General features: G+C 40.7%; 1 protein-coding gene and 1 long non-coding RNA gene across 3 annotated transcripts; one reads left to right on the top strand and one right to left on the bottom strand.

Annotated features, from left to right (window-relative positions):
* Nucleotides 1-13,205: 13,205 nt before the first annotated feature.
* On the bottom strand, nt 13,206-228,971 carry MALRD1 (MAM and LDL receptor class A domain containing 1). 2 transcript variants are annotated; one of them, XM_083405973.1, is made up of 43 exons: nt 228,674-228,971; nt 222,188-222,325; nt 217,522-217,616; nt 217,276-217,437; nt 214,918-215,014; nt 205,979-206,098; nt 205,087-205,233; nt 196,344-196,489; nt 192,043-192,138; nt 187,884-188,091; nt 186,716-186,862; nt 182,873-182,982; nt 181,943-182,122; nt 179,208-179,322; nt 177,540-177,686; nt 176,449-176,601; nt 175,778-175,883; nt 173,980-174,347; nt 172,810-173,231; nt 165,018-165,105; nt 164,307-164,483; nt 162,786-162,960; nt 150,434-150,590; nt 148,511-148,621; nt 147,292-147,505; nt 141,242-141,489; nt 140,061-140,349; nt 130,891-131,136; nt 128,542-128,699; nt 100,820-101,000; nt 94,120-94,248; nt 87,752-87,913; nt 83,197-83,354; nt 79,035-79,236; nt 66,902-67,177; nt 59,820-59,945; nt 58,149-58,212; nt 34,691-34,773; nt 34,502-34,598; nt 24,598-24,661; nt 20,360-20,425; nt 17,485-17,581; nt 13,206-15,605 (listed from the first exon to the last, which is right to left on the bottom strand). In XM_083405973.1, exons 1-42 carry the CDS (start codon nt 228,834-228,836, stop codon nt 17,498-17,500), a joined length of 6,675 nt encoding a protein of 2,224 aa, XP_083262099.1. In that variant the 5' UTR covers nt 228,837-228,971; the 3' UTR covers nt 13,206-15,605; nt 17,485-17,497. The 2 variants fall into 2 exon arrangements, with proteins under 2 accessions (XP_083262099.1, XP_083262100.1); XM_083405974.1 differs by lacking the exons at nt 13,206-15,605; nt 222,188-222,325; nt 228,674-228,971 and adding an exon at nt 220,343-220,416 and having other exon boundaries at nt 17,171-17,581.
* LOC310661113 lies at nt 220,928-227,695 on the top strand. Its single transcript, XR_014503727.1, has 3 exons — nt 220,928-221,036; nt 226,498-226,573; nt 227,600-227,695. It is a non-coding gene; the product is annotated as an uncharacterized lncRNA (long non-coding RNA).
* Nucleotides 228,972-229,337: the final 366 nt, after the last annotated feature.

The following is a 229,337-nucleotide window of genomic DNA, read 5'->3' as shown; positions in this document are numbered from 1 at the left end:
ATTGTCAAGTGTCCTGGGATCCCCCAAAGTCTTTCAGCTTCTTCCTTCTCTTGCTAGTAGATCCAGAGGAAGATGGCAGCTCTTATGCTTCTTGAAGCCTGTTTGGTCTGTTAATGCAACATTAGCAGATTTATCTTTCTGAAAGTGAAATTCTTAAAGTGGGAAGTAATTGGTTTGATACGTTTAAAGAACACCTGCTGGGATAATTACCCATCTATCTCACACTGAGGATGAGAAGATGAATGAAATAAGAATTGCAAAAGCTTTATTGGCGCAGTGCAAGATCAAGGATATTTGATGTTAAGGAATGAGTTCAATGTCTGTTTCAGAAATTAAGAGCCCACCTTCCAAAGGGTTTCCATTCATAAAAGGCATACAGTGGTACCTCTGGTTATGAACTTAATTCGTTCCGGAGGTCCGTTTTAAACCTGAAACCGTTCTTAACCTGAGGTACCACTTTAGCTAATGAGGCCTCCCACTGCCACTGCACCACTGCCACGCGATTTTTGTTCTCATCCTGGGGCAAAGTTCGTAGCCCGAGTTACTACTTCCAGGTTAGCAGAGTCCATAACCCAAAGTGTTTGTAACCTGGAGTGTTTGTAACCCAAGGTACTACTTTATTTACCACCAGAGATTCAACTGCACATGTTGTCAGTCTTCCATGGGACACAGGATTAGGAAGGACTGAAGCGCTTTGGCCTTCCCATGCATTCTTATTCTATGAAAATAGAACGTGAACATGGGTGGCACTGTGGTCTAAACCACTGAGCCTCTTGGGCTTGCTGATCAGAAGGTCAACGGTTCGAATCTGCACAATGAGGTGAGCTCCCATTGCTCTGTCCCAGGTCCTGCTGACCTAGCAGTTCAAAAGCACGCCAGTGCAAGTAGTTAAACAGGTACCATTGCAGCGGGAAGGTAAACAGCGTTTCCATGTGCTCTGGTTTCAATCACGGTGTTCCGTTGTGCCAGAAGCATTTTAGTCATGCTGGCCACATGGCCTGGAAAGCTGTCTGTGAACAAACACCCACTCCGTCAGGCTGAAGCGAAATGAGCGCCACAACCTGATAGTTGCCTTTGACTGGACTTAACCGTCCAGAGGTACTTTACCTTTACCTACCTATTCTGTGAAAGGAATTCAAAAAGTTTAGACAGCCTCACCCTTCCAGGTCCAGTCAGAGCAACACACTGCCCAAATTGACAGCGCATAACAAACAAGAAGTTGCTGGAATTTATGCATTAAATAGACTAGAGGAGGAAAACCACAGACCCTCCAGGCCTTTCTATCAGGCCTTAGATATTGTTTGGCTTGCCTGGAATGTGTCCTTGAACACTGATAGTCTAGGATGGCTCTGAAAAATTTCAAGAGGCCAACATATTTTACAAACAAACAAGGCAATGCACACCCCATGGTACGTTGGGAAGTGACTGGAAAGAAGAAAGGATACCGTATATAACAGCAAATGTGGAGAGGAAGGAATAAAATAGGACATGGGGTGATAAAAGAGGGTATACAAGTACCAGGGTTAAGGGCAGAGGTTATAAAAGGTCCGGCTTCCTTCTAAAGGCCTTAAAAGTCTCAGGCAATACAGTAACTTCCACAGCTGTTTATGATATCCGTCTTCAGGACCATAACACTGGTCAAGTTCCAAGCAGACAGAGACTGCTTAGGCCTGTAATTTTATGGTCAGCTTTAGGGAGCATTAAGATTACTTTGGTTTAATGTTCTGACATCTTCTATGAGTGTAACTCTCAATTCCTGGGTAAAACTCCCATTGAGGTATTATTATTTCCTTGCATCTAGCATATATGTTTGTTTAAGAGCTGTAAGCTACATAACTCTATAGTTTGGTCCTGAAACTTACATTAAACAGCTGATGCATGCGTTTGCTTTCCAAAATATGCATCAGGGCCAATACACACCCAACCCACATGTGTGTGTGATTACTTTATGCATGCTTTTAAAAAACCCCAAAAGAACTCCGTGACAAAAAAGTAATATGACAATTGCCCCTCAAATATGGACCCAGGTTCAAATTCCTTCTTCTGTGGCCTTCCTGGGTGGACTTGGGCATGCTCTTGTGTCTCAACCTCAGTTTGCCACCTATAAAATGGACCTAGTGTCACAAACATGGTACGATGGCACAAAAACCCCCAAGATCAAATAAAATAACTTCTTAGTGAACAAAACTGTAAATGCCAGTTGTTTTCATAAATGTTTGAATAAAACACTCTTATGATTGGTGTTTTGAAGAATGTGCTTGCTATCTTCCTTCTCTGCATTTCCCCAAATATAACAAACAGCATCCAGGCTATGTTAAGTCGAATGCCCTAGGGATAAATTCCTACCAATTAAGAACTGGGCTCAAATTCTTCCAACATTGCTCTCGCCCTTCATTGCTTCTTGCTTTCCCTGTTAACACCATCAATCACTAGGGGGGAGGAGCAGAGAAATCCTTGCCTCAGGTTCTTGCACTGCACACTGCTAACTTCACTGTCTCTCCATGTGTCCAGCGGAATTTCTATTTGCTGTGTCATCTTGCATCTGGAAGCTATCCCGTTTTACTGTCGTTCTACCTTTATTTCTTCCCACCACAATAAACTACCATAGATTATAGCTTTGCAAACTGTTTTCGACGTATAAACATCCATTGCTGGGATGAGTTGTTCCCCCAGCGTTCAACAATTCTCGCAGCAGCAGCAGTAGCAGAGGCAGCCACCAATAGTTCATGGGTCAAAACCAGCAGCAGTCACTGTGTGAGGAGGACTGAGTGGGAAGAGAAATTCCTGTCCATACTTTTAAGCCAGGGGTAGGGAAACTATGTGGCCCTCCAGAACACACACTCTCTCTCTCTGGCTCTCACCAGACCACACCCCATACCAGCCATACTTCATGCCCTCTTGAAGTGTTTTTCTCTGACTGGAATGTGCCCTCATTCTCTGATATTGCCTCTTGGTTGCCTGGATGGAAGATAGAGAGGGATGAGAATGTATGGAGAAATAAGAGGCCAAAAAAATTAACCCCAACCCATTAGTTGCTTTGTTCGCTTTTATTGCTGGCATTATGTCCCCCGCAGGTGGTTGTGCAGAAGGGAAATGCATCCCTTGGTCTGAAAAAGGTCCTCTACCTCTGCTTTAAGGAGTGGGACGCAAGAGTGAGGGCGGGGGAGCAGCATGCAAGTCCCCAGTGGGCATTGGAGAATGCAAGCACACAACGGATCAATCATCCCAGGACACATGCACACTGCTGCCATCTGTAGCAATGACTGTTCCATCTCAGCTACAGCCTTGCACGCTGCTGGCTGCAGTGGCAGAGGAAGCTGCTCAGGTGCCTGGGGGGCACCACGGGGCCTTCAGAGTCTGCCTGCCTCCTCCCACTCAGCTGCCCCACAGCTGCGGGGGGAGGCAGCGGGTGGACCATTTGGACAGCATGGAGCCTGCACGCACTCAAGCCACCAAGTCTCTCCCAGGAGAAACGCGTGGCTTGGGCGCACTGCAGGCCCCGCAGTAAGTGCCACCCAGCATTTTGTCACCCCCCTCAGTGGTGACGCCCGGGGCGGACTGCACCTACCGCACCCCCTTCCTCCGCCCCTGACTGGCTGTGACTCCCCTTGCCTCCAGGTGCCTAAAAGGTATAGGCAGGAATTCTGCTCCCTTTCTGATGACCACGAAGCAGCTGCTGGCAACTTTGCCTAGCAAACCACTTCACCAGCCACTGTTGGGCAGCTGCTCTTTCTGCCTGCAGGAAAAGGGAATGCTCTGGCATGATTCTGGATGACTCAGAACTCTTTGCATTGTCTGAAGAGATCATTCCCCTGCCACCTTAGCTTAGAAGGAGGGCAACCTCTGAAAGGTACAAGCCGTGGTAGGCATGAGAAGTGAGTTAGCTTGCAGGACTCTTGGGGGGTTTCAGCTTCAAGTGGGCAAACTGGCCTTGAGGCCAATTCTCAGCCTTCCCCAGATCCCACACCCAGGTACCGGCGTTGTAGGCCAGTTGCTGGTTACAATCTGCTTCATTGCAGCACTGGCTCAGAGCTGGCTGCAGAGGCTGACAAGGTCAGGCACTTTATCAACAGTGCCACCACCATCACATTAGCTAGAACATCTCAAGAAGGTCAGAGACAGTGTGAATGAATGTTTGATATACAACACTCTCTTCTCCTGCTGGTCAAGGGAACTCACTGAGGCTGACTTGTAGCAGCTAGTGGCTTTCTACCCAGAAATACCAGGATTCAAACCCAAACATGTGCCCATGAGATGGCCAAATCGGTTCTTCATTTTTCTAATCCTAAATTCAGTTTGCTACGGTTCTGTGTATTTTTTTTATTGTTTAAAAAAGAAATTCCCATTAAAATTGGTCAAGTACTTGTATGTGCTTTTGCCTCAGATACACGTTTTTGCAAGCAATTTCCCACTAATATAATCAATCTTTATATGTTATTTTCACTAATAAATGCAGTCTATGCACACTTTCCAACTACACTAAAAAATTCAGTGAAGTGTGAACTTTGAAGGAGAGCTATGTTTTGGTTTACATATTGTTTCAAGCAAATGGGGATTTGGTAGGCTGGTATTACAATGTGGAATGGATTTTTCCTCCCATTTCTAGCTGTCACTAAGCTTGTCCCAGTTTTTTTACTGAGACTTATGTGGGGTGCCCCGACAAAAACTCAATTGCTGGCATTATCTGATTGCAGCCCCGAGTTCCCAGAAAACAGAGAACCATCTGACAAAACTGAGAGGTGCATTCATTTTTCCAGCCGAGAGACTAGTGACTTGCCTTCTGCTTGAAACCATGTATGTCTGCTGCAGCTCATTACAAGAAATGCCAGTCACAAAGCAGATAGAAGTGCCAGCATTTTCATCTGCAGTCGGATTCCTGGGTTTCAATGAACCCAGAATGGCAGCTGCTTTCTCACTACTCAAGGTCTATGCCCTTGTGGAAATAACTACAATTCAGGTGGTGTGCTTTCTGCAGGAAAGTGCAGCCTGCCTGGGAAACCTGGGCCACAGAGGAAAGTGGATTCTGATGGTGGAATAGGTTTGTTTGTGGTAGCTCCAAGGAAGGGTGCTGCCAGACAAGGACTTAATTTGCAAGGTTGTTGAAAATGGCTCATAGGGTTGGGCTTGGTTTTTTCTTTTCTTTTTTAACTTACTGGATTTTTTCTGGAAAGGGTAGATGTGGATCAATAGGGGCAGTGGAATATGGACTGGCATTTTGATGCAAACAATTTCATGTGGATGCACAAGGAGGACCAATCCCATAATAAGCACTTGTATGGAAGCACCCAACAAGATTCCACCACATGAGGCATGGACACACACATCAGGTCTTAATATGTGTTTGGTAAGTTAATTTTGAAATGGAATTAGTTCCAGTTCACATCCTCCAAAAAGTAACTAATTCAATTCCCAATTCATTCACGTGGTCCTTGGCATTCCCTCCCCCCACACCCTTCAGAATTTTACAAGCTGCTCTGCTAAATTATAAATTATACTTAAGACAACTAAGAAAACACCAACATACTTATCAATCAAAGAGCTCAGATTTCAGGCCAATTCATGAGTGGTGATGTATATAGAACCACAGAATCACAGAGTCAGAGGGGGCCACAACGGCCATCTATTCCAACCCCCTACAATGCAGGAATGATTTGCCCAACATGGGGATAAAACTCACAACTCTGGGATTAAGAGTCCCATGCATCTACATATATAAATGTGCACTATCTTCTCCAAGAGGAGTCCCTTAAATCAGCTTATAAAATATTAAAATAAACACAACAATAACAACAAATCATAATTAAACTAAAAGCAGCATCAAGAAACAACACTATAAAGGACAAAAAAGCAACAATTGGTAGGTAAATTACATTAAGCAACAATGGAATCTAAAGCTTGTTTTAGAAGAAATCATGTCAGATGTTGATGGGACACAAATAGGGAGGGAGAGGACCTAACTTCTTGGGGAAGCGAGTCCCAGAGATTAGCCATCACCATACAAAAAACTGTCTTGGGTATTACAACAAGTTGTGCCTCAAGAGGCAATGAGACATGTCAGAAGGGCACAGCAGCTGATCTTTAAAGGATGAGCAGATGTTCATAGAAGGAGACAATCCTTCAAGTGACTCACTGTACAGATATACAGATAGCTTCCATACAGGAAAGCCATGTGTATCCTCATTCATACTAAAACACATATAGAAACAATTCTAGAGGGCTCACATGAACCTCATGAAGTGGCTATGGAGAGGCATTCACAGCTGCACAGCAGGCAGAAAACTGTTGAGGTCTGAAGATCTTGTTTGACGGAGAAGGGTCCTTGCTCAATGGCAGAGAATGCACTTCACAGGTTCAATATCTGGCATCACTGAGCAGCCTGAAACCCTAGAGAGTTGCTGCCAGTCAGTGGAGAAAATGCTGAGTTACTGGGCCATCCTCAGCACAGGAAGTTGGTGTAAATCATGCCAGCTTAAATTGCAGGCATAAAGTATGCTGGATGCTGAGCTGCTGGGCCAAACAGATCTCAACTCAGGACTGATCCCTTAGAGCAGTGATGGCGAACCTTTGCCCTCCAGATGTTTTGGAACCACAACTCCCATCATCCCTAGCTAACAGGACCAGTGGTCAGGGATGATGGGAGTTGTAGTTCCAAAACATCTGGAGGGCCAGGTTTGGCCATGCCTGCCTTAGGCAGTCTGTTCTAATGGTCAGACTTAGTATGACACACCTGCCTGTGTGTCTATGTGAAAACTGCATGCCCTCCAGATGTTCTGGACTAAAATCCCCATTATCCCTGGCAATTGAGCCATGGTGGCCAGTGGTGACAGGAGTTGAAGAGCATCAGGGGTGGGGACTGTGTTAAGGAAGGCTGGCCTGAGGCAATTCAAGTAAATATTACCATGTTAAAAACAGGGAGTACCCCAATCTAACTGCAATTCTAACATTCTCCAGAGTGAGGTCTTCCATCTTTAATTCATCTTTCAGCTCTAGCTATTATTCAGGCAATAAGAAAACTAGGATAAAGCATTTCAAAAGATACACATAATGTTTCAGGCTCAATAAATCCTTGTTATCTCTTGGTCTTAGAGGGGGAATATCTAAAATTGTAAATGCATTTACTCTGCTGCATAGCACAAAATGGGAGGAATTATTAATGGCTAATTTTATCCATTCCTGGGTTGTTTCTTTTTACACGTAATGATGAAATTAAAATGATGTATCTTAAAGATACTTGTGCAATCAAAAGAATAAGAAAAACCTGATTATGTAGGAGAAATTGTATCCTGTTTATAGACTGTTTCCTTTTTCTTCTGTTTTGCCTTAGCCACCTTTTTTTGCTTGTGAAGAATGGAACTTTGAAGAGCGCAAGGCTTATTTTCACAGCCCACAGTATATAACTATGTCAAACACACTTCAAAAACAGTTGCAATCTTCTAGTCATTAAAGTGAATTGTTAATGGGTTTTACCAACTTGATAGCTAAATAAGGCTTCTAAAATGTTTCCAGCAAAATCTCTTCTGAAGTTTTGTGAGCCTTGGATAAAGCTGCTTTATTATTATTTTTCTTGGAGGACATGAAATTCTGCTTCTCAGTTATCATATTTATCCAGTTCGGAGCAAGAAAGAACTAATTTATTTTAAGTGCAAAACCCTATCAGCTACAGTCTCCTGCTATGACAGTGGATTTTTGTTCCTTGTTTGGGCTCTGAATTGGGCCATATGCTTAGCTATAGTAAATTGCATGAGAAACTGCAACAGAATGTTGCAGGGGATTCTTCCCAGTCTGTAACAGGAACATTCCTCCTCAGGGCTGCAACCAGCATGGAACAGGAGCTTTTGAGAAGTGTATTAAATAAAGCAATTTTCAAAGAGTCTTAATAAAACTTGGTTGAAGAAATATTGAGGTATATGACCTCAAACTGGAATTTTTAAAATGGCATGATGAAAATCAAATTTAGCTTTGTCAAGGAAAAGAGAGCTTTTATCTCATGAAACAGACAGGTCCAGATCAGAAATATAGAAAACCTGATAGAGTGAGCATCTTTAGGTTTTAAAATGCTAAGATGTTTTTGTTTCCACCATGCATAAGTAGGGGGAGGTAGAAGATAGAAGCAAGCACACATTGCCTACAGATGCTAATTTCCTGAAGGCAACCATTCCGGTTAATGTTGAAAACTACCCAGGTTCAACTTGCAGCCATTGATGTTTGAAAGCAGGCTTCCTTGCTTGGCCTGATTTATTTCTAGTCTACCTCTCTGTTAAAGATCTGATCAGCAACTAGTGGCTAATTTTACACCTCGGACAGTTTTATGGGGCCCTGCCCTTTAGATGGTAGCAAGTATGACTTCAAAATGTGGTAAGCCAGCTCTGCTCCATATAGTGGCCACCTTCTCGTTCTGCTGCCCCAGAGGGACCCTGGAATTCTGTCTCAAAATCCTCACCTGACAACATCACTGCCAGTTGTGCTATTTAGCTTATCTGTCCAGGGTTGCTTTTGTGGGGTTTGTGCAAATCTTTGCTTGAGCTACAGCCATTAGAACAGGAGCATGACATGGGCTGGTTGAGGTTGCGGCTGATACTCATTTGGAATAGTGGGGCAGAAGGCGGAGAAGCCAACAGTAGGTGGAGCCAGAGCCAAGGCCAGGCAGAAGCCAACTCCCTCGAGTTTTTGCCCTCTTCTTCCCCGCTGAATTCTATAATGGGAACACTGAGACAGAGGAGGAGGCAGCTGTCCGCAAGGGCCACCCTCTGGCATTAGTAAGAAGGGAGACAGTTGGGGGCCAGTTGGATGAGCTTCCATTGGTTGTTCATGCAATATGGACAAGGAAGGGGAAGATTTTCAGCCTCTCATTAGTACAGGCATGTCCAATCCAACAGGTAGGTCATGATCTACCAGTAGATCACTGGATGTCCGTGGTAGATCACTGGTAGATCATTGGCTCCCCCCAAAGAAGCTGAACTGTGGCTCCCCTAAAAAAAGCTCAACGTTCTACCTTCTCCCTGAAAAAACTCAAAAACTTTGACCTGAACTCCCAAAAAGGGGGTAGATCACTGCCAGTTTTTAATTCTGTGAGTAGATCGCAGTCTCTTGGGAGATGGCCACCCCTCGTTTCGGACATTTCAGCCTCTCTTCTTTCATAATCAAATATAAATAGGTGCTGTAGATGTGCACCATAAAGCTGGCCATTGAATGTATAATTATACATTCTGTTTGACTACAGGGTCTACCTGTTTCTCTTATTTTTTCTAAGCACCACTGCTTTCCCATCAAAGAGTGGCACAATGTACCAATAAAGTGTTTCTAACGATGCCGGCGGCACCTTAATCTGCAGGGTGCTTTCTCTTTTTAAACTGCCTCTCTATCAACTTTCTATAACCATAGATTATAGAGAGGGATAAAAACACATGTTCTACATAAGGCGCCGTGCATACAAAGTAATAAATACTGTATATGTGAATTGCAGGTTCTTTGCCATTTGTGCTCCGAAGGAATGGGAAGTATAATAGAAACAAAATTCAGCCACTGACTAGCGGATGTGCAGTAGAGAGACTCCATTATCTGAACTGCATTATCTGAAAAACAGGCACAAAACCCTCTGGGCTCCTTTCTCTGCAGAGATGAGCCTCCATTATATTCAGTGACGGTATATATTACCACCAGAAGGATGGTTACAGCATCTTTCAGTTACCTCTGCACCATCCCTAGTCATCTCAGGTTGTTTTCCCTTCCTCATCCATGAAAGCCCTGACCAAATAAAAAAAGATTTCACAGTGCTTTGAAAGCAGGTTGCACATGTGAGGAAGCTTTGGGCTTCCATCCCTCCTTCATCATATGCAGATGAACTGAACTTTAGTCCAAACTGAGGATCACACAATCAAGCTACTCTTTCTCCTTAAAATAATAGGTTGCATGATGAGTGGGCCCCAGTGGTGACTGGTACCCACTGGTAGGGCAGAAAGCAGGGAGACCAACATTAGGTGGCGCCAACAACATCTGGAAAAAAACCTGTTCGTTACAGATTTTCATAATAGAACACTGCCTGGAGAATGTGCATTTTGCCCACAGAATGTACAAAATGCAGTTGAGATATGTTCTGTCCCTGAGGCCTGTTAAAGATTATGCATATTGACAAAGGAAGGTACAGTATGCTGAGTCCTCAAAGCTTTCTGGGGATTATACACAATGGCAGGAGGACGTACAAAATTTAGTTGATACAGTATATGGACATTTTCCAAAAACCTGCTGGAGATGATGCATATTGACCAGGCAATGTGCACAATTCCCTCTTCATGGCTGAGTTACGTGCACATTCTCCATGAGGCACAATAGCAGGTTGTTTTGCAAACTAACTGCTCAACTGACATTCCCTCTAACATAAATGCAAGGTGAATACTGGGGCCTGTGCACATGGGAGTATTCATGCTGTTTCCATAGTAAGTAAGCAAATTTTTATTTATACCCAGCCCTCCCTGGCCAAGACTGGGCTCAGGGCGGCTAACATCAAATATCAAATACATTAAAGCACAATCAAACAATTGGTTAAAATACAATTTAAAAAATAGAATCAGGATAAAATTAAATGACTGCCCACAAATTACAACCATAGGGGTCGGGAACCTCAAGTATTCATCAGGGCCAGCTATCCATGTTGGTCCCACATGAGCTGATAAAAGGACCAAAGAGTAGTCTCTTTCGAACATTAGGCCTGGGTGATGTATCAATCCATTGTCCAGGGTTGATGTGAGGGCCAGAGTGCAATGGCGCCTTCACCCGGTGGTATATTATAGGTGGGGCTTGCCTGCTGGTGCCTTACCTTCCATCTCTGGCTGCCTCCTTTCTCCCTGCGCTGGGCACTGTTCCACCCTGGCACCTTGCGTGGTGGGGACTGATGCTCCTTGTTCCTCTCTCTGTGCACCAGGGACTGATGGTGGAGGGAGCTGCTGCAGGTTCATCCCGGTGCCCAGCAGGGCCAGGGCCGATGCGCCTTCCTTTTCAACATTGTGATGTATCACAATAGCATGATGTTTATCTGATGATACATCGCAATGTTGAAAAGCTGATATTGCCAAGTCTTATTCAACATATGCCCCTCAGGCAAGCCCAGTGGACACAGTGAGGGGATAGTATTCTCCACAATTACAGTGGTACCTCGGGTTAAGTACTTAATTCGTTCCGGAGGTCCGTTCTTAACCTGAAGCACCACTTTAGCTAATGGGGCCTCCTGCTGAAACTGTTCTTAACCTGAAGCACCACTTTAGCTAATGAGGCCTCCTGCCGCCGCTGCGCCGCTGGAGCATGATTTCTGTTCTCATCCTGAAGCAAAGTTCTTAACCCAAGGTACTATTTCTGAAGCGTATGTAACCCGAGGTACCACTGTATTCCTCCCAAACCTGTTGCCATACCAAAATTGGAAGAGCATGAATTAAAGGAGAGGAAGTAAGAGTGAATATATGCCAACTATTAATTAGGAGTAACAAGAAACACCGTAAAGGAAAAGCAATAAAGAAATAAATAATAAATATGCACTTCTCATTGTGCATTAAATAAAGCAACAGTAGAAGTCGATAGAATCAGTGGCAAACACACATGTCCTAGGCAAATGGAACAGGAACATGAGTGAGATTGGTGAAACCAACAAGTATGATGAGAGATAACCAGGACCAAAGCCACAAAGGCATTTAAAAATGAATCAAAGTAGTTTTATGTTCAATCCAATAAGAAAGAGGGAGCTAATGCAAAGCTGCAGATAAAGGAAAAGAGCAACCAAACTGAAAAGAAAGGAAACTTCAATAAGCAGAAGAAATCACAACAGGTATTAAAGGCTGCAGAGAAGAGGGAAACCATGTTAATGAACATTACAATAACAGGAGGTCCATGGGCCTCTGTCATGAACTGGCCGAATGATGGGGAGGAAGAAGAGGAGAAAGTAGATCCTGATGAGGGTTGTAGCTGGGCCTGGGACACACCGGGGCAAGCAGGGGATGGAGAAGGAAGTACTCACAGGGTGACAGAGGGTGGCGAGGGGATGGGGGTCAGTGAAAAGGAAGCAGAGTCAGAGGGGCCCCTGTCCCCACAAACATGGCAGGCTCTGAGGCGTGGGGAGCAGCAGGATGTCTGAGGCAGGCTGTGGCAGGCAATGGCCCACAGCCCAGCTCCTTAGTTGGCCAGGTGAGGCACACTAGCTCTGGGAGGAGGTGTGTGATTCCTCAGCTGGAGTCGGCTTGAAACAAGTGAGGGTCACATGCCTTGTCAAGCCCAGATGCGGCAATCAGCATGCAAAGTACAAGTGGGAAGCAGAGCTGAGATGCTGTGTCTGTTCAGCTGCCCATGTGGCTGGACATTGACTTGGGTGCTCCTGGACCTCTATGGGACTGGGCTTTGGGTTTGACTCTGGACTAGGTTTGTTATATTTTGCAGAGCAAAAAAGGGGACACTATGACAGCCATTCAAAGCAAGTAAATGGAATTTGTCTCAAATTTTACCCCTGACCTGACGTGACCTGGGGGGAAAAAGGCACATGGGAACCCTACTCTGGACTGTATCCTGACTGCTAGATTTCAGACTTGGCTACTTGGATTGACCCTGGACTGTGTTTCCTGACCTTTGAACTTTAGCCTTTGCTTGCATGGATTGACCCCCCCCTGACTTTGAACTTTGAACTTGGTAGGCTGAGTAGGCCAGGGGCTCAGTACAGCCTCTGGACAACTGGAGCCTAGTTTAAACTGACCCAAGCATTGCTGAATGCCTAGATCAGGGTAAATATATATTTAGGTCCAAACTGTTCAGTTACGAAGCTTGGATCTGAGGAGCAACTGATACCATCACCACACTGACAAATAATTTGTTTCTACTGTAGCAAGGCTCTTCTCATAAATTGATTCAAATATGGTTTATATTTCAGTAAAATGTAAACAGTTGTCATCTGTTGGTTTTTTGTTTTTTTTAAATACCATTTCCTCACCGTTAAAATATTCAGTCCCAAAGCATTTAGAAACTTACACCATATTCCAAAGAAAAGGTTAGGAGGAAGACAGCACGTCCCAAATGAGATTATACTGTTCTTCCTTTCTCAAAATCTGACTTCATTAGTTCAACTGCTGCTAGAAAGATTTAACTTGCATGAAATATTTTTATATGCCACATCTCTTAAGGACTTTGTAACTTAGAGACATTTCTTTAAAAAAGAGAGAGAGTTTATGGACTGCTTTTCATAAACTAGCTATAAATTTATTTATTTAAAAGAACTGTAGTTTAAATACAGCCACCAGGGCTGCAACACATTTTCTTCACACAGACCAACAAAAATTCTTTTTATGGACATTGAAGAATACAAAATTTATCCTATGTAGGAACAGGATCTACAACCAGAGGGTAGATCTACCACCTCAAGATGGACTTTGCTTTTTGAGGGTTATAACCAACTATATGCATATCCCTATAAAGACTTATGGATCAGGCTTCTTCATTAGTCTGAGCAACCAAGAGACTTGCTCTCGTGGCCTGCCTTTTCCTCTCCCGTCCAGGAACGAGGGCCTGCTGTATTTTCTTTCTGAGCACCCTGAAAGAGACATTTTCCTCATTGCACTGAATTTTCTTTGTCCCTCTCAGAATGTGTGGATCCTGTCATCTGTGTGTGAGTTAACAGCCAGATAGCTTACCTGATTCATGTACAGAAATTGTTTTCATGTTATCATACATCTTGGCCATTAGCAGTTCAGAAAGCTGGAGCTGAAATTGAATTATGCTGTCATTTGACAAGTTCAAAACAAAAATGTCAGGCAAGGGGCAAATATTAAGCTCATGTGTGTTTCATATGCAAGTGAGCTGCAGCCTTTTGTTCTTTCTGAGAGATGAGGAAATGTGTGCCTGGTATATGTAGATTTTTTTGTGGATTTGCATTCCCTACCCCCTTTCTCCTCTGTTATAACTGGTTTTTTCCTGGCAGCCCAAAGAGAAAAACGTTGCTTTTTCGGAAGGCCGGAAGGCCTTGAGTCTAGTGAGAGACTTGCTCAATTTGCTTGACATCTTTTCATTAATTACAACAGAAATTGGATCAGGGCCTAAGTGGCCACCTAAATGGCTTTATAATGCATTGGGACATGGGAGAAAAGTGAAAATGGTTGTAGAAACTATATCTCCTAATTTTCCTAAACTGTTATATATGTCCATTTGCTAACTTAGGCTGCCTAATCATTTCCTCCTTGCACAGAAGACTTGAGACAGCAGAAACAGATAGTTCATCATCAGTGTGGTCTAACACAGCTTGCAAAATACACTGAGGGTAGCAGTGTTGGCTGTTCATCATCATCATCATCATTTGTACAGCACTTTCAAAATATTTCACATTCATTATGTATCTGGTTCCAATCCATCGGAATCCTGGAAGCCATGACTCAGGTTTGGGGCAAGTTCTCTTTGGTGAGAGAACAGCAGCGGTTGGAGAAGGTAATAAACAAGAACTGAAACATACACACAAATGTTCATAGGGCAGATGAAGAAGTAATGCACTGAGGTATAAAAATAAAATGCGATCAGTACAACTGAAACAGTAGTAGCCCCAAAAGAGGAGAGGAGGAAGCACAGTAAAAACACATACCCCCAAACGCCAAATACACAATAGGAAAGGCACAAGACCAAGATAAGGAAGGTAACTCAAGAGAGAATGAGACAGAACTGCAGGTAGGATTGGACTGAGGCAAAGGATGGGTCCTTCGCTGGAGAAGAGGCAAAAGGCTTCAGTGGACTCTGTTGTTCTATCCAGTAGGAGGCATCATTCCTATGATTAATGTCACCCAGCAATCTCAGGTAAAGCATATTTTTCAAATTTATTATGTGCTAACGTCAATAGATCTAGAGCACTCGGTGTCTCAAATCTTGCTCTAACTTTTGCTGGGAAGGGGAAATCAGTATGCAGTTCATGGTTTTGATACACAAGCCGATAACAACAAATCTTGTGGCAGCATTGCATTTTTTCTTTTCAATTCTTTGTCATATGCCTCAAAAGGAAACACAAGGCAGGATCCAGACAATTGCAAGTACAGTGCTGCTCAGACAATGAAGTATTTCCACCTTCCTAGTGTACCCCACTGTATCTTCTTTAGATCAGGAGACCTTTCATGATGGCATAGGATGCAACACGGGGGCTGCCACTGCATATACAAGGTGGGTGGTGGAAATCAGAGGCCTCCTCTTGCGCAAGCTAAACTGCCTTTCACTCGCAGAAAGAGCTCTCTGGATCACAGCCATTGTGGTGGCAAACTTCAAATGAAGAGACTCCTCAATAATCAGTGTCTCCTTGGCCTTCTAGAAATACTGCAATGGCTGTTTACCTAATTGAGGTTTCATGTACATGAGCAGTGAACACCAAGGTAAAGATTTCATCTGAAAATCCATTTGGATGGGCACTCTGCTTGTTGGAAGCTGGTCATGCACAGGATGATGCTGGCAATGCCTCTGAGAAGAGAATGTTCACACTGGAACAGAGAAGCTTGCTGGCACCCTTCTTGGTTTGAAGGCAGAGGAGAGACTGACTTTCTTAAATAACAGTGGTCCATTTCTAAGGAGATTGCTTCCATTGGACTGTCAAGGATGAGGCAGTTGTCATTCTGGAAATATAAATGCATCTTTTGTTCTTTGTGCAATAAGTGTATTGAACAATGATTGCAGGATGGGAGAGATGAAAGCAGTAAAGCACCTATTATATTTCTTTCTTTCTTAAAAAGATGCTATCTAAATGCAAAAACTGAAGATGATTTCAGGTAAAAGTCCCACCTTGCTGCAGGGCTAGTCCAGAAGAATGACAGATCTCATTTCCTGTGACAGGAAACAGCTATAAAAATAGCACTTTCCAAAAAAAAAAAAAAAAATCCATTCAATTTCTGTATTCAGTTGAATAGGAATCTATTTTTTAAGTTGTGTATCTGTGTGGTGCACAGCATCCAGCAGTAACATTGCTTAATTGGGTTGAGTAATACAATTATTAGGGGACGCGGGTGGCGTTGTGGGTTAAAGCCTCAGTGCCTAGGGCTTGCCGATCGAAAGGTCGGCGGTTCGAATCCCCGCGGCGGGGTGCGCTCCCGCTGTTCGGTCCCAGCGCCTGCCAACCTAGCAGTTCGAAAGCACCCCTGGGTGCAAGTAGATAAATAGGGACCGCTTACTAGCGGGAAGGTAAACGGCGTTTCCGTGTGCGGCTCTGGCTCGCCAGAGCAGTGATGTCACGCTGGCCACGTGACCCGGAAGTGTCTTCGGACAGCGCTGGCCCTTGGCCTCCTCGAGTGAGATGGGCGCACAACCCTAGAGTCTGTCAAGACTGGCCCGTACGGGCAGGGGTACCTTTACCTTTTTAATACAATTATTATTATTATTATTATTATTATTATTATTATTATTATTCCCACAATTCAACCTTTGCTCACATTGTGGGGAATATGCCCAAAGAGTAAAGACAGCTGCCAAATAACTGAGGGTGGTTTAAACCAGGGATGGCTAACCTGTTGTCTTTCAGATGTTGTTGAACAAAACTCCCAAAATTCCTGTCCATTGGAAATGCTTGTTGGGTCTGATGGACACTGGAGTCTGACTTAAACATCCAGAGGGCCACAGGTTATCTACCCTTGATTTAAATATGTCTAGAATTCCAAGCAAATCTTACTTACTCATTTATAACCTACCTCCCTTCACCCAACCTAGAACTCAAGGTGGTGTATGCAATGTTCTCATTCCCCCTTTTATTCTCACAACCACCCTGTAGATCTTGGGAAAGTTGATTGGCCACTATCTTCGTAAGCAATCAAATCACACTGATCATATGCTCTGCAGAGCTTCCAGCTTCAGTTCACCATTATCCCTTGCATTGCAACAACTAAAACAGGGGCTGAGATTGCATGGAGGTTGTGGCTGTGTTTGATTCGCTAATGGGCCATGGGTCTGACAAAGTGACACAAAATATGTGAGTTTTCTTTCAAGTAAACCTGTTGCATTTACAGCTTACACACAGGAAAAGTACCTCAATTTAAGAATGAGTCGGTTATAATCTCTTGGATTTCACTGAAGGTTGAGACAAATGCAACCTTTCAAGTTCTAGAATTTAACATTATGAACAAGTTTGAGTCACTGTTTTTCAATAAAAGCAGAGAGAGAAAAGGCATGCCAAGAAAAGCCCAAATCCTGCTTTTGATTAAGTGAAACTTTTATTTATTAATCAACTGGAATTTGAACTGTTCAACCATGTAGTCAGTTGAAAACTAAAGTTACCAAGAGTGTTCCTTGCCAACATAAATATCACGTACGGCTATGCTTTCCCATGTGGGTGGATGCTATTTTGAATGAAGTGTTATTTGGAGAAGGTAATTATTCTAATATGAAAAATCATTCCATTTTCATTCAAGTGACTAATGCTATGCCATCCTTCAATTTGATTTTAGAAACAGAAAAACACCATGGCAAATGAATCTGCATAAAGTTTCTGTCTTGTTTTATACCCACTTCCAGAGACATCTCATAGCGTCTGCTCTTTTCCTGTTGTTGTGCCATATAGAGGGTTGGCAAAGGAAGCGGCCATGATGTCATTACTGCGAAACAGCTGAAAGAAGGGAGGAATAAGAAGTTATTTCAAAACAAAGTGTCAAATTGCAATAAAGTATAACCACAGCAAATGAGATTTCTAAATAAAATGAAAACTAATTTCAGAAGAGAAGTTCATATAAGTTACTGCCAAGAATGGGCAAACATGTTGATTTCAGTTTCTCATTTCTCCACATTTGCGCATCAGCTTGTAATTGGCTCCCAGTACGTTTCCGAGCACAATTCAAAGTGTTGGTGCTGACCTGAAGGAGCGTCTCCACCCCCATCATTCTGCCTGATTATTATTATCATCATCAGGAGGGATGGGAGGTCAGGACTCTGCAGGGAAGTTGATGGGACTCATAGATGCCAACTCCCTGGGGCCCTGGGTGCCCGAGCACCCACAAAATTCCCCATAAAGGGGTTGGGTACCCACAAATTTCAGTGCTAGGGCTGTACACGCTGCACGACACCCACGGCCCTGAGCACCCATGATCCCAGGGCCAAGTTGGCACTCCTGATGGGACTACTATGTTGACTCTGCTAGTGCATTTATGCAGCCCCAGCCTCATTGACACCTCCCTCTCCCAGTAAATGGCAGTGATAGCATTTCAAGGAGGCTATTCTTGTGGCTCTTGGTCACCAGGGAAACTGCCACCAGGAATTGCCTCAAGAATCTTTCCCCTGCTACCCACAGCCTCTATATCTTTTTCATTACCCTGTTGTGTAAGCCACCAATTTGCATGTAGGAAGTACACATGCAAAGAATTATCCAATTCATTTTAACACCAAGGCTACTCCACACAGGCAATGAGAAGCATGTACAAGAGTGAACTGAATACAGAGCTGGGTTGTAAACCTGGAAGCACAGACTGATTATGATATGATAATGTTTCATTTCAGTCTTTTATATAGTTTCAAAACTTGACATTCTTGCTAATTAGGGCAACCAAGCAGAAGGTCCCAGGATCAATCCACATTCAGGTAGGCTTGGGAAAGAAGTGTCTGAAACCCTGGAAAGCACTGCTAGACAGTGTTGACAATACTGAGCTTCCCATGTTCCTGAATGCAAAAGAGAACAAGTCTCCCCCATCCAAAATAGGTATGTAGAAGAGGGATCTTTTTCCAGCAGGTGTAGTTTATGGAACTGAAATTCTCTCTTCTACACTACTGTTAAAGGTGCAGAAGCCCTCTCCTGTTTTGTACCCTATAGCTGATGTGGCTGATGGGACATGGTTCTGTATCATATTTTCTAAATCTTTAATAAGATTATTGATAGATTTTATTTTATTTGGTACTTAAATGGATGTGGAAGAAAAGCCACACTGTGCATATTTACTCAGCGTACAAGAAGATGAATGTCAACCTCCAGGCAATGCACTCTTGTGTTTTAGTCATTGCAGACTGTTTCTAAAGCAACTGCCTTGCTGATAAGGGTAAGGTTGCCTGCTGTACAGCTTTGAGAGGAGTAATGGAGGATTGCATAGCTGAACTGAGCATCCTGTGGTGAAGCTTCTGGGCTTGGGCTGCCAGGCTCCATGTGGGGAAACTCGAGGATTATGGAAAAAGAAGAATGCAGCCATCACTCGATTTTTGGAAGATTCTGGAATTTATTTGTGATCTTACCAAATGCTTGCTATATTTGATAAGAAACACATGATATCATCCTTTTAAAAAGACACAAGGTCAGATCCAGGCTAAGTTTGCTGCATGTTTCAGTGAGTTTCAGTGGGAACTATGTACAGTACAACTATCACTTTCAACCGGTTGTTGCAAAATGTGGTGGTATCAACTCTGCTACTGAAGATCGAAGAATGAGGCAAATATAAAAGTCCATACCCAGATACTCATGATGCAGAACTGTGCTTTGCAAATCAGCCTGGCCAGGCTAGCTAAGTACAGAGCCATTCATGCACAATGGTGACCCAAGGGCTGAGACATAGGGGGCCATGGGCAATGCAAGAGAACTGTCCTTCCCCACGCCTGGCTCTGGGGAGTAGACAGAGACAGGAGAACTGGCAGGTTGCCAGGGTGACGTGTGTGTGTGTGTGTGTGTGTGTGTGTGATGTCACAAAAAAATGTCATTTTTGAAATCTAAAGATGTCCTGGGCACAAGAAGGAGAAAGTAGGCAGAACTCTATGCAGTGCAGACTGAGAGGCGCAACTGATTGCTGCTTTGGATGCCAAGCTAGCTGAAGCTACAAGAGGGGCAAGATATAATGTTCTGCACCCCCTATACTGAACACTTTAGGTTTAAATATTTGTAAAATAAACCATATTTCTTAAGTCACGACAGTCTCTGTCCCATCTTGACTCCCAATGGAAACATGACTCTGGGTAAGTGCCTGGAACCCCATGGAATCTTGCTCCCGCTTGGGAGGGATTGGGAATGGCACGCACCCTTCGTAACACTGTTCTACATTAATAAACTTTTTCTTTTGCATGAGCAGCTTAGACATATGCAGGTACTCAATGCAAGAAGCGCACCAAGGTGAACAAAGTTTGACCGGGTCAGAACCTCTAGAACCCATATTTAAATCCATTGAAAATGGATTCCTGCTCCATCTTTACATATGAACCACTTTCTTAGCAAAGTAGCTGATGAAACCAAACTACTGTATTAGTATTCTTGCAACAATTAGCAAATGTACACAAGGCTTTTATATGCAGCCCTGAGCAGTTTCAGAAGGATGAACTCCTCATCTACCGGCCGTGGATTGGAATCATTTTAACAATTCATTCTAGGGCACATAATTCTTTCAGAAAGCATTTTTAAAAGAACACTATTCACACCTACCTCCTGCTGTGCCTGCCACGGAGAAACACTGATCTGAACTCCCAGTGAGGCAGCATACTCTGTAGACTACAAAAGAGACAGGCATTAGCTTCGGGCCAACCTTTTTCAACAGTGAACAAAACAACAGTAATAGTGCCAACTCTATCAGTCCTAAAGCTTGCAGCTTAAAAAAAAAGAAAATAAAATACTCATATCATAAGCTGCCTAGGGAACCTGGTGTTATTTTTAGGAGAGTGCTAGCAAAGCCTCTTGGATTGCTGCGTGGGTCTGGTAAACTTTCTGAATGCACATATTGCTAAAACCAGAAGAGCCAATGGCAATACATTGACATACCAGTAATTGGTCTTCTGCTCGTTAGGACAGAAAATGGAAGGGAGATTTTAGTTTCCCAATCCTAAGACAAGCTGCAGTAGCAGGTAAGAAGTGAAGTTCCCCAAGGATCTCCATTGGCACCAGGAATTCTTAACTTGTCCATAAGTGACCTGAAGTTAGTGGTGGCTATGTTTGCAGATGACAACAAATAACGCAGGGGCAAACAAAAAAGGACCGCAAAGAGCTGGCAACTGTGGTTCAGTGTAGGTAAGTGTAACGTAATGGACATTGGGTCAAATAACCTTGACTCCACAAATATGCTGATGAGCTCTAAGCTGGTGTCCAACAGCTGTGGAAGCAAGGTGAATTCCATGCTAGGGGTCATTAAGAAAGGGACAGAAAATTAAAAAAATAAGAATATTGTGATGCCATTATGAAAATCTATGGTGTGACCACACTTGCAATATTGTATACAGTTCAGGCCACCAAACCTTGAAAGGATGCTGCCACGGAGCTGGCAAGAAGGAAAACTAAAATAACTGAAGGGTCTCAGCAGCTCAAATACAAGTACAGTGGTGCCTCGCAAGACGAAATTAATCCGCTCCGCGAGTCTCTTCGTCTTGCGGTTTTTTCGTCTTGCGAAGTACGGCTATTAGCGGCTTAGCGGCTATTAACGGCTTAGCGGCTATTAACGGCTTAGCGGCTATTAGCGGCTTAGCGGCTTTAAGAAAAAGGAAACAAACTCGCAAGAAGTTTCGTCTTGCGAAGCAAGCCCATAGGGAAATTCGTCTTGTGGAACGACTCAAAAAACAGAAAACTCTTTCGTCTAGCGAGTTTTTTGTCTTGCGAAGCATTCGTCTTGCGGGGCACCACTGTAAATAATTTTTAGTTTTTTTAGACATAGAGGGTAAGTGGAAACATGATAGAGGCTTATACATTTATGTCTGGTGTGAAGAGGTTTTGTCTTTCTCTCATAATACTGGGAGTTGGGGTCATACAATGAAGCTGAATTTTAGAAGATTCAAGACATAAAAGTAGTACTTCACACAGCACACAGTTAAACTAGGGAACCTGCTTCATAGAATCGTAGAGTTGGAATGGATCTCAAAGGCCATCTAGTTCAACCCCCTGCAATGCAGGAATCTGACAGATGGCCATCCAACCTCTGCTTAAAAACCTCCAAGGAAGGAGAGTCCATAGAATGTGGTGGTGGCCACCAACTTAAGTGGCGTTAAAAGGAGATTAGGCAAATTAAATGGCTCCTAGTCATGATGGCTATATGCCACCTCCAGGATTAAAGGCAGGATGCCTGACTATCAGTTGCTGGAGGAGCAACAGCAGGAGATGGGTATTGTCCTCATGCCCTCGTTGAGGGTTTCCATTAGGTACCTACTTAGCCAAAGCAGAGACATCACCTTGCGAACAAAGGTCTGTATAGTTAAAGCTATGGTTTTCCCAGTAGTGATGTATGGAAGTGAAAGCTGGACCATAAAGAAGGCTGATCACCGAAGAATTGATGCTTTTGAATTATGGTGCTGGAGGAGACTCTTGAGAGCCCCATGGATTGCAAGAAGATCAAGCCTATCCACTCTTAAGGAAATCAGCCCTGAGTGCTCACTGGAAGGACAGATCGTGAAGCTGAGGCTCCAATACTTTGGCCACCTCATGAGAAGAGAAGACTCCCTGGAAAAGACCCTGATGTTGGGAAAGATGGAGGGCACAACGAGAAGGGGACAACAGAGGATGAGATGGTTGGACAGTGTTCTTGAAGCTACCAGCATGAGTTTGACCAAACTGCAGGAGGCAGTGGAAGACAGGAGTGCCTGGCGTGCTCTGGTCCATGGGGTCATGAAGAGTCGGACACGACTAAATGACTAAACAACAACAACAACCTACTTAGCCACTGTGGGAAACAGGATCCTGGACTATATAGGTTTTTTTTGATCTGCAGGGCTCCTCTTATGCTCTTAGAACAGGGTGCTTATAATGGGGCATTTTAACAGCTATGGCAATGCTATGTCACAAAACATGCTTCCGGGCTGGCTATGCTCTGCTATTGGACAATCATTACAGGCAGTTACCATGTCAAAAATCCTTAGAGTCACAATGTCTGATTTGTCAATTGCTCATTAGAAATGCAGTGACATTTTTAATTCAGTGATCAGGTTCCTTACAATACATGCACCACAGATGCAGAGAAAGAGAAAGAGAGGGAGAGATGCTCTTTGAGTCCTATTAAACAAGGGCATAATTTTGAAGAAGCTAAGCATACTTAGATACTAATGAAATAAATGGTTCAGGCAGCCCAACCTACGCATGTTCACTTAGAAGTTCAACTTTGCACAATGAGACTTATTTTCCAAAAAAAAGGTGCACAGAATTGAACTCCCAGTTCAGTTCTTAAATCACACTAATTTTAATGAAACTTCTTCTAGATCGGCCTGAGTAACTTTCAAATATTTAAGGAAAACAAAAGGAATTCAATCAGAGCACCTTAGGCTATCTTAATTTGCACTGAAAAGATAGCTTCTGATTCTGACATCATCATGCTTCTATTTTTCAACCTGCCACTAAATGTATCCTGCCTGGATCTGTTTGAACAAACATAAGAGCGCAGAGATGAAATTGGAAGGACTGCAATGAGTGTATTTCTAACACAGACACAGACCTCTTACAAGTGAATGACAAAATTGCAACTGAATCAATCTAATCTAAAATCAGATGTGAGGAGGCTTTTACTGAAAGTAAGTGACACATCATGGTTAATTTTACTTAAGAGATGAGCAAAATCTTATCACATATTCATGAAAAGATAAAGGAAGTTTTGTTTGTCACTGCAACCCTGCACTGCAATGCTGATCAGAGCACGGCAGAGAAGATGCAATAAACTTAATTTGCTTCTTGATTCCAAATAGTTCTAGATAAAGTCCATTTCATTAGTTTTTAATAAATAGAGTTAATAACTATCACAAGTGGTTGCAAAGTAATTGTAAATGCAGTCAGAGGAACATCATAGAGATTTAACGCAGAGCAAAGTTTCTGGCCCATAGTGTTGTTTGGAGTTTGCCTCTATTTTTAGAAAGCACGAAGGCGATATGCACCAAATAGGTTCCTAATTCCATTTGTAGGGTTTTTCTAACAACAATAAGCTCTTTGCCACTAGCAAATGCGATTCGGGAAGCTCAAGCCAAAGAGTAAATTTTCTGCTACATTTGGTTTGCTCTCAGTACAATTTTGCTGCTGTACATATTTTGACACCTTGGTGACAGGATTAAAAAGAAGGCTGCACACAGCATTTCACGTTTCCGGAATTTCAGAGGAGTTGCACGAGTATCACAGGTGGAGTGAAGGAAATACTAGTCTTTTATGGATGCAACCCATCAAGCGCTACAGTTATACCATTGCCATATTTTGCAAATCAATGCATCCAAAAATGCCATACCAGGTGAGATGATTTTATCCAGTGTTGTCTGCTCTGCTTTACAGTAGTTACACAAGATTTCACTCCAAGGACTTTACTTACCATCTACTTTGTTTAATTGAAGACGCCAAAGATTGAACCTGCAAAGCATGTGTGATACCACTGCTACCCCCAGCTTCAGAGAGAATGTGAACAGAAACTCACGCTGGCGTCTCCTGTATTTACCAGCCTTCGGCAAAAATAATAACTGTGGCAGCAGAGATATTCCTAGCACTGAATTGCCTTCAGAGTAGAGTTTACCAGCATGCTGAGAGTAACGTTGCAACAGGAATCTGTTCACAACTGCCAGTAAGAAATGTCATAGTTTTGAAACGCTTGTATTCTCCATTTAAATACCTTCACTGAGGGATCCTCTCATTTCATTTGATGGACAATATACTGGGAAAACAATTGTAGGTTTATTCTATCCATTTCCACATGTGTAAGAAAGGCTGCTTCCACCCACCTTTACACTCCGTGCCTCATAAAGTGGGTTGTCAAATGCAGTTTTGAGGATCTCTTCCTGTTTCCTATAAAAAGACACAATGTCAAAGGCTACTGCATGTTGAGACTACTTTAGGTTACGAAGATGACAGGAGTCAAAGGGGAAACAAGGACTAAAATAAATTCAGATAAAATGATACCCTAGTAATTAGAATTATGCCATGGGAAATACAATAAAAATGGCTTCTTTTCCATCAAAGTGCTAAATTAAATGGACTTTCCAATCTTAGATCCTCCCCTGGAGGGGCAAAGAAGATTTTCATTGCATTCTAAATACCATTTGATGCAATTTGTGACCAAAAGGGTCACAATTTGAATATCATCATCATCATCTGAGCAAAACAATTTAATCCAAAACCTGTAATTCCCAAAGAAACATTCCAATGGAACAGAAAAATATCCCAGATGCCCACAAAGGTCTTTCAAGTTGTTCATCTGAATCAAATCCAAGGTATCGTTTTTACCTGCAAACCTTCTGCAAAAAAACCCTGAACCTGGTATTGGACCCTCTAAAGTTTCCCATATAAAAGAAAGCTCTATTTCTGCTACAGCTGCCAAAGTAATGATTAATTCTTGAAAGATTACAGTATATTCTTTTACATAACTACACAAGAAAATCAATGGATAAAAAGGGTATAGCTATTCCAGAAATATCTCAAATAATGTGGGAAATTCCCCCTCAGCCTTTTGGTTTTTTCATGTCTCTCCCCCCGCGCCCTGCCAATATTATGGAGATCTGCATTTAGCCTCATATGTCTCCAACAAAAATTACTTAGGCTAATATGAATTTTGTGTTGTTTTGCCAGACTTACATATCATTTTAAAATGTTTCTCACAGATTAGTAGCAATGGTCAGAATTCATTCCTTAACATTCTCTTACATTTTTGCTGTTATAGCAAAGTCTTTGCTCTGTTTTCCAGCACAGAAATCCTTCCCCAATAAATACGTTATAGATCTGACCTAAGAATGTGTGGTCTACTCATTGCAAGAGGGACAGAGAGCTTCAAAGCAGACTAAACAGGATTTGCAAAAAGGGTTTAATAACCTATATTCCATGCTATATTGCTGCTTAATTCTGAGAGTGTTTTTAACTCTGCTTGGAGCGCTCTCCTGCTTGAAAGTGTGCAAACACCTATGTTCTAATTCTAGGCATCCAGACGATTCTTTTGTTCATTATCCACATGGGGATCAAATCTATTTCCCCCTCCACAATATCTACATTAGAAAAAATGATGCATGGGGAAAGGAATAGCCACCTGTCTTTTAGCTCCATGGTCCTGATGAAATTCACCAACACCCTTCCCTAGTGCTGCTGGTTTTTAAAGAATTGTAAAGAGGTGGCAGATTGCTGATGTCTTTTATGGCCTGGCCTTCAGGACCAGCTGTTCATTATCAGAATCTTTAAAACAAAGCAGCTTCTTACTACTGAAACGAGTGTAATTTAGAACACCCTCCACCCCAATCCACACTTCTTCTTTTTTTAAAAGAAATCAGCTATGTTAGCAAAGGCAGTAACAAGCTCCCTAGTCGGAAAAGTAATAATCCATGTGTTGCTAGAAACCATCAATTGTGTGCAGAAATGGCTTGCATTGTGGTTCGGACAAAACAGCGGTTGAGTCAAAGTCACTTCAGTTAATTACATGGCTAAGACTCTAAAACCACATACCCCAACATTGTCCCACTGACCTTAAGGAGCCTTTTATTTGCAAAGCCATTTCAGCTGCCTTTGCCATTAAATGCATTGATTTAAATATTTTACCTGGACAGCCAAGTCTTAGGCTGCAACCCAGTGCACATGTACTGGGGAGTAAAATCCATGGAACCTCTCCCCCAGTCAACTATATAGGATTGTGTTCCTAGACTATCATGATGCAGAGGCTTCACATACTATAGGCAACCCCCTGTTTGTGCAGGGGCTGCATTCTGGGTCATTGTATGCTTCAGTGGTCAGGCATAAGCCCGTTCTGCCCCTGTTCCACCCCTGTTCCTCCCGCTTCCATAGCTGAAATGGCATGCACGAAATGATCACCATCTGTATTAGTACATTTGGGGTATGTATGTTTGTATGCAGTGCTTTTTTTCTAAAAAAATGTTTAGGGGTACTCTCATTTTCCTAAAAAGTAAAGGTAAAGGTACCCCTGCCCGTACGGGCCAGTCTTGACAGACTCTAGGGTTGTGCGCCCATCTCACTCAAAGAGGCCGGGGGCCAGCGCTGTCCGAAGACACTTCCGGGTCACGTGGCCAGCGTGACAACGCTGCTCTGGCGAGCCAGAGCCGCACATGGAAACGCCGTTTACCTTCCCGCTAGTAAGCGGTCCCTATTTATCTACTTGCACCCGAGAGTGCTTTCGAACTGCTAGGTTGGCAGACGCTGGGACCGAACAGCGGGAGCGCACCCCGTCGCGGGGATTCAAACCGCCGACCTTTCGATCGGCAAGCCCTAGGCGCTGAGGCTTTAACCCACAGCGCCACTCTCATTGAAATACTGCGCCTCAATGAGGGGCAGTTTAGCGATATGTGTACCCCTGTGTCTCCCCTAGAAAAAAGCACTGTATGTATGTATCTGACTATCAATCCATCCAAATTTGCCTCGTCTACTGAAGTTGACTAGAGACACATACCCTTCTCAACCATTACATCCTAGACCCATTCCCACCCCCCCACCACTGAAGATTTCTGTCAGCAATTTTACTTGCTATTTTTTTTAAAGAAAAAAACAAGAAGGCTCTTCTAAAAAGTCCCAAAGAGTAATTTGAGCTAATCTCATTCTTATAATGTTTACTTGTTGTCTGACATAATACAGACATTCCCCTTATTGGAAATAATAGCTCATGGTTAAAGTAATCAGCAATCTAGCCTTCGCAAGGTCTCACAATTATGAAGCTGTGTTGCCACTTTATAGCAAGAAGGAGAAAGCCAACCCACGGCCTGCAACTTGTCCAAAGTAATCAGAAAATAGGCCAGAATATTATACTCATTCATATTATCGTACTTTGTCTATGAAAGGAAAACAGAAAATAGTTCCAACTTAGCAAGGCTAGAGAGAAAAAGCAGGGATCAATTTGAAGTTTGGGGAGAAAATGCCGGTGGCCTGGATTTCTGGAGAAAACAAATGTTTAGTGAAAGAGTTCAGTCAGTTTTTAAAAATAGTAACCAAAAATACTGTTGAGAGGAAAACTTAAATCATATTGGATTGCCAATGTAGAACACATGGAGAACTGGTTTTTTTGTGCCCCCCCCCTGACTTATAATATATAGAGTTACAAATAATTTTTATGTAACATGCATTTCACAGCAGATATCTCATCCTTACCAACCAAAGTTGGAGACAGGCAATACAGATCACAAAAAAATTAATCAAGGATTAAAGAACTCCTAGAATAGCAATAAGCATTTGGGTGCCCTCTTATTGCTATTATTTTCTTGTACAATATCTCCACTCTTTCTTTTGTCCCAAGTCCTCAATGCAACTTGAGCCACAGCTCTGTGGAAGCCACTGTTCCAAATGACAATCCCATATGACTGGGGGGCTGTGTCTGATTGGGCAATCACTTAAGCCAGGACTGATTGAAAGGATCTTTCCCATTGAAACAACAGTCATCATCAATAGAGTAGCATAATTCATCTGCCCTCTTCAGCCAGATTGCATAGTTTCATGAAAAAAGGGTTCCCATGTGGCTGCAGCTACATTTAAAGAGAACCCTGGAGAGTTTTCTGCAAGATGTGTTGCTATTTACACAAGGAGAGACAAAATCCACACTATTCCAGGCCTGTCACATTTCTATGCCCCTGTTTTCCATGCGCAAAATTCTGTTTCTCATTAATGCTTTGACCTGAGTGGTATGGACTGATGTCTCAAGTTATCCATAACATTTTGCATTGTCCCAACCATCCCCTTGCTGCCTCAGAGCATAGTTTCAGGTGACCACATTCAAATTCAAGAAGAGGAAGAGTCATAGCTCTTGATAAAGCACAAATGTTGCATAGAATTTTTTAATTTAGGGTATTTTAACTTTTGTATGTTTCAAAGTATGGTTGTGATTTTTTAATTGATTTTACTGTTTTTTGTAAGCTGATCCAAGTTCTGCTGATCCATTTTCCATTTGAATCTGGGACTATGCTTCCCAAAGACCCTAATTTTGGTCTTGGAGTAATTCACAATGAGCTCTTCCCACTTGCAATACCTGCTGAAAGCTGTACGCAGATTGTTAAGACCTAATCGGGAGAGTAATAGTAGCAACACATCGGCATACAGCAGGCAAGATATCTTCCTATTACTAATTGATGGGGAGGGGGATTGCACCTGTGTTAGCTGTGGCACCATATCATTTATATAAAAGTTAAAAAGTGTGGGAGCCAATATGCAGCCTTGTTTCACGCCTCTTGATGTCCTGAATGCTTCCGAGAGACCTCCCTTTAAGCCCACTTTGACTCGTGTTTCAATACCACTATACAGTTCAAGAATTAATAATAATGGTTGTGGGTCTATATTAGCATTTGAGAATTTCTCCCACAGTCTGTTACGATACCGGTAGGTCAATGAAGGGAGCAAACAGGTTACATTTGCTTTGACTGATATATTTGTTAACAATATGAGACAGTGTAAAGCACTGGTCAGTAGTGCTATATAGTGTGGACATTATGGAACTGGATGGTCCAATGGCCTGACTCAGCGTAAGGCAGATTCCTGTGTTCCTAACCTAGTGTACAATTCCTTTGTGCACAAGGATTCAGCCCCTCCATTGATGTGAATCAGGATCCTACATCTTGCTGCACACAGATCTCTGCACCAGGTTGCTCATGTAGGAGGACAAAGTAGGAGAAAGCTTGCTGTCATCTGAGATATGGAGAAGCCAGCCCCTACTCCATCTCACCTTCACTTGAGATGTCACCTAATAAGCAAGAAAAACCCTTTGAAGTGTGTGTGTGGGGGGGGATGCCAACCAACCTATGAAATAAACTGACCCCTCAGATACAAACTTTCAAAGGTGCACAAAAGGTTCCATAAATATAACTAACATGCTCTTTTATCAGTGCAAAGTTCTGCTGTGCACAATTTGAGCTGGGGAAAAAGGAATCTTATTTATTCCATTTATTCCATTCAGCTGATGAAACATGGGTCAAGATAGACTCCAGTCAAGTCAAGTGGCGCTTTTGTTGATTGGCTCAGAAATCCTGTACCTTTATATTTCTTGCTTGATTAGGCTCTTAATACATAGCCAGGTCCACCTCCTTCTACACTTCACTTCTTCCTCAGGCACTTTCTGCCCTTTTACATCATTTTCTACTGGGGGTCTCCGTATCGCTCATTATTGCCACTCCCATCTCAAAGGACAAATGGTTTTGTTGTTTGCTTCTGAATAGCAAAAGAACATTCTATGCCGTTTCTTTGCATTCTGTCACACACATAGTCACAAACATATAATATGTGTCAAGGCATGTCCTTTGGGGAAAAGACTAAGGGGACTATGAATTAAAGCTCTCTTAGCTAGATGGTGAAGCAGATTTCTAGCTGACAATAAATGATTTTGAAGAAACTATAAATAGATAAAAGTGATTATTCAGAGAAGAAGATAATATGTGCTTTCTCCTTCCTACCTGGAAGTAAGATATTGTTACTCATTTATAACCTGCTATGCTCTTCATAACTTCGAATTCAATTTGGATAAAAAGAGTAAATCAGGGGTGCACTGCAATCTGTTTAAAACTAAGTGGGAGTCAAAATATGTGAATACAGATGGAACCACAACACATGGGAATTGAAGCTTTGGGCGTGTATTTTTTCTTACATATGATATAATTAACTTTATAATGATTTCCAACACACTCTGGGGCCTTTTCCTTCTAATGAAGACTCAAAGATGGAAGGAATGGTGTCAGAAAGCAAGCCAGCACTGTAATTGACAGGCCCATCTGCCAACAGAGTAAAGCCTGGGGTGCCCAGCACAAAATCTGATGGGCCTACTTGTCTGAAATTTGGCAAGCTTCATTCTCTCAGAAGAGGCTAGCGTACCTGCAAATTTAATCCAGTTGTGTTTAAAAACTGTAAAAGGTAGAGGCACATTGCAATTTCCCCATTTAAATCAATGGCCTGTTCCTGTTATGGCTTAAGTTCTCCAGATCAGAGTGATTTATCCAGCAGAAGAACAATGTGCATTTAGAGAGATGGTTCATTAGATTCATAGCCATTGGCTTCAATGATTGATGCAGCTAAGTTGGATAAAATATCTTTGTTTTGGCATCTTTACTTTAGGGGAAGGCCTTTGGCTCAGTTAACTGGGATCATGCCTTGCATGCAAAAGGTGTCAGGTTGACTCCCCAGTGTCACCATGTAGGGCTGGGAAAGACTATTTCCTGAAACCCTGGAGAGCTGCTGTCAGTCAGTGTTGACAGTATTGAGTTAGATGGATTGAGTTGGTGTAAGGCAACTTTGCATGATCTGGACGAAGTTGGTGGCACTTACCGTAATTCCCACTGAAATAATTGATAAAACTTAGTCACGACTTAGCTTAAATCTCACTGATTTTAATACGAAAGAAGCGCAACTAGCTTAGCCTTGATCCACCCCACTGCATTTAATTCAAGCTTGAAATAAAATGAAAAGAGGATGGACACAAATATTTTCCTCCTACACACCAATCAGCTGAAAGACATTGAAGTCCTTTACCCTCATTCGGTCAAATGAGGACAGCCGCCAATGAAAGAGGTAAACAGCTGCTGACTGCTAGCTATTTTCTAGTCCTTTGCTCCAAAACGAAATCTCTAGAGTTTAGACATCATTAATACGCACAGCCTTGATATTCTAACCAGTGAGGAATTTCTGAACAAAAACTTTGTTCACTGTGTTAACCAGAAGCAACAGGGTTACTCCTATATCTGCTTTTCATTGAGACAAAGACATGTCCTTCTGCCAAGCCACAGGGTTGGCTGTTGTTGAGTTACATCCAGGAAGAGTTCCAGTCCTGCAAACGACTTTTCCAGATGACTGACTGAAAACTTGGCATTTCACAAAAAAAGAAGCTAACGTGAAGCTTTCTTAGAAGCTACACTCTTACCAGGTGTAATGAAGAATATTTAGCACTGCAAGTGTCAAACCTGTATGAAATGGTAGTTCAACATAAAACAACAGTTCAGCCTCTTTGCCAACCACTATAGCCTGATTCTTTCAAAAACATACTTTAGGGTCATATAAGCCTGTAGGTCAGGGGTAGAGAACCTGTGGAACCCCAGATGCAGCTGGACTACAACACCCATGATTCCTGACCATTGGCCATGCTGGCTGGGGCTGACAGGAGTTGCAGTCCAGCAAAAGCTGGAAGGTCACAAGTTTCCCACCCCTGCTGTAAGTTTATCTCACTTCCAGGGCTTTCTTCAGCCAGAACTTGCCTGCACCTCTCAGGTAGGCACCATTGCCATAATAAGCAAGCAAGGGAGGTGCTCCTGGTGAGTTCTGGCACCTCTTTTTCTAGAAAAACAGCACTGCTCACTTCTGAATAGGGCATTCACATTAGCAATACATTTGAAGGATTAGTTGCAACTGCTGAATCTGAAACAGACTACAATAAGGTCTTCCTTTTACTGTGTACCTGTATCCAGAGGTTATCCTATGTTCTGCGGCACTTCTTAAGCCTTCCACCTGGTCTGTCCTAACCACCAACGTCAACCCACAGCACCCTTCAAGACAGCTGTCCACCACCCAGCCCAGCACAATCCCTTCTGTATTGCATATTGCATGAATTTATCTCCATACAATTTGCTTTTCATCACATAACTTTCACTTTTCTCATATGTTGCTCCATTAACCACTTTTTCTTCAAGAGGTGCAATAACTATAGACTAGACTTTCACAAAGCTTTATCTTAATTGACTTTTTCACCAGTAAAATACATGAAGTGGAATTGGAATATGGACACACAACACTTTTACATGAATTTGTCCTCTGGCACGAAGCCTTGAAGCTGAATTTCCTAGGTCAGATGTTCCTCCCGGGTAAATGACAGTGCTATGTTCGCCAGCCAGTTGCCTCAAGCCATCACAGCACTATCATGTGCATAGATTTATTTGGGTTTCTGTCAGTTATAAATTTTGCTGAGCTGGATGTTGTTCTGAGACACAGAAGAAACTTCAAAGGAAATAATTTCTGAAACTATCAATACATCTGGTCCTACACACTTGGAATTTATATTTTGACATCATGGAGGTCAAGAGTCCTTTGCAAGTTTAATTCTATTTAGCAAGTAACCTCCTTGGTGATGATGACACCCCATATCCTTGTCTGATACACACCCTCTGATACACACTTCTCTCACCAACATCAACTCACAGAAGCCCTATTCCATAGTTCCTATTGCTCCCCAGCCCCCCACCATAAATGGGGGGGGGGGAGAATTCGGAATAAGCTAAAGGAAGAAATATCCTGGTATTTTCCCCTGCAGTATAATCCCATACTTCCAAAAGCCATTGCTGCACAATAAATGCACCTGTACTTTATCAAGCACTGATAAAAACATGCTCAAGTTGTCACAGCAGCACATATTTCCATACCTCTTGAAGCTCAATGTTTTATTTATTTATTATTTTCACACTTATATCACACCTTTCTTCTAAGGAGCTCCAAGTTGTGCATACAACTCCCCCTCTTCCCATTTTATCCCCACAACAACTCTGAGGTAAATTAGGCTGAGAGACTGAGGCACATTTTTGACTGATTATGCAGAAAGGATATAACCTAAGGTAGGCGTATAGAGGGGGAAATTTCAAAAAGGAAACTAAAACAGAGTAGGACAGAACAGATGACCTGCAATGACCATACCTTCCCCAAGCAGGTGTGAATACATAAAACTGCCTCATGTCGAAACAGATCATGTTGGTCCAGTATTGTGTACTCTGAGTGGGAGTTGTTCGTCAGTGTCTTAGTCTTTCCTAGCTGGGCCACTTAAGATCTTTTCAACTAGCGATACAGAAGATTGAATCTCGAAACATATGCATGTGCCCAGCTTTGAAACACTCTCCGATTACTAGCATAACCAAAGCTGACTGGGAGATCCATCTGGCATGCAGACTGCTCACAGACTCAATTCAGCACACACTGGCATGGCTTGAGAGTAAAGCAGAGCAAATTTCAGGCAGTGCTCAGGGAATATATAGAAGTCCGAAGTTGCTCCAGCAAGGAACAAGCTGAAACTGAGTCCTTCTGCAGCAGTAGGACTAATTGCTAGCAGTCCAATTGCCAGCAGCATCTGTGCTGCAAGATGCTGCTTTATTGAAAGGGGCCAGCCCTTCTCCAGTTATCTCCTACTCCTGTAGAGGAGCCTCAGGTCTTCCTGAGCCTTCTGCAGTGGAGTCCTCTTGAGTTAGAGGAAGGCAATGCCATAACCTTGGGGGGTGGGTACAGCCATGCAGTTTCATCTGGTAACAGTGGTTCTGGAGCTGGCCCTGCGTGCCCTTCTGTTTCAGGTTCAGAGTCTTTGCCTCTATCACCCCATGATGGTCCCTGGTCCCTGACACTATGGAAGCTAGTGTTCATTTGCTGCTTGATTTGCCTTTGGAAAGGTTTTGCAAAATGCCACAACTATCCATTGAAACTGCCCCTAAAACCAATCTTGCTGAATTTCTACGAGCATGGGGCTTCAATGTGTCTTTAAAACCACTCGTGCTCAAGCAATCAAGTTTCAACTTATTCCCCTTTGACCCTTATATCCACTTGAAGTTGTCTAGGGTTGAAAAACTTTTGTAGTATTCTTGTTGGTGCACAGTCCTGAGGCAAGATTAAAAAGCTGAACTAAGAAAATGGGCTGCTATTCCCTCTGCTTTGTTCCACACCGGGGCCTGATTTTCTTTGTACACAATGAAAGACTTCACTTACGTTCTTGGCAATTTCCTCTTTGAAAGGATGCATGAAACAGCGACTGCAATTTCAATCAACAGGAAAGCTAATCCAATCCCTAGCCCAGTCCAAGTATCTGCAGAGACAAGCAAGGGAATGAGATAAATAAGCAAAGAAACGTATCCACAAAATTGCCTGAAGATATTTTATTGATTTGACTGGACTCACCATTTTGCAGGGAACCAGAAGATGGAGTCGGAGGAGACTTAGCCTTCATGTGGCAACGGTTTCCCATCCACTCCTTTTCACATCTGGTGATGGCAGGTGGGGATGATTGTGGTCAGACATGAAAAAATGAATATTAAATCTGCACCATAACATATAATGTGGCACAAACAGAACCTAGTACTTAAAACATGAGGAATAAGTTCAATAATGCAACTGAATTGAGCAATACATAATCTGTCAATGTCCATGTAAATGTGTGAATAAGATTTGCTTGGAATCTAGCTCAGAATTAACATGTACATCTTAAATGTCCAGAACAAACTGGAAGGACAGGAAAGCAGAACACGATAGCATTCATCACCATAGCCAGTTCCATTTTTCCAGGCATAATTCAAAGCACTGATACCAACCTCATAGCCTTTCGTACGGTAGCCTGGCTTTGCGTATCAGAAAAACTGCCAAATGATGTTGCCTGGGTATTAAGGTCTTCAGAAATAAACTTCGTGATGACCAAGTGGTAAGAGGACAACAGATCTTTTAAAATAAAAAAATGGAAGACAATTCCACTATTATGTATCTAGTCTTAAAGGAAAGAGTGAGTTTCTTTGAATGTGGAAAAAATGTTGATGCACAGATTAAAGATGAAGCAAGCAGAAGACAAAAAGCTGCAGTTCTGGAAAGCTGGAAACTGGCAAGGGAAGCAATGAAATTAGATCTCAGGAGATTGGGTGGAACAGTGATGAAATCAGGGAAAGAATCAGAGCAAGAGAGGCAAGGGGGGGGGGAGATGTAGAGGGGAAAACAACAATGAAAAAATGAGAAAATACAGATCTGTGATTTTTTTTTTAGCCCTGTGATTACTCTTCTAGATAACCATTTCAAATAGGCAGCAAACCTGCAATTGTCAGCCTTGTATTTGCAAAATAACAAAGCAGCAACTTGATATATGAGCTGTTGCACAATATTCGGGGCTGCATGACACCACTGTCTGTGCTTTTAGATGATAGGCATGAGGGCCCAGTTAAGCCAAATACAAATAATATTGTTTTACACTCCATACTTTGCAAGCGGTGAAAAATTTCAGAGGCACTACACATGTTCCACTTCACTTGGAGGAGAGCTCACTGGAGACTTAGGACTCCATTGCTGTATTTGGCCAATTTACAGGTAGTGCATCAGTGGAAGCAAGCAGTAAATATACAGGTTCTCATCAGACCGCCATAGAAAGGCACCTTGCACCCCTAAGAGGCACTCAGTCACCAGCTAATTCTCATCTCTCTCTCTGTCCCTCTTTGTTTCAAAATGCTGCATTTGATCCTTCACACACACACACACACACACACACACCAGCCTCTCATCATCTTCCAAGTCCTGGCAGTCTTCACAAAAATTTGTCAGCATTTTAGTGTCAATTTCTTCTAATATACCCATGACCGGCTGCAAAACAATTGCACTGCAAAATTCAGAGAGGCATGAATTTGAAAGGATGGCTGTGTTTGGGTCCACCTCTTGTTTTGGGAAGGGTGAATTAAGTAAGTTCACTTTTTAATGTGAACGGAATAATATTTCTTCCCCTTCTCTGTGCTCACCTGAATTCTTTGAGCTGTGAGAAGTTCCAGGGGTACCTTCTCAGGTTTGATTTTCTTTGGAAGGAGGTAACTGGAGATTTTTGGTTTCTTTACAACAAATAAATAGGTTGAGCATAGGAAGAGGTGAATCTTGAAGGCTCCAACAGATTGCCAAATCCACCACTCCCACATCAAAACTCTAGGGTGACAAGTCAGTTGCAAGGAGATTACAGATCCCCAAGAAACCCAGCTTTGTTCTCAGTCTGCCTCAAAAATGCCATATTCTCCATTTGGTTCTTCTAACATTCAGACCCAGCTTGCCCCTTCCTGCAGGTCCTTGGGTGGGAGTGTGGTAAAGAGGAAAGGCATGTCTCTTCCAAAACAATCTCTGTCTACTTCCTAGTAATTCAGGAAGATATAGCAAATAGTTCCCATGGCAACAAATAATTCCCCAACAAATAGTGTCTGGCCACACGTGTCCAACCAACTTGACCACTTCAGCAGTCTACCTCTTGTCTAAATCGCCCACTCTTACAATCATAGAAGCACATTATTTGGAAAACATCCTGGAGGTCATCCAGCCCAATCCCAAGCTTGCAACACAAAATTTTACCTATGAATTCTTATGCCTCAATACAACGGGCCCCGGTTGAAACCTACACTTGCCATGAACTCACTAAGTTAGCATTATACAAGTCACTCTCTCTAAGCCTCATTTGCACATCTGCAATTTGGGGATAACAACGATGACCTATCTTACAAGGTTAGCCTCTCTTATCACAGTGCTTTTTATCTTTTTGATGCCATAGACTAAGACAGCTACTCTCCTTGGGAGCATTTGTATGCAGAAACAGTACTCAAGCAATGGATGGTACATGCAGCCCTCAGCAGTTTGGTCAACAACAACAACTACTGCTCTTCTCTTGCCATACTTGGGCTACACTGAACAACTCTTTAAAATCAGGAAGGAAAATGAGTTGTTTTCTTTCACCCAAGTTACTGCTATTGGGCTCAGTGTCTTGAGTAGCAGCCTGATGGTACACAAATAATATTGTGGAATAAAGATCTTCCAGGGAAGTGGTCAAATATGTACCCTCTGTGGAATTTGTTCATTCTACACTAGCAAGGAAAGGAAAGGTTCCTTAATAAGCCTCCTTGCCAGAGTCCAATTTATTTTGAAGACAGGCAATTGTCAGAAGTTACCAAGGAAATCCCCTAGGCCACAAAGCTCTAAAATTTCCACATTAAATACAAGCAATTAATTTGCCTGGACTAATTGCTTCATGACTAACTAGCGGCAGCACATTTTTGTAACTGTGCTTTATCATAAAAATGCCATCCATTTGCAATCTGAAGCCCAAAGATAACCATTTCTATACACAAAATATTTCAATATCCCGACAAGGAACATCCTTTTCCTGACAACATATGGCAGATGAGAGATAAACCAGCCAACAGGGTTCCTCCATTATCGTACGTATCCTTATATCCAACTGCCAAAACGTTTTCTCCAATCTGCTTGGGAGGCACAGTCACACTGTAGGAAGAATGGTGGACTCATCCTGTTTGGACTCTACCCACAGGGATGGATTTATAATGGTGCAATTTGGCAGAATGTTGGAAAGTGGGAGCAGGTTTCATTTTTTTCTTCACTAAGCAATCAGTAATCCCTGGGGTCCTAAAGAGTTATGGACCCCACTCCATGCACTTTTCTGACTGTATGTTTTTCAATACCATTTTACTTGAAAAGCTAAAATAGTAAAAACATTATTTTTAAAAAATCATTTAATAATGAAAGCAGTCCACAATGACCCACCCCCAGTGGCTACAGGCCAAGGGAGTAAACTCAGTTGAACACAAGGGGGATTAATATATTTAAAACACACAATAATCAGGCCAGATTAAGATTGGTTGAAACCTTGGATCTGCACTCATCTGAGGGGTGAGGAGAGAAAAATATGGCTATTTATAGTATCAAGATACACCACTCTGGTTAATGGAACCAAAATTTTACGCCTAGGATACAAGCAGTAAATTTTCTTTTGCAGCCATTTTGTCTCTCCTATACTTTCACAACAGGTATGTAATGTAGGCTGGCTGAGTGTTGGTGACTGGCCTGATTAGAAAAATAATTCCTGTTACTTCTCAAGAAGCTACCACGGGGGAAGGGAAGGGGGAAGGAGAAGAAAAGATCCCATTGGATTATTTTTAGCTCAACACCCTCCCTTCAACAGAGAGAAGAAGAAAAAGGACTGTAAAAGCTATTGTTGCCTTCACTACCTTGACCCTTTATTGGATTTTGTGTATTTTGGGCAGACCGCACCTGGAATTCTATGGTCCAGTTCTGGACACCACAGTTTAAGATGGATATAGACAGGCTGAAACATGTGCAGAGCAGGGCAACTAAAATGATGAAGGGTCTGGAAACCAAGCCTTATGAGAAACGGTTGAGGGAGTTGTGTATGTTTAGCCTGGTAAAGAGGAGGCTGGCAGGATATATGATAGTCAACTTCAAATATCTCAAGGGCTATAACATGGAAGATGGAGCAATCTTGTTTTCTCCTGCTCCAGAGGGTAGGACCTGAACTGGATTCAAGTTATAACAAACGAGATTCCGCCTAACACCAGGAATAACCTTCTGACAGTAAGAGCTGTTTGACAGTGGAGTGCACTCCCTCTGAGATGGTGGACTCTCCTTCCTTGGAGACTGTTAAGCCGAGGTTGGATGACCACATTTGTCATGGATGCTTTGAGAATCCTACATTGCAGGGGGTTGGACTAAATGACCCTTGGGATACCTTCCAACTCTACTGTTCTACGATCTCTGTTGGCTTCCTTCTGCACATTGCATTTGGCAGGAAGGTGTGTGAAGTATGATTGCTAGAATTAGAGTGATTTTGTTCATATGTACAGTGGCTGCTTAGCATAAAATTAGCAGACATAGAATGCAGGTTAACTAAGTTCATGCTGGGCAGCAGCTGTGGATATAAGATGAATCCTTCCTGTTCAAGAGAGCCTACACCACACAAGTTCATGCGAAGCCAAAACTGTTCAGTCCAGGAGAAGGGTAGCTAGTAGGTTGTAGAGTGGTAGGGATGAGTCTAGGGCAGGGTGCTCTTGAGAGCTCCTGGGCCTTGGCCAGGGCCCAAACTGGCTGCTCGCTAGTGCCAACCCTTGGTGCACAGTCCGTAAACTCTCTGCATGCATCATTTGTACCTCCCTGAAATTTGTCTATGATGGAAGGACCTGCTGTGCCAGACAAGTTTAAACAATTTTGCATTTGAATATTATTTTACTTACGTATCATTTTAAATATTGTGCATGCTGGCCACCCAAAATGTGATAGGGCACAAATAAAATGCTGCTTGGATTTAAAGTATAGAAGTGAGAAAGCACCATGCCTTGTCAAATAATTTTTGAAACTTGAATTTCAAGCTGTTCATTTCAATCTTGGCCCTAGGATGGTTTCCATCAATTATTTTCTTGACCACATAAGTTGGCAAACTCCTGATCTCCCCTCAAAGTGTCATGTATTCTTAGGTTCCTAAAGTTTCAGTAAGTTCTTTAAAATTGCAGCTTTTGTTTAAGAAGCAGAAACACAAATGGAATAAAAATGTCCACGCGTCTGCAATAACCAGGGTTAATAAAGCACCCCTTTAAAGGTAATGCCTTTTTAAAGGAACTTTAAAAATTAACACCAGTGATTACATTTAAATCAAGCAAGTCCTTTAATTAACACTGGAAGGGCTTTCAAACAATCATTTGACTGTTCAAGACTGCTTCTTAAAAGTCTAGAGGGACTGCTTAGTTTGAAGAATAAGCATGAACCTCTGAATCTGTATTAGAAATCTATAATTGCCTCGGTCTGGCCTGTTATCATCATAGTCTGGAACTTTTTAGATTCACTTAGGTTACTATCTCATATAATGTCTGCCTAATTTCCAGGGACATTTAGAGAAGCCATCCTGGTTTCTGATTTGATCCAAGAATGTCCCACTTTTCCTTAGGATGCCCCTATTTTCATTGGAGAAATGTTAGAGGGTATGCAGTTATCCAAACCCTGAGCTGTCTGAAGGCAATCCTGTATACGGAAGTTTTTTAAAAAATAGTTTAATATATTATATATGTTTGAAGCTGCACAGAGTGGCTGGGGCAACCCAGTAAGATGTGTGGGGTATAAATAGTAAAATTATCATTCTGGAACGGGACGTTCCTATTTTCATCGGAGAAATGTTGGAGGGTATGTTTCTGTATACATGCTTTAACTATTCCAAAAACGGTATATATATTTTTAACAGACTACTGTAGATACATACATACATACATACGTACATAATTTTACTTGTATGCAGTCTTTGCACCGTTAAAACCCTGCTCAAGGCAACATACAACATGAAAAAACCTACATAATTACAAACACAACAAAAGTACCCATGAACAGTAAAACATCAAAAAAATTGAACCAAATTGAAACAATTTCCACATAAATCATAACATCTAAAATAAAGATACAAAAATTAATATCAATAGCACGAACACACACAAATTCATGTTATGTATATCTGAAAAAAATAAGTTAGTAAGCAAATGGAAGGTGGCATTTGCGTTCATTTGGGAAAAATAAAAACAAACTTAGCCACCCATCTGCCTACTAGACCCTGATCAGCAGAGCCTGAGTTCACTGATTTTACCAGCATAATATAATAACACAGGTTTTTTTCTTCAGCTGATCCTGTTCCTAAACCCCAGTTCTCATTAGTGATTTCAGTTATAAGATGTCACAATTATTTATGCTGTTTACAGTTCTCTCCCTGCCCCTCAAAGCCCAGTGCTCTGCAAAAGCCTCTCTGAATATATGTCTGTAATGCAGGATAATACTTCATGCATCTGATGAAGTGAATTCTAATCAATGGAAGTTTTTGTCATAATAAAGGTGTTAGTTAAAGGTGCCACAAGACAGGCTGTCGTTTTTGCTGCAAGAGACCAACACAGTTACCACGATGGAAGCCATTGTTTATTTTTGTAATCTGCTTCTCTCCCCCACCACTGCACCCCCAATGTTCAAGTTAATTGAAATCAGTTGAGCTATAAGCAGGAGTTGCCCTAATAAAGTTGCCTTCCAAACAGTCATGGCTCTATTACCTGCTAAATAATCATGCAGCAGATAGGATATTGCAATATTCAGAGACTTTTGTCACATCTGCACTATAATGTGCTAGAAAGCAGAACATGACCATTCATCCCAGTCAAAGGATGCTAAGTATCAGCTTCCCACTGTTGTTTACCTTCTGGATATCTTCCCCATGAATGAATCTGCAGGGCCCCGATAACATTAATCAGTCTGTTATTTTATAGGTTCAAACAATGATGGTATTTCATTGTATGCATTATGTCACACATGTCCTAAAAACAATTCTGTGATATAATTCTGCGCTTCTTTCTCTTATCCGCCCCCACCCTCCAAATCTCAGTGTGGTATTCTTATCAGCTGAAATGGCCTGTTTCAATTGGAGCTTGCCAGAATAGGACATTACTTCTGCCAGGTGGATTGCACTACATATTGGAGAGAATAAATCATTTTGTCATTCCCAAGCAAACATAAATTCATCTACTCCCACAGAAGACAACATCAAACAATAATGTCTGAGGCTGATTTGTTTTTTTTTGTTTTTTTACATTGGACCAAATAGATAAAGGGGGAACGCTGTATATTCCCCTCATGAGAGGCTTCTTCTTTTAGAAATCACATTTTACAAAATGATGCAAAGGAAGGAAAGACACCTTTTCTGGTTTCCTCCTCTACATAGAAACAAATCCTGTGCAGCATCCCATCCATGTTTACTTGCAAATCCTACTTAATCCAATGGGGTTTACTCCCCAATCAACCAAGTGTGTATTGTGTAGCATTATGATAAATGATTGGGTTTCTTTCCAAACTGTTTCCTTACTTCTTTCTATTATAGGAAAACAGTGCTGTTTCACTATAATGAAAGGAAACCAGTAATTTAACATTCCCTTTCCCTTGGGTAGCAGGAAAGCAGTAAAATGGGTTGAACCTACATACATAAAGCCTGGTGAGGAAAGACAATTGGCCAGAGCCTCTGAACTGCTGACCGCCTCTGCCTCCTCTTTCCTCAAGATGAGTTACTTGTCCCTTTAGGTGGGGAAACTGCAGGACTGGAGTAAGGAAGGCCCTGCTAACTTTGTCTCAATTCTGTTAATAAGCACTGGAACCGATGAGCTTGCATTTTGAAGCACTCCAAATCAAATGCACCACCGCTAAAATAAATTATATGCTACATAACCCCATGCATGCAAGTAGCCCCAACCACCTAGTGTTGAATTGTGTTACATGATTGGATTTGCACTTCTTTGAGTGACAAGCTGACTAGAGATACAAATACTCCAGCTTTTGACCTAAGAAACCACAACATTCTGTAAATACCAGAGCAGCCGTGGTGGAGTAAAACTCTACAATGAGAAGCAAAGAGGATTAGGAAAAAAGAGAGGCTTCAGCCAAGTCCTACCAGGACAAATATATTGTCAGCTGTTGGCTATTTGTTATGGCCACTTTTGTGTGGAAGTATAATTATTTAAAGATCTGTTTGTTTTTATAAACTGGTGTTTAGAACACTCATATCTATCATAACTCACACCAACCAAGTCATACAAAGGGGAAAACAAAGTTGGGGTATAAGCTGAAACCGTTTAAGGCCAAGGCCAACAACATTTGAGTCGCTGGGCATCAACAGGAAGGGAAATGATGAAAGCCAGTGGAGTAGGTCCAGTTTCAAGCAGAAGAGGGCAATGTTGCTGTGCTGCATATGTATATTACATATATACCACATCCAGTAGAATTAACACATTTCACTTCTTTTGAGTGAGTATGCAGACTGCAAATCTAATTGTAGCTGGGTGGTGGGGGAAGAGAATGCTTCTATTTCTGCATTTTTCAATCTAGGATGGGTAAGAAATATCCATGTTGGGGGTAGGGAGTCATTATTTTGCTCACCTGATATTACGTAAGGCAGATGAAAGTGCAATTACAGAAAGAACAGTAAGCTGTGATATATATATAGAGAGAGAGAGTGTGTGTTTCAGATACCTGAAATAAATCAGTTTATTCTGGCCTGAATATGAAATTACTAGATATCTATACATGATGTTTGAACTGATCTTCCCCCCCTTTCTACATGAAAAATTGGTCTGAATATTAAATAACAGGATTATTTATACAATGTTTGAACTGCTCTCTTTAAACATTTGACTAGAATAAGGGAAACTCACTCTACTTCTTGTCAAACCTTCATAGCAACCTGGACTTCAATGAAGCTGAAATTAGGGCTGAACCAAAAAAAAACTTGCTTCACACCCACATCACACATTTAAACCACACCTACACAATTTTAACAGTCATAGCTCCTCTAAACAAATACTCAGAACTGCAATTTGTTAAGGGTCGCCTATCTGTTCCCAGAACCTTTAGCAAATTACAATTCCCAGGATTCTTTGGAGTAAGCCCTTATCATTAAAGTGGTATAGGAAAGCTTTTGGCTGGATATTACCTTGAACTCTGCAAGTAACAATATTATGCCATCTTTGAGGAATCAATGAAGCTGGTGCTGCAAACAGTTCTTAAACCACCTATTTCCTTGACAGCTTTAGAAATATTCCTATCACAAATGACCACTTGAGTTTCTCATGTATTTAAGTAGGCTTTGCCTAGCATCTGGTTTTCTTTTTCTTTCAAAGTATAGAAGAATGGAGATGTCAGTCATTAAAAGCAAGAGTTTCAGGTATACCAAGGATTTGAAATGGTTCTTTAATTGCCATAGCTATTACATCTTTATGGTAAATAAAGTTTCTGTTTTACTGCTTCATCCATAGCCCTTTAAATGAGGCTCTTCCTACTTTGACAATATGTCTTCCATAAAAATGGTTTGCTGTGTTCTCTCTACTTGAAACAAATTTTGTGCCCTTGACACTTCTAGGCCAGTGATCTTCAATGGGTTGGTTGGGACACAGAAGTGTTGCTACCACCACCATTTTGTTTTGTTGGAAGGACAGTTTCCATCAGTTTATTGCTGGGCTACACCCCTGATGTATGAGATTCTGAATATGGGTTCTATGTTGCTGGTTGGGCTTTCAGATAGATCCCATCTCTTGGCCTGCTGAAGATCACTGTTCTTGACATATGGATTTCTTCCATAATGGAACAAATTCAAGCCAAAATAGCGAAAATAGTTTGAATGGGTTTTGAAGTTTGTAGGGGGGGAAAGAAAGCGTAGCTACTATTCTGTACCCAGAGAACCTATCCTAATATTACCCTATACTATGAGAATATAAACAAGCAGGGTGAGGGTTATAAGGCTTCCTTATTCTAATGCTATATTTAATTCCCCCAACAAACAGTACATTATTATCACTCTTCCAACAAACTATCCACCTTGCTTTCATCACTTGTAACCACTCTTTAGACAATTTACTGCCCGACTGTACAAAATGAAATCCAATATCTCATAAAACAAGATACACTTCAGCCCCTGAACAAGATGTAGAACTCTTAATAAGTAGCGCTCCTTCTACATCCTGCTTTACGTGCACAAACTGCAGCTTTTTTCAATTTCTACATAGCAAAGTGAATAAAGAGGCAAAAGCACAACTGATTTATGTTTGTTTTAATCTAATGTTAAGGTATGCTGGAAGCATCATCTATATTATTATTATTATTATTATTATTATTATTATTATTATTATTATTTTATTTATACCCCACCCATCTGGCTGAGTTTCCCCAGCCACTTTGGGCGGCTCCCAATCAAGTATTAAAAACAGTACAGTGTTAAATATTAAAAACTTCCCTGAACAGGGCTGCCTTCAGATGTCTTTTAAAGATAGGATAGCTGCTTATTTCCTTCACATCTGAAGGAAGGGTGTTCCACATGGTGGGTGCCACTACCGAGAAGGCCCTCTGTCTGGTTCCCTGTAGCCTCACTTCTCGCAATGGGAAACCTGCGGTGTGTAGGCCTAATTAGATCCACAAGGCCTTGCCATTTGGTCTGTAGTTTGGTCCATAGTTTATTCCTTAAAAACAACATCATCAACAACAATAACCCAACTGGATGGAATGGGCCACGTCTTTTACGGTGGAAGTGTATATCCATGGATGTGGAAACAGTTGTTAGCTAAATTTCTCATCAACTACCTAGATCAGAGATGGAACTTCTCTCACCTTTGGTCTAAAGCACCACCTGCCTTTGTCAAGAAGCCATGTTTAACAGGCCTCAAAATTCTGTAAGAATCATGAGGGAGCCCCTCAGTCCCCTTTCTACATTTGTCTTGTGTGTCCACTTGTACTCTTTTGGGAGCAATACATTTCCTTTGTTTAGCATAGCGTTAAGGGGCCCACATGGGACATGGGTGGCACTGTGGTCTAAACCACTGAGCCTCTTGGGCTTGCTGATAAGAAGGCTGACGGTTCGAATCCACACAACGGGGTGAGCTCCTGTTGTTCTGTTCCAGCTCCTGCCAACCTAGCAGTTCGAAAGCATGCCAGTGCAAGTAGATAAATAGGTACCGCTGTGGTGGGAAGGTAAACAGTGTTTCCATGTGCTCTGGCTTCTGTCACGGTGTTCCATTGCGCCAGAAGCAGTTTAGTCAAACTGGCCACATGACCCAGAAAGCTGTCTGTGGACAAATGCTGGCTCCCTCAGCCTGAAGCGAGATCAGCGCCGCACCCCATAGTCACCTTTGACTAGACTTAATCATCCAGGGGTCCTTTAGCTTTTACCCATGTGGCCAGGACTTCCACATGGGAAAGATTTAGCCCAGGACAACAGAACCAAAGGAACAGTGGTCTAATTGGCAGTCAGGCCAGATTGTTTTGTTTTCCCTTCATTTCTGTTACCTAGAGCTAATACAACAAGCAGCACAGGTTCTTTACATCATGTACTGCTTTACATTTAAAGGAGAACTTTGAGTCAAAAGAAGAGAGAGAGCTCTGCTGATTAAAGTCCAGAGCTTTCCAATAGCTCCCTCTGGGCATAAAATGAGTGAGTGGTTTGAAGCTTCAGGTATGCAAGCCTAATAACACATTTCAAATATATTGCCAAATACATTCAGAAGGGTTTACAATCAGTAACGGCCAGATAAATCCCATTTCGGAAAAGTAGTACAGGGGAAAAACCCAAAGAACAATGCAAGCATCCTTCAATCACTATTAGTTATGTTAACTGTAGGGATGGATAAACCTGGCAATTTTGGTTCTCCCCAATTTCTCTTTTCTCTTAAATTCAGTCCTCCAGCAATTTCTGCAGCAATTTGTGAATCTTTTAAATGAAAAAATCCTTATGAAAATTCTTCATCATTTTACTGCAATTTTCTCCGTGTGTGTGTGCAGTTTTAACCAGTAAGCATTTCTTTGTTACAGCTGGTTTAAAAAGGCAGGTGGTAGACCAGCTTGAAGCCAGGCAGGGTAAGGTTTCACTCAGGCCCACCTGGAATGACCCACCTCTAAGCTTGCCCATGATTTGGCCTTTTAAATTTAAAAATGACCCGTTTGAATTTGGTGTGCTTTCCATTACCCCACATAGTCAGTGGAGGAGACATGTCATCCATCTTGCAGTGGCCAACCAGGTGCCTAAGTCCACAAATGAGATATGAGCACGAGAGCACTCTCCCACTCATGATTCTTAGCAACAGCAAAGGATTCATCCCCTGCCATTGGCCATGGCCATGCCACAACCACCGCTGCCCATGGGAACTGTAAGAGGGGGTTTTGTGGCACACAATATCCCCTAATAAAATGCATTTTGGTGTGCCAGTCTTGCTAAGATGTGCATTGTTATGCAAACTTTCTACTAATGCATGCATTTTTGGATACATTGCTTGGTTGGAGAACTGCATCACAACATTTGGAGAAGTGCAAATTTCAATGGATTAGTGTGTCTTAGTTCATATATTAGTTTGAGAAGTGTCAATTAGGTAGATTCTCGTTTAAATACAAACAACACCACATTTCTCCCTCATCCCTAGCTGGCTGGGAACTCTCTCCAGTATCAGAGACAGTCTGCTCTGAACACCTGTTGCTAAGAATCATGAGTGGGAGAGTGCTCTAATGCTCATATCTCATTTGTGGATTTAGGCACCTGGTTGGCCACTACAAGAACAGAATACTGGACATACCTTTGGTATATGATCCAGCAGGGCTCTTCTTACAACTACCACTCACGGAGGAGGAGGAAGATGCAAATGTTTCAAGCAGTGTGGTCTACTGCAAAAAAGGTCTTTCCCTTTTGAACATAATTATTTTTGCTCAGCAGTGAAACTGCATCAGCTCCTGCTTCTATTTGCTAGTGTGCCTTTTTGCTAATGCGCCTGCTGCAACTAAGCTGCTAGCCAGGAGGTTTCAATCAAAAAAGCCCCATTGCTGTTTCTCTGGTCACCCACACAGCAAAAAGGAAGTTGAACTGTTTGATGACATGGCTCTTATGGTTTGGGCTTCAGCCTTCTTTCAGGAGTCGGCTGCCAAAAGCTTGGCTTGCCCAGACAATGCATTGTAGGCGGTGACTTCACTGGAATTGAAGTGCTTAGGAACCAGGAACTAATCCATGGAGACCACAAGTATGTCATATATCTTGTGATTAGGAAAGCATAACTTGCACTCCCATTTAAAGTTAGAGCAGATGTGCTTACTTTTAGGTGGGTTTTTTTGGCAGAAGCAAGCAGCTCCCCAGCTCTTAAAACTATGGCTCAACTAAACACACAAAACTTAAGCCTACATTGTATTTTCTTGTGACATTTCCTAGTCAGCAGCCCTCAAAGTAAACGTAGATGGAATAGGGCAGTTTTTAATCCAACAACCTTTACTCTAGCCTTTCCTTTATATGAATAGCTTATGGCTATTTGTTTGTTGTGGGTGGGGGTAGGGTAGGGTGGGGGTGAGAGACAGACAGACAGATCTTAGACCAGTGAGAGGTGTTTTTTAAACAACCACTTTCCCTTCTTGCCAACTGAACAATCTGAAGAGAAATGGAAGATACATTCTAAAAGCATTAACTGTGTGGTGCGTGTTAGTACAATATGGATTACGTTTAGGCAAGCTGCAATGTCAGCTATTTACATTCCATGACCATTGGTGAGACATAAAGAATTTGTACTATGTTGTGCGCAGTTCACAAACCACTAATGTTAAAGCCAAAATGCCAGTGGTTCTGGATTGCATGATTCCTGAAACAATGTCACAAATGGATTTCTTACACTGGCCCTATGGCCTAGTGGGCATAGGAAGATGTATTTTTCATAAAGGGCCAAACGATGCACAAGCCTGCCAGCCACCCCCACACCCAAAAAACCAGCCCCAGGAAGCTGCAAATTTAAATGGAGGAATGATAAGCAGGGGAAATTCCTATCTTCTTGTCCTCAGGCCACTTTTCTACTCAAAACCATGTTCCTAGCTGCTTCTCCTCTGGAAGAAAACCAGTTTTGGGATTCCAACAAAGCAAACTCCGTGGGTAACAAATGTGTGGAAAGACTACTGAGATTGCAGAGGCTAGCCTTGACCTATAGATGCTGATGCACATGATAGCTGTACCTTCCCAGTCAATGCGTAATTGGTGTCAGCCTGAAGAGAGGGAACATGAGTACATATGTGTGCATGTATGACTCCTTTCAATCAGGATTTCTGTCCCCATGGATGGAGCCCAATGCACTTACATAAAGGCCTCTACTGCTCATCACACACTCTACTGGTGTGTGGCTAGCACACTGTTGATGTCTAGGGGTTAGAGATAGCCCATGGATTCATGATGTTACGGAATGCCTAAATATGGGTATCACCAATGGGGGAAAGGGTTAAGTAGCTTCTCCTACCTCTGCCTCTACACCATTCTTAATTCAGATTTGAAGTCTCATTAGATTTCTTTTGACTTTTTTAGACTTTTAAAAAATGGGGTGGAGGAACAACACAGGGAACTACACTTTAATGTCTGCTTTACCACACAAGATCTCCACTATTTGGTCATGTACAATACCTAATAAGGTAGAGAGTGTGCTTGCCTCTCTTGACTGATGAATGAACACAATTGTGGCCCATAGCAGCCAACCACTAGGAATGACCACAACCAGAACAGTAAGAAGTACTCTGTAACATTCAGTGACATAATACTTCTTAGCCATTATATTGCTGATGGTCATCATGATTGGAGCTGTGGCTTGGAAGCAGGACACATGTTTTGCATGCAGAAGGGCCCGGATTCATTCTCCAGCATCTCAAGGTAGGACTGGGGGAAACCCATCTGAAATCTTGGAGAGCTACTGCAAGTCAGGGTAGACAATGCTGAGCTAGATGAACCAGTCCTAGGACTCAGCTACATTGGCAAAGAAAAAGCGCTTTATATGTGTTGTATATGAATTATAATACTGTGGCACCAGATGGCGCTGTGGAGTTCCGTTTTTCCCAACCCGATTTCTCATACAAAATTTACAATGTGTTTAACTGAAACGCTTCTTTGATGTGTCTAGACCCAGCCCTGATCTGACTTGAAATAAGGCAGCTTCCTGCATTCCTGTATGATTAATAGCCATTGACGGACTCCATGGATTTGTGTAATCGCCAATGGTTCCTACTAATATCTGTGCCCACCTAAGTTTCCAACTTCAAATAGGTGTATTAAACTGACTCACATTTTAAAAAGTTGATCATTAAGAAAGAACTATAGTAACGGCAATACAGATGTATATCCACAATGTCTGAACAGATTTAACTAGAGAGACTTCCACTCAAAAGTGCTTTAAAAATTCAGTAATGTGTCAGGTTAATGACCCAGCATTTAAATACTTTTAATAGAAAGATCATCAACAGTCATTGCAGTATATGATTTTTCTTGTCAGGGATGATTATCATCCCTTTAGTATTGGCTGACATTTGCACCTCTTGCTATATTATAAGTTGCCAGCAGAGAACTAGAGCAGCAAGGCAAATTATAACACTAAGTTCAACAAGGAACTTTCTGTAATCCTGTGTATGCATCCTGATATTTACATTGCTTACTATGAATCTTGTTTGAATTTTGCAATTCGGCACATTTTTCAAACTTTATCTTGAAGGGGTGTCTAAGGATGGATGCTTGCCAAGATTATGCAGTCTGTCCCGGGCTGGGAGGAGATGAACATTACAAAATAATTTTAACAGCAATTCGGTTTGGGTAATTACTAAAAACAAAGTTAGAATTCCACCGCTGCTTTGGTTTGACAATAAGAACAAGTTATCAGTGAACAAATGTGGTGATCAGCCACTCGGTGCATAATTTCTCTGCTGTTACACAGCAAATATATATTTACATTTGTAACAAAAATCCCTAGCAGCAAAATGTGATCTGTAGACTATTCTGTGTATACATTTCTCTCAGCCTAGGGTATAAATAACAAACAAACAAACATGGAACAAATATGAGTGATGAATTCATATATAAGAAAACTCTGTGTGGGAATAATACATAGACAGCAACAACTTTTCTAGAAGAAATGTAGACTGGTAGCCAATTAGCACAATGGCAAACATTTTTAAAAAAAACTAGTAATGAGAAAAGGTGTGTGTGAAAAATTAAAATTAAAGGAGCAGTACCAGTCTGTCAACACTATAATCTGGCAGGGAAAGTTCAAGAAGTTTTACTTAATTTGCTAGATTTTGCATGTGTTAGACAGTTCCTTGGCCACCTAGCAACGGCATAAAGAGTTTATTTCTCAGATATCTGAGCTCATGCTGGTTGAGCAGGAAGAATGGTAAAAAAAGGATCAGAGGAGCACAAGGAAGCCTGCAGCTCTTGAACCAACAGGGAGTCTAATAGGGGCAGACAGGCTGGTCAGAGGTCAGGACACTGGGCCCTAAAGCACAGAGCAGATGATAATACATTTTTCTCTCCGTGCAAATCCTCGCTCTTTCCCCCCAACAGCAAGTGACTTTCTCAAAGATATAGCTGCAGCCAATCAAACTGAGCACCAAGGAAAGCTTTAGTACTGTGGTACTGTATTTTGTATTAGCTGCATAAAAGACAAAAATTTGGGGATTTGCTTGTTTTACATAAAGTTACTCAACTCACAGACTTTGTTCTATGTGAAAACGCAGCTAAGTAGTTTGGGCTCAACAACCCTAAACTTCACCTAAAAACAAATAAATATGAGATTTTCTAGAATCTGTACAGGTATAGATTTGGTGGAAATCACGTTTTGGAATATTGTACAGCCATATCAGAAAGCTAAATACTCTGGAGTCCACAGAAAGCCTTTAATGCTGTCTATCAAATATAATCACTACAACAAACCTCCAACCACTAGGAATAATCAAGATAAGGTAAGCAAGCTTAAGTCCCATGAAGCCTAGTAGGTTCTGAAGCACATTAAACAGCATGAGAGCCATTGATTACAATGAGATTAGAGTGTACCCAACTTTTCCTAGGTAGCACTCAGTGGGCAAATTTCACTGATCTGCACCATATGTGCGACCTCCAGATTTTCATTCATATGGAGGTTGCATCTTCTTCTTTTCTCTCTCTTTCTCTCTCTCTCTCTGTGTTTAATATTCTCCATCAATTAATAAGAAATGGTATTCAAAAATTATAAAAGGGGAGAGAAAATTTCATTGAAATTCTCATAGCACACTTAGAGTTTTGGGTGTGCTTACCTTACTTTGAGGTGGCTGTGGATTCTTGGAAACACCCCTTCTTTAATTCTATAAATCGCCTTCTGTAAGTCTCTATCCTTCCTAGCTCCCCATGCATCTTGAGAACCCAAGGGCACTTCAGTGGGACTTGTAAGTGCAAGTAGCTGGGGAGATTGTCTACCATGCTCCCAACAGCTGTTCATTGTTATTTCTTAAAAGTGAAGTCTTCTTACATTCAAAGAAATGAACACAGAAATGTGGTGTTTTTTTAAAGGTAAAAAAGGAAGAATTTCCCCTAAAAACACAATGTGAGTGCATTGATCTCAGGTGCTCGGTAGCCAGCCTTAGTGGGTTCTCATGCTTCAGTTAAAGCCTAGGGGATAAGTTGTGGGGTAACTCCACCCATGAGGCTTTTTGGTTCAGGAAGTGTGAGGAAGGAGGCAGAGCACTGGAGAAATAGTTAATGGAAAGAGGGGGGAAACCACACCATCCATGGCCACCTTGCAATGAGAAGGTAAGCTCAACCCTGAACCCAGCAGTGGACAGCCCGGTGGTTCTGCGCTTGACCTTTTCTGGCTGAGCTATTGTAGCATACTGGTATGGCTGTATTAGCATCCATTAAAATCAACAAGAACCATCCAGCTAGTACAGAAGATTTCATTGTTCATGGGCTTATTTTGATAATATTCAATAGTTCCTGTGTTCCTATTGGCACACATGTTGGATAGAAAACTGGCTGAAAAACAAACATTAGGTCAAAACATAAGGAAAACCTCTTTAAAATTAATATTTTCTACAACTGATCTCTTGTCTGATTGCCATTTTTAATATTAGCCCCAAATGCCTTTAAAAAAAACAACACTGTTTGGGATTTTTCTCTCTCCATTGCATGCAAAATGAAAAATATATCTTTGACTTTTTTACCCCCATTGCATGATCCCGAGTATTTTTAAAAAACCTTCTTCCACAATCTCCTGTAATTGCACAGAAGAAATAATATTGAATAATCAACCAGCCTTCTCCTTTAACAAGGAGAGTTACCCTTCTCCTTCCACATCTTCAGTAATTTTTCTTTCAAAGAAAACAATTTTTCCTAGAACGTTGGTTAACTTTGCAATAAAGCCAATACTCCTAAGAGCAATCTGTGCCCTGTGAAGATCTATTTTCTTCCTAAGCCTCATTGACCCAAACCTTAATTGTATTGAGAGAGGATGTAAATCATCATGGGAGAAGAACTTTTGCAAGATCTAATGACCACTTTGGATGTAAAGGTCCTCATCCTGGTTCTTCCCACTGTTTGCAGTCATCTTCCTTCTTTCAGGAGAAGCATCCTGCCTTATAAACAGGCCTGTGTTCTTGCCTCATTGGATACAACTTAAAATTGTGGGAATCCAAGCGAAAATGCTGGGCATTTATCAGACAACCCACAGTATGCTTTCAGCATCCCAAGTACGGATGCAGCCTACCCCAGAGTCCTGTAAAGGGATTTGCAAACCTCAGCCCTGCAAGATGAATTCTCCCTCAGTCATCTTCCAAGGCTTTCGAATCACTCTCACTTTCCCTGTTCTCTAATGATTTCCTTTCCTTGTCGAACAGGCTTGCACTACTTTTGCATTAAGAATTCAATTATTTGGATCAGATGCTAAAAATATCTCCGGCTCTGATACCGCATAATCCGACAGGGCTGATAAAATACAAGCAAGAGCGCCTAAGGAAATATTTAGAACGTGCTGCTATGGTTACTCTCTGAGCAGGGGTGAACGCCTCTCCCAGCTTCAAAAATCCTTTAAGAAAAGATGCATATCGCTTTCATCAGTGGCTGGGCTTGACTTTGAAACTACTTCAGAAAAAAAGTTTTGTACTTCTTTGTAGAGAGGAAATGACCCAGCTATCAACCGTGCTGGAAGGTGGTAACTATCTGGGTCACAGTGCTGGCTCTGGGATGACTGATAGGCTAAATCTGGTCACTGGCCTTCCAGAAAAAATGCCACCCCGAAGAGAGCGGTCATCTGAGAGATCTTCAAAGCAATAACAGTCCCGCTCCTACGGCACTATTCAACACAAAGCTATTTCCTCTTTTCTAAAGTTACAGAAAAACATGACCTTGAATTGTTGTTGGCTCAGAAAAAGATGGAGTTTAGGAAGAAAATGGAGTTGGATTATTTTGAATGAATTGTTACACTCTTTACCTTAGGACACTAGATGTTGAGAAACATATTTCGCATTTGCAAACAGCCTCTAAGACCTAGGAATGGGATGAGCTAGGAATGGGAACATAAATAAATACGATAGGAGGATGAAGCAACCCAATTTGAAACTTCAAAGCTCTAATGGCAGGAGTATTCATGAGAAGGATCACGTTTTAGAAACCGTTATTGACTTTTTCCACTACCAATTAAATTTTCTTTAAAAATCCACTCAAATAAGCAGATTTGAGTAAATACGTTCAAAGCTCAAAATTTACTCAAGAAAAGTAGCCTGCTTTTCTGTTAGTCATAGGTCTGAGAGAAGACTGCTGCCTTCTCAAAGTTTAATCATTATTTGCATTCATTCAATGAACCTTCTGGGCATTTTTGAAAATTGTGATTATATGGAATGACTGCTAAAAATGTATTTCACGGGTAGTTGCTGCTTAGTATTCACCCTACTTTAGTGTCCCATAAAATAAATGGCACTGATATTTAACACCAGGGGTGTCTCATCCCACCTGTTAAAAGTTATGGCACATATCTACAACTGAGTGCAATTTTATTGTATCACAGTCTAATGCCCTGATACTGAAGACATTATTAGAAGTACATCCTACTGATTTCACTGGGATTAACAAATTGACCAAAGTGACAGGTACATAGTTCTGCAAGGACCGCTTCTCACATTACTTAATTCCTAGAGGTGTGTAATCTGTGTTGGGTATTTGTCTGTGCAGAGTCGTTTGTGAACGTATCTATTTTTCTCAGTCCATCCATCCCACTTCTATCCTCCAAACCCCAAAGGCCTCAAAGTGTAAAAGGAAATTTTGTTTCCCCACCCACAATGACCCTGTGAAGTAGGTTAGACTGAGGTCCTTAGCATGGCCCAATGGCCCATGGAGTATTGGGGGGAAATCACTCTGCAGCAGCAACAACAAAGGTAATTTAATTTAAACAAATGCTCAACTGATTTTTTTCCAATAACCTAAAAGCTGTAGGGAAACATTCTTTTAAAAGATTTTAAAATACAGGGAAATTATTTATTAAAACCAGATTAAAAGAAACTATTGAGTATGAACAGTTTAACTTTTTCCTTATAATTTACTTATATATAGGTAAAGGACCCCTGGATGGTTAAGTCCAGTCAAAGGCGACTATGGGGTTGCAGAACTCATCTTGCTTTCAGGTCAAGGGAGCAAGCATTTGTCCACAGACAGCTTTCCAGGTGATGTGGCCAGCATACAAAAACGCTTCTGGCGCAACAGAACACCGTGACGGAAACCAGAGCACACGGAAACGCCGTTTACCTTCCTGCCACAGTGGTACCTACACAGGCGGCAACCATTTTAGGCGTGTCCAACTGACGTGTAACCGCTGACACGCGTGTCCTTTTGGAACTGGAAAAGGGAGGAATGAGGGCGGAACACGGCGGAACGGTGGCAAGGGTGTAACACAGCATAACGGGGCATAGCAGGCTTATGCATGATCCACAGATGTGTTTGGGGGCCAGGAATGGAACCCCTGTGCAAAATAGTTGCTGTCTGTACCAGACACTTTTTGATGTAAATACGGTTATAATATTAAGTGCGGTATTATGATTTCAGGTGAGACACAACAGTAGAAACTGATGAATACCTAAGTAGTAAACAAACATCTTGCATCCATGTAGAGTTTCTGAATGTAAAAAGCAATAAGAAAGAATAAATTATAGATCTGCTTCTGCACAAAATATCTGGCGCTGAAGTTAGAAACACATTTCCCATCAATATTTGTGCTGGCTTTCTCCTCATGTATTCTTGTGAATTGACATTTTAACCTCGTTCAGGTTTGTAATCAAGCCAAGAAAATTCAACTTTGAATGGCATTCATGCTGGCCTAATTTTGGAAGTGGTAGCAGGAGAAAAGGAAAAGTATTATGGATCCTCACATGGTTGCCTTCATAAAACGTTTATAATTATGCACCACCCTCAAAAAGTCACACATAAGTACTGGCTGCCTTTCCAGATCTTCCATCTGCTCTTAATTCCCTAACTTGAAACTCAAACAGGGTGGACTCATTAAATCAAGGCAATTTGAATTTCTGATGAGTAACATGAAGACAAAGTACCATTTTAATCCTTCAGTTAAACCATTTCCCATTTGTTCTTCAAATATTTTCTAAACAAAAGTTCCTACCATTTAAACATGTGGCATTAATATTAATTAGAACTTTTTTCTACACAACAGATCACTGAAAATATTTGCTCACATACATTTTGTACTATAGTATACTATCTGTTTAGAACAGGGATGTGGGCCCTTCAGACTACAACTCCCATCATCCCTGAGGCTTGTGAGAATTGGAGTTCAACAACATGTGGAGGCAAAGAGAGCAATGGTGATATTTCATTTCTCTCATCTCTGCCATATCTGATTTGAACTTGTACCAACACTGTTGCCTTGTGTCAAATCTCTGCACCAGCGCAGCATTTTGCTGCACCAGTTCCACACTTTGACATGTAACATAGTACTAGTATAATGATCCTGCACTTGACCATTTCTGCTTTTTTATTTGAATGGCAAACAGTAGGTCCCAAGGGATCACCTCCTCCCATAACAGCCTGCCCACTTGTTAAAAACAGGGAGATAATGCCCTGTCCTATGACTTATCCAAGGCCAAAAACATGGCTGGGACAAGGGATCAGGCTTTTTGCTACTTGTCTACGAAAGTAAGAAGTTCCTGCTGGTTCAGGCTGAACATCCCATCTAGTCCAGCATCTTGTTCTCATGGTGACCAAGCAGACATCTATGGGAAACCTGAAAGCAGGACCAGGGCACAAGAGCATTTCCCCCTCTTATGGTTTCCAGTGGTGCAGCAATAAAAATGCAAGCACATTTGCAAAGATAAGCAGGTTTCAGTATGGTTTCAAATTGGGTGGGGGATTGCATGTTGGGTCCCTTCCAACACTACAATTCTATGAATTGGAATTCAGAGGCATACTGCCTCCTAAAGAAAGGGGGGGCTTTTCTCTATCTACTTTGTCCATAGGTAAAGGTAAAGGGACCCCTGACCATTAGGTCTAGTTGTGACCAACTCTGGGGTTGCAGCGCTCATCTTGCTTTATTGGCCGAGGGAGCCAGCATACAGCTTCCGGGTCATGTGGCCAGCGTGACTAAGCCGCTTCTGGCAAACCAGAGCAGCGCACGGAAATGCTGTTTACCTTCCCGCCGGAGCGGTACCTATTTATCTACTTGCACTTTGACGTGCTTTCGAACTGCTAGGTTGGCAGGAGCAGGGACCGAGCAATGGGAGCTCATCCCGTCGCAGGGATTCGAACCGCCAACCTTCTGATAAGGAAGTCCTAGGCTCTGTGGTTTAACCCACAGCGCCACCCGCGTCCTTTGTCCATACTCAGGCATAATTTTATACACCTCTAATATGTCTCCTTCTACTCGCCTGTTCTCTGAAATAAGAAGCCCCCAAAGTTGCAACCTTTCTGTACAGGGCATTGCTCCATCCCCTTGATTATTTTGCTGGCCCTTTCTGACCGTTTTCCAGCTCTACAAAATCCTTTTTGAGGCAAAGCAACAGGAAATGCCAACAGTATTCCACATGCAGTCACACCATAGATTTGTAAAATGGCATTATGATATTGACAGCTTTATTTTCAGTTCCTTTCTTAATGATCCCTAGCATGGAATCCATCTTTTTCACAGCTGCAGAACACTGGGTCTATTCTCTCTGAAAGAAGTAAAATAAATCCCTTAGGGCCTGGAGATTTCTTTGAGCCCTGGACGAGAAAACTACTGACCCCAGAAGTGGGGGTCCTTTGGCACCACTTCTGCCTGCCTCTTACTTTTTCCTCAGACATACTGTACCATAACATCCTTTTCATATCTGCCTAGGACTGAGGCAGTATGACAGCATGAATATTGTTCTGAAGGAAGGAAAACAGAGCCTAGGAACATTGGACATAATTTCATCAGCAAGGAGAGGGATGGCTGGCCAATCCCATCGACCTTGAAATAAATGTACTGAAAAAGAAAACAGAAGCAAAACTTACTGGCAGATGGGAACAGGTTCCTTACTGCATGTTCCTCCATTTTTGCAATATGCCTCGGGACAATCTGGAGGGTGGGAAAATAAGTTACAAAAATTATTTAACTATGACAAGAGTTCTTGACATATGCAAAACGTTGGACATATTCATTAGATAATATACAGTTGGAAGATTTACCATCTAAAGGATAATATTCCATAACTACTTGAGGTAAGTTTATATTTTATACTTTTAAAAAAAAATCCAACCACACCCCAAATCCACAACCACACCCTGTTTTGCCTATACAACTTAGCTTATATATTTCAATACATACATACAGTAGTACTAAATGCACTATATTTCAATGGGACAATTAAACACATGCCTTTCTTAATTTATAAAGGGCATGGTTCAGCTGACTTCAACGGTACTAAATGGCTGGATCACACCTAATATTTCTATGTTACCATAAGAAGCCTATTCAGTTTTAGACACAAAACTCTACAATGTAAAAGGGGATATTGACTGGTTTACTGAGGCAAATCCTACTTTTCTATCAGTGCTAGCTCTGGGTTTTGAGGGGCCCTTGAGCAAAAGTCCCTCAGTGGAATCCCCACCCCCACCCCCTAGCCCTTCCTGGAAGTGCTTATTTCTTCCTCTGGACCCAATACACACAATGGCCCATGAAGAAATGGGAAGCAAGCGAGCCAGCAGTGGCAGTGGCAGTTTCTCCTGCTCACCTCCACTGTTTGCTGCTGCTTTCTTTCTGCACCAGAGAGAAATGATGAATAGGTGGCACTGGCAAGAGGGACAGCAACAAGGCCAAGTAGGTGCAGCATAGGCCTTGCCGGGTGCCCAGTGATGTTGACCTCTGACGCTGACCCTGTTTTCTATTTTAAGTTTCAAATGTCTATGCCTATTTAACATTACTCATTAGGGTTGTCAGCTTGCAAACCAAAGACTCTCCCATACTTTGCCTCTAGCACTGAACTGGTAGATTAAGGAAGCTACAGGCTTTAAAAAACTATCGCTTTTTCTTTTATCACTCCTCCTTCCTTGTTTTTCTTGTACAGTGGTACCTCGGGTTAAGAACTTAATTCGTTCTGGAGGTCCATTCTTAACCTGAAACTGTTCTTAACCTGAGGTACCTCTTTAGCTAATAGGGCCTCCTGCTGCCGCTGGCTCCTGATTTCTGTTCTCATCCTGAAGCAAAGTTCTTAACCCGAGGTACTATTTCTGGGTTAGCGGAGTCTGTAACCTGAAGCGTCTGTAACCCAAGGTACCACTGTACCTACTGTGTACCTTGCTATAGCAAACAAAGGAGATGGAGAGAAGAAAGGAGGTGGAAAACATGGGAGAAGCCACAGCTGCTTTGTGGTACAGGGGAGTTTATGAGTTGCAACCTGGCAACTCTAATCTCAGACAATTTCACCGCCTTTAATGCGTTTAGTTTTGGTACAGCATGAATTTTCTCTCCCAAATATGTCTAAACACAGTTACACACTCAAAATGCACATAAGCGTTCTCCAAGATAAATTCAAAAACATTTCACTGCAGTGAACCCTTCATGATTTTCCACATCAGTGACACTGAGGTGGTGGACTCCACCATGCATGTGAGTGGTTTTCTGTAGGCTAAAGAAAAATCCTGTTTATTGTGAATGAAATTTTGACTAAAAAATTGGCAGACTACCTGAACAGCTAGACTCATCAGGAGCAAAATCAATGCAATCTACAATGCCATCACATCGCCGAGAAACTGGAATACAGCTATTAGTCGATGGACACAACAAAGACCCATTGAAGCAATCTTTAATAGCTAAATGAAAGGAGAAACAAACAAGATGGTTAGAGAGCCTTGTTATTTAGCGATACAACATGGCAACAAGACAAATAGCTGGTTATTCACTTTAACCTTACAGAAATGTTATAGGGTTTGTTCTGGTTTCTAGTCATCTTTGTGGCGGCCCCTTTAAATCCAAATTGTTAGTTTTAATCTATAAAGTTCTAAACTGCTTGGTTCTGAGTATGTGCAGGAGTTTAATTTCATTCCTATGCTCCATTGTGTTCTCTAATTTCCCTGTGGAGATCCAGGCATGCTCTGTCTATGGAATATTTCTGATGACAACTGAAAATGTACTTGTTTAGCCAGGCACTTCCCTGTCTTTAATACTGGTTCTCAGCATTCCCAGTTTACTGTGATTGATTTTTGAATTTTGTTTTATTGAGCTGGTGATATTGTGTTATTTTATTTATATATGAACCCCCCCCCAATGGAAAGTATATAAATTATCAGTATGTGTGTGTGGGGTGTTTGTGTATTATTACAAGGATAATAGATAAAAAATACATTTGACAGAGCATGTGACACATGCTCAACACTCTCAAAATATGTGTCATGTGACTGTGTGTACAAGAATTCGCAACAGATGCTCCAGAAGAGTTTATCTTTCCAGTGGAGATGCTTCAAATACTATCCCTTAAGGCCATTCTGTACAATGAATGTACACAGACCGCTCAGCAGTTGATGACTCAGTGGACTGTTTGAACTGACTCCATTGACAATTATGACATGGTTTGAAACATCTCTGCATATTGTATGCCATATGTGGTGGCTCCTCGTTTGCAGAATGCTCTCCCCAGGGAGGCTGGCTGGTGCCAGCATTATATATCTTTAGTTGCCAGGCAAAAAATTTCCTCCATACCTAGGCCATTGGCCTTTACCTATCTTTGGCCTTTTAGAAGTGGGTGAGATGTTTTTAATGTATTTCTTTTCCCCTTTGGTTTTTTATTTTTAAAAAATGTTTGGCTCTTTGGGTTGCCTTATATAATAATATATAATTTATATTATTTATTATTTATACCCCGCCCATCTGGCTGAGTTTCCCCAGCTACTCTGGGCAGCTCCCAATCAAGTGTTAAAAACAGTACAGCATTAGATATTAAAAACTTCCCTGAACAGGGCTGCCTTCAGATGTCTTTTAAAGATAGGATAGCTACTTATTTCCTTCACATCTGAAGGGAGGGTGTTCCACAGGGCGGGCGCCACTACCAAGAAGGCCCTCTGTCTGGTTCCCTGTAACCTCACTTCTTGCAATGAGGGAACCGCCAGAAGGCCCTCGGCGCTGGATCTCAGTGTCCGGGCTTATCTTGGGCAAGATAAAGTGACTAACAAAATTAATAAATTAAATTAAATTTAAAATGTGATGGTTGTTTCACATATGCAAATTGTTGCTTGATGTTTCATAAATATGCATTTGTACACCTTGTGAGGTAGGTTTGGCTGAGAGGCAGTGACTGGCTCAAAGTCACCCAGTGACCTTCATGGCCAAGTGGGGGTTCAGACCCTGGTCTCCCAGGCCCTGGTCCAACACTCTAACCACTATAACACACTGGTGCTCTCTCTCTCCCCCCCCCCCATGGCTGTAGCTTGCGGTTCTATGGTACTTGGTAGTCCCTGAAACCTCGATGGTGACTGGCAAGAGATCTGTCTGTTTTATTTTGTATGTACTGTATGCTTTGCTTTTTCAATTTACAAAATTAATCACACTGTTCAAAAAAGGAACAAGAACATAACTTGCATTTCAGGACCAGAGATGTGTATGCTGTATGCCAGAGATGACTTTTATTTAACTTAATATTGAAACTAGATGAAAATAATTACACATGGTCTCCATGCAGGTATTTATCCTAGCACCAATAAAGCAACAAATATTCTAAAATGTTCTATTTTGTGTTGCAAAAATTAAAACACACTGTGCTTGCAAGCATAAAAATATCAAATCTATCCTGCCCTGCCCCAAAGCTGTATACTGCCATGCAGCAGCATTCCACTATAATCTCTAAGATCATCTAACGTCAAAGAAATCTAAAGGGATAATCTTGGAGGAAATGCATAAGCCTCCAACTAATTCATGATGGGATCACTGATCAACAGGATGTGACCCGAATGCCTGTGCTTAGTCTTCCAGAAACTAACAGCGTTCTGTCATTAGAGCTACTATAACTAATGAAATGTTCTGTAGTATTGTCTGAGATTATTATTTTTCAGTAGCATTGTTTAAGAGGCTATGGACAGATTTCTTCCCACCCCAATGGCATTGTTGGTTGACTAATTTCACATTCAGGAGAATTGGTCTCAGAATGGGATAATGATTTTTTAAAAACCCAGGAAATGACAAATGTATGCACAGCTACAAAGGTCTAATATCATTTATCCATTCAAAGCCAGGGCATTACTAACAAAATCTGAAAGTAGCTGCATCAGCAAATAACAATGGCGTATGCTCACTTCAGCAACAATACAATCTCTTTAATTGTATTATTACATACGAATGCAACAACATTACTACAGGCAAGTACCGGGCAACTATGAACGGCTGGGTGGTTGAGGGCAACTGTGTTAATTCAAGAATCAGTAGCAATAACTAGAGTGAAATCACCGTAAATTCACCAAATGACACTGAGAGCCACATTAGAGACAGGTATCTCAAGGCATTTCATGTGATTCAAATTTTGAACACAGAGCAGAAAAAAACTATTCAAAATAGCAGATAGTATGTCCCATTTGCCAGATCTAGCAATCTGAATTTACAGCAGATAATTACTGAACATGAACTTTGTGACTACATAATCTTTGAACCTTCTGACCACAACTTGTATCACCCCATAATGTCACATCTCAGAGTTTCAGACAGATCCCACACAGAGGTAAATCAAATATCCCTTAGCTTGACTGATTTTAGCAGCATACGATAGGATTTAATGAATTAATTATTTTGACTTTGATTAGTTTCGAGAGTTCACCTTTCAGTAGGATTAGTTCAATTAGCTCAATTTATGAGGACTACTTGATTTTTAGTTAGTTTTTTTCAGTTAGTTTGGTTAATATGAAGTGATCAGATTCATTAGTGCTGAGGTACGATTTCAGAAGTATTCAAAAATCATTTTGAAGCAAGAAAAAACAGTGGTGCAAACCCACTGGGGGACACATTTTTGCCAATGATTTTGACTGCCTTAATTGGTGAACTTCCAGAGGGGAATTATGGAATTATTAACTGAGAGTATGTGACAGTTTTAATATGTTTTTAGTTGTTCATAATTGTTCTTAAATATTTTTATTGTATTTTTATTGTTGTTTACATTTATGATTCCCCCTTTTCACTTTGTGTAATCTCCCTAAAGAATCCTTTATTTAGTCATGATTAAGATCTTTAATGCCATCTAATCCATACTGATTCTGCATATGAGACAATTTTTAGAATAATACTATAGCATGTAAAATATTAAACATTATGCTTCTTTAAAAGTAAATATGCTCCTAAAAGAATGAGCTCCTCATCCATGATCACTAAACACTATCCAAACAAGCAAAACATTCTTGTAGTGTGTGTGTAAAATGGAAGTATGGTGAGAATGAAAAGCATAATGCACACAACAGAAAAATGAAAACTATTTCAGCATTTAATTATAAAAATAAAAACCAAATAGTATCACAATTACAAGCAATATATTTCAGCAGCCAAATACAGTGGTACCTCAGGTTAAGTACTTAATTCGTTCCAGAAGTCCGTACTTAACCTGAAACTGTTCTTAACCTGAAGCACCACTTTAGCTAATGGGGCCTCCTGCTGCTGCTGAGCTGCCGGAGCACGATTTCTGTTCTCATCCTGAAGCAAAGTTCTTAACCTGAAGCACTATTTCTGGGTTAACGGAGTCTGTAACCTGAAGCGTATGTAACCTGAAGCGTATGTAATCTGAGGTACCACTGTACAGTTTTACCCTACGTACTCCTAGAAGGAGACTTTGGCTATTTTCGTTGTTTTTATGGATACTCAAGGAAAGTTTGTCACAGACAGATCCAAATCGCTACAAGTTTCTCAGCAATCTATCAGCTGATACAGTTATTCTGTGTGCAGAAACATCCTCCTTTATGTCAATTGTTGGTAAGTGTCAGGCATTTGAGTCCGCCATATGTGACTATTCAGAATGAGGGACTGTTCAGGAATGAGGTCTGAGCAGCTTTTATTCTCTGCATATAGTTAAGATATTGGCAAGGACTTAACTGTAACTCTAGAATTCTCTGGCTGTTTTAATGTTTATACTTAAGTTGCATTTCTTGCTTTGCAGTTAATGAATATTGCATACAGTCCTGGTTCTCTGATAGTTAAAACTGACTTTTGTGAGGGACAATTAACACCATCCTATTAATGTTTAATGATGCTAATATGACATTTATGTTGGATCTTGAATGCTAATGAAGTTTTTGTGGGTGCAACTATACTTGTTTCCACCACAGGGGATGGAGGTAGGGGAAAACAGACTCAGCCCTTTAAAAATAAAATAAAATTCATTAACACTTTGTCTGTCTTTCAAGGTTTATAGGGATACAACCCAGATCCTATTAATGGCAGAATAAAGGACAGGAAAATCATTTTTCAGTCATTGCTGTCAGCAGTGAAGCCACACTCTACTTGGGCAAATGAGCAATGTATACCTACCTACCATTAATTCAATTTTTATTCCTTCTCTGTTTTAAATCATGCAGTTTAAAAAAAATAAAAAAATAAGTGAGATTATATCCTCTTTGTAAGAATTTGGAATGGTGGAAGAACTGGCTAAGTACAACATTTGTAACCATAAGCAGTAATTTCATGCTTCTGGAAGGCAGAGCAGGAAATAAAATCCACCATATTAATCGTTATAATGCAACATTAACATATATACCCTACTATCAAGCTCTTCTGTCAGCACTGCCAGAATCCTCCTGTCTACACAAATCTTTAAATCACACATGGCAGGAATTTTGTGGTGGCACTAATAGTGGAGATGAGGGTTTACAAAGATCTGAGTGAGAGATTTTCTGATTGCCTCCCTTTTCATTCTGGATTTAAGTTTTATCTCTACAGAACATATTCAACTACACCACCCCAGTCTAGTGCCTGGTCTGGGAAAGGAATTTTCACTCAATAAAAACTGGGGCTCAAAACTCAGAAAAGGATCTAGGTGGCTTGCGGTAGGGATCAGGAATTTATAACAGGAAGGGAAATAATATGCATTAAATGATAGGAGCCACATGGCTTGCTAGTTCAGGAGAGATAACGTAAAACACACACATGTAGCAATGTTATATGTCTGCCAGCCCTCATGACAGTTGCAAACATTTAATACAAATGTGTCGCACGTTAACACTAAAAAGAGAAATAGAACATGGTATATTGCTTTTCAGTAATTACAGCACACTATTTTTATATTTTTAATAGGACTTTTTCCCAGGTAAGTGTGCACGGGATTGCCGCCTTACAATGTAGCCTCTATATAAATTTACACACAATTAAGCCCCATTGAATTTAACAAGGCTTACTCCTAGAAAACTGAGTTTAGAATTGTAACCCAGATCTATTAATATGATGAGATTTTCTTATTTGTGCTCTCTTGCAGAAACATGAGCAGAAATAAGTTCTATCTGTAAGTGCTATCTCATTTGCTTCCATGAGAGGCAGCACAAAGGGATTCAGAAAAATAGCTGCTCCTTCCCCTGAAGTAAATGAGCAAGTCCACTCATACAAGGAGATTTATGCACCCATTTGTATATATACAGAGCTCTGGAGTGAGGTCATATTTTCTTTTCTTTACTCGTCATTTTTGAACCAACAAAATTGCCATACATGCAAATGGGCTTACCTCCAGTGCCAGTATTCCAAATATACTGTATAAACAGTATTTTAAATTAAATTAACTCTTTTGAGTGGCTCCCAGTGGGCATACATACGCCTCTACTAGGTCCTGCCAGTAGCTGAGGTGCATACCTTATTTTGGTTTTTTATCTCTTATAAAATTATCTTAACTATTTTGAAACTTCCATCAGTCCAAGAATGCACACAAAGATGTCTTTATCACAGGTATTCAACCCAATGGTTTAAACTCAAGGAAGAAATTTGTTATCATGGAGCCATGCCTTTAATTTTTCATCCCCTAAAAGTCAATCCCACTTCTTAATAACATCAGAGGGCAGGGAAATGTAGACTCTATATATGCACAAGATTGATCTGTTATTATATTGATGCTGCAAATGTTTAGAATATGTAGTAGCTGGATCCATTCCTATTCTGCTGTATCAAGTAGAGACTATGACCAAGTCAGACCTTTAAGCATCAGTTTCCTAGCCCTGATGATTCAATAATAATTCAATAATAATTGAGTCAAATTATAAATTATAATTTGCCTCAAATGTGATAAGATTGCTTTAGGGTGCACTGGGAATTTCTAAAGACCCCATGGACTTATCTTTGTTATTCGTCCATGTGACATATCATTCAATATTATGTTATACTAGTTGGCAGGGTCCCATGGACTGCAAGAAGATCAAACCTTTCCATTCTTAAGGAAATCAGCCCTGAGTGCTCACTGGAAGGACAAATCCTGAAGCTGAGGCTCTAATACTTTGGCCACCTCATGAGAAGAGAGGACTCCCTGGAAAAGATCCTGATGCTGGGGAAAATTGAGGGCACAAGGAGAAGAAGACGACAGAGGACAAGATGGTTGGACAGTGTTCTTGAAGCTACGAACATGAGTTTGACCAAGCTGCGGGAGGCAGTGGAAGACAGGAGTGCCTGGAGTGCTATGGTCTATGGGGTCACGAAGAGTTGGACACTACTAAACAACAACAACAGTGGGCAGGGGGTTAAGTAAAAATAAATAAATAAAACATTACCCATAGAATCATAATCTTTTACATTGATTTTGGGTTGTAGTTTTTGTATACAATGAACTTACGACAATTGGCTTCATCTTCATTGAACCTACAGTCGGCCACACCATCGCATCTCAGGAGTGATGGGATACACGACTTGTTAGCACACTGGAATTCCGCTTCCTTGCAATGTCTCGGGGAGCCTGTTGTAGGTTGCTCAGTAGGGCAGGCCATTTCATCAGTCCCATCAATGCAGTCTTCCACTCCATTGCACTTTGCAGAAAGAGGCACACACTGCTTTACGTAGCTGCATGTGAATCTGCCACTGCCACAGGTTTGAGGTTGTGGTACAATTGGTCCTAGGGGGAAAGGATATGGAAAAGAATTTCAATTATCAGATGACCTGCTTGAATTACAGGGCCAGGGAGTCTCCTTACCTTTTCAGGGAGCCTTCTTACCCTATCAGCTACTGTTTTCAGAAATCTGCAGAGTGAACTTAGGCTCCACACTTACATGGGAGCAAGTTATTTCTCACTGAGTAGGCATGCTTTGAATTAGTTTCAGCTTTTTAACCACTTCTTTCTGGAATAATGCATCTGACATAGGAGATACTGAGTAAAAGGTAAGATTGCTGCAACTTGCTGCACAAGCCTATGCATTTCTATTTACAAGAAAATCCCACTGAATTCAATAGAGCATACTCCCAAGTAAGTATTTTTTTGGGCATTGTAACCTTAATTTCCTTTGTAATCACAGGCAGTCAAACCTGCTTTTTCTTTTTTTCTTTTTTGTACTTCTGAAAAAGAGTCATCCTCTTTGCCTTCAATAATGAGAGTGTTTAAATCCTTGGCAGAATTAGGGCCTAAGTATTTATGCCATTCTGACAACTTGCTCTTTGGAAGAAGAATTTAACGGAGGTCAGGATACATAAGGACCAAGGCTATGATTCAAGCAAGCTTATTTAGAAGGAGGTTTGAGAAAGAAATCAATTGGAGTACATCAAAATAAATGTGTTTAGGATTGAGAGGCCAATATAGTTAAGAATGAAAAGTGGTGGTCCTGAGATTCAGTGAAGAAATATCTGATGGTTGATCAAATTCTTATCTCCATAAATCCAGTCCAAAGCTATACAATAAAGACTTGTGTTTTTTTTAACTGTTTGCATGTTTCATTAACATTAATGATCCAGTATTTCTTCTAGCACCAAACTTTGGCTGGAATTAGTTAGATCTTACTGTTGACATAGCTAACACAGATATATGCTACGGTATTCTTTGGTTCCTGGAGCAGAAAGGCAGTAATAAACATTTATATATAGTCTAAATGAAATGTTTCAATTTAGAAAAAATCGGAAGTATAACACACTGCTGTTCATTATGTGAGATAAATGAGGTTCTCCCCCTTCAGGATATTTTTAAGTATCAACATCTCAGATAATAAACATACCCATTCACCCCTTCTTTGTAATTGCACTATCCTAAAATGGTATTAAGTATAGCATGCTACTGCCAATTTGCTATTCAAAGTGGACAATGATGCAACTTCTTGTGTGAGTGATGGTGCCCCATTAAAAGAGCTACAATGCTATTTATTATATTTTCATACCCTTTACTAAATCACCTCAGCTCAATGTACCGAGTTCTTGCCCATCCCATTTTATCCTCACAACAAACTCGTGATACTGGCCAAGCTGAGAGAGAATGACAGGCCCAAGATCTCTCAGAGAGCTTCCTGGCTGATGAGAATTTGAACCTTAGTTTCCCTGGGCCCTATCTAAGCATTTATACCACATAAAATCTAAAACCCAAGGGCTCATTTTCTGTGACATTCTGTGGCACAATACTTCCATAGAGGAGTGATCATTGTAACCAATACACAGAGGACACAATCCAGGGAAAGTTTAGCTGGTGATGCACTGTGAACTAAGCACGGGAAGTTCCAAAATCCCATTAATTTCAGTGGGACTTTGGCATAGTTAACTTTCTCCTGTGTGCACAAAGCAAAATTATATTTAAAAACTACAAATTTCTGTTTTGATAAGAACCAACAAACTCTGATGACTGTACCCATATTTACCGAAACAATGTGAATTTCTAATGAATTTAAGAGAAAAATGCTGCTCTTCAGGCCTTTGACAAAAAAACATATGTTAGGGGTGTGGGTTGGCTCTGCGTGGGCCAACTAATGAGGTGAACTGGGATTTTTTGCTGCCTTCCTGAAGGGCAATGTCAGGGTGCTCACAAAACCTTGTGTCGTTCTGTTGCTTTGTTTCTGGACTTTTTTTTATATTGTACAGTTCTGTGTTTTACTATATATTTTTATCTTTCTCTAGCTTTTCTGTGGGCTTTGCTTTTTTTGTTAAAGCATAGTAGTGGAGGATTTTTAAAGAAACGACAACCCCAAAAGCTTCATTTCAGGTTACTTCTTAAAAAAACAAACAAACATTGCTCTACTTTAACAATAAATAAACAAATTGCTAATCAGAACTCTACAGGCAGCATTCCAGACAGTCTCATGTTGTAAGATGTACTAGAGATGAAAAGCATCACGAAGAGAAGGCCACACAGAGGATACATAAACAGAAATAATTCTAACACAAATGGTTTATGGAGGGGGAACCAGAAGGTTGCACCTTGTAATGCAGAACTGAAACTACAATGCTTGAGAGCTGACTAAGAAAATTCCTAGTATGGCAAACCAGACGAGCCAACATTTATTCATTTAATTTCATAAAATTTATGCACTGCTTGATGTAAACAAAAAACTCGAAGTGGTTTACAAAAAGATAAAACAATTAAATCACAAAAAATACATTACAGGAAGCCTTCTGGATAGCACAAAAAACTAATGGAATGGGAAAGCTGGTGTGATGGTTCAAACTTTCAAAACATGTACAAGCAAGAATACACATCACTTGGCCACTTCTTAATTGTTTTAAGGTGAGAAAGAACAAGACTCCCACCCATCCCCTGTGCTTTTTCCTACTCATGAAGGATTATGGAGGGAAATGAATCATTTCTCCCACTAAAAGCTTCTGGACCTATTTATCTGCAATTTGGCAGGTCTAATACAGTCTTAATGAGCTTCCATGTAATAAATAATATATTTTTTATTTATACCCCGCCCAACTATTCCATCCATTTTGGTCAAGGAAAACATTATAGCTGTTTTTAGATTCCCCATTATGGTGAAAGGGGGCCACAGAGTTTTAGATTATACAGAGTAGCCTGGAACCCAAACCAAAAAATGAAGTGATGAGACCACAAAATAACACACAAACAGATCTGAATCTTAAAGTGTTTAAAGCTACAGATACAAATCTTGTGGCTGTGTCCAATGCTAATATACTAATATATGCTAATATACGCCAATGGTTTCTGTGATCCCCAAAGAAGAGCACAGGCTCCTAACACATCAGAGACTAGAGTATTTTCACACAGCTTTGTACCATTATAGTAGTTTGTTGCTACTACTAGTGGGGGAGTACGGGGGGGGGAGTATGGGGAGTACAGGAGGCTATTTTGTGTGTTATTGTTTTCCTCTCTCTTAGCAAAGAATTGTGGATAGTTTGGAAGTTACAGTGCTAAATGCATCATTTCACTTGGGCAGTTAGAACTGCCAGCAATTGCTGATCACAGTAAGCGTAACTCCTTGGTAGGCAGTTGGCAGGTCCTCCAGATGATTTGTGCCCTCACTAGTAGCCAAAGCAATGAAGTCATGAACTAGGCGGGCACACCACTGAACTCTGATCTGACTCTCGGGGCCTTAGCAACACTTGGAAATTACATCCTGTAAGATACAACCTTTCAGGTTAAGAACAGCTGACTGACTGATGGCTAAACAAGACATCTCTGTCTGCAGAGAGTACTTCCCAGTGGCTCCTCAATACTGTCTTCTAGCAGTAGGGGTGGTTTCTAGGCATTATAAATTATAATCCCCTCTTAAATTATGAAAATCCTGTGCATGATTATGTGGTAGTAAGTCCCACTGGGTTTAGGATTGCAGCCTTAGGACTGAATAAGTGGTTTGTTTTCAGATGCCCTTTTCTTCTAGCTGCCCTAAAGACATTTGATTTCAATATTAAATAATAAACATTGATAAAGTACTTTCAAGTGTTGAAAAAGTTTGATATCAGCATAGGGACAAATTTCCTTGGTCAGGATTTGAATTATTTCCCACAAATATCAGAAAAGGGGGAAGAGTAAGATGTACATTAAGTCAATATAATAATTACTAGACCCAGGGTGCAGTCCTAATGCCAAATCTGCTGGCGTGAGTGAAGACCTGGTACATCATTAGCTGAGCCGGGAGGTTTCCAGCTCAACAGGGCTACACTAACTTAAGTTCTCAGCCAGAAAAACACTGGTGTATCTCCTCCAAGTTAGCTCAGCCAGGACCCATGTGGATCTTAAACCAGTGCAAGCCCTGGAAAAGCAGTGTGGTGTGGGTATGGCAGGAGGGAAGGGGACTTAGGCTACAGTACATCCAAACCCATTCAGCAAGATCACTGACCTGGGAACCAGACAAAAAGGGTGGTGTAACTCAAACACTATTTAAAAGTTTGCTTTCCCTCTCCCAGGCTTAGAAGAAGAGGAAGAGTTTGGATTTGATATCCCACCTTTCACTCCCTTTAAGAAGTCTCAAAGCAGCTAACATTCTCCTTTCCCTTCCTCCCCCAAAACAAACACTCTGTGAGGTGAGTGGGACTGAGAGACTTCAAAGAAGTGTGACTAGCCCAAGGTCACCCAGCAGCTGCATGTGGAGGAGCGGAGACGCGAACCCGGTTCCCCAGATTACGAGACTACCGCTCTTAACCACTACACCACACTGGCTCTCAATATACTTGCTCAACCAGCAGCAGCCCTACTTCTGAACAGAGTGGGGATCTGCCATATTTTGCCCCCACTTAATTTATGATGGCTTAATTCATGCCACCTTCTTGTGCTTATGATTGCCCTCTCATTCTCTTGAACAAATAGGGAAGGCACTTTTGAGGCAGCATTTAGCACTACTTGAGCACAATTAAAGAAACTAGAGTGTGTGTGACAATGCAGAAGTACAAATGGATAAGCAATGACTAACAAAGCAAAAGCAAATCCAGTTTTTTCTTAATAAAACAAACATTTGGAGGAATCAAAAAGGGAGGTATTTTCTTATTGACTGCAAGCTAATCTGTTCAACAGGATTTACAGCCATATGTGTGCTTAGGATTTCATCCCATAAAAGGGAATTTAGACACACTATTTATTCTTAAGAGCTTTTTCTGATCAAGAGAAATCTGCAGATCCAGACTGCAATTAACAGCAAAATCCTGTGAAATAAATAGTGAATTTTCAATTATTCACTAGACCCTGAATTTCTATCCCTCTTTAGACTGTAGATACTCAAATTAAACAGATACAAAAAGAACAGTGCTCTTCTGCAATGCTGAATAAATCAAAATCATACCAGTTAAGGCTCCCAGCATAAGAAGACTCCCAGCTGCTGGCGTGAAACCCCAAGGCAACAGTCAAAGTGTTAGCATTCCATGTGTACCTTCATTTGCAGGAAAGAACTGATCTCTACAAGGACAAGTATCATACTTGACTGATCATTGCAATGTTCACAAAGTCAAACTTTCAATGTTTATGGGCTTCCTGACAGGGTTGTGAATTATCATGAGTGTTCACCAAAGCATTAAACAGGCTACTGATGCCTATAATTCAGGGCGCGAGTGCCCAAGGTCTTGCTTTTGGTCTATAAAGGAATAGGTAATCTAGTTCTAATCTACCCCAGAGGCCATCTGCTCGGGAAACATTAGAGTTTGATGGGACAGCATAGGCTTCCTGACTCACAGACAAATTCCAAGTGTTCTTCTTGCTCATGTTTCTGAAATCCCCCTCTAGATTGCATTTATGAAACAGAGGTGCTGTTGTAACAAATTGCCCCACACCTCAGCAAACAAACTCTAACAGTGCTTGAGAGCATTTGAGGTAAAATGGGGCTGCAGATGTCCATACCTGAATCTAGACGTAGAAGCTGTTACTAACAGGAGTGGCCAATGCAATCTTTCCTTCATTTTGTAGACTTAAAGAAGAGATCAGGGAATGGAGCCGTCAAAAAAGGAAAGCAAGTAAACTGGCTACCCAGTTTTGATATCTGATTGTGAAAGCAGAATTCCAGCCCCCATTCCAGCCCCATTTCCCTTTTGCTTTCATTCTGTTGCAGTGCAAGAAGAACATGAACTCAATTCCACGGCCAGAGCCAGAACTTGACATCTTGGGCCAGCTGCCAGGAACCCAACACCCTGGCAGGGCTCCCTGATGATGCTTGCCTTGGGCTCTCCTTTAAAAGTCAAACAAAAAACACTTCAATTTAGGCAATGTTACGAGCCTAAATGTCATTTTAAATTCCTAGAGTGGCATATATGCCCACTAGACCACTTTGATTGGCCACTTTGAACTGGCACTACTACAAGTGCCATATAATATCTGTAAGAACTATTTGTAAGAACTTGATTGCTTAGCATGACATTGCTTGCATTTTGGAACTCCCTGCCTATTGAGATCAAGCAGGTGCCTTCATTCTCCTCTTTTCAGCTCTTGAGAAAAATCTTATTGTTTCTAAGCATCTACCCAGCATAGCTGTCAATTTACAGATATGAAAATAAGGGACCAGCAGCCTCGAAAATAAGGGAGCAGCAGCCAAAAAAAGGGATTTTAGTCAACCAGCTGAAATACGAAGTTAAAAGGGACCAGATAATTTTGGAGAGCAGCGACGGTTTTTAGCCCTTTGTTTCCAGAGCTTGCTGCTCAGGACACCAGCTGATGAAACACTGCAATTAAATAACTACAAGCAGCAACCACTTTCCGTGTAAAACAAAGTCCAAGCTACGAAGATGCTGCTGCAGTTCTGTATCTTTTCTCTCGTGCTCTATCTGCAGCTCTCAGTTCCATCAGGTGGGGCGAGAGGAAGAGGGGGGGGGGAATAGCGCCCGAAGTAAACCCATACTAGTCTACCACTACAAATCTATGGGAGAAGCGCTTGCGGTCCTTCCTCCGCTTTCCTCCTCTATAGTTAGCCCTTGGAACACCTGCCCGCGCATCCGCCTCCACCTCCTCCTCCTCTCTCTGAACTGCTTTCTCTATGGTTGGCCTCGCTCTCCTCTCAAGGCTCCTCAGCAATTCATAGGCCACGCCAGGCTGCCCATCTCATCCAGGTCCTTTGGCAGCGCAGCCTAGTGGGGGCAGCGGCGGTGGGCAGAGGGGAGGCCCCAGGCAGAGACGCTCAGTTTGGCGGCCGCAAGGAGGATGGCGGCGAAAGGGCCTGAGGTTCCCGCCAGTCCCAGTAGGGAGGGGTTCCCAGGGGCCGAGGCTGGTGAGAGGAGGCCTGAGGGGGTGGGGCGGGCAGCCAAGCAACACAGTTGGAGCTGGGATAAGGGAGTTTCCCGCCAAATAAGGGACGGTTGACAGCTATGCTACAAAGTTGAGGTGGTTTCAATCTGTTTAGTACTTAGTTAAACTACTAAAAGTACATTTTAAAGTATGGCTGTGATTTCCCTCCCCTCCCCCTTGATTTTACTCTTTTATCTAGTCAGTGGAGGAACAGGCCTGCTGGAGAGCACTTTGTCTAGAACACCCTAAACACAAAGCTGGCCATGGCTAAATTTACACAGATATAGTTCTAGTTCCAGTTTTCATTTTCCAAATCATCTCCAAAATCAAGTTTTATTTTATTTCACTATTGATTGCATTAGGTTTGTATGATTTGCCCAGAGGATTTTATCCCCCCCCCCCCAATATTACATATTGCAATTCAGCATTGCAGTAGCTCCAGGGACTAGGACTGAAGCTAGGCAGTCAAGGACTGGAATAAGAACTGCAGTCTGAGCTGTTACTATTGTGCAGTCATGTTTTGTCTCCAACCATCAAAGGAAATAGAAGCCCAGAGGACTATTCCCAGGTATGTGAATTGAACACTGCAATCCGTTGTTCTACTTCTTCCTGCTATTGTTAGCTTTGTTGTGTTGGGGTAGTAGGAAAGATCAAGGATCAAGCAAGCCTTTCAAATACAATTGACCTCTATTGCTACCTAATATGTCTGATATAAACCCCACCTATGAGCCACTACAGCAAACTACAGGAGCTCAAGAGGTTCAAAAAGCACAGTTTGAACAGTGTCTCTACCCTCCAAATAACAGGCAGCTGAGCGCTCCAAGATTCCAGAAAGTACAATGTAAGAAAACACTAGAAACCACACTATGAAATGCTCCCTATTATCAACAGTAACTAAATACATTAAGGCTGAACATGACTCAGCACCACAATTTCAAATATACAGCACCTCAGTAGATCAGTAACGGCAAAACTCGTGTTGAAGAGACTACTCAGAAGCTTCAGCAGATGACAACACCCAATTTTACAATGAATGAAGTATTGAAGTTATTCTGGCATTTTACTGGAAGGACACAAGATCATACTTTCTCACGAACATTTTAAAAAATGGGGGAGGGGGGAGCAGCATTCTAGCAAAATCCCCCAGTCTAATGAGGTCTTGCTGTTTAAGAAAAAAATAAAACCTCTGGTGAACTTCAGAAGTTGATAATGCTTTATTGCTTAGAGCTACCAACCAGCTAAATTGTGATTGCTTCCATTTAGAACATGTTGCCCTGGGAAACCTAAAGTAATTAAAGTGAGGCTGGAGAAGTAATAATGCAAAAAGAAAGACAAAAAGTCTGCAGCAACAAAGCAATCCTTTAAGGGAAGAGAACATTACAAGAAAAGTGAGACAGCAAGTTCTCATATTATTCCTTTATCTTGAGTTGAAAAAAATGTGGAACAAAGCTAAGTGCTGTGTGCAAAACACACACAAATCCATTTTTAAAATGCAAAGCTTTTATACAAATATATGAAGAAAAATATGGGGAAAGGGGAGAAGAAAGTGTGCTTTACCTAAAAGGCAAAAAGTTAAGGAGCTGTTGCTTTTCATCAAAGAGAGACAGTCCGTCCCCTCTAATTGAGCGGAATTGGCTGCAGAGTCTTCCTGCCTATTTTTAAAAAAATGAATGTAACTAATTTTATTCCATAATAAGCCTTGATTAACTGGGAATGCTCTGTGCCTGTTTCCTATCTGTAAGTTTTCATGAGATCACTGTTCAAACTAAAGCTGGGCCAAGAATCTCTACCTCGCTTCACTTTTGTGGGACCTTTTGTCCCATGTGAAAATAGAAGAGGGATATTTGGAGGCAATGTGGGTGGGTGGGAGAGAAGATTACGAATGTCTAAGGGGTGGTCAGTGGAGGCACCTATTATTTCCCTCAAAAAACTGAGCCACTGGGAGAGACACATCATTCCCGGGGCATTCTCTCCTAGGAACAGTCAAGCTGCTTGAAGAGCTGCTGGGCTCTTTTTTTTCAAAAAAAGAAAAAAAAGAGAAGAGAAGAGAAGAGAAGGGAACAAACATCTTGTATTTTAGGCAAGACCTAAAATAAGGTTACCAGACGTCCCCATTTCCCAGGGACAGTCCCCAGATTTACAAATCAGTCTCCTAACAAAATCAGTTGAAGTTGAAAAGTGTCCCCGGAATCAGTGGAAAAAACCTGGTAACCTTAACCTAAAAGTATTTAAGTTCACTCACCTCCAAAAAGTAATCTTCACTGGGCATTTTTATCAGTTCAATATAGTAGGGCAGCTTAGTTAGTTACAGCAATAACATTAAAAAGTAAATATCAGAGTCAAGGTCATAGCGCAAAGGATCTACAGACACTGGCGTTCTATATTATTATTTTCATTATGTAAATATAATGTCACCTTTATATTTACATTTACAAATATTATTTACGAATATTATTTATTTGTGTAGCCGAAACCATTACAAAACAAATATTTACGTTTGCTATTACTAGCACAGGCAGAGTTTCTCAGACTTGTATTCTGATGATGCTGGTGTTTTCACATTGGAAGTTGTGAGCAGTGATCCAAACCAAGAAACAGCTGCAATGCCATATCCATAATTCAAAGGTCTTCTAACATAATAAACCATCGTGTTGGTGATTTACTGATCTCTCACTGTGGCGCCATACCACTGATGTCAACTAGAGTGAATGTCAACCAAACCAGCATCAGTTGGTTTTTGCTGCCAGACTAACAAGGACAAAATCGGGCAAAGTTTTGAAGCAGTTTGAGCAAAGGTTATGCACACAGTAAACCTTGGATTTATAAGGCTGTCAGATTTGACCTATCATCATCTAAACTATATATACCCGATTCATTAACAACCCTTCTGAGGCATAAAGTCCCTGACTGGGTTGAGTTTAAAAAGTCTATGCTTAAATAACTCCCCTTGAAATCATTGCACTTTAACAGTTCCCAACTTTGGCTGGAAACATGTATTTTCAGTTTCATATCCATGGAAGTGATTGTTAATAAGCAAGGTCACAAGGTTATGGTTGAAAATAGCAATACAAAGTCAGTTGTGATGCATGTGAACTATGCTGCAGAAATTAAAACAATTCTTTGTTGTTGTTTACACCAGTGCCAAAGTTGTGATGCACCACAAATATTTCAAGTTAACATCAGTATGCTGCTTCTTTCCCACAAGATATGTTTTTATCATCACTGACAAAAGAGGCATTGTTTTAAACATGGGGTTAAACAACTCACTGGAGAGAGAGAGGTGTTTTGCAATTGGAGGTCATAATTAGAGCAGAGCAACTAGTGGTATATTATTCATGAGCATATTTTCCAGCACTGCTATCATTTTTCACTTAGCCATAAGTGCCACAGTTGCCATCTGCTTATTGCCAATCACACACAAAATAGTCTTCTTAAACATGGAGAGTTAAACAAATGACTATTTGCACACAGCTGCCTCATTTACATTCAAATAAAGGCATTTACCTGGGTGATCATATCCCTACAAAAAAGAAAGAATTTTCTATAGTGTGAACTACCTTCAAGAGGCCGAACTAGACATAATAATAGCAGATCAGGCTCTTCAAATGCAGATCTGCCCTCATCAGATATAAATCCAGAGGACAACGACAGTCCAGGATAAGGAGCAACAAGACAGGTGATACGCAAATTCTTGTTGGTTAGCATAAAAAGCGGTAACACCACAGAGCTGTATTGCTGATAGGTAGATACTCAGACCATGGAAATAAAAGTGGTAGAGAGGGCTCTGTGTGATGTCATTTCCCTTCCTCTCCTGGACAGAAAGAAGCAAATAGTACTTCTTGTTCCTCTCTCTCTTCCTGTGACCAGCCATGAGAACAGGCATACCCTGTACTTGCTCCAGCTCAGGCAGATGCCTGAAGCTGGTTATACTGTCAATTTACATATTTTGCCTGCTTAGTTTTTACTGCTGTCAAACAAAAGCAAGATTATAAGTAAATTATATTTTTATATTTGTTACCTGATTCTTTGGTAAGCATGGTAAGAAAGGGAGAGACAGCTTATTTCATACCTGATCTTGCTCAAAACTAGGCTTTGCAACCTACTTCCCAGGCTTTCAAATTTTGCGCCCAAGGGTAAAATTGTAAAATTCTGTTTAACCCACACATGCAGGTGCCTGGAGGGATAAATTGCAATTAATATATTCTCTCCTACCCATCAAAGCCTGTCTCAGATGATGAACCTCTGCTTGTCCATGGTTTACATTCCTGCAATCTCTTCCCCTTTCTCTCAGGGCTCAACCAGACTTCCGCTTGTCCTGCCGTCTTCCCCTGGGGAAACCCAGGTTTTATTGCTGAATTGGAGCAAATGTCAATTGGGTTTTCAGCGGATTGATGTTTGCTCTGATTCAGTGCTAAAGAGCAGCTTTTCCCAGGGAGAGGTAGGGCAAACAGAAAACTGCTCAGACCTGTGCCTAGAAAGCAGGACAAGTGGAAAACTGCTTGGTGTTAATGCAGCTGAGCCCAGGATGTGGGTGTGTGGGGGATACATAGGGAGAAGTACTAAGGGGAAGTAAGTGGCAGGTGGCCCTATCACTGTTTCATGTAGCTTGGTCCTCAGAGGTGCCTCACACATGTTTTTTTCTGAAAGAGAATTACTCATGTTAGAAACACACATCAAATGCAATGACCACTTGAGTATCTTGGGGAGTCCAATCGTATTGTGTACAATAACATACTTGTTCCCAAAGTATTTATATCAAAGAGGGGACCTATTATAAATGTATTAATAAACAGATAATGAGTTAGGTATATGTGTCCAGTGACTTATCTGTAGAATTACATACCTCCTGATGCACATTCTGGTGTGAAAGCAATGTCATCGAGAGCAAATTCGATGGGCTCATTAGCTCCTACTTCTGCTTCAAATGCCACTTTGAAAGGACTATTGCTGGAAAGGACCACATTTGCATATGTCCATGTATTTTTTGTATTTCCAGTTGCTGCCCACATCAATATATCCATTCCAAATTCTTCAATGGCATACACCTATTGAGAGCCAAATACAGAAAACACACCAATTTAGTAAGTACAGAAGTGTCATAATGCATGCCCAAGAAAGAAGGAATCACATATTCATGATAGCAATGAGAATATATTATATGGAGAGTGGAGGATAAAGCAGGAGGTATTTGAACAGGGAGAGAGAAATAGCTTGATTGATGGAGGGAGAAGTAGGTAGCAAAAGTGGGGCATTTCTAGCAACTGGATTTTAAATACTCCCCCATGTAGTGTTACACCAGGGATGTTTTTAGGGTGTGTGGGGAGTTGCCAGCTGTTGGTCAAGAAGGTCTAGGAGTTTAAATAAAAAGAAAGACCTATTGAAGTCTCTGGTACTTTCATCTCCAAAGGTTTGGGACCCTTATTTAGAAATGCATTGAAAATGTTGTTTTTATTTCTTTTAAAACTCACAGATACAAGTTCAAAAAAAATGGGTAAATATCTCCTAATACATATTTGCACATACAATATAATATAATTGATGGCTCAATACCAAGCTCCTTAAGATAGCGATGATAGATTTTATAAACATAGAAGCATTTATCAGTAAGCCAAAATAAACCATCTTCTCAGCCATCCTTTTGAGGTTTTATCCTTTCTTCCTCCCCTTAGAACTGCTATAGGATCTGATTGGCAGAAGTAAACTTGAATTTGCTAAGCAGCATTTCACAGAACAGCATGGTATCACTTCCAAATCATGGGAAATAGTACAAAAATTTGCTGATCCACTCTGTGTTTTCCTTCCTTAAAAGTGAGATGGAGTAATAAAAAAATTAGTCATTTTTAATGAAATTGGCCTGTCCTCTGCTGTAATTTATTACACCCCAGTTCACAGCAATTTATGTAATATGAACTGCCTAACAAGCTGGAAAACTGAAATATTGGACATATATTATCACAAGGGGAATTAATTTTTGCTTTAACTTCCAGTATTATGGCAGTATGTTCAAGCAGCACTGCAGTGAAGGGATGCTGAACAGGGAAACTGCAATTATCCTCCTCAACTTGTTCTAGCTAGGTAGTAAAGTAACATGGGGTGCCAAGATCTGATACTGAGAATGTTAAGAAATAAATAGAGTACTGTACTGATTGGTTCATCTGACAGCCTCGCTCTTTCAATCTCAGTACAAATATGTAACGGAGGACGGAAAATATCATTCCCTTTTTTGCATTGGAAGAAGTAATTTTGTGAGTCTTGCTGGGGGAAAAAATACCTTGATATTCTTCTCTTCCTCAAAGGTTTTTATTGTGCAATCCTCTGCTTATCTACTGAAAGCTTCACTGGGATTTGCTCCCAGACACGTTTGTATAGGGTTGCAGGCTCAGGGTGATACACAAAGCTCTCCTCCACTTTATCCCCACAGCAACGCTGTGAACCAGGTTAGTCACCACTTATGCATGACCACTTAGGTACGACTGTGTAGATGCACAGCATCAGAAAATATTTCAATTCTAACCTGAAATGGTGGGAGAGAGCTGGAAATTCCTTGTGGCTCACAAGGAGACCTTCCCCAGAGCCCAAAGTCCAGACAAAAAGAACCCAAGGGCTCCAAAATGGTGCACAGGAGCTCTCGCTGGCATTGTGCTACCTCACTCAACAGCTGTTGGGCGGGAGGCTGTATGTACTGCAGTGGGCTCCCCACTTACACACATTTCGCTTATGTGTACAAGGGCCCGGAATGTAACTGTACAAGTCTGGCACTGGCTGTCATGACAGAAAGGTATGTGTGGAAGAGGCTTCCACCAGCATGAATTTATTCTTTAAATTTGGGGAATATTAAATTTATTTCTGATGCCGTGGGCATTTATTTGACTTGCCTTAAAACTCTTTCTATTTAAAAATGTACAAGACTTTTCATTTGATCCTCACCACTTATTGTTTTGGGGCTTCTCAGATGTTTTGACTTTTCCCTGAAAAACAAGCACTTTGCTTTCTAGCTGCCTTACTGATCTCTCTTAATTCCAAGACACTGTTGTGAGGTTGCTTCCTGCCTACGCACCAATTAATGTCTGCAATGCCTAAATAATAGGGTATCCCTGTGAAACACCTGGCACTCGCTTTAGGGAAGAGATCCAATAGAGATGCAATAGAAGAAGTGCTGTGCTTCTTCAACAGAACAGCAGACAGCATTACACCATGTACCTTTATACTTGTCCCTTAAGGAAAATGAATTTTGTGTTGCCAGAAATATACATTGAATGTTCCTAGGTTTTCATCTCCACTCTCCAAGTTTTGTATCTGTTGGTGCATTGATTGGTTGCTACTGTATTTCAGAGGCATTCATCCAATGCTGCCTCTGATACATGATTTTACAACACCAGTATGTTTACACCAGAGAAAACAACCACTGGAAATAATTATTAAAGGTTTTTTAAAAAACAAAAAACAAACAAACCCGACAAATCTGTTTTTTATCATCTGCAAAAACAATGAGTCTTGTGATACTTAAAACACTAACTTTTTTTTTTTGGTAGACTTATACCATACCATAATAAATATGTTAGTCTTTAAGGCACCACAAGACTCTTTGAGATTTTTACTGCAACAGATGAACACAGCTGCCACTCTGGAAATTATGTAACAGGAACCTGATGCAAAGGATTTTAAAATAATAACTATTAAAAACTATATTACAAAGTCACAAAAAAATGCATTTAAAAATCCTGGATTAATTTCATATACTGCCAAGTAACTGTGTATAATGTGAAAGTCCACAAAATTCAACACAGGAAAAACTCATTAATGGCTGATGTATGGTCCCTGGACTGGTTTGCACAAAATTCAGGAGCAACATAAAAGTGACCTTCAGCAGTCAATGCTCTGCATGTATAAATAAGTAGAATAACTACTGCAAAAGCAATCCAGTAGTTTCTGGACGCTGGTAACAATATGAGGTTCTTCAAGTATCATATACCTAAGATCTGTAGCTTCAAGGACAAGGCTTCCATTAGAAGCAATCTTCTGAGTACAGAGAACCTCACCATCATTACTAGAAAATCTTTCTAGTTCCAAAACACCAGTACACAGCTGCTTCAAAGAAAAGCACAAGCCACAGAGAGCCATGGGAGTCACAATGGAGATGAAAACAGTCAAGGCTGCTTTGCTCCAGGTTTCTCCAGCAGCGCAGAACATGCAACTCAAATCACACAACCAATGTTCAGCACACACACATACACCTTAGTAAAAAAATGAGTAGTGCAGGAATGAATGCAGTTCATTTACTGATAGTGGAGAAATGTGATTCGGTTTGCATTTAAAGGTGAACCTATCTAACTTGCACTTTTTGAAACAATAACAGAACCGAAACAAAAGCCATCCTTTGAAATTTGCACTTCTCCAAATATTGCAGTGCAGTTCCCCAGCAGAGTAAGATGTACAAGAATTCAAATCCTAAAATATAAGTTCATAAAAAGGGATATATTAGTGAAAATAACATACACTATTAGGGAAACCTGCTTTGCAAAAATGCTAATTTTTTCCAGTCTTAATGAGTGTATTAGGAGAAATCTGCAGTAGAATGCTGATGACTTTTCATGAGGATAAAAAAAAAACCCCACAAACTGATATTGAAAAGTGGAGAACTGAATTTAAGACTGGGAAAATGAGAAATTGAGAGAAACTGAAATGGAAAGATATGTTCACCCTCAATTACATTACATTCCCATTGCATTCCACATGCAATATCTAGCAAAACAGATTGGACGGTGTGAAAATAAGTTGATAAGTTGTTCTTGTATAAGAACATTATCTTGAGATTGTGTACAGTGACTGGGAGGGACTGCATGCACAGCTCTTCTGAAATGAGAATATCGTAGCGCTGCCAATGTTGACTTTGTTTTTTCAAGCAGGTTGGACTATAGTGTGGGAAATAATGGAACTGGCAACCAAGAAAAGGATGAATAATACAACTATAATCTACTAGATATTAAATTCCTTGTTTTGCTTACCTTTAACAATCCAATTTCAGGAGAATTAAATGGCCAAAACCAGAAGCGCAATGTGCATATCCCCAGACTGGCTGGGAAGTACTGGGTGGTAACCATTCTTGCTCGGTCCCCTTTTTGTTGAGTAGATGAATTGACATACAAAAATTTGTGCCCATTACCTTCAAGAAGACAAAAGAAATCCTGTAAGTATTAACAATGTTTTAAAACAAAAGGAAACATTTTTCTCTTAGGGTGTCAGATTCAAGACGTTATCCTGTTAAACTCTTAAGCGTGTTATTATATTCACAATCAGACTTTCAATGTATGCTTGTAGCTGAATGAGTGGGGAGTTTTGATCCATCTGCTTGATAATGCAGATCCAAGGAAGAGCAGTAGTTTTGGATTAATTTGAAATACAATTGTGACATTACGTACTACCAGAGTGACTAGGGAATGTTATCTTTATGAATCTAGCAGCAGAGACTTAGTGCTTATTCATACAACTATCTATGGGAAAAGCTGATTTCTAAATAAATAAGTAGATGAAGGACATTTTGCTGCCTGACTGGAAGGACAAGATGGTGCCCTCCTCCAATTCAACATAGAGAAGCAGACCAGACAAGCAGTTGAATCTTCACTGGTGATGGAACAGCATCTTCCACCACACCTGAGGGCAGCAGGCTAGCTTAGGAGAGTAGGGCAGGCCTCATGGCACACAAAACAGACAGGAATGGCTGGGGCTCAAGAGAAGCAGCTGGAGGCTGTTACCATTGGTTTCCCCACATCCCAAGGCTGGCCGGGGGGGGGGGGAATGACAACAGGAACAACCACCCATGGCAAACACTTTGGGGGACACACCTCTACTCAATTGGTGAGGCTCTTTACCTCTCTACCTCCTTTCTTCCTACAGCAAAGGAGAAAGGGAGAGTGGGACGCAGATAGCCTTACCACTGAAGTAAGTTAAAAAAATGTAAGTGGCACAGGAGGAGAGGCTACCACCACTATCACTATGAAGAGGAGCAGTGGCAGGAGGAAATTAAGGAAAGGGGGGTGCCCCCCACAGTGTGATTTACTCCTGAACCCTTCTAAGGATGACCCAGCCACCATCTTTTACCTGGGTGACCATGACCCTTTCCCTAATTGTGGCACTGCCCTTAGGAATACAAAATCCGGAATTGTGCTAGTAGATTCAGAGGACCATTTCATCACTGAAGATATGTCTAATCAATTGTGGCAAAAAAAATTATCAGGGACTGTGGTAGGAAAGATCACTAGATTATTGTGCCAATCATTTCTGAGACAAGGAGTTGCGGTAAACACTGTGGTTTCCTTATGGGTCTAGAAAGCAACAAGGAAATGACAAGAATGGCGCTTAAAATGTTTATCTTTTCTAAAGACAAATCAAATGTTCCAGAAGGCTGTGAGGTTTTTTTGGGACTGTTGTTTAATTATATAATTGTTTGGTACAGGAGTCAGTTATGTTTGGCAGTGGCAGTGTGACCAGTTTCTGTGAAAAGAAAACCACTGCTGTTAGACCTGCCTGGATTGTCAATTATATAGCATAATGAATGAAAGGATATATAATGAATATTTAATAATTTTACTTGTACAAATTATAACACTGACAGAAACACTCCACGGCCTTTTCCTCTCTACTTTAATAGTTAAATATTTTCCCTCTGTTTTCTAATAAAAAGGGGGGAAATACAGAGCCAAATAATGCTTCCAAAAGTTTCTGTTTGTTAGTTATTTATGTACAACTGCAAAACATGGTCAATACTAAGGACGTTCGATACAGAGACATATAGATTGTCTCCACAATGGCATTTTTTAATTCTTCAAAATATTGTTAGGTTTATTAAGCCCCTCTTGTTTCTTTCAAATTCCTCATCCTTATCTTTAATTAGAACAATATGTTTGCATCCGGTACTCAGTCTGTATGAAGTCATGCTGATGGCACTCCTCTGCAGGAAAAGAAATGCAAACAAACCTATTAAGACTTTGAGATTAGTTCAAAAGAAAGAGCTACCTAAGGAAGTTCTAACAAGTGCACTTCATTAGAAGCTAAAGCATCCTTAGACTATCTCTCTCACACTTCTGTGTGGGATAATAGAAACCATCATCTTTGCAAACCCAGGCACAGCGGGCCACCGGGGAGGTGGTTGGAGGTGTAGAAGCAGCAAAAATGACATGGCACCAGCTTGGGATTGAAATGGCTACAGCTTTTATTGATTCCAGATGCAAGTCAGCTTTGGCATAGGCGATGGGTATGTATCCTGAATCAGCCAACCTGGTTTCTGGCTGATAACTTCATCAGGGTTGATATTGGGGCTAAGGATGTTCCTGTGACACAAATTTAAAAGGGTTATGCTCACTTCTCACTGCCTATCCTGGGCTATGAGTAGATACCCTAAAAAGATACCACTGGACAACTGTCACAAAGAAGGGTGAAGAACACTTTGAACTCCCTGAAGCAGGTTATCTAATGGTTTTTCATTCCCTTATTCCAGGTTGAGGAAAGTTTTTTCAGTCATAGCACCAAACTGCTTTTTGGGCAACTTTCTGCGGACCACATTCCAGTGGTGGGCAAGGTCAGAAGCAAAGGGGACTTTCTCCGCAAAAAAGCTTGCGAATGCCTCACAGCTGTGGGTCGAATTTTTGCTTAAATTTAGTTGTCCTCCTAAGGACGTTATTGACCTAATTATTCTAAAAAGTTGTGCCGGGCGAGAGCTAGCGGATGCAATGGAAGCTGCAAAGTAAGATTTTTTAGCAGCTTTCATAGCCATATCATAGGCTTTCATAAGTGTCCTATAAGATGTTCTTGAGGCTCCATAACAAGTCCGTCGCCATACTCGCTCTAGCCGTCTGAGATCCCGCTTCATTTTCTGGAGCTTCCGGTTTCGACGGGGTCGCAGAGGGCGCTTAGGCGCGATCTCATCAATGGCTGCCAAGAGCCGGTTATTCCAGTCCTCAACAAGGTCATCTAATGAGTCGCCAGGAGGAGCAGGGTTCCGCAAGGCTTGTCGGAATCTATCAGGAGACTATCTATCTATCTATCTATCTAAGAAGTATACCCTACACAAATCTGGAGGGAGTCCTTAAGATGATTGGATGGTGCCTTGTGTGCCTCCTTCCAGCAACTCCTGCAGCCAAGCTGGTGTCAAACATATTGCTGTGCTTTCCTGTGTACCACATCAGTGAGGCCGAGAGGGAGGTCCTGTTGTCTGGGCAGCCCAGGGCCTCCATACACACTTCCCAGGCTTGTGTCCTAGGGAGGTTACTTCCGTGCTGCTTATGCAGCAGTTTGACCATCCCCAGAGACGAACTCCATTGTCTCTCAAGACAGACGGATGCAAACAACAACAAATACTTCTAGTATCACCGCAATTGTTCTCACAGCTAGAACTTTTTGTCATCCACAGTAAACTCAAAAATAATAGCTCTATTCAGGCAAGAGTATAGTACACAGAAAATGTGAAGGGCGGTTCAGTGGCAGTCCTTACCTCCTTGGTTCATTCAGCGAACCGTCTTTCTCTAGAGCTTATGTGCATTTGGCTCTGTACCTGACTTGAAGACACAGAGGTTGGGGAAACCTGCTACTGTAATCCTGTTCTGCCTTTCTAGGTATTTAATGAGCCTTGTCACTATCTTTCTATGGAGAGAGTTTCACACATTCAGCTGAGAGCCATGTGGTATGTAATCAAGAGATGATCAAATGATGCATGTGTGAATCAGCTGGACTCAGCTGAATTCTTTTTCAATGACAGCTATAGCCATTAAAACAAAATACTTCCTTCATCATGCTTGTGTGATGACCCATGGAAGTATTTAGAAAATCCATTAGACAACTTGCACAAATAAGCCTACTACAACAGAAGATTGGATGCGCCAGTTGCCACAGTAGTCAACAATTGTTACACTATTTGTTACTCTTAATTCTTCATCAAAATAGGCCTAGAAGGGGAAAAGTTTACAAGCGCCACTTTAATTAACAGGTTTTTTAATTTTAAAAAATGCAGGCAAATGTACAGAAGGCATATTTAATCTACCAGAACAGTATTTTCTCCCAAGGATTTCTGATTAATTAGTATCTTTATGTATTATTTAGCAGCCCATTCTTAAGAGATGAATAAATAAATGCACCCAACCATAGCAGAGCATCGGGAATGCTATCACCAGGGCTGCATTGTAAAGAACAACCTATAAAATTATACTGTCTGTTGTGAACTAAAGCAATGATGAAAATAGCTGATAACTGGCCACGTCAGGCTGTCTTATTTTATTCCCATTCAGGCAGCACTGTCAGGCAAAATCCAATGCACTCTGTTTTGCCCATCTCTCCTCTGTCTTCTGTGGTGTCTTATTTATGCTTGCATTGTCACCAAAGAAAACAAAACATCCATTGGCATTTTCCAATTAGTTCCCGGTAGCATTTGCTCACCGTAGTTTGCCTCCTTGCACAGCACACAAAATTGATTCCGTGTCCACCACTGACCTGGCTCATTCAGCAAATGGCTTGAGGATATCTGTTTCAGGAATAACAGCTTTCAATCATTTCCCCAAAACAGTGTATTACCTGGTGTGTGATCCTTGAGTGGACCTCCTGGTTCTATGACAGCTTTGCTGTGAACGTCCCAGTCAAATTCATCTTCAGGATCTTGTGTAAATCCACACACAGCAGTCCAGTCGTAGCCTTGTGTTTCAAAGTTACAGCTTCCTGGGACGGTGGTATATTGGCCTGACAACACAAAGAAAACCACATTTATTTATTATCATTGAAGCTCCCAATCGAGCCAAGGATGGTGCTTTGATAGCCCAACCATCATTGGGTCTTGTGCCTGCATGGTTTAATTCCACACCACTGGGGGGCTGGGAGGGGGAAATGGGTCACCTGGTGCTATTGTTACAAGTGGACAGTCCCATCTATCTGTCAAACTGGTCAGATCCAGTTCTCCATCCTTGATTTATTTATTTACTTGTAATAATACAAGTCTGTTCACAAAGTGGTTTACAACCATTTTAAAATACAGTGGTGCCTCGCAAGACGAAAAGAATCCGTTCCGTGAGTCTCTTCGTCTAGCGGTTTTTTCGTCTTGCAAAGCAAGCCCATTAGCGGATTAGCGCTATTAGCGGCTATTAAAGGCTTAAGGGATTAGCGGATTAGCTGCTAAAAGGCTATTAGCAGCTTAGTGCCTTAGAAAAAGGGGGTGGGGAGCGAAAAAACCCCCCCAGGAATCGCAAGACATTTTCATCTTGCGAAGCAAGCCCATAGCAAATTCGTTTTGCGAAGCACCTCCAAAACGGAAAACCCTTTTGTCTAGCGGGTTTTCCGTCTTGCGAGGCATTCGTCTTGCGGGGCACCACTGTACAAAGGACTCACTCTCCCCATATGAACCAATCTGGACTCTGCAATAATAATCTGAGGCCCTTCTTCATGTGCCTCCTTTGCAAGAGGTCTGGAGGGCAGCAACATAAGAACAGGCCTTTTCTGTAGTGGCTTCCCACTTGTGGAATGCTCTCTCCAGGGAAGCTCATCTGGTACCTTTATTACATATCTTTAGATGCCAGGCAAAAACATTCCTCTTCTCCCAGGTCTTTGGCTAATGAGATCTATGGCCTTTTAAACTGTGTGTTATTGCTTTTGTTTGTTACTATGTTGTGTATTATTATTTTTTTATATTGAAAATTACCTTGTGATAATTAGATGAAGGGCGGTATAGAAAATAAATCAATTGATTAATTAAATAAATAAAAATGATAGCAATCCATACAAACTAAAATAATTCAACTAAAATAGTAAAAATAACATTTGAAACTTTATGAAAAGCCAAAGAAAGAAGTCACCACGAGTCTCCAGAAGCTCAGCCGAATGCAAGAGTCTTACCTGCTTACAAAAGGAGACTAGAGAGAGACACATCAGTTCAGATGGAGGTCAAAAATGATGATTACATTTTTCAAAATAATGATAGTACAACTTTGTTAACTGGTGCAACTTTCATCGGCACAAATCCAAATTTACATATGTTAAGATGATAAATGACCTCCCAGCAAAGAAGTATTGCTGCTTTGGGGGAAAACACTCGGGTTTTCCAGATGGTGAGAGAGATATATAAGCAGGTCTTTGCATAGGCAAAGCAGAAATATGTGCCAGCTTAAATAGTAAGAAGAAAACTAATGTTTGGACCTTCACCCAAAAAGACAGACTTGAGAGAAACCAAGTATTTCACACATGTGACTTTGGATTCTCTTGGGCATTTCCCTAGCCTGGCTGTGACCTAGTAACAAGGCCATAATCATTGTGGGTGGCGTTGGCTGCAATCCTAAACACACAGGGAGTAAGCACCATTAAACTTCTGAGTAGAGGACTGCACTGTTATTGGGTGCCATGGAAGGACGTTAACATACGAAAGGACCTACGGCAGAAGCCAGATTTGGATCAGGTGCATCTGCACTGTTGGAAGTGTAAGATTCCTTATACACATGTGAGAATTCAAACCAGTTGGCTTCTCATTCACTTGTTGTTGTTTTGACATAAATGTGAATCTTTCCTTCTGCTACCTTGATCCTTCTTCACTGGCTGACTTATTTAGTTCAGTTTTTGAGTGTTCTTTCTTTTCTCTGAATCCATTTTTTCTTGCATCAGCTGTTGGAAACTAGATTCCATTTCATTGGATGCATCCTATGCTGGCAGGCATTTGTACATGCAGGGTCTGTTTTTGTGTCTCTGATATGGGGGCTGTTGCTGCTGGTGAGTAGATGTTGACAGCGATGCATTTGCTGCAAAACTCCCCCAGTTTTATGTATGTTTTTTAAAAAAACAAAACAAAACAAAAAACACATGGATAGGAGGTCCTGTCTGTAGGGTTCCCAGAGGCACCACTCTGGCCCTAGGCTTAATTCCACAAGAGTCTTAGTGTAATTTGGCACTTCAAACACTGTGGACCTGCTCTTGCTCTTAGGGCTGTCCCTCTGGGAATGGATTGCTGGGCAAGTGAGAACAAGGGAAAGGTAGAGAAGGAATGAGGCAGCCGAGAGAGGGAAAGAACTAGGCAACCCTGCCGGGCCTCAGGCTCTGCTCACCATCAGCTATAGCCCCCAAGTGACATTTCCTGTGGGTAAACAGCCCTTCAAAGGAACAAAAATAATGAATGTATAGCTTGATAAAATGGAGCTACTTGCAGGACAACACACTCTCTTGTCTATTAAGGAGCAAGTGCTCGCATATATCAGGCATCGGACTAAATGATTTCTCTATTTAGACACAGGAAATGGATTTCTGGAAAATGTTGTGTGATGCATGAAAGCACCTTAGATCAAAATGTGGGATGCAGTGCTAAAGGTTCAAATGTTTTCTGTGTATTTTGTTCATTCTTGTAACTGAAAAAGTTTGAAGAGCTAACTTGAATTTGAAAAGACTTTAATTTAAATTGATTTTCCCCCCTTTGGTATCTGAAAAACTCTCGATTTCCCCACTTTTTATTATGTGACTATAAATGAATCTGGTCTTCAATTACAAACCACCTTGCCTGAGCAAAAGAAATCAATCTAAATAGGTGGGATTACTTTTGGTATCTTTGACAACCAACAATGCAATAGAATACTCCAGCACTCTTGTAGAAAGGAAACAACAGAGATTTATTCAGCATGCCAGATCAATGCAAAACCATAAAGCATAGTAATTGCAGTAGTACTTGTTAAATGTATTCCTAACCGAATGAACAGGGCAGTATTACTCTTGGCTAAATGGGATTGTTGACTCTGCTCAGACCTGAATGCAGGAGATGCCTGGTGATCGCTATTGACATAGCTTGTTACCATGCCACCCAGGTAGTCACAAGGGTGCTACTTCAGCCCTGAGAGGCACAGTTCTTCTATAAGTGTCAGAAAATCAAGAGCCACAATTTGGAGCTACTGGGAGCAAGCAGAGATTAAAGTGCCCTTCACACACATTTGCCAGCAGTGTCAGAGCTACTTCCATATAGTGAGGTCCCATACTGCAGGAGAGGACATGTGACTAATACAGACTGGCCTTTTCTTTCCAACCCAATTGGCACCCCAGGCATAGGGAAAGGTTCACATGAGTTACCTCTACTCGGCACCAGGGGGCAGAACTGGGAGCTTCTGGCAGCAGAGCCCAGGTGCTTTATTCACTGCACCATCAGGGCAGCTATCAAGCAGTGGGAGTTATTGCAATCATTTATGCTGTGCTGCAGTGCCACCAAACAAGACCACATGAACCAACAGGGCCTTTTAGGAATATCAAAAAAGCATTGAACAAACAGGTCCTGTAAAGCATGTCTACTATGTCAGTATCTAGGTCTTTGCTGGGGACCAGATATGGGATTGCTTCTTCCTTTGAATCAGTGTCAGACTCACTGTCAGGGTCTATGACAAATCCAAGTTCCAGCGCTCTTTATCAGATGCACTGAGCACCTCCCGTGTTGTGCATCTGATGAAGTAGGCTCTTGCCTCCCAAAGCTCACGGCATGATAAATGTGTCTCCCAGGTGTCACAAAACTCTGCAAATTCTGCTGCAACAGACTAATGCGGCTACTCTTTTATAATCTCTGTCTACCGCGGAAATGAATGAGACTTTGAAATGCTTTAAATGTTGTGCCTTGCCATTTCATCACTACTAAAAAGATCACCTGGCTACAATAATTCAATCACAATATCTTGCCAGTGTAATTCAGCTTGCATTGTTTACAATAAATACTTAAGAGCAGTATGTGCTGGGTCGATGAAGTCAGCTGCCTGTTTGCACCTTCTTGACATCCTTTTCTTTTTGATGTAAACCAAATCTATTTACAGGTGACGGGGAAAGGACTGTTCCATTTGTCTCTAAAATTGCTTTCATTTCAATATGCCAAGGCATTTGACTAGATGGTTCATCAGCACCGAGGCCTGCTATTAATAAAACCCATGCATAATTGAATGCAGTTCAGCAAAATTGAAAGTGCTTTCAACGTGCGCATGCAGTTTCCCTACATCACTACCACTGCTGATGTTTAAGGGGCATAACAACTGTGGGAGACTGTCTGACTGGAAGGCAGAAAAAAATGTTTTAAAGTTCAAATGGTTAAAAGGGAAACACTGGGGGCTTCCAGACAGGAGTTTATTGTGGAATCCTCGTTGCTCATGCATGTAAGTTTTCTGCACCATCCACACCAGGCCATCATCATCCAAGTATCAGCCCATTGTTTTTCTTAATTTAATCTGGATTTATCAGTTCTATGGAAAATTGATAATAAAATATACAGTTATTTCTGATGCAGTAGCTCCTTAACATGTAACCATTTCAGTGGTTAACCTCTATTTCTGTTTCCTCTTCACCTGAGCACATCCCAACCATTTTGTTTATGGCAGGCCACTGAGACCAAACTGAAATGGACTGGTGCATTTAAGACAGGTTTACATAGCAAAATAATGATACAGCCAGTCTTGGTCAGTTTATTCAGAGGTTAAAGTGAAAGGGGAATATAATTTATATCTCTATCTATCTATCTATCTATCTAACAAAAGGCTGGAGTGCTGGACATCAATTCTATGCATGGCTAGGCATGACCATGGTAATCACCATGGTTAAACCAAAAGAAATAAGTAACAAAACTATAAACCACAGATACAGCATATTATCTTATTTAATTCTACTTTATAAATACCTACTCAGGAATTGGAATCAAGCATGAAAGACCAACTAATTGTTCCCAAAGCCAACAATCACGACTTGTTGTTCACATGATATGTCAGCCAAACCAACAAGGCATAATCTCCTACCAATATAATGAACCACACCAAACCATTTTTTTAAAAATCTCATTCTCTACCTCTAAATCATGTATTTCTTTTTAAAACCACAGAATAATTCGGAAATGGGGTGCAGCATAATTCTGGACATCTACATGCCAAATGATGCATACAGTAGATTCATCCATTTCTAGCTCATTCTTTTTTGACCTCTTACCATTAGCACTGCAAGAATAGCTGCTGTGAGATCAGAATATACAAAACTCTGTGAAGATTTACACCCACTGTCATGCTAGACAGTAGAAATGCATTCACTGAGTAGGAGAGGGGTACATGATTTACCAACCTGGAGAAACGGAAGGTACAAAAGGCCAAGTGAACCAGTCCAATTATATACATGCTTACCCAGAAGTAAGAAATGTATTTTAATGTTTTTAAAGAAATGAATTGGCAAAGTTTTAAAAATATTAGCATTATATGGCATATTTTTCTTCTGCATCAGAGTTTGTTTAATATGGGTCACTTACCGAAATTTGGGGTGGGCAGCGGTTGTGGCCAGGCATGGCACCCAAGGGTGGAAAAGTCCTTTCGCCCTTGCAGCCGGATGCTGGGATCCTCCTCAGCCAGGTGTGGGGGATGATGGCATAGCCCACCAGAATTCTGAATATTTTAGCCAATCAGAGCCTGGGGGGGGCAGGGCTTGGGTGGCAGACCAGAGTGAACAAGTGTTCACTCCGGTCCAATGCTGGAGGATAAAAGCCAGCAGTGCTTGTGCCGTTTTGTGTAGCAGATAAAGCATTGAGTGGAATCTTTAGTTTATTTTTGGGTGTGAGGTGACATGGTGCACCACCCTGACCCCAAGCACGTGCAACTTCTCAAGATACAACCCCTAAAGGTGTCTCAGTGGAGGTTCTGTCTTGAAGCCAAGTGGGGAGCAGATGAGCTATGGAACTTCCAAGTGCGGTCTGGGGAGGGCCACTTTAGTTGACTTTCCTAGGCTTATTCCTAGGAAAGTGGTCATAGGATTGCAGCTTCTTTGGTGTAGCAAATGTATCCAGATATAAAGGGGGGGGGGGTCAAGGGGAGCCAGCTCAGAAGCAACATGTTCATAACAATCCTGTCCTGAGTAGCTATTTTATAGCACTTAAGCTTTAAAAAAACTAGCTTACATTAATGCAGAGAGATAGAAGTACTTACTGCAATCAGCTTCATCAGACAGGTCTTTGCAGTCAGCCTTGTAGTCACAAACAAGGTGAGATTCAATGCACTTCTTGTTCCAACATACGAAGTCGGTAACAGTAGGGCACACCCCAGAATCCTCTCCAACTGGAACCAACAGGACAGCTAAATCAATACTTTAATTAAATCAAAGAATGCCCTTTTTGATTTGTTTACCCATTGTGCACCATCACTTTAGTGATTTTCTGCTTCCAACAGATGTTATTCAATCCTGCTCACTTTTAATGATGGCTTGTACCTGCCTAGACTGCTCTATTGCCCATATTCAGAGCTTAATGGATGAGAAGCTTTAAGCAGACTGAAATTCAATTCAGCATGAGGACAACACTTCATTTGCCTTGTTTGGTCTCCAGATGCATGGGGGGTATGATAACATTCATTGCCAGTAAAGACAAAAATACATAGAACAAAGGCAGCAATGACGAGAAGCCCAATATGCATACACAAACTCGGACATAGAGTTCCTCCTGTTTCCCAAAGCCACCACCTCCACCATTTCATCATGAGTTTTCAAGATTACGGAGTTCTCAGTGCCATTTGCAATGCAGAAAGAGGACTCCTACAGTTTGAGTAAGTCAGGAAATCTCTCTTTTGCCAGCTCCAGCTCCTGTATAGTTGAGGAAAGGTGGGGGCAGGGGCAAAATAAAGCTTAGGACACACACAAACACCCAGCAAGGTAGTCTCCTGGTTGCTCAAACTAGCAAGCAAATATAAACAGTGAAAATAATTGAGCAGAAGGTTAAATGCAAGTACAGTACTGCATTTCAGTTAATCTGTTGAACAAACCCTACTTTTTGTATTACAGTTATGCTATATCTTGAAAGCAAAACTTAAAATAAGACATGCTTGATAATAAAAAAGGATGATGATGATGATATGCTGACTGGGGTGTACAATAAATTTTAAACCCAATGCACACTGAAATGCTGTAATACTGAATACTGAAGGCAAGAAAAAAATGGCCTATCATAAAATCTGACTCAGATATACATATCTCAATATATTCATTTGGTTAGCGTGAAGGTCTGAAGGGATTTCAAAGTGTGCTTGGTTTAACGCACTCAGAAAATGTTGCAGGATCAGCCAGAATTTCCAATCCTGGGGAATTTTCCAAGCATGTTCAACCTAACGCACTTAGAAGCTTTGGCAAACTGCTGTGCTATACATGCAAAAGTCTAAGAAGAGCCCATGTACCCAGAGAAATTGGTGGCTGAACTTTCATGTGCACCCCTGCTCCCATGCATGTTCAGGCAGATGCCTGAATGAGGCTATAATATCCCTGCAAACAAGTTTAAAAGACTCACTTTGAAATCAACTGATAGCTCAAGATTACACCCGACGACCTCCTCCCTCTCCAACCCAAAAGCCATGATGGAGGATAATATTGAAGGAGCACGTATATTTAGTCACAAAGGCCAGGGCAGCGGGCATGGAAGGACATAATAAAGACACCTAAAGCCAACTTGGAGTGCGCAGCTAGGAAAAACTGCAGCCGACTTTTATCCTCCTCCTTTCCTGGCCATAATAGCCCATTTCACATTTGAATTTTGCAGGTGACTCCTGACCACTCCTGTGGCCAACAGAGGAGCTGGACATCATCCCCTGGCTGTGCGGGAAGCCAAAAGACAGCCCCTCCCCCTGATTCCAGGTGATCACACTGGGCCACAATCACCACTTCTGGTGAATCAGGTATGCGGTTCTTCTGACAAACGTCAGCGAACCAAGGCATCCCACAAGCATATTGACTGAGCGACAGGACGCACACCACACCTATCAAAGTGCACAACATGAGGCTACATCACCCTGTTCATAAAATTTAAGCATTCACAAGAGAGAACTTGGTGCTGGGTAAACGGATGAAAGAGCAATGTGTATCCAAAGTGAGCCAGCAAAGTGGAAATGCTTAATTTCTAAGAATATTATTAAGATATTCCGATTCTGGGCTGAAGATACAAATATACCAGGAACGGCAACTGTACTACTACAACTGGAGATGTAAGGACAAGGCAACACACAAATATAAGCAACAGAGGAGAAGATAGTACCTCAATTGTGGGATCCTGAAACACACTTGAATCCCAACCTCAGCACTCCAAGATGGGCAATGAATTCAAATGCATAGAGGACATTTCCCCCTTCTTTTAATGTGGAAAAATTAATCTTTGTCTTTACTTGTGAACTAGTGGACACTAGTCGTGATGACAATGTGAAATATCCAAGTTTAGGGGTTACTTACATTGAATACAAATCAACAGCAGGCAAGAGCAATTGCCTTCATGCTTCCCAGAGCTATTACCCTAATATACACATGTGTTGGTTAGAGAACTGCATTACAAAATTCAGACAAGTTTAGTTGTATTTCCGTTTGTGCGACTGTTTCTTTAACTGTGAAATTGCGATTTAAACCAAGCTTCTCCCCCGTCCCTACTAAATGCAAGGTATCCCTTTACCAGTTTTTCAGCCCTTGGCTGAATGTTGACATTTCATTAAGGAAGGAAGGAAATGGTTTTCACTCAGAAGAGTGTTTGTCATAATTAGGAGCATTTTTTCATTTTAAATTCAGGATACTTTTACAAAAACAAGATAAACTGAAAAAACTAAAAGGGATGCCAGAGAAAAAAATAAAATAAAATTTGTTTCCCCAAATATAATTCAACTAGTTTGCTCTGAACCAGCCAAGAGTAACATGTTGGAGAAACAAAAAGCGCAATGACGAAGAGATCTAATGAAGCAGTATAGCACTTGCATGCATTCCCTGTTTTCGCCTGCTGTGCTTCTCAAGTGTCCTTGCAAGGTAAACTATGGGGAGCTGTTGAACTACAGAGGAACGCCAAGGCACTGAAAGAGCTGCACAAGCTGTGGACGGCCAACCCCTTGGTTTGATCCCATCACTGGTTGACTCATATTGCAACCTACATATATTTATTTGGAGAGAGGGCTTTGTCACCTGCTTACCAGCTCCCCTCACATCCCCTAGACTTTCCCCTTCCCACCCCATGCAACTACCAATCCCCCTTTCACCTCCTCAAGCCTATTTTTTAACCCACTTCTCTCTCCTGTTATACTGCACTGCTTTCACCTTCACTCCTATGTCTGTGTCCCTCCTTCCTTTTGTGGAACCCCACTTCCACACATTTCAACTACCCTTTTGCAACAACCCCTTTCACCTTTAGTCGAATTATGGTGCCACCTCCCCCTCCTATTATGCAGCTCTGTTTGTACTTCCGTTTTCATCTTTACCTCCATTTCCATGCCGTCTCTTCCAACCATTTTTGCAACCCCCTTTTGCAACCCGATTTTCACCTTTATCCCTTCTCCTTCATTTTATTAACTCCGCCTTGTGCACAGACCACTCCCATTTCTGTGGCTCCTCCTCTCTTCTGTTCTGCAGTCCCCTTTGCACACACAAACCCGTGATGATATCTGTTACTGTATCTTTAAGCTGAATAGACTCTAAAGAGCAAGAGTGTCATTAAGCTTGTTCAGTTAGAGAAGGTTAAGTTCAGCTGATGGCTGTTGCGCATATACCAGTGTTTACTTGTTGATGAAATATCCATTCTAAATTACTACACAGAAGCTGGATCTTCTTGGTACTAGGAGTGAAATACATTGCATGAAGTTACTGTGGGATACTTGCAGGCTCTTCATCCCTTATCTCTCTCATACAAGGCAGTCGAGGAATAGAAGAGGATGTTTGAGTACAGCAAGATGGACACGGATAGCTTCTCTTTCATTTCTCCCAGAATTCCCTTCTTGCCCCCCCCCCCCCCGTAATGCAAATAATTACTCTTAGTTTTAAAAAGTTATCCTCGGAATAACTGTGTGGCCTTTCTTGAAATTGCTATTTTTTTCCCCTTGGTAAATGATAAATTATGATTTAATTCTATTCAATGCTTTTCTATAAAAGTTTTTTTGGGGAGGGTGGAAAACAAACTATATTTATGCCTCAAATACAAAATGAACAGTTGGGATCCTCTTGTGAGAAGCCTTGTGGGGAAATTATATATGCAAAACTTGCAAAAATATACTCCTGCCTGATGGTCAATATAAAAAGCTGTAATATCAATGCCCTTCACTGCTATTGCGATGCATTTCATTTTCCTTACTGTTTGTTGTACGGATTCCTGAGATAATCTTAAGTGCTTTGAATGCATAGAGAGCAGCAGCAATGTATAAATGCTAAGTGCTGGGTGAAATTGGTAGCTGAATAGTTTTAGTAGGTTAAAACCTATTAGAATATTTTTAATGGGCATATGGTATTTTATATGACGTTTATAAAACAAACCACGTCTGTACAATCCTGGCCTGGGCTTTCTCCTTTCTCTGTTAATATGTGCTGCTCTCTCTTTTTTCTTGTCTTAGTAATCATGTCAGCCCCCTGCTGGGCCTTCTGCATTTATAATATACTATTGATGAGCAAGCCCTGAATAGTTTGTAACAGTCTGAAAAAATTTCACCCACAGCAAATGATCAATGACACTGGGGACAGATACCAAATGTAATCATGTTAGCACAAAGCATCACTCACAGTGGGAAGAACTGAAGTAGCCAACAGGGGAAAAAATTGCCAGCCATGCACAGGTGCTGTGATTCAGTGCATATGATAAAAATCAAAACTTATGAATCGTGGACCATGTCTGTGGCACACTCTCAAGAAGGATTATTATTATGATTAAATAGCTAGTCATGCAAATGTTTTACGAGCTTTTAAATTGTTGTGGTAGACATCAAAGTTAAAATTGGGAAGAGTTCTAAAAATACTTAACATATAAGTGCTGTCATGCTATGTTTTTGAGATAGCCATTGACACACTCCTTTCAAAATAGAGAACTTTTGAGTGTGGATGTGAATCAGGAGGTGAATAAAGTGTTGCAATGAAGCAAACAAAATTCTAAAGGCAGGTATCTCTCTCCCTCTCCCTCTTTTTCTCTTGATGCTATATTGTTTCTTTGAAGGTTATATTGTTTCTTTGAAGGTTATGTTGTTTCTATGAATGTTGCTCCTGTGAATCCAAATGAAAACAAGGACGATCACTTTTAAGTATAAAAAGAAATTAAAGGGAGGAAAGCAAACAGAAAAAGAAGGCTTTAATATTTTGTTTGTTGATTTCGGTTTCTTTTTATCCTGCATTTCTTTGAATTAGATGTACTGTGGACAATAGTTAATTAGCTGTAGCTCTTCCTATCTTAAGGAATAATGAGGAACGTTTCTGTGTTCTGAAGATGCACAGCCTGTATTAAATGAAGGAGGAGGCAAAGAAGAGGAGGTGTGAATGTTAAATCACTAATAAAAAGGATGACTGATGAATGAACTCTTTCTCTGAGAGGAGAACTACCATACTTAAAGGGAAAATGCCACATGCAGGAGACTATTGCACCAACAATTCCCTTCTTTAAAAGCCGTAAAGCATTTAGTAACCAAACTGCCTTTGAATTCAGAGGATAACCTTTTATCTAAAGGGATCTTACAGAAGAAAACATCCTTTGTGGGCTGTGCCCTCAGTGATTCCCCTTTCCACTTTTCTATAAAGGCAACTGCCATAGTTTAAAAACTGTTCAGGAACAGAAAGTGAAGAACTTGGAACTAAGGTCTTGGATCCATGGGATGAACAAAATGTATATTTATTTATTTAGGTGCAAGTTCAGAAAGATTTCTTGGAAGCAGAATTCTATCAAAGAGCAATAAAGCTTAGCAGGATTCCTCAAAATACATTTGATAAGCACTTTCATTTTCAGGTATTTTTGTATCGGGGTGTTTTGCCAGTTGATTAGATATAGGAACAGCACCATACCATCAGTAACATGTGTGGCTATGGTCAGCTCTTTCCTGGGGAAAGTTGATAAAGCATTTCCTCAGGCAGCAGCGAGAAGTCGTATCAAATAAGGTGCGCTATCAATTCAACAATCTGTGGGGATTTTTACTCAGCCAGGGCTAATCAGAAAATTTGGGTTGATTCTGACATAAAACAAGCTTAACAAATTATATTGACTCTTAGAGAATTCTGCCTGTAGGCACTGAAGCCTTGGCAGGAAGATCCACACACAATTGGAAAGATTTGTTGGTGAAGACATTGAGATACAGATAATCCCAGCTGCGACCATAGATTTGTCATAAAGTCATAATATCTGAATCTGGCTTTCTACATTTCTGCGAATTTCTGTTTCTTGATGTAGAGTAAATCACACCCAAAGAATGTGGTAGCGGACACTTGAGACAAAAAGGGCTAATGTTTGGGCATCCATTTGTGAGAATAATGCAGAGGAGATAGAACAGGAGGGGACAAAGTGGTGCCCGCCATAGGTTTTGGACTACATTCCCAATGGGCAGCAATGAGAGGAATTGTAGTCCACCGCACCTGGAGGGCACCATGTTAGTTATTCCTGGGATAGAAGGTAAAGACACTGTCATAACCACCAAACAGCAAAATATAGCTGTGATTTTATTTTTTAATAAGCTGTAAATTTATTATTTAATATACTGAAGGCCTATGCTTCTTGAAACTGCTCGAGTTGATGAGTTGAACAAAGTAAGACAATGAATTTGGCTTAGTGTTACGTGTGAACCTGACCATTATTGCATTGCTTTTTTAAAAACAAAACAAAATATTTCTATGCATTTATTTTTTCAGCACATACCATTTTGAGTAAGAAGTCCTTACCTGTGCTGCAGTTCTCATATACAATGTCATCTATTGCTGCTCCTCCTCCAAGATCCTTGATCCGAATGCCTTCAAACAGAACTTCAAAATTTCTCAGCTTCCCCAGATGTATTTCTGCTTTCTTCCAAAGGCCACCATAGTCTCCAGAATCACTCCAAACCTTTGAAAGACCACTCTCGGTCTTCAAAGAAAAGAATAAAGCTTGAGTGAATGCAAAACTCAGAATGCTAAATTTGCACCTGCCATGAGTATGAAATGGGGAAAAGAGAAAGTGAAAGTTACAAGAAACACTGTTAGTTTAAGCAGGGCTAGTCATCATCTGCAAGGTACCACCACAAGCTTCCCTGACCACTGGCCATAGAGGCTGGAATTGTTTGGAGTTGCAGTCCAACAACAACTGGAGGGTGCCATGTTGGCAACCCCTGAATTACAGCAGAGAATAAAGAACGAAAGGGAATGTGCAAGTGAGTCATGCAACCACTGTCCTTGGTTCATGAAAAGAGAAAACTTAAACATCCATGGGTAAATGTGCAAAGGGTCACATTGCACAAGATTCCTGATGCATGGGGAAATGATGTGACTCACTCAGGCATCCTCTACTTTCGCTGTTGCATTACATGCAACACAACTTTTATAATCAAGTCAAACTTTCAGGAAGGGGTTATGTGGGTCTTGAAGGAGGACTGGAAATCTTTACCTGTGCAGGTGAGAGTCAGGGTAATGACTGAGAGAAGAGACCCAGGTCAGAGCTGGGAGTAAAGGCTGCCACAAGTGAGAGGTGTTCCTACCATTCAATACATGTAAGCTAATTATAGTAAGCTTTTGTGAAATGTCCTTAGGGAACAATGACGTTCCCCCAAGATTTGTACACTACCATTTTGCTGCTGTTTTGGACATTATTCTCTCTGATCTGTGCTTTTAAGCTGTTACATTAGGTTAGCATATTTGTATTGCTTTATATGTTGTTTTAGATCATGTATGGATTTATTTACATGCTGATTATTTTGTTCTTGCTTTTTAAATTGAGATATTATTGTTGTTTGTTTGATACATTGTGAGCCACTTGGGCAAATTTTTGTGGGAAAGTGCATATAAATAAACAGATGGTGATGATAAATCTGATTCTTCAATGAACAGACAGTTAAGTGCAAATTGTCACGTACAGGACCTGTTTTCAAAAGTGTTACATCATTTTTGATGCCTTTCCCAGCTGCTACTTTTTCAGGCTTCAAATCATCCAAGCAGCTAAAATGACCAAATTTTCTTATTACATGGCAAAGCTATGGCTGGGTTACACAACACCTGCAATTTAAGGTGCCACAAAAGTAAAAGATATTATGCAGCGCCTGGAGGCAATCTTTTTTTGGTCTGAAAATACACTACTGATTTTGTTAACATTTTCTGTATTGTGTACATAGGAGATTCACACAAATAGGCAATCCTCACAAAGCCTCCAACTTTGGGGTAAGGTGCTCCGACAGCATGCAACCCAAGGGCTAGTTTATATTTTACTACAACTATAGGACTACAAGGGAACAACCCCATATTAAGGCAAGAATCCAGAATCACATACTACTTAAAAATACAACTTAACAAGTAATAGATAAGGGCACCTGACCAGATAGATCAGTTAGTTAACGGTGTCAAAGACACCAGAAGACAAAAAGGGACTTATGAATGAATGTGAAATTTACAGACATTGGAAATAGACTGATGGATTCATCCCTACCTGGCACCAGTGACCACAAACTCAGTAGCTAAGATGTATCATTTTAGAATAAATATTTAACATGGTTATACTCAGCATAATATATTTATAGTTATAATATCCAGCAAAAAAGCTAACACTATGTAGTTCAAATATGCAACCAGCAGACTACTCCTATGCACATGCTCAAGTCAACATTAATTCAACGGCACATGAACAGAACAATTTAACTGATTCCACTATATGTGTAGATAGAGATATATAAAACACTTCTACTAGTGCAGTCAATTCCAGGGAGTGAACACAGATTTTCTGAATACATAGCCTTTGCTCTAGGTCTCTCTTATGCGCAGTTGATTTGGCAGCTATGGGATGATTAACAGCAAACTAAAACAAACAAGGCCCCAATTAGTACTTAGCTATAGAAACAATACGAATGCCAATGAAAATCAATGTTGGCTTACACAACAAATTTGCCTACAATGACTTCTGAACCTTCCTCACTTGGAATGCTAAAAATCCATTCATTATTCATGTCAAGGCCACATTTGGCCTACAACCAGTATCATTAAAGTGGATTGAAGCATTTAACTGAATGAGAATTACATCCTCTTGGACTGCAATCATACATATACTTGACTGGAATAAGTCCCATTGAATTCAGTGGGACTTACCTTTGAGTAGACATGACAGATAGGCTTGAACAGTGGCACACACTCCACAGCATGTATAATTGTCAGCTTGAGGTGCAGCAACCTCAGCTGGTAAAAAGTAAAATGGGTAGAAAGTACTCCATGCACAGAGGCTACTCATAAGGCAGCACTTGTTGCTTGCAATACAGTGCCTGCTACTTAGTTCTCTCTGCACTCTAGTACCTAAACATGTCCTATGTTTTTTATCAATATATTTGAAGGGGGGGGAAATGCCGCCAGTTCATGCAACAATAAAACTGGAGGGTAGCAAGGGATATGATCATTGTTATTAGACAATGTAACAAAGACACAGTCTGCAATTATGCCATAAGATTGAGCCATACGAATGGAGGGTGGGCATGCACATTAGAGAGGTCTCCAGGGATCTTGCAAGTGATTTTAAGGAGTAAAAGGTTCATTGTGGTACAGTGTTAAATAAAAAATAGAAAGGGATTCCAAAAAGACAAAGTCCATGAATATTATCATATACTAGAAGAACTGAGGGATTGTTGTTCAAGGCTCAGTCTCTTCACTCACAGCCTTAACTCACAAGGTGGATTTGGGGCAGCATGACCAGTCTTATCGCACTGGGCGCCAAGCCTAGGGGGTGCTGCAGGGCACCGCAACTATGATGTTGTGAATTGAGCAGAATGAAAGGCAATAGGCAGAGAATGCAGATTTTTGGCGTCACACAGGGCACAGCTGTAATTTGAAAGACCAAAGTCTGCCCCTGCTTAACTATGTCTCCTTCTCCTTCTGTCTCTCTCCTCACTCCACAGCAACATGGTGCTTTCTGCTGCTGGACCCTAGAAAACAAGTGTACCTCTTTTCTCCTGAATGGTGAGTGCAAATGTACTCCCAGCTGCAGTATGGCCATCTTCCTGTTGGAGATTCATTCCCCGTGTCTGCAGTCATGGGATTGTTGTCTATCACATGACAGTGTATGTTTTCATTCCACAGTGTGGGAAGTGACGGAGACAGGATGTTTTGGTATTACTGTGTTCCGTGAATTGGGACTATTGTCCTTTGTTCTTTCTCTCTTTCCTGTCTGATGAGAAAGAGGAAGGAGCTAAAGCAGAATGCTCCAAGTGTATTAAATGTAAATAAATGTAGATTAGCCAAAAAGCTGTGCTACTGAGTTCTGTTCCACAAACTGCGAATACTCTGCCGATCCCTAAGTGTGCTGATGTCTCCAAGGCATCAGTCGCTGTGATGTTCGGGTTGGAGAAAGCTTTTGAACAATCGACCAGGAGGGAGACAACATGCCAGTCATGCATGTGTCTCTGCCAGGGTCCTACACGAGAGTAGGATGCTCCTAAAACTTTCTCCTTTTTGCCTCCTCTTTCTCTTCTGTTCTTCTTCCTCCATAAAGTCCATTGAGTGCACTTTTCTCTTTTGCCGCCCCGCCACCATGATTCTAGGGTGGTCAGTGGGGTGGGTTACTAAAAAAAGCTTTATGGGTTTCAGAAATTTTACTTTTTGAAATATGGTAACCCTAGATATAGAGACCAGTTAGACAAATTTGTCAATGAAGTATGTGAGACTGACAAACTGCAAGGGACAAATTTGGATAGTTCTGCATCATGGAAGTGTGGGGGGGCATATATATACGTGAATAGAAAGACTCAAAGCACTTAATTGCATCTATTCTTTTAGTTGTCTTTACACATACATGCAGTTTGCCCTTGAAATCTCTTTTGTGTGGGAAAACATTCCAAAACATTATTAATAGGAAGAGTCTGATTAATTAATAAAAGAGCTAGCCATTGATTGGGGAGTTAAGCAGAAGCTTTAACTGAAGTGGAAATTAATAATGGAAAATTATAATGCAAAATTGATCCATTTAAGTATTTACTGATAATAAAGTGAATTAGACATTTCTAGTATTGAAGCATTAAGGCCCATAATCCTTTAGACACGTTTACAGATATGCTTTATCTGTTGCATAGGGAATAACACCACTGAAATGAGTTCAAATACCAAAGGCCATTTGGTTCAGATACATAAATGGCTATTTTGCAAACCTTGTAAACATTTCTGGATCTGGAACTGCTAGAAGAGCCCATTACTATTACGCTGCTTAGCTTCTGCTGTTTCAAAATTTATAAATACTTAATAAAACATCAAATACAGTGAAAATATTGAAGTATAAATAGGCCAACATTCTTAACTGAAATTCTGTTTGAAAGGTCCGAAACCATATTTTTCAATATAACATATTATGGAGTTTGCTTGGAGAAGAAAAACAGATTCTACTTTCATCACAAGATCATTGTTGTCAGTTCTTTGGGGACTGCGAGTGCTTGAGCTATATGCATGTCATTGCTGTGTACAAGGACACTATTTTAAAACACTGTGAGCACTGTGCACGTTGACAGTACCAATCAGCAGCTGAAGGGAAGCCTTACTGAGAAGTTCAACTGGAACTTACCATATGGTCTGAGACTGTATGTGTGATCTGACTTTGCTCTGAGCCATGAGTGTATCACTGTGGTGGACAGGGAAAGCCTACTGTGTGGACTACCTCAAATTAATTCCAGAATCTAGTGCCATATCTAAATACAATTAACCCCTTAATTCAGCGAATAATTCCCCATTGGGTATGATTGTGAGATGGAAAGCACACCCCTCCTTAATTAATTGGGCTATCCACATGGTCAATTCCATTTTAGGACAATCCCAGGAAGCTGATACACACAACTCTTTTCTAAACTGCACTGTCTCCATGATGGATCTCAAGACAGCAGGCTTCTTTCTTTCTGTAGTTAGGCTTTAGACCCCTCCCTTACTTCCACCCTTGCCTCCAAGCTATGCTTATTATTTCATCTGAGGGTTAGTCAAAATCCTAGGCAGAGAGATACCAGCCACCATCTTTCTAAAGAGTTTTTTCCCTGTTTTTGAATTAACTTAGTACTAGTGGTGCCTTTTTGAAGGGACCCGGGTGGCGCTGTGGGTAAAAGCCTCAGCGCCTAGGACTTGCCGATCGAAAGGTCGGCGGTTCGAATCCCCGCGGCGGGGTGCGCTCCCGTCGCTCGGTCCCAACGCCTGCCAACCTAGCAGTTCGAAAGCACCCCCGGGTGCAAGTAGATAAATAGGGACCGCTTACTAGCGGGAAGGTAAACGGCGTTCCGTGTGCTGCGCTGGCTCGCCAGATGCAGCTTGTCACGCTGGCCACGTGACCCGGAAGTGTCTGCGGACAGCGCTGGCCCCCGGCCTCTTAAGTGAGATGGGCGCACAACCCTAGAGCACCCGAGAGTGCTTTCGAACTGCTAGGTTGGCAAGCACTGGGACCGAACAACGGGAGCGCACCCCGCCGCGGGGATTCGAACCGCCGACCTCTTGATCGGCAAGCCCTAGGCGCTGAGGCTTTAACCCACAGCGCCACCCGCGTCCCTCAGGACAGCATACAGCAACATAAAATCTGTAAAAGTAGTGAAGAACAATTGTTAACATGACTGGCTACAATCAGTAAGACAACCAACTATATACCACCTTTCTTTCAGTGAGGTTGAATCACCCAACTGACCAATGTAGAGAAGACTAGGGTGGAATCTACACACATATAAAAATCGTTCTGCATTTTTAAAAATACATTGAATTTTCCATAAGGCTCACCATCGCCATCTAGTGTCACATTGTATATTGCACTCAAAGCATACTTAATATGTTTTATTTGCAGCTGTATTGCTGAGTGCCAAGTTACTGTGGTATAGTGGTTAGAGTGCTGATTAAGACCAGGGAGATGCAGGTTTTAATCCCCACTCTGCCATGATAGTCACAGAGTAACCTACCTCACAGGGAAGATATTTTTAATTCTGAGACAGTTTTCCAATAGTACTTCACTATTGTTTGTCCAGGTAACAGGATTTGTAATTTGTTAACATTTCTACTCCATTTGTGTTCCTGTCAACAGACTAAGTTCTCTCTGAAGTTGTTTTTTTTTTTTTAACCCTGTTAGATTTGCTGGCATCAAATCCCTGTTGTAGAAAACTGAGCTGGGAAATGATGGTGTAGCTGTTACCAACGTTTTGGAGAAATGTGTATTACTTTTGATGGAAGCTGAAATTAAAACAAACATTTCAGTACAATTGTAGCAAAAACCTATGGACTGTATTTTATAACCCTTTTCTTTCTTTACAATAAAAATCAATAACCTGAAGACAGACTGGACAGATTAACATACACTTTCTTTGATTCCCTGTCATTAGAGCAAGGAAATGTTTGTCTACAGCAACTGACAAACTGGAAGAAAAAACAGTGGAAAAAAGCATCTCTCCATCTCACTCTTTTCTTTCCACAAACAAGTTAAAAAACATAGGAGCACTGTTTGCCTTTTGTCAGTCATCTGGACTCCCATAAATTATTTATTGTGATTTCCAAATCCACTTTATATTTCTTTCCAGGAATAAAGAGGTCACGCTGGTTTATGTAGTGAAATTTCTTCATCCTTTGCAATTCTTTGTTTATGCTTCCACCCCTCAAATCCCCAAAGAATGCAGAGAATAAAACAAAAGCTACACTTTGCCTCTGACCACTCTACTAAATCTCACCTAGTTGTGACCTTTACACATTATTGTCCATTGGAGGCTGTCCAACACTGTAAATAATTCCCAGCTTCAAACTGCTCACATCCTCTCACACATAGCTCAAGCTGTCCGAGGAACAAGAGATGCCACAATCGAACATATAATCAGTGTTATTTAACCCCCCCCCCCCAGTGCCCATACATCTGCCAACAGAGGAAGTGAGCTTGGCAGAGGGGGGTCAAGGCGTGATAGGACTCATAGTCCCTGCTCACCCTGCCTTGGAGACTGGACCAGCAGGTGCAGCAGAAGCGGCAACCCATTGGAAGACAGCACAGTGGTAGGGTTGGGAAGGAAAGGAAAAGGGGTCATTGTTTTGCCACCACTCCAGGCTCCAGGGTTTCGGGTACATGGACTTCAGATGGTTGCCTTCAACTCAAGAGGCCAGTGCTTAGCCTCTTCCAACCCCTCAACATGCATGTTGCATGCATATCATGAAGAGGCAGACGGTTGGGTTGGAGTCTGAGTGCAGAGTCCATCTCCATGCTTGGCCTCCTCCACCCATTCATGATTGGAGGAGCTCAGCCCTGCACCAACAGACATTGGGGGGCACCTATGGTAGCTTGTCTTGGGTTAGGGGAGAGGAAAGTCATTCTGGAACAGGCCATGAAGTGGTCTTGGCCTGCCTGCCTCTCTCTCCTGAAATCTTGATCTTCCAGTTCTAAGTTCTCAGTGCTAGCATTTCTAGTCACTGTAGCTGCAAACCCAAAGTCAAAGAGAAGTACCCCAAAGAACAGGTGGTTGTTATAGTGCTTCTATGATGAATTTGGGACATCCATTGATGTCCCACCAATGCTGCTACAGTGGTACCTCTAGATACGAACAGAATCCATTCCGGAGCCCCGTTCGCATCTAAAAGCAAACATAACTAGCAACGGAACATCTGCACGCACACGCGTCGCTTTTCGCCACTTCTGCGCATGCACGTGACGTCATTTTAAGTGTCTGCGCATGCGCAAGTGGCAAAACCCGGAAGTAACGTGCTCTGTTACTTCCAGGTTGCTGCGGAGCGCAACTCGAAAGCGCTCAACCCGAAGCGCATTCAACCTGAGGTATGACTGTATTTGTATGCTTGTACATTTGAGGGAAACATGTGTGACTAGTAGGAGACAAACTAAGAATCAGAACAACTAAGGCTGCCTTGTGAGCTTCTGGTGTATTAGTGTGCCAGTCACTCACAAAGGCACCTTTGCCTCTGGAGAAAGCCAGCATCTGGAAATACCCTATTTATTATAGCAAAGGATGGCCATCAGTTACCAATTTTCAGCATAACTTGTGGTCTTCAGGGACTCAAGCGAGAGAGGGACTTAGTACTTCGCATTTTAAATTGCATTATTTAATGCACATCATCTGTCAATATAAATTATATCCCAAACAGGAATAAAATACTCCCTCTTGTGGTGTGAGATGAAATATTCCACTAATTTGAGAGCACAATCATTTTCACATGGGAAAGGTATACTACTAATTTCAATCAATCCTTTTGTTGGATTGCTGCAATCTTAGACATAAGGGCCTGGGCAATGAGACTTACCTAAGAATAAGTCCCACTGAATGTTCACCTAAATCTCTATCTGTATGTGTGTGCCTGCAGCAAGTTATACACACACAGAATCATCACGCATGACAATCCGCATTAAGAATTCCCGAAGTTGCTGCAGGTAAGTGTCCTCTGTGAACACCTTTTGTCATATTGGCAGGCCCTTCAGTTTCACTTGTGAAGTACACAGTGAGAAAAGAGTCACGGCTCCAATATAGAGCTAGAAATGTCCAGTCATGAGTAAATTCAACTGAGTTCAACATGGCTTATTCCCAGGTAATTGTAGACAGGGTTGCAGTTTGTTTTTTATAAAATATTTATGTCCAGCAATTCATTTTTTTTAAAATCAGAGCAGTATACAATGTACATAAAACCATAAGATAAAAAATAAATTAAAAAGTTAAAACCAGAAATCAACTAACTGTGATGGAAAGATATAGTCTTAATTGCCTGCATAAGCATGGTGGAATAGAAATGCTCTTGGCATTGAAACAGAAGGTGGAGAAGATGTGGGAGGAAGGAGGATTCTTAACCCTTTCCTTGCACACTGTTTCTCCCCTGCACAATCCCATCCCACCCCGTCCCTTCAGCAAAGCAGGCTCTGAGGAAAGGCAAACTGGAGAAGAACTAAAGTTCACTTCATAGTCAAGCTCAACATTACAACATTCATAGTCCAAAACAAGGAATACTTTGCTGTTTGTGTTCACTTGCCAAGGACCCAGTTTAAAGTTGCTGGATATCTGATAAGCATTGGGTGAGAGAGGAGAAACCAAATTTGTTATTCTGCTGTTTATTCTACAGGTTTAGGTGGTTTGATTTATTGAACGGTCACTTTTCTTTTTAAGAAGGGGCTGCTAATTAGAGAACGCCATCACCACAAGTCTTTCTTTGTGAAATCTGAACATGACAAGGATACCAAACATCACTGCTTTCCTTAGATTATGTGTGCATACTAGATTATACATAGTGCTGCTTTCTCCCAAAATAGAATACCCTGTCAGAGCTAAGATGAGTTATTGCCAATAATTCTGTTATAAAGTGCCAGCGAACTCTCTCTATTGACTTGTTATCAGCCTAGTGAATGACAATGTGCCAAGGGATGCGCATCCTCATTCATAACTCAAAGGAAGGTTAACTCTTCTGACCTTCCCGTCTTTTTTCATTTTTATTCTTGTCAAGAGCAGCCCAAAGAGGATCATTTGATTTCCTTTAAAAATCATTCTTCTTGCTGAAACCACCTGGGATTTTAAAAAAATCCCATTTGGGATTCTTTTGCAAGTGCAAAAGAAGAAAATCCAGGTAGTCCACACCTGCTTCTAACTACTTAATGCTAACAAGGAAAAATCCAGCCATCCTGAGCTGCCCCAAAGTCTGTTGTTCACTTAAAACCCTCATCTCTGACCCTCACCTCTGGAACCTGCTCCAAGAAGCTGTATGTGGATCGTCTGCTTTTCCTTGGGCAAACCAACCAGATGGGCAGGGTATAAATAATAAAATTATTAGTAGTATTATTTATTCCAACTTTTATTGAGATTCCAGTAAAAGCCCCTTAAACCTCCTTCCCAAGTGAAACAAAGTTTTCTGCATTTTTGCATCTATTCATTGTTAGTCTCTCTCTCTCTCTCTCTCTCTCTCTCTCTCTCTCTCTCTCTCCCTCCCTCCCTCCCTCCCTCCCTTCATTGTCTCTGCCAAAACCAAAATATAGCTCTTTGGAGCAGAGATTGGTATTTTGTTTAAGTTCCAGAGTACATGCACACTGATGAAACTGTACAGATAGCAGTAATAACACAGCCATAGTAGACAACCTTCTGTATACAAATTGAGGGCAAATGACATGTAATACTAAATCATCAATCTATTCATTGCCTTCTATATACCATCTCAATATGATTTGCACATAAGGTAATTAAATGTTAAAAACACAAGAACAGTGAATACATCTGAAACACAACTAAACCCTAACAGAGTAGACACTTGTGCTAAAGACCCACAGTTGGAAATGCCTGTTGGAACAAAAAATATCTTCAGCTGTTTCAGGGAAGAGACCATCTTGGCTGTGAGTCCTGGAAGACCTGCTCCCTGCCTTACTGGCTTTTCCCACCCGGACTGGGAAGGCGAGGCCCTGACTGACCCTAGTTACAAAAATTGGATGGGGGACCATGTGTTGAGAGCCCAGCATTGCGGGGGGTTGAACTGGATGACCCTTGTAGTCCCTTCCAACTCTACAATTCTATGATATTCAATTGTATGATATTTAAAGGGCTGTCACATGGAAGATGTAGCAAGCTTGTTTTCTCCAGCTCCAGAGGCTAGGACCTGAACCAATGGCTTCAATTTACAAGAAAGGAGATTCTGCCTAAACATCATGAATAACAGCAAGAGCTGTTCGATAGTGGAATGAACTCCCTGGGAAATAGTGGACTCTCCTTCCTTGGAGGTTTTTAAGCAGACATTGGATGGTCATCTGTCATGGATGCTTTAGTTGAGATTACTGCATTGCAGGGAGTTGGACTAGATGACCCTTGGGAGACCTTCCAACTCTATAATTTTATGATAAGCATTTATGGAATGAAAAGTTATGAGAGTCAAACAAGATGTTACAGGATATACACTGATAATAAATGAATCAGTATGATCATCCTAAAACTTTTGTAGGCACAAATAGTACTGAAAGTGTGATTGCCTATGAATACTCTGATAGCATTATGAACTCAGATCACTACGAATGCACGGTAAATTGGACATGTGGAGCGGTCCTAACACAGTCACCAGAAAGGAGGAAAGCAAACCAAAAGTGTGAAATGTTTTTGTATGTTATTTTCACTAATATAAGCATATTTATGCACGTTGCTTTGCTGGAGAACTACACTGCAAAATTCAGAAAACTGAATTTCAAAGTATGATTGTGTTTTGCTGCACATATTGTTCTGGAAAATGTGAATTTTTGCCCTCAAAGGCAAAGTGAATAGAATTTCCTCCCCATCCCTACTTGTCCCCCAGGTCTTCCTTCTGGGCTGTGGGCTCGTGACCCTGCCTCAGCTCTTCTAGTATCAACCTATCTTACAAACTCATTGTAAAGATTGCAGACTAGGAACGTGAAGTGTTTTTAATCTTTGTAAGTGCTGTATAAATGCTACTGTAGAATATCTCCCTACAAGGATTTATCACAGAGTGACTAGCTTTTCTCAATAACTTTAAAGAATGCAATCTTTCCATTGACTTTATTTCTGAGAATAATCTCATATTGGTGCCATTTCTAAAGAAGCATTTCAATTTTGAGCAGCAGCATGGTATTCTCACCTCAAATATTGTCAAAGTTCAGATCTAGCAATTACTTATATATTTATGCAGGCCTCTGTATTTTTAAAAAGTTAAGGGTCTATGTGCAGTCCCCTTTTAGCAGCCTTGAGCAACCATTTATACAAATGAGCAGAATAAATTTGCAGCACATTTTAGAAGATATTAAAGCCTTTGACTTCTACGGCAGAAGCCTCATTAATCTAACCTTCTGTCCAACGCTACAGGAGTCTGAATGCGGTGTTGCTCTGGCTAGGGTTCCAGACGAGAAAGGAAGGGATTTTAAAACTCACATGGATCCTCCTCCATTCCAGGGTATGAAAGGTTGTCATCTGGATATCCTCTAGCCTTATACCAAGAGACCTTGTGGAAAGTCCAAACAATCAACTACAATACATTTATAGTCCTAACCCTGACCTTGAACAGTAACTAGGACACTAACTCAGAAGAAACGCCTGCCTTCATTTGGGCAGGGTAACTTCAATTTTGCAACTCTTTTTAGTTAACCACACACAGAGACTGCATGCAGTTCAACCAACTTTGAATCGAGTCATCTGGGACCACACCCACCTCCAAGAAAACCCCCTCACTTAGATCCATCTCAGTAGTTTTGCAGTGACGGGGACAATATTTTGGAGCATGTGTTCATATTCACAAGACTACTTCACCATAGCGCTAATGGAGGAAGCAGCAAAATCAAATTCATTTGGCCAACTCCTCCCCATCTTAAAATTACTATGTGAACTGAATATGGTCTCATTGCTACTTTTGAAAACACAGTGATATTTTTTCAACAGTTATACTTGCTAATTCCTTTGTATGGATGCAGAAAATTGCACTTTCATTCCCAGGGTGTCATGGGACATAAATAAAACATAGCATTAATGTGACCATGTTTATTTAGGACACATGTTCCCTTGTGTAGCTTGAGCATAATACAGTACATGGATTTCAGCAGCAATGTTTTCATCTAGATATGTTAGGTATTTTATTATTAATGTAGACATTATTTTTCTCATAAAAGCATAAGTTTTGGGATTTTGTTTTTTCCTCTGACAACAATTCTGGAACTAGTTCCTCTGACAGTTCTGGAGCACAAACACCATGACAAATTGCAATTTATTAGTAATTTCAGCAACATAAAATGTTGCTGAGAAAGGTAATCTGTCTGACTGAGAAAGTGCCAATTTTCTTTTGTTGCAAAACAGCTCTCTTTGCAGCCTCAAAGTAATTAGATACACCTCACACAGGCAACAATAGCATCCAGGAGCAGCATTTACACTGCAAGTATATCAAATGGATTCTGCATTAAAGTGGCAAATGAAGCATTTTATGCAGAATATTGAAAAGAGAAGGATGTGGTGCCTTTTCAGGTAATGAAATACTAAAGGAGAACCCCAAATTCACAGGTTGACAAGCCAGAGGTTTCAAAAGAGTTGCACTTCAACTTTTACTTTCTCAAAATGCTGCCTGGCACTAAGGGTGTCTGGCTGATTTCATGAGTGGAAGGTCAGAGTTCCAATTCCACTGCAATGAAAGTGAGTTTTTTTTTTGAGACCCAGAGTTTTCTGTGAAAAAGGTCCCTGTTTTTAGGCTTTGCATCTCCAGTTGAAGGTTTTTCAGGTTGCAGGAAAGCTTTGGAGAGCCATTACTAGTCAGAATAGATGATACTGGGGTTGACAGACCTTACTTCACACAAGACTGCTTCCTAGGTTCTCTTCTTTGTATTTACTTCCTACCGAACCTTGTAGTTGTGGGATGGGCTGACTTTTTTTTAGGGGCTGGCTACAATCATTCTGTAGTTTAGACCTTATTAAAGCCCAGGCATGCCAGCTTGCCACCGTGACTGAGGGGAGTCGGTGCTGCACAACGTGCTCTCATTACGCATGCACACCATGTGATGCTGCAAAATGCAGCCACTGTTTCAAAATGCAGCCACTGTTTCAAAATGCAGTCACTGCTTCAGCCCCACACACCATAGCCCACATTTCTAGTCTGCAAAAACACAGAGATTTTCAGAAGCTTTCCATCCAAACATTCCCACTGGAATTTTATACCAGCTTTTCATTAACAGTTTTACATCTGCAGGTATAGCCCCTCCCCCCCCCCGCATTACCCATATTTACACATGTTTATATTGCTATGCTCCTTTTAGGCGTTTTGAAAGATCTATCCTTCCATGACTCTTTCAAAGTTAGCATACTAGGTGCCAATATTTCTGCATCATAGTTTCAGAGATTCTGTAATTTACAAGGGAAAATATATATTTTTTTAAAAAAACCTTCCCGCCCCCACAAAAAGTCTTCTTGGCAATCTGCCCCTAGTATGTCAATGGCAAAATAATATAGAAATAAATAAATAAATTGCGGCAGGGATATCTCTGGAATTCAGCCAAAACTCTTGGGCAAATTGGTTTGTAATAGCAGTATGTCCTAAGGTACAACAGATGGAACTCCAAATGGGGCATCTGGTAGGTAGCAAGGCAGGCTCCTTTTCTAGTTTCTTGGTTGCATTGCTTTGCTTTGCTTTGCTAAGAGACAAGAGATGCTGTCATTCTCATCAAAAGAAAAGCTGCCTGCTTTTCAGAGTGATGTGCAACCTGTGGCCTTCCAGATGCTGTTGGATACCAGCTTCCATCAGCCCCAGCTAGCATTGCCAATGGTCAGGGATGATCAGATTTGTTACCTAAGAATATTTGATGAGACGCAGGTGAGCCACCACTGACCTATAGGAATGAATACTGCCTGTATCCCTTTTGCTTCTTGGCACAAATTTATGAATCATAAAGGAGGGGGAGGAACAGCTCAGTAGGAGTGCACATGTAAATTTGCCTTGAAATGAATTGGCATTGGTTCACACATCGTAAACCTCATTACTGTACTAAATGGGCTTGCAATGTTTTGCACGTGTACAATTTCATTTACTGCTGACATCTTAGCCTTATATCCCACTCTCAAAGAAGTTAACAGAAAGCAGCTCAGCACAAAATATCACAATATTTAAAACCACAACATATATCAAAATAATATAAAACAAGTCAAAGCTACATCCATGTCAAAACAGTAAAACACTAAATCCGTTAGGGCTAACTGAGTAACAAGGGTCCTGCTTCTGGCCTTGATGGGAGATGCTTCTCCATGGGAAGAACCTATGAAACTAAGTATTATGTCATCCATGTGCTCTAAATTTCTGCACCCTCAAATGCATGGTAAATGAGACAAATGATTACTGTATGGAACACTCTTTCTCTCCGAAATAAAGTTTTTTCTGCCCTCAGCAAAAAGAATCCTAAAAGTTTTTATTATATATACAGAAATATACTGACTGTTTTCCACGGGCTAGTGATAGCATAATTCTAGAAGATTTTTGTGACCCTCAAAGACACCCCTAATTTGTTTTTTGTTTTTAAGTTGTGTGGTTTTTTTAAAATTATAAAATCCTGACCACTCCCATGGGTCCTCTGCTGTGGTACCATTTTTTAAAAAGCTGACTGTTCCTATAGTCCCCTCACCATGATCCCAAATGGTTTATTTGTGGCACCCCTACAACATCCCCTGCAAACTTGTCCTTTGATTTTATTTTACTTTTAAACCTAAACCTACGGGAATAATGAATGATGAAAACAGTTTTAAATAGTGTAGAATAAGGTTTCTGAAGGTGGTGTTGAGAATTGCAGTTCTCTCCACCACCACACTTGCAGTTCAGGCGTACCAGTTTGACATGAGGCCCCCAGAGGGTTGACCCATGTGTCAGTGTAGACCTTTGCCTATAAAAAGCCAGCTACTCCTGCTCGAAATGTTCCTCTCCCTGATCCTTTTCTGCTGGCCAGAAAATGACTGCAGCAGCCAAAATAAACAGTCCTATCCCCCAGCTTGAAGCTGCTCTTGTTGTCTCTAAAAGACCTTACAATGTGTGCCCCTACAATGCTGCTTGCCATTTGCAAAGCAGAGGAACACAGATTTTCTAGACCAATATATGAAGCCACGAGTAGTCAGAACAGCTTGTCTTTCATTCATATATCTATATATCCTGCCTTTTTCTTTTGTATGCATATATGTACACACACAGAGAGCAAGAAAGCAGTCATGAAAATCTCCCCTGTAACCTCCGCATAAACCTCTCAGTAGCAGATTGAGAAGCAGCATAGAGCCAAGGTGTCTCTCCACTACCATGTCCCTGCAATCAAACATTGACATTCATGAACCAATTGATTGCCCAGGAGCCAAGGCGCTGTTCTGTAAATACTTCCCCATTTTAAAATTTCAAGTCAATTTCAGCAAGCAAGAGTAAGGAATTAAAGCAATCAATTTCTTAGTGCGTGCTAAAAAGCACAATGCCATCTTTGAATGGTTAGTCTGATGAATGCCGACCAAGCAGGCGCAAAATTGGCACATATGCTTGCAATATATCTTGATTTTAATTATCAACAGAGAAAGAATTTCAGGGCAAGGGAGCTCAAATGGCAACGGAATTGAGTTTTGTGAAGTGAGAAAAGCATGTGTTTCAACAGCATTGTTTGTACGCAAAGGGTCCCAAGTTCAGTCCCAGGCATCTTCCATTAAAAGATCTCAGGTGGAAAAGGCTTGAGGGTCTGATTCAGAATATAGCAGCTTAATTTGTTTAATTGACCAGAAATTACAGAGACCAAACCCCAGGATTATTTTCTTGGAATATCTTCAACTGATGCTGGTCTTCAACTAGTTGTTCAGGACCCTCTGCCAGTTTGCAGCCTGATCTAAGAGCATCAATACCACCCAAAATTGACACTGGCAGGGCTAGCAGTTGCAGGTGGTATCAAGAGGCAGGGCACAGCGAAACAGGACACACCATCCCTGAGTGGTGCCCATCACCACATCTTATGGAAAAGACTTCCAGAGTTCAAATCTATACTTTGTACTACTTTTGTGAAGTAGTCCTTTCTGTTGTTTGTCCCAAGTCTCCTGTCAATCAGATTCATTAGACAATCCTCAGTTGTAATGTCAGGAGAAAAAATCTCTCCTCCACCCCACTTTCTCTACATCATATTCAAATTTATACACCTCTATCATATCTCCTCTTACTCGCCTTTGTTCCAAATTAAACAGAGATTACACACAGATGGTCAGGAATTGTTGCTGGCATCCATCTGTCTCAAGAGACAATGGTGTGTGCTTCCAGGGGTGAAGTCAAACTGCTGGAGAATCACAGTGTCTGCTATGGTTGCAGAGACCGGTAACTCATAACTGCCTCCTTCCACATTGTTCTTGTTGTGTTGGCGGCACTGAAGTGTTCTCTCTGGGGCACAACTCTTGGCAGTGTGCATGGAGGTCCTGGGCTGCCCAGACGACAAGACCTCACTGATGTGGTTCAAAGAAAAGCAGAGCAATACATTTGGCACCAACATGGCTGCAGGAGTGCTGGAAGGAGGCATACAAGACACCATCCAACCACCTTAGAGACTCTGCTCCAGATTTGTGTAGTGTTTCTCTTTAGCCTTTTCTTCTCCTGAAGATGTCCCGCAAGGCAATGGGTACAGACTTTTTCTTGGAGTTTATTCCTGAAACCTTTCTTACTAATTAGTATAGCCACAAGGCCGCAGAGGTTTAGGGTTAGCGTTTTCCTTCTCCTAAGTGGGCTACCTTCCCAGCTTGACGAGCCCCATCTGCCCCTTGCTCAAGATTAGGGATGATATAATACACAGTTCCCAGTCGGTTAGTAGCCTGGGATCCAATCAGAGCATGAACGATTGCTAAAACATTCAGGGAAATGGGAAATGGGGGTTAACATTGTACTACATCTAGAATCAAAGGATTTGGGATCTTCACAGTTAAGTGGGTACTGGTACATAACAAGTGCTGTTTTGAGGTAATAAACTCTCACACATCTGTAATGTAAGCTTAGTCAAATTCAGACTGTCAAGAATATAACACTGCCAAAGAGAAACATTTCAAATATGACAAACTGCATAGTATGTTGAACTGCAAGGCCTTCCCTGTTCACTGATCAATGAAATGAGTTTGCTAGCACAAGAGACTCCTATCTGAACATGGATACTTCTTGGTTAAATTAAGAACCCCTATTTGGGAATAACATCTTCTCTCTCTCTCTCTTCCCTAGACAAAACTAATATAAGTGAGAAAAGTGAAGAAAGTAATTGGTGTAGGTCAGGTAGTGGTGCCAGGGAACAGTTCAGGTGAAGAGCCAATAAAAGCTAAAAATAAGCCACGGGTTTTCACTTGACAGATGGTAGGGCAGTTTTATCTTTGCCCTGGCTCAGTAGCACAGGTAATATTTTAGCTGGTGAGATGGCAAAATGTACAAAATACAAGCCTAAACAAATGGCTTAAAAGCTGCATGATGCCTCAATTTTGTTCCCAGATGCATCGATTCCAGCATGATATAGGCCATGCCTCTTCACATCTATTCTGTTGCAAAATTTCCAATGAACACATCTGTTTTTCCAGCACTTTTCATTCCTGTGCAAACCTATCTAGAGTTTAGTCTCTTCACTTTCTTAGGGGGGAAATATACATGCCCTGAGAGATTATTCTAGTAGTTACTGTAACTGAGACATGTCTGAAGAGAAAAGCCTTGGAGTCACAGCATGAGTTACCATCATTAAGACAAATGATCCCACCGTGATTGAGGGGAGCCAATGAGTGTTAGGCCAGAATTTGGCATGGTATACACTGGCCTTGACTGGATCTCCAAATAAACACTGCTGGTTTGCTATGTGGCACATGGACTGCTACATACCATGTGGAGTTGCTCAGGTACAATGTGACTTGTACTGAATGAACACCCTCAAGATGTGGGGGAAGAAGAAATAGGGCCAATGACGTATGAATGCAAAACTGCAATTCTGTATGAATGCAAAGAAAAGGAAAGATTGTACCACTATGGCCACTAAATTCATCTTCCTCAAACTACCTTATATCATATTAAGATCAAGTTTCTAAATCCCTGACTGACTAAAGTATGCTTGAAAATGTGTGCATAATGTTTGCTGACATCTCAGAAGTCAGAGAGGTGGCTGCATAAGAGTTCGGTGGTTGGAGACAGGATTTCAGTGTCCATTAGCAAAATAAATAAAGCTGGCAAGTAGTTAGAAGGACCAAAGAGAGAGTTGAGGACAATAAGCAGGTGGCAGGCAGAAGCCTGAGAGGGAGAGACATGGTTGATTTCTGCTTGAATCCAAGCATGTGACTATGGGAAAAGCAAGACCTTCTGGGTGTTAATGCTGTGAACCCTTTTATCAAAGGCTCGGGTTGTATATATGTAAATAAACCATATATCCTAAAGACACCACTGTCTCTACTGTACCTCATCCTAAGGAAACCAAACCCTGAGTAAAATCTTGCACTGCTCAGAGACTGGGGTGGTGTGCAATAATATTTTACTGAATAATTCATCTTTATGTGAGACAGAATAAATATAGACTCTCAGAATCTCTGCTTTTGATTTTTAGTCTGACATACATACAGCCCTAAATGTGGTTTTAGATACCAGGAAGATATTAGTTAAGCCTTACCACTCATAAATTTGTTTTCCTAACCTGCAGGAAGCTGGCAGCTGCAATGGGCTGATGCTTCTAATTAAAGAATCTTTCATTGGCTTACATTTAGATGATTGTTAAATAATGCAGTTTACATGAAAGCCTTATTTGACCTTTTTATACAATTAATTAGGAAACTAGTGTCTTCTACTATTTTCAGTAAAGTAAATTACTTTGGATCATCACCACGATTAAATGTAAGATCTCTTCTCCTTCAGTGGCTACCTTAGCTTTTATGCTAGACACGAGAAATTAAAAACCAACCATTTTAGCAAAGAGCTGGATTATTTCTGTTGAAGCAGCTTTCAATTTCACTGAGATAATTTAAAACATATTGGCTTGCATCCAAACTGCTATTTTAGGCAGACCCAAGGGCTTCTGCATGTCCTGTCAGATTTTTGACTGTTTCTTCTCTTTGAACAACAGATTTCCATGGCGTATCACAAAGGATATTTGAAGCTCTTGTCAGTTTCAAAAGCGGTTTGCCAAGCACCATGAGGGAGCTGCTGGAGAAACACAAGTCCAAAGCTCTCTTGGGCATGCATGTGGAACTAGTTGCACAGTTCTATGAGCTACTGTGCTTGATGTTCTAAGCCTGCTAGATTAACCAAAGCCATTGCTATGTAGTGGAACACTTCCAAGGCTCTGCAGAAACACACATAGCCCACGTCTCTAAACTATAGAATCGTTAAAGGACACAACTATCCTACTGGGCATCTATTAAATTTTAATTGCTAAGGGCTTGTGGATGCAAATTTGCTCATTTTGAATGGTAAAATGGGAATTAGAAGGAGAGATGCTTTGCTACCAAGTCTAGCACCAAGTATGAGGCAAGCCCTCTCCCAATCAGTGGCCTCCTGGCTGTGTGCTTACACTATGAGAGATGCTCTGGGTCTCCAATGGAAATGTTGAATTGTGGGTGGCTTTCCAGAGCCAACTGTTGCCGCCAAGTATATTTGCAGCTGGGGAAACAGGCAGATGGGAGGGGCACAACAGGAGTTGGTGATGGGTGAAAAGCAAGTGTCAATGCCAATGCTACTCTGCCTGTAATCTTTTGCCAGGTCTAGCTAGGCTCAAGAGGAAAACATCAAAGTATCTGCAGCCCTCATCATTCCAACTAGCAAAAGAGGAGTCATCTGCATTGTACCTTTCAGTAATCTTGGTTTATCCTTCGAAAAGTAGGTCATAAGTCCTTCTTTTATGGTGCTGTGGATTTCAGAAGCAGGAACCTGGCAGCTAAACACCAGCATTTTTGCACAGGAGAGTGTCTCTGCAGTATGTAAACTGATGCAAATAATTAAAAATTGGGACTTCTCCCACAATAGGTACTTCATACTTAATATCCAACCATCATGGAGATGTGACCCTGTAGCCATTTCCTGTCTGCTTCCAGCAATTGTATGCTGAAAACAAGCTTTGGACACTTAAATCTGCTACCTGTTGAAATGACTAGGAAAGAGGAACAGTCTAGTGCAGCCATCTCCTACTTTTAAAGTGGATCCAGATCAAGAACAGGGAACCTTTCCCTTTCAAACATTTGCAGCAAGCTACTAATGCAGCAGGAAAAAGGTGGGGGACTATAGTGAATGTGAATCTTAAATCTGCCCATATTTTCAAAGGAAAAAATTGGCCGATATTGAAAATAATCCCAAAAATCCAACTGCAGTTCTTACTACTCTTTTACCTGAATTTTTATCCAGTCTATGGAAATCATACTTTTTACATTCTAAAAATATTCCCACTCACCCATTTTTTTAGCACTGTCAGAAAACTCAAAAACACATTAGTGCCCCTTATTCAAAGCAATCCAGTCTTGTGTGTACTGGAAAGGTTTATTATTCCAGGTCAGCAAAGCTTTGACTGAGTTTTTAAATTGGGCAGTTTAAGAGTAGCATAAGATTCTCTTATGATAATTTACCTGCAATAAGCCTAGAATTTCCATTTCTCATTCGTAGAAAATGCAACACAGCCAATGATAAAATCCTTTGCCCATACTTTAAAGATCTCATTACTTTCCCAAAGGATTTTCTATTATTACTGATTTTCCACTATGACTGATAGCTATTTACCTCTTGTTTCTATTAACATTTTGGATTAATTTTGCTACCATGGCCTACAAGGAGTTGAAACAGATAGCCAATCAGATTCAAGCCTCAGGCAGCTCCCATCAAAGTTAGAAACTCAGTTCAGTACAGTGCATCAAACCCTTGGTCCAAAGTCAGCTACTGACACAAATTATTACCAGCATGCATGTTATAGGGAGGTGAAAAGCTGTGATTTCAATAACTCCAGAGAAAGCCCAATGTATGGTCTGAAAATGCAGCATAAACATGATATAAAGTGAGGGTGGACATGTTATGTTCTGTGTCCCACCATTGATTCCATTACCCTTCATGAGTTAGAGGGTGAAGTTCTGAAGTAGAGAGCCTCTTGTGTTGATGGAGGCTCACCACAAGATAAAGTCTCAACGAGTATTGGAGGCTCCCCCTGCAGAAATTTGCCATCTAGCTTGTGGACAGAGAGGGAGGTGGAAACTGTGGGTGAGGGGAAAGGAAAGTTAGCAGGCTAGTCCCTGCTCTACCTCATCACATGTTGCTTTTACACACTAGAATGCCTGAAGAAGATTTATGCTGTTTATAGTATTTTTACTTTCACAAAGTAGGAATGTGGCCCCACAACTGTGTCTCCTGGTCACACCATTCAACATGTCACTATCCCCCCCCCATCTCTCTCTCTCTCTCTCTCTCTCTCTCTCTCTCACACACACACACACACACACGGCTTGGGGGTGGGGGAAACAGCCCCCCCCCAAAAAAAAACCTTGGAAAAAGCCTCTTTTTCTGAATCTAATTTTCTGAATTCTAATTTTCCAGCACCTGGCATGCAGAATAATAGTGAGTGACATCAGAGAGGTGAGGAGGGATAGAGATGTCCCTCCATTCCACTGATGCCATCAGAGCATCAATAAAGGTAGGCAGTAGGAGGGAACTTGAAGGCAAGGTGAGTGGGTATAAGACAGGGCTTAAATTTCTCTCCAACTAAGTCTGAAATCTGAATCAAATATGAACTTTGAGAGTATGTAATGCTTGTTCTGCACCAAGGCAAATACTGCAAGACAGCCCACTGTGATATATATCTTGGTGGCGTCTCATCCTGAACATTCAGTGTCAGAACTGACCCCCTATTCTAGATTTTGCTCTAATGTTTATAATGGGAATCACATTCCACCAAACCTAATCAGGACATCTCAGAAGACTGTGTATTTTCAGCACCTGGACCAATAAACAGGCTATTTATACATTATCTCTTTTGGTTCCCATCCCTTCCTTATGCTAGTTGAAAAAGGCAACAGCTGTGATGGCTGATGACACCTGGTAAGAAGCTACAGTGTCCAGGTGACAGATTCAATACTACATTAATCCATTAACAGCTTTGTGGATTGTAGGAAATGTCTCCAGCTGGCGTTATGCCTGGCTGCTCCACTAGCTGTAGGTCAGGCTATGGGGCTGCCCTTATATAGGCTAACTTTAGCTGGCTGATATGTCTTGCTCTCCAAAATGCCATTAAGATTTTGCTCATTTATGTTTAGATGCAATTAATTGACTGTGACAGGCAACAACAGTGAAAATCCCTACTGTTTTCATGTTACCATTATGGGATAGCTACCTGAATGTATAAATATCCAAAAACTACGTCAATGATTATACAAATAAAATAATTTTACTGGTTGAGCAGCATATTGCAATTACAAGATACATGATTTCACTAAATTCAGAATGTAGTTTTGCTAGTAAAGGTAAAGGGAAGGGAATGCTACAAATTAATAAGCCTGGGATAAGAGTAAAGGTCAATGGCATTTGTGGTTTCCCACTTCACACCCTTTGCAGCCAGTTTGGGTCTAGTTTTATTATGGACCAAAGCTCTTAAACTGAAGCACGGAGAATTAGATCATTTTTCTGTACATGTGGAAGCTGTAACAAAATGTATTAAAATCAGGGAATGAGGTTTTGAACTCTATGCATTGGATTTTATGTGGGCTTGTCTTTTTGAATTATGCCTACATGTGGGCATCTGGGGGACTGGAGATAAAAGAGGTGCACTGTGAGTGAGAAGGGAAGGTGCCCTCTCCCTGCACGATCCAGTATAATCCAGTCTTCCCTCTTGGGTTTACCCATGTTGTGTTTTTATGCCTTGGCAAATATAAATAGGGATATTATATGTGGTATCTGTTAGAATGTTTATGTAAGCCAGAGAGAAAGTATAGTAAAATACTATAAACTTCACGCAAAAGCAGTATATTCTTGAACCCAAATGAAAGCACCAATGAAGTGGTACGTCAATCAAAATGGGGTCAAACATAGGGTAGCTGACAGTTGGAGACTTAAAGGAAACATCCCTTTGTGGCTTATTTCTGAACACAACTCCCCAATCTACTGTTGAAGCTATTTCTGAACACAACTCAACAACCTACTGTTGAAAATAGTAATTAAATTTGTATATATTTCATTGACTTAATGAGCGCCAGATGTTTGATCAAGAGAGCTAAGCTAAAAGCTGAGCGGAAGATAAAGGTCTTTACAAAAACAAAAAGGGCGCATTTATTTTTCTCTAAGCAGCAATGGGATTATATAAATATAGTCATTTAAAATCTGTTGTTCTTTATATGAAATAATAACATGATATAGACATGGTTGCCAAGTATATGACACTGCAAATGCCAAGTAGGAATGGAATGAGATGTTGAGCGACAGGGGATCTTGCCACTTGACTCAATTTTTATAAGTTCCAGTCCCCTTTCAATTGGAAATGCAGTTTGCTCTCCATTTCTGTAATTTCCCACAACCCTGCTAGTTCCACTTTCACCTTCCCTACTTTGGGGACTGAGGGGGCAGGCTGGCAATGTCCAGACAAGAAAGGTCCCACAATACCTCTGTTTAGCTAAAAATACTGCACAAAGCAAAAGTGGTTGGGTGGGGTTTTGTAGTTTTCTAACTATAAGTTCAATGATCCCCAGCAGGAAAGAAGCCACTCCACATATCATTTACAACTAAGAAAAAGTCTTGCAGGTCTTTCTTATATGCAAATGCGGCTTCAGCTGTCTGTTGCTCTTCTCTTTTAAGGCAGACATTTCCCGCTCTAAGATTGCACCAGGGAATGACATCATGGTGTAGCAGGCCGGCCCACCCATGAGGCAGACTGAAGCAGTTGCCTTCGGTGCTGCAATCCTATGAGCAGCAAACCCTTCCCACTGCCAGGGTTGTGTGGCTGCTGCTACAGCCTCTGGAAAAATCTTTAAAAGCTCACATGAGGCTTTGGTGGCACCTTCCCATTTCGCCTCAGGTGGCAAAACAGGATGGGTCACCCCTATGATGCAGCATAACTCCCATGAGGCACTCTGTCCTTAATTTGAGGGGGACACTGGCAGGTTGCTGAGGGCAGCCTAGCCGACGCTTGAAGCAGCTGTGAATCTTTTCTTCTTTTAAGAAACAAACCCAAATCCTTGGCCACCTCGGTCCAAATGCTCTGAGATTTTCGCCCCTTCTCCCACAAGAGCTGAAAAAAGTTTGGACCAAATGTCTCGGCGTAGCACTCCACTTAATAGTATAGACAGCTTCTCCAGGGCATATAGCAAAAGCTTTATCTTCATGGCAATAGCTGCTTCTTATAAACATTAATTTCCCAAAGTCCAACACCTTCATGCATCGTTAGATATTTATATCACACTGAGCTTATTAAGTACGAAGTAAGTAGTTTTACTGTTATTCATGTCTAAAGTAGTTAAGCAGAAAGAGTAGTTCCACATAAAGTTTTAATTCTGAATATCTTTCTGAGCAAATTTATTCATTTTGATTTTTCTGCACATGGCCATCACTGCCACAGCACACTAATTTTGAAAACACATCAATAATCAGAACAGACATTTATCACCTAGCTATTTGATTTATGGAGTTGAGAGCTTCTGGGAGCAGTATACACTTCTCATAATGATCCATTAAATTGAGCAGCTAGCTGAAGATTGGTCAGTGATTGTTAGACATTTGTGCTAATTTGGGCGGCTGCGGGGGGGGGTATACTTCCATTGTTTTGATATGTCTGATAGCTTATCACCAGGGGACTAAATATTGAAGTTACCATTTATCTTCAGGCATCTGAATTACTTTCAGCATAACTGGGCAAGGTTGACAATAATTTGTTGCAGATAATTTTCAAGCATAAAAAAATATCAGTATACATTTTGGTGAAGACAGCAAAGTTCGTAAATTCACAAATGGCAGGCGATTGTTCCATGATAAACATGTAGTACATCCAAAGCCTGGAGTGAGGCAGATTGTGTCAATGGGACTCCAATCATGTGACTAACAAAAGGACCATTGGGAAACTTTACAGTGAGCATACTGGAAAATGATGATTCCACACTGGGATGTAAGATTACTAATAGTGTGTTTATTTATACTAGACTAATAGGCTTGGAGCCTAAGTTAAATTAACTTAAGGAAGCCATGGATGAATGCACAGGGGCTTCTGGGGCAGAGGGGGTGGGAAATGACCCTTCCATAAATGTGCATAACTTATCTTAGGTTCTGATCCCAATTCTGGGAACCCCCACCTCCAGCGTCCTATTCCACATTTTTGGAGGGTGGGGAGGGCAATCAGGTAATTGGAGGCAATAGAAAAGGGTATGTTTTCCTTCTGCAAACTTCAGCTAACTTATCTTAGGATGGAAGTCACGGTCTGATTTGCCTCATAAATGCACCATTTCCTACCATATACACACTTTCCATCTGTTGCCATTGTGCGGTGTGCCTTTGAAGCACTTGCAAAGCTCTGGCAGTGCAGCTTTCCCTGGAGTGTCCCATTCAGACTATTCTGTATTTGCATCATAACAGAACCTGTGCACAAACAATAGTGGCCAAGGATAATAGTCAAGCAGCTAACCATGCCATTGGTTTTAATGTTTGTTTGATTGTTTCTAGAAAGTCAGGTGACACCTTTCCACCTGTCCTGCCAAGAATCACGATTGAATAATGCTTTCATCCATGTGGAGTAGCGAAGGTAAAATGTCATTTTTAAAGACAAGAGTGGCAGAGTGCTGGGGGAGAAGGAAATGCAGAAATAAAATGACACAGGTGTGTCTTTTATGTTTTCATTCTATTTATGTTGGCTGCTGAACATTTTCTGATGACAGATGCCACCATTTCAGAACTGCACGGTTACATATTGCTCTCAATCGACAGGGGACCATATACAAAGCTAACATTTTGCTAACATGAAAAGTATCAAAAAAAGTGACAGTTGTCTGTTGTTTGAAGGGAAACTGTTGCATGGAGAAAGTAAAGAGAAAAGGATGCAGAGGAAAAGCTCTCTTAATGAACAATTTCTTCATAATGAAGACAGAGGTTATGTAAAAGGGTATTTCCTCTTTTGCATTTCATTTTGCTCTGCCTCACTTTATGGTAGGACAATACCATTTTAAAAAATTGAATTTTTCAGTTTTCAAATTCCAAAAATGAGGGGTGCTAAAAAGTTCTAACATGACTCGGGAATTCAAAATCTATTTGCGTTAAGTTAATATAATTCAGTTTTGCTTCGTAAGTAAACTGTGGGTAAATTTGCATAGAAATCACTAAAAAGATTGCCAAGTACTTGCACTTACATTAAATATTATTATTTAGCATTACTGACATTTTCAGAAGGTAAAATTAAAATTCTTTGGTTTTCTGAAAGCAGTTTATGTGCTTCTTCATCAAATGCAGACTTACAAAGCTAAATGTTGTCCAATCACAAAAACAACAGCAGATTTGAATTCCTCAAACCCAAAAATTTATTTTTAAGACCTCTCACTGAAGAAATTTGCAAAAATTAAGTTTCACTCCCTAAAATGACATGCCATGGTGTTAAAGGGAGCTTTCAATGCAGTCATGATTCTGCATACTCTGTGCTAAATTATAATCATAATTCTTCTTCATCAAGGTAAACAAAATCCTGTGCTAAGAAACTATGACTTTTCTTGGGTGCATACTATTTTGCAAATTCACTCAAGGAATGAACAGATTTTCTCCATTTCATTCCTTTCTCATTCTGTTAATTTGATCTGCCCTATATGCCACCTCTTTTAAATAAGGGTTTCTAAAATCAGTTCCAGACTCAGAGCATGCACACTTTGTGGCAACATGCAGTTGCTTCAGTTCACTCCTATCTTTTCCCCACCCCTCTATTTTATCAACAAATGTTCATGTATTTTTTTTGCAAACTAAAGAGTAGGCTTTGGTGACTAGTAGCCCCTCTGTTAAGAAGCTTTCATGTCACTTTTACAAAGAGAGTGGAAGTATCAATTATTTGACAGACGATGGGGAAGTGAAACTATTACCTTAATGAGAACCTGGATGCGTCCTGTTGCTTTTGAAGACATGTAGTACCAGAAACTCAGCATGCAAGTGGTGCTAGACTCTGCCCATCTGGAGCTCTTGAGAAGTGCTTTTTCACCTCTTACTCCTAGTGACATCGCTTCAAGGTAGAGGAATTGTCCTGGAATCAGAAATGATGCAGGATGTGAAAACGGCAACAATAATAAACCAGCCGGGGGGGGGGGGGGAGAGAAATGGAAAAAGTACCACTACAGAGCTTGTTGTACTAAGCAAAACCTCTCTTAGCCACCTCTTATCACACAGAATATTTTTGGATGCATGAGATGCATAATGGAAAACAGGGCAGCCACATGAAGAGGTCTGTGGAATGGTTAGAAAACAAGTTTGTTTACTTTTAAGTGTTGTTTTTTAAGTAGTCATCTATGCAGTCACATAGCAGATGCTGTACTGTGTTCCACCCATGCCCATATGTAGGTGTAAGAACCACCTCCAGCACTGAACAGCTTCCATTATAGCCTCTTTATTGCTGAAAATCCTTATATGAAACTCTTAGACCTGGCACATATTTGGTAGTAGACATTCCACTAGGGACAACTTGGCTGCAACCCCAATAATTTATTCTTTGCCCAGACCAGCTTGACTTGGTTTCCCTAACCTTCTTCTTACACAGGACAGCTTAAGGTCCAAAATAGTTTACTTCTACAGAAGCTCAGGCTTCAGTAATAAATACAGTTTTGGATACAGCATGCAGGCTTTGCAGACACAGATATACAAGTGGAAAGTATTTCTATTGCTTCAGCAATTCCAAGGCATAACGGACAGACTCACTGACTGACTAACGAGCTGATATGCCTTAATCACTTATATAGACAGCACTGGGCTGTTGTCATAGGTTTGGCTGATTCTGCATCTGATGGCTTTTCTCCTACATGGGGTGATTTGTGACCATGAAAGGAAATGAAACCCTTCCTCCATGCCTAGTTCCTCTAACATAATGACTCTTCTGATCCCCATTCCAACTATAATCAAGCATTTGTACATGTACAAATGTATACACTTCCCATGACCACGTGGGTACCCCAACTTCCTTTGCTTTTCATTTGCTGAATTCTAGATTGGGACATCCTTGGGAAAGAGATCTGCCCCTCTGTTCTTTGTAAAGCTTTGTGCATGCTGATGGTGGCATACAATTCAACATATATTTCTGTATGGGCATAAAAGCTCATAATGGAGAAGATCCCTCACACCCACCACAATGTGAATCTCACTTTGACATTCATTGGTTGTTTTAAGTTTGCAACAATATTGTTGGGAAATGAATGCTGCCATGCCAACTCCAGGGGGAAGATCTAATCATCATTAAACACTGCAAAGAAAAGGTCACTTCTGACACTATAGGCATATTGTGTATTATCACAGCCATGGAAATAATGATGCTGAGGAGCTGAGGGTTCACACAAATAGCATGAAATATGACTTTCCAGTGTATGATGAAAAGAAAATCATTTGCAAAAATGTTTCAGGTGCCAGCTGAAACATTTATTACAAACAGAGTTCCTTTATGGAGCAAGAGGTACAATTATATTGATGTTTCTTTGCTTAGCCACAGGAAAGTACATAATATGAAAAAGGCATAGTAAATACTAGGTTAGGTAACCCTTTCAGCAATAAAGACTCTGGAGGTGATTTTTGCCCACATATGATCAAATCACTCTTCTAAACATGAAGGCTAGAAACTTAACATAAAAATGGAAAGCTGGAATTGTTAGAAGCAGATAAGCCACCCAGAACAATGCTAGAAGCCACTTGTCTCCTATGGACATTCCCAGCTCTTCTGTTTGCATCTCTTTCCTTTTGGATTACATATACAGGCTATGGTTTCAGCACTTGAGCCTTTGCTTCTGCTGCTAGCTCACCCCTTAACTTTTTATGGCGTGATTACCCAGCTTCAGCTGGCAACTTAGATTGCTCACAGGGGTGTTGTGACAAAGGCTTGAATGTTTAGTCTTGACCCTGCGGAAATATTCACTCAGTGAAATGTCTGATTGGTGACTGGCTCGGCTTGTAACCTGGTACCGATGTGATATGGCTTCTCTTTGCCACCTGAGAAACAAGTGTGCAACTCCCTTGCACTCTGAGAAAGCAACAATTAAGAAGAGGCTGCTGTGCAAAACAGTGTTAAAACTGCTTCAGCTTCAGTGTTAGAACTGTTTTCAGCATTGGGGATTTAACCAATTTAGATATTCATAACAGGACTCTAATTAGATTTAGAACTTGCCCTGTGTTGCATGGGATGGGATGATAAGGTTTGTGAATGCAGATAAATTCCCTGTGCTGAAGTGGCAACGTACCTTTCCCATTTCCAAGTGTGTGGTCTTTTGGAGGCCTGAGGCTTTGAGGTGAGCTGGTTCCTATAACCCAGTCGAAGTTATCCGCTAGGGAATTCTGCCAACCACACAAACCATTTTCAAAAGTGCAGGAGGTCCCACATTCTCTCTCATCAGTATTATCTCCACAGTCATCCTCAAAATTGCAGCTTTGTTCTGGTCTATAACACTTGCCATTGAGACATTCCAAATAACCATGTGAGCAAGAGCCTGCAAAAAATATACACACAAACAGAAAGAGAAGAGAGAAGGATTTTGATGACAATGTATTCCATTGTTTCTAGCCTGACTTAATTGCTGATGTTTTCTTTTACTGCAGAGTGAGGCCTTGAACCACATCAGTAATTTACAAAGTGCAATGCAGGAAGTTCTGGATTACTCAAAATGAAGTGATCAGTAATGGTAGACAAGCTTTTTTGAATTACGGCTTACTACCACCACTGATTCAACCTTCCTCTATAACTCTCGCAGGGAGGGTTAAATAAATGTGCTCTATGGGTGTGATCAGTTCACACATAAACCTGAGGTTCAAAATGCTGACAAACATCCAGAATGGACTGAATGGTCCGCTATATTCAGGAGTTAATTGACAGATAGATGCTGTTTAGCATGAAGTCTGAAAACCATTATCACATTTGAAATCTTTTGAACACCATTTTTAGCAGAAATGAATTAAGGTAAGAGGAGGGAGGCAGAACAATCATACTTTAACTCTTTCTGAAATCGTTTAGCTGGAAGATAGTCCTTTTGGAGTATCTGGAGCTCAGACTAAGCTACAAAAAAAAGAAGAAGAAAAAGTATACCTTGCCAAAGAAGTCTCTATGAAAATGTAAGTGAATGGCACGTGCCTGGGGGGTGTGTGTGTGTGTGATTCAGGAATAACTTAACACATTAATAGGCACACTGAGGAAAATGAAACTACATAAACTATTTATGCATGTGCTTGCACTCTCTGGTGGAGTTCTAAACCTACCGATCAAGAAGAAAAGCCTTTTAAAACCACATGCACTGAATTAAAGCAAACATGTGAGTATTGGGATGCTGCTGTTTTGTTTCATTTTTAAAAGGAAAATGAAAGAAACTAACTGTCACAGAGATATGCACACCAGGTAATAAAGAGAGCCAACCAAGGAGATGATAAGGAAAGCCACAACAATTTCTTTTAAAGATAGTACAAAATAATTTTAATAACTAGTTTTAAAAATTGCACTCTACGCTGCAACACACTGGCCCCAAACTAGACAGAACTAGGCAATTAAGAGAACAATCCTGTACCCACTTTTTGGAGAATAAGCTCTGCTGAGTTCAGAAGGACTGACGTCTTGGTAGATATATACAGAATGTTGTTTTCAGTGTTTCCGCACTAATAAGAACTGAATGGGCATAATCCAAAGAAAGCTGAGTTCTTTTAAACCCTATTGATGCCATAGAACCATAGAACTGCAGGGTTAGAAGGGACCCTGAGGATCATCTAGTTCAAACTCCTGCAATGCAGGAATCTCAACATGTGGTTCCCCCATCCAGGTTGAAACCATACTGGACCCTGCTTAGCTTTGCAAATGTTTTAGCAGTTTTATTGCTGCACCACTAGGAGGGTGCAGGCAGAACAAATACATGGGCTGTACAACATCTATGAATGTTTACTTGGAGGTATATCCCACTGTATCCAATAGGACTCATTCCTGAGAAAGTGTGTTTAGGGTGCAGCCTTGCAGTGCAATTCTACAGCATTGCTTGCTTCAAAATATTCACAGTATTATCTGTTGATGAAACAGAAGTCATAAAAGTGGTCTGGCTAGTTAACGGCCAGGAGAGACTCCTTGAAAGGGGTCAATATGTTTTTCCACAGCGATGATCTGCAGAAGCTGTTAGCAAGTGGACTTTTTGTTCTTACAGGGCAGGCACATTGACCATAATAGACTCCAAGGAGATGTTAGTGTTTCTAAGATAAAATCCATGAACTGAGGAGGATTTACAACAAATAATGATAATGACTACACAGAAACTTTTAGAATCAATGTAGTAAAAAAACAAACACAAAACTTTTTGAAAGTGAGAATGTTTTATATCATGGTGCTGGACAGAGTTTGCTTGGCCACGTGGTATTCATGTCTTGGCAACATCCATAGTAGACTACTGAAATGGGCTGTACTTGTGGATGCCTTGGAATAATACTTGGAAGCAAAGTAAGAGCCAGAATTCAGACTTCAGCATATGGCACTGATAGAATCCCCAAAACATATTCCTTACATCCCCAATGCAACCACACAGATTTTATCTTCTGTTGCTACTGCCACAGTAACAACAGCACTCCCCACCAGGCCTCCTACTGCCAAATCTTAGGGAGATGGTGACCAGAGACAGAGTCTTTTCTGACATGGTGACCAAGCTTTGGGACTCTGTATCCCCAATTATTCACCCAGTGCCTACTTCAAGCGCCATGTTAAAAAAGAGTTTGCATGCACTGCAAGGTCTTCAAAAGGCACAGTGATTTTGTTGCTTTATGGTCACTAGTTTTACTGTTTGACTCCTGCTGTTGTGTTATTCAGTTTCTATTGTTTATTGGTTGCAATGTTTTAATTGCAGCTTTAATATTATTGCAAGTCACTGTGTTGCCCAGCAGTAATTGATGTAAGATATTAAGCATCACAGTGATTTCTTAAATTACAGTAATGCTACTCAGTGTTTGCACACTGCTCAATTTCTGAAACATAACAGGAATAAAGGAAGAAGTATACTTCATGTGCACACATCTACATGTGGGGATCACAAACTTCCTACCAATGAGGGGAATTTGTAGTGGTAAATTCTTATATTTTTTTATAGTAATGGAGGCAGACCAAACTTCTAGATTTTGTATCTCCAAAGATTGGGCGTCAACCACTATACAGGCAACTCCCCACTTATGCGGGGGTTACGTTCCAGGGCCATGACACCTCAGTGAAATGCGCATAAGTGGGGATACCCTTACATAAGTGGGGAGTCCTCTTGGGTCATAAGGAGACCCTCCTCAAAGCCTGAAGAGGATGTCCTCTTCGGCTCTGGGAAGCATCTCCTTGTGAGCCAGAGGGGCAGCAGAACTTTGTTGAGGCTGCTCATCCTCCCTGTCTAACAGCCGACATGTAGGGAAGCGCAGCAGCAGTTGCTACCCTGAACATCAGCTGAGCAGCCTCACCGAAGTCCCTCTGTCCCTCTGGCTCTGGGTTCCACAGCCGGGTACCCTGCTCTCAGCCTCCATTCATTTAAAGTTCCTGTTTGAAGAGACTATCCAAATACAGCCAGATACACCTAGGTCCAATACATGTGGTTCAGAGCCCTGAAAAATAAGCTCATGCATACAATAGCCTGTACCAAAAACAGGACCCTTGAATAGATGGAGGTCAAAGGGGGGGGGGACTTGTTCTGTTCTCACTGCACTTTTGCTTGTGTCCAGATTAATGACTGAAGAGGGCTACAGCCATCTCAAGCAATGCAGGAAAAGTCTTCTCTCTCCTGAAAATGATAGCGGTAGCCAACACTTTTTGTGAATGAACACACAGACATAAGACAAAATGAAGAGAGTGGCAAACAAAGACCAAAACCATAAATTTTAAAATATATATTTCAGGTCATTTTTATACTATGTTCTTCTTTCTTTACAAGATGAATCACTTTACTTCCCATTCAACAAATGAAAGATAGGTAATAAGCTGTCTATGGCAAAAGGTGATTGTTTGTGCGGTAATAATAGCTACTGCAGTCACGTGTAAGCATTCCCTGTGAGTGGCGGAGCTTCATGCTCCAGCACCAGGGGGTGGAGAGCAGGTGGGGGCGTGGCTGGTGTGCACCCCGGAGGCGTGGTGTGCCACCCGCAGGGGCATGGCACACATCCTGGGGGCATGGCACCCAGCATGGGGGGGGGGGCAAGCGCAATTGAACCCCACCGAAATCGTGCTGCTGGGGGCAGTGCGCTCCCCCTGGCCTCCATCAGTGCCCTGTGAAACTGGCTATTAGTAACAGCTAATAATAGTTTCATTGTTGAAAGGTAGCAGAAGTCATTAATAGCCATTCCCAGCTGTAAAAAAATGTTTCTAAGACACATGATGGCCCACATGATGCAAGAATCGTGGGAGCAGAATAGACCATACCAGTCACACAGGCAGAACCAACCTTCTCCTGCCTTTTGTAGGTAGGAAGAAAGTTATATTACCAGCCTATTCCTTCAGTAATTTTACTTTACCTACCAAACCACTCAAGCTACAAGAGTAAACCTTGGGATTAATCCAGATTTAAGAATTACTAAATGGGTGTAATCTGTTTTCTAATCAGTGGTTTGGAGAACAAAAATTTGGGGTTGTATTCTGCTGTACTTGAATTGGTGGGTTGAAACCTAACACCGGATTGTGGACTAGTCTAAAATGACTCATGAAAAGGAGCAGCATTGTAAAATCAGTTTCACTTAGTAGGAAAGCAGGGTTCTTTGAAACTATTCAACACTGGGACAGAAGATTCATTGAAAATGGCATGAGCACAAACAGAGTCTGTCTCTGTATTGCATCGTATGGTTGTAAACACGACTATCAGAATTTCAAATAAGGCATTTTGCTAATGGTGTCCACAGCAGGACTTGCAGATCATTTCTGTCTTGTAGAATGAAATTTACTGCTAACATTTGCACAGCAACATTTCGACTTCTATAGCAAGCAGTCTTTTTCTCCCTTTGACAAAACATGTATATTATAGTTAGTATGTATTGAGAGGCTTCAAGATAACTATACCAAGGCAAATGGGATGAATAGCATTATAAACCCCCAGTTTACACTGATATTTGTGAAGTGGAAACAATAAAAAGGTCACTGATAGAGGTTATCAGGAGAAGTGGAAGTATAAAATACAAATATTTAAGCTTGCACAGAAGAGTCATGTTTTTCACAAGGTGAAAGGTCTTCTCATGTAAACTCTGACAGATCTGGATATTGTAAGTTATTGTTAAAGAGATTGGGGGCAGGTGGACAAAAACGCTTTTGAAGAGTTTTCTACTCTCGCATTAAATTCTATTCATCCCACAATCTTTATTCCTAGAAGTGAACTGGGTCATATATTCTGTCTTGCAGCTCCGTTGTGAACAGACACAGCATGCTAAAGTATGTTCTCTTAGCAATACATGCCTGTTTGTTCAGAGAATACACCTAAAAAGTTCTGCTTCCCCTCATTATTTCTCACCAAGAATCTGACCCAGCATCCATGAGTTTTGTTGCAGTTGTCAATAAGCTAGCATTCGTTGAGAATCTAGCCTGGGTCTAATTCTATTATTCTGATTCATCTTCCCTCTCCCTATATTACAAAATAAACACATAGATAAAATAAAATCACTTGATCCAGTGTCCATGTCTGTTTTATAACAGTGTAAACAAAATAGTTGTGTGACTATCCAAGCACGGTTTTTATCTGCTGTTATTACAGTTGGTTTGCTTTAGTGTATTGTATTTTAACTTTTGCCAGCAGGGCCAATTTGCTAGTTGGCCAATTGGCATGGAGATGGCAAAGGGCTGCAGTTGGGAAGAGGTGGCATAATAGGGTATTTGAAAACACACCACATCCTTCGGAAGGTATGGCTGCCAATTCTGCTAGAGGAGAATCCCTAAGACACAGAGAAGGCAGCAAACTAAGCCAACCTGTGTGAAGAAGGTGAGAAAGATTTGCGTCAAACAATCTTCCAAGAGAGAATCCATGGACATGAGAGAACAGAGATGGAGTTGCTACTGAAGGCAGAAGGTAACAGGAAGCTTGGAGGTTGTTGTGTCAGTTGACCAACGTATTTCAGGAAGCAGGGATGGGACCACTGCTGGGATCTGATGATGTTAGCCTGGCTGTTATTATTTTTATGGTATTTTTTTTTAATTAAAAAAATACTGTTCTGTCAGTTGTAGATTTTTCAAATGTCTAATTTACATGTGACTTGAGGGATGTGATTTTGATGGTGCTGTTTTGCTAATAATTTTCTGACTGTGAGCCAGTTTGGGAGGACATTTAGTTCTGAAAAACAGCATCTAAGCTGAAAATAGATAGAGATAGGTAGATAGATAGAGATTTCCCTCAGTAGGACTGCATCCTGCCTTACTTGATCTCTGCCTGAACTAACCCTCCTCTGACTAGAAATCAGTCTAGAGGAGACCATTGCCTGGGACAGAACACTTAACAATTTTTTAAAAAAAGACAATAGTGTAAAATTAACGAGAAATCCATAATATTTTTTTTAAAAAATACAAAAAAACTATGGTGAGAAATAAATTTACTGAGAAGGACCAGACATGCACACCAGGATATAGAACCAGGTGCTGAAGAACGCAAAGAGCTCCAGAGCCATTCAAAATAATATTTTCTTTGCCAAGTGCCTAAAAAGACCATGTAAGATGCAAGAGGAACCTTTTTTGGGAGGAAGTTTAATAAGTCGGGTGCTACTACTGAGATGGCCCTAGCTCAAGAATCTATGTACCGTAACTATGATAGCACAAGCATTTAGAGCAGAGCCTCTGAGGAGTTTGGGAGGTTCAGGATAGGATAGGTGTATATAATTGTTTTCTCGTGATCTTTTCTTCTCCCTCTACTGCTTACACGGCTTCCTTCCTTGCTGTAAACACCTTGCAGGACATACTTGCTTATAGTTCTGTATACATCTTTTTCAGTTCATAAGATACCATGTACACTGATGGTGTCTTAATAGTCGAATCATAGAACCACAGAGTTGGAAGGGACCACGAGGGTCATCTAGTCCAACCCCCTGCAATGCTGGAATATTCCACCCAATGTGAAGCTTCAACCCACAACCCTGAAATTAAGAGTCTCATGCTGTGCTGACTGAGCTATCTATGTTCTAGTAGTACTAATAGGAGTAGTAGTTAAGTATTCAAAGTCATAAGTATCCTCTACATAGATTTTGGGGGGTTAATTGTTTTCAAAAATAATGGAGGGTAGCACCAGTTTCCAAAACCAACAAACAATTATGCTATTTGTGTTTACATTACATATAATACATTAAATATTTAATTATATACAATACTCTAAAATTAATTATGCTTGGCTTTTTTGAGCATAATGTAATAGTTGTAACTCTTAATCACAAGAAAGATCCTGTAGGAGACGTGAGATGAAAATTGTCTTAAACGAAAAGGTCTGCTATACTTGAAATGTCTGAGGTATGATTAAGTTTTTGAAGTGCTTCAGTAAACAGATGGAGGGTGTTTCAGCTTGGGGGTCATCTCAATTTATTGAACTTAATTATTCACAACCTTGTCATTATACTGTTCAAATAAAGAACTCAGTCAATGCTGAATGGCTGGCAAACTTTATTTCTGGGAGCTAGAAAAAAACTGAGCACTATTTTTTTTTTAAAGCTGAGTTTTGTTGTCAGTGCAGTTTCCTATACTATAACATGCTGTGCTCAGCATAATAAAGATCAAAGAGATATGAGTCTTTAGTGCAGCTAATCCCATTGTCTCTGGATCTCCACAATTCCAGCAAAAAGTTCCATTAAAAGCACTGACCTTGAAACTTTTGAGTACCAAATCGTGGCAGGTGAACAAGAACGGGACAAAAGAAGTGATTAATGAGCTTCCTGCACAATTGTGTTAATCTGAAAGTGTTTAGAGAATATATATATATTCATGCACGCACTCACATATGACTAAAACCTTGGATATTCTATAAAAGGAAATGGGTCCCACATGAATGTTTGTAAGGCTTTAACATCCCTGGCATGATGATAAGAAATGAAAAGCTTTCACTGTCCGAAAGAATTGATTTAGAATTTCCAACCATCCCAAGAGTCTCCCAACTGCTTACAAACTGCCAGGTGAACGTGGCCAAGAAGGTTTTGTTTTGTTTTTAAAATAAAGCACAGAACTTTGGTTCAGAGTCTCCAAAGCAGCAAGGGCGCTTTAAAAAAAATATGTCTACAACAAGAATAATAAATTTTCTTAATTCCCAGTGTAGTTTAACACCATATCGGTATCATATGCTAAACAAAAGGCCAATGGAGATGGAACATAATACACCTCCCTGTCAAGCTCACCCATATCTCCAGGCTTCAGTAATTCCCTGTAATAATAAATGCCTTGTCAAAGGGGGCAGTAAATTGCAAGAAATATGTCTGACAATCACCATCAATTTTATTGCTTTCAGGCTCTGATTCTAAAGCACACTCACTTAAATATTAGGTTGTGCTGGGAGGGAAATACTGTTTCTCTTCAGGGTCAGGGAATGTTCCGTATAAGTATGGGGATGTGGTCTAGGGTTCAATGGGAAAGGGAATCAGGTAGGAGCACCTAATGCAAGTGGTGCTCAACAACGCCCCGGGTACCCTGGTTTTTATTTTTTTAAATATGGCAACCCCAACAGTAGGGAAGAGGGGATGGGAAAGTCCCCTTGTACAAACCCCTTTCTGCTCACAGTTCTCAGGAACTATGGTGGTATCTTTTGCTACTCTGATATGCATTTTAAACCATAAATGTAACATTGTTAAAAATAGACTTTTGCACTTAAAATTGTAAACAAGACTTTAAGAACATGCCCCCAAGAGCAACCTTATGCATTGATATGGGTATATATAACTAAGATTGTTCTGTTTCCTGAAGCACAGACTCATCAGTACTAAAGTAAAGAGTTCCGTCAAGAGAAGTTAATAAATTAAAGGCTTTGACTTCAACTATGGGCTGCAACAACGCAGAACAAATTGGAGTAGCTGGATACAATTCTCTCCTGCACAAAACCACAAGCAGCTCCTTATTTTAAGTGATCTCTTATTTTAGAGGATTTCATTTTAAAAGGTGTCCTGCATCTCAGCTCCATTGCACACAGCAGATTTTGAATTACTTTGTCAATTACTAGGGCAAGGTCCTCATTTAACACATTTCAAACAAGTCTGAAGTAATCCAGCGATCTTCAGAGATCCATTGCTACACAGGGGAAATGTTTGTGCAACCTGCAAGCATTTATATGTGATGGGGAAGTTCAAAAAGATTCTCCCTCTTTAAAGCGACTCAATATATTTATGTTTTTTCAATGACTACATCCCATCAATGTGCTGATCTCTATATTGCCAAAATATAAAAGTGAAGTGGGGAGAGAGATCTTTCTTGACATTTTCAAGTAATTACCTGTTGGGGGTGATGCTGTAGGTTCATCGGGCAAGAACCCTGATGATGGCAAGCATTCCCTTGTAAACACGATGTCATCAAGGGCTATATATCTGTAGCCTTTTCCAACACGCCCTTCAAAGGTGATCTGGAAGTCCTCATAGGCTTCTAATAGCAGCACTTTTCTTTTCCAGAAATTCCCCTGATCTCCAGAGAGGCTGAATAATACTTGGGGGGGATTTGATGCTGTCACCTGGTAGACAGTTAGTGATCCAGTGTTAGCTCCATACATGTGGTAGTAGAATATTACCTGAAATGAAGAGAAGGAGTAAATATGGAGCAGTGACTTTAAATAATACTCCCTTCATAGTGAAAACATGTTTTATGGTTCCATGAGAAAAGAATCCAACAGACTATCTGTCAGTGTGCAGTGGATTTGCAATATTTATCCATTTAAATATCTATAGTCCATTAATGATTTTACAGTAAAGACCAGCTTTTAAGGGGAAGGTGGTGGGGCAGGGGAGCAGGAAGCAGCTGCACTTCTTAATAGAGATGCTGAATTCTTGGAGACTGGTTCAGTATCACCCATGAAGTCTCATTTTAGATCCAGTGTAATAAAACACACTGTCTTCTGTTCGTTGTTTTGCATTAACTTTGTTGTTTTTGATTGTTTCTTGTTGCTTTAAAATGCTTCTAAACTGCCTTGAGAGTTCCACAGTAGGGCACCTTAGAATCCTAATAAATAAATAAATTCCTTTGAAAAATAAATGTTTATTTCCCACTATCAAATGTTTGGGGGTGGAATCCAACTGACATTTTAACCACAATAATCTTTTTTATTCAAATATTTGTTTATCCTTGCTTAATTTCAATAGCTTATCAGAGGCACACAATTTTTTCTGTACATTTTTATCATAAGATGTTTTCTACACCCAGCAGCCAAGATCCAAACACTAATGTCACTTAAGCAATGTATTTCATTCAGAACAAATGAAGTTTTCAACAGAACCTATTTCCCTTTTTGGAGGTTCTACACTGAAAGCAACATAATACTGCTTTACAATAGCACTCGGCTAATTAAAGGAACAAGGTGATACCTATAAAACCAAATATTTTCTCTAAGGGATGCTTAAGTGGTGTTTGATTCTTGCAATTAGTAATTAACTTCTATTGTTCCTGCTAGACATTCCTTCACATACCTTGCAATTTCTGCTCTTTCTGCTTACAGTCACACTAGTAATTCTGGCTTCTTGCCCTGGCAACTGAGGGAAGGAGTTTTTTATGAAGATGTAATGACCAGATGGTTCTTGCAAGGTATGATCAGCTACTGGCCCAGTGCCTGCTCTTGGGATTCCTCCAATTCTGAGATTCCAGTCAAAGTCATCATTCTGATCTTGTTCCCAATCACAGAGATCAAACTCAAAATCACAGCGTCCAATGGACATACCTAACAAAACAAAAAAACCCCAACAAAATTCAAAGTGTCTAAAATTGAAAAAGAATGCAAAATGCTGAAATTAGCACCATAATAACAAACATATTCTGCCTTTACCCTCAAAACGGAGGGAGTCTCATTTAACTAATGAAAGGCTTTTTAACAGGTGGCTGATGCACCATCATGCAAAGGCTGATGGTGATAATGACATTATTTTAAAAGGAATTTAGATTAGCAAACAGCCTTTTGTTTAATTCAGGCTTATTTTACCCAATAGGTATCTAATTGCAATTCACAAATGAATGTTTATAAGAGGCAATATGGGTAAACCAAAAATATCCGGTACCTTAGATATTTATTTCATAATATTTTGAGAAAAACAGAAAGCTTTTAATTTTTAATTGTTAAACCTATTGTTTTAAGTTTCTAAGTTTTAAGATTCAAAGATTGTAACAAATCAATTCTTCTAGACAAGCAAAAGAGAACAAACTTTTTATATATTTTAGTAACATACAGAATTATACTAGATAACAGGAATTGGACCATCAGAGAACAAGGTCAACTATTAAAAGAAACAGCAGGCTGCAGCTTATTTCATATGGAAATTACCTGTGAAATTAGTTATATTTGGACTTAACATTACTTCAGTATAAAAAGAGATAATTAAAAAAGAGCAAAAAACAACTTGACTAGATATGTTCTTTTATATTCAAAGAGAAGGTACAATTTGCGAGTCCAGGCACAATGATGCTGCAGGCTGTGGGAAGTTGAAATAAGCACAGAACAACCATTTGGGATTAAACAGGCCACAAGTTTATTTATAAGAGATGTCATCAGGGTTTGGTGTAGGCATTAGGTGTGTATCCTGTATCAACCAGCCTGTCTGCTGTCATGGACTGGCTGGATGAAGACCCAACCCCCAGGGGAAGAAGGCTCAGAAGCAGGGGATTTGTGGTGGGATGGTGATACATGTTCAGAGGGAGAAGAGGGGGCAGACTGGAAGGAGGAGGTGTCAGAAGCTGCAGAAGTAACAGGGTTTAGTGAGCAGGAAGAGGCTGTGGCAGAGGGCAATCTAGACTCAGAGGCAGGAGAGGAAAGGTGGCAGGAGAGAGAGATGAGGCAGGTTGCTGAAGAATCCAGAGAGTCTCCCCCTCCTGCTGTGACCAGATTCTTTCTGCCCTGGTCTCCCAGAACACAGAAATGAAGGGCAGGACAATGAGAGGCTTGCCCACGATTGGCTGCAACCATGGGAGAACTCCAGCAGCCGGTGCAGCCAGTGGAGGAGGAAGTGATGTCATCCCATGCTAAAGCCAGAAAACAACCAGGCACCACTGCAGCTGCATTGGACTGCCCACTGCATTGGACGGTAAGTGGGACTTCCATCTTACAACCAGGGGAATCTAAACTTATGCTGAAGTATTCTTTTAGCTAGCTAAATTAATGAGGAAAGGGCTTTGGAGAATTACAGAAGGCAAATTAAAGTTTCACAATGTATGTTTCCCCCAATATTTTTGTGTAAAAGAAAGTTGTATGGTCTTTTTAAAAAGAGGCACTAGAGCTACTTTAAAATGGATATTGCCCCCGCCCAACAGTATTGAGGTTTCATTGGGAAACAAGGATGGATTGCCTCACACATATGTGCTTGTCACTTGATAACTGCTGCATTAAGTGTGAACCTCTATAATGGAACGAGCCATCATCAACTAAAAAAGGACAGCTGCACAAGAGGCAGAGAATCCTAGAATAGTCATTGGAAGGGACCCTAAGGACCATGTAGTCCAACTCCCTGCAATGCAGGAATCTCAACTAAAGCATCCATGACAAATAACCATCCAACCTCACATATACATGGGTGCTTCTCAACACATTTTAAGGAAACTAATCAAATTTGCTGCAGCTCACCTAAGCAGACTAAGAAAAGGCTTTTCATTTTCTTACCATTTAAAGATCCTCTACTCTAATCCTCAAACCTCCCATTTTATTTCATGGAATGCAACCTGAAATTGATGGTACTAGAAATAAAGCTGGAATTTCATATGTTGAGAAACTAAGGTGCAGTGGTTAGACTAGGACCAGGAAGTCTTGGGTTCAAGTCCACAAGCTCACTGGCTGTTCTTTGGTACATGCATAACTCTCAGCCTAACCTACCGTATGTCTTAGGGAAGTTGTAAGTCTAAAATGGGTATGAAAGAGCCTTGTATGTTGTCCTAAGCTCCTTGGAAGAGTGGAATAAAATGCAATAGGTAATAATAAAACCTGGTGCATGTTTGAATTTGCAACCATAATAAATACATCTCACTGAGACTGCCCTTCCTCTGTCTTGGGCCCAAGCTCCAAAACAAGTAAAGTTTCCAAAACAAATACCAAGTATTATGCCAACACGTCCATCAAAAAGACTTCTTACTGCTGGTCCTCCTGGGCCCTGCTGATTTAAAGAATCAGGGCTTGATGCAAACATCAAAGAGTGAACCACCACATAGCCACTGCAGCTCCCAAATGCAATGATTATGTCAGCTTTAAGAGACTGATACTGACAAAACTCAATCCAAACATTAGACGTTCATCACAGCTGGTCCACTTTCAGCATTGTCAACACACGGTTTCATAAATCTCAAGCGTGATTTGTTGTCAAGAGACAGTACAGACTACATTCTCATTTTAATTTATTTAAAAAATAATAATCAAGAAATGCATTCTCTTTGTCATGCACTTCTCTGGAGGGTGAGATCACCGTGTAACCAGGTCCATCCCAAGCAGTGCTTTGTGATAGTAGATTATCACAGCTAAGACGGCATCATCATTTGGCACACTTTGAACAATGATATTCCTCTTGGAAATGAAGTGAGCATAGCTACCTGATTATCTTATGTCAAAAAGACCTGACTTCAACAATAGATTATATTCTAAACTTAATTACATTTTTATCTGCTGAGGAATTGTTCCACTGTGTCCATTTTTTTCCTTAGACATTCTTATTATCATCAAGATAAATTAATGGGGCATGTAGGGGGAGATAGGATCTAATGTTAGGTTAGGAATAACAGCAAAACAGTCACTGGAATGGGACAAATCCCCTTGAAAAATACAAAAATCTATTGCAAAGAGTTAAGATGGGACCAAGTTGGTCTCCTGCTGAAAGACAGAAGGAAAAACCACCTTAGTGTCCTAGCCAGTGGCAGAGGTCGAAGTTTCCCTTCTTTTGCCTCTGCAATTCCAGGATAACAGAATTTTATTTAAGCACAGGCTTTACTCAAGCTCACCCATAATGTAACTAATGACTGCAACATGTGATTTTTGCCATATTGCAATGTGGAGTTTTCCCTTTTTTGTTACCTGTACTTAAATTTTCAAATTAGCATTCCTTGTTAAAATGAAATAAGATATTCGGATGCATAAGATGCAGTGTTCAATATGAAACCTTTCTTGTTATATTGGGAAATATTTCTAGGATTCATTCCCAAATCTTTTAAAATGTTTTGGCATCATTTTGCTTTGTTTTCTTGCAAATTTGAGAGCACCAAATTGCAATTTGCTGGGTAGGTATGCAATTGCCCAGGCAGGCGCATTATGTGGCCCATGAGAGTAGCAAAATGATCAGACTGTATAACGGTGACGGGATAAAATCAGGCCAAATCTTTATTGACAGCAGCAGGCAGGGCAAGGGTTGGCATGGCATTGGGTCCCCGGATCAGTTCATCATTCCACAAGCCCCATGTTGATGGAATGGATCCACTGAGTTTGGATCGCCCCAAACCTATATGACGGGAGTCAGCCAGTGTTGAACCTTGCTGTGGTACAAGCCAAGCAAGCATGGTCTCACTTGGGGGACCAGGGTGCAGATTCCAACCAGGCAGGTACTGAACCCACGCTTGGGTTTGTTGTGGTCAATCCTCCCCTCAGGCCTCTTATGGAGTGACCTCTATACTATGTTGATCCTGATCAATGCCATTTCCATCCTCATAAAATGTTCTTCTGCCTAACAAAGGAAAGCCATGATTTCCCTGAGGAAAAGACGATAAAACCCCACCCAAGTGCCAATCAGGTTGAGAGAGGAAAAAAAAATCTTTCCTGCCGTGTCAACCAACAACCCAAAATTGCGAGGGTGGGCATGCGGAAACCTCTCAAACAAAATGGCTGTGATATCCAGGGGAAGCAGCCTTATATAGGCTCCCCCCCCCCCTTCAACAAGGGCTCATTGGAAAGCTTTTTCCCATGAGCCCATCACACAGAGAAGATACTGGGGAAAGCCTTGCCCAATATTTTGCTGCAATCTATGGGCCACAGCACGGCCAGGCAAAGGTGTCCTGTGGTTATTGGGCAAAGAACAGGGCTTGGTCGACAGTGTGCATCTTCTATATCCCCTTTTGGTCTGGAGAGAACACATTATTTTTGTGGGATTTGTCCTGTCAACTGTGACCACTGTTGCTTGATCATCCTTTCATATGCTTTAACACTGAACGCAGATGAATGTCCTAGGGATATTAACTACTTTTTTTTTTTGAACTTTTATCTTTTAAAAGTTGTTTTAAAAATACATGAATCAAAGCCCTTTGCTCATTTAAATCTTGGCCACTGGAGTGAATATGTAGCAATGTACAATTTAATTTCCGTTTTAACTAGCTGGAAGCAGCTTATGGTCAAGTTTAAGATGCAATAAATAGTTTATTAGCTTGCTTCTGCTCAGAATAAATTTCTATGAATATATAACCTCATTTTCACTTTTTTGTATTTTAAAATATGGTTACCTGGTTCAAGACTTAGATTGCAGCAGCATCAACATGACATCAACTCGCTGAAAGAAAGTTACTGGCAAAAATACGACAGCAAGTTTGGGATTTGTTTGTCTCTGTGGACCGCAAGGTGAGTAGCAGCAAGAAAGTCAAAGGGCATATGTTGGAGATTGTGATAGAAAGACCTGGGTACACAGGCAGCGACATCCACACACCCTCACTTGCACTTGGCACTGTTAACATACACCCACTCTTTCTCCACCCAGGAAAGCAACAGGGAAGCATTTGGTGATGCTGAAGTAACATAACAACACTAGATGACAGAGTAACGGCAGCAGTGCTGGGGCAACAACATCTATTTCCACATAGTTCTCTGAGGACCCTGCTTGATGCTGCCAAAACTCACCCCTCTCAGTGTCCAGGTAACAAATGAGAATCAGATGTGTTTTCATTGCACTGGAACCCAATTCTCTAGAAAAGTATGTGTAGGGCTGGTTCCACATTTTATTTTGCAACTGTAGTAAAACCAAAATGCTATTGTAATAGCCCAGTGCCCCCCTGTGTCTTATTGCAAGCTGAGCAGCATCCTACCAGTACACTAAATAACAAGTCATTTTTTCTTATTTTACATTAATTAAGATAACAATCACACCATTGCCTGAAGCACATTATTTAATTTGGTTAATACAACTTCCAGGTGCCTTGGACACTATCACTAATATTGACTGGAATCACATGCACCCACATGTTCATACAAACAGCTAAGAGGTGCCAACCTCCTGGGTGCCTAAATCCCAAGGTTTAGGCAGCTGCCTCCTGCCAAAACATTTACTTGGGTGATGCAGGAGTCCTTGGGATTTTGTCCCAGGAAGTTGGCAAACTCTTCGGTGGGGACATCTGTCTGTATGAACATGTGGGTGTATGTGAGGCAGACTCCAGTATAACAAGCATTTCAAAATCATTAATTTTGCTTTTCATTTACATTTCGGAACCACTAATGAAGTGGCAGCAGTGCTACTATATAAATAATTCACTAGAGACTTGATAACTTCTGCTCATTAAAGCAAGGAACAGCCGTACTCACTGCAAATGCTTTGATTCTCATCTGAGTTATCCGCACAGTCATTCACAAAATCGCAAAGGTTATCCTTTGGGAGGCAGTATTTGTTGGCACAGGTAAATTCATCAGAAGTACAGTGTCTGTCTGGGATCAGTAAGGGGGAACACTCCTGAAATGAAATATCATCCACTGCCACATCTCCCACATAACTGATGCCCCTTTTCGCCCTGAAGATAACCTGTGAAAAGTGGAGAAAATAGAAATATAAATAGCCACATTCTGATACAAGCATGCACCTCTAGTAAATAGACAATGTTCCGATCCATATGATAGTGGTGAGCATCAGTAGCATCAGTGGGGTAGAGCTTCTCTCCCAACACCAGTATTACCAATGCTTACCAGTATGGAGATATGGAGGGGAAGAGTGGTGGAGAGTTCAGGGCTGGACAGGTACAGTAGTGGGATTGCTGCTGCCAAGCCATTGGTCCTGCCAGGGAACCCACATGGCCCTGACTTGACCACTCCAAACCATCCAGGTAAGCAGCAGCAATGCTGGAACAGGAGGGCAGCTCCATCTATCACAAGTGCCACCACTGGTAAGAATGCTATATGATAAACACAAAGGAGATAGCTGGTAGAGAGTGAACAATTCCAAAGTTAACATTGTTCATATTTTACTGCCAGAAAAGGGAACAGGGAAGATTGTTATGATGCAGAATCACCATTTCTTTCTATTACAAAACAAGCAAACATATACAGACAAATAGAAATACAATTGGGACCCAAAAAAATTAAAGAGTCTTGAAAATCTGTTGCCAAATTATTCTATTTTCCAAAGACTGTGATGCTGCCAACTGTGGTAAGGTTTTGACATCATAAAGCAGGGATTGGGAATCTGTGACCCTGAATATATTGTAGAACTACAATGTCCATCATCCATGACCACTGCCTGGGGTTGATTGTATCCGACATCTGGAGGGTCACTGGTTCCTTATCTCGACCATAAAGCAACAATAAAGCAGTCAGTTCAAGTAACAGATTCTCTAAGAAACATCCTGCCTTCAATTTCTGCTTCTATGTGCCATTAATGAATGAACTTCATTCTACAGCAGAGGCATCATTTTGATTTTGATTGCTTCAAAATGCAATGATGTCTTAAGGCTGACATTACGAGCACAGAACAACAGAAACATTAAATAGCTTGAAATAGGAAAGGGAAGAAGGCAAACAAAATTGCACATACCTGAAAATAAGATTGAACACCTAAATGCACTTCAGCTCTGTTCCACTGAGGACCCTGGGGGCCACTCTGTGACCAAAGTTCAAAAGACATGTTTCCCTCTTTTCTGAGCACCTAAAAATCGAACAACATCTACAGTGAAATGAGCAACTCGTGTTTTGCAAATCGTAAGGCAGTCTTTTAACAGCTGCAGTTTAGCTCTGCGTTTCATTTTTACATGAAAAGAAATAGTTATAATAACTATTCTACAAATCTCTGAACATGCAGTATGTTTATGGTGAATGACTTTTTTTTTTTAACAGAATCTGGGATAGCAGCCTCTTAACTCACACCAGCCTTTGATTTATTTACACATTCAAAGCATTAACCTGCAGTCACATGTAGTGCTAGCAGGGAATGGCTTCCTTCTAGTAAGATCTGCAGAATGTGTCTGAATAATACCAGAACCACATGAGCAAGGGCAATGTTTCTGACCCAGTCACTGAACTCCTGGTCAGAATTGGTCTTTTGCATGTGGATCCAGTATTCACAACAGCAAGAAATTTGGCGATGGATCCTTTTCTGCAACTGAGCACTCCTCCTGTGGGGGCATGACATGGGACACTAGAGAACATCCCCATGCTTGCCCTTGCACAATGTTATTAGCGGGGCAAGGAAGGGCAAGGAGGGAATAATGCCTGAGAAGGGCTGGAGATTAACACATAAGGGAGAGGATAAGAGCCCCAGAATAACAAGTTTTAAATTTTGATTGTGTAAACAAGGCTTGATCATTTCCACTTCAACTGGTTTGAATAGCAAGTGATGGCACTTGTCTTTGGTATGCTGAAGAAATAAGAAAAGCAATCCTAATACCAAGAACAGTTAAAATTGCTATTACCCCATGATTGTATTCAGTTTCAAAACTCATTTTAGTTTCGCAGTACATTAAACATCCAGTTGTTTGCATAAAAAAACTTTTGCAATCAAGTTCCAGAGCTCTTGTTTAGTCTGAACTTCAGAAGGTGCATGAGGTGTCCTCCTCGCTTCCTGCCTCAGTAAATATTCATTGAATTGTGACGGGTTGCTCCCAGGAGTCAACTGCCCTAAACATGCTTCACTGAAGCTAAAGTGTCTTAACTGAGTCAAACTGACAACATCAGGAGATGGAAGTATGGTGATGTATGTCAAATTGTGATTCTAGACAGCAATGACAGAACTGTACATCATCAGCTCCCCAAAACGCTTTTCCTCTCCAGGATTTATCACCAGGTATAATGATCTGCAGTTTTAGCTCCAGGACTATCTAGAGAGGCTTTTCATTTTAATAGGAGAAAAATCATCTCCCAGTTGCACATAACATGGCAAAATGAAATAACCATTCCCTTTAAATGGAACAGTTTTCATTGACAGAGAAGTCTCACATATCAACATTATTTCTTTTATTTAATTAGAACATTTGTACCCCACTCTTCAGCCAAAAAAGGCTCCCAGAGCAGCTTACGTATGATCAATTGAACCAGTCCCTCTTGCAGGCTTACAATTCCCCCCCCCCCCCACCATCAATGACACAACAGGGGAAAGGAACAGGGAAGCAAAACGGGGGGGGGGGGGAGCAAACTCAGTTCTTAAACAATGACTAGCTGCCATAGAGACAGTTCAGGGGGTGATAACAGAATAAATGATATAAGAAGAGAGCTGAAGCCCAAGACAGGAAGAAAGGTGGTAAGGAAACACCTAGCTACTTTAAATGAATTCAGCTCTCCGGGGGCTGAGGAGCTGAACCCGAGGGTACTAAAGGAGCTTGTGGGTGTAATCTCAGAGCTATGTATGCTATCTTGAGCTCCCTGAAGGGAAGGTGGGATATAAATGTAATCATCATAATCATCATGCAGGTTGTGAATATTCTTCTTCTTCCTTTTTTTAGTCTATAAACTGTCTTTTTAGTACCTTCAGTGAACCCACTGTTGCCCCATTCATGTAGTTCCAAAACACCAGCTTGCACTTCGGTCCAGTCTGGGAAATTACTGGAGTGGTAATGTCAGCAGTATGTCCAAATTGTCCATTGGAACTGTCTGCATAGAGATACCAGCCTTCCTTAGTTGCCCTGTAAAGAGAGAAATTCACAAATCAAATGAATTCCGTATTTTTTGCGCCGTAAGACGCACCTGACCATAAGACGCACCTAGTTTTTAAAGGAGGAAAACAGGGAAAAAATTATTCTGAACAAAACAGTGGATGTATGATTTTTGTGGTTCATGCTGTGGCCACAGACATGATATGTGATTTGACGGTGAGTTTGGGGGTAGCCCAAGGCAAAAATCCTGAGAATCCATGTGGATCCGTTTTTTTGATGTGTCTAGATCCAGCCTGAGTGTTGTCTGCATGAACTGGCAGTGGCTCTCCAGGGTTTCAGGCAAGGGGTCTCATCTCAGGAGATGCCATGGATTGAACTGGAACCTTTTGTATACAAAACAGATTCTCTGTCACTGAGCTATGGCCCTTTCCCTAAAATGGGTCCTGCTTAAGGAGCTGGTGTGGTTAATTGCCTGCCTAAGGCAGCACCTCTCCTCTGCCATTCCAATGATAGTTCTATCCAGAGCCTGAAGTGCCTCTGTGTTGCCTCAAGATGCTGCCTGCTCTCCATTCAGTTCAGCAAAAAACACATTGAATGCAAAACACGTTTCACTCCACAACCATGAGGATTCCAAATGTTTTTAATTATAATTATTATTAACCAAAGATTCCATGCCACACCTCAGCTGAGGGCCAGACGTCACAAGATGCTTAACATGTTATTGGGAAGATCATCAGCTCCTTAAAAAGAAAAATAGCAGGAGGGAGGTGCATATTTTCAACAGGACTGTAAAATATGAAAATTTTAAGGTGCCATTACGACAGAAGAAAAGCAATGCTAAACAATGGCTACATTCTCCATAGATGTAACTCAGATTATTCTGTAAGGTGTGCAATTTTTAATGGCAAAGATGACTGTGGCAGTGTAATCCTAGGCAAATTTACTCAGAGGTAAGCAACACTTACCCACATGGGTGGCACTGTGGGTTAAACCACAGAGCCTAGGACTTGCCGATAAGAAGGTCAGAGGTTCAAATCCCCGCGAAAGGGTGAGCTCCCGTTGCTCGGTCCCTGCTCCTGCCAATCTAGCAGTTCAGAAGCACGTCAAAGTGCAAGTAGATAAATAGGTACCACTCCAGTGGGAAGGTAAACGCCATTTCCGTGCGCTGCTCTGGTTCACCAGAAGCGGCTTAGTCATGCTGGCCACATGACCCAGAAGCTGTACACCGGCTCCCTCGGCCAATAAAGCAAGATGAGCACCGCAACCCCAGAGTCGGCCACGACTGGACCTAATGGTCAGGGGTCCCTTTACCTTTAAGTAACACTACATTCAACATAGTTCACTCCCAGGTTAAGTGTGTAGAGGATAATTTGCAACCTTAATACTTAGGTATATTTAGTCTATAAGAAATTAAGCCTGATGCAACTATAATACTACTGCAATCAATGCTTTGGGAGAAATGGGCTAGGGTGAAGGGTAGGAGTGGATGCCATGCTCAGGAGCAGTTGGCCTTTATTTCCCAGAGGTAAATCAGAATGAATACTTTCCCACCCTGGTCCACCACCCAGACTCCACCCCTCAGCTTGCCCCCGATAGGCCAGCCACCATGGTAAAGTCATTCTGCCCTCTGGGGGTTTGAGGGGCTACTGCGCCAGGTCTCAATCACCGCCCACCTCCAGACCAGGTAAGCAGCCATTCCCAATCTTTCTCAGTGCTCCAGAAGCTTTGCTACCTAGAGGGCTGGCTCTGCAATGTGCCCTCTCCCACCAATCTTCTCCAGGATCTTCCTTTTGCATGTGGAAACAGGAAGAAGCGGGGAGTGAAGACAATGAATCACTATGCTGACCACAATATGGAGAAAACATTCTTTACCTTGAGAAAGCAGACAACGTCAACTGCTGCAAAAAAAGGCAGCAGCAATACAACAATGTGTTAATGGCACAAGGTTCATTCATAGCTTGCATTTAGAAGGACCGATTATTTTTAATCAGGCTTTTGAGTCCTATAAATTTTGCCTTAAGTATGGTTCTGTGCTGTTGTTGCTTATTTATATAACTTTACTGTTTTTAGTGTATGGTACTCTAATCTCCTTGGGCAGGAAGAGTGGGTTACAAATGATTAAAATAAACAAACACAGTGGTCCAAATGTATAGGCAGGTATGGCCAAACTTGGCCCTCCAGATGTTTTGGGACTACAACTCCCATCATCCCTAGCTAATGGGACCAGTGGTCAGAGGTAGTGGGAACTGTAGTACCAATACATCTGGAGGGCCAAGTTTGGCCATGCCTGGATAGGGTATGGGTGTGCCCAGAGTTCAGCATTTCAAACTTTCAGCTAAGTTTGCTAGGGATACCAAAAGGGATGCCAAAAGGGTGATAATAATAATAATAATAATAATAATAATAATAATAATAATAATAATTACTATTAGCAATTGGACAGGGATCACCATACCCCCACCAAAAAAAAAGCCCCTTGATGTTACATCTTGATGTAACATTGTTCCGGGGGAATTCTGGGACAGTAATTCTAGCAGGTAGCTATTGACTACCTTAAGGGGCTCTACTGTTACACTGGAAGAGTGGGAAATGTTTTAAAAGAATCTGCTGCTCAGTTACCAATAGTAAGCATGCACAAACCCACACTCAACACAGCTCAAAAAATTCCTTCTGAAAATGTCCACCTCATTTTTTTGCTACTTATAAAGTGGGTACCGATTTTGGGTGAAATTTTACAAAGTAATAATCTAAAATGAAATGAAGGCAACTCTTACGTCAGTCTTAGTGGTAAAGAGATCCCCAACAATTATTTCCATTGGTCTGCTTATTGGTCTGCTTATCAGTACACCAAGAATCATTTTATCCAATCCAGTGAGCATATTTCTCTAGTTTATGTGGCTATGTGCATAATACATGCATGTGCATGAATGTATTGCACACGGTCCTGTCCAAATGCTATGGTCATCATAGACTTTTCTCTCAGTTCCGTCTTCCTAAACAGGTGGTAACCAGAGAAAGGACCTTCTCAATTATAGCTTCCAATTTGGAATGCCCTTCCCATTTGGTTTAGTGCCAAATTTGATTTATGGGGCTGAGGGGGAATGATGCCAGGCAGAAACATTTTCATTTGACAAGACTTCTAGTATACCCCCTGATTTTAATCTGCTAATATCTTACTGGTTTCCCCGCTGTTTATATTGTGTTTTTATGTGCTGCACTGTTACTTTGTTGCTGTGTTATTACAATGCTATTTACCTATTGTTAGTGTTAACCTGATATTATTGCTACCCTAAGAAATTCATTTAACTGAAGAATGGCATATATGTGTGTCAAATAAATAAATAGATCTGTATGTAAATATTTCCAAGTACCAATCAATAATGTTTAACCTTAAATATTTTTGCAGGTTATGAGGGTACAAAATGTAGGTTTGCATGCTCACCAGCAGAGAAAAAAAGATACATTTTACCCATCTGTGTCTTCTGTTATTGTCTTTATTTTATTTTTAAATGATGCTTGCTGCTGTTTTGCCCTTGGGAAAATTCCTCCTGAATTGCTAAGTGGGCGTTAAGCACATTCTCTCTTTTCTCATGACAGTAACGCAGAGATACAATACTGTGAGATTTCTTTACCCTGTCTCCTGAGTTCTCTCATAGAGTATTTTAATGCGCTTCAATGATCCTATGAAAGAATGCTATAAACTGTACAATTTTGACCTTGCTTTGTTGCAACCATTTGATTCACTGTTTATCCACATAATTCTTTCCTTACTTGGGCAAAGAAGGGAGCTCAACATTCTGAACATCTAAAGTTTTCAAAGTCTATATTATAAGTACATTTGCTTTGTCATGCAATTCAGTATTTTTCAACCAGACTATTAAAAAACAGTTTTAAAAAAGGTAAAAGCCATTTTGGAAGGTTATAATTTCTATGAAAGTTCAGCTCTCAGCACAGTTTACCAATTCTGTTCAGTACTTCCGTGTGCAGCAGTTGAGAAGTAAGTAAATGCAGATGTAGATTCCTATTACAGTTCAAATATTCAGAAAAACCAATATAATCTGTCAAGTATGAATTGTTTTTAAAAGGCAAGTTATTCTGTTACAGGCTATACATATAAAACCCAACTCTGAAGCATACTTTGCGGCAATGGTTTCATTGAAGTGCCTGGAGGATTTTCCACATTACCAGTTTATTGCACAATAAACACGCTTTCCCTTCTCATTTGCTGAGCACAGTCACCACGTGGCTTCTCTCAAAATTATTAGGAAAGCAGATTCCATTGTGCACCATAGCCACATCATTTCTGGCCTTGGAGAAAAAATGGAATTCTCTCTCCAGATAGCACATGAATGTTGTTGAAATGCAGTTGTACACCTTTAAGAACATCATTGGCAAGGGCAAGGAGGAGTGATTTCACATGTGCAAGCTGGGCTTCCTCAAAGTCAACTACAAAAGAAAAAAAAGGGTCCTGTACAATTAGAAAAGTATCTGGGTTGTTATCCAAATGTCAACTTGTATCTGGTCCTATGTGAAGGCCAGGGCTAGCATGGGTGTCTAAGCTGAAACCTTGTATTGTCTTTTTGATGATTAAATATAGCCACTGGGGCATGCAACAAAATTCCATTGTGCCATGCTACTTTTAAAGTCAGACATGCTGTTTTCCCATTCCATTCTTCTGCTTCTCCTCTCAAGCTTCCCATTTTTTAGTTTCTCAGGTTCAGAGTTTCTAGCTTCCTGTTTTCCACAGTGGTCACTAACTTATTCTAATAGCAGAAGAGTAATATTTATTTATTAAATTTGTATATCGCCCTTCATCCATAGATGTCAGGTCGGTGCACAACATAAAAATACAATATAAAAAACACAAACTACATAACAAAAATAAGAACAAAAAAACCCCAAGAATCTCCCACTCCCACAACACGTTTAAAAGGGTATGGTATGTTAGTCAGCCCGAGGCCTGGTTGAAGAAGAAATAATGCATTGTTCTTTTACTTGGTTCTACCTAATTTGAGAGCACAGATTTGGTTTGGTATGTGCTGGATTTGTTTTCCCTGCACTGTTTTTTTTGGGCAACCTTGTGTTCTGATTCAGAAGCCTCTGGGTACAACGCAATAGCTGCTCCATGCTATTTACTACAGTGTGGGATACCTTCTAGCCTGGGAATGGGATATTTAAACAATCACCTTGTCTTTTTTGAACCAACCCAAGAACTGATATCCACATATATTTATAAATGCATGTGTGTATTTATACTGCATTTATGTCTTTGTTTTAAATGCATTGTAAGTTGCTTGGAGACCTTTGGGTGGCAAGCAACTAATAAGTCTATTAAATAAATAAACAACAAGCACAATATTGGACATCCTACACCATGTCCCAGTGCTGTAAGAAGAGTGGTCGCTGGCTCAGTGATTTCCTGCTGTGCTGCTGAGGGTGTACAATGCTTCACCATAGACCCATGAGCATTCTAACAAGCTGTTCGGGTTTCTATCCTCATCTGTGAATTTTTGGTGTTACCATATTATTTTTGCTGTTCTTTGCAATCTTATGGTTTCGGGAATGTTTTAAGATTGTCCCTGTTTTGTTCCCTCCCCCCGCCCCGCTGCTACAAGCCATTTTGAGGAGCCTTCTATAGAAAAGTGTTTTTGTTTCTAAGAATTGTAAACCAAACAAACTAGCCATAACCCTGCACTCAGGGAGTGGCTGCAATTGCATATCATGCTAAACCATCAGCAATAGAATATCGATAAAGAGGAATGTGCTAGTCTAGTGCATACGCCTGCATCATTTTGCTTCTCTCTTCGTCAAGCTGGTTAACCATGGCATGCAAGCCAGCGCATTGTTTTCCAAACAAACCTTTAAGCTAAGCAAAGGTTTGATCTTGCCATAATTATTGTGGTTGGTTTGGAAGAAACCATAAGTGTGGGTGTGCACACCATGTTAAGCCAAGACTTGCACTTCGTCACTCCCAGCTTGGAAAAGTGAGAGGCGCAGTGGGAGCAATTCAGTGCTGTGCACAGAAGTTTTGTAAACAGATGTGGAAATGAGGTGACCTGAATTTATGATTCGAGAGACAGAAAATCCAGATTTGACTGATTCATCCATCCCTATCCAGCACACTACTCATTCCTGGTGATGATAGTCCATATGTTATAGCTTACTGCATGGGTAGGCAAACTAAGGCCCGGGGCCCGGATCTGGCCCAATCGCCTTACAAATCGGGCCCACAAACGGTCCAGGAATTAGTGTGTTTTTACATGAGTAGAATGTGTCCTTTTGTTTAAAATGCATCTCTGGGTTATTTGTGGGGCCTGCCTGGTGTTTTTACATCAGTAGAATGTGTGCTTTTATTTAAAACGCATCTCTGAGTTATTTGTGGGGCATAGGAAGTCATTCATTATTATTTTTTCAAAATATAGTCCAGCCCCCCACAAGGTCTTAGGGACAGTGGACCGGCCACCTGGTGAAAAAGTTTGCTGACCCCTGGCTTACTGTGACATGCATCCTTGGCCAGTGAGACCTGCCCAAAGGCACTATTGAACTTCATGGTTGAGAAGAGATTTGAATGCTCTTTCCCACAATGCAGCTGCTGTTGAAGAGTTGAGCTTTAAGTACATGACTTGTCTGAAAGACAAAAATGAGTAGGGATGCAGAAATGGAGCGATTCACTTTCACCACTTTTGTGCATTATGCAACAACAGGCTTTTTTTTGCAGAAGATAACACTGATTGAAAGAATGCTAAGTAGGCAATGTAAATTAATGTCATACGTTCCATTACATGTTGAATAGAATATAGTCTGAAGTGACTATATTTAATGGAGCTTGAAGTATACATACCATTATATAGCACAGAGATGCATACACACACACGAGGAGAGACATCACTAACTATTGAAAAATGATTATGTGGGGGGTAAAGAACACTACACAAGAGCCATTTTCACTGCACAGATTCAAGTACTGCATTATAAAGAATACTCTCCAGCACTGTTTATGATCTCTGTTTCTTAAAGTGTCATTTGAATGCACTTCCATTAATTTCACACTATCTCAATGAGACATCTATCTAAAAATATATACTGTCAGCACATTCCGCCCCAAAGCAGCCAACATAAACACATTGCAGTGAAAAATATTTATCCTTTCATTCCACCCACTCACCCATACTGAAAAGCTAAATTGCAAACACAAATGCACTCTCAATGGTATATAATGTTGCTTTTAAATTTTAAGTATGCCTGGATTCATAATTTTCAGTCTACGATTTAAAGAGTTTCTACAGGTTTTCTTTTTCTAGACCCTTATTGTTGTGTCCCACAAATCAGCCTTATTTCTTTGGGAACTTCCACCATGAAGACATCGTCAAGCAGCCTGCAAGTTATTGTGCATTTGGCATGAGACTGGCAAAAGATATGAGCCTTCTTCCAACCCTGTCTCTCCCCAAAAGGCATTCAGCGAGGTAAGCACCAGTAGCAGATTTATAGGTATGCACAGAATGTGTAAAATTTGGGCCCCTGTGGTTGAGGGGCACCAAATAACTGAGAGAATCTGTTTCAGATATGACTACAATAAACTGCCAAATTCCAGTATTTCTACTTTGTTGTGTTGTTTTCACTTATTTATCCTGCTCCTCAATTAAAATCATTAGAGGATGATCCAATAGGATCATCATTGAACAGTGGTACCAGAGTTTGACTTCTTACTTTTTAAAAAAAACAAAAACACAACACCAAGTCTCTAACCTTTCTAGAAAGAAAGTTATGAAGCATAATGTGCCGATATCTAGCTAAGCAATTTGTGTTAAATGAACCAGCCTGGCTGCTCCTACCTTTCAGTGTTTTTAGCCAATGGATGAAGTCAGAACTGGATTTATGCCAGATGTGGCCCTAAACTCTGAGCTTTTTTTTTTTAAATGAAGTCCTTCTAGAAATAGAGTTGTGCGGGCAACCTTCTAAGCAAGGAGAGGCCACTGACACAAACAGAGGGACAGGTATGATGCCTCTGGCTCTGCAACACAGAGTACTTGCTGAAGTTCAGTTCCAATTGGCTATGGAGTTAACTCCTCCCCTTCTTTCTGAAGCAAAGACGTTGCCTGGGCAGCTGTTGTGGGACAAAGATGGGAGAGCATAGGAGAGATAGGATGAGATAGGTAAGGGGAGAGAGACTCTGGGTTGGCCAGCAGGTACAGTAATGGCTTTTCTCACCTGTCCAGCCCTAGGAGCCTTCATAAGAGAGCTGTTTCCAGAGGAAGAACTGTGAGGGAAGAGAGACTCTGTTTGCCATCAGAGGGTGGTTGGTTTGACCTGTGCAACCCTACTTCCTGCCCAAAGAACTTCCAGAACGGCATTGCTGCCACAGGCATTATGTGTATATGCACTTTAGTGAGCTGAATAGAGTGAGATATTATGAGTTATGGGGGTGTGGAGCAGGTGTGTATGATCTTAACAGCAATTAGTTTATTTTGGGGTTGCTATTTTGTTAATATTGTTTTGTAGATTATAAATGCTGTTAAACACATAATATGCTTTTTGCCTTAATTGTGGTGTTTAGCTTTTTTTTTTTAGTTGTTGCTTTGTTTACAATGTTTTTTAGATTGTAATTCTTCCACTGGTGACTTGTTAATTATTTCATATGATTTATGCTGTACTTGTGATGTTTTATTGTGTTCTATAATGTTCTTGTTAGGTATTGTTTGTAAGCCGCTTTGGGATTGATTTGAATGAAAGGCAGCATAGGAATATAACAAATCAAATCAAAAGGAAAGATGCTACTACCCTGTTGGGTTTTTGGAGGATGTTGGGGCTGGGGAAGGGCTGAGACTAATCCATCTCCTTTGCTTTGGCTGCCTATGGAAGGACTTTTTGAAAAAGGGCAGGGTGGGGGGGAGAGGCTTTTTGAAAAGCACGCAGACAAGATGTGCTGGGGCCTATTTGCCTCCTCTTTGTGTTGCTGCCTGAAGAGGGTTTCACTCACCCTCGGTAAACCCCCCTCCCACATGTAGCTTCATCCACAGAGTTAGTGCAGGTTAATGGTTCTTCTCTTTCAGTTCCCTGTCTCAACTGAGAGAGGGGTGTTGACTCAGTGCCCTCATTGCTTGAAAGTCACATCAACTACTGTGTCAGTCTCTACTAGTCCAAACGGAAGACTATGAAAATAGGAAGGCAAACTTTCCAATATCCCTCACCATAAGAAACCCCTTGTTTCTGGCTTAGTGCAGAATCAACTCCACAGAAATCAGAGCCCTTAGAGAATCGGATAATTACCATTTAATCCACAGTAACATAATTAACTGCAAAATGAATTTCTTGTCAGAAGAAAATTACTCAGGTTAATCTATGAACGCAATCATACACTATATGCACTATAGGTAAAAGGTACCCAGACTTTTCAGTAGGTAAGCAAAGAGGAATTTAGTTCATTCTGAGAAATCCTTAGTGTTTTGCAGTTAATGCCCAAAAAGTGATATGGAGTGCTGTGGAAGACATGCACACATAACCAGAGATGTGCTTTGCATTGAACTTCCATTCCCCAAAGGGCAAGCTGCTGTTAAGTATCAAGGCAACGTATCTCTTTGGTAGTGGTAGGGCTGCCATATATTCTTTTCTTGTCTTTTTTGAGTTTTTCACTTTGAAATGTAGCAAACCTAGGTAGTGGAAACTATTTTGCAGTTACACATACCAAAAAAACAACAACCCAGGACAAAGCTCCAGCTGTAAGACTGTTTCTACTTTTTGAGTGTGGGTCACATCTGAATAGATGTTATTTGTTTTAGGCGGATTTAAACTGGTTGTTGTTGTTGGTGGTGGTGGTGTGTATTGGTATAAATTTTTAAGTTCTTCTTGCTACCCCTAAGATCTTTTGTGAATACAGTGACGTAGAAATGTGAGTAAATATAAATAAATAACCTAATAGAAGTGTACTTTTTACCAACAAAAGATATTGGGACAAGCCTGATGACAGCCAAACTAAACATATTATAGGCACATAAATAAGCCAAGACTGGACGGTAATCAATGTGATTCCTGTTTCTTTCACAATGCCTTTGATTTTACTTATTTTAACTCACTTCTCTTCCTTTGATAATTCAAAAAGCTCTCAGGTTTCCCACTACCTGATTAAAAACAGCATGGTTAATAATTCACAAACCAAAGGGAACCAGAGATGAATTCCATATTTAACACAACAATTGCTGAATACTAGCTAAAAAAATTATCTACTGTTCTTTTTTGTTGTTGTTATTTTGTTGTGCTTTAAGTTTGGCTGCTTCTGACAAAGCTGAAATTAATTCACAATTCTTCTGTGGCTCATCCAAAACAGAGCACATCTCATTAACATTCCATCATAAATCCTCTGAGCTTGAAAGGAAAAGGAAACAATGGGATAAAATCTCACTCTCAAGTAATAAAGATGGAAGCAGACATTCCAGCACAGCATCTAATCACAGTTGGCATGATTTATTTACAGTTTTGCAACTCTTCCGTGGTTTGGCACAATATGAAATTGAGGTTTCACTTGGCAAATGCTTTAACAGTTCCAGTTTTTCCCACTTGGTCAGGGTATAAGATTATATGACTGCTTGCTGGTTTTGACTGTCATGTCAAATCAGATCCAGACCCAACAGAGAGCAGCTATTACCCCAATGACATTCAGCCAATAACTTAACAGAGTCTATCTGAGAAAACAGTGGGAGTCACTAGGGAAACAGCACCATAGGATGCCTGTTCCAGTATAAGCCATATAAGAATTCTTAGAATCATTTCCACTAGCAGTTATGCACTTGATACAGTCTTATGTGAATAGCCCATCCACACAAATAGATCCTATATGATACAATGAGCCACAGTTTGGCTTACAGACAATTGCAGGACCTCATATTTATATACAAGCAAACACAGCTAGCATGCAACAAAACACACACATTAAATCTTTTTATTGTTCAGCATATCATGCGCAAATCCAAATAATCTTTTTACTAGGAAATGATGGTCTGCATAATGAACCCACCAGAAATCAATCGCCACTCCCCCCGCCCTTGAGTCCAAGGCAATTCCACTGTTTGTTATGTGAAGACCTGGGAGGGTGTGTGAGACACTGCCTGCCGTAGGTGCTGTATGAAGTCTGGACTCAAAGTGTTTATCCTCAAATTGCATCAGATTCAAGTCAGTAGGTGTGGTAATGGAATCAAGTGCACTATCCTGCTGGCGAAATGGGACCCCGCCCCCCACATGGCTCCTTACACCCCCCATTATTAGCTCAGGGGGTTTTGCAGCACCACTAGAACACCATGCTGGGGGAGGAAAAGGGAGGTTGTTCCATTGGCCAAGCTCGCAGTGATGAAATAATTGGAAAAGCATGACCTGAATTCCTCCCATTGCCTGTTCTCAAACCTTCCTTAGTTGTAAAACCTAAGCACGCATCCCTTCTTGCACATGAATCCCCACCACCACCGTAAACCTGAGTTAAGCAATACATATAACGGATATTGAACCCAGGGCCTCAAAGTGAGTGTTCTTGGATATGACTGCCAGATATAATCACAAACTCAGGTTGAACAGGTGGGGGAGGCACACAGGGAACTCACAAAGTGGATTGGGAGGAATTCGTGCCTGAGAGCAGAGGGCAGGGCACAGTGCGGACAATGCTTCAGCTCAATCCCAAAACCTTGATTAGGGCTATACACCCATGGTAGAGCATTTGCTCTACATGCAAATGGTCCCAAATTCAATCCCTGGCATATCTAGGTAGGGCTGGATAAGCCTTGTGTCTGAACTCTGGAGAGCCACTGCTATTCAATGTGCACCAACAGTCTGACTCAAAATACAATGTTCCCTTGTTACAATGCACATATGTACCAGACTTTGGAGACTCTAGATATAATTTATATACTCTAAACACAAACACACACACACACTACCAGTCTAAGAAATCAAGTGTAATGATAGCGGAAGAGCTGTAACTAAGCGGTAGGGACATGCTTTGTATGCAGAAGGTCCAGGTTCAATCTCCAGCATTTCTGGATATGTCTGGAGAATCTCATGTCTGAAACCCTGGAAAAACTCTGTTAAGTAAATTGTGTTTTCTGTTTCCAATTGTTCAGAACTTTGTTAAGCAGACCAAAGCAGCAGCAGCACACTCACTGTTAAAATCTATCACAGCTGGCTAAATCCACACAGCCCGAAAGAAATACATATAATTCTGAGTGGTTTGACCATTGCACTCACGTGGTATGATCAGTCAACGGTCTATGGCCCTCTCCACCCGGGTGGATGCCGGCTCCTTTTCCAAGGCCCCACTGGAATATATTAACAGTATGGGTTGAAGCTGTTGTTGCCGCTTGAGCAGCAGGCTGATACCATTCACAGAAGTTTCCACTGTCAAAGTCACAAGCATCTGAGGCTATTGAAACAAGAAAGAAAAGAACATTGGAATTATATTGAACAATATAGACATGAAATGTCATTTCATTTCCATTGACAGTTTGGCTAGTTTCTTTACAAGGCACTAGTAGTTGCTGTGTGAACGCTCTCACTGGTACTTTGTGTCAGAGCAATGCAAACTTTGTTATTGCAAGCAATAAGAGCCTGCCCAAAATGTTCTTCCCCCATGATGGTTTTTAGCCTTTTTATTATATACTGTATTGAAAGTTGTGTTCTAAACTGAAGGGTGGGACATTAAAATTTCCAAAAACAACCAAACAACCAATAAAATGGTTCTGGCTGGCTACTGCTCTAAATATGATCAGCACAATTGTTAAAGCATGATTTTGTATTTGTGTCTCTTCCAAGAGAGCAGATTTAACATACTATTTTCTTGACTGTTTCTTCTATAGCTCTGCTTAAATGCAACCCCTCCCCTCTTCTCAAAAAGTTAGCTTTTGTAGTATTAAACAAAATATTGTTCTCCTTCTGAACAGTAGTCATAAGTGAAGGGGTTTTGTTCTTATAATAATTGTTCCTAAATTTAGGCTGTCAATAGTACTGGTGACATGACAGCCTGTTATGTTCCTAGGTATGACAACTGATGTGAAGGCTTTTGCCTTTTATAAATAAAGAATTCATTTATTCAATAAAACCACAAAGCTATTTTGAAGTCTGTGGCATCCCTGTCAAGTTTTGAAAGCCACTGTCTCCAGAATATTTATTTAACAAGAATGAAACAGAACATATATATTAAATTCATTAACTGTTATGGAACCATTAAGACCTACCATGTGTTATGCAGAGCAAATTTTTTAGGTTGAGCTTTTTGGTTATGAGCTATTAAATTGGCTCTATCAAGTACTATGAAATCAACAATGATTATACAGTGCTCCTGTAGGCTTATTTTGCATAAGAAACCAAGCTAGATAACTTAATGGCACATATTTTCAACTCATTGCTTCAAATTTCCATAGCCTTTTGCATGCAGATGAGTGCAAAGGTGCTTTGTAGTCATTGGTCAGTTTAGTAAACCAAACAATTATATGCAACTTTAAAAATGAGAAATGGGCAGAACAATGCATGCTGGAGGCATTTCTTCTAAATTACTGCCATTTCAAATCCCAGCATCATACGAAAGAGCACACAACAGTTTCTTCGAGCTATCAGTTTGACCTAAACTGAATTACTTTGAGAATGGGGAAGATACCAAAAAAAATTGAGATATGCACATAGAATAGAAATCTAATATGAACATGGAATAGCACCATGAAAGAATCAGGTCAACTTAATGCAGCAGTATTCATTAATAATTCTTATGCTCACCACAAGATGATTCATCAGATCTGTCAGAACAATCAGGACGAAAATCACACTTCTGGGTGATATTGATGCATTGGCCAGTGGCTCTGCAGATGAATTCTTTTTCTGTACAGTTGTTCATAGGAAGTGTCACGGGAATGGATGTCCCTGATGGAGTTGTTGAATCAACTGGCAAATTCCCTTAAGAAGCAAATGGTTACAGTTATCTCTTATGAGTTTCGCAAATACCCTCATATATTTTCATATATGAGGAATAGCCCTTAGCATGGAAAGCAAGCCCAATGAGAAGAGGTTTAACCTGGAGAAAAGAAGACTGAGTGGGTGACATTGAAATAGCTGGGTAGGTGCAGGCGTTTGCTCTTTGCAAGGTCTAATGCACTTAAGTTATAGGAGGATAGGGTTTTTTTTTGTTGAACAGTAAGTGATACTCCTTGACTCTAAGAGCCATTCAACAGTGGAACCAATTACCTGGAAGGGCGGTGGGCTCTCCCACATATAGAGGGATAGTCTAGCTCTGGAATTCTTGCCTTGAGCAGGGGATTGGACTAGGTGGTCTACAAAGCTCTCTCTAACTCAACGATTCTAAGATTTCTTCCAAAATGGCTATTCATTTTCCTGCATTCTGCATTTCCGGGATTGGGAACTTCATTTGCATGCGAACTATAAGTCACAATTTGGCCACACTAAAAGTTTTAAGTCTAGATTTCTCCTTACCATTGTAAAGTGTGCAGTTCATAAAAGATAGGTCATCAATTCCGATGTCTCCAGTGAAGCCATCCCCCACAGTACCTTCCACCAAGATCTAAGAAAAAGCAATAATTAAAAAGCCATCTGTCACCGCCACTGAGAGGATTTCCACTTCTAATTACATGTTTAATATCCATTTATACCCCTCCCCTCAAAAGAGTACGATTTTGACTTTTTATGAAGCGCTTATAGCCTTTCTTGAGGATAAACTGTGTTTATGAGAGAAACTAATCATGATTAACTCTCCCTGGTGCTCCTTTTAATCACAAGGAACACTTAAAGCATTAGTGTGGTTGGCTACACAGCCATGTGTAAGCCCATTAAAATATCACTGTAATATAGAATTATGGCAAGATTCTATAGTTAGAGCCTCATCATTGTTAGCACATTCAGTAGTAATCATTACATAATTAATCATGGTTAATGATTTCAGTCATCATGTGTCTGAAGCATAATATTGGGGGAATACCATTAAAATGAACCAAAATGAAGATGCTATTCTATTATTCGACGAACAGTAAAGAAATAGCATTTCAAGAAATGGTATTAGAGAACAGACTTTCTATATGGAGGTTCCCTTTAGATGTCACCCCAGCCATATGTGAGGCCTTATCCTGGAAGCACATGTACATGACTCAACTACATGGGCAGGAATGAATCACAAGAACTTCACTTCATGCTGAAAATATGAAGGAGCTGCTCAGAGTGAAGGAGCTCCCAAATGACTAAAGAAGATATAATAGATATCTGACTATAATCAAGATCTGTGGTATTATGGTTTTTATCTTATGCTAAATAAAGTGGTGCAACCTAAATTAAACTCCAGTTCAAATACAATAGGTTGGACTCAACATAACACTATGTTGCTGCTTTGGTCAGCACAATATTTCTACTTGTGCAATGTAACATTCTCTCCATCTCCTTACCCCATGCACCGCATAAATCTGTTCTGGGGTTTCCCCTACCCCTATGGAGAATATTTGAGGACAGTGTGGGGCATGTGGGGGGAGAAGACATAAAGCCCCGTTGCACTGGCAGTAATCCTTCTGCCAGTGCTTTTATTTAGTTAAATAGTTATATTTCATTATGTCCAGAGTTTAAAGGACTTGCCTTGACAGAGAGACCCCCAGGTAGCTCCCTAGTTAAGCTGCCCCTGAAGTCTGGAGAAGCTTTGAAAGTGGCGTGCCATATGAGATGTCAGGCACTGTCACTGGGAAGGAATACAAACAAAGACAGAGGGACACTTTTTTCTCGTGAGATCTTTTAGATCTTGTCCACAGTATTTTAGATTGGAGAGCTCATATTCTGTCTTAGTCTTGGACACTGTTAAATGCATTTGGGCATTCTTTATCAGCACAAAAGATGGAGAGCCTGATTATCTGGTCTGATTCCAAAATCTATTATTGGAAACAGTTAAAATGAAGGATTGCTGCTAAGGGCCCTTCCACCTGGAGAGAACTAACCAGGGTAGAATAGTGAGAACACGGTCAAATAAGGAACATGAGGACACATTCCCAACATGTGTGCCTGTGTGCTCCTTTCTTGCTTTACATAAGAACAGGCAGGGGAGCTACCAGTTTCTTCCTTCATACACACCCTAACAAGTTTCAATATCAAGGCCTAACTGGATGAGATGACATTAAAATCAGGACTGGATCCTGCATCTCTTTAAATTTTATAAATTTCCTGTTTTGGAAAAGGACAAATTAGCCTTTCCCAGTCTGGGTAGTACCATCCATGTAGATGGCATAATTTCTAACATCAGCTATGCAATACAGGCAGTAGATCAAAACTGCACATTCAGATGTCATGTGGTTTGGGGAAATGATTGAATGCCTATAAAACCCTTGCATGCACATGCCCTACAATAATGCTCTCGTCAATCATAAAAAGCAGACACATGAATCCCACAGTCTGGAAAAACAGAAAGATACATCTTAGTTTCAATCTTAGATTTCCATGCGCCATAAGCTACAGGTGATAATTTAGACAATACATCCATATTTTTCAAAACTAAAGAGTGACAGGAAAAAAATAAGCTGGAAAAGTGCAACTTAAATCATAATGCAACTGATATTTTCAAAAACAAATGTTCCTCATCAAACATTTACATAAGATGATGTTCTTTTCAGTTCTGCATCATTGGCATTTAGGTGAGGGAATGAAGGATGGGGGATGTGGTAAACAGATTCAGGTCAAATGTGGAAATGTATGTTTAGACATTATGTATTGCTACATCCTTTCTCCTACAGCTAATTAGTTCTTGTAAATATTTTCACTTTCGGAAAACTAGCAATGAATAACAATAGGAAGGATTCTTGCAAGATACAAAAAAGATGAGTGTCTGTTTTTACATGCCAGGAGCTTCCCTTTGATAGGCAGGCAAACTCCAGTTAGCTACAATTCAGTGCAGATAAAGTAAATTTGCCAATAGAAGTGTGGATGTGGGAGAATAATAACGTAAAAGGAATTCATCCTAAGAGACTGTCAAAGGAAGAAAAATACCAAGACTGCATTACAATAAACATATAGTCAAAATTATTTGTGTACAATGCCACATTATTTCCAAAATTAGTCTGAATATTCAATTTGGGGTTTTCCTTTATTTAATATGTTATGGATGAATAATAGCCTTGCTTTGGGTAGTGGGATATTGATTATAAAGTATAACACATTCTTTCAGGTTGGTCTTGGAAGCAGTGTACACATGATGTGTACACAATCCATATCTATCCTGTGTCTGTCCTAGCTGTGTTTTATGTTCAGTACTGTGTACACAGATCTGTATCTCTTATGAAATAGAGGAGCAGGCGGTAGCATGAACTGCTGGAGCTAGGTCTTCATTCAGGAAAGGGTACACTTGGCAAACCAAATAGAGGTGGCAAAAGACATTCTGTCACCTGCACATTTGTAACTGAGGCATAATCAAGAGTACCTACCCCCAAACACAAAAACTGTTTCAGAACAGGTTGAATACTTCTTCCAGACCCATCAGTACCACCAACCAATAGTAACTGTTTTGTCTGGATGTTATTTTTAAAATTAGAACTACTTACTATACATTCTGGACCTGCCATCATCTGACACAGTTGCCATCTTCTCTTGCCCATTTTCCACCCTTATACTCAACTGCATTCACAGACTTCAAATGAACTGTCATTAATTGAGAACATTAATTGATAAAATCCTGATAGTATGGTTTCTGCTGTTTCCAAACTGGGAGCTCTTAGGTCCAAACAAGAAGTTACTTTAAGTGCATAGCAAGTTACTATGTGCTTCTCTTTTCCATATTTACTTACTGGTGCTGAGGTGGCCGGTTTTAACTGGGACTGCAGGACGAGGCAATGGGATGATTAACCTTTTCCTTCCCAGCTGTGATCCCAATCACACCCACACCCACCCCTGAGGCTTTGGGAGGGGCAAAGACCCACCACACCTGTAATCAAATACGTAAAAATATAGCACAACACAACTGACCCTTAGATATATCCAAGATAATTCTTACAAGTTGGCCTAAGCAATCTTGATTTCTGCTCTTCGTGATACATGGCAAAGAGGTTTTTCACAAAACTCCAAAGAAAAATTAAATGTTCTGCCATAGTTACCAATGTAAAGGTGCAAATAGGATCAGTTTCTTATCTACTTTTTTTTTTGTAGTGAAGAAAGATTTGTCAGAATTCGGTTCCAAAATGCAAGCCATTTTAAAAAGCATCTGCCAGCTGTGTACGTGCAAACCTCAGATTCCATTATATATACTGTACCATCCTCCAGGGAACTCATTTACCATGAAGCTAATTTCACATCTCATTTATTATCTGAATGAGGATAAATAGTTCCCAGTTTCTTTTAGCTCTAAGAACTTTGCAGATCCAGCCTGAATGAAACTTACAAGGCTCATATGTAGTTGGTCAAATATTACATAAGAAATAATTCTCTGTAAATGAGAATTATACATTATATTTAACTTACCGTATATTAAAGGGAAATACTGATTATTTTTAGAACAAATTGAACTTTCTGTTATCTAAAACTGCCACAGTAAGGACAAAGCTTATGCTATGGAAATTCATAGGTTAATATGTCTCTTGGCAGATATGAAGGCACCATGAAGGCAATTCCTTCCAACTGTAGTATGACCCATTCTTCCCAATTCCTCCATAACTTCTGTGGTTATTCAGAATGTATAGTTATTTAATCTACCTTCTGAGATTTTTAGAAGTTAACTTTGTGTTTTATGGCTGCTGGGTTTTTCTTTTACTTTTTTTACTGCTCGTTTTATTCTGCGGTTTTATGGTATTTTAATATATATATGTTTACATTTCTTATTGTTTTAATTTGGGTGTATGTGTGCCATCTTTTATTTCTATTCATTTGCAAAAGCACAGTACATTGTTTGGGCACAGAATACTGGAAACATGAAATAATGCACAAGTGTGGGTCTTGATGTTACAAGATAGACTAACATGCAGCATGTGCTAACAGTTTCTGTCTTGTCAGCCTGAGGCCTAAAAGGATGGGGAAATTATGTTGGATGGTTAATTAATTCAGACCCCAATTTCTCCCAAATCCACTTTAAAGGACTTTAAAGGACCGTGGAGGGAAAGCCCATGTCCCTTTGCCTCTAGAGTGGCTACTGATTCATCAGTTTAAAAAAAAGGCAATGCATCACCCCCCCCCCCCCCAAAAAAAGGAAAAAGAAGTCATAGTTTTGTGTCATATCTGCATATGCTAATTTATCTGTAGAGAAGCAAATCTAGAAATAATTACTATAATTTACATAGAAATATAATCCGTTTTACCAGCATTTGGAAGACTGAGACTATGTGAACTTTGTGCTTGCATAGTGTGCTGTCCAGGTACCAATGGTTGATGGACAACTTCAAGGCCCCTTCTGTCCCTTCCTATCTTTAAATAGGACTTGGGTCACACAGTCTTTCAAATAGAGCTCTGCCCTCTGTAATGTAGGATACATCACTCCCCTAAGCTCCTCTGTCTGCAAATGGGTCACAATCTCTCTTCCCCTCTTTGTTGCAATTTAGTTGTTGTGCATATGGAGCAGAGACCAAGCTGATCTGGTGGTGGAAAGATGCCATGCAAGTCATCCCACTCCTGTTCCTAGTCTTTCCTTGCCCCACCTCTGCCTATTTCTCTATTTCTCTATGCTGTCACCATGATGCATCCTGTTGTGACTGAATGCGTTATATGCTCTAGGCAATTCAGTCTTTTCTAGATCTATGTGTTTACAGCAAAATGTAAACCAAGTTTTCTTGGATAATTTTTTCTGTAGAACTGTGTAAGAGGAAAGACAAAGTAAAATATCTTTGTCTATAACACACTCATTTTCCTCCCCAAAGTTTAACGAATCAGCTATTTATGATTAATCATATAAGGCATCCTATAGCTAAAACTATTTTGAGAAACAAATGCTTAACTGGTTATAAATCATTAAACTGAACTAAGTAGCCAAGGCACAGAAAACTTTTCAGAGATAGGCCTTCATTCCTTTAAACAACGCAGAAGAAACCATGAGATGAAAAATGAGATAAGATATAAGCAAATATGATAAATGCAAAGCAATTAATTTTAATCCAGTGTTTCAAAATTAAGAAAATTGACTTTAAAGTCAATGTCATTTTTCATCACGTTGTTGCTAATGCCAAAAATTGGGTCTATTTTTCATTTTAACACAGTGGGAGCTGAATCAAAAAGTCTTCGTATTGGAACTAATTAGAAACTTATTGCTTCCTCCTCTTCTGTTTCCCCTGCCCCATCTTTTCAGTAGCGACTAAATGCTTTTTTCTGAACCCATTTTTTATGTTCCTAAAAAACTAAGTGATGTACAATGGACCCTTTCCACAGGTTCACAAGTCAAAAATATTATGAAATGAAAGTTTGTTCAGAAATAGATGTGAAGGCCTAGGATTTCACAGATGATGGGCATCTGGTAGACAAGGATCTGACTGCAAGGGAGCACACACTGTTTATGGATCTATTCAGCAACACCAAATGTTCCTTTGGTGAAGCCTTGCCCTGGACAATTCAGAAAAAAGTTAAGTCTTGCTTACACCTGTAGATCAGAGGGACTGGCTATCTCTCTGTACTAAAAGCGTCAAGAGCTTGCTGTGAGCCACTGTTGTTTGCTAATTATCCCATTGTGACTGGAGACCCATGGACAGTTTTATGGTACTACAGACTTACAGTATGGACAAATTTATTGTTCTGGGACCACATGAGCCATCCACTTACTTCTAGTTGCACTGTCAAATAAAACTGAGCTCTATCTCTTCCATTTTGTAGTCTGGATTTCTGTTCCAGTGTACATGACTTCTTTGATGCAGACAATTTTCCTATTTCTGAGACTGCAATACTCTAACCACTTCCCCAAGAATAAGTCCTTTAGATCTCAGCTGGATTACGTCTGAGTAGACATGTATAGCATGTTGTGAATTTCATGTTAGACTTAAACAACATGAAAGTAATGCAGTCTGACAGCAAATTATTTTGGCACAAAGTAATATTTTCTGTTAGTTTATGCTAGGGACTAGTGCAAACATCAAGTTTCTTCCAGCTCAGACTTTGGTAACTTGCCTATGGATAGCGATGTGACCAACAAAAACTGTATCTGCAGGACATCAAGAGGAATCTAAAATTTGAGAGTGTATGAATAAATATTTGGTTATTTAAATAGGTTGCTCTTTCAAGTACCGAATAATTCTTCACTCTCTAATGTTATGTAAATCATTGTTGCAGTTTTTCATGCAAAATTGCACACTAAATTCCCATTCTCAGCATTTTAGCAAATTCAGTCTAGGATATGTGGATAATGAGAATTACAAAAAGCAGCAGGGGTATTCAACTTATACGATGTAGCTATGTATGAACAGAACTTTGTAAGAGTCGTTAATAAAGACCTGCAGGAGTTATTATGGAATAATAAGATATTAGAGGCATTTTTAGTGGTTTCTTATAATTTGGCAGCGCCACATGGGGGCAATTAACAGAGTTTCCAACCACACAGAATGGATAAAATCCAGCACAGCTTAGGAGCAAATGTTAGGTGATAAACAAGCAAACTACTTGATGCCCCAACATTATGGGTACCTGATTGCAGAGGCCTTTAGATTTCTATAGCTATTATTAAAGACATAAGAAAGACTTTTTTGTATACCATTTTGTCACTGCTAGCCATTTATGCATAATATATTTGATTAGTCTGAAACAACAGAGGAAACTCAAACAACTGTATGAAAAATAAAAGTATAGAGTAACACTGTACTCTGTGAATGAAACTTGCATCAGGAATTGATTTTCCACCGAAGAGAAAAGCAAAGACTGAATGACACAGATCCAAAATTCCCTTCCATGGATGGAATGAGTTCACATTTATGAAACAGAACTTTTCCACCACCACCTTCCACTGCAGCCTCCTGCATTCCACACCATATTGTGGCCCTCCCAAATTTTATGATCTTTTAGATGTGGTAGCCATTTTGTGCTATGCTACACCCCACACACAGCTATTTTGTGACTGATGCCCACAACACTTCCACAGAATTCAAAATGTGCCCACTGGCCCCTAAAGGTTAGTGATCCCTTTACAATATATTTTGCTGCTAAATATCCACAAAAGATATGCCCAGTTAATGTTTGGTCAGAAACAGGTTCAAAGGAAATGTGATCTAACAGACAAACTTCCATTTGGAAAGGAAAGGAAAGAAAAAATCTTTATAAACGCTTGTGTCATTCTAAGCAAGCATACCTGAAATGGCTCTGAACTCTCAACATAGAGCACTTCCTTTATCCATCTGTCACCTTGATCACCAAATGTTTGCCACAGCAGCTGTCCTCTTGTATTGCTCACAGTTCTCTGGGAAACTGCCAGCCTGTAAATGTGCTTTCCAAACATATGATAATGGAAGCGAAAAATGCAGCTTTTCTTTCCATGTGCAAAGGTGGAGTTAAAGACTGGGCTTAGCAAAGCGGCTTGGTTTTGGAACATCTGTGGCTCTGAAGACTCAATGTAAAGATAATGCCCTTTGGCTGTGCCCAAAGTGTGGTCCTTCATTGGCCCGGTGTTAAAAGTGGAGGTTGGCCCTTGGTTTCTGGTCCAGTCGAAGTCATCATCCACATCTTGTTCCCAGTTGCAGAGGCCAAGTTCAAAGTCGCACTGCAGCTCAGTTGCTGAAACCAGTGAATGTATATGCCTTTGATTTTTAAATGCCAGAGAGATGCCACATTCCCCTCCCCCGCCGGAACACCACAGGTCAATACTATATGTGGGGCATTCTGCACAGAAGAAACTGGTGGCTGCCAGTTGTCAGCTGCTGAGAGGAGCTCTACTCGCACCCATGACAGCAGAGCTTCAAAAACAGAACCTTGTTGTTTTTAAAAGGGCTGCTGCCACTCTTGCTAACAGTAACTCAGTAACTCTTGCTACCTTGTACAGATCCCATCTCCCAGAACTAGCCACCTGTGAATGCAGGCAGCAAATTTGGTGAGGCCACTTTCGCTCAAGCAATACTGTCATATGTATCTATTTTCGGACACTTTCAATGACGAACGATAACAAAGTTACATTGGTTAGTGTAAACTAATGGGATGTGTTAAATTGTTAGGCTTCTCATGCAGAAAATTCAACTGATTTCCTACTTATTCTTAGCACTGTGCTAAGAATGAGGCACCATTTAAAAGTTTGTAGGAAATCAGCAAATGTTAAACCAAAGTGAGCAAAGGACTGCATTTTCTAAAATTCAGTTTCCACAGGCCTTGGTTTCTTTACAGGTGCAATCCTTCCCTCTTCTAAGTACTCAGTGTGCGAGGTCTACTGAAGTGAACAGAACTGTGATATCGCCTGAGACGCAAGCATAAGATTTACTCAGTGCTTGAAGTTGACCATTGCAATTTAAGGGGAAATGTTTCAATGTCTTACCGCATTTGTCTTCATCAGACCCATCTCCACAGTCATCAACAAGATCACACAATAACAAACTGTCGATGCAAGCCTTTGAGTCTTGGCACCAGAAATGATCAGGGCCTTCGCAGTTTAATGCTGGAGGTGGCATTGCACAGTTCTCAAATGTTATATCATCAATTGCTGAGACACCATCATAAAATCCAAGGCTGACTTTATCTAGAGATAATTGAAATGGGTGTGGAAGGCGGCCAAGTTGAATGAAACCCTTTAGCCACTGATCTCCTTGATTGTAATATATCCTCCAAAGGGCTGTAGGATCTTTTTGTCCATCAACGAGCAATTGCATTTCCGCTGCTCCAACTGATAGTCCATAGTTGTAATACCTGAGAAGGGAGTCTAAAAGTTAGGGATCAACGCCAACAATACACTGAACAAATGCACACAGAGAGACCATATTTGCTCTCAAACACCTTTTTTGTAGTGTACCTATGCTTTGCTTGAGACACTAGGTTGTTATTTGAATTGATGCAGTTTAATCATGTGAGAAGGATAGACTGTCTTTCCTGACAATTATTGTTGGCCTTTTTTTTAGCCTTCCAATACTAATACTGCATATAAAGAGATTTACTTACAAAAAAGAAATGCAGTATCTGTATAGTTCATTAATACTAAGCAGAATTATAGCTAAAATGAGTCTAACCAATTGGTGCTATTTAAAGTGCATAAGATCAAGAACACTGGCTTATCTTAATCAGGCTTCAGATTTTTAATCATTTAAACACTTTGAATTTGAGAGGACTTTGGATTTTTGAAGGGAATTTAAAATGTCATGGGCTCACAGAGACAGAAATGGCTAAGGTATTTTCAAGGATACAGAAACTCGAAAACTACAGTCAAGGAGTTTCATTGTTTCATTGTTAATCACCCTGGTATGATCCTCTTTTTATTTCCTTCAAGAAGGACTGCTGGAAGGCTGAAGCCAGAAAGAACAAAACAGAAAAAATAGCCCCAAGAACGTTAAACAATCCAGTCAGAAAGAACTAGGAAATGATCTCTGACTGAAGTCCAAAATAAAATTAGAATTCACAAAATAATAGAGATGCTGTTGTTTAAATAGCACAAAATATTAATTAAATGATTTTAATTCAATTGAGTCTGGGGGCGGATCTACACTCATGATTTTTAACGTTAAGGATTAAGGAATGGTTTTGATAACCATATGGCCACATGACGTTCTACTTTTAACATTCATAATGCCTTATTAAAATGTGGCACCAGAGGGTGCTGCAGAGCAACCAGCAACTAGTAGTAGGGAGACAGTGTTTTGATAGAGGTAAGAAAAGGTTTACTTTAAAAGTATGCCCTGTAACATTTTAGAACAATATATCTAATATTGTTCTAATAACGTTAAACAGGTCGGTGTAGATCCAGCCTAGAATTAAGTACACTACCACATGAAATACTTTGAATAGTTTGAAATCAATGATTATGTCAGAGCAGTGGTGCAAGACTTGGTGCTATATCAATGTAATATAATCATTGTAATAAACCAGGAGTTACACTGGTAGAAATGGGCCATAATCAGAATATACCAAGTAGTCAGACGTAGAAGCTCTAAATGTGAAATGTGTTCAAAGGGTTTAACATTTTTCTTAGGTAGTGAATTTCTCCAAATCTACTTTCAAAACAAATACTAAAAATGCATTCCACATATTGCAGAACAAAGCACATACAATGACAAACACTGTCCTTTTTTTCACTTCAAAGGCAGCCGTGTCTTCCTCTAAACACAAAAATCAAACTTCATTCATACCAGAAGGTCATTGTGCAACCTGATCCAGCCTGGCTGAATTTTGGGCTTCGTAGCTGTGCAGTCTGTGAGAAACTGCTGCTGTTTCTTAGAATGAACATAAAGTGGCCTATTAAGAAGAGCAAAATGAAATTATTTCCCCACTAAGTACATATAATAATTATTAATAATAATTTTATTATTTAGACCCCACCCATCTGAATGGGTTTTCACAGCAACTCTGGGTGGCTTACCGCATATCTAAAAACATAATAAAGAAAAAAAGCCATACATATCTGTACCACATCCCTTGAAAAGTGTTCCGACATAAAATTGCACCTATGGATGGTTTTTGTACTTAGATTGATTGAGATCATGCCTGGCATGACTATGTAGCAACCTTAGCCACATGTCCTGTATTTACTTTTAAAATAATGCTTTTTTTTCCTGGTTTGCCAATAAGTGCCAGGTGGCTGGGTCTAGGAGTCACCACCATTTTCATTCCTACAATGCTCCCAATATTGTGGGAAATTAAAATGGTGGTGGCTCCAAGACTTTGTCATCCCCTGGTGCTGCCCACCATAACCACCAGGAAAATATCCCAGAGAAACCCCCTGATATAGGATAGGAACCACCAAAGAATATTGTGCTGAGGTCCCACTCACACTTGAAGCTGGCTATGGGTAAGACCTTACCTGCAGGTTGGTTATAGGTGTGGTCCCGTGCTGGAGCTTGCTTCTGGAAAGCAGGGGGTAGACTGCTTCTGGAGCTCCTTACCCAATCAAATGCATCACCCCTGGCTGTTTCCATCCAGCCACAGCTGTCTGTTTCAAAGTCACATTTAGCAGCTGGAATATATAAATTTATTTTAGTCTGCATCAATTTATCTGACAGGTTAGCACAGTGTATACAGAAGGACAAGATGCAGTTGGAAGGGGAGGTGAATTGGAAGGTGCTTGGTTAGAAAGTGCTGTTCTGGTGCCCCATAGACCTGCAAACACCACACTACTTCCTCTGCTGTTCTGGAGGGTCCCTCAACCTTCCAAGGCAGTTATTTGGAGGTGAAAGCGACTGCGCAGGGAAGGGAGACACAAGAGCACCTGGTTCTATGAACAAAACAGTGTTTGCACAACTTGTACACTTAAAAACAAATTGGTGGACCAAGGGATCAAAGAAAGTCCATGCATGATCTAGAGTAGGCTTCCTCAACCTTGGTCCTCCAGATGTTTTGAGACTACAATTCCCATTATCCCTGACCACTGGTCCCGCTAGCTAGGGATCATGGGAGTTGTAGGCCAAAAACATCTAGAGGGCCAAGGTTGAGGAAACCTGATCTAGAGTATTATTTAGCTTTGAATAGGTGTGTTCACAAGCTCCAGATTTGCTCCTGTTTCCACATGCCAGACATGTGTGAATCATCCTTATCAAATCAGTTAGAACACTATAGAGCCCTGCTGTGAGTGTCTGTATTAAGAGAGAGACAAGACTGTTTTAAGAAAGCAAAGCTGAAAGTAAAGCTGAATTCCTCCTTTGAAAAGTGAAGCTCTAGATATCACTTTCTGAGGTTCTGTTATTCTGACGAGTCATTTTCAATTTTAGTTTTAACCTGAGAAGTAGCCACAAATGTACACAAAGACATCAATAAAGACGCTGGGTGAAAGTGCTTCACCTTCTGCGTGGTTTGTCTTAATTAACTGATCCTCCTAATGAAATAGCCATAAGGCTATTGACATGCACATTTAAAGATCTTTAAGCATGAATTACAGATCAATGTGTTTTCACTTACAGCACAGGGCTTCGTCACTGCCATCTGGGCAATCAGGAGTGAAATCACAAAACTTGTCAGAAGTAATACAGTCTCCATTCTTACATGCCAACAATCCAGGTGGACAATAAAGAGATGAAGAATCAGAGGTTTCCAACATTGTTGCCCCTTAAAAAACAACACAGTTGCTTATTCTTGCCAGGAAAAAAACCAGCAGATAAAACTTTAAGTATTATCTACAGAACACATTTGCCATATTTTTGGCTCAGGGATAGAGCAGGTGCTTTGTATGCAAAAAGTTCCAAGACTGAATTCCTAGTATTTCCAGATAAATGGGTCAGGTAGCAGGAGATAGAAAAGCTCTCTGCTTGAGACCCTGGAGATCAGCTCTCAGTCAGAGAAAACAGTACTAGAATAGATGTTAATCCTGCTCAGAGTAGACCCACTGGAATAAGTGGGCATGACTTTCTTAATCACATTAATTCCCGTAGGTTTACACTGAATAAAACATAGTTGAATTTCACCCAGTGAGTATACTTTCGTTGGCTATAACCCCCAATCCTTTCCTGCCTTAGCAATACTTCTTTCCCTTCAACTAATGTATTCAATATATTCGTCAGTCTGCAGAAGTAGTGGGGTTTTAATTCAATGTTTGTTGCTGTATGATCAGGAGGAAGGCTTGCAAAATTGTCCTGATCTTGGGCCATCGATGGTCAAAGGCTTTACAATCCATAGCTTAGATTCTGCAGGTTCCATGACAGTCAGAAGATTCTGTACCACATGCCAAATTCTGCACATACTGTATCACAGAATAATGTAATTCCTGCATTGGATTACATCTGACTATACTTCTGTAAATTATTCTCCTGCATGAGGTGAGAACTGAGACTCCCTACTCGATATTCCTTCACTGTTTTGAATACTGCTAGCTATTCACATAGGGCCCTTATGTCTAATTGGGGAATACTCATGTACAAGCCCATGTATACAGGCTCAAATTGTGAGGTCCAAGACGTCCAATATACAGTCTAGAGATTAAATATTTGATTTGAGTCTTTATGTATAGAACTGTATGTGCATATGCACCAACTGGACATGCATGTAAGGCAGCATGGAAGCAAGCAAAGCTTGCCCCACCCTTCTTAGGGTATACTTGAGTATCTGCCATTGGCCACTGCATAAATGTAAACTCTGACATGCATGATTCTAAGACATCCTCAAAACATAGGTACTTATACAAAAACCTATACTTGGGAATCAGCTACACAGCTGCAAATATAACATTTTAAGTGTGTTTTAAGCACGTTATACAAATATGACACTAGATGGCGATTGTGAGCTTATGGTAAATTCAATATATATATTTAAACTTTTTTTAAAAAAAATCATAGCATTTTTTATATGCACACAAAAATCAATCATATGGAACCAAACAAAAAGCAAATCACTAAACCTCATAAACTTGTAATAAGCCTGCTGATTCCAACTAAGGCAGCAGCCCTTTATCAACTCAACTGGGAGTAAGCACCATTGAACTTCATTCCATGGAACTTACTTCTGAGTAGACATGTATAGAATGGCACTGTAACTATGCCATGCCTAAGTAATATATTTTTGTGGAAGCATAAACAAAGGGAGAACAATTAAATAGGTCAGCAAACCAATGTGAAAATGCTGTTCTGTACTTACCTTTTTGGTCAGTACTTGAAAATGAATTATAATTAGTTCTACAGGCCTTTGTTATACTGATGTCATCAACAGCAACAAAGGCTTTTGTTGACTGAAGAGTGGCTTGTAGAATTATCTGCAAGACCAATGAAGTAACCTTATTAAATACTACTTTTACATATATGCTCTGTGTTTAAAAATTAAATACACTTGAAGTTAAATTCCATTTGCAACTTGCCTGGTTTCCCCCCTTCCCCCCCAAAAAAAGAATATGCAACTATCTTAGCCAACAATACCATAGATATGTCAATTCCCAAAGTCTCGTTAATAATCATATTTAGTACTGAACTACTGTATGTAATCTAAAAAATATCATCTCACTCCAAAGTCAAAACGTAAGTCCCATTCATCAATCAATCAATTCTTTATTGCGGTCCAAAGACCCAACAGAGTTCAATGTATACAACATACTTTCATAGCATATAAAATACATTAAAAGCACACAAACTGCTTGAGCAGATGATAAGACTATGACTTTTCAGTCTTTTGTCTAATAGCAATTGATCTCTGATCTTGGCCACCTCATACAGAAACTTGGCAACAGCCAAAGTCACACTAGGAATCCTATTATCCAGAAGGAACTTGGAATAGAAATGGCATAGAATTTCCCTGTAGATTTGCCAATAGTGGGTTACTCATATGTTGTCAGGTCTGCTTATAGTCTTCAGGACAGGAGAATGTGCTTCATGCATTCTACTTCCTGATTACTACAGGGAGAAAATCTTGCAAAGTAAGGAACAGCGGCAAATTTACCTCGGAGCATTTCCGAGGGGAACACATTAAATCTGGACATAGTAAAAAGTCTACGATAATTGACAACTGTTAAATTCTTTAAATATTCAGCTGTGAAAAACAACCCAACATACTTAGAAAGAAGATTCCATCTAAACATTAGGAAGAACTTCCTGACAGTAAGAGCTGTTCGACAGTGGAATTTGCTGCCAAGGAGTGTGGTGGAGTCTCCTTCTTTGGAGGTCTTTAAGCAGAGGCTTGACAACCATATGTCAGGAGTGCTCTGATGGTGTTTCCTGCTTGGCAGGAGGTTGGACTCGATGGCCCTTGTGGTCTCTTCCAACTCTATGATTCTATGATTCTATACTGTATACTCATGGCATTTGGTGAGCAGGATGAGTATGAACAGGCCCGCAAATCACAGAAGGCAATATCCCACAACCTTTGTTTTACTGAATTAAGAGCAGTGTAATACCCCATTATGTAAGAGAAGGTCTGAGGACAAACCAATTGAAGCATCTTTTGGGGCAATAAACTTGGACCAACAACTGAAGTACTCATCCTGTGATAAATGTATGAGTAACCCTGTGCCCAGTTTGAAAACACTGGCATTAAGCCAGTCAGAATTCTATTCAGTATTCCAAGATCAAGACCACTGCTTGAAAGAATATCATGCACATACAATATACACAAATATCATGGTTTAGGAGATTGGGGGATATGGATCAGACTAGTTTAGAAGCCCATCATAACTATGCTAGTCATATATCATCCTCAACAAGGGAATGCAGGTCACACAGAGAGAAATATGTCTAAGGTTTGCATTACTCTCTACTTCCACACCTCTGAACTGTAAAAACTCAAGAAGAAAGGCAACTGAAAAATAGGATAAAAAAGTGCATAATCCAAGTAGAAAAGGGGTCAATTTCACAAAGCACAAACATCCACCATCCAAACATCTCAAGGGCTAAGGAAGGGACCATAAAAGGTCATTACATCCAATACCCAATTCATACAACAGGGCCTCAGCAACCATGTTAGCGGGATGTTAGAATAGGCTGCCTGAGTTACATGGCTTTCTAGATGAGCAGAAGTTGTTGTTTGCAATTCAGTTTGATTCTCCCATTAATTCATTCTTGCCATCCCCACCGAAGCCAACAAGGCATTTTCACAATGAGAAATAATATCTGTTGTGATATTTTGTGTAAACACATAATGGCTGACAGCTAACAAATAGAGCCACATTTTATTGCGGGGGTCACTGGAGGGCTATGCGTTGCGCTGTTGAGAAATAGCTGTTTGCTTAAGGGCCTCATAGAAGTGAAATATGACTGAAGAACAATGCTTAAAACAGAAGCCTCTCTTGCGCTATAAATATTTATGGTGTCCTGGATGAAGCGAAGTGGGCTTGTGCAGTAAGGGTGCTTTTTATGGTACATTATCTCAACAGCAGACTCCACATTAGAATCACAGAGAGTTGGGGTGGAAGGGAAGAACGACAGTGACGTGTTCTGAGGAATTCATATGTCATTTTAAGAATTTGGCTAGAGAAACATTGCCAATCAGTGACAATGCCATAATTGTCACTGGTGGGGAAGCTGCCAAGTTATTAACACACATGTATGGCAACTTGGGGCACTGTGAACAGGGTATAACACCCCCTAGATAGGAGTGGGAAGGCCTAAAGGCCTGCATTGTCGCCTGCTCTCCTATGCTGCTCAACTCTCTGCTCCTCAGACTAGGAAAAAACTAATCTACACAAAGGAATGCAGCTAAGGAGTGGCTGAGTGGGAAAAGCCTTTGAGTCAGAAGCCATAGCCAAGTACAATTCAATAAACCTTGGCTTCAACAACTTCCTATTGGTAAGGCTCTGGTAACCTAAGCAACAGAGCTGCCATTTATGCCCACCTTTGCACACTGTTAGGGAAAGGGAGGAAGTTGCGAGGTGCCGGTAAGGGGCTTACCTGAAAAGGTCCTATAATTTCATCGCCAGTTATATTTCTTAAAAGTACATTTGCTTTTGTCCACTGCATTGTGCTCTTGAAAGGCTTTGAGTTATGTAAGCTTTGCAAATTCCCATCAACAGCAGTTCGAAGAAAGACACTCAGCTGGGAATCCTGGGGCAATTGATACCAAAATCTCATCTGTTGGAAGTATTTTTAAAATGAAATTATGAACCCCTTCAATAGATCACAAAACAATCAACTATGAATGCACAGTATCTTTCCATGTACCCTTTAATCACAAATCTAATGTAACTGACCTGCAAGCATCCTCCAGTCTCCCCTCCAAAACTGACTGGGCTTTTAATTTGTTATTGTCAAATACTTAGAAAACGTTGAGGTTGCAGCACTGGCATTCCTCAGAATGCCCGGTTCTGAAGAAGAACATTTATTTGGCCTTTTCTTAGAGTCAAGAGCTGGCAGAGAAGATGCCAGTGCCTCTTGCAGTGTGTGTGTGGGGGGGGACAGAGAAGGAGCCAGTAGCAAAGAGGAAGATGGGGAACACAAGGGGTGGGGTGGGTGAGTTCCAGTGTCGGCAGGGGCACTGGCAGGGACATTGACAGTGGGGTGAGGGCATTTGTTATACCATACCAAAGACCCCCTGAAATTTGGTGTTGACCCTGCCCAAGGGCATCTTGCAGGCTGCTGTTGGGGTGGATTGGGCTAGGACTGGGCTTGGCCCTCCAGATGTTGTTGGTGTATATAGTTCCTATCCCCAACCACTGATCATGCAGCCTGGGGATAAAGGGACTTGTAATCTATCATCATCTGGAGGGGGCTACATGTTTCCCAACCCTGGGCTAAAAGCAACATATGGTCTAATTCAGTTGGCTAAACAGGAAGACAAAAACTGCTTATGCAAAGGATGGCAAGGAAATATCACAAAGTTACCTGGCAATATAGAGCATTGCTGGAGAGTTTTGTAAAGACTGGGCTGCTGAGGTGAGAAATTATAGGCTTAGTGTTTGCCTCCGGTGAGCCAGTCACATAAATAAAGGTTCCTGAAATATAAAATAGGGAGGTTGTTAGGAACATTCATTGCCTGAAAACATAAATGACATGAGCATGCCTTCAATGCACTTCTTGGGGACATTCTTCTTCAAGCCTTGTTGATAAGGTCTTATTCAGACCTAAAAATAAATTATGTCCTGTGCATACAAGCCTAGGTGTATTTCTGGCTTGAGCACGTCATCCTCCCCTCTCCTCTGGCATAGAAGATCAGAAGTTTTTGCTTCCATTTTTAATGAACAACAATGCATTGTCTGAATGCGGACAAACTGGTTACTCTTATCTAGGTATTGGTGAAACTGCCACATCAGTTTGCATTTTTCTTTAAGAGCCTGTGAAAATTCATCAGCATTTCTGCGTGAATTTCCCCAAATACATGCATTTTTGTATAGAATTTTGCCTAATGCACACACACGCAAAGCAATTTTCCCCAGTATAATGCTTTTATGTATATCATTTTCACCATTCTGTGCTTTTTTACACACACTTTAATATACATATTTTTATTTACATCGCTTGGCTGGAGAACTGCAAGTGGAAAATTGAAAGAAGTGCAAATTTAACAGGACAACCCTTTTTTGCTTCAGATAACATTTCACAAAGTGCGAACTGAATTGAATCCCCCCCCCCCCGTTTCTGATCTCAACTATAGTTTACTGAAACAAGCCAACTTCAAACTATAGTTTATGAAGCTTCCTTGTTTCAATAAATCATAATTATGATTAGCCACAGTTTAGAGGTAAAAACAATGCTAACTGCAGTTAGATTAAATTGGAAGCTGAAATTTCAGATCTCTTCCTCACGGCCACACCAGGAGTGGGGAGGGACAGCACACAAACTCAAGGCTCATGTATGAAACAACAGAACACTGCATTCAGTTTCTGCTTGCAGGTTTCCCATAGACATCTAGTTGACCACTGTAAGAGCAGAATGTTGAACTAGATGCCTTTGGTCTGATCCAGCACGGTTCTTCTTAGGTTCTTAAGTTCTTGTTGTTTATTATATTTGTACCCAGTAATAGTAAGTTTTGTAAATTCTCAGTATACTTCAGAGGCTGACTCTTGGGCTATTAACCCTCTCATCCTTTCCAGCACCACTGTTCCTATCAGACTTTTACCCATCCCCTCCACCACCATCCTGTAGGACTGCTTTTTAACTTTAAATAAAAGGCATGAGAGCTAATCATGGATCCCCTGATATCTCATCTATTTTGGCCATTAGATTTTAAACCAACGAAAGAGACATTACATGCTGAGTCATGGAGTGATTAATCGCTTTGCCCGAAGTACTCTTCTTCCACTGGCACTACTCAAAGAGATCACTCTGGCGTTTATTGCTCAAACGCTGATTGATGCTGAAGGCCCCTCTGCTCCCTTTTCACCCATCTCCCACTATTAGCACAAGGCTTGTTTTCAGAGCTAGAAAACAGCAGAGTACATAAGGTCTCATCTGGGAAGACAAAAGTATGTTTCCATTGCCCTATACAGTGCTGCAAACTATGTTTGGAATTAATGTAGTGCACAGACGATCAATTAAATTGAGCAAACAAAGCAAATTCTGCATTACAACTAGTGCATATATACCGCTAATGAAGCTCTAGTCCTGAACAAGCAACAATAGCTTGATAACTTTGAAAGTTATCAGGAGGAAGAGATGAAACTCATTGTAATGAAAATGCCTTTCCCCCTCATTTACAACCGTTTCTCTTGGTCCCATGTGGTGCTGAAATTGACTAGACCATAGCACATTATTTTGGTTCAATTATTTCACTTGTAAGAGAACTGCAAATTTAAAGCTACATGAGACCAGTGCTACTTGGTCTTGAATGTGTTAGAGAGATTTAATGCATGCCACTAATAGAAAATTGTCTTTAAAAAGAATAATTTAAAGTTATTCAAATCGTGTGGAACCGTTGCCCAAAAATGGGCACCCATGTTCTGCTATTCTTCCTTATTGAAGCACTACATGATAATTTGCACGGATAAAGGATTTGTATGCCAGGTATGCACCACAGCATTTCCATCTATAGCAGCGCAACTGGATGCCTTCATCAGCCCCAACTGCAACAAAACATGTGTCTCCTCTATCAGTCTTTGCAACCACAGTAGGCACTGCAACCTTCCAAGCGTTTGACTTCACCCCCAACAGCACACTCCTCCATTGTCTCCCGAAACAGACGGACACCAGCAGCAATTACCCATATACATTGAATTAGCTGTATGTGCAGCTAATTGTACATGCATGCCATTTGTATGTGTGTCACACACACTAAATGCTCTGCGATAAAAAGGAAAACATTCCACGAAAAATGATCATTCATTTACTTATAAAAGATGAGGTGTCAGGCTTTGGTAAGGAGGCATGAGGCTCTGGCAGGGTGCCTTAGCACACCCACCTCCTTCCCAAAGCTGGGAAAATGCTAACTAGGCTTTGGGAAGGAATTCTAGGACCCTGTGAGAGCCCTGCACACCTCCTTCCCAAAGCCCAGCATTTCGTTTACCCGGCTTTGGGAAGAACCACCCTGTTCTAACTAATTGTAGTTTCCCATTTCATTCCAACCAAGTAACTAGTTATCAGCTTCAGAACAAGCCAGAAGATTAAACCATGGTTTAAAGTTGGTTGGATATTGTGGCTTGCTCTAGAAGCTCCTGGTTCAAATTAAACAGAGAGCTATGATTAATCAGGGGCTTCCTGGTTTGATTGTGCATGCTGCAAAGGAAGGAGTGAAGAGGCTGCATGCATGGGCAAAAAGCTTATTCATATCTCAGTCTATTATAGTGAGATATAATCATCTCAACTTGGACATTATCTGTTCTCAACCACATTGAATCATCTATTATGTATGTTATTCAGTTTCTCTCATCAACCTGCCAGCACAGGCTAGTACTTTTAAAGCATGTTAGCAGTCTTACAGATCATGGAAGCCCAAAGCATGAGCTGTATTTTTTCTCAAGAAGCCCACAGGCTTGACATTGTTATTTGTGCTAGTGGGAGGAGGGAAACTTAATTAAAGATCTAATCAGGACTGTCAAACTATCAGCCTTTGGATTTGAGTGACTACAGATATGCACTATGTAGGAGATAACATCTTTGAGAGTTTTTAGAATGGAGCATTTTAGATGACAATGGTACTGTTCTACTAAAAACAAAAACAAAAACCAGCTGGCAAGCTTCCACAGAAATCTACATCTTACCTATAAATGGTATACCAAAATGACCAATATTATGGAACACCAGAGTCCTTTCCAGTGCTATGGTTCTGTGATTAGGTGGACCTAAATCTCATTGATTCAGGGGCATTTAGGATTGACTGCTATCATTCTACATGACCCAAATAGCTGTCTGCCTTTACCCAGTGAAAGAAGAACTAACCTTAGAGCTGGTAATAATTAGCACATTGGGCAGTGCCTAATGGCAAATCAGTCAGTGACAGCAACAGTAGGGATGAGTGAATGTGTCTTATTTCTGGTTCACATTACTTTCACGGGGTTTTACCTATAATTCTGTCCTGTTTGATTACTGTATTAATCTGAATTTTTAAAACAAACTGCATATTTAAATGTGCATTTTTTGCCAATATATGCATTTAAAAGCATACTGTTTATGTTTAAGCCACTGGAAATACAAAGTAACTTGGACCCCAAGACTGCATATTTGAAAGTTAATACATACATATATACATACAATGTGCTTGAAAGCTCAGAAAAATGCTGAAGCATGACTCACCCTTATTGCTGCTAGTTGTATGATCTGTTCCAGGAAGGAGGGAATCCCCAGAAGTTTGTGCTTTCATTATCTTCCACTGTACATCCTTTGTGTTCAGTGTCTTCCATTCGCAAAGGTCAGACTCAAAGTCACAGAGAGTGTAATTTGCTATTGAAAACAGAAACACAAATAGAGTCAAGGGGGTGGGTGGGAAACTGATACAAAAATGTTACTGCATTATTAACTAAATTAATCTGTCTTAATAAAGCAGCTATTGGGGTTTCACATTCAAATCGAAAAAGTTTATTTAAAACGAAAACTATGTGAAGACTTTAAGACATCTATTGCCAACTGCTGCAATAAATTTAACGCAGAAGTCTTTATTCAATATGAAGATCTTAAACTGAAGATTAAAAGTAGGGGATAAGTTTCCTAATTAATCTCAGTTGGCACGTATACACAAAAAGGCCCTTATGAGTACTGTAAAACCATACTTTTTTCAATATAAAAACAACCAGGAGTGACACCTGAAAAGCAGTTATACCATAATTGCAGTCAGGCTAGGGACGCGGGTGGCGCTGTGGGTAAAACCTCAGTGCCTAGGACTTGCTGATCGTAAGGTCGGCAGTTCGAATCCCCGCGGCGGGGTGAGCTCCCATCGTTCAGTCCCAGCTCCTGCCCACCTAGCAGTTCGAAAGCACCCCTAAGTGCAAGTAGATAAATAGGTACTGCTTTATAGCGGGAAGGTAAACAGTGTTTCTGTGTGCGGCACTGGTGCTGGCTCGCCAGTTGCAGCTTCGTCACGCTGGCCACGTGACTTGGAAGTGTCCTCGGACGGCGCCGGCTCCCGGCCTCTTGAGCGAGATGAGTGCGCAACCCTAGAGTCGGTCACGACTGGCCCATACGGGCAGGGGTACCTTTATCTGTATAGTAAGGGATTAGCCCAACAGTGGTTCTAAAACACTGAAATGTTCTTGTATTCAATTTACTAATTTAGGCTTGAATATGCATTAGTCTTATTCAGATGTAACACTAAACTATGACCAGAGTTTCCTGTTAGATTCAAACTCAGGGAAACTCTGGTTATTGCTAAATTATAGTTTGTTTCTAATATTCCTTTCTGTAGTGTAAATGCTTTCACTAGTCCTTTTGGCACTGTACCATCTTTGGAACAGGTGATTTAACTTACCACAAGCTGCTGGATCTTCATCACTTCCATCCAAACAGTCCAGGTGGTAATCGCAGGCCAAACTACTGTCAATCCATTGGCCATTGCCACAAGCAAATCGTTCAGAAGAACAAACCTCTGGCAATTCTGATGTCGTGTTTCCCACAAAATGAAAGTGATGCAGGCAGATGGTGCTCGTGTTGCTTTCGACTGTTCCTTCTAAAAGAAGCTGCAAGAATGGTTACTATTTTATATTTACCAAATTATTTCAATGGAAAGAGGAACAAATGGAAACTGAGGTATTAACATGGTTAATGTATTTGCTCAGTGTTTCATGCAACCTCTTTTAACATCCTGATTAATGTAGGACATGAGCCACAGATAAAGTCATTACTCATGCACCACATTTAATGCACTTTCTATTCACACAGGCCCAATTTTGTGCAACATGAGCATGCAAGCAGCGCATCCACACAAGCCGTTAAAGGACAGTGTGCTAACATTACATAATAATGGTAAAAGTGTATGTACATGATATAGGACATGTGTGGTATATGCCATAGCTTGCATACTATATGAAACAAGCCTATGCTTCAGTTAACCAATTGGATTGGGTATAAATTCTTTCTATGTGAAATCTAAGCTGCCTTCATGCATGAATTACATGAAGGGGCTATGGGGCTGCATGACTGCTCCTGTGGTCTGTTGGCTTCCCCTTGCCACTTATCTAATGTGTATGTATTAGGCATGAATATTTGCGTGCCTTCCACATGAGCTGGAATCCCAATCCTGGAAAATTCTAGTTCTCATTGAAAGCCTAACACCTAAAGGTCTATCCATATAGGGTTTTCCCTGCGGATATCCATGCCCATTGCCCAGGTGTCAGATACTGAGCCAGAAAAAGCTGAATGAGCTCAGGGCCAGGGGAAGCCCTGAAGCATCTTTCTGCAGATGATGCCCATTCATGTGTATAATGCACATAGGGGCTCCAATCAATGCTCAATTAAAAGTTGTTAAGATTGTTGGCTGCTTATGAGGAACAAATCCACACGAAGTCGCTGGGACTAACTTCCAGTAAACACGCATATATTGATTTGGTTGCACTTTCGTAAAGGCCAAACAGGCTCATGTAACTCCATTTTCTAACATAATTTCCACTTGTGTAATATACACAAGCGGATCAATTCAAGAGCCCTTTAAAATGATGAACTGTTGAAATATATTCAATATTACAGCAAACTGAATGACAGCTGGTGCAAAAAGAAAGGACAAGTTAACACACACCAAAGCCATTAGCAGGGATGGAGAGGTAAGTACTCAGATTTCCTATCTTTACAAATCTCCTTCTTTGGAAAGCTCACAAGAGATCAGTATATAATCCATTTTGCTTCCCCACTAAAATTCAGTCAGAGCCTTCCTATAGGCCTTTAACCCCTACAGACGTGAAATAAGGTACTTTACCTTCCTAAATCTTAGTTATAATTGTGTCAACAGGGCCAGAGTAAGTCACAGTACACTGAGGTGAATTGCAGAGCAGATCCCAGCTCAAGTACTATCCAAATACAGTGGTACCTCGGGTTACAGACGCTTCGGGTTACAAACACTTCAAGTTACAGACTCCGCTAACTCGGGAGTAGTACCTCGGGTTAAGAAATTTACTTCAGGATGAGAACAGAAATCGTGCGGCAGCAGCGGGAGGCCCCAGTAGCTAAAGTGGTACCTCAGGTTAAGAACAGTTTCAGGTTAAGAACGGACCTCTGGTACCACTGTAGGTAAGCACTGTTGGTTGCCCTTTTCAGCCAATGCTGCTTTCTGATTTTATTTTAAACACTTTAAAAATGAAAAGAAAAGAAAAGGGAATCAAGGATGGTATTTGACAGGGTCAGATATTTCATTGCTTTTATTCTCTGAACTCTATATCCACAATGCACAGACTAGTCTATCTCCTAAGCAGTTCAGTTAATGCAGTTGCTCAATCAATTTCAGAATATATATATATATATATATATATATATATATATGCATGCGCAAAAAACCATATTGTTTGTAAATAATGCTCCTTTTAAGATTCAAATAAGGCATGAATTTCACAACTGGATGAAAAGTAGGAAGGAACATTGTACTGTACAATATACTCAGTAAAAAGTACTATTAAAAAAATAAGTTGGAAGGAAGTGAGGAATTACAAACAAAGTAATCCGGTTTTGTTATGCTGGAAATTGATTTGACGCAGGAAATTGCCAGGAGGTAATTTTCCTGCAGCATGTTTTTAAGTGCCAGGTGTGCCCATAGTTTCTGAAATTCCATTCTGCCCTTTTAATGGAAAGCTTAATCCTGCAACAGCACTGGCTCACTCACCTAGCAGCAACTGGCTGGCTGAATTTAAAGGTGAAATAAATTGGAGCTGCTGCTGGCAGGTCCACTTCTTGTTACACTCCAGGTGATTTCTATACTTGGTAGGCTCTGGGAGCGAGAGCCAGACCAGGATGGTGGTTAGAGTGTTAAAGAAGGACAGAGATAACAGGATTCAAATCACCACTGAGAATGGAATTCACTGAGTGGTTTTGGCGCCAGTCACTATCTCTTGGCCAAACCTATCTCACGGGGTGCCGAGGGGAAATAAAGGGGGATAATCATCTACCAGTATGTCATATACACCAGAGCTTATTGGAGAAAAGATGGAATAAAACATATTTAAGAAGTAGACAAGACTGAAGAGTTTTAAGTTAGATATGGTAGCAGGCTTACTGCAACACAAAGTTAGTTTCTTGCGGGGCAGCAGTTTTGTTCCTGGCATGTTAAGAAGGTCCCCAGTGCCCCATGGGCAGAATTTGTCTCAGGCTTCTGTGTGAGGTGTGGCCAATGATATGAACTGGATTGTCAGGTCCTATGCATGTTCTGCTCCCTCCCTCTTTCCTGAAACCTGCAGCCTAGTCATCAAATACTTGGTGGAAACTTGAGAGTCAGTGGTACAGGCAGATCATTTTAGAATGTGGACTTAGTGGTTGCAATGGGCCCCCCTCTGGACAGACTTGTGTATTACTGCAGTTGTGTGGCACACACCATCAAACCTTTCCTTATTCCCCCTCCTGCCATTCCATGCTTAACAACTGCTTCTAGATTCCTGATATGCAAAAAAACCAAGAAGTTTACCAACCCTTATTTTATTTTATTTTATTTTTAGAAATACACTGAGCATATTTAGTTTCTTAGTTCAAACTTGCTTACATCAGGACTACAGAGGGGAAATGGGGTTTGCTTCTGATGCCCTGATGCTAAACATATTGACTTGGGAATAAGCACTGTTTTGCTGTATTAAAGGATAATATCTTGGCAGGTAAACATTTATTATTTATTTATTTAAGCGTATTGTTATAATAAATTATAGTACTTATAATTAATATTTATTGAAAATAATGATTAACTGTCCATGTACAGCCACCCCAGCTATAAAACAGGGGAATCTGTTTGTTTGTTTCTAAAATGAAGGCCGAGGGTGTTCTGGTGGTTCCCTCACTGCGAGAAGCCAAATTACAGGGAACCAGGCAGAGGGCCTTCTCAGTAGTGGCGTCCGCCCTGTGGAACGCCCTCCCACCAGATGTCAAAGAGAACAACAACTACCTACATCTGAAGGCAGCCCTGTTTAGGGAAGCTTTTAATGTTTGATGTATTACTGTATTTTAATATTTGGTTGGAAGCCGCCCAGAGTGGTTGGGGAAGCCCAGCCAGATGGGTGGGGTATAAATAAATTATTATTATTATTATTATTATTATTATTATTATTATTATATGGCAGGGAGAGCAGCACAAGTCCCAGTGCATGCCCATGCCAGCCTGAGTGCTGATGTGGGGTCTCTTGGCTGTTTCTTCCACAATCGGACACTCTCTTTGTACTCATTTGGGGCTCCCTTGGGCTGGGAGGCCCTGGACTTTGGTGCCAAGGTCCAGCCCTAGCTGCACCACTGCTTGAGGTGCTTGAAAAGGAAGTTGTAGACCAAAGAACTTTGCCTGCAGGGTGCCTCCTGTTCTCTTACATGAAATACATTCTTCCAGCTGCAAGCATGCGTTAATTCATAGAAGAAAAATCCTAGAACATGGAATTCTCCATATATTCAGCAGCACCCCTAGGATCACTGGGATCAACTTGCAAAGTGGGGATGCTTAAATGTTTTTCTCTTACCTTGGTTTTTTTAACATCTGTTGGTATCTGTATTTCTGCTTTCACCCACTCATTGTTAGTTGTTGCACTGGCTCTCCACAGTACCACTTGTTCATCCTGACAGGAATAAGACACATATATTTACATAAATTTACATACATATTTATAAATGTGCATCCATTTTATCTATGGCTTCTGTCAAACCACTTAAGTTCAGCCTTCCCCCAGTCTGATGCCCTCTAGATGTGTTGAACTCCAACCCCCATCATCTCTGACCATAGTCATGCTGGATGGGGCTGGTGGATGTTTTGCCGAAAACATCGGGAAGGCAGCAGTTTGGGAAAGGCTGGCTTAGCCGAACTTTCTGAACCATAATCAGGCTGTCACTGCTGCCTGGAGAAACACGGCTTTCTGTACTTCGTTGCTGTGTTTACTGCTCTGATTGCACGGACTCCAGGGAAGACAAGGCATTTGCAGTAATTAGGCACAATAATTGAGCAATTATCAGGAGATATCTATGTAAATGTAAAATAAACTGGAATGGAAAGTTACAAGGCAGACAAAAAGACAAATGTGGGGTGGTTCCCCCACAGGAGACAAAAGGTTAATGGGAATCTACTCTGCCAATGCTCATGAAACTTTGTTTAGAAAACAGCACAATCTTATGAATTTCTACTCAGAAGTATGCCCCATTGAATTCAATGTGACTTACTTCCAGGAGATGAAGTATCTCTTTTCCTGTGCCTTATACCGAATCGTGTGCCCCAAACACAAGCCCTAAGCTTTTCTTTTGTATAGGTCAAAAAGAAGCTAAGACCATGGAAGCAAAAATAGCCAGAGCAGTTCTAGCTGTGCTTCCTTCCAGGCCAGGGTGAAGAAATATGGATCTTATAAGATGTGATTTCACTGCAGGGTTGCATGAGACAAGAGGCTAAGAAGTTGCATAGATCATGGAAAGAAATATCTAAACCTGAGAGTTTCTTGGCAGGACCAGGATATGCCATAGGTTATATATAATTGATGCTTTTGAATTATGGTGCTGAAGGAGACTCTTGAGAATCCCATGGACTGCAAAAAGATCAAACCTATCCATTCTTAAGGAAATCAGCCCTGAGTGCTCACTGGAAGGCCAGATCGTGAAGCTGAGGCTCCAATGCTTTGGCCACCTCATGAGAAGAGAAGACTCCCTGGAAAAGACCCTGATGTTGGGAAAGATGGAGGGCACAAGAAGAAGGGGACGACAGAGGACGAGATGGTTGGACAGTGTTCTCGAAGCTACCAACATGAGTCTGACCAACTGCGAGAGGCAGTGGAAGAAGACAGGAGTGCCTGGCGTGCTCTGGTCCATGGGGTCACGAAGAGTCAGACACGACTAAACAACAACAACATATATAATTATATACAGTCTCCTGAGGTGGTGTCTTAAGTTGGAACAAAAAGTACAAGAGAAAAAAGGCACTGGGCAAGGTTCCTATGATATCAGCCCTGGCCTATCCAGAGGGCTCAGATTCCCAGTCAATCACAAGATGGTGGTGTACACACCAATTCTCTTCTACAATGGAAATGTTCTCTGGGGCCTAATGATATTGCCCATTATGCTAAGGCACACTGGGCTAGGTCTTAGTCTCAGGACTCCGAAGCTCTTGGGTCAAAGTTTCTGACAGTTCAAAAAGCAGAAGTCTTATTATATTGCACATTATTTGGTGGCATTGCTGCCAGTATGGAATGGAAAAGAACAAGTTCTCTTTGTGCCCTGTCAGCTACTTCAATTTGTCACTGTTCTCTTAAGTTTCATTTGCAGGTTGAAAAATCAGCCCTGCCACAGTTTTCAAGGCTTTGCTGCTCTTAAGGCAGCAAAGGATGGTGCTAGTTTGTGTGGTATATAGACTAAATCCTTAGGAATGTGACTTCGCATTTCACATAAACTCTAGAAAAAAATTAATTGGATGGAATGAAGCTATTCAGTAGTCAGAAAGGGTCAAGCTCAACCCCATTCAAGAGGTGAAAACTCCCCTGCTTTGTTATAATACCTCCAGGTCAGAAAGCCTAATTTTGTCTCCGTTCCCATCACAAAGGCTTGGAAAACACTTTCCACTCCTTCTAGGAAGAAAAAGTAAGTAATTTGGTAATAGATCATCTAAGTGTCACTATGTTCTGAGCACTGCCCTACAGTTCATCAGCTCCATTGGTTTCCATCCTCGAAAAATGTTCCTGGTACCTTTGTGGCTCAATTTTTGGCTGCTTTTTTGAAGGTTCATTTGTCATCAAGAACTCTGTGCCATAGGTTATGAGGTTACATTAATTCCCCTAACCTCAAGATTTTGATCTTAAAACAACAACAGCAACCTTGAATGCAGGGCAGCAGGAAACAGGGTGGATAGCGGATAAATGCTACTAGCAACTCTAGCTGAACCCACAAAGCAATTGTATTTTGACTGGGAAAATAATGACTGAATCATAAAAAGTGTAAATAGGCTGCTGCAAAGAAAGGTCTGAGATCTGATAATGTATGCTGTCAAAATTATATTTGAGTATGTATATCAATGCCTAATTCAGTTAATTGATTTAATCTCTGTGCCAAGTCTTTTAATCTCTTCCCTACTTTATTTACAAAAATTGTGCCTAATTGACCTATGATTTTGGTTAAGTACTTGGAGAAGAAGAAGAAAATAATTTTAATAGAATTCTTTTGAGGCCACAGGATACATTGAGCATATGTGACTTGCTGGCATAAAGCACTTAATTTGTTTTTGCTTTGTTTGTTTGTCTGTGGAAATGAAACTCCTAACTCCTGACTTGCAAACCCTTTCTTCTAGCTAAAGAAGAAGAAGAAAAAACCATGGTGCTTTTTTGCCTTTGAACATACAGGCATAATTTAGCTGGTGAGCTTTTTTCTATCATTTACTCTTTTTCTACCACTTTCTCTCCATGCCATAGAATTCACAGATTTCTTTTGACTCTGTGAGCCAATTTACATGTTACAGCCCCACATGCAAGTTGCTGGGAGGGAAATCCATATGGTGGGTCTTCTGCAAGGGGAAAGTAACATCACCTGCGACATGGATTTTCTACATCACATGGTGAGCCTCCATACTAGTGCCACATATTTATTAGAACAAAAAAAAAAAGTGCCCTGTATCAAGTCAGATCAACATTCCATCTACTTCTGTATTGTCTACATTGAGTACCAGCAGCTCTCTATGATTTCAGACAGGAACCTTTTCCAGTCCTGCCTGGAAGTGCAAGGATTGAACTAAAGATCTTTTACAGGTAAATCAGATATTTACCAAGGAGTTTCAGCCTCTCCCAAGTTAGCCTGAATTCTACAGTTCCCCCTGGCATGGGATTGAAATGTCCATCTCCTGTTTTCTGGGTCAGTGCTCTGTCCCTGTGAATCATTCTTCACAGTAGCTGACAATGATGTGCAGGTACTCTATACAGTGTGAAAGATCTATATAGTAAATGGCATGGTGTGCTATCAGCTCCTTTGTGAAGCTACTACAAAAGCAATGCAGGAAGGTGGTAGACAAATGTATTCTTCATTGCCTCTCTTTCAATTCTTCTGGAGAAGGATAAGATCTATGTCCTGACTACAAATATCCTTTCCCTGGTGGAAATTGATGAAATATGCAGAAATGGCTAAATTAACTTAGTAGAATAAGAGGTTAGGAAGAAAGAGTTTTTAAGGAAGATTGGAAAAGATTTGTAGAATATTAGAAAAAAAACTATTGTAAACAAATTAAGGCATTAGCAGGATTAAATTCAGCAGTATAGAGACAAAACTGAAAAAGGAAAGAATACAGATTGATTAGAATATGCAGTGGAAAAGGGTAACTAAAACGAACTATCAAAGGGGAGGGGAAAGGAAGTTGATGTTAAATATATGATATATGCTTTGGTGAATGTACAGGTCTGTAAAATTAAGAAATTGTATTTTTTTAAAAACCCCAAATACCCTTTCCCTACTACTAGTGGTGTTGTTGTTTTTTCCATTTTGAAAAGAATGTATGGAATCATTCAGGGAAACACAACAGTAAAGCCTGCAAAAACAATTAATCCTATTTTTAAAAAGTGTTTGTTTCTGCAGACATGTTCCATTCTTCCAGCTTTTCTTCTGGAGTTTAGTATATTATACCTTCCTACTGAAAATGCACAAATAACTTTTTAGAAACAATGTGCTACTATTCAGTGGTTTCTATAAAAGCTTCCTTCCTGTTCTTGGAGAACTGGATGAAAAAGGAAGGGCTATTGGGCATGTGCTGCAAGAGAGAAAGTCTGTTTTTCTGTCTGAAACTGAATTATATCCACAATTATTTACTTACCGCTTCAGTATAAAGTACTGCTTTGAGAACGCTGTTATCCACCATGGTGTAATGAAACCAAATATGGCAGTTTTCACCAAAGCAATGACACATTGAGCCATTCAGAGTTGGGCTTTCATATGATGTGTTGACCCACTTATAGCGTCCTGAAAAAGAATCTCACCATTAGTTCTTCAAAAATTAATGATTGGTTCCTTTAATATTGATGATGATAACAATGATAACAATTTATAGTAACCTTATTTCTAATCTACCTTATATCAGATGATCTCAGAGATGGGTTACAATCCATAAAATGACAACACAAAACCACAAAAATCAATACTCATTAATAATTATAGCCAACATAACATCCATTGCTCAGCAGTAAGAATCAACAGTTAGCTCAAATGCAACTGTAGTTCATGCTGCCAAAATACTTGGTGCCAAAATGAAGCTATTTCACAGCCAGGGTGCTACAGCAGATAAGGCCTTCTCCAGCATCTCCACATGCATGCCCTACTAAAGGTGGAACACAGATGAGAGCCCCCCCCCAAGAGATTTTAATGCCCAGGTATGAGTATGTGAGGAATGGCACTACCTCAAGTATTGAGGTCTCAAGCCATTTATGGCTTTAAACACCAGCAGCAACTTTGAAATCAGACCAGAAAAAATCCTGGCAGCCATGGTCCAGAGATGGCTAAAGTGTGACTTTCCAGATGTTGCTAGTGTAGAACACCAGACAGTACAACCAATGATCAAGGATAATTGGAATTGCCATTCAGCAACAACGGGAGGGCCACATATTAGCCACCACCGCCATAGACTTAATGCTATACAGGCATCGCGTCTGCCCAGCGGCCACTGTGTTGTTTCCATTGTAGCTTTCATTTGAAGAAGTCCTCAGGTCCTTCCACCCTCCTAATATGGAGCAATCTGCTTCCATTCTCTATGAGTTTCCACATATGATTTATACTGGAAATATAAAGAAATATTATCAAAATAAAATGTTTTCAGCTTTTAAAAAGCTGTTTTTCTGAAGAAAGTACCAAAGGAGGAGAGATCTAATCAGTGTAAGACGCCTGCAGTAGTTTCATAGCAAGGCATATTGTGCAACCAAGTTGCAGAAGCACATGGGTTTACAGCTAAAGCTGTAATTTCAGATCTTTTTGACCTTTTGCTCCCGATAACAGCATTTCTATGGAGGCCTAAGAGAATGACTTGTGTCCTTCATATTCTCCTTTAACTACCTGAAATAAAAAGAGCAGACATCTGTTCTTTTAAAAATATATGATCACTTCTTATTCTTGAATCATTGGACTATCCGGCTATTTTCAGAAGCTGATAGTTAAAATCTTCTAACACTTCACCCTTCGGCTTCTGTGAATATCATTATGGATGGGAAATATAGAGCTTGTTCTCTGAACAATTTCTATCAAACAGAAAAGATGGCCCTGTAGCCAAATGGGGCAATGGCAAATTCTAAAATGAGGTCAGGCATTTCTCTTTTTCCTGCTGATCTGCTGTGCATCAAGTCATTTAATTTGACCTTGGCACTAAAGTACACCGGCTGGTGATGCTAATTTGAGTTGATTGGCAAGGCAGGAAAATTTTAAGACTGTAGTATCCCTGGCTTTCTGGCATTTTTGATCATGTGGCTCGCTGACCTCTTCTTCACTTAACCCTGGTTCAAACAGAAGTTCAGGGCTCTTCTTATCTGCAGGACAATCAGTGTCAGGTTGGGAACATTTTCACAGCTTCCTGCTACTGGAGATTCATGGTTTGTTGATATGAATTTTGAGATGGTTTCTCATTATTAGGGCTTAAGCTCCAGGAGTGGTTGTTCTTGTGTAAACCACAGGCCCTCTGTGTTGCATATTTCTCTCTTTTTCCTTCATGACAATTTAGGGTGGCCATTCATGCAGTACCAGCCCCCCCCCCCAAAAAAAAGAGGCCACAGGTTTCCATATGCTAAATTACAAACCACTCTTCAAATAGTGGGCTGTCTTCTGTAAAGTAGGGCACAAGGCTACCCTTTGCCTACTGCCCAGGTTGTAGAACCAGGGCCACTAGCAGCACACCAACATGTGATTCAGAACATTGTACAAAAGAAAATATTGGGAGGCTACAACTGACCATGCCCTATATTAGCGTTCAACATATTGCTGTGCATCACCCCAGTCTCTGAGAAGTGAAATATTCACGGGATTTCAGGCGCCTACCCGGGGGTCCATGTTTCCTTTTGGAAATGAGCCACAGTGAAGACTGTGTTGTCTTTATGATATATGATTTATTTGAACAAATATATAACCTGAGCCTACGATGGAGGGGTTCCTAGCACCAACACCCCAAGAGAGTGTTGCTTCTGCCATAGGCATGACCTTGGATCCAAACTGACATCAAACATCACACTCTGCTGCTTTGTTTCTCAGTCACATAACTCCTAACTCTCTAAAGTCCAGCTTTATCTGTTGAGGAAGAGGCCCGACTCATTTGCTGTCTCACACCAAGCCGCTTTCATCCTCTGTTTTCTTAATGGCTCATCTCCCAGACTATCACCTCACTTAGGAAATTTATTCTGGTTTAATCAGCTTTTGACACTTGCAGATTCCAGGGGATTAGAAGTGTCTAGTACACAACTTACTACACATGGGTCTAATTAAATTCTAACACTTACTGACTCCAGGAATTTAGAAATGTCTAGCACCCATGAACTCATAACACTATTGTCCATGTCCATATGTATGGGAGTCTGCTTATTTTTACTATCTGGCAATATAGCAAGGGTACTTTTACCATATACCTGCTACCAAATGAAAATGGGGAAAGCAGGGGTGCAGTAAAATTATTCTCACCATGCAGACTGGCTTTTAGATATTAACTTCCCATTGTGTGATTGCAGCACATTGCAATATGAGACCTCAGCTAAATGATTACGAGTTGCCATCCATGCTGGTGTATAACATTGCTGTCATGAATATTCCCATGGTAGAAAAAAAGATACGATCACGGTAACAGATCAGCTGATCCATTACATTTAAAATGAGGCTCTTAGAATGAGAGTTCTTTAAAGGCTGAACTACATGTTAGGTTATTGGGGGGGAGGCCATTTGTATTGAAAGGAAAGGCAGTTGCTATGATCCGATGCACAATGTTCTCCCAATCTGGGTTAGGGCTCTACACCAATTCCCTGCCAACACTCTCTCCCTCCCAGCTGCTATTTTCCCTTAAAGCTCCCATATGTAGTTTAACCATTGTGCAAGGAAAGAATTTTCTTAGGTACTGCAAATAAGTTAAATGGCACTGCTCTTGTTCGCCAGAAGCGGCTTAGTCATGCTGGCCACATGACCCGGAAGCTGTCTGTGGACAAACGCCGGCTCCTTCGGCCAGTAAAGCGAGATGAGTGCCGCAACCCCAGAGTCATCTGTGACTGGACTCAACAGTCAGGGGTCTCTTTACCTTTTTACTCTGATCTTAACACCAACTTCAGTGGATATAAACAGATAACTGCATTGTCTAGCAAAGACTATGCACAGCAACAAATTAACAGCGCAATTCTTTGTATATGTATTCAGAAGTCAGTCCTATTGAGTTCAGGATACCTTAATCCCAGGTAAATGTGCACAAGACTGCAGCCTAAGACAAAATAGTGGTTCCTGAATAAACACAAATATTCAATGATAGTAGTAAGTTCCTCTGCACTCAGGGCATAGGTTGACATTAATATGGCATGGGTATTAATAGGGACCCCCCCCCCCGACATTATTTCAATTTCCTTTTTTAGAAACTTGAGATCAAATAGCTCAAAGACTGTAACTAGGAAAAAAGATTAGATTTTATTCAAGCAGGTTTTCTAATCTCACTCATTTGTATGCATCTGTGTATCAAAAGCCCTTGTTAGAGAGTTATGCTTTGAGGCGGCTATATCCTTGAAGCTCACTAGGCACAGGACCTTGCATCTCATTTTGGAGCTGTCAGTAAACTTTCCCTTGACAATAATTACCACTTTAAAAAGACTAAGTTTACAGGTCAGTCTTTGATGAATGAATGCTATGATAACCCAGCATGCATGTCCAAAGGGTAACATTCTAGGCAAGATAACATGAGCCAGATTTTGTAGGTGTACTCACAACAGAGCACTTAACATGTTGCAGCACTCAGGCGGCCACTGAGAAATGCTTCCACATGGCGAGAGGTCCCTACAGTGGGTGAACGTAAGGGGCTCGGAACATGGATTTGCCTTATCACTTGGGAATTCCCTAGGCTTACGGAAATACCTTTTGCCCAAAAATGATTTTCACATGAGTACTTCTCAGAACTTTCCATGTGAAGAGATTCATGATTAGATGTACTGGATGAGGGAATCTGTTCGTTTAAAAGGAGGCAAAGAGAGAATCTTCTCAGATCCTGCAAACCAGGGCTTATGCTAACCTCCATTGAATATAAACAAATATTTGTATTGGCTAGTAAAGACTGGTTGATTATCCCACTCTTTGTCTTTGGAAGCATTATGAGGGACTGTGAGAAACATCATGGAAAAGGGCCAAGGTGAAACTATGAAGCTCCCTTGTTATTTTTAAGTAATCTTGTTATATTTATAGTATTGACATGCAGTTTTTTTGGATGTTATTATATTTTTGATATTTTTGTTTCGCTAAGTTATTATGAAATTGTTTCCATAATGCTGCTTTGAGCATTTTGTGTGTGTGTGTGTGTGTGTGTGTGTGTGTGTGTATATATATAAAAGTGCCATACAATTAAATTGAAGGAAGGAAGATGAATGAATGATTAGACCGCTGGAGTGAGACAGAGCAGACCCAGGTTCAAAGCTCACCTCCTTTCAACATAATCTATCTCACAGGGAGTCATGTACACTGTCCTAAACTCACTTAGATGAAAGGTGGGATCAAAATGTAATAAATAATCAATGAAACAGCTCCCAGAAACATTTGTCATTAATTTTATGTAATCTGCATTAATTGGGTATTTTTGACATTATTGTCAAATCCTGGCACCCAATGAAATGTGTGCATGTTTAAGGGGGCTTGTTTAATGTAGGATAAGTCAAGCCAGTGTAAACAGGAACTGAGCAGGAACAGCAAGAATGCACTGCAGATATTTGAGAGGATATTTATTTACTGAGACAATTCATGAGTGCCATAAGAAGCACTGACGGATGTTACTGCACTTGTCAGGTTAGCAACCCCTGGCATAGACTGTGGGATAGGCTGGGAGAGATGGGGACAGTGGCATGGTTTAGCTATTTCCCTTCGTATGATTAAAATCACATAGAGGGAGATGTGTGAAGAGGGCTATGGACAAATTTTAATATCAGTGTCCTGTACAGCCATGTGAAAATGCTGCATAGACTTCCACTGGTAAATAGAAATACATTTATTCATTTGTTACACTTTCGGATTTTAAAGCAACGCCCTAAAGTGGCTTGTGTTTGATACAGTTTTGCTCTAAAGTTGTACATTCAGATGCAAGGAATTAAACATTTCTAATTTTCATACCAACTCATGTTACATGTTCTCAACTATCAATGAGCAGTGAGTTTAATCTAATCACTTATGGAGAAGGCAGAAAAAACAATGTATATATTTCACCAACTTAGATTTGGGGTATGCAGTCTAATCTGCAACAGCCGAATAATCTTAAATAGCTGGGCTTTGTTTTTTGTTTATGTTTTTACAGTGCAAAAGGAAGAAAATATTTGCTAAATACAACACTAAACCAGAAGATACTCTCTGTTGGGTGATTAAGATTTTTACTACATAATTCTCTATGTTGCTAAAATGATGTGCTTATTCTGAAACTCTATAATTGTCCACTATATTTGCAAACAGCTAATAGGAAAGAAAAATCCAGTAAAGATACCAATTATAACAGCAGGAAAACAACAATACCAAAAATGCTATAAACAAACAGGTAATAGATCTCTTAACATTAGGACAATTAAACTAGCGGCCAGCATTCTGTTCTTTAGTCCAAGGACTCCTTTGATGCAAAGCTCATCCATTTCAATAAAGTTCCAACTAGCGCAAGTGCCATAAAACTCAAGAGTTTAATAACACAGAAAATAGAAATCACACAGCTAGAAAAATATCAGTCAAGGTCAGGAAGAGAAGTTCATTATATGTATGAGTACATTAAAAGACTCACAAATATTCTATAATCAATTTTGTTTCATGAATACTGTTGTCCAGTCGCCATCGTGATTTAATTTTATGCTCACTATCTATGTGGGAGGGGGCTTGAACAAAATTAGAAAAGAAAACATTTTCTTTGCAAATCTCAACCTCAGCAAGCCGCCTTTGAGAGTGGTATGTGACATTGAGAGGTTTTTGTTTTGTTTTTTGTGCTTGAGCTATAAAGCTGATCTCTTCTATCCATTTATCCTCGGAATAAATAGAAGGAAAAGAAATGCTTGGTGTCTGAGCTATCATGAGTGAGACTGAACCAACTGAAACCTTGGGGTACATTCCAGAAATTATGATGTTTCTATGCATCTTATACGTTTCTGACCTTAAAGTGCTTCAGCAGTTATTTTAAGATGAAACACTGAACTATATATGAACATATAAAGCTGCCCTACACTAAATGTGACAGTTGAATCTGAATTGCTCAGCATTGCCTGCTCTGACTGACGGCAACAGAGAAACCACAGATAAGAGTATAGGATCTTCTCTGTGCAAAGAATACGTTCTAGCAATCTGCTGTGACTCTTCAAACTTAGTTCTGTTTATTTTAATAATGGTACCTGTCAGGGGACTGCCATCGGAATGGGGGAGGGAGGCAGGGGAATACCAAGAGCCCCCGAAGCTTCTGAGAAGCAGCTCCTAGTCCAGCAGTGGAGAAAGCCACACCTCCAGTGGAGCAGGGGGAGAAGGGGATAGCCGAGTGAAGGAAGATGCCTCTGAGAGCAAAAGCGCCTCACCTAGCCCAGCTGGCCAGGAGGCAAACACGCCGCTTCCATCGCCCTGCTTGTGCAGAGGTTTGAAACGTAAGGAGGGGAGGCAGAGATTTGGGGTGTCCAAGTTCTTATGCTGGGGGAGAAACCGGAAAGGGGCATTCCCGGAATCTGCAAGTGACTGAGACAGACATGAACTTTGGGTTTCTGCACTGTACATAGTTTGCACCAATAAAACCTGTAAAGTCGGAGTCCTGCCTGGTTACTCACGAGCAACCACCACCAGCGCCCGACAGTACAGAAGCTACTTTCTAGATAAGCATACAAAAACATTGTGATTTGAGGACCCGATCCCCGCTTGGGGAATAAAGACACGTGGACACAGAATGTAAGGTAAATGGGTAAGGTAAAGGCCACAACTTTATTGATTACAGCATGTGAGAAGGTATTGGCTCAGGCATTGGACCATGGAACATTAGACTCCACCCACTCGTAGAGGGGTGAGTGAGGAGGGGTTAACCACCAGTAGGGGAAGCCTGTTGATGCTAATCCAACTATAGGCTCTCTTCCTGATGTCACCGAGGGTCGTGCCATGGCCCCCCGCTACAAGGGCATTGGACAGGATCCACGACCGCCGGATTCCTTTAGCGGAATACCCAAAATTGTCGGGGAAGGCGATGGCCACACCTTGCCCCGAAACAACAACAACACATTCCAATGCCTAACCGCCAAATACCACGAAAGTTGTGACGGTTGCTACGAGGTAGGCGAAAAAAACCAAGAGGCCGGGCCAATTTAGCCAATTGGAAAAAACTCCTACCAGGCCCCCTGGTTAAACAGGGCGACCAACCAGAGGTCCATAGCAAAGTCTCAGGAACAGCTAATCTAAAGGGAGTGGAGTGGTGTCTCGAAGAAAATGTGTGTGCAATGGTGGGGATGGCGGGCGCGGCTGCGTTTGAGCAGCAAGCCATGCCCCCGCCGAGCTTCCCTATTGGGTGGCCAACAGGGGAGGGGCGTGGCACCAGCCCTGGAGTTGAAGCAGGGGGCGGAGCGCCCCCTGCGTGACGCGGGAATCGTCTCCCGCTGACAACCCCTCCCCTCCTGGGAGGAGAAAAGGCTTTAGCTCCTAAAAATATAGAGATCATGGACATAAGTGATGGAAGCAAATGACATGAGGCTAATTCACTTCTCTCTCCACGTTTAGGCCCTCCCTTCTTCAACAAGCCTTCAACAACACTACACAATGAACCTAAGGAGGAAGGGAGAAGAATCCCACACAAAGGATTTGGTCTGGGGCCAAGACAATTCCCTGCAATGGATCTGCAGGCAACATGTATGGAAAGCAAACTCACTCACATATCCTTTTCACAGCCAAGGCTGGGCAGTCACTGCTGCAGCTCTTCTAAAGAGCAGAGGGTCTCCCTAGATTCCTCTCCAGCTGGAAAGAGTAACAGAAGTTGCAACCTAGGAATGGGATAAGAATTTAAGGAAAGGGTCCTCAACTATGTGAGCATCCCTGCTCAGAATTCATACCACCTGCCCTCCACCACCTGCTGCCAAGCTTCACTGGAGGGCAGGGTAAAGGTAAAGTACCTTTCAAAGACAACAAGAGGAAGTATAATAAAAATTAATTACAATTGACCAATGAGCAAACAAAAATTGGAAGCTGAACAAGGGGGAGCCTTGACTATCATACCTCATACTCTGAATATGTTCCTTTCATTGAAATTTTTTATCTTTATCTGCAGTTTTTCATTCTATATTCATGAAGGTTCTTCTTTATATAAAAAAAAATGATTACCACAGGTTTCAGATCAGCTGACAAATGCATATTTAATTCATTTTTATTACCATTGCTGTCATTGCTTCTATCTTTCAGAAGAACAGATTTTAAGCCATGATCATCTAATTCTTTCACAGGAACCCAGGAAACATGTTCTGCAGATGCATCAGAATTCCAGTCACACACGTGAATCTTAAAACTGCAGTTCTGTTGAACTGAATGAAAGAACAATGTGTTACTCCCCTTTAAGCTAATTGAATCTTACATTACTTTCATTATTGGGAGATCATTGTTCCTTCAATTCCTCATATTCCCTTTCTTTGGGCTCCCACATAAAGAAAATATTCAGGGTGCCCCCTGAACCTGTCAGTATGTTGCGGGAGAGATTCAAGCACATACCAGAATTTTGGAATTGCACAATTAAAGTCTGCTGCCCCAGCACAAATGCACTTCTTTAAAAAATGAGCTTTTACATTTTGGATAGGTAGGCCAAAATGCACTGCAATGTGTGGGACGAGCAAATCATTAGTGGGAGGAAAAGCAAACACCCCACAAGCAAATCAGGGTGAAAGCTTGTTGTTATATAATTGCCTCTTAAAATAATCAGAATAAATGCTCAATAAAGACTGGTTGTAGTCTATCTTCCATATAAGCTCTTTGGCGAAAATAAATAAATAAATAAATAAATAAAGGGGGCAGAAAGGGGGCAGGTTTCTGGCAAAAATGTTTTTGGTAATCCCATCCGCCACTGAATGCAATGGTTTTGGCTATACACGGTTTTGGCTTTAGGCGTGAACCCTGGAACATAACCCCTGTAAACAGGTGCTGTTTACAGAGTTCAGCAGCATATGACCATGTAATAAAAATAATGTAGACTGGGTGTTATTTTGAAGAGATAGTTTTATAAATTAATTATAATAATATAATAATTATAATAAAGTTATATTCAATAAATCTTACAGCAGAATCCTCCGTGTGTGCCATTGAAAGGGATGCCGGAAGGATTACTGAAGTGCTCTTGATCTGGAGCTTGGGTCTCTTCACAAGCATGGACTCTCTCCTTACACAGTGAAGTATCTGCTAAGAGCAAGATCAAAACTTTAAGAATAAAAGTTGAGATTCCTACATACAAAATCAGTATTATGGCTACACTGAATTGAAGCTTGGCCAGTCAACATCTCTTTCCATTTTTCAACTGCGCAAGTAAGAACAGTTAAGATCCAATTCATCAGGTAAGATCAGTTTTTCACAAGGCACAGCCGTGGAACAATAGAAAAAGCTCTTGGGCCCAGGGGAAAAGCATGGATGAGCCCTTTGAATATAACTAAGTAGCACTGCTTCTTAACAAAATCAAATAATATTCTGGATATGTTTAGGTCATGCACTTGAGAAATAGACATACATAGATCTATAAACATGAATGTTCATGGGGGGAAACTGCAGCAACAAGGGAAGAACCCAGCTCTTTGGAGCTATTAGAAGCAGCACTACTTGACAGGGAGGAATTGAAGAAACTTGCTTTCACCCTTTCTGAAAAGAACGTAGTGTGAAAAATAATATTCATTTATTGAATTCCTTTTGAGTGGAAATAAAGCTACATGGAAAGGGCTAAGAATCACCTTCACTTCCACCATTCCTCCACTCAACACTGCAACCTCCCATGACCGACTTTTCATTTTTAAAAACCCAAGACTTTGCTATATGCATTTGGATGTAATGTGTAGTGTAACTTGCCCCTGTGGGGCCCAGAGGCATTTCAGGGGAAATGAAAATGGCAGGTGTAGCTGGAGCTTCACTGCACAGAACACAACTGCCAGACCACTATACAAAGATTTTAAAAGGGGGGAAGTGGGGGGGGGGCGGCAGCTGTGGGCATTAGACTCGGTATTCCCACACTAAGTGTTGAAACTGGGACTATTTGCTGCCCTCACCATTTATTGCTGTCTTTGGTAGACATTTGGACACCCACTCCCAGACTGCTGAGCCTGAGACCAATACCCTGAAGTTTGACTTGAATGGCACCACTATCTAGTGCATTAAACATTAAAAAAAGAACATCTTCTGTATACAAGATTGCCTTCAGACAGCTTGGAGACTGGATAACTCCATATCATCCAACATTTCTCCCATAAAATAGGGACCTTCTACCATACCCTCCAACATTTCACCAAAGAAAATAGGTACATCCTAAGGGAAAAGAGACATTCCGGGATCAAATCAGAAACCGGGATGGCTTCTCTAAAACAGGGATGTCCCTGGAAAATAGGGACACTTGGAGGGTTTGCTAATGGCTGCTTTGCATCAGCAGAATGGACTTATACACACTTTTTCTAGGCAGGGCATCAACTTTTTTTCTGAACTCCTTACCCACCACAGTCCCCCATGCCACACAGCAAGCAACATTTAAGAATTGGAGGACCCTAGAGAACATGGGACACTGCAGTAAAGGCCACAGTAAACAGTGACACTTGGCAAAAATTGGGTTGTCTCATTGTCCTCATCCCCCCCCCCATCTTATGGAAGCAGAAGCACTAATGCGAGGCCACCATGGATACAACCTGAGAAGAATAGCATTTCCCTTTTTCTTTCCAACTTCACAAGCTTCTTGACAATGAATACTGTGCATTGCTCTACTATAAATTAATTTTGACAACTGGTGAAGCCAGAAAAAAAGAAGAAAAGAGAAATGATCAATAAATCATTTGAAATGAGAATTGCTTCAGAAATAAATCAGGGTTAGTAATGGGATGTTTATAATAGATCTATAACAATATTCCAAACTTATTTGAGCCATTTTCTTGTAATCCTTAAAGTTGCAAACATTGTCCCCTCTGGGCTACATGGCTAAGCACTGAGTAGCCAATGTAGTCGTATTACTTTTTTTCTCTTCTCCAAGGCATTCTACTTTAATTTTACTGATATGAAAGAATCAATGTGTCATTTGCCATCTCTAAGTACACACAGAAAAGATGAGCTCGTTGTGCATGCTAACTGCTTTGAACAACAATCTATATCACAGAGGAATGAAGCATAGAGAGGCCTGTCTCGTGGAAAGTCAATAAGGACCACACTTTATTATTTTAATTAATTAATTACATTTATATACCACCCTTCATCTAAAGATCACAGGGTGGTTCACAATATAAAAACATAAAAAATGCATAACATAGTAAAAAACAAAAACAGCAACCCCAGCCCACACACATTTTAAAATACCATAGATTATTTAATTAGCCAAAGGCCTGGGAGAAGAAGAATGTTTTTGCCTGGGGCAAAAGATAGGTAATGAAGGTGCAAGACGAGCCTCCCTGGGGAGAGCATTCTACAAACGGGAAGCCACTGCAGAAAAGGCGGAAGTCGAAGGAAATCCGTTCCAAAAGTCCGTTTGACTTCTGAAACATTCAGAAACCAAGGCGCAGCTTCCGATTGGTTTCTGATTGCATAGGCACGCCAGAAACAATAGCGGAAGTTCCGTCAGATGTTCGGCTTCCAAAAGAAGTTCAAAAACTAGAACACTCACTTCCAGTTTTTGATCGTTTGGGAGCTGGAATGTTCGACCCCCAAGGTGTTCGGAAGCCGAGGTACAACTGTACTTGTGTTGCCACCCTCTGGACCTTTTGTGGAGGAGGAACATGACGAAGGGCTTCAGTTAGTGATTTCAGGGTCAGGGCCGGTTCATATGGGGAGAGGCAGTCCTTGAGGTAATAACTTTCTTCTACACTACTACAAGATGAACATGCCCTTGAGCAGTAGGACTCACTTTTCTATTTTTCTTGGTAGTGCTAAAAGAAAAGGATTGCTTTTTCAAAGTTTTTGTTTTGATGTCAAAATTTGCAGGTTGAATGCAAAAGACAAATGTTTAATGCATGTTCTACAAACTAATCACAATTCAGAGCAAATTTTATGGGTTGTATTCAACAGTGTCGCTTAGCTCAAATCCAAACTGTAGCTGATGGTAAAGCTTCCATTAGCAGATCTGGAAAGAAATCATTCTTCAGTTATTCCTCCTCCCTCTTGCAGCCTCACACCCCCGGCCCAGTAAATCTGCTCCAGAAGGGTCCCCAACTCTCTGGAGCAAATTGAGGCTATGGGGGCTGCGGAGGCAGGGAGAGAATGGCCAGAAAAATGGTTTCCTCCCAGTTCTGCTCACAAAGGGACGGCACAATCCCTTGTTTTACCAAGCTCAGGGAAGCTTCCAGACTTTACTGAGCTAAAACTCAAGCAGAAAGCAGATTCAGTTTCTGAACATCAACAAGAGTTTGCTTCCATGTTCTTGGCAAGGTCTGACAGTATTTCAATAATTGTTGAAGTAGCAGAGTTTTAACCATTTTGGATTATGCAATTATACTGAAAAAGGCACCATGTAAGATACAGGCCCCCCCACTTGAGTGCAATCAACTTGCATTTGACCACCTATATGTGCGAGGCCGGGAAATAATTTAATTCAAACCCGGAAATGGCAGGAGAGAGCTGGAAAGTCCTCGTGGCTAGCAAGGAGACCCTCCTAGGAGGCTGAAGAGGACATCAGTGAGGGAGGAGGAAGCCCTGAAGAGACCCGAGGTGCAGCAGGTCTTTGTTTTGGCTGCTCAGGCTACCCGCCTAACAGCTGGCATGTGGGGTAGTGTAGCTGCAGCAGCAGCTGCTTTCCCATGCATCCTCCAGCTTCCAGCCAACCCCAGAGCTTCAACTCTAGATATTTTTGTCTGGATTGGCACGAGAGTGGACAGAAAGCTGGAGATGAGTAGGGGGAAGGATTTGGAGGCTTTTTAGAGGGTGCTCCCCACTTTATGGGTTTCCGGTCATGCATGTGGGGGCCCAGAATGTAAGTGACAGGGATGCCTGTACAATAAATAAACCCCTCCCAATCTCATGTCAATTAATTGTAACTTAAAAAACAACAACACCAGAGCTAGGCCGAAACCACAGGACAAGAGAACATATTAATAGAGAATAATATAGGCCTTGGGCTGAAACTTGTCATGCAGCAACAGAAGCTAAGAATTAACTGAAAGAAGCAACAAGAAAGATTGTTGAAGACTGCAGGTGGGTGGGAGATAGACTGGAGAGGCTTAAATTTCCTAGGCATATGGGAAATTGCCGAAGTATTGTGATAGGAAGGAGCCAGATGCAACACCAATTATCTGGAGAGAAGCAAATTAGGGTGAGCAGGCCTAGAACAGAATCTCAAGGGTTCTTGAAAAAGAACAGTACCTGGAGTGGGAAATCGCTAATTTAAAGAGTGAACAGCATTTCCACGGAAGCCATATCTTGCAGATGTGACACACCACAGCAATTTCATATATCTGATAACTTATTATTCAGCTCATATATACTTGTTTCCATCATTCTTTGGCTATAGTAACAAGAGACAACTTGCATATGTGAATTAGTCATTATAAAATAGTAGCATAAAATATTACTCTATGTCAATCATAGAATCTTAGAATTGGAAGGGACCTAAGGGTCCTCTAATCCAACCCCCTGCAATGCAGGAACCTCAGCTAAAGCATCGATGACAGATGGCCATTCAACCTCTGCTTAAAAAAAAACAACCTCCAAGGAAGGATAGTCCACCACCTCCCAAGGGAATCTACCTTTTCAAAGAAAAGCCAACACTTGGGCCTAAGTCATCAAATATTATGAACATATATACATGAATGATTCTTGGGCAGATGCTTTATTCTGAGCCAAACCATTGGTCCATCCAACTTATATTGTGCACATTTGATTGGTTAGGGTTGCCATATTTCAAAAGGTAAAAACCAGGACATCCCGAAAACTGCTGAGCATTTTTTTAAAAAACAAAAACACACCCCACCCCACTGGCAATTTTGGAAATTCCCGCCCGGACATCAATTCTGCCTTTGAAATCCTCATAATATCTGGGAAAATCTGGACATAAGGCTGCCCTAGATTGGTGGTATCTCTCCAAGGTTCAGATAAGAGCCTTTCCCAATCCTAGTGCAGATGTCAGAGGTTGAGTCTGGGATATAGTCTACCTCTGAGCTACAGAGAAAAAATGCTGATTCACGATAAATCTGAAAACAATGGAAAACTAAAAAAGAAAGAAAAATCTACTTTGTGTTCTACAGTGCCTAGATTAGAGCTGAAACGAGTATTTTAATTATTCAAAAACTAATATTTTTCCAATTGTATTAACATTTCTAATATGATATTTCAAATTCATTCATTTCACATGAAAAGTCAAGTGGTTTATATTTGCTAGTGTCTCTTTAATATTGTGGTATCATAAAGCATCATAAGCTATCAGCACTTACATATTATCAGGAATTATATACCATGTAATTTTCAAAGCCACCGAATACTAAATACTACTGTATGGCTGCAATCCGATACTAACTTACTTGAGAGTAAGCCCCATTTAACTAAGTAGAGTTTCTTCCAATGTGGTATATGTTAGTTCAATACTGTGAATTACTAAACACCATTACGCAGCAGCTATTAATCATAGCTAAATCATTGAAGCTAAGCTATCAAATACTGTACTGTCAAAAGGCATAGAAGAACTATAAAATATCATCAATTATCAACTGTCAGATAAGGAAATTTAATACTACAAATATTCAGCAAACATTTGGAAAAGATATAACACAAAACATTCACAGATAATTTTCAGGAAAAATTTAGGATGCAAATTCATTATAGTTTGCCTATGTGAACTCAAAATGGGTTGTGATAGGGACCAAGAGATTACATATCAGGAGTCATTATCAAACAGACATTTACCTATGCATATCAAGCAAGATTGGGGGAATGTTTAAATTCTCAAGATAACCTAGAACAGCAAGGCAGAGAAAGAGAAATATCTGTTCTAAGAGCAGAGCTTCGGTTTAAAGTCCAAATCTGCTATTACTTCATAGGGATAGAATTAAATATCTACTTCAGCTCTTCTGTACTTTTTATATCCTTTCTTTTTATAACAGATTGGTCTCTTTAAAAAAACATTTGAAACAAGATAGTAGGTTTTCTAAAAGAATATTGGCAATAGAGTGGGTTGACAGCTTTTTGAACCCCTGTGGTGCCATGAAATTACAAGCTGCACACCTGCCAAAATTTCTTCTTCTATACAACTACTGAAGATACAGACATAGACTCTTGCCCTTTGTTACATCTATTCACTCTAGCAATTGCATCCATTCAACCTAGCGGCAACTAGCCTGAAACTCAGTTTCTGAGGACCACTTGACACTTGACTTTTCATACTCAGGCATGATTATCCACACACAAAACACATGAGTGGCATTCTAAGGGAGCATTCATGTACTGTTAGTGGGGGGGGGGGGACAGACTGCACTTCACTACTCAAAAAGGATGAGCAGACTTATAACACATGAATACGACCCCCTCAACAGACACAGCAGTTGTATATTGTGTACTGAAGGACCCATATCAGGCTATGAATATTAGGCATGAATATTAGGCACAAGATAGAAAATGTAATTGTGGGGGGGGAAAGAACCCATTGGAGGTCATTTTTGCTGGTAGTGAGGAATGCTCCCTGTTATTAGACAGCAACAGCATCAATGTGATCTCCATCACAGACCAGTAGAACATAGCTGATTTCCCATGATAAGCATAACGTCGTTGGGAGTGGTTTTTCTATTGTGTTATGCCATGCTCCCCATAGTAGTCATTTTGTGTTTTGCCACACCCCGTCCAAGGCAGCTGTTTTGAAACTGGCACCCTAGCACTCTCGTCCAAAAGGTTGGAGACCCTTGATGTTAGCCCATTGCATCAAAAACAACTTAGAATCTTGTGACACCTTAACGTATAACAGATTTATTGCAGCATAAGCTGCATCTGATGATGTGATCCACAAAAGCTTATCTTACAAAAAATCTCTTTAGTGTTTAAGGTGCTACAAGCCTGGCTCTAAATCCACAGCAGAGAAAGTGTACTTAGATTCAGACACTTGGTTTTGAAATATGTATAACTAAACTACAGGGGTGGAGTCTAATATGTTCAAAACTCTTAAGAGGCACTGTTTGGAAGCTAGCAGACATTTGGTAAAGGAATGTATGTCATGCTTAGTACAAGATACATATATTGCTTATACAAATCCAAATGCAGGACAGGCCAAACAAAAACATGCAAACAGGGGTTCGCATACTCTAAACATTTTGTGAATCTTTGTACTTTTGTCCATTTACTGTATTTATTTCCCCCAATTTGAACTATAAAATGGTGATTTTATTGAGTCAAAATGAGAGGACCCCTAAATATTTTTTTTAGAAAAAAAGCACTGTGTATAAGGATTATACATAAAAATAAAAAATACATAAACTGCTACTACTATTTATTTTTGTTTCATAAATATGCATGTCTGGAGCATACTCATAAAATAATATAATATAATCAATAAAAAGCAAGTACAACAAACTCTTAAAGTAGAACACACATAAACCTAACACTAAAATGCCCAGCTCCACAGGTATAACGTATGCTCTTCATGTATTGTTTTCTTATTTTGTTAAAGGTACCATGTGAAATAAATCTCACACTACTGCCAAATTCCTAGGGCATTTGAGTTATGTTTGCTCTACGATGCAACAATATTGCTCAGAATCCTAAAAGGTGTAAGAAACTACATGTGTAGTGAAGAAGCGAGTTTTTCCTTCAGTCTCAAGAGACTCTGGTTGTTTTGGACTCCTGTGCTCAGAACTGTTTGCTGGAGCTAAATTTATCTGAGACATAAACACTACATTCTAGAATATAACATGAATCACCTCACTAAAATAAACTGATGGGCCCCCAGTGCTGCATTGTAAGAGACAATTTGAGGTCATCTTTGAACTCTGCAACTCCAAGGGTTTAAATGTGCTTGGCAAATCTCCCAGTATCTTTTGTAGGTTTTGGTTGCTGCCTTGCACTCCACATTATTGCCAGTAAACCCAAATTATTGTAATGCAGACATTTATTTGGGGTCACATATTTAGGGCAACAAAACTCTGGCCCTGTGCCCCTGACATTTTTCTTTTACTGCAGTCTCCAGAAGGTCAGTATCGATGGAGCAGAGGTGCAAGGCAGATGTTTTATAAGGCTGACTGCAAAGGTTGGCATTGTTAGGCATCTGCCAAGGCCCAAATAAACAAGGGGCCCACTCCCAATCACCTCCTGAACCTACTCCTCCACTCACTGCTTGTAGATCTGTCCTCTCTGGGTGAAAGGAACAAGTTTTTGAGAGCAGCAGCTTCCACTCACCTTCCACTCTTACTCCCAGTGTAGACTGGGCTCAGGGCACAAGGCAAGCAAGTGGGCAATAACATCAATGATTAGGAGGAAGTGGGCTGCTAGGGGCAGGGAGGGGAGGCCTCAAGAGCATCTTGTCCACAAGATTCCCCAAACCTGGACCCAACACCAGAAACAAGAAAAAAATCACAAAAATAACAGATTTGCCTGACACAAATCTAGGAGGCCAGAAGGTATTCTAGAAAGAAGCACCAGCTTGTGGTCTGGCCATGCACATGTATAGTCCCAAATACATTAAAACTCATCTGTCACTGCCACCTTTTGTCAGCATCAAGACTATGTGCTTTTAATTTTTGAAGTTCCTAGTGTACAAAATCACAAGATTGATTACTTGTTTGCATGTGGCAGGCATTACTCACTGAACTAGCTTGTTTTGCCAGCAAGCCAGCATCCAGGTACAATGACACATGAACAGTCAGATTCTCCCCATGGCATCTGTTGCATACTAAAGGTTCACCACAAGCTAAGATCAGCTATGCAAGTAAATTCAAAACAGATGCCTGAAATCCCTGGTTTATGAGTATCTACGCTTAGAATGTCAACAAGGCATTCTTGCTTTGTGGGTTTTTTCTTTTCCTAATTAAGCATCAGAGAAATAATTTAGTACAGCTACAAGAATGCATCCTTACCAAAAGCTAGCAGACATCCTTCAGTGACTGAAACATCATCAATAGCAATGGTTTCTCCTGGTGCCCAAGGTTCAAATATTTGTCCTTTGATGGAAACCTGCATAACCAGAATATTAGGGAGACTTGGTTATTCAGTAGCAACACTGTCGTATCTAAAATTATATGCAAGGAAGCTTATCAGGGAGCTTGGAAGAAGCTGTGGCTCTCTCTTTGTTCCTTTCTAGTTTACCAGAAGGTCTTACGGCACAACATAGATGTGTTCTTTAAACATGTCATCTGTGCCCACTCCTTTTTGGCATCAGTGTTAGAAGATAGGGCAGGGGAACAGACACCAACAATCCCCTCCATTAAGCCAGTATGTCATAGTGCTTAGAGTAGCATTCCCTACTTGGTGCCATCAATTCCCATCATCCCTGGTCTTTGGGTGGTTTTGGTTGATGTCCAAATCTTCTGGAGGGAAGCAATTGGGAAAGGCTAGTTTTAAGTGACAAAGCTGGAGCAGGGAAACCCAGGCTCAAATTTCTGGTCAAGATTATTCTCTCACAGCCTAACGTAATTCACAGCGTTGTTCTGAGGAGAAAAATGGGTGGTTGAGGAACCTCGCATGCCACACTGAATGCCTTAGAGGAAAAGCAGAACATGAATATACCGGTACTGTAACTACATCCCTGTGCATCCATTACTTCTATGCAGCACATAACTGAGTACTGACCAGAGAGGATCTAAGCTACTAGGCCTACTAGAGATAGGAAAGATGTTTTTTTAGTTTCCACAGATTTTTAAAACTCTTTTATGAACAGACATTAGATAAAGGGCTGGTCCCTAAATGGAAGTTTCATTAATCTTGTTTGCTATAGGCTTGAAAATTGTAGTAATACAGTTCTGAGCACTGGTAAAATTATAACCTATGCATATTAGCAAGTCTTCACTGCTCCTGTTTTATTGTGATTTTATACTTTTAGCTACCTTGTAAATCAACATGACTAAGAAGCTTGATATGAATAATGTGTTGGATCCAGCTTATTAGTTGCACTATTAGCCTATTAGTTTGTCAAAAGTCCTACTGATTTTAATGGGAACTAAGTGCAACTAAGCAAGCCATTATAAAGAAATAAATACATGTAGCAAACCACAATCCTAGACTTATAACATCTTCAGGCATCAGGAAGGAAATGAAAAGGGATGCAGTAATACTATAGTGCCAGGATCCAATCCTGTGGGCTGTTAATTATCCAAAAACTTAAACAACAGTACAATTTTGTGCTAGCCAAAGGTCTGTCAGAGAGAAATTTCCTCTTGCATTTAGAGACAAGCAAGGCAGCATTGTACAGGGTAGCTAATGGAGAGCAAGAATAAGTTTTCATTGGAATAACTAGAGATCTGACTGCAACTAGGTATCTATTCTATCTTGGCAGGGTATATTCTACATTTACTTTCAGGAATAATGCATTATATGGAATCCCGAAGGGCATAATATTTATAATCCAAGCAGCTTGAATGTAAAGGGTTAGTCTTTCAGTCTTTCATGATTTTATTTATTGCCCTACTGAATAATGACATACATATCAGAATAATCAATTTTCTTAATAGGTCGACTTCTGAGAACCAGAGAGTACCAAGAAGAAAATGCTTTTTACTTTTTTAGTTGGTATAACAGTATTATTTTTTTTACAACAACCTAATTTACTATTAAATTAATGATTTTTCTACATAAACCAATATATGTATCTTCCTAAATTGTTTTAATAGGTTTAAAGAAGGCTACTGCTTTTCTGAGAAACTGGAAAGCATTAAACATATGTAGAGTCACTATTGTTGTCTAATCAGCACAATGAACTTGCACTTTGAAAACCTATATTGAAATCCCTGTCCAACTGTGGACTGACTGACATGGATCTTGGGCAAATCACTAAGAACCTCAATTTCTTTCAGTGCCAGGAAGGAAGACGAATAGGGTGCCTATGAAGCCCTAGGTGAGCTGCCCTACGTGGCTCATAGGATATGTTAGGCTTGGAGGGGGATAAGTTGCACAAGTCTGATTCAACATTCAAAGCAAAACGCTACTGAAAAGTAAGTGTAAGTGCATGGCTACTGTAAGTGGGTTTCATTATTATGTCCTCCCACTTCATATACTAGCATGTGACTATCCAGCTAATTTCAGTTTGAGTTACATGCATAATTACAAAATGAATGCTTCCATTAAATCATTGAGATAAGGTCAAGTAATACCAGCCATGAATTTTTCATCAGAATTCCACCTTATTATTCACTTGAATTAAATTTCTAGTGCAAGTTCTTCTCTTTAAGTTGACATTTCACTCATCCCAGTATTGGAATATGCCCGAGCAGCTTGCATACCTCGACATTCAGAGTATTGTTGATTGTGATCACAGCTCTTTGCCACTGATTTTTAATTCCTCCTCTTTCTTGCCATATGGTCCCCGAGGCTCTATCAGAATTGGTTTGGAGTCCCACTGTGAGGGTTCCATTTATTTGACCAATCCAATAATAAAACGAAATCTAAGAAGAAAAATAGGAACGGTCCAAGTGTGTCGGCAAACTGCAGTGACAGCAGGCAATATGAAGAGGAGATAGTTCAGTTACCTGGCAGGTGAGCTGGTTGCTAGCCACAAAGACCACTCTGCTCCTCAGAATGGCCGGAAATGGGATGTGTTCAGAGGACAGTGTAAGGAAATGGGCTATTGATAGGAAGAAAAAAATTAGAAGTTGGTTTCCTGGACTTTGTAAAATTCTGGAAAACTCAGTATGAAAAAAAGAAAAGAAAATGGATAATGGATTAGGCAACTGGCCTGTAGCCAGTACTGAGCACTGTGGGTTAGGACAACTGGGAGTCACACATCAGATGTTAAAGTGAAACAATCTACTTTATATTCAATGAACAGATCGATCAGGGCTGATATATTTCTTACAAGCTGAGAGTTCTTGGTACAAACTGAGCAGCAACTCAATGTCACATTTTCTCATACCCCCGCTTTCATGTGCTGCTGCTGCTTTTAGATTATATTAAGACAATTTAAAAGATGTTGCAAGGTGCATTGCTGTAAATCAGATTCCTCCTGCAAACTTTGGGTTTCAAAAGCTTTGATGACTCCTCAGAAAGCACCTTTCTTACCTTCTTCCACTCCACCAGTTTTGCCCCCTTCCGTGCCAAACCCTAACTATATACAGCTTCTCCCTCTCTGTCCATCAAGCCACCACCCTCTCCTTTGAACACTCACAAGCTTGATTAGTGCCAGGTGAGTAAGGAACATGGGAACAAGGCCATCAAATATATCTGCTCAGATATTCCACTGCTGACTCGGTCCTTATGTTGTGGACGACCTAGGAGAACTGAAACCAGCTGTGACCAATTTGAAACACCTGGCCAGTGGACTTTAGTTTAAGGAGTGCTACTACTGTACCAACTCTCTTTATAGTTGTTTAATTTTTGAAGTTTACTTTCTCGATTTCCTTTTCCTAAATCAAAGGCAGCATAGACGTCATACATTTAAAGCACGACTCCCCCCAAAGAATCCTGGGAACTGTAGTTTGCTAAAGGTGTCGGGAATTCTACTTCTGTGAGGGGTACACTACATCTCACAGGATTCTCGTGGGGAAGTCATATGCTTTATGATATGCACATATCCTGTTTGCTGTATGGTTGAATAGATGTGCAAGAGTTGTTTTGATGGGCACATGGGCATTGGTGTTTATAGCTCAGGGCAAGAGCCTGAGGAGATAAAGTTGCTCACAGCCATTCAGAGTCTTATCAGAACAAGGCTGCCCTCCACAGGCATGCAACAGTGAACGTGCTAACCCAGTTGGAATAGATTATTTTAATTTGAATTCCAAGGCTATACACATCTTTGTTTTTGTCATACAAAGTGACTGGCTGGGGTTTTGTACTGAGGGATATGGATGGCTGTGTTACTGACTAAATAGCATGGTGCTTTTAAATAGGTTTTTATTTTATTATTAATATCCTGCATTGTATTTGTATTTTGTATATTTCTTTGAGATTCTTTTGAAAAGAAAATGATTACTTGTGGCTAAGTGAGCCCATTGAAGCTGTTGGTCGATTGCTAGGGTAGGGCAGGTGCTGCTATGGCTGGTGTGGAGGGCTGATTCTCTCAAGAGATCTCAGAGGGCCTACATCCCACAGCCCTGCAAGATCTCAAAGAGCGACAGGATGCCAGTCTCCTTTTAAAGGACTGGCCACCATCCCATCCAGGTTTCTTCCTTCCTCAACCAATAGGGCAAATTTCTCAGCCCTCGCTTCCTCAGTTTTATACCCTCCCAACATTTTTTCGATGAAAATAGGGACGTCCCATTCCATAATGATAATTTTGCTATTTATTAAATAGTGGGTAGACATAGCAGACAACACAGAGATTTCTCCAAGTAGTTCTTTATAAGTAAGCTGGAACTGAACTGAACAGCAAACAGCTCAGCTGGCCTGCTTTTATAGGCAGCCGTCTGTCAACATTGTAACAACAACAACCCAGGGTTTCCCGCCTAAATTAACTGACGTGGACCTGAGTGAAAACTATATACATGATACCCCTGGTGCTCAGGGTAATAACTTCAATACATAACACTATTTATACCCTACAAATCTTACTGGGTTGCCCCAGCCATGCCAGACAGCTTCCAACATATATAAAAACATAAAAGCATTAAACAGCTTGGATGTCCAACATTTCTGCAATGAAAATTGGGACAGCCCACCATACCCTCCAACATTTCTTCAATGAAAATAAGGACATCCTAAGGAAAAGTGAGACATCCCGGGATCAAATCAGAAACCAGGGCGGCTTCTCTAAATCAGGGACGTCCCTGGAAAATAGGGACACTTGGAGGGTCTGCCCTCTCTATCCTCCATCAGAAGAAGAAGAGTTTGGATTTTATTTCCCGCTTTATCACTACCCTAAGGAGTCTCAAAGCGGCTCACAATCTCCTTTCCCTTCCTCCCCCACAACAAACACTCTGTGAGGTGAGTGGGGCTGAGAGACTTCAGAGAAGTGTGACTGGCCCAAGGTCACCCAGCAGCTGCATGTGGAGGAACGGAGACGCGAACCTGGTTCACCAGATTACGGGACTACCGCTCTTAACCACCACACCAAGAGGCATTACCTCAGACTTCAAGAGCAGGCAAAAAGCACTGAAACAGTTTACAAGCTAGGCCTGGTGAGAGACTGTGTGATTGTAGAGAAAGAGGAGCAGCCACGGGAGAGTCCCAAGGGCCACAGAGAGGCCAGGAAGGCTGCATTTTGTGGCCAGGCCTCAAGTTCCCAACCCCGGCCTAACCCTTACACAGAGACCAGGCTGCAATGGCTTTGAGGCAGGGCCTGGATTTTTGCCGTGTACTCCTAGAGGTGCTTTGCCTTGGCACTCCTAAAGTGACCCCAAATTCCATAACAGCAACCTCTTGTTGTGGAGACAACCATAGGACCTGGCTTCAAATTGTAGTGAGGTGGATGAGGGGAAAGAATGACAGCCCCCCCCCCCCATAACAGTGTGTGGTATCTCTAGTGTATCAGCCTCTGTTGTCACCCTAAAAGGAAAGAGCAAATAATAGGCAATTTAACAGAAGGGGGGGGGGGGTAAGTGAGGGAGCAAGAGGCAGGCATATAATTTGAACCACCCCAGGAGTTTGGGTGGAGGCCAAATAACCGAGTTAGACCCAGGTGAGCAGTCTGAATCTCTCAAACTTGGAATCCAGGTGTAGGCCTCAAGCTCTGCTCCTGGTGGGAGCTTTGGCTGAATCAGTGTTGTTATGCGCAGGCAGAGGCTGCTCTTTCCTCCACAGCCTTCTCTCAATGGTTCCTTCTCTCTCCCTCCTGCTTTGTCAATGTTTTAAACTCTCCCTTTACATTCTTCCTCTCTCCTCAGAAGCTCCTCCACCTCTCGCTCGATCCCCTCAGTCTCCTCAGCCAGAACCCATGTGACATATCCTAAGGGTCAAAAAAGGGCTGTGCTCAAGGCACCCTTCTGTAACTCTGCATCTCACTGCCTAAAATCATTCCTGGGACTGTCTTTGCTTTCTGCTCCTTCCTTTTTATCTGACTTCAGACCTTGGCCTGGACCCTGAACTTCTGGAATATGTTATCTTTGATTGGGTGAGTCACTCTTTTCTCATTTTGATTTCCTGACTTTGACCCCTGGCCTGCTCAGACACAAATCCACAACTTGACATTTGCCAATTCCACCTAGGCTTGCAAGCAGTCACTATTCTTGACCCAGCACGACGTATGGCTGCAAACCCAGGAAAGTGGCAGGCCATACCTTTTCAGAGAGTCACCCAGGGCAGGAACTATCACTGCCATGCATTACATCCAGCTTGAATAAAAAAAGAATTTCCTGAAAGTGCAGCTGAAAATTGACTGGTATTAAGTCAGAGGCTGTGACCGTATTTGAGTCCAATTCCCATTTGTAACGGGGCTACCAATCTCTTACTTTTGATGACCATTTAAATTCAATAAAATGACCAAGACTACTTTAGGTCAGAAACCAATTTTATGCCTCCTAGTACACTTTCCAAGTCTTAAAATTACGAACTCAAGAAATGTTTAAAAGATGATGTCTTAAAAAAAAAAAAAGCAGAGTACTGTAAAAGGATTTCTTCGTGTACAATGTAATACTGAGGATACTTGTTTCCAGTGTTACCAGAGGTTCAAAGTATATCTAGAGGGACCATCAAAAATCTTCTTATGATGGTTAATTATCACTTGATAATATCTTTATGCATATAACATAATTATATGCAACAGAATTCTTCCCTTTTCCCTTTTCCTTCCCTTTTCCTCTCCATTGTTGTCCCTTATCACTTGACTTATGCCCCCTCCCCCCAATACTCTGTGGCAACCATACTAAAACAAACTATAGGGTTCATGTTCCTGAAGGTAGAAAAGGACCGGAAGCCAAACAGTATCACTGAATATATAAAATGTTTAGGTTTTCAAAGAAGACAGTTTTAATCCTCACAGAAAATAATAATTTGCCGAAGAGTAGCTGTGTTAATTTGTTGAATAAAAAATGATAATGTGTCTTGTGGACTCCAGACCAAGAAAAGTATTACTTCAACAGATGCATGAAATGGTATCTTTAGTTGATACATAGATAAATGTGTACACATATACATAAACTCTCAGGTGTAGAGCTATGCTGATAGGAATTAGAGTCTAACATCCAGCAGGCCAAAGTTCCCTCACCACTGATTTATATGATGATAGATTTGTTTATTATTTGCAAGAGAGTAAGTTGCCCTTACCTGTGTTGTTCCCATTGTGGTCAGAATGAGGAGAGCCTATGATGTTCCTTCCGTTTCTCCTTATCCAGTCAACAGGTGATTTCTCATTGTTCATATTGCACAGATCACTTTCAAAATCACATTTTCCATAATAGGAACCTAATATTAAAAGGGTTATTTGCATACTTTGCATTCCATAATGAACACCTGCATTATACAAAATGCCATAATATATAACATGTACGGTACTTATTAATGTTTTTCATTAATAAAAAGCATGCCAATTCTGTTCTATTGCGTTCAGATTACAATTTACCTAAAACAATGAACTTTAAGTATAAAAGATCACAGGTCTATTTCATACATGTTAAAAACTCTGATATTACACTATCAAAATCTGCCATCTCTATCAGGTATCAGGTGGTTAGACATGGAAAGGAAGTTTAATCCACATAAAACAAATCTGAAATGAATCTACCAGCATTTGAGCAAAAGCAAATGGTACTATTTCAGATTTGCATTGAAACATACAGAGTCCAATTCTGATTATGAACATACCTTTAAGCATATGACCAAGCTGGATGACTGACTAGCAAATCAAGGAGAATTCTTTTAGCCCAGCACTCCATTTGCAGGGAGTTTTCAAACAAGAGATTACCCCATTTACAGGAAGAATACCCCAGGAAGAACTCTGCAACCTGTTTTTCCCCTGCACATCTTAAACATTGTACATGATAAAAGGCAAAATTAAATGGGTATAAAAGAAGATGGATGCAGCAGAACATCCTCCCCCCCGTAATAAAAATAATCTGTCTTTCTGTGCTTTTTCATCTATTCTGTATAAATGTTTAGAAAATTGAAGAGGCTAGCAAAAGTAGATATTCATAAAAAATAATTCTCGCAAATATTGCTAACATAACCAAGGCAGCATTTAGCACTAATGATTCAATATTGTACATGTCAGCAGCATTGCCCTTTCCTTTAGAGCAATGAAGATTAATCACTGAAAACAAGCATTTGGCTCAAACATTTGTATATTCATCAACATAATGCTTTGCTAGATTGCATTTTCAGCAATATGTTCATAACATCTTCAAAAAAAGTTATAATCGTGAAAAGGCATTTGATAATATAGCTTGGGATTTTATGTTGAGAAATTTAGAATATATGGAGATTGGTGAGGAGTTCTTTAATGGAATTAAGGCAATTTATACAGAACAGAGAGCAAAACTGATAATAAACAATGTTATTACAGAAGAATTGAAAATCTCTAAAGGAACAAGACAGGGATGTCCACTTTCACCATTACTATTTATAACGGTGTTAGAAGTCCTTCTGAATTCTATAAGACAAAATGAAAATATAAAAGGGGTAACGATAGGACAAAATGAATACAAAATTAAAGCGTTTGCAGATGACCTGGTAGTAACAATAGAAGAGCCAACAACGACGGCCAAAGAAGTTATAGAAGAAATGGATAAGTTTGGAGAAGTGGCAGGCTTCAAGTTAAATAAGAAAAAAACTAAAATGATTGTTAAAAATATGGATCAAAGTGCAATCGAAACAATGCAACAACAAATTGAGATAGAGGCAGTTAAAAAGGTGAAATATTTGGGAATATGGTTAACTCCAAAAAACATTGACTTATTCCAAAATAACTATGTACCAGTGTGGAATGCAATTAAGAAGGACCTGGAAGTGTGGGGAAGAATGAAATTCTCATTCTGGGGAAGAATTTCCATAACTAAAATGAACGTGCTGCCAAGAATGTTGTTTCTGTTCCAGACTATCCCCATAATTAAGGGGATTAGTCTATTTAAAGAATGGCAAAGAACGATCTCAAGATATATATGGCAGGGCAAAAAGCCGAGAATACAATTTAAACTTTTGACAGATATAAGACAAAGAGGAGGCTTTGCCCTGCCTGATTTGAAGTTATACTATGAGGCGTCATGTCTTTGCTGGTTGAAAGAATGGATAAAACTAGAGAACAAGGAACTGTTAGATTTAGAAGGATATGACAATAGATTTGGCTGGCACGCGTATCTGTGGAAAGATAAGAAAAAAGTGCATAAAGGTTTTGGTGACCACATCTTCCGGGGGCCATTAATTGAAGTTTGGGATAGGTATAAAAACCTACTGGAACCTAAAGTACCACACTGGTTATCACCATTAGAGGTTATGAGTGTTAAGAGAACCAATATGAGAGGTGATTGGGCAACATATAATCAACTATTAGTGAAAGAAGGAGGAAAATGGAAAGTGAAACCATATGAACAAGTCAAAAAGTATGTATATGATTGGTTGCACTACTATCAGGTAAATGAAATGTTTAGGAAAGATGTAAGAGAATGGGGCTATGTAGACAAAGATTCAACATTCCAGACAGAAATAGTAAACAAGGAGGGCAAAACTCTGTCAAAAATGTATAATTTGTTGCTAGAATGGAATTTAAAAGATGAAGAAGTAAAATCGGTTATGATTCACTGGGCCAGAGATTTTGGTTACAACTTACAGTTGGAAGAGTGGGAAAAACTATGGAAGGAGAATTTAAAATTTACTGCTTGTATGGCACTGAAAGAGAATGTGATGAAAATGTTTTACAGGTGGTATATTACACCGGTAAAATTGGCAAAAATGTATAAGACCTGTAATAAGTGTTGGAAATGTAAAGAAAAAGAGGGTTCCTTTTACCATATGTGGTGGGAATGTAAGAGAGTGAAAGATTTCTGGGAAATGATATACAATGAGTTGAAGAAGATTCTGAAATACACGTTTATAAAGAAACCAGAGATTTTTCTGCTAGGTATTTTGGGAAAGGACATTAAGAGAAAAGACAGTAAATTTTTCCAATACGCAGTGACAGCAGCAAGAGTACTACTGGCACAAAGATGGAAACAACAAGAAATACCGACAATGGAAGATTGGAGATCTAAGTTGTTAGACTATGCTGAACTGGATAAAATGACTGGAAAGATTAGATACTTAAGAGACCAAAAGTTTACAGAAAACTGGGGAAAGTTTGTTAAGTATCTGGAGAACATAAGTGATGGCCAAATAACGCTAGAAGGTTTTAAAAGAGCACTGTGAATATATGAGAGACATTGTCAAAAGGAAGGTGAGGGGAAAATTTGGATAATGACAATGGTTAAAAAAAGAAATGCAGAAACTAATAATGGCTATGAAAGATTTACGGAAAAGCTGAAGGAAGTCCAAAAATCAAAGACTAAGAAATCAAAATGTGAAATGTGAAAATAACGTATGTTTTGTTTGTTTTATTTTGTAGTAAATTAATAAAAAATTATTTAAAAAAAAAAAAGTTATAATCGTTGGTGGTGGAGAGGGCGATCTCTTAGGCTCGATCCTGCACATTTCTCAGGTGGGCAGTTGCAAAATATTAATAGAGAGGGAAGGCATTTTTAAAAACCACACCAGCCTTAAAACAACTCTTACATCAGCATGCAAGAGTGAAATGGTGCAGTGATGAAAGTCTAAAGGGCAAAACTGACAATGAATGGAACAGCATAATGTTAGGTGTATAGAATAATGTCGTTTTACTTAAGCAATCAGCACATTTTCCTTGCAATTTGAAACTTCCGTAAAACCATTCATGCAGCTTGCCTATACCTGCTAGTTGGGAGGAAATTCCAATGGAAGCTTACATTTGAGTATACATGCGCACTGCCAAAAAGTGGCTTGTGCACTAAATATTTTCTGTTGAGTTTTCCTCAGTTTCCTAAACTATTTAAAGACATCAAAATATGATGCTCTTTTAATACTAAAAAGTATTTGTAATTCTATTTTATTGTATAATTTTCACAATATAATACTTTAAAAGTTATCTAATTTAATTTAATTAGGGGTGACTCCAGAAAAAGGGGCGTGGGTGGCGCTGTGGTCTAAACCACAGAGTCTTGGGCTTGCCGATCAGAAGGTCAGTGGTTTGACTCCCCACAACGGGGCGAGCTCCCATTGCTCGGTCCCAGCTCCTGCCAACCCAGCAGTTCGAAAGCATGTCAAGTGAAAGTAGATAAATAGGTACCGCTCCTGTGGGAAGGTAAATGGTCTTTCCGTGTGCTGCTCTGTTTCACCAGAAGCAGCTTAGTCATGCTGGCCACATGACCTGGAAGCTGTCTGCGGACAAACGCCGGCTCCCTCGGCCAGTAAAGCGAGATGAACGCTGCAACCCCAGAGTCCTCCGCGACTGGACCTAATGGTCAGGGGTGCCTTTACCCTTTACCTTACCAGAAAAACTAATTTCAGGGAGCAGAGTAGTGTTAAAAACCATTGTTTGTGGAATAAGAATTTAATTTATACTATATACCCTTCAGAATCATCACTGAATATAATCAGCTTGGAGATAAACCTGTTGGATAAAACTGAAACATACAAGACGGAGCAAAATGGGTGAGTTGTTTTACACATGCTTCCCTACACTGTCTGAGATTTACACATCTTTTCATTATTTCACAGTATCTCACATTTCTGTCTAAACATAAACTACTGCTCAGCCATGCCCATTTAATTTTCCAGGCCACAGAAGACACTTTAAAAAGTATCTGGTAGTATATGTTTGAGGGGGGTGGAATGTATATACTTTAAGGAGAAACTTTCTCATTTTACCCCTTAGGTGAATAATTTTAAGTTATCTTGAACCTGACTCAATATGCAATCACTCTGTCAGCCATTTGTCTTCCTCTTCTTACACAACTGCAAAGCAGAAGCAGCTTAGATATGAAAGTCAGTTCAAAGAGCTAATGAAAATGTAAACACTTGATGCCCCATACTGAAAACTGATTCATGAAGATCTGAGCACAGTAAAATATATGGCTGACTCTCAGCTAGCATGTCCTACTCAAATGTAATGTTTTTACCTCCCATAATATTGAAGTTAATAGCTTATTGAAATGCAGGCCACATTTCTTTAAAAGGACTTATAGCTATGTGTAAACCTTCCAAGATTAAAAGAGCCACACAGTCTATGAATTCTAGGTAGACTTCTTAGAAGGGGACAGGGCATGGAGAAGAAGCTACAGCTCATACCTTGAGCCCTTTATTATTATGAAAATGCAAACATACAATGGGGGGTGGGAATCATGATGACATGAAAATTATCATTAAATCAATCTATGTGGCAATATAATTGAAATTTCTAGTAGCAACAATGCAGGCCAGATTTATATTAAAGAAAGCAATATATACAGATGAATATAATCTTGGTATTTCATATTCCAGTAATGTATAAACAAACTCTGCTTTTCAATAAAACGCTCTGGTTAGTGTCCATTTTTAAATCTCTTATAATGCCACAGTCTAAACTCACTGGTAGTTTTCAAAGATTTCCAAGGTGGCTGCAGTAAGTAAACTGGCTGTTAACCAGGTGCCCCTTCAAATCTTAGAAGACATACATGTAACTTTTTGTCATTAAAACAGATGTTGTCGGCATTTGATGAATGATAGGTAAAAAATCATACTAGTTAGAAGGAACTGGTGCATTGTGGCATGTGCAGTACATTTCTAAGCATGGTTGCACAAGAATAAGGTACACTGTTTTAATTAGAATCTTATGCAGATTGTGGGGGTGGGTAAAAACATTCCCAAATATTAAATGAATCATTGGGGCAGGCAAATTCTAAGAATTTGCAGGGGGATGTCTATTTAAATTTGGCCAATGGTCTTTTCTTATTTCCTTTTTTTGAATACTAAAAATCACTTGGCATTCCTGGAACACAGCATTCTTAGGAGTGAAAGATGGTCTCACCCACCTCAGATTTAAGGTTAGGCCTCAACCCTGAACATTCAGAAAGTTAGATCACCACCCCTTTAATTTTGCCATATACCCCCAAATCTACTTTCATGGAGGACATGATCTTGCAAAATGATCTTCCAAAAGTGAGGAGAGATATTCAGTCAAGTTTAGACCCTTATTTTAGAATGCTTTAACTGCCAAGCCTATTTCAGCTTTTATGCTGTTATTTTATTCATTGTAGTAGATTTGTTTTGTTTTTAATTGTTGCAGCCTGTCCTGAATGATGCAAAAGCAGTAGAAGGGCAGGTGGGGTATTGGTTTTCTAAATGATACTTAAATAAAATGCGGACAATAATCCTGTGAATATAAATATGTACATAGAACAGTAATCAAGAGAAATATAAAATCACAAAATACCCAATCTTATCACAATCCCATCCCACCCCCACCCCCAACTGTCTTCCAATGTCTTCTTCCTTGGGGCAAATGTTCCATGATACTAAGGTCTTACTAAAGGCTTACCAAGTTAATAAATCATCACTCTCTGGGTCTTTGATCTCTGTCCATTTTCAAAATATGAACTTGATTTCCACAGCAATGTTTTTCAAAACTTGTTTTAAAGCTGATCTGAGGTAGGAACTAATTGCATCCAACTAATACTGGATTCTAGAAGAACACTGAGAAACTGTTGATTTGTATTGTAATCTATTTAACACCATAAAAAGGAAATGCACTGAAGGCTAGTGACATCTACTTACATTGTTCTGCATCACTACAATCCTTGCATTGGTAGGTGAAATCACACAACTCCACTGATGGAACCATAGAGCCATCACAACATTGAAAAACGTCTCCTTTAGAAGGCCAAAATGCTGCCAGATTGATACACAGCAAGGCACAAAAGTTGCTGGCTGTGTACATTGAAAATGTTTCTGTAGATACCTTGTCCTTGATGGAATTATTGCAGCAATTACCCTGCAAAATGTGTATACAAAAATGCCATTTCAAAATACAAGTGCATTAAAAACTGATTCAAACTTTGCAGGTCTAGAAGAAGTTTTCCTTCTAGTACGGCATGGCTTATGTAATGCATTCAGTTTTCATATTCACACAGGTATAAACTTGGAAAATATTTAACCAGATTGCTCCACATTTTATGACAAGCTGAAGTAGTTTGTGGCTTTACAGTGCAACTCAGTTGCCTGGTGCTACAAAGAACATCAGATAAATTGAATTAACAGTGGCACACAGTATGCAAGACAGTACTAAAGGCCATTTCTCCTTATTAATAAAATCAAATGGCAGCAGCGATAAACTGATTAAAAAGTATGACACACACATTTTTAAATTAAGTTAGCAGGGTTTTTAGTAACCTCTCAAAATTAATCAAATTTCTTACAATATCATAATTCCTTGGACCCA

Source organism: Podarcis tiliguerta (genome assembly GCF_965153285.1).
Source record: "Podarcis tiliguerta genome assembly, chromosome: 12".
In the NCBI taxonomy this organism is placed as follows: Eukaryota; Metazoa; Chordata; class Lepidosauria; order Squamata; family Lacertidae; genus Podarcis; species Podarcis tiliguerta.
The sequence above is the reverse complement of the archived record's forward strand: the minus strand, read 5'-3'. Positions and strand labels throughout refer to the sequence as shown.

What these genes read in the sequence shown, in the direction of transcription:
- MALRD1 (XM_083405973.1), bottom strand. Translation starts at nt 228,836, where the DNA reads ATGTACACAGCCAGCAACTTTTGTGCCTTGCTGTGTATCAATCTGGCA. An exon ending in CAGATGTTAAAAAAACCAAG is followed by an intron (nt 188,092 to 192,042) that starts GTAAGAGAAAAA and finishes CCATTCTTGCAG; the next exon opens with CTTCTTTTAGAAGGAACAGT. An exon ending in CACCTATAACCAACCTGCAG is followed by an intron (nt 175,884 to 176,448) that starts GTAAGGTCTTAC and finishes TCTTCTTAATAG; the next exon opens with GCCACTTTATGTTCATTCTA.